We start from the raw sequence: 288,358 nt of genomic DNA on the forward strand, positions 1-288,358 counted from the left end.
TAACGATTGTTGTCGGGCGTCATCCTTTCATTTGTTAATTTTTCTATGGCCTCTCTCTCCACTGCATACCTCGTGCAGGAGAAAAATACACATGTGCTCTGCGTTTTCTGCGGCATTTCCACAGAAAGAACAGTGTGTTTCGTCATCATGGCCAAATCTGTGTAGGTATTCCCTGAAACAGTAATGGCCCGATAAGAACTGTGTTAAGTAGAAATCTGTCTCCCCGTGTTGTCTGTCAATCCAGGCCGGTACATTCTTAATAAGTCTATATGTTCATCTTCCTTTGTCTACAGCATCCCATTGCTTTCGCCACCCATTGAGACTGGTCTTCCTCTCCTTTTTGCGCTCGTTGGCCATTAGGCGCCTACCTATTCATGGTTTTTTTTTTACAGTAGACTCTACTCAGAGGCTATTATATTCGGTGGCATAAGACCAGTTATGATAGCAACCGCTTCGTACGACACCGTTCTAAACGTACAGGCAAATCTAAGGGCGCATAACCTGGACACAGATTTGGCCATATTGATACAGGTCTTTTGACGAATGGCTGTCCCCCATATCGGTGCTGCGTACATAAGCATTGATTGGCTAACTTTAGCCAGCAGAGCTCTCCTACTTTGACTTGGGCCACCAATGTTTGCCATGATTCTCGACAGGACCGCGGTCACTTTAGCCGCTTTACTACAGGCCTTTTCAATGTGCGCCTTGAAATTGAGCCTCGTATCGATCATAACTCCCAGGTACCTCAGTGAATTTTGCGTTACAACGTTATATCCATCTATATTCAGAGTGACCGTTTCTAGCTTTTTCCTGCACGTGATGAGCACTGCCTCTGTTTTTTCACCGGCAAACTGCAGCTTGGTACTCGTAAGCCAGTCTTTAATTTTCGCCACGGTCTCATTGCATCTGTATCTGCAAGAGTTCCTTAGCTACCATCGTTACGGCAATGTCGCCCGCATAGCCAATTATCTGTGCTTCTTTTGGCAGCGGTAATCATAGCACCCCGTCGTACAGCACATTCCAAAGTAGTGGACCTAGTACGGAGCCTTGTGGTGCTCCTCCTGTCACCGCGTATGTTTTTGGACCTGCATCGGTATCGTACAGTAGCAGTCTGTCAGACAAATAGCTGCTAATTGTCCTCAGAAGATACCCCGGGGTGTTTCTTGCCTCTAATGCTCTCAGTATCATTCTTTAAAACTCGAGGACTTACTTCTTTTGATCGCATTCTTGAGTTCTTTACGTTTTCTTTTGAAACTTTCTCACAATCTTGTATGATGTGGCGTACCTTGGCTTCTTTGGCTGAGGCGTCTCGCTTTATGGCATTCGCTTCTCAATGTGCTGATCTCCTCGTTCCACCAGGATGCCGGCCTTTGGGTTATGTTGTGCCTTTTCCTACACATATCAGCATCACAAGCTTTACTTATGTGCTTCACCAGTTTTTCAGCCTGTCGGTCAACGTTGATCGCACCATCTAGGTTCCCATCCAATATAAGTTTGAAAATTTCTTCATCGAATGTTTCCACCTTCCATCTTTTTTCTGCCATTTTTTTACGAGGGATCGAATTTGTGTTTGTTTGCGGATTTCCAGCAAGATGGCCAGGTGTAAAAGGCGCACACCTTCCAATTTGCAGATCGAACTAGCGTGCTGCTGGCGAATGTGATATCTATTATCGATCCACGTCCATTCTTTTCAGAAGTACTTCTCCCGCCGGTATTGAGCAGCACGGCGTCTAACACAGAAAACGCTTTGAGTAGAGCTTTACCCCGTCTCTTTGTGTATCTACTACCCCATTCAATAGCCCATGCGTTGAAATCGCCTGCTATCACGATTGGCGTGGTAGTGAGGGCGTCTCGGACTAGTTCAACGAGTATTCTTTCGTAGTCTCCTTGCAACACACTCGGGAACCTATTTTCGCTCGTGTGTAGTAAGATCTTCCAAGGAGCGGCTTATCTTAGAAGGCGTTGCCCCCACAGGCCCATATGATAGCTTTGTTTTCCTTGTCGGAGATCCACGTGCCAGCGTTTATGTTTTTATATTGCTCACACCCTATTGCCACCTCTACCTTTTCCTCGAAGATTGTTTGCTTCAGCAGCTCTTGATCAGCTTCACAATGATTTAAGTTGATTTGGACAACTTTCATTTTATCTTTTTGCACGCCGCTTGATATAGAGGACACTTCTAACTTCCTATGCGGTGACGTGTCTCCTTTTTCCCACTGCTTTTGCATGCTGCACAGGACGGGCTTTTATCACACTCCTTTGCGAAATGCCCCTTTTCACCACACTTAGCACAACATTTGCTTCGGTCATCCTCACTCGTACATGCCCTCGCCAGATGGCCGTATTCCAGGCACCTGACACACTTTCTGAGATTCGGCTTTTCCCTTATTCTGCAGACCACCCATCTAATCTTGATCCTATGGGCGCCAAGCAGCCGTTTTGAGTCCGCTGCGGGAAGGCTGATGACTGCAGTCTGCGTACCCGCGTACGCCTTTCTCATAGATTCGACCGCACTTTCGTCGAAGGAATTTAGCTCTTTGATTTGTGAACGTATTGCCACTGCTATGTCTTCTTTGGTGGTTATTTCGTCCAAGTCTCGGATCTCCACTGATACTTCGTGGGTTAGCGCTCTTGTTTTCGCCTGGTCGCCCAGAACCTTGCATATCTCCTTTTCATATGCTCCCGTGTTCATCTGGGCCTTCTTCATTTCTAGAAGTATTTCGCCTTTTACCGTCTTCCGGATCCGCGAAACGTTTTCTCCAAACTCTTTCAGAGCAACTTCCTTCTTGACGGCTCTGAGCATATCGCTGTACGACATGTTTCCAGTGCGCGCAATGATAATTGCATCCGGCCTCGCACGTGGAGCAGAAACCGTCTTCTTGTTCTTGTTTTGTGTTTTTGATTTCACCTGCGTCCATTCATTTCCCTGTTCCTCTGCCTTCCGTTCTTTTGTAGGAATGTTTCCTTCATTCCTCTTCCACGCAGTGGTCCTCTTTTGCACTTCCTCTTGGCTAGCTTTCTTTTTTGACGGGATCTTTCGCGTCTGCTGCTCATCGTCGCGGGGCTTTTTTGGAGTTGAATCTACTCCTGTGTGTCTCAGAGGAGCATTCCGCCTGGTTGCTTTAACTTTGTTATACTCCGTTTGGGCGCGTCCGTGGAGCTTTGTGACCGAAGTTAGCAGATCCCGGATCTGATTGTTGATCGATCGTTGAGGCGCTTTCATTGCTTCCGTTAGCTTCTTGATCATATCTCCCAATTCAGCCATAATGTCCCCTCCTGGTTGTGTTGGTTCCTCTCGAAGCGAGCTGTCTTACAGCGCCGGTGGCGACGATCTCACTTACTCACGCAAAAACTATTCGGCGTTCTCCTGGATTGTTCCGGTTCTGTTATCTTACTGCCAGGGCTTTGAGTGCCGCTGCTCGTGAAGTAGTCTTGTACACTGCTGCTTTTGTTTTTGTTATCTTTGTTTAAAAAATTCTCCATTCGTTTGTTTTTACAGCGCATCGTGTGTAGGGGGGCGGGCCGAAATAGACAGAAACGGGTGTACCCTCGGAAGCCATGCTCCTACCCCAGTTCCCTGAGGCCTGTCCTTCGCTTTACCAGTCCCGGCAAACACGGACGGACTGGTGCTCGCCCGGGGCAACGCAGGCTACTACCCCAGCGCCCAATGCACACTCCCTGACCAGGGACCGAAGCGGCTAACACCTCGGCAGAGCAAGCTCACATCACCTTTTTCATCCTACCAGCGGAAAACATCGCTGCCAAGATGACCAAGGACTCCCAGTGTGCCACGCTGTGTACCGGTCAAGTTGTAATATCAGCCGCACCTAACATGGCGAACACACGCTGACCAGGAAGGCGCCCATTATGATGAGGGGACACATATATCTATGTGGCGGTGTCCATTCGCCACAGTCACAGGAGCTTCAGTGGATCTGCAAGCTTTTATGCCGCATCCTTCACTCCTGCCGCTCATCGTCGGGGATTGCTTATTCGTTTTGACTTATTTCGCAACTAACCTGCTACTACAGGCCGTTCGGCTATCCCCGAACTGCCAAAATACCCAATTCCACTGTATATAAGGCAGAGCAATTGCGAGCACTGGTATCACACCGAGGTGTAATACCTTTTCTGCGCAACGCCTGCGAAAACTAACTACTTCGGTTGTTTCCCCCCTGGAGCAGAGCCATTGCGAGCACTGGTATCACACCGAGGTGTAATACCTTTTCTACGCAATGCCTGCGAATCCTAACAAAATACCCAATTCCACTGTATATAAGGCAGAGCCATTGCGAGCACTGGTATCACACCGAGGTGTAATACCTTTTCTGCGCAACGCCTGCGAAAACTAACTACTTCGGTTGTTTCCCCCCTGGAGCAGAGTCATTGCGAGCACTGGTATCACACCGAGGTGTAATACCTTTTCTGCGCAACGCCTGCGAAAACTAACTACTTCGGTTGTTTCCCCCCTGGAGCAGAGCCATTGCGAGCACTGGTATCACACCGAGGTGTAATACCTTTTCAACGCAATGCCTGCGAAAACTAACAAAATACCCAATTCCACTGTATATAAGGCAGAGCCATTGCGAGCCATTGCGAGCACTGGTATCACACCGAGGTGTAATACCTTTTCAACGCAATGCCTGCGAATCCTAACAAAATACCCAATTCCACTGTATATAAGGCAGAGCCATTGCGAGCACTGGTATCACATCGAGGTGTAATACCTTTTCTGCGCAACGCCTGCGAAAACTAACTACTTCGGTTGTTTCCCCCCTGGAGCAGAGCCGTTGCGAGCACTGGTATCACACCGAGGTGTAATACCTTTTCTGCGCAACGCCTGCGAAAACTAACTACTTCGGTTGTTTCCCCCCTGGAGCAGAGCCATTGCGAGCACTGGTATCACACCGAGGTGTAATACCTTTTCTGCGCAACGCCTGCGAAAACTAACTACTTCGGTTGTTTCCCCCCTGGAGCAGAGCCGTTGCGAGCACTGGTATCACACCGAGGTGTAATACCTTTTCTGCGCAACGCCTGCGAAAACTAACTACTTCGGTTGTTTCCCCCCTGGAGCAGAGCCATTGCGAGCACTGGTATCACACCGAGGTGTAATACCTTTTCTGCGCAACGCCTGCGAAAACTAACTACTTCGGTTGTTTCCCCCCTGGAGCAGAGCCATTGCGAGCACTGGTATCACACCGAGGTGTAATACCTTTTCTGCGCAACGCCTGCGAAAACTAACTACTTCGGTTGTTTCCCCCCTGGAGCAGAGCCATTGCGAGCACTGGTATCACACCGAGGTGTAATACCTTTTCTGCGCAACGCCTGCGAAAACTAACTACTTCGGTTGTTTCCCCCCTGGAGCAGAGCCATTGCGAGCACTGGTATCACACCGAGGTGTAATACCTTTTCTGCGCAACGCCTGCGAAAACTAACTACTTCGGTTGTTTCCCCCCTGGAGCAGAGCCATTGCGAGCACTGGTATCACACCGAGGTGTAATACCTTTTCTGCGCAACTAACTACTTCGGTTGTTTCCCCCCTGGAGCAGAGCCATTGCGAGCACTGGTATCACACCGAGGTGTAATACCTTTTCTGCGCAACTAACTACTTCGGTTGTTTCCCCCCTGGAGCAGAGCCATTGCGAGCACTGGTATCACACCGAGGTGTAATACCTTTTCTGCGCAACGCCTGCGAAAACTAACTACTTCGGTTGTTTCCCCCCTGGAGCAGAGCCATTGCGAGCACTGGTATCACACCGAGGTGTAATACCTTTTCTGCGCAACGCCTGCGAAAACTAACTACTTCGGTTGTTTCCCCCCTGGAGCAGAGCCATTGCGAGCACTGGTATCACACCGAGGTGTAATACCTTTTCTGCGCAACGCCTGCGAAAACTAACTACTTCGGTTGTTTCCCCCCTGGAGCAGAGCCATTGCGAGCACTGGTATCACACCGAGGTGTAATACCTTTTCTGCGCAACGCCTGCGAAAACTAACTACTTCGGTTGTTTCCCCCCTGGAGCAGAGCCATTGCGAGCACTGGTATCACACCGAGGTGTAATACCTTTTCTGCGCAACGCCTGCGAAAACTAACTACTTCGGTTGTTTCCCCCCTGGAGCAGAGCCATTGCGAGCACTGGTATCACACCGAGGTGTAATACCTTTTCTGCGCAACGCCTGCGAAAACTAACTACTTCGGTTGTTTCCCCCCTGGAGCAGAGCCATTGCGAGCACTGGTATCACACCGAGGTGTAATACCTTTTCTGCGCAATGCCTGCGAATCCTAACAAAATACCCAATTCCACTGTATATAAGGCAGAGCCATTGCGAGCACTGGTATCACACCGAGGTGTAATACCTTTTCTGCGCAACGCCTGCGAAAACTAACTACTTCGGTTGTTTCCCCCCTGGAGCAGAGCCATTGCGAGCACTGGTATCACACCGAGGTGTAATACCTTTTCTGCGCAACGCCTGCGAAAACTAACTACTTCGGTTGTTTCCCCCCTGGAGCAGAGCCATTGCGAGCACTGGTATCACACCGAGGTGTAATACCTTTTCTGCGCAACGCCTGCGAAAACTAACTACTTCGGTTGTTTCCCCCCTGGAGCAGAGCCATTGCGAGCACTGGTATCACACCGAGGTGTAATACCTTTTCTGCGCAACGCCTGCGAAAACTAACTACTTCGGTTGTTTCCCCCCTGGAGCAGAGCCATTGCGAGCACTGGTATCACACCGAGGTGTAATACCTTTTCTGCGCAACGCCTGCGAAAACTAACTACTTCGGTTGTTTCCCCCCTGGAGCAGAGCCATTGCGAGCACTGGTATCACACCGAGGTGTAATACCTTTTCTGCGCAACGCCTGCGAAAACTAACTACTTCGGTTGTTTCCCCCCTGGAGCAGAGCCATTGCGAGCACTGGTATCACACCGAGGTGTAATACCTTTTCTGCGCAACGCCTGCGAAAACTAACTACTTCGGTTGTTTCCCCCCTGGAGCAGAGCCATTGCGAGCACTGGTATCACACCGAGGTGTAATACCTTTTCAACGCAATGCCTGCGAATCCTAACAAAATACCCAATTCCACTGTATATAAGGCAGAGCCATTGCGAGCACTGGTATCACACCGAGGTGTAATACCTTTTCTGCGCAACGCCTGCGAAAACTAAGTACTTCGGTTGTTTCCCCCCTGGAGCAGAGCCATTGCGAGCACTGGTATCACACCGAGGTGTAATACCTTTTCTGCGCAACGCCTGCGAAAACTAAGTACTTCGGTTGTTTCCCCCCTGGAGCAGAGCCATTGCGAGCACTGGTATCACACCGAGGTGTAATACCTTTTCTGCGCAACGCCTGCGAAAACTAACTACTTCGGTTGTTTCCCCCCTGGAGCAGAGCCATTGCGAGCACTGGTATCACACCGAGGTGTAATACCTTTTCTGCGCAACGCCTGCGAAAACTAAGTACTTCGGTTGTTTCCCCCCTGGAGCAGAGCCATTGCGAGCACTGGTATCACACCGAGGTGTAATACCTTTTCAACGCAATGCCTGCGAAAACTAACTACTTCGGTTGTTTCCCCCCTGGAGCAGAGCCATTGCGAGCACTGGTATCACACCGAGGTGTAATACCTTTTCTGCGCAACGCCTGCGAAAACTAAGTACTTCGGTTGTTTCCCCCCTGAAGCAGAGCCATTGCGAGCACTGGTATCACACCGAGGTGTAATACCTTTTCTGCGCAACGCCTGCGAAAACTAAGTACTTCGGTTGTTTCCCCCCTGGAGCAGAGCCATTGCGAGCACTGGTATCACACCGAGGTGTAATACCTTTTCAACGCAATGCCTGCGAATCCTAACAAAATACCCAATTCCACTGTATATAAGGCAGAGCCATTGCGAGCACTGGTATCACACCGAGGTGTAATACCTTTTCTGCGCAACGCCTGCGAAAACTAAGTACTTCGGTTGTTTCCCTCCTAGAGCAGAGCCATTGCAGGCAACGCAATGCCTGCGAATCCTAACAAAATACCCAATTCTACTGTATATAAGGCAGAGCCATTGCGAGCACTGGTATCACACCGAGGTGTAATACCTTTTCTGCGCAACGCCTGCGAAAACTAAGTACTTCGGTTGTTTCCCCCCTGGAGCAGAGCCATTGCGAGCACTGGTATCACACCGAGGTGTAATACCTTTTCTGCGCAACGCCTGCGAAAACTAACTACTTCGGTTGTTTCCCCCCCTGGAGCAGAGCCATTGCGAGCACTGGTATCACACCGAGGTGTAATACCTTTTCTGCGCAACGCCTGCGAAAACTAAGTACTTCGGTTGTTTCCCCCCTGGAGCAGAGCCATTGCGAGCACTGGTATCACACCGAGGTGTAATACCTTTTCAACGCAATGCCTGCGAATCCTAACAAAATACCCAATTCCACTGTATATAAGGCAGAGCCATTGCGAGCACTGGTATCACACCGAGGTGTAATACCTTTTCTGCGCAACGCCTGCGAAAACTAAGTACTTCGGTTGTTTCCCCCCTGAAGCAGAGCCATTGCGAGCACTGGTATCACACCGAGGTGTAATACCTTTTCTGCGCAACGCCTGCGAAAACTAAGTACTTCGGTTGTTTCCCCCCTGGAGCAGAGCCATTGCGAGCACTGGTATCACACCGAGGTGTAATACCTTTTCAACGCAATGCCTGCGAATCCTAACAAAATACCCAATTCCACTGTATATAAGGCAGAGCCATTGCGAGCACTGGTATCACACCGAGGTGTAATACCTTTTCTGCGCAACGCCTGCGAAAACTAAGTACTTCGGTTGTTTCCCCCCTGAAGCAGAGCCATTGCGAGCACTGGTATCACACCGAGGTGTAATACCTTTTCTGCGCAACGCCTGCGAAAACTAACTACTTCGGTTGTTTCCCCCCTGGAGCAGAGCCATTGCGAGCACTGGTATCACACCGAGGTGTAATACCTTTTCTGCGCAACGCCTGCGAAAACTAACTACTTTGGTTGTTTCCCCCCTGGAGCAGAGCCATTGCGAGCACTGGTATCACACCGAGGTGTAATACCTTTTCTGCGCAAAGCCTGCGAAAACTAACTACTTCGGTTGTTTCCCCCCTGGAGCAGAGCCATTGCGAGCACTGGTATCACACCGAGGTGTAATACCTTTTCTGCGCAACGCCTGCGAAAACTAAGTACATCGGTTGTTTCCCCCCCTGGAGCAGAGCCATTGCGAGCACTGGTATCACACCGAGGTGTAATACCTTTTCTGCGCAACGCCTGCGAAAACTAACTACTTCGGTTGTTTCCCCCCTGGAGCAGAGCCATTGCGAGCACTGGTATCACACCGAGGTGTAATACCTTTTCAACGCAATGCCTGCGAATCCTAACAAAATACCCAATTCCACTGTATATAAGGCAGAGCCATTGCGAGCACTGGTATCACACCGAGGTGTAATACCTTTTCTGCGCAACGCCTGCGAAAACTAAGTACTTCGGTTGTTTCCCCCCTGAAGCAGAGCCATTGCGAGCACTGGTATCACACCGAGGTGTAATACCTTTTCTGCGCAACGCCTGCGAAAACTAAGTACTTCGGTTGTTTCCCCCCCTGGAGCAGAGCCATTGCGAGCACTGGTATCACACCGAGGTGTAATACCTTTTCAACGCAATGCCTGCGAATCCTAACAAAATACCCAATTCCACTGTATATAAGGCAGAGCCATTGCGAGCACTGGTATCACACCGAGGTGTAATACCTTTTCTGCGCAACGCCTGCGAAAACTAAGTACTTCGGTTGTTTCCCCCCTGAAGCAGAGCCATTGCGAGCACTGGTATCACACCGAGGTGTAATACCTTTTCTGCGCAACGCCTGCGAAAACTAACTACTTCGGTTGTTTCCCCCCTGGAGCAGAGCCATTGCGAGCACTGGTATCACACCGAGGTGTAATACCTTTTCAACGCAATGCCTGCGAAAACTAACTACTTCGGTTGTTTCCCCCCAGGAGCAGAGCCATTGCGAGCACTGGTATCACACCGAGGTGTAATATCTTTTCAACGCAATGCCTGCGAATCCTAACAAAATACCCAATTCTACTGTATATAAGGCAGAGCCATTGCGAGCACTGGTATCACACCGAGGTGTAGTACCTTTTCTGCGCAACGCCTGCGAAAACTAACTACTTCGGTTGTTTCCCTCCTAGAGCAGAGCCATTGCAGGCAACGCAATGCCTGCGAATCCTAACAAAATACCCAATTCTACTGTATATAAGGCAGAGCCATTGCGAGCACTGGTATCACACCGAGGTGTAATACCTTTTCTGCGCAATGTCTACAAAAGCTAACAATTTCACTTACCACTGCCTATTGCTGCTTGCTGCTTGCTGCTGTGTGACCGTCCTGGCTGGCAAGCTGGAAGAAATGATCGCATTCAGTGTGAAGTGCTTGCTTATATAGAAGCATAGCGAAGCTTTGGTCAGCGTAGTGAGGTAAATTGTGTGCGTAGCTTTGGTCAATGCAGTGAGGTGAAGTTTAGTTCTAGTAAAGTTTAATTCTAGTATGGTGGAAAGCACTGTGTTGAGGTATGTTAAGAATAAATGATGTGCAGTGTTGGAGTAAATTATTGTACGGTGGTAAAAGCCACGTTATAGAACTAATCGCAAAATCGTTTTTTGTCATTACTGAAACTTTGAATAATTGTAAAATAAAGTTTAATCCAATTCGAAGCTCCCTACTTAAATCGAAAAAAAAAAAACAGAAACTTCAAATTTAATGTGGAATGTTTATTATCATTCGAAAGAACAAATATAATATATGTACATACATATGTATATAATTATATTCAGTTATTTTCATATTCATTTTCTTCTATTCTCATTTCAAGCGGGTGAAGATATATATACCCATACCCTATACCCATATACATACATGTTAGTAAATAGACATACGGTTAAGTACCATAATTTACCATTAGCTTTAAGACCTGTCAAACACAGTGAACAACTTCCTACCCGCCAAAGGTGGTTCGCACGATTTAAAAGTAGTGCTTTTGGAGATGACGAACTGGAAGAACGTTAAAGATTGTTGCCATACACAAGAAAAGCTCGCAGAATTTTTAAACGTCGCTCAATCAGCCATTCCAAAACTTTTAAAAGTAGCCGGATGAATTCGAAAGCAAGGGAATTGAGTGAGTATTGTATAGACCATTGAAACTAACATAAAGTTGAGTGAGTTAGTTGTCATCTCAAAACGATGAGTGGATCACAATGAAAAACAAAATTTCAAAGTCGGTCACTGATAAAACTCTATAGGTAAGTACGACAATTTATGAGAGTGAGTGAAACATGAGTATATTATTAAACAATGGACTTCAGTAGACAGTTCCAAAGGCTCGAGACACTCGGCTTACAAGATGATAGCTGAGTTTTGGGATTCCCATTAAATTATTTTTATATCATTAGATTTCATCGAACAGTTTGAATATGTGGGTGATCGAACATAATCAGACAACCATTCAAACAACAATTTCATTTCATCTGCTTCTTTCAATTTACAGTTTATAAATCGAGCGCCAATGAAGGTATCGGAATAGAACCTTGAACAAATTGTATCTCTTTTAAAAATTCTCCAAAACGTACCATCACTTTTCAAGTCCCTGTTAACAAAAACTAACCGTTTACCTAAAATATCGGACAGACTTTGAGATATATTAATAAAATTCCTAGAATATAATTTTCTGACATCATTGTGTTCTTGTGCCAAAACTGCATAAAATCGAGTCAAAACAGCTCTGATATACATACCTTAGTATTGTCAAACTTCTGCTTGCCGGTTACCGATAATGTCGGACAATCTGCGAGATCTTAGACCTTAGTCTTGCCTCCGTTCCCCAACTATAATATAATGTCTTCGGCTCTACTGATAGATTTTTCCTCTCGGAATCCTCTCAAATTTATAATACCACTCTCAATGAAAAGGTTTAAAACAAGAACTTGTTTCCAAGTAATGAAATGTGCGACAGGTGTATGCTATGCTGGTTCGCTCTGAACAATTTTTTCGGAGATAATAGCGATTTAACTCCTTCAATTGACTCAAAACGGGTTCCCCGAACCCGTCGTTTTTGAGTCAGGCGATTGCGGTGGTTTTGGCATGATATTGATTGAAAATTTGGCGAAAAACTCACGAAGAATCAATGCAATATGTGACGATGCGTTGTCGTGGTGCCGTGACGTTACGACGCTGTTTTCGAAAAAAAGTTGTGTGGTTTTGGAACCAATCATGCTTTCAATTGTTTTAGGCCGAAATGTTATTTCCAAATGGATTTCACTAATTCTTCAGATATTCCAATGAAGCTAATACGAGTAAGATCTCTGATTGTTAATCGTCGATTCTCAAGCCCAATTCCTTTATTTCTTTCTTTTGTTGATCATCAGTTGATGTTGATGGCTGCACTGAACGTGGTTCGTCGTCAACGCGTTGTCGATCTTTGAATAATTTTTGTCAATAAAAAAAAAACAATAATCACCAAAGGCTTTTTCCAACATTCTGAGCGTTTCGACACCAGAAATTTGATTCCGCATACACAATTTAATGAAACATTATTATTTCTATTATTGAATAACTTCATTCATCGTAAAATTCGCCAAATGCATTTTATATACTTTAGTAAGACAAGCGTATACTAAACACTAATGATTGTTTTGATGTGACATTAGACAAAGACTCACTGGCAATCATACCAACCGGGGAAAAAATAGTTTGATGAATGTGGCTTCGCGCGAAATTTAAATTGAAAATTTCGATTTTATGCATTTTTGCCCACTGTAGTATGTACATAATATTATTTTAAGTGTTTTGCCGTCCATTATTACTGCAAGTTGCAAGAGAGTTAAACGTTGCTTTTTCTCTTTCAGACTAATTTCATTTTTTGCTTCGTAAAAGTTGCTATTTGTAGTTTTATTTCCTATTCATCTCGCTGCGAAATAATAACATTCCTATTTGTTCCTAACATTTTACCTTGGGTATATGAACATGTTTTCAAATAAAAACAAATTATTTCAAATGGCAGATAAAGCTTTTTCTTTCTCTTTCTCTGTCTTCTCTAGCTATCTCTCAACTTTACTCAGCTGATCGTGGAATAAACTTACTCACATACACATATGTATGTATGTACATATATTTTTATATATAATATATTTATAAATAAACATGTACAAACAGCGATGTCTCACAAAACCTACTAACAAACTAATTAAGAGCGTAAACTCTAGCTAGCATAGAGCCAAACAAATTCACCTACTTAATAAATGTGTACATACATATGTGTCTGTCGCTGCGGGTAAATAATAAAAATTGAGCGCCACGCAATTGAACGTCACAAAAAGTTTAAACAATCTAAGATTGCATTGGCACCACCCAAGTGAGGGAGCCCTCTAAACATTGTCATTCGTTCGCGAGCAAGCAGCAGATTTGGTTAGATCCACTCGGACGAAATTGCAAATTTTCGTAAACTATCAAACACCAAGAAATTTGCTTAAATTAGAGAAGTACTCAACAACACTTAAGCTTCAAAATTTGTACTGCAACAAATATAAAATAATAAAATCAACAACAACAAATAGAAGATAATAAAATCTGCAATACAAGATGTCTGATTTCAATTTGAACAGCCTGGAAGAGTGCCTGGAGAAACACATACCGCCAAATGAGCTGAAAGAGGTGAAGCGTATTTTGTATGGCGTCCCCGAACAGTAAGTCGATGAAAACAAAACAATAAAAATATCAATTTTTAATTGCGTATAGAGACTATTTTGTTTTGAAATCGAACTGGAGCAGCTGAGTGCATGCAAACATTAATTATATAACCGCGAATAAGTGAATTAGGAAAAATTTATCTGCGTCTCTAAATAAATAATACAACCTTTGTCTTATCAGTGAGAAGGGTATCATAAAAGTTATATTCTCTTGGTATGCTATGTACACAGGCTTATCTAAAGACAACAACTCTATTTTAATGCATAAATTAGACGTCTGATTTGTTAATGATATGAACATTTTAAGTAATATGTATAAGTACATTTATACAATATAAAATATTTCATACATATGTTGTATTTTATTAGTATATATATGTACATACATATGTATTTATAGTTCAATTATTACACGCGACAAACCCCCAGCGGTGTTATGCATACCATGCATATACTACTAAATATATTACTATATATGTACATATGTATATCTATATAAGTATAAATATAGCTATAATGCCCTTCACAATAGCATTTTCATAGCATAAAAAGTATAAAAAATTACAATTTTTTCGGAGATTATATTATTACCTTAAGCAGTAATCCATGCCAAATTTCGTGAAGATATATCGTGAAATGAGAAAGTTTCCCATGCAAGCCCTTGATTCCGATCGTTCGGTTTGTATGATAGGTATATGCTATAGTGGACCGATCTGAACAATTTCTTCGGAGAATACATTGTTGCCTCAGAAAATAATCTATACCAACTTTTGTAAAGATACATCGTCAAATGTGAAAGTTTTCCTAACACGAACTTGACTCCAATCCAATAGAAAATGACGTTTGCAAAATTTCAAAACGATAACTTAAAAACTGAGGGACTAGTTCGTATATATACAAACAGACAGACAAATGGACGGACGGATGGACAGACAGACAGACGGACATGGCTAAATCGACTCAGCTCAACATACTGACCATTTATATATATACTTTATAGGGTTTCCGACGCATCCTTCTAGGTGTTACAAACTTCGTGACAAACTTATTATACGCTGTTCAGGGTATAAAAAACTAAGTTATACTTATCTAGTGTTAAATAAATTTTACCGGTTCTAGGTGGCACTAGAGTTTCTTCTTTCATTTTACTTCTGCAGCTTTATACATATCATCCCAAAGAGAAGATAGTTTTAATAATACTTTGATGCTGAGGATATATCAGAGATTTCCTAAGATTAATCTAGCTATGATAATCTCTCAATAAGCGTTATATTCTTCTAAATGTATTAATGTGTATTGATACAGAAGAAATAGTATATGTATAAACCTTCTTCTGCATCCTTCCCACTGCGGTTCAAGCGCATCAAGCGTTTCCTTTTGTTTTGAGAGAATTGTTAAGCACAAAGTTGGTATGATTAAAGCACAGTAATATCATTCAAGCTTACCAGACCTTTGTCATTTAGAATTCAGCTTTGTTTCGTTTACATAGATCCGATCGTTATGGCAACGGACTTTCTAAGCGGCGCTAATGAAACTCTGGAAGCATTTTTTACTATACTACAATCTGAATCATTTGTGTAAAAGCTCTCCGATCACAATTTATGCATTTCTCTGGTTCAATTGGTAAACATTTTTTTTAGCAGTTGGTTAAATTATGCGGTACTTGAACGTCTCAACGAAATATAGAACACTATGGCTCTAGTCTCTAGAAAATCGTCTCGCATAAAAGTTCTCGATTAAATTTCATTACGAGTATATATAATTTGAATCTTTCAAGAATGTTTAAACATAAAAAGCATTTAACCCTCTAACCGGCCAATTTTTGTTTGAGCTGAAAAAATTACCATACACTAATTTTTATACAAGGAACAAGAATCTGAAGTCAGATTTAAAAAAAATTCAATAGGTCACCTTCCAGGTTGGAAAAAGTGAGGTCTGCCTTAAGGCATACTTGCCTGTTGGCATGTAAAAAAATACGGATTAATTTATTGCAAATTATTTAAAAGAAAAATGTTTATTTCAATAATTTAAAGTAAAAACAAATTAAAGTTTAGTTATATTATTTCATAAACAATATTAAATAAAATAAAAGATAAATTAAACATATATATTGCATAGCAGTAAAAATTCAAATTTAGTTATAATATAATATATACATAATACAAAAGTATTTATGATTTTGTGTGAAACAACTGAAAACATTTTTTTGACGATGATAAACATAAATTTAACTGCCATTTTGTGCAATACATTTGGGTTAAAGATTTGCAGCCTGGCATCTTACACATATGTTTACCGTCTCGTCCTAAAACATCTGGTATATGACCAATCCCATCGTATCGAATATCTGCTGGTGGTGCATAGGTGCGACGATAGCCAGTTCTCATTTGTGGACTTGCGCTTGATGGTCTACCCACTTTATTTTTATATCTTTCGTTTGATAGGTGACACAACACATCAGCAATTTCCACTCGAAAATCTGGCAACTTAATACGATGCCTGTGCGTAGGATCCACATCATGAATCCGGTGGTAGATGATATATGCGTTGACAACCGCTATATCCAGCATATGATAAAATAAACGTAACGTCCATTTTTTGGTTTTAAGACGGATATGATAGCGTCCTATTAGGCCATCCATTAAATCGACGCCACCCATATGCCGATTGTACTCTTTGACTATGGTTGGGCAATCGATATCCACATACTCTTTTTTCTTTCTATCAAAGCGCGTCACTTTTGGGGGTTGATAGGTATCAGTAGAAGTGCAGAAAGGCTTAACGCCAGCATACGTGGAAACAAGTCGTACACATTTTGTGTCTTTCCACAGTACAGACGTTATGTCAACTCCAAAAGCAGTACCCACAAATTCCTCGGCGTAGCCCCGTTCTTTATTTTTTACATCGATGTCCTTTGAGAGCTTACAATTTGGAAGTCTATTGGCACGAACCGTACCAAGTGCATAAATTCCTCTGCTTCGTAAATAAACAAGCAATGGCAATGACGTATAGAAATTATCAAAGTATACTATGTGATTTTTAAAGTTGGGCACGGTTTGTGTTAAGCGGACGACAACGTTCCCGGTTGCTCCCAAGTCAGGTGCATCTGCTACAACATCATTATCACCAGCACCTCTGTAGACTTCAAAATTATACGAAAACCCATATGAGTCACATAACACAAAAAGCTTAACACCATATTTGTGAGGTTTATCTGGCATATATTGACGTAAGTTTGTTATCATCTTTGTGGGACACATTTGCTCGTCAATACATAGCCTTGGTGATTTGGGTACAGAATTAAAGCGTTCATTTAATGTATCTATGAGTGGACGAACTTTGTAGAGCTGATCGTACCCTTCCTCACCCTTTTTCTTCATACACGAACTGTCATTGAAGTGCAGGTATTTCTTGATTTCATAAAATCGTTTTGATGGCATCGCAACTCTAACACATTCAAGTGAGTGTTTCGACCAATAACTTTCAATATTTGGATAGCGAAACACAGACATATATAATATTATACCAATGTAAATTTTCAAATCTTGTCTGGTCAAATTGAAATCAGAGTTTATATTTTGCTGATGAGCGTACAGATTTGTTTGGCTGACAATATCGTCCAGCAATTTATTTGTAAAAAAATATGTAAAGCATTTAAAAGGAGTATCCAATTCATTAAAAGCTTGTGGTAATTTCTGTTCACCATTGAATACAATTTCTTTCCGATGTAGCTGCAAGTTTTTTTTTTCCAAACTATATTTTTGAACTGTGAAGATTGTGGTGTACAATGCTTCACAGAACCAAAAAATCCACCAGAGTTAGATGGAATAGAAACTTCACCTTCTTCAATTTGTGGTAACGGTGATCGAGCTCTTTTCCTCCTTGGTGGCTGTTTTGTTGTTTTATTCATTGCGTTACTGCTGGTACTTGGTTGCTCGGAAGAAGGTGGAGTAGACTCATTGGGTTCATCTACACTTATATTAATTGCCGATGACAAAAGATCTATTGCACTTGCATTATATAAATGCTCAATATAATGATCGATTTCTTCAAAATCTTCATTTGCTAATTGCATGTTAACTTCTTGAGCGCTATCATCGCTGTCAAAGTCTTCTTCATTCACGCTTCTATCATCTTCTGAATCATCATCATCAACAACAGAATTCATTAATTGTTGGATAGCTTCTTCGCTCATAAGCGACAAATTGTAACGCTTCCGATTATTTGACATGCTTACGACTACGAAACACAATACAAATTATTAAAAAAAAAATTATAATGTATAAAATATGTTATAATAGTTACATGTTTTGCTTTCAACTACAGAACATAATTTTATAAATTACTATTTACTTTTAAACATGTTAAAATAATTACGAATAGAATTTACTTACTTACAACGAAATAATTTTTTTGAGCGGGCGCCGGCAAGTGTACCTTTAGGAGTAGTGAACTTTTAAAGGGTGATTTTTTAAGAGCTTGATAACTTTTTTTAAAAAAAAAAACGCATAAAATTTGCAAAATCTCATCGGTTCTTTATTTGAAACGTTAGATTGGTTCATGACATTTACTTTTTGAAGATAATTTCATTTAAATGTTGACCGCGGCTGCGTCTTAGGTGGTCCATTCGGAAAGTCCAATTTTGGGCAACTTTTTCGAGCATTTCGGCCGGAATAGCCCGAATTTCTTCGGAAATGTTGTCTTCCAAAGCTGGAATAGTTGCTGGCTTATTTCTGTAGACTTTAGACTTGACGTAGCCCCACAAAAAATAGTCTAAAGGCGTTAAATCGCATGATCTTGGTGGCCAACTTACGGGTCCATTTCTTGAGATGAATTGTTGTCCGAAGTTTTCCCTCAAAATGGCCATAGAATCGCGAGCTGTGTGGCATGTAGCGCCATCTTGTTGAAACCACATGTCAACCAAGTTCAGTTCTTCCATTTTTGGCAACAAAAAGTTTGTTAGCATCGAACGATAGCGATCGCCATTCACCGTAACGTTGCGTCCAACAGCATCTTTGAAAAAATACGGTCCAATGATTCCACCAGCGTACAAACCACACCAAACAGTGCATTTTTCGGGATGCATGGGCAGTTCTTGAACGGCTTCTGGTTGCTCTTCACCCCAAATGCGGCAATTTTGCTTATTTACGTAGCCATTCAACCAGAAATGAGCCTCATCGCTGAACAAAATTTGTCGATAAAAAAGCATTTCGAACCGAACACTGATTTTGGTAATAAAATTCAATGATTTGCAAGCGTTGCTCGTTAGTAAGTCTATTCATGATGAAATGTCAAAGCATACTGAGCATCTTTCTCTTTGACACCATGTCTGAAATCCCACGTGATCTGTCAAATACTAATGCATGAAAATCCTAACCTCAAAAAAATCACCCGTTAGCTTGCTAGAAGCTTGTCTGCACAAATTTTTTCACAAAAAACTTTATACTAGTAAACCAAAATATTGTATCTATACCGTGATATTTTTTTAAGAACAATTGTAGCACAATTATTATTTTTTTACATTTTCTGAAAATGCGCTTTGCATTAAAATAATTTTTTGCTGATCTTCACACCAACTTTTGACATTGACTGATCACTGGCGCCTGAACTCATAACCAAAGAGCATGCAAATGCTTGTTTTATGCAGCTGTGACATTTTACAACGGAAATTTACAAAGATAACGGTAAAAACTTTTCTGGCTGTTGCGCTATTGCAATTGTGCTTAACTATACCTTTTGGTAGCATTGCCGGATAGAGGGTTAATGACCATCCAAGCACGTTTTACATTAAAATAGGTGAACCGAAGTCAAAAAAACACGTCCGAAATCAAGGTTATGTTGAAAGTTTTCTTCCATTATCGTGGTGTGGTGCACTCCGAGATTCTTCCGGCCGACCAAAATGTCACCGGGAATACTACTTGAGTGTTATGCGGAAGTTTAAAAATCTTTATTTTAAGTATATTTAGCCCCCATATACTTAAGAAGTATTGGTCCGATTCAACCCGTTTTTGACATACAGACATTGTAAGAGAAGGTTTATCCCTTAATTTTATATATATCACGCATTGACCGACATTTGCGATCAATAGTCAACTCTAGGTACCAGAGTCTAAATATTCGGTAACTAGGGGCTTGAACAGTTGACATTAGTCGTGCAAAGTTTTATCCCGTTATATTAACTGCTTCTTGATTTGTGCACTGGAAACTGAACGAATCAAGTGGAATTGGAAATTGTGCTATGTGGGAAGTAGGCGTGGTTGTAGACAACACAAAAATGTAAGAAGAATAACACGTACTAAATTTTGTAGGAATCGTTTGGTCGGATCCCGAGATATGGGATTTCACAAAAAAGTGGGCGGTGCTACATCCATCGCCCAATTTTCACACCAGCTCTCATAAAGCTCTCTCATACCATCTCGGTGGTAAAATTTAATGTCTCTGGCGTATTTAGTTATGGATTTATCGTGCTTTTAGTAGTTTTTAACAGTAACGTTATTTCGTAGAGTGAGCGGTGCTTTTTCACACTGCCGGTAGAAATTCACATAAGATTTGTTGTTGCTTAAGTGGCTTGGGAGATATATACATTAAACTTGTTAAAGGGCGAGATCACGCCCACTTTTTTCCACTGCATAAATTAGAGCTTTGTATCTTAATTTAGTGCTTAGTTATGGCACTTTATGTGTTCGTTTGGTGCGCGTGGCAGTGGTCCGATTACGTTCAGCTACGACGTCGAGGTATCTCTATTTTTACTCAAGTTACAACTTGCATGGACGGACGAACGAACAGAGAGGCAGTCATTCGGATTTCTACTTAAAAGAGACCAAAATTATTGGCCGACAACTCTTAGTTTTGGAACCACTTTTATGCACCGTCGCCCACTGCTTTGATCCTTCATGAGTTTTTCGCAAAATTTTCAACCCGTATAGTGCCGCACCCACCGTATTTGTCTGATTTAGTGTGTGACTTTTGGCTATTCAGCAAACTCAAAACGACCGCTTCCGGGAAACTGTCTAGAGTCACTTGAAGATATTAAACGTAAATCTAAGTTAATTGTGATTAAATACTCTTAGACTTATTTTTATATTCCGAATTCCATAGCTTTCCGCTTGCCCTGTGAACCCAAAAACAATGATCATTTTAACTTTTTACTTTTATTTCTTTGTTCTGTGACAGTGATATTTTGGAACTGCCAGCGTCTGCGACCACCTTAGCTGCTGACAATGACTTTGAGATCCAGGGCTATCGCATTTCAGCACAGAAAGAGCACATACGAAAGCCCCGCATCGTGCGTGTTGGCGCTATACAGAACTCTATTGTACTGCCCACCACCGATCCTGTGGACAAACAACGCGAAGCCATCTGGAATAAAATACGGATTATTATCAAGGCTGCTGCGGCGGCAGAAGTTAATATTGTATGCATGCAGGAGGCGTGGAGTAAGTTTGAAAGAAAAACGTTTACATATCTATATGAACATTAGACTGAACCATTATTTTTCTCCATACCCAGCAATGCCGTTTGCCTTTTGCACACGTGAAAAGTTTCCCTGGTGCGAGTTTGCCGAAGAGGCTGAGAGCGGTCCGACAACAAAAATGCTGCAAGAGCTCGCCAAAGCCTATAATATGGTCATTCTGTCGTCAGTGCTCGAGCGTGATACGGCGCATGGCGACACCATCTGGAATACAACGGTCGTGATATCCAATCGTGGACGTTACCTCGGCAAACATCGTAAAAATCACATTCCACGTGTTGGTGACTTCAACGAATCCACTTACTATATGGAAGGTAACACCGGTCATCCAGTATTCGAGACAGACTTTGGCAAGATTGCAATAAATATCTGCTATGGTCGCCATCATCCACAAAATTGGATGATGTTCGGTTTGAACGGTGCCGAAATTGTATTTAATCCTTCGGCCACCGTGGGTGCACTGAGCGAACCACTCTGGGGTATTGAAGCGCGCAATGCAGCTATCGCCAATAGTTATTTCACAGTCGCAATAAATCGTGTGGGTAGCGAGGAGTTTCCCAATGAATATACATCCGGCGATGGCAAGAAAGCGCATAAAGTTTTCGGCCCCTTTTACGGTTCATCTTATGTAGCGGCACCGAATGGTGCACGAACACCGGGCTTATCACGGCATCGGGATGGCCTACTTGTGACCGAGCTAGATTTGAATTTGTGCAGACAGGTGAAAGACTTCTGGAACTTCCCAATGACACAGCGTCTACCGTTGTATGCTGAATCTTTTAAACGAGCCTCCGAACTTGATTTCAAGCCCCAAGTGATAAGGGAGTAACAGAAGAAGGCTGCATGTGATTAACTAATATGTGTTCCTTATTAAATAAATATAATTTTTTAATGAAACCGATACTGTGTTTTTTTCTCGGGAGAATGGCATAGACACCGACAGTCGTTTCTTCTTTTCACTACTTGGCGCTAATTGGATATTCTAAGTGAGGCCTGGTTCTTCTCCACCTGATCACTTCAAAGATGTGGAGGTGTTCCTCTTTCTCTGTTTCCCCCGGAGGGTATTGCGTTCAATACTTTCACACTTTTGTGGAGTGTTTCCATCCATAAGACTAGGTGAGAAGTACTTGGCAGTGCTAAAACGACACAGGAACTGTCTAATAACGGACCTGTATATGGACTTTACGTATCTCTGCATACGAGTATTAACCGAACAAAAACTATCAAATTTGGAATATCGGATCTATATAATCGGACCTCAATAATTATTGGTATTGATAGCTGTTCATGTTCCTCAAGGCTTTCACTTTTGACAGACACATTTCATTTCTGATTCATTTCATTTCAGAGCAATATAAAGAACCTACTTTGCAGACAATAAAACCATGTACCTGTACCATTTTAATTTTGCAGTATACTCTTAAATTGTTTTATTGTAAATATTACATGGATTTAGCTATATATCTACCGCATAGTAACCTTCTAGACGTTTGGCCTCTCGTATACCGGTTTCTACTGCACCATGCACTGTACCGAAATAGCAATCGTGTGTAGCTTCGCCAGCGAACTGTACTACCGGCTTAACGGCTAAAGCGCCTTTAAGAGGATTGACCACACGATAGGTTGGGGCCGGCCCCAGCATAGTTATTGGTTGTGCCAACTCTGCCGGCGATGTGGACAACTCTTCCGTTTTGAGTGAACGAAAAGAAAATGAGCCATTGAAGTTTATGTTGGTATCCCAAGTACTTCTAGCCAAATCTACAACATTATTTATTTTCCATTGGGGTAGAAAACGTCTCAGCAAGTATAAACAACCGTCAATCACATCAAAATCTGACATTGTTTCAACGAGTGGTATATTCGAGCCGACCAACCAACCGACCAGTGTGCATGGCTGCTTGGGTACTCTGTAGAAGCCGTAAATATCTTCCAACCATGCACGTTGGCTGCCACGTATCTCCGCAGCGTCTTCTTCACGCCAAAGCATTGCCAAGCCGGTCCATTGAGTACTCCAAAATGGTGCAGGAAATTCGAGATATATTTTCATAATGCTACCGTAACCAAGTCCTTCGATGGCATTTAGCTTCGATATTGGCAATTCAGGAGTGAACATTTGATTTACTCTGCTTTTGAGTACACCCAATGAAACCGTCACTATAACATGATCGACGAGGAAGATGGCACTTGTGTTCTCACATGTCACCTCGACTTTGAAGTCATGCCGTTTCCATATGATCTCTTTCACGCGTATACCGAATAGAATTTTGTCTTCGAGTATGCCCAAATCATTTCCAAGCTCATCTGCACCCATTAGTATGCGTAGAAAGTGCAGAAAACCTTCTTCAAAATGCAATAAGTAATCGCCGTCGCAGGTTTTATAACTTTGAAAACCCCGACCAGACATTTCATCAAGCCCCGCGGATGTTTCCGATCGTTCAATTTTTGCGAAATTCTCGAAAAACTCTTTTGCGATTACTTCATCGATGTTCTTATATTCATCACGGTGTAATATTTTGAAGAAATTCCTGAAAAGGTATTCACCGAGTGTACCTTCAAATGTTGGTAATTCCTCGTCACGTTTGGAAAATATTTGTGCCAATATTGTTTTCAATTGTTGCACCACATCACTCGGCACGACCTCGCCATCAGACCGTATGCAATCGAAGTTCGTGTAGATATAACTTGAGGAACGCAGCATATTTTTACCATCAACCATTTGGAAGACAATATTACCCTTTTCACCATGGCACCAATGTGCACCCATTTCTACAATATTGTGACTAAATTGTTTTGTATAAATCCGTCCACCGATCCGATTCTCCGCCTCAATTATGGTCACACACTTGAAACCCTTTTTCAACAATGACACCGCACAGGCGATACCGGCCGCACCGGCGCCGACAATAAGAAACTTGGGTTCCCCTGCTGTATTCTGTGATCCTTGCTTAAAACTAGTTGTATGCACGAAGGACTCACTACTGACGGACGTTAAACTCTCATTTAAACTGGAACCACTCTTCTGTGCCGGTAATAAACACATTTCAAATGCAAAGCCAAATTAAAATAAAACACAAAATAGAATTTTTCATTTACAAATTTATAAATTTGTCTAAGAACATATTGAAAACATTTCCAGGAATCAAAACAAATCTTAAAATGTAGAATGTCATGTAAATTTCAAGTATATTCGAGCATGCAAAAAGTGGAATACTCTAAATTCAAAAAATCTATTAGAAAAGCTTAAGGCCTTTCCTACCGAAACCGATCGAATATCTAAGATTATCAACAATTTTCTTTTTAATTAATATCGAGAAAACAAATACACAGAATTCAAAGCTTTTAAAAATAACCCTGGTCTGTCCCGCACCAGTGTGCTTTGTCCTTTCGCAAAGAATCCCAATCACCCTACCACTATTTTGCTGACTTTTAAATTCATTTCTTATAAATTATCTTTAGCGTGCGTGATTGGCGTAATTCTTTGGTTTAACATACCCTCCGTAACCACACGAGGATTTGACTCACCATAATAGGGACAATTTTGTTTGCTGGCGAAGCCATTAAGCCAGAATTGGGCCTTATCTGAGATGACTTTTCGATGAACGTGAATTTGTGAATTTTTTGAGAACGTGAATTTACGTAATAATCTGGAACAATTTCCAATCGTTCTACCAAAGTGAAACGTGACTCGATAAAATGGAAAGCCTTATTTTATACACTGAGAAGATGAGACACAAATCCGTAAACAAACATGGTCGCCACAAGCTGTCCAGTCACGTCATAGTTATTGGCAAACGCTGTACTTGAACTAGTCTCTCAGGTTTTGATAAATTGATCTGAAATTGTACGCTCAGCCTTATCCTCTCAAGAAGCTAATCTTCTTGGAACCGCGATAACCTCTACCGAACCACTGTAACCAACAGCTGCCATACAACGATTGATTAAATTCATGCCCTTGTACTTGTATAATTTTTCAAGATATACTCACCAAATTTAGCAAATAAAAGATGATTCACTTCGAGGTTCCCTCATATTTAAAGAAAAACCACAGAATTTTTAAATTTAATGGGAAATGTTTAATACCATTCGAAAGAACATTCTTTGAAATTTATTTTTTGAAGATTATCTCTTTCAAATGTTGGTCGTGGCGACATATCAGTTGGTCCATCCGTTGAACTCAATTTTAGATTACTCGTTCGAGCATTTCGACTAGTAACTGGCCAATGACATGCGTGTTCCAAGACCTTAATCAAAGTGATATTGTCCGCATAAACTTAGACTTTACATATCCTCACAGAATAAAGTCTAAAGGTGTGGTAGCACACGATGCATGTGGAAAATACAAAAAGAAACTACAAACGCTGAGATTACACCATGTTTTCTCCATAAATTGAACAACAGCATTGAGTTTTTTCGTTCCGTTTCCAAATTTCAAGACCGAAACATAACACTGTTTTAGCTCAATTCTTCGGCAAAACAATTGTTTAGCTTTGTGAGACAAGGTGGGTTCTGTCTCACTAATGTTTTGTCATTGACGCAGCCACTTTGTGTGATTCTGCAGAACGAATCAATCGACCTTTCGAAAGAATCAAACGTCATAACAACAGTGGTTGCCACACTGAACACACAAAGATTACATGCTGATCATCACTTTAGTTAATTTTTTTCAAATGCTTCACAGATGTCTGAAAGTGAAAAAACCCAGAAAATGTTGTCGTCAGAGTAATCGAAACAATTACTCATCTCAAAGCAGACTTTGCATATATTCCACCCATTAACATGATCATGCAAGATTTAAAAACGCGGTATCAGCACTTGCGATAAGGATATATGTAAATCCGACGACTCATACTCTTCTTCACATACTTTACACTTTGGCAGCAACAAATGCAAGCGCTGAACGATCCTTATTTTTTGCTCCAAATCAAACTTGGCTCAGAACAACGATGCTCCAAAAAAAATTAAATGGTTTAGCACTCCTCAACATAAGCTATGACATTGCTTTGCACGAAGTGGTGTGTCTGGTGTCGGTAGCACAAGACCGTGCTGGGAGACCTGCGATTTCGACAAATACTGACAATGTGACTCATGTGCGCAAAAGCATCGTCCACCATGTCCATTCGTTCCGCCTGGATAAACCGTCAACGCCAGGTTTTATGTGTAAGTCCTCAAGAGACTCAAACGAAGAGTCAATCGAGTCCGACAAGACATCGCAGCCGATTGGAAATTGCAGCACGACAACGCCCGGCTCACACCGCCTTTCTTGTGAACAGCTTCCTAACAAAGGCCGGCATCCCAATGCTTCCACAGCCGCCCTACAGCTCAGATGTGGCCCCCTGAACTTGTTTTTGTTTCCTTGCCTGAAAAGACCGATGAAATGCAAGTATTTTGAGACGACAGAGGGGAACCAAGCAGCATGCATCTTGGCTCTCAAGGCTATTCCGGAGAATGCCTTTCGTGACGCCTTCAATACTTGAAAATCGCACTCTCAGCGCTGATTCGACACAGAAGAAACCTATTTTGAAAGTTTTTAAAGAATTATTACGATTGGTTCCATACATTTTTTTAAATCGACTCAGTCCTATTACTTTCCGGACAAACCCTGTAGTTACCCTCCTAAAAATTTTCTCTGGATCCGCTGCTGGTTGCGAGCTGAGTCGATTTAGACATGTAAGTCTAACTTTCCGTCAGTCTGACAGTATGCGAACTGGTCCGCAAGTTTTTGAGATATCGCTCTGAAATTTTGCACACACCTTTTTCTGCCGAAGGAGCTGCTTGACGGAAACGCCGATGTTAGACCACTGTGATATAAATTTTTTCCTATTATCGGCACATGACGAAAAGAAGAAACGACGGGCGCGATGTTATTAACTCGGCTATAACTGCGTAAGCAATGTCTACGTCAGTAAAGAAGAAGAATAATACATATTGAACGATTGGAGTCAAGTGTTTGTATGAAAAGCTTTTTGATTTAACGAAATATCTTCAAGAAATTGCGTGAACATGAAATATTGTCTGAGGCAATAGAGAAATCTTCGGAGCAATTGTTAAGATGAGACCACTACAGCAAATATCTGCCTTACAAACTGGCCAATCAAAGTTCTTCTACGAAATATTTGGTGGTGCTGAGATATTGTAGCTTCAGTACAGCCGAATTTAAGGTTTTTTCTTGTTGAGTTTTGTGGCTCCATTGGAAATTTGAAAACAATGTTGGCATTAAATTTTCAGCAAATGTTTGTGTTTTATTAGTTTCATAAAATGTAGGCTAAAACTGTAGAACTTGTTGTTGGAATTTAATTCCGCGCGATAATTCTCCAGTATAATATACACAGGAGCTAATTTCACTTATTCTAAGTTTGCTCATTAAGGTTTGTACAATATAATATTGTTATGCATTAAAAAGTTACAGTATTTTGCAAACGTTACAATTCTCAGTAGTTAAAATTAATATGGATTGTTTAACAATCAAGCTCAATATTGTTTCATTAAAATTTATTAAGTGATTCTTTATTAATATATAAGAATATCAACCATTGTTTGAGTTTGGATTTTGTACGTACGTAAATAAATATATATAAGTATTATTATACTTTTGTGAATATAGCAAAATTGTTGACTGTTAGATTTTTTATTTTATTTTTTAAAAGATTTTTTTATTTTATATTATTTTTTATTATTATTATTTTTTTAAATATTTATATTTTTTTGTTTATAAACTTGTAAATTGCATAGCAACCATTATTATGAATTTTAATAACCGAATACGAAATGAAAAATAATAAAATCGATGAAAAGGCAATGAATACGCGACGCCCAGAAATCACAACAAGAACGCCTGAGGGTATGCTAAGCGTAAGCACAATGCTTCACAAAGCAATCTTAAACAATTCTATGAGTGATTTTATAGTTTACCGAGCGTTGCATCACCGCTACCACTACTATTTTTTACAAAGAAATAAAGAGATTTTAACTTCGGAAATTGAGCGCGGACTAGCGCCGATTTTACAGTTAAAAATAGTTATAGTTAAATAATTAGTGACTGATTTATTTTAGTTTTCTTAGTTGACTGGAAGTTAAGCAGGTAGTGTCTTTAATAGAATACAATTCTCTGTATATTTACTTGAGGATAGTAATGGAAATTTGTCGATTTATGTCTTTCAATATGCATATTCGGGACTCTGAATGCCTGCAACAGTGGCTAACGTGAGACAAAATTATTCAACACGTGTCACTGCTAGCATCCAAAGTCCTAAAACTGTTATAACTGTGCTCTCGGTTCCTTTCTGCCATGTCGTGGCATGCCGTAGAAGTCCGCCAAGCGCTTCGCCTCGCGCCAACCTGCCTCCACAGCGCCATGCACGGTGGAGTAGTAGTGATCACTGGTCGCTTCGCCGGCGAACTGCACGATCGGTTTATCACAACGTGTTTGTGGATAGAGTGGATTTGCATTCGACTCACCGCCGTTACTTAGTGGCGGACTCGTGACGACTGTAAGCGGTTGCGCCAATTCGCGTGCGCTGGTGCCGATCTCTTCGGTGTTCATGGAACGAAATGAGTAAGAGCCACGGAAGTTAGCATTCGTATACCAGGCTGACGTTCTAAAGCTACATGGGTTGGGTATATCCCATTGCAAGAACTTGCGGAAGAGATACATGCAACCGTCAAGCACTTCATCTTCGGGTAATGTCTCCATGTGACGTCCGTTGGCGCCAATAATCCAACCGCTTAAAATTTTTGGCTGATAGCTAACACAGTAAAAACCGAACACATCCTCTAGCCAAGCGCGTGAAGTGCCACGTATTTCGTTGATGTCTTCCTCGCGCCACAACATCGTAAAACCAGTCCAGTCGTCAGGCCAAAACTTTTCGGGAAATTCCACAAAGATCTTATTGACGGTGCCGAAAGCCAGTCCATCGATGGCACGTTGCTTCTCCACCGGCAATTTCGGTTCGAAAAGTGTTATTTGTTGTTCCTTGAGTACACCCAACGAAGCAGTGAGTATCACGTGATCAGCAATGATTTCCTCACCATCGTCACACTTCACATCCACACCGTAATCATTGCGACGCCAGTGAATTTGTGTCACACGTTTGCCTAACAACACACGCTTCTCCAGTACACCCAATTCATTGTCCAGCTCACGCGCTTTTGTTATCAAACGCAAGAATTCAATGAATCCCTTATCTTTCCAGTTGAGTAGTATATCACCCTCACATTCCCAATATTCCAAATAGCCACGTCCGGACACCTCATCTAACGAGTCCGAGGCCTCCACTGAGTTCTCGAATTTTTGATAATTTTCAAAGAACTCTTTAGCTATCGCCATATCGATATCGGAATTTTCGGGCCTACGCAAAGCCTCGTAGAATTTATTTGTTAAATAGCTACCCAGTGAACCGTTGCAGTTACGCAGCTCCATTTGACGCGTCACTAAACTGTCGTTGACGATATCCTTCAGCCGTTGACTCACACTTTCAGGCACAACCTCTCGATTTGAGCGTATACACTGGTAATTTTCATAGACGTCGCCCGTCGATTCGAGCAAATTATGTTTGTTGGCCAGCTCAAAGATAATATTGTCTTTTTCACCGTGACACCACTGTGCGCCCAAGTCTATGACATTCTCGCCGAACGGTATAGTATGCACACGCCCACCAATCCGAGGCTCGGCCTCCAGTAGTAGTACATTTTGAAAGCCATAGTCGAGCAGTCGTACAGCACAGGAAATGCCAGAGACGCCTGCGCCTATGACAACAATCCTCGGACCCGTACTACTCGTCATTACCTAACTGTGAGGGAGTGCTCTTCGAATGTTCGCAATCAGGTGGTGTTAAAATATCTGAAATGAAATAAGGTATGGAAAATAAGTAATTTAAAGAACTCATCGGATAATTAAATAAATTTAATAATTATTTTATATTTTTTGTTGTTTTTTTTTTTAATCCCGAAATGAAATATCGCTTTGATAAAAGTTGGTCGATAAGTTAACACTTTCTTGAATTTCCAGCAGAAATGTGCCTGGTGGGTAGGTGGGTGGGTAGTAGGGAATGGGGCTGTCTGACGACGCACCTAACCCTTTAGGAGGCCCATTGTGATACCACCAGGACCAATATTTCCTAACTCTATTAGTTCCTCCCTGAACCACCACATGCTTCTGCTGAAGTTCATCAGCACATGTAGTACTAATTTTGCAATCACTGAAACGTCATCCAGAAACCGAGCGATAGTTGCAATTCTTTTTCTGTACAGAGACTTGCATTTGCATAGAAGATGATTTACCGTCTTCTCATCTTTTACTTCCTGACAGCTTCTACAATACTCATTGCACGGTGCACTTAGTATGCTGTCATGTCTACCAATCAGACAGTGACTTGTTAGCACCCCTACCTGAGTTCTTATGTTATTCTTTTTGAATTTTAACAGTCGGCATGTTCGGCCGTTTGCTTATTGCGCAAGTTAGGGATTGTCACCACCGAGACTCGGCTATAAATCTATAAGTGGTCAGAGGCATGTAAACACTTTATTTTTCGGAGTCTAATTCTAGAGTGTTGTCTGTTCTGGCTAGTTCATCTGCTTTACAGTTACCAAAGGGTATCACTATGCTCTAGAACCCATTGCAGGTTTATCGAAAAATATGTTATTAGATCCACTAAGAGATCGAGGCATTCTTTCACTAACTTTGACGAAACCCTAGGAGACTTCTGTGATTTCAACGCGACTTGGCTATTTATATATAAATATATTCCTTATTGTGAGAACGCTAATTGTCAGAACAACAATCCTTTGATTGCTGTGCTCTCCGTTTGGAAGACACTGCTGTGGTCTAGTAAAGGGAAGGCGATTTCTGTATCTACTTTTGCTGAAAAGACACCAACTTCCACTCGATTATCTAGTTTGGTGCCATCCATATAGCTGCTAATCCTTGCGTCGCTGTCTACTTCGCGCCATTCAATGTTCTCAGTAACTAACAAAAGCTATGCACTCGTTAGAGCCGACGACATATGATAAACGATAATCCACATAAAGATAATAGTAAGTGTATTCTCGAACAATCTAATCATGTTTACAACAATTAAAAACAAAAAAGTAATAAGAAAAAATGTTAGCTTAGATGCAACCAGTACTCCTCAAATTTCATGAAGATATCTGTTCAAATAAAAAAGTTTCCTATACCTGATTTGCATTATAATGTAATGTATACATAGTGGAGTCTAAGATTTGTGAAAAATGTTTAAAAGAAACTAGTTCAGAGAATATTGTTGGTGTTCAACCTGGAATTACTTTCTCAAAACTATCCAGAGAAAAAGACTAAAGATCAAACACTTTACACTCGCCTTGCAAAAAAATCTCATGGCTGTCTTCAGACAAGTGTCATTTTATCAATCGTTGCTGATTTCAGGGCATGACGATCTATTACTGGATTTTAGCAGGACGCCTCACGAGTCAGAGTCCTAATACGGCTTTTACAGTTATCACCTATTCGTCGATTTCAAAGTTACGTAAACTGACATTGAGCTGTACCAAAAACTCCGTCACCATCGGGAAAGATCTCTCCGTGTCGTTCGATACCAAACAAGGTTTCAGACAAGGGGCGCCCTATCGCGACTTCTTCAATATACTGCTGGAGAAAATAAATCGAGCTACAAAGCTGAATGGTATAATCTTCTACAAGAGTGTACAACTGCTGGCGTTCTCCAAAGACATATCGCTGTTGGCCATAACAACCGCGCCGTTAGTTCTGCTTTCTCCAGGTTGAACAAAGAAGCAAGGAAAATGGATATGGTATCAAACAGACAGTCGTCGCACTCGCAACTTAGCTCCCACGTAACTTCGAAGTCGTAGATAATTTCGTCTATCTTGGAACCAGTGTAAACACCACCCACAATGTTAGCCTGGAAATCCAACGCAGAATAACTCTTGCCAACAGATGCTACTTCGGACTGAGTAGATAATTGAGAAGTAAAGTCCTCTCTCGACGAACAAAGACCAAATTCTACATGTCACTCATCATCCCCCTATTGCTATATGATACAGAGGCATGAACGATGACAACATCTGATGAGTCGGAGTTACGAATTTTCGAGATAAAGGTTCTGATATAGCTTTGCGAATTAGGAAATAACGACTTCGCTGGCTAGGTCCTGTCATCCGAATGGATGAAAACACTTCAGCTCTGATAGTAATCGACGCAGTAAACGCCGGGAGAAGCAGAGGAAGAGGAAGATCTCCACTCCGTTCGAAAGACCAGGTGGAGTGGGACCTCGCTTCGCTTGGAATCTCTAATTGGCGCCAAACAGCGAAAAGGAAAAACGAGTGGCCTACTTTTGTAAGTTCAGCTATAACCGCATAAGGGGTGTCTACGTCGATAAAAAAGAAGGAGGAAGCAAGATATGTATATTTCTATCTGATAATAAGAATAAATGGAAAACCGCTCGTCGGAGGTTCTTCCCGTTACAATTAAGATTTCATACTAGGAGAGTCTCTCTTAGATGTGTATCCAGCAATTTTCCAGAGTACGAAGCGCAAAAAAAACCGCTTTTTTACCCACCCTAATGTGCATATGTATGTTCAATATAGTGTTTACACACTAAACACGTGACAAAGACTCGTACAACGTGGCCGAGGTCTAACTTTCTTTCTATACTTTTTGTTAAAATAATCATTTATAAGCTAATTATTTGTATTAATTCAAGAAAAATCGTAATTTCGCACTTAACAATAACAACAAATGAGTTTAATACAATTTAGCAAGCCTTAAATAAGCATCTTAACACCTTCTGAGGTAACTTAATACAACTTTTATTGCTTTAAGTACCCAAAGCCGGCTTACATTAAGTGGCGCTATTGCGCAAGGAAATCGCACATTTGCATTCATTCACTCGTGAACGTACATACATATGTACATTCACCATTTATACATACGTATTATACATATATACATACATAAAAAGATACTTATGTCACCGACACTACACGCCCACTCATTACGCCGTCGTCTGCAAACAAATAGAAATTGTGCATTTTTCCACTTATTGCAGACTTTTTTGTTGCGTTTCGTTTCACTGAATGCTTAATTTTTCGCATTATGCACACAAGTAACAAAAACACCAAACAACAACAACAACACACAAAGCTTTGCTGCATTATTATGGAAAAAAGCACAACTAAAGAGTTTTTCTGCGAATTTTCCAACAAAGCAGCTAACGATGCACTCACATACATACATATGAATAACTGTAAGTATACATGTACATATATAGTTAATGTTGATGTGTGAAAATTGTGGAAATGCATGCCGAGCCCACTTTTGCAACTCATAAAGTGCAAATTCAAATGGTATAATGCAAGGTAATGGGCAGACAGAGGTGCCAGTAACCACACGCAACATGCAACGTATCAAGTGGCGTAAATATTTACAAACCCCTGCAGGAATATCAAAGACTGTGGGCAAATAAAAAATGTCTGTTTTTATTTTAGAACAGTCATGAATGAAAAAAGAGATGTCAGCACAGTCGAGGATAAAATATCACGATTTTTTTATGGTAGCATAGTGAAAAAAGAACATTTCACAATTTAATACACTGTGGGGTCTAATCGATCGAACTATTACTCAGAGTAATATTATCTAATAAATTACGAGAGATTTTTCGTTATTCTTTTAAACTTTTTTGTGAACGACTGAATCTGTTTTCTTAAAAAAAAAAAAACGTTGGTACTTGCTATACATTTTTGTTTAAGTATATCAAGATCGCATTTTTTAATTTGTTTCGAATACAAAAAATTCTTAAATTTTCATGCACCTGACAAAGAAAAAGGGTACCTCGAATATATATTGGTACAGCTTTGCTTCAGTTTAACTTGAAACTTTTACGGTAAAAATTCCTCTTAGCTGTATCCTCCGCGCGTGTGTCGACTTCGCAATGGGTGTCGCTTCAAGTTGGCTCTGGTCTAGCAGAGTCATTATATTGCAGTCAGGCGACACCTAGCGAAGGCTGACGTATTTTCCCAATCATCCCCTAATGATGGACAGCTTTGTATGTATCCTCGGGGATAGGTAATGGGTAATACCACGGCCATTGCTAATGAGATACCTTGCAGTAGGTTAAAAACGTTAGGAGTAGAGACCCCCGAATCACAAAACTCAATATGGGAGTCAACAACGGAATGAAGCGGACTGGGATATCAGTCCAAGTGTCGGTGAGAGACGAAGCTGCTACCACCGGCAGGCACAACGATCCTATTAGCTGTATCCACATCTCACATCTCCACTGCAACCAGAGCAGGAAATCCGCCTACCGGAAGCCAAGAGAAAGGGTTCAAAGGCTCACTGCGCTGTGCATAACGGGAGCTTTAAGAACAACTCCAATGTTGGGTCATAAACTTGTACTAAACCTACCACCTAAAGACCTCTTCCCTGAAAAATATAAATTACATGATTCCACTTGTCAACTGTGAAAGAAAGTTCAAAGAAGTTAGCTGAGCGAAATGCTCTAAACAGTTATACGGAGGGCTCGAAAAATGGAGGACAGAGTTGATGCGGGAATCTAATGTTCAAAGTTGGACAAAAAGCAGCCTTTTAAGTTGCCGCCCCACTGAAGTATATTTCAAGCTGAGGTCTTTGCTATTGCGGATATGGTCTCTATTGCACCTGTGGGCAATTCCATAGTCAACATCTGCGTAAACAGCGAAGCAGCAATCAATGTAGTCACGTTGTATCGCACATCGGCCAGAATTGTCTTGGGAAGCAGGACAAGAACTGCAGAACTTCACTACTTCTGGGTGTCAGGTCACAAAGACAACGAGGGCAATGAGATAATGGACGATATTCCACGAACGGTGTATGTCTAACACCCGAAAACGTGTTGAGTATTAGTATGTGCATGTGCAAAACGGTAGAAGTACAGAGAGTAAAAGAGACCGTAGAAAATGATCAGAATACTAACTGATCACTGTCTGGTGACGGCAAACGCCCGCAGAATGCGGCTGACAGATCGAGAAGACTGCAAGAAATGTTTATAGCAGCGCACTACGGAAACAATGGATCATCTCTTGTTCACTTGTCCTGCATTGGCAAGACTACGCTGTAAGCATCTGGGGTCCCCACGATAGGATACACAGGAAGAACTATTGATATTGAGGTTAGAGACTCTGTTGAAATTCGCGCCAAGCGCAGACATCCTAAAGGTTGACTACTCTTCATGGACCTGGTAACTGGTATCACAAAAGACCAAAACTGATCTATGCGTGTTTCATTGGCCTACCAGGCTAACCTCACCTCACTTGGAACTTTGAGAGTATAAAATTTTATGGTACAAATTTTCAGTGTTCTTTTAGTTCTACTAAAATTACAAATTAGCTGCCCGTAAAAAAGACAACATATTATTTGCATGAGTTATGGCGAAATATATAAGTTTCTGTATGGAGAAAATTTTTAACTCAATTTTCAGAAGAATATACCCTTTTCTGTAGGATAAAAATCAATATACTTGTCATAGCTTACTAATCCACGAAATTTATTAGTAAATTCTATGTGTCGGTAACTGATCCTTGGGTGGTCTCAGAACAGTTAACAATCAAAAATGTCTGAACACCTCATATAATTATTACATATACCATCAACTTAAGTATAAAGTTCTCGTTTTCTCTGCAGGGTACATTCATGAATGGAAACGGAAGGTATGTTTATGCTTATTTCAATAAGAGCTACAATAACGCCTGAGTATACATATAAAAAATGGGTTCTTTTGTTCAGAATTGAACGTTTGTGATTTAATTGTGTATAGCAATGTGAGCAGAGAATTTGTAGACACTTGTAGGTATGTAAAAATAGAAGTGTTGTTTATAAACAAACTTGACATTAAATAAACTGTCTGATGAAAAATATCAGATAAAGATACGTACATAAGTATCTAGAAAACATAAATATTTAAAGAAGTGACACTTAAAATGGCACCGGGCAGAATCTTTGATATTCTCGAAGTTTATAGCAAAATAAATGTACAAGTTTTATATATTGGATTTTGGATGAAATACCCATATTTAGTAGAAAAATAAAAAAAAAATATTATGAAAATCGGTTTCGTAGTTTCTGTGTTTCCAATGGACCCGGCTTTGTTTAGTTTACTTATGTACTTCTAAAGAGTTTGGTAAGTAAATGAGGTACCTAATCTCATAGAGATCCTATACCATTAATTTGCAATATCAGTCTAGCTTTATATCAGTATTCTGCGTGAGACGATTGTCTCATGTCTCTAATTGTCACAATAGTAATTAGTAAAAGTATACTACTTTACTGTGCTTGCTAGAATACCAAAAAGAGACTCCTGACTAACAGAGTCACTAAATGAAGATTGTGGCAATTAGAGACATGAGACAATCGTCTCAAGCAGACTACCGATATTAGGATAGGTTAGGTTAGGTAATTCCATTTGTACAGCTAAAATCGCTGCACGTTTTTTGTCCAAAACTCCTTAGTAAGTATTGACCGAAAGAAACGTCGCATATCTACAAAACATCTTCAGCTTGTTACAGATTTGTTAAGGCGGCTATAATAATTCTCATAAGTCATGAATACCGAGAGATGATTCAACATTAGTCTGGGATTTTGCAACCGCTCATGTGCTGGTTGCAGTTTCCAGCGATTTCGCGCGATTCGCTGTGACTAAAAGCAGACAAACCAGCTCTTCGTTCATTTTCCAAACTTGAAAATAATATTCATTATCTTTGTATTTTCATGCATACACACATAAGTATGTATGGATGAAATAGAAGTACATACATATGTTCATATGTAGTATCTATGGTATGTATGGTATATCGTTTGTCATTTTTGCAAGCTTTCCGTTTTCAGTTAAGATAACAAAAAATTGTTCAGAGTTAAGAACCCTTAATCTATATGCAAATAAACATTTTTAATTGGGTTTAAATGTCTATCAATTATTTCTATAGAAAAACAATTATAACGAAGTATGGAGGAGTTTCTATGAGCGGCATATTTTCTGAAGGAAACTTACATATAGTAAGTTCTGATACGAAATAAAAAAGTGCTTATCAAAATGTTGATATCACAAGTTAAGTTTGCGTAAGAAAATATTAGCGGCATAGAAACTCATAATGAAATTATTTCTTATTACAACTAACTGCCATGAGACTTCAGTCTTAATTGACCTAAAATCAAGTACTCCAACGATGTTTCGCCAATATACATACATATAATACTAACGCTACGATTTCTGCTTCAGCTTAAAGTGATTCATAATGTTACGAATCGTATATAGTTCTATCTTCTTCTTTACCGACATAAACAGCGCTTACGCGGGTAACACAACGCACCATTCGTTTCTTCTTTTCGCAAGGTGACGCAAATTGGAGATTCCAAGCGAAGCCAGGTCCTCCTCCACCTGATTTCTCCAACAGAGTGGAATTCTTCAAAAACTTTAAAAGCTGGAGTATTCTCTTCCATCCAGACAACACAACCTAGCCATTTTTTTTTTTTAGTTTGGTATAATTTTGAGTGACATCTATGCAAATGTCACATCGAAATAATAATTAGTGTTTAGTAGACGCGTGAAGTACATATGTATGTACAGACAATTCGGATATTTTGACGATGAGTGAAATTATTCAACAAAGAAGCTCCTTGAACTTTTGTGTGCAGAATCACATTTCTGATGCCAAAACGTTCAGAATATTAGAACAAGCCGCTAGCAAGTGTTTTTCATTGGTACAAATTATTCAAAGTGAGTCGAGAATGCTTTAGCGACGAACCACGTCCAGGACGGCCATCAACATCAACTGATGATAAACACGTCAATAAAATAAAGGAATTAGTGCTTGGTAATCGTCGATTAACAGTCACTGATCTCAATGGTATCGTTGGAATATCGAAAAGATAAGGGAAAACCATTTTGAAAGATCCTAAGAAAAGTGAAAGCACGATCTATGGATCTATTGGATCTATGCGCACGACCTGGAAACAGACGATCAATTGACCGTATGTCGTAGACAAAGGTGACCTGAAGCCAAGAAAACCACGTCAAAGCAGGTCAAAAATCAAGGTTACGTTGATAGTTTTCTGTGCTCAGTTTCAGTTAGAAGGAAATGGCCATAGCAAATATACCATATACAGATATAAGTCGATTTACGAGTTGAAATTACGTGCTCGTATACCATACATATTTTATATACGAACAAGTCCTCGTTGCTTTGGAACCACCGATAACGAACCACTATAACATACAAGTATAGTGTCTATACATATAAACTGACTGAAACAAGTTCTTTAATGGACAATTCATTCATATCTTTGATATGAATCAAAAGCAAGTTCTTGTATTGGAACTTTTATATTTCTGAGGGGTAGAATATCTGCGGTGCAACAGAAGTTAACGTTTTTTCTTGGTCTTGTAATGATATTGTTTTAACTACTCAAGCAATAAGCCCGCCGGCAAAGCGAATTTTTCTACAGGTTCTCGTGCTTTTCCCGCGGCATATGTATATACAAACATAAATGTTTATTCCTTTTACATTTGAAATATATATACATATATACACGTATACAAAGTATGTGCATAAATATTAGGAACATTTTATTATCTCTGCCGCTGCTTCTATTTATTTTTAGTTCGCAGAGCGAGCATAGGCTAGCGAATAAAAATGTTGGTATCATAGCATATGCATATTCACATATACATATGTATGTATGTATGCATACAAGAATGACAGGCACAGACACAATATGGAGCAAAAATATAGCAACAATATTGATTATGGTCACTTAATTAATCAGCGAATGGAAATAAATTTTAGAACTCTTAGGTAATAAAAAGTTCGAGAGAGAGTGAGTCAATTTTCTTTGTTGTTTACCATCATAATTGGGAAGCGAACAAGCTTATTGAATCTAAGTGAGGGAAATAAATGATGTCACTTAAATTTTTACTCTTCGATTTCGATGCGGTGAAAATTGTTTTTTTTTTTTTAATATAATGCTATTTATAAACAAAATTTTCAAAATTTTAGCCAGTAGATACACCTGTCTTTCAAAATCGTTACACATTGAAGAAAAAATAAAGCGTATCTCCTACTCCCGTGGGAGATTGCTTAAGAACAATGATTTAAAAATCTTATCAATTTGACTACTCTTTAATTTTTAACATAAAATTTTGCTTATGAACACTACTAAATTTTTCCACATTACTGTTTATGTATACGAAGCTCGTGTATGTGTATATGAATGTGTATCACTGCGCTTGAGAGGTGCTTCATGTTCCGACTAGCTTATGATATTGAAATCGTTTTGAACTTGTGGTTATCCCGTGTATTTTTGTTGTAGAAAAATTGATTTTCGTAGCAAGATTTAGCGCTGAACAACCAAACAAGCCACAAGCCAACACACACACCAGTCACTAACCAAGCAACAATGCATTAAACCACCAATGACCTTCAGAGAAGTGTTTGCATCTCAGACTATTGCCGCCCAGCAACTGCTGCAACTTTCATTGCTATCGAGGGATAGTCACCATAAATTTACAATTTATTTAATTTTTTTTATTAATACACTTTTTATTCTGCCTTGTTCCTCTTCCGTATGTTATGTTTTGCACATTTTCGCCGCGCGTTCACGTGCTAACTCGGCTAGGGTGGTTGCTGGGCTGCAGACAACCACACAGACACGCACCTTACACGCTGCTTTTTAGCCAACGAAAATACACATTTTATAAAATAAACTCACTTTCTTTTGAATTCGCTTTACTTGGCACCTTTCTAAGCAATTATTTTTTGTATTAATAATTAATTTGTGCTTATAAATTATTATTTTGTGCAATTATGTATATTTTCAATCGAACGAACACTAAAGCGCCGCCAACGAAGCACACGTTTCTGCTGCCGACATTACTCTGACGCTCTCAGTAGTTTGGTTTGCCGTTCCCACTGTTATCGACGTTCTACAGCAGCAGCCGCCGCAGTCAAAGCAGAGAATTTTACAAATTCCTTCTATTAACATTCGCTGGCTAAAGTTAGCAGCAGAGAATTTAACAGTGGAAATAAGTGAATTCAAGAATGTTAAATCCGTTTAAATATTGTATGCTGTTGATTTTGCAGAAATATTTGTTGTTTTATATTGCATGTAATGTATACATTTGTATGTACATTTATATGAAAATAATATCTTGTAAAAATATAAATTATAGCTTATATTAAAAAAAATAATATTTATTGGATCTAACAGTAGGAAACAAAGCGCAAATAGCACATATACAGGCATGTTAACTGCCTCCATGTCCACTGTAATTCTAAAGACAGTTAGTTTCAGTAGAGAAAATAAGAATGTTAGCTAACATAGAGCCTTAACCTAACTCCACAAATGAACAATTAACAACTTTAATCCCAAGAACACCCAGTAAGCATAATGAGGCCTTCGAAAATTTTCTTTAGCACAAAATTCTATTCGTAAAAAAAACACAAAAAACATTTTTACGAAAGCTGAACGAGACGTTCTTTGCAAAAATATAATAAAACCTGCGAACTTGAGAGAAGAAAGATTCCAGGAAGAAAAAATAAGCACTAGCATAAAAATACTGTGTTAACTTAAGAACAAGTTTACAGGACCGATTTAAAAACGCAGTCGAGATTAAAAGTTTGCAACAATCATCTAGTAACTATATGTATGTCAAATCGGCTTAACGAGATGGGAATGCGAAGTAGAATAGCAGTCACTCTTGACCAGATTAGAGAATAGCTGTTAAGTTGGGCTGAAAAAAGCTTAATTTGAAACCGGAATTGCAATTCAAGTGCATATTTGTAATGTTTTTTGACGAGTCGATGATTAACCTTATTGGATGTGATGTTATCAAACAGTTCATCGCAGACGTGGTGATGATAACAGAAAATTCATTCTTCCACTGTGAATCATTCACCCTTATATAATGGTTTGAGATGCATTTCCATTTACAAATCTTAAATATACTGCAATTTTTTTATTATAAACATTGCGTACATACGTATACAGTATTTTACCATAAATACAAATTTAAGTTCCATAGCTTAAAACTCATACCAATGACGTACCTATTTTTCCTTTAAACTCGTAATTCTTATTCTGTATTGGCGAAAATCTGTGTTGGGTAGTAACTAGTTAACATTTATGCAAGACTTCGGTTATACATAGAATCATAAACAGTGCGAGTGACATTGAAAAGCAGCCGTTTTATAGTTAACATTACGGAAAATAATGTTAATGTGTATAACAGAACCGGCTTTTTGACAGTTATTTGCGAAATATTTGCATTACAGGAGCATTGTTTTTGTCTTTTTGGTGCAGAAGATATAACATTCATATATGTATTATATGCTTTAAAAGAACCTGTGAAAGCAATATGTGAGCCATGTTCGGATGAAACCGTGTGTTAAATTTTATCATTTTAAAGGTTTATAGTAAATCCTTTGTATTATCTTATAATCGTATTCTGCATAATACACAAAATGGATGATCCATGTGTTCTTGATGTACCGTAGTTCAGGATCTGAAGAGATAATCCAGCCATGATCACGAAAAGAGTCAAATGAACAAAACCAAGTCCCATAAATAAGAGAATGTTCCCTGTTCGCATGAATCAATAGTACTTTACCGAAAAAATAATTTATTTTATCGTTACACAAAAGATTCTAAAATATGTATGTATGTACTTTATTTCTTTTGCTTTTTTGTGATTTCATATAATAACTTTTACTATGATTTTAATCAAGTTAGGACCTAGCGTTAGCTGTAAACGCTGGTCTTTCGTTATTTCCAAAACTCTCAGATATGGAAAAATTTCATAAAAGTGTGTCTACCGCGAGGTTTTAATCTCAGTCTAGCAAAAGTTTGACTGTTGCCTTTCTCCATTTAGCTTTGGCAACTTTCATTCTTTAAGATATATAGACTCACGCATTTGAATCCATCGTGTGGTGTCCAGTTACTAGACTTACCATTGCGGCGAGATGAATCCTGCTAAAAGCAAGTAGTTCAAAGGGCCTTTTGCGTTTCTTCCTGCGCCAAAAATTCTGTTTGCTAATGAGCCACTATTATATGATGACACTACCCACATTACTCGAAAACGGCTAAACTAATTAGTCTAAAATTGCAAATATATTTTTTAGTAACTAATCGAAAATTTTTTCTCACCGATAAATATTTTTTTATAACTTTAGTGCCTAGAAACGAGTTAAATTTTGAATAAAGGTCGGTAAAAGTGATTTTTGGGAATTAAGAATAATGTAACAATTTATTTAAAGTTTCAAGAGTATATTTATATACATTTTACAAATACAAAGTAAAAGGTTTGCTGACGGTGTTAAGAAAAGTTTCTCCACTACTTCGGTGAATTCGGCCTTCTGCGTCTATGGAACCTAAAATAAAAAGGTTTTTTTGCTATGAGGATTTTTGTTAAAAAAAAACAGCGTTAGATATGTTATTGTTATAGTACTTTATTTAATTTCCTCAAATTTTTTATCTTTCATTAATTCTATTATTTGCGGACCCTCCTTAATTTTTTCCTCACTGACTCTTAGAAATTTTTGTTTCAGATATTTGAATCCTCTTCCATTTCTGTCCATTGCCTTAACAAAATTCTTCATTAAAGCCAATTTAATATGCAAAGATCCTTTTAAGGATCAACTAGAGTCCCGGAGTGAGTGCCTGACGTACTGGCCATTGCTTCTGTACATAATAACAGCCTCTCACACGGCTGTCCCATTCGCAAAAGAAGCAACAACGCATATCCTAGTTGCATTCCAAGAAGAAAAGCTATTACTTTTAGGTCTTCACATATTGCCCAACCATACTCATGATAACGGATGTGCTTTAAAAGAACTCTCATATTCTCATATGATTACTTCATATGAACCGCATGAGCTACGGACACGGATGGATGTTTGTTACTGTTATGAACCAATACCACCTTTAAAATAAGTTTAGAGGAATCAATGAATAGACGGCAATTACGTGGATAATGTTTCTGTACTAATGCGTTAAGCAAAAGGTTAACATCTGATCACTTTCTTGAAAAAAGCAATTTGTGAAGTCTTTCTGCATTTTTTTGTAAGAAGTAATATTTACATCACTTTGGAGAAGGTTCTAACCTTTTAGTCTGGTTGCTAAAAGTTCAGACTGCGATTTTGAAAGGCTTAGATCTCGAACTAAGTTATTAAGTTCACCCTGTGTCTTAAAGCTGATGGTAAATTACAGTTCTTAACCGTATGTTTAGACTTCGGTCTTTAGGTTCTCTCCACACCATTGATTGATTTGAACCTTTTTACCAAGCTTTTGTCTTGGTCCCCAACTTTAACACCAAATACAGTTCGTAAGCTTTCAGCACAAGCGGAGCAAAATTACGTTTTTGCGATTTAAAAATTAGTTCTCCACACACATAACAAAAACTGTTGGCACTATTTACTAGAGATGAGCGATATTGCGATTTTTAAATCACTGTGATTTCAGTGATTGCTATTTTTAAATCACTGTGATTTTATATTGCTATTGCGATCGCAACTAAGTCGACGTTCGAACGTCGTTGTTGTTGTTGTAGCGGCAGATTCTGCCAATTTGACACTGTTTGGCCGAATAAAAGTCCGGGTCTGTTCCACTTACTACTTACGTAGGTTTTCCGCCTTTCTTTTCACTACATTTTCGCAAATATTGGAGCGGTTCGGCTACCTGACACTTAGAGCGTATTGCATAGTTCATTTGTATGTTGGTATGATGGTTTCACACATTTCTTAGAAGGAATTACCATTAGTGTGGTTGATAATTTGTTTGTTTAGTATACCCGCTTTTAATATTTTCAAGACCAAATAATTAACGCGAGTTTCCTAATCTTTGGGAAAATATTAAAAACGCGTAATTTTTTTATTCCATCATTTTTTCTGAAATTAATTAGTTACAATTCTTGTTTTCATCACAAAAAGCTTTCAAATTTGGTTTTAACAATAAGTAAAATTAAAAATTTTATTAAAACAAATTAAAATATTCCATTTTGATTATATTTCATCTACCACTTCAAACATCACACTTCACTTCTTTTCCTTGATACATTTCCTGCCATTATTAAAAATTATAAGAACGTTACACTCAAAACTTCAAACCGCTATGACGAAAAATAGCATATACGATATATACAATACCCTGAAGAAAGTTGTTACTTTTCTGCTATTTGCTATTGTGATCGTAATTCACAGGTTCGAACTGCTATCGTAAATCACTGGTTCGAACTGCGATCACAATTCACTGGTTCGAACTGTGATCACAGTTTCGAACTGCGATCGCAATCGCAGTTCATAGAAGCAAACTGCTATTTATAAAAAGTGATCGCAGTTGCGATTTGCGATTTTTCAATCACAGTGAAAAAATCACCGGTAGTGAAATATCGCTCATCACTACTATTTACCACCTAAAGTCTAGGCATTGTACCCAAAAATCTTAAACGCAGTAATTTCAAAAACGTAAAAGAATGTGAACTCAAAAACGTTTTGCCATCCAAACATAGAACACCTAACCGATTTGGACACCGTTAGTCTACTGATAAATTTTGTAAAATAAAATGATCGTAAAGTACGCTGTTTACTTCAAACAAGCAGGCAGAACTGCTTTAAATCGGATAAGTCAATGATCGTATGAAAATATGAGATGATGCAATACATAGGCTGCTATATACAGTACTTGTCCAATAAATTACGAACGAAGTGAAAAATAGTTCTAACTTTAATCATTAATAAAAACATCAGGGACCGGAAATAAGAGTTATTTTACAATTTTTAATAAAAAAATCATACGTAAAGGAACATCGTAGAAAAGTTTTGTTTACACCATCATGATTTTTAGGTGAACTATATGCGAAATATTGTATGATTTTTAAATTTAGATTTTTATATATTTAGATCAAAAATAAAAGTTATTTTTGATTTCTATTTTTTTAGATCAAAAATAAAAGTTATTTTCGATTTTTATTTTTTTAGATCAAAAATAAAAGTTATTTTTGATTTTTATTTTTCTAGATCAAAAAATAAGAATTATTTTTGATTTTTATATTTTTAAATCAATAATAAAAATAAATTCAAAATTTGTGGCATAATATGTTTCTTAATTTCTGTTAAGCTTTAAAGTAAAACTAAGGTGTACGGTTATAATAACAGCAAAAAATAAATAAATAAAAATTTTGAATTGATTTTTATTATTGATTTAAAAATATAAAAATCAAAAATAATTCTTTCAGGGACCGTAACTCTTATGACTTTTATCGAAAAAATCAAAAAATAAGAGTTATTTTTGATTTTTATATATTTAGGTCAATTCTGAGTGGTACGCCACCATTTGTTTGCCTGAAGTCTTCGGAGAAATTCGAAAAACGAACAAGAGAAGACGAATCATTGTGCACCATGACAATGCGAGCTCTCACACATCGGCTCAAACCAGCGCCGTTTTGACCGGCCAAAACGTCGAATTGATGGATCATCCGCCGTACAGCCCTGCATTGGCACCCAATGACTTCTTTTTATTCCCACACATCAAGAAAATAATGCGTGGTCAACGATTTTCGTCGCCAGAAGATGCTGTTGAAGCATTCAAAAACCATGTTTTGGAGGTATCTCAATCGGAGTGGAAAAAGTGCTTCAAAAACACATAAACAATGTCACTATTATGGGCAGACAGTTTCTTTTTCAAAGGTCTAAGTTAGGTTTAGCCTAATTTAGATTTCTTAAAATCTGTCACCACTAACTGCTTATAAATTTCACTTACATGTGTGCCTTTAATTCGTTGATTTCGGTGATTGAAACAGCGAGCTCGCTGGAAAAACTCTGGTTAGTTTTCTATTTCTGTTTTCTGAAAAATTGTTTATAAAGTATGACAGTCTGCTCAGGAAATGAATGTCAGCGAGCTCCGTCTAATCAGTCGTTTTATTTATAACCTTTTTTTATGTGTTTCACTAAGCAATCAATTTATTAGAACGCTGCATTTTTTTAGAAAAAGAAGAACGATCTTTATTTATAGCATACAATTCAATTATAACTGGTTCTGTATACAATTACGTGCATTCCATTTACATTCTGCATATACATCTAGACATAGTATGTGCGTGTGTACTATGTGTTCGGCAAGTGTTTTTAATACAAAGCGTTATTTTATTATTTCTTTTTATATTTTTACAACTAATTAATGAACTCAATTATTGACAATAATTTGAATTTTAATATTTTCTTGGAGGTCGGTCCATGATTTATTGTTTCGTTTCATTTTCAATTTACACGTACATACATTGATATAATGAATTCTGCTTCATGTTGTGTTAGTTTTTCTGTCTGTAGAACATTTTTATGAGTAACTGTGCGTTTTAGAATTAATGGGCAACATGCATGCTTTGAGTGTGGAATTTATGTATGAATTATGGCTAACCAAAGCACATTGAATATGTAGCTCGCAGCCAGGATAAAAACAAAGTGGAAAGCAATCTTGACTAAGCTTTCCATTGGTAAAATTTTAAGCCTACAGTGTCAAAATTTTATAACAAAACACTATTTTGACATTATAGAAAATGAAATAGCAAAAAATATACAATTAAAAAAAGGTCAAAATTAAAGCTCTAGTGCTACGGCCTATTCAATGTGCCTGGATATTAGTTCAAATTGTAAACAAACAAAAAATAACTTTTATGTTTTAAATAATCTAACGCAGTAATTAAATTTTTAAATTTAATTTTTTACTTGAAATAAGTCACATATACATATATATATACTATTATATGTACGTTCATTTGCTTTTATATATAATTTAATAGGAATCGATGGATTATGACCCCTTCCTACTTTAACCAAATCAATCAATGATTATTGAATGTATAGAACTTTCTAGAAGGATGAAGTCATGTGCAGAAGTTCGCGCAAGTGAGGAAAGTTCTCTGATCGCCATTCATTTGGGAGAGTCCAGAAACGATTATTTTACTTATAGCTCAAAAAGCACACGACTTCCGGTCTAGGCCAAGTATCCTCTGAGTAGCCAAAGAAACATCCATTTGAAAGCCAGCTAATGTGAGAACGTGCATCATTCCTCCCCAGGGTTGTGCGCTAAGTTTGGGTCCTCCATGTAAAAAAAACACCCCCCATGAAATGGATAAAATAGCTTCGGATAAAAGCCACTAATCAGATCGCTCATGTTTCCCGTATTTTAGACAGACTTATACCCCGAGGCTCTTAATGCAGCAAAGACACGCATCCGCCGCTGTTCAGCAAAAAACGCGACTGCCTACCCCGTAACACTCCAGCTCTGAGAATATTCGACGCAGTACCCGCCTGGGGAAGCAGATGAAGAGGAAGACCTCCACTCCGTTGGAAAGACCAGGTGGAGAAGGACCTAGCTACACTTGAAATCTCCAATTGACGCCAAACAGCGAAAAGGGAGAAACGACTGGCGCGCTGTTATAAACTTGGTAATAAACGCGTAAGCGGTATCTACGCCAATAAAGAAGAAGGGATTTGTTTCGTGCGAATTTGGTTATTTTAGATTAAGTGGTTTAGGAAATATGTATGTTAAGCCAATTAAAGAGCGGTGCCACTTACTCCTGCGATCTCCTGTGCCAAATTACAGTTCTATATCTTAATTTAGCGCTTAGTTATTGCACTTTATAAGTTTCAAACTCCGCTTTACATTTCTGAAAAGGAACATGTGTTCGAAGTTTCATCAAGATATTTTAATTTTTACTTAAGTTACTTGCATGGACGAACGTACGGACGAATTTTAACTCGCCTCATTATCCTGATCATTCATATACATACGAAATGACAATTAAGTAATGAGACTGATTCCATAAAAACCGTATATTTGGGAATTATTCTACAACTCTGCCATCCCCTTCAAAGTAGTCCCCTTGGGCAGATATATAGCGATTTCAGCGCGTTTTCCATGCTTCGTAACGTTTCTGGAACGCTTCGACTACATCCCAGCCGCGAGTACCCTCGTCACGTCCGTCTGGATGTCGGTAATCGACTCAAAATTGGTTCCTTTGACCACCGATTTTGTTTTAGAAAACAAAAAGAAAATCACAGGGTGACATGTCGGGCGAATAAGGCGGCTGTTGCAACACGGCGATCCCTTTAGAAGCCAAATACTGGGACACGCTGAGGGCGGTGTGGCACGGCGCGTTATCGTGACGAAGGGTCCAGTTACGAGCGATGTCTGGGCGCACTCTGTTGACTCGTTTTCGCAATCTTTCGAGTACTTGGCAATAGTAGACGTGAATCACAGTTTTCCCCGGTGGAACGAATTCTTTGTGGACGATTCCACGGTTATCAAAAAAGGCAATAATCATCGTTTTCACCTTCGACTTGCTCATGCGAGCTTTTTTCGGGCGGAGGGCGCGCGGAGACAACCATTGTGAACTTTGGCGTTTGGTTTCTGGGAGTAAGAGCACTATCACCATACACTCTTACAATTTAAGCGTACGTTTCCGAAGCTGTTTCGCCCAATCTGGCGCAAAATTTTATCGCGACGCTTTGCTTTTGATTTCGTTTTTCCATTTTCGTGACGAGCACTCAGTCTCATTACTTAACTGTCAAACCTCGTATATATAATATAACCCTTTAACCATCTCTCTTAGTTTTAGGTGCTACGTACAACCGTTAGATGAACAAAACTATAATACTCTGTAGCAAAAGGTTGCAAGGGTACAAAAAGAGTCACTGAAAATTGGAGATCTAAAGTATAAATAACTTATTCAAACCATATTTTGAAAAACATCTATGTGAAAGGATTATGATGCTCACAGCAAAAAATGTTTACTTACATAAAAGTGTTTTAAACAAGGTTATAAATTACATTTATACATTTTTTCAACTGAAATTTTTTAAAGATTCGGTGTACAATGTGAACCAAAATATATATTTATAGCCCACATAACTAGCAATTACAATAATTTCATATAAAAATCAACGGATTTATAAAATGCATTGAAGACTCATAACTTTGCCATATATTCCTTATTCCACACTTTGCTTGCTTATTAATCTTTTTCAAAGTTTCACTTACTCGTGCATCATGGTATACATTTGGAAATTTATTTTATTCACTCACATTCTTATACTACAGTTATTGTTTTTCACTCTCTTTGCTGCTCTGCCATCACCAATTGTTTCATAATTTCTGTTCCAAATAAAGACGCTCTTCTAGCGCTTCACTTTAAAGGCTTCTTGTCCTTTCAAATACATTTAAATTAAGCTTTTATTATTATTGTTGTATTTATATAAGTATTTTTGTCATTTTTACACTACTTTAAATACTGTTTTGATTTCCCATTGCTGCTACATTTACATACTCGTACAATATTATTTGCTTGCAATGTCTTCGCATTTCTAAGTTATCGTTTACATGTTTGCAACTTCAAATTGTTGAACAATCTCATTAGAACTCTTTATAACTGCATACTTGTAATGCCTCTACGCTGCGCTACTACACTTGTATGTATGTATGTATGTCGCTTATCCAACGCTTATGCCTTTCCTTATGATTTATTTTAAACACACTTTATCTTTTGCTTACAAATCTCTCAGCTTTATTCTTCCCGTCCATAAAGAGCAAGTGACAAATTAAAACCTACCGTGTACTAATTCTTTTTCTTTATCTAAAATCAGCCTTCAATTCTTAATTAGGGGATTAAATAGGCATACAATATTTTTTCTTTTATTTTAAGCACACACTTTATACGTATAATAATTACATAATTACTAGATATCCATAATGTAGCCGGTAGAAAACACCCTATACTAAAATTGTATTTATAGTTTAGCACATTCTAATCTAAATAATTGTATTTTTGAAGTGTTTGAAAATGGAAGATTTAGTGGAGAAAAGAAGTATTTAATATAGAATAAAGCAATATTTTTATACAAGAATTAAAAAAAAAAAATTAAATAATTAATTTTTTAAAATAATTTTTCATTCAATTAATTAATTTTTTCATTACTTTTTAATTTAATTTTAATAATTAATTATTTCTTTAATTTCTTTTTAATTTAATTTCAATAATTAATATATTTTTTTTTATTTCTAAATTTATTCTTTTTTTGTTTGTTAATTAATAATTTTTTATTATTTTTCAAACAATTTTTTTGTACTTAATTACTTAATTTGCAAAATAATTAACTGCCCATTATTAATTAAAAGTATTTCAATGTAATTAAAAAAATTAATAAATGTAAAGTTAAACAATTTATAACAAAAGAAAATATTTTTTTATTTAATTAGATAATTTTTAATTTTAATTTTTTCATTTATTAATTAATTTTTTATTTTCAAATATATATAATTTTTTTGTTTGTTAATGATTTTTTTGTTACTTATCTTTTCACATAACTACTTAATTTGCAAAATAATTAACTGCCCATTAATTAAAAGTTTTCTAATGTAATTGAAAAAAATAATAATAATAAATGTAAAATTAAACAATTTGCAATAAAGATAATATAATAATTTTATTTAATTAGATAATTTTTAATTTTAATTTTTTTTTTTATTTATTAATTATTATTTTTTTATTTCCAAATTTATTTTTTTTTGTTTGTTCGTTAATGATTTTCTATTATTTTACTAAGATTACATTTATTAAAAGCAAAATGTAGTTGAAGAGAATATAACAAAACTATAGTTAAATAATTTGTAAAAAAAAGAAAGGAATTATTTATTAAATTAATCTTTTTCATTATTTATTAATTAAAATATTATTTTATTTATCACTTAATTTTTTTATTTCCAAATTTATTATTATTTTTTTTTTGTTCATCAATGATTTTTTATTATTTTGCTAATTTCTTTTTTATTTAATTATTTACTTAATTTACAAAGTAACTAAATATCCATTTATTAAAATTTTTTTATTATAATGTAATTGAAAAAAAAAAGAACTAATAAATGTAAAGTTAAACAATTTGAAAATTATGTAATTTAACACAAAAAAAATATGTTCGTAATATAACAGAAAAATATTGACGAACAATCCAAAAAAAAATATTCGAAAATACTGCGGAATTTATAATTGTAAAATCCTTTCTAAATATATAGTATATATGTATATCTCAAAATGTTAATAGATATCGTCACCTGAAATGCAAAACTACGCATCATCAAAAAACTCGAAATTGAATTTTTTTTTTGCTTATGATTCACTAGAACATATTATATATACGTATCATAAAATTTTAACCTCTCGCTGTCAGATATAACCACTTTATAACCATTTCATAACCAAAACTCAAATTGTTTCTATATGAGTGGTTTCTATTATATCATTTTCCCTCACCTCTAAACTTATGAAAAGTGATGTTACGTTTTTTTGCATTTTAGTTGATGATATATATGTAGTTCCAGTTCCCATTCTCAAAGAGTAGTAGTAATAATTTAATACATAGAACGGCAACTTAGAAGTTTTGTAGCCAACATGACTTTGAGAGTGCTACCATTTTGTTTATTTCTACCTCCAATTAACTTGCCTTATCAGCTAAATAAATACTCAATAACAATAAGTTCATTAAATATAAATAGTTATATATACTATATACTTATATATAAAAAAAAGTATTGTAAGAAAAGATTACTAGTAAGCTTCCCAGAATTGCATAATATATTTAATTTACTTTTGTTTATACATATATAATATAACTATTTACTTACACAAATAACTGTTTGCATGCATAATTGTGAGTGTGAATGAGTATTATATTTATGTGTGTATTCGTGTGATGAGAAACAAGAAAAAATTCGTTGCTTGCATATACAATTTTCTTAATGAGGAGACTTCGCTTTTATAATGAACTTATAGAATTTTTAATCAACGCACAAAAAATATCAAATTTTTCAAACCAAAACTTCACAAAGCAGTCCACATGGGAAATAAAATCCCTTTTATAAACAATAATTGCACAAAATCAAATTTCATAAGGAAAAATGTTGCCTTTAAAATATATATTGAAATCATATTTTGAGGAAAAAATATTTTTTTATAAGGAAACTTAATTTTTGGGAACTTAAATATTAACGAAAATCCACATAACCGAATAAGAAGAAGAGAGTAGATATTCCGCCACCCATTTACGAGGAAATCACATTTGAGTTTCAATTTGGCTGAGTGCTTTTCAGTTTTCTCTGCCATTTAAACGAATCAAAAACTTAATATTTCGGCTCAGTCGAGACTTCAACCGGAAATCTTTGTGGATCACATTGATCTCTTTTTTTTTTTGACATATAAAACATATTTGTCATTATCAGCATTTCCCGCATCTCCCACTGAAGCATAGAATCTCAAGAAAATATTTTCGTCGGTTGTTATTTTTTTTAGAATCTTCACTTCGTTCCACGACTTCGACATTTAAGCATTTCTTTTTGTAAGGATCTTCTACACCTGGTCTTTAGGTCCCTTACGACTTCCTTGTTGGCTTCAATCCAAAGGTTTTCGCCTCTTCGGTGGCATCACAGTGTGTGTGTCATATACATCTCTATTTTCGCAATTTAGTTGGCGACGTGTTTCCAAATTTAATTTTTCATGTACTTGTACATAGGTCTCCATTACTGCTGACGTTAGATCACCACATCTTGAGTATACACCGTAGTTATCTTCGGATATTGCCAGTAAGGTGGTTGGTTAAAAGTCAGGTTTCAAATCCGTAAAATATTATAGTAAAGAGACAACGTTGGGTTTAAATAATCCGCTTAGGGTTCGGAAGGATCGAATTGTGCTGCCTAGGTAGGAAAAGTCTTCAAAGTGATTAATTTACTTGTCCCGTATTGTATGATTATTGCTTTTAGTTTTTTTTTTTACTGATTTTGACGCCGATAAATCGTAATTTCTTTCAAAACGTGGTCTAACTCAGCAGGCTGTAAAAAAAACTAAGGCTTATGCGATTCTTATTCATTCTCTCCTGCAATAAAACCGGTAAGAGCGACACATTATTTGGATGACGCCGATGACAACTTATCAACCCTTACCATTCTAACGGGGATTAGGTACTCATTACAACAATAACACATTTTTTGACTACTCGCTAAAATGGTTTCGGCAATACGTGGTTAAAGCTTCAATAACAAGAACAACATAGAGCTTTTTGCACATGTTTTTAGGGGGCCTTTAGTTTACAATAATTCCTTAAATCACAAATTCGAAGCACAGTTGGTATTGCTAAATTTTTTGCTATGCTATTCTTGTTAAGATAGCCTCAACAATTATAGAAACACTTGATAAGTAGTTTTGGTTTACGTTATGGCTAGGTTAGGTTAGATGTCTGATCTAGAGAGAATGCACGTGGACTGTTATTGTAGTCCTTTACAAAGCCATAGGAAAGAAGACTCCGGTGTTCGAAAATACTTGTCAAGTTTTTGTCACAGTTTTCAAAATAGATGACAGTCTACGGTCATTTGAAAATCTGGGTCCGTTCCGATTACGACGTGGGGACGGATTTTAGTTTATCATGTCAGCTTCGACCATGCTATTACTAAGCTTTAGTGGTGTAGTAACACAAAGCATTCGCCAGCTAATTTTTGGGAAAAACTGCTAAGTTGACAGCTATTATTATTAGAAATCGAGGTCAGCTCCGGTTACGTAGACCCGTTTATTGTGGGAAGTGTTGGAGTTTATAATGAAACTTGCTAATTTACCTTTGCAAAAAGTCGCTTAGCTTTTACTTTGCAGTTTAACGTAGTTTAAAGCATTTTTAGGCCGTCATTGCATGCTAAAAGTTGCAGTATTGGAATTTACCACGAATTTGGTGCTATGTAAACGCATAGCGAAATTCCCTTGCTTCTCTTAACGTAACTAAATTGGAAAGTACTACAGTTTATGCAAACTAAAGACAACAAAATTAAAACGAATTTAAGCAATAAATCTTAAAAAAGAAAAACGTTTCATTGAAAGCAAAAAGAGAAAGATCTCACTAAAACCGAAAATCAATCAAGTGCAATTTTTCTTAATATTTACATATCGTTTATACTGCCTTCCAGCTAAATGCAAAATAGCTCAACCGAACTACATCGTACATATTTATAAGTATTTCGCATGCAATTATTAATTCATTAATATATAAGTATTTGCATAAATCATGCTTCATCAATTCAATCATTACACATAATTAAATTCAATTTTTTCCAACGCGTTTTTCACTACATATTCATATTTTTACTTTAATCAAGAGTTAAACTTGCACTTCGCAACAACACATATGTCTCACTTGCTGCCGGCCAGCCGCGCCGCCAGCTGGCCCACAGCTGATTTTTGTTTATCTTTTTGCCAATCCACAATATACTAATACTAAATGCCAACATTTTATACGGAGGGGGGTGTATAGTACAACCACAACAACACAATTGAATTCAATCCAATACACATTCAATTCATATAAACGGACGTATGTTTTTTTGTTGTAATATAAATTTGTATAGATTTATTTTAATCGTTCACTTTCATAATAAAAGTAATAATAATAATTATAACCTAACATTACTTAAATGGTAATATGTATTTATATATATGTGTGTGTATATATAAATATAAATTTATTCATATACATATATGTAATGTATGTAAATATTACCTTTACTAAAATTAGAATTACAAAACATTCGCGTGAAAAATAGAACATTTGCTTTTGACAAAATAAACATATTTGTAAGTATGTGGTATTATGCTAACTGCTAACTGCTTTTGATTATAGATTACAGCTATTGCTGGTTGATTCTTTTAGCTTTCGTAAACACTTGCTAAAAAATAATAATTTCGTAGAATAATTGTTGTTTACCTGGCATATTGAAGACAATAACAAACATATGCTTATTGAAACAAAGACAATTAAATTGCTGTTTGGAGATTTGCAGTTTTTACAAAAATCAAAAATTGAAAAAAAAATAACATATTGAAATGCGCAAAGAAGGCACGAGTATGCGCTAAGCTCATGCATTCATTTTGATTTTTCTTTTCTTTCACTTTCGTCTTTTTACTTCTGCCGCTTGCTAATACCTTTACGTACGCATGCGTGTGTGCATAAGTATAATTAATTGCGTAACATATATATGTATGTAAGTATATATTAAAGTAGTGATGATAAGCAATACAAAACGTCATTGTAAAACAAATTAATTAATTTTACTTAAATTTAAATATATTATTGTGTTTACTTGCATATGCGTTTTGTATGTTTGTATGATGATTTATGCTTGTTTTCTCTATACAAAAACAAAAAAAAAAATAACTTGGACTTGTTACAATGTCTATGTCGTTATGATGTGTATGTACGTTTATTTGCGTTTTACTTTTGCCTACAAATTTATATAATAAGTCCCTTTTAAATATATGTATATAATATATATATATAGGCGTATGTATGTATAGTTTATAAATAATAATACATTCATTATTTTCATTATTATTTGTGGCTTTTGTAAAAAAATATCTTTTTAAATTTAATAAAGAAAACGTGACAAATTTTAATAAGGTGATACGAAAAAATCAAAAAAACATAAAATTTTGGCTAAATACATTTATATAAAAACTAGTTTAGACTACATTACATTACTACCGCGTATGCAATGTGCTTTCGAAAATTCTCGCGCAATTTTCAAAATCATGCAAATTTCATTTTCACAAACATAATTTTCACGAGACTCACCTCACCCTTTTGCTTGCATTAATTTAAATTGTAAGTTTAATTTTTTCTTTAATTAAGCCGTTTCATTTTGTTTTTCAACTAATCATTATTAGTAAATGAATGTCTTGTGTGTGTATGTGTGAGAAAAAAAAAACAGTTATTAGTCTTAATTGTCCGATTTGGGAAGATGCTTTGAATTGCTTTGCTTTGTTTTGCTACCATGCCGATGTGTGTTGTTCTTGCTCGTCATGTGGCGCAACTTTGGTATTGGCTTGATTGTTTTTGGTGTTGTTGTTGTTGCTGCTGCTGCTGTTGGCATTTGCAACGACTTAGCACCATCGGCCTCAGTTCTATTCACTATCGACGTTGTTGTTGTTTTTGTTGTCATTTTGGCAGTTTCATTTAGTGCGACTGCTGCTGCTGTTGTTGTTGTTGCTGCAGCTGTTGCACCAATCGGCAACATACTACTACTGCTGCGACTCATCTTACTCAAATTGTTGTGTATATTATTGTGGATGTTGTTGTTCCTGTGGCGTTGGCAATTGCTATGTTGTATATGTGGTTTCTTTATATTATCGCTAATGTGAGACGTGCTGCTGGAAGTGTAAAGCATTTATCAGTAGGCCTGCGCCTCCTTATAATCACTCTGATCGGATGTGTAGAAGTCTTCCAATTTCCATTGCAGTGTCTCGAAGGTCGGTCGCCGCATCGGGTCTTTGTGCCAGCACTCGAGCATAATTTCGTATAGACGTGGCTCACAGTTCGGCGGCGACGGCATACGGTAACCGTGTTCGACTTGCGTTAACACTTCGGCATTGGTCATACCTGCGCAAGGGGTGGTGATAAAATTTAGTAATAATTCGAAAAAAAAGTAAATAAATTTTTATTACAAAATATGAATTAATTTTTAGACTTACCAGGGTATGGTATGCGTCCGTATGTCACTAACTCGGTGAGCAAAATGCCGAAACTCCATACATCAGACTTAATGGAGAATTTGCTGTAGTTGGCCGCCTCGGGTGCTGTCCACTTAATGGGGAAGCGTGCACCGACGCGTGCCTCGTACTCATCCTCTTTGATAAGTCTGAAAGCATAAATTAATTTCAAAAATTAGTAGAAGAATATGTATTTTCATAAACCAAAAAATATAAAAATTATTTTAAAAAGTGATAAAAACTGTAGGAATCGAACAAAAGAGATAAATGACAAAATATAAAAGTAAAGTTCAGAATAAAGAAACTCAAAAGGCATTTTAGAACGCGGTGCTCTTAAATACTGAAGCATTTAGTGGCGTCTTTTTCCTGCAAGTTCCGTGAAAAGTTACCTTAGTAGTGTATAATTTTTTTCATACGATCAGAACGAAGCGATTTTAACGCACATAAAGTGTTTTTTTTTTATAATAAATTAAAAAAACCCAAAACCTGGGTTAGTTGAATTTTTCGCATAAATTTTGAGGTTATGTAAAAAAAGTTTATATACAATAATTATAGATTTTTTCATTAACTACAACATTGCCATATATATTTTTTCTATAGCACTCGTAGTTTTCATGGAAACCGAGATAAACCGTTTGTAACCCCAAAAAGTTCGACCACTTTCTCTTTACTTTCATGTTTGTTATTGTTTACACCTTTTCCAATTAGTTCTAACATGATTTTATATAGATTTTTTTTACTATTTTTTTATTTTTTTACCATTTTCAAAGGTGTAGAAGTGCTTATTAAAAAATATACAAACTTTTGACGTCGTAAACAAACAGCTGCCCTACACACTAATTGACATAAGGGATTAAACTTCAGTCGAGCATAAAAAAAGTTTGTACCAATCCAATCAAAAATGGACCAGCCCGAGTAAAACTCGATCTTTAGTGTGTATTTTATAACAAAATTACTCGAAAACGCGCCTCGCTTTATTATTAAATACGTCACAGAATTTTTTTCGAAGTGTGCTAGAAGCTTAAATGCATAGCATACATTTTAGAATTAAATTTTTTTGGAAATAGTTTACTAAAATTTTTTAGGTTAGGTTTTTTATTTCAATATTTAACCATTTTTCAATTAAGTGTGCTAGAAACTTAAATGCAGTTGGATATATTTTATTCTACTTTTATTAGAAAAATTGGAAAAAAAAATTTTGAGGCAATTGGAGAGTTGAAATATATGTTTTCACTATGCTAAAGACGTATGTATATACGGAATGCAACTGATTTATGTTTCTTTAATATACTGCTATTTTTCGAACCAGAAATGAGCACCATTGTAAAAGTCGATCAAACACGTTTTCATCACAATTCTAAATATCTATATAGCTTGCAAATCCACGGCACACTAGACTTCTGTCATTTAATCTATTCATACGTGAATCACACATGCTGTGCGGTAAACTGCGTCGTCTAATAGCTAAACGCCACAGCAGACCCCCCATAACAAGCGTGCATATTTACCTCGCCAAACCGAAATCGGCAATCTTGACAACATTATTGTCGCCCACCAGCACATTACGCGCTGCCAAGTCTCTGTGAATGTAATTCTGTTGCTCCAAATAAGCCATGCCGGCGGCAATTTGCGCTGCCATATCAATGAGTATCGCCATCTTTAGACTGCGTCCCTTGCCTGCAAGTACTATAAATTATTTTCGACTGCACATTACAAGCTTCATGTAACGCAATGACAAACTACAAACTAATGCATACAAATACATGGCCGTATAAATATTTATATGTACAAATGTATGTATGTATGTATATGAGAATGCATAGCTGTATAGCAAGAATATATTGTTAATTGTATAAAATGAACGGCAACGCACCTTGCAGGTACTCTAACAGTGAGCCGTGCTTCATCAACTCGGTGATGATGTAAATTGGCTCCTCCACGGTGCAAACAGCATAGAGCTGTATGAGTTTTGTGTGACGCAGCTTCTTCATTATTTGAGCTTCGGCCAAAAAGTCTTTTGGATCCATTGTGCCTAAGTGGTAAAATAATAACAGTGATTTTGATATAAGCCTCTAGCATGCACATGACATTTGTAGACTTACCTGATTTCAGCGTTTTAATCGCCACCGGTGTGGTATTGTTCCACAAGCCTTCCCATACCTCGCCGAACTGGCCGGAGCCCAATTTGCGTACGAATTTAAGCGAAGTTCTGTCTATTTCCCATTGATCGCGTGTTCGATGCGATAGACCCTCGGTAACGGGTTTCTCAATCTGCATGCGGAAATGAAATAAAAAACACGATTAAATGACATTCGTATGTTAGATGTTATGTTGGACTGTGAGTAGGCGTGTTATGTACATTGGCTGGTATGTAACAGTACATTTAGCTGCTGTTGGCAGACAATTACATATATTTTTGTGTATGTATGTACATGTTACTTATGCATTATGTTATAAATGGGTGGAGGGAGCGACTAAAGCATTAAAAACTCTGTATATAAATGATCACTATGACGATTTGAGTTGATTTGGTTATAGCCGTCTATCTCTCTGTATATTTGCAAGCTAGTTCCTTAATTTTTAAAGATATCGAACTGATACTTTGCACACATTATTTTCTTCCAAAGGCGCTACTCAATTGTCGGAACCGCCGATATCGGACTATTATAACATATAGCTGCCATATAAACTGAATAATCAAAATCAAGTCGTTGTATAGAAAAGTTTGAAATTTGACGAGATATCTTCACGAAATTTTACTTGGATTATCGTTCAAGAGAACGGTAAAATCTGCGAAGAAATTGTTCAGATCGGATCACTATAGCATATAGTTGCCATACAAAGCGACCGATCAAAATCAATCAATCTTTTGTATTATGAAGGGTATGCTTCGACGCAATCGTAGTTAACGGTTTTTCTAGTATAGAGTAAGTAAGTAACGGATACATAATTTTTTTAGTATATTATTGATCCACTTCCTTCGCTAAATTTCCAACATTTAACTTTCTTAGTTTTATTTTAATTTTAAATAATCTAACAGCATGAATGCTTTAATCTGCTCCCTTGTTATTTATTTATTTATTTTTTTGTTTTGTAGAGTACTTGTATGTGGATAAAACGATATGCTGTGAATGACTGACCAATAAAATCGCCAATAAGAAACTGCCGCTTCAAATAAATATTTAATGTGGTGAAGATGAATTCTGCTCCATAAAAATGCTCAACGCAGTACAATTCTTTGGAACCAAATATGCGTCGATTATGTGAGTAGGTGATGCGACAACGAGAAGACACATTTTAAAGAGGACAACAACACAAATAAACACAACAACACCAATATATATTATGTATATGGTAAAAAAGGTGAAAAAGGCAAACACTTGAATTCATTATAAGCCATGAGGGCGTGAAAATATATGCAATTTTTCTTTTCTTTTTGACACTAATTGAATGTCACAACACAGGCAGCTAGGTGACAGCGGAGTTGTGGGTGACTGCTGCTGACTGGTGATTGGTGGGTGGTGTTTGGCATGTGTGTATGTGTATGTGGTTGGTGTTTTAGTTAGAACAAACTCCTACCTCGAAAATACCCGCAAATTGGTTTGCCTATTTTTTTTTTTTTTTTTTTTGTGGCAATTTCAAATGTGAATTGTTTTAAGTTGTTAGTTAAATATTTTTCCAAGTAGTATTTAGTATGCAAAAAAAATTATACAATTATTTTGGAGCGTATTGCAAAAGTAGAAAGACAAAAAAGATAAATAAAATTGTAATAAAGAAAATCATATAATCCAAAAAAATTAAGGCAAGGGTATGAGACGATGTTAGTTACTCGTAAGACAATGCGAAGTAGAAACATAAACAAACACGATGTACGTTCGGTAAGTAAATGTGAATGTCTGATGCGAACAAAACAATATTTAAGTTCTAAACTAAATGTGTGATGATGAATTCTGTGAATGTGGTTGGTGAGTTTGGTAAAATTCAATGAAGTACTGACCTGTACGCATGGCTTGCAGAGGTTGACACACAAACCATCGGAATCCTTGGAATAATGCTCAACAAGTTCCTGGAGGGTTCTGTAGGAGGAACAAGGAAAATTAATATTTTTCCAAAAAAAAAAATCGAAAGAGTTTTTGCGTTGACTCACCTGAAGGTTGTGCGACGCGCAATGAAAAAGCCACCCTCATCTAGTTGTCGTATACGGTAATGCTTCACTGTGTCGCCATCACGTACTGCGCATAGAAAAGTGGAAATTATTATTTTTTGTTATTATTCCAGCAGAATCAATAAGAAAAAAATTAGTTTTGTATTTTTATTTATAATTTTTTTTTGTATTTTTATTTTTATTTCTGTTTTTTTTTTGTACTTATTATTTATTTTTTAATTTAATTCTTTTTTAATTTTTAATTCTAATTTTTTTAAATTAAATTTATTTATGTTTCATTTAATTTTTTCGTATTTCTATTTATTTTATTTTTTAATTTTTAATTAATTTTTTTTTTTTAATTTTTAATTTTCATTTTTTTAATTAAGTTGCTTTGTTATTAAACCGTTTTGTATTTTTATTTAATTTTTTAATTTATTTTTTTTTTATAAATTTTAATTTTTTTGAATAAAATTTCCTTGTTATTAAACCTTTTTTCGATTTTTATTTAATTTAATTCTTTTATTTTTATTTTTATTTTGTTTTAGTATTTACATAATTTTTATTTTTAAATTTTTTAATATTTTTTATACATTTATTCAGATTTTTTTTTACTTTTAGTACTTTTATTTATGTTATTTAAATTTGTTTGTGTATTTTTATTTATGTTTTTTATTTCTTAACTAATTTTTTTATTTTTTTTATATATTTTTTATTTATTTTTTCTTTATTTTTACTTTCTATTTTATTTTATTTATTTTTATTTTTTTGTCCCGTTTTCTGTAGCATTACTCACCCGACAGCGAATAGTCATTGTGACGACTCTCCGAGTCGCGTATCAAATATGCTCCATGTTCGTTTTCTGGCAGTAATAGTTTCTTCTCAGCCTCAATTCGTTTTATCTTGCGGAAGTACCAACTGTAAAGATAGCAAAACGATATAAAATGTAATAAGCCATTAAATACCATTGCTCATAAGAAGAGGAGTTTGCCGCTTAATCGCAGACAAGGAAATATAGTATACCATATGGTACATCATATGAGCTGTAAGTGATCAAAAGCCGTACGCAATCGTTGCAAAATCAGAAAATACCAAAAATTAGAAAAACTATAATAAAACAAAAAGGCCGTTAGATAAGCTACCGAACGCCGCATTGTGATGCAATAGGTCATGAGTGAAGAGAGCGCCGGCGGCAGGTAGCGCGCGAGCTGGCGTGGATGATGGTCAAGTCTGGGGCAATAAAACGTGTTAATAGCTTTGTTGTGACGGCGTTAATGAAGCATGGCAGTAAAAGGCCGGCAATAATGACGTAATTTCGCGTGAGAAAAGCATGTGAAAACTCAATTTTCGCAGCAGCAATAGCGTTTCGAATTATAAGTGTGGTCTCGATATGAAAAATATTGCCTCCATATAATTCAGATAACTGCAACGCATTATAAAACATAAACAAAGTGTATTTCCTTTTTAAAGTGTTGCTGTAGGCATTGTGGCTTTGGAAGTCAATGTTGGAATTGTCATAAAAGGTTTTATGAAAGCTTTGACTTTAATTATAATTTTGCCTTTATTTTAGATCTTGTGAATGTTTTAAAGTGATCCTTTGGTCACTCTTGCATTGAAAATAAGAATAATGGAACTGTATTTGAAACTGCCATAAAAAGTTTCATGAAAGCTTTGACGTACATATAAGCTTTAAATATAAACCTAAAAGACTATAGATATGTGCCCTCTATTTGTGCTTTACAGTTAATGAGTAAGTTAAATGTTCCTATATTTGTGTAAGTTTCAGAACTTCCCAAGGCTTCATCAATTTTGTATGATGGTCAAAATGAGAGATTTTCTAACTTTGAAGTCGCAAATTACTGAACTTTTTTTTAAACCTAAATTAATAAATTTCTCAATTGAAAACTGTATGTGAAGCGTGCATTAAGTACGATGAGTATTTAAAGCTTTCACTGAGCTTTTGTAAATTAAGTTTGATGAGCATTTGAAGCTTTCACTGAGCTTTTGTAAATTAAGTTTGATGAGTATTTAAAGCTTTCACTGAGCTTTTGTAATTTAAGTTTGATGAGTATTTGAAGCTTTCACTGAGCTTTTGTAAATTAAGTTTGATGAGCATTTGGAGCTTTCACTGAGCTTTTTTAATAGTGAAAGTCAAAGCCATTAGTAGCATAAATCACCTAACGTATGAGATTTTTCAACTCAAAATGATAATTATACATATTTTTTAATAAATTTACGGACAGCAAGTTAACACTTAACTTAGGACGAATGTAACCTCAAAAAATCTAAAATTTCATACATAAAAAAAATGCCTTGAAACATTCTCTAGACATACCTTTTATCTCGTTTGAGTTTATTGCACGCTTTACTTTTAAATATTAATAATTATATTCCAAGCATATTGTAGAATATGTGTTTTTGGGAAAATTCTAGAAAAGCTTCACAGGTGCGTGTTTAAGACAATTAAAACTGTTTAATTAATAAAAATTGCTTTAAATACGATTAAGCATGCCATTTTAAATGTTTACACTGTAGTAATAGCAGGGAAATGTGTAAACAATCTGTGTGAAATGCATTTTTCTGTTAAATTATTTATTATGAGAAATAATACAAAGTAGTTAATTTGCTGTTATTTCATCTGATTTTTTCTATACCTATTCATTTCCCTGGCAGCTTGGTTTGAGTTTAATAATTGTTTGTCTTTTATTCACTTTAAACGAAAAAAGTCACAACACGGCGTGTTCAACGAATTTATAGACTTGCCTATCCGTGATTATTATCTCATTAATCATGTGATCAGTAGACATGATGTCATGTCCGTGCAGTTGACGCTAAACTATATTTAGGAGGGCCTGAATGATTATTATTAGCGGAGTTTCAAGAACTGTGTTCTATTCTTTTTGCATATACCTTGTGGGTCAGATAAATAGCAACGATTTTGTACTGATCATTTGGCATTAAATGCTTAGTTGCTAACTGAGCTGTAAATAATTTTTATATGAAACTGTAGTTCATAATATTGTATAAAACCACATAACTCAAAGCCTTAATATTTTCATGCATTGTCATAGAACGATGTGGACAGAAGCATGGTTATGAAAATGAAATCCCAATGGAACGAGCTAGCTACCTACAGTATTCCTATTGGCACTCGATAGAAGAAACTGTAGGAACATGATCAGCTGGGTCCGACAGATCGAGAACACTGCAGTAAATGTCTAGGCAAGGCACTAGAACATCTTGTGTGCATTTGTCCCGCATTGGCATTGGTAGTATAAATCATCTAACGTTGGCATTGGCGTTTTAAGTATCTGGGAGAGATGTCGATAGTGAGGCCACAGAATTTGTTGGAATTCACGTCAAGGGCAGGTATTCTAAAGGATTCCTCATGGACCTAGTAACTGAACTCCATCTGGTGTCGCAAAGCACCAAAACTGGTCTATGCGTGGCTCTTTGGCCTACCAGACTACCGAACCAAAATACTAAATTTTCATACCCCGAACTTTGTAACACCCAAAAGGAAACATAGGAGATCCTATAAACAGATGTATATATGACCAGTATTTCGATTTAGCCATATCCGTTAATTGGCCTGTAGACCATATATACGAACTAGTGCCTGTTTTTAAGATATCAATCTGGACACAACCTTTTCTCCTCAAGAAGCTACTCATTTGTCGGTAACGCCGATATCGGACCTGTCATAGAAACAACGATCAAAAGCTAATTCTTGAGGAGAAAAAATCAGTTTTATTTTACAAAATATCTTCACGAGTTTTGGCATGTGTTATAGAAATTATTAACATCAAATCAACAACTAATTAATTTGTTAAAAACAATAACTGAAATATTAATACCAAAAATCGAATATCTGTGCATTGCAAAAAAAAGAATACACACTTGCAATGATTTGCACAATTTTCTTGACCCATAAAATGAGCTTAACTGCAAAGGTTCAAAGCAACCTTTGAATTAAGTCAAATAACAAAGCAACAACAGTATTTAATACATTACAGACGAACAAAATGCTTTGTCATAACGTTAACATTGACCTTAATATGAAAATCTTCAAAAAGTACGGCAATATTTTTGTTATAAATGTTTTACTTTTTTCAATTGATTTCTGCTACTTTTGATCGATTTTGCTTGTGTTGCTTTGCCAGCGGCCACAAAAACAAACTGTTGCGAACAATTGCTCGCTCGCTGATAAATGGAAAAGCACACAAGCGCTCTTCGCCTGAATTATGCACAATAAGATGTCGAATCAATATTTATTTATGTAAGTAGTGCAGTGTGTGAGCAAATAAATGTGCGTGAAACGCCAAATTACAACGCTAACACACACACATGCATCATGTATGCGCACCTGAGTGCCGAAGCAAGTGATGCGAGCGCCTATGAAAGGGCTTTCGGAAAAAATTGAAGTAAATTATGAATGTCATGATTGGCGTGCTGCCAGCCAGAAAACAACAACAGCAACAATAACAAATAGTCGAGCAAAAATGAAGTAATAAATATTAGAGGCGCTCTAAGGGAACAACAGCATTTGTGCGAAGTACAGTAACACCGGTAGCTAGACATGGCAGTTAAGGCGGCAACAGTTAATTTCTTATTCTTATTGTTAATAAATTTTATTAGACATTAATTGGCAGCGCAAATGGCCGAGTGTCAATAAATGTACAAAAACAAAAAAAAACAGCAAACAAATATAAAAAATATTAAAAAAAAAAGTAAAATAAACTGACTAAGCGCCTAGAACAAACATATAACAGATTTTTATATATGCACATAGGTACATATGTACATACATACATATGTATATATATATTTTTTTTTTATATTATATAGTAAATTATATATGTACATATATGTATATGGTCATGAATTAACGAATTCTATTGCATGCACAGCTTCGTGCGCGTCTGTCATCTCTGCGCCGCCGCTAATAACAAGTTAAACAGTTATCAATTGTTAGGCATCGGCGTTAAGTTGATGTGCGAAACGGTGCCAGTCGGTGTTGACTTTTTAGCCACAGTCACACAGCGACGACAGCCAGTTTTATTAGCCCTGTAAGCGGCATTTTTAGGTATTCTACGCGCACACGAGCGGCTAAATTGATTTAAGCCATTAGACAGCATTTACATTTGCTTGACAATTTGCTGCTCTTTACATATGTATATGTATAAGAAGAAGAAGAAGATATATATATATATATATAGATATATAGATATATATAGAAGTATATATGTATATGTCATAACAAGAACATGCTATAATCTAACGGATGCAGTAAGCATTTTCTGATATTTAAATTTTTTATGGTAGAAATCCATCACAGGTAAGGCATTTGCATATGAAAAGTAAAAGTTTCACTTTTTTCAGCCAATCTAATTAATCGGAAAGTTGTTTTTTTTTTCAAAGAAAGTTGTGTGAGATTTATTTATTTAATTTTTCTTTATTTATTTTTTTCATTTGGTACAGCACTAAAAAGGGCATACGTGCGCACATACACACACTTATACCTACAAATGTTCATATGGACAAATAAGTCGCTAAGAAGACTTTCACTTAAATGCATTCGTAAATATCATACATACATACATATGTACATATGTATCTACATAGTTATGTACATATAAGAAATTTGAAATATTTGGAATTTCGTTTGCAGCGCTTGCAGCAGCTGCTTGAGTATTAAGCAAATAATTATCAAACTCATATGCGCAAAATAATATAATAATGAATATTATGAAATAAATATTTAAATATTTGTTGTTGTCTGTGTGCAGTCAAGGTTTAAAAAACTGCTTTTATATTAATTAAAATATTTTATAATATTTCGTAAAGTCATACACCTGAGTAATGCGGCGTTAGTTTGCGTTTTCGAGTATTATGTTTTAATTTTTATTTTCGTCGTGTGGCAGCACGCTTTATGTGTAATATTTAATGCCTTCTAACACGTGCTCAATTTATAGAATGACAACTATTTTTAACATAGAAATTATTTTTACATTAAAATGCAATTTATTTTAACCTCTAAATCGAACAAAGGAGACATTTTTCTGGAAATTAATTGTTTTTAATTTAAAAAAAAAAAAATAAAACACAGGAGTTTATTATTTTTAAACATTAAAAACTAACTAAAAAAATCCACCAAAAATTTTTTTTCAATAAAAAACAAAAACAAAAAATTTTTAACAATACATTCTAATTTTTTTAAACTAAGAAAAAAAAATTAAATAATAATAATAATAAAAATTAAAAAAATAATATTTTTTTTTAAGAAAAACAAAAAGAAAAAATTTTAAACAATACATTTTAATTTTTTTAAACTAAAAACAAATTAACAAAAATTTTATTTTTTCAAACAATTAAATAAATTTTAAAAACAAGTATTTAAATTTTTTTTATTTTTTCGGCAAACCAATAAAAAAATTTAGACAAAAAAATTTAATTTTTTAAACTAAAATTTTGTAACAAACAGAGGCGAAATTTTCTGAAAATTGAAAATGAATTTTTTTTACTAAAAAATTTTAATACACTCTTTCAACATAAAAAATTAGCAACAATTTAATTTTTTTCGCAAAAAAAAAATATTTTTTAAAAAATTTAAACCTTTAGAAATTAACAAAAGTATTTTTTCAACAAAAAAAAAAAAATTTTTAAACAAAAATTATGTATCGAACAGAGGTCGAAATTTTTTGAAAATTTAAAATCAACTTTTTTTTTACTAAAAAATTTGAATACATACAAGAATAAAACTCTTTCAGCATAAAAAACTAACTAAAAAATTAACAAAAAACTTATTTTTTCAACAAAAAAAATTATATTTTTTAAACAAAAATTATGTAGAGACATGTAAAAAAAAAAACTTTCTAAACAAAAAAATTTAATTTTTTAATAAACTTTTAAAATAAACTTTTTTTTTACTAAAAAATTTGAATACAAGAATTAAAACTCTTTCAACATAAAAAACTAAAAAATTAACAAAAAATTTATTTTTTTTAACAAAAAAAATATTCTTAAGAAAATTTAAGACTTTAGAAATTAACAAAAGTATTTTTTCAACAAAAATAAATTAAATTTTTTAAACAAAAAAAAAAAAACTTTCTAAACAAAAAAATTTAATTTTTTAAAAAACTTTTATAATAATTATATAATTATATAATTTATAAAAATTGAATACAAAAAAAAATATTTTTAAAGAAATTTAAAACTTTAAATATTAACAAAAATTTTTTTTTTCAACAAAAAAGAAAAAATTTAACAAAAATTATGTGAAGACTTCTTACATGTCTTCACATAATTTTTCTAAACAAAAAAATTCAATTTTTTGAACAAAACGCTTCAAATATTTAAACACAACAAATTAAATGTATTCGTGAATATTATATGTATGTATAATATGTACCTACATTTTTAACAAAAAATATTATTTCTTTTTTAATAAAATTTAATTTTTAAATTTAAAATATGCTTTATGAGACTCTTTTGAAAATTCGTACATAAATATCATCTGTGTTTGTATTTTGATATTTTTTTGATGGCAACTTTGTTCTGATTTATAATTTTTTATGTACTACACCTAATACAAATGTATATAAAACGTAATATTTTTTTCAAAAAATTGCTTTAAGTATAAAGTTTTATATAATATCTATTTATTTCAAATGGCAATGTGGCAACTCCTTTATTACAATTCGAAATTTCGACAATCCAGCAATTTAAATTTGGAAATTTGAGTGACAAAACGTTCTCTTATGGCCCTTGATATGGCAGTGTAAAATAGAATAGAAATGAATTGAGGCTTCCACTGTGATCTAAGGTCCATTTTGGCCTCATCTATATTACACGTAGTTATAAACGTCCAGCACTCTTGAATAATTCCAGGAACCTGATGTATTGAGCCAATCTGTGTAGTATAGACATATTGCAGAAAATGTTGCCTACATTTCGGCGGATTGTTAAAATAGCTATGCGGCATTAAAAATAATTCTATAGAGCGTATAAAATATAGTTTAAAAATTATCCAGAGACGCACCAACAAAGAAAGAAGAGAACAATGATATAAAATGTTACAAACAATTATTTTTCTTCTTGGAATAAATCATGAACCACAGTGATATATGAAACACAGTACATTCAAAGTTTAAGGAATAATGGAAAGGTTTGAAGTATGCCTGCTGGCTCTTCACAAGCTTCAAATGTAACCGTGCTACAGTGCAACAAGTGGTCTTTGTTCCGCAGAATTTAATTGGAACGCAAGTTTGTAACTTTTTTATTACACACTCTACTCAAACTGATTATTCAAATATACCCCAAGCCTTTTAGTTGCCACTTTTAATAGCTTTAGTCATAGCAGAGGAGCAAAAACCAAATAAAAAAAAGTTTTGCAGTCTTTTAATTTTACACCACTTTTAATCGAGATCTATTTATAAACATGGCAAATTCTCGAGAAATTCACGTTTACAAATGGTTACAGTCAGTCTCGCAGCTGACAGGCGCTTCCCAGAGGAACTAAATGCGCTTGCAACAACATCGCTGAAATGCCGGCTAAGTTTGCAACATTCATAAGCATCAAATGAGCTTTGTACTTTCGAATGTCTGATATATGTACATACATGTATATATATGCATGTATGTGTGTGTGCATTCATGGTGCAGCATTCATTAATTAGTTCTTGACCACAAGCGTGTTTAGGCGCGTGGAGTGTGGGGGTAAGTACAAAAAACAAAAAGGAACAAGCAATAAGGTTAACTTTGGCTCCACCGAAGCTATAATACCCTACACAGGCCATTTTTTATGATATAAAAGTGTATAATCAAATGTTAATATCAATTTTGATCGTTCAGTTTGTGTGGTAGCTACCTGATATAGTAGTCCGATTTGAATAATTTCTGCGGAGATTGTACAGTTGCCTACGACAATAAGCCATGTCAAGTTTCAAAAAGATATCTTAGCAAATAAAAAAAGTTGTTCATATAAGGACTAGATTTTGACGATTCAATTTGTATGACAGCTATAAGCTATTATGGTCCAATATCGGCGGTTCCGACAAATGTGTAGTGGCTTGGAAAGAAAATGATATGAGCAAAGTTTCAGGTCGATATCTCAAAAACTAAGGCAGCAGGTTGCGAATATACAGAGAGACTGACGGTCAATGCCAAATAGACTCAAATCGTCATACTGATCATTTAAAGATATATTTTACAGAGCCTCCGACGTTTCCATTTTTTTGCCACACTTAAGTTACCCTGTTCAGGGTATAAAAAACTAAATGTTGCAAAATGACCAAATGTTGTGAGTTGTTGTAGCACTTTGCTGCATGATGTGTTCCATTAAGGCGTTGCAACTTTTAATGCCTTGTGGGTCTTGCAATTCACACGCACGCAAATACAACGCCATATCTTTATATATGTATGTATATGTGTGTGTGTTTATGGCTGCATTGCAATGAGTGGCAAGTACGTCAGCGCACAACCAACATCCTGTCATTTTAATTTGCACTTTTCTTTTGCGCTCACAAACAGCAAACACACACCTGCCTACAAATAAACACGTATTTATATGCTTAGTAAGTCTGCATGTATGTATGTGTGCGCTCATAAAAGCTTACACCTCCTTTCTGGTCGACATGTGGCATGTCTAAATACAATAACGCCAGCAATGTGTACATATTGTGAGTTGCAACCTGCACGTTCCGCATGCATGTCAGCTGACGTAGAGGCAACAGCAACTATAACAACAACAGGCAGTCTTCTTGACGCTGCAACACTCGAACTTTATGCATTCACATATAATTTTTTTTTTTCGTGTGTTTGTGTGTGTGTGCGGCTGTGCATTCTTGGCTGTCGTCCATGCACATCTTCATTGCCGCAATGCATGCTGCAACGTACATATGGTACGTATTGTTGCAACAAAGCTCTCACGCCTAACTGCTTAGCAATGCTTGTGTCTCTACAGCCGGCGTTAGTGCGGCAAATCTTAGCGAAGGTAAAAAAAACTAAAAAAAAGTGCATGAAAAATCTTAATAAACTTCCCAGCTAAGCGAAATTCCACGGAGGAGTGTCTCCGCTGTCAGCTGCGCATACTTGCAACATTTGTTTGCTTTGACTTGTGCGAGCGCATTTCAGTTTTCCCAAGAATTTCCTGTTTCACTTTTTCACAATTCCACTTCAAGCCGCGCATTTAAGTGTCTGTGTGTGTGTGTGTGGTTTCTTTGCTTTGTGACTTGGTTGAAGACGCCAAAAGTATGCGATAGCTGGCGCCAGCGTCATTCTGACCGGACTTTAAACATGCCAACCCTTCCGGCGATTTCCTCTAGTTACACACAATAAAAAACACCGTTCAATTGCCTTCTTCTGCTAACTCTCCCACCCACTAAACCCACTAAAAATGTGTGACTGCACGAGCTAGTAGTACTGCCTCTGCAAGTTTACGCCTCTCCTCTAGAAACAAGTGCCATACAAGCCATATCTTTCTTTCATATAGTTACATATATGTAATATACTATATGTACATATACAGCATTTCCTCTTGTATCGCGCGCATTCCCCACGAGACCTGGCACCACATCACTGTGCTGCTGATGTGCCCTATTTGGCGTGTGAAACTTTAATAGAAACTCATCATTCTGTGTCTTCACCAACACATATGTATACACTCTAGCTTAGTGTCTAACTATATATAATATATATATGTATATATTTATTTATATGTATATACCTGCACACTCATACATGCATATGATATTTGACACTTATTTCGCTTCCTTTGGCAAGCTTCGGACCCTAAGTTGTATCGGTTATGTAAGCGCGAGTATTTTCACATCATTCACTCTTGTTATACACGTACAAGAAGAACTAGAACGATGGAAAATCTAACTACTTGGCTCTGTATCTTATTCATAGATTTATTTTAGTGAATATAATGTGTGTGCGCCATTTTACTTCACCATCTCATTAATGCAGTTCCAGGAAATGAGTAGAAACTTTTTTTAGTAAAAAAAAATATATAAAATTAAAGCATTCTTTAAGCAAATAGACTTGGCAGCATGTACCACATTTTTACTGAAGATATACCGCGTTTTACAAAAATAAAATATAATCGTTCTCCAATTGCTACTTTTCGTGCGCTTTTGCCATTTTATGCTCGTAATAATCGTCCACCTGTGCTCGCTAATCGTCGATTTGTTGGAAATTTCGAGCGTACATTTTCTTTACATAGTGTTCAAGTGTCAATAAGTCCAAGAACCGTTCGAAATAATGAAAATATTATTGCCGTTCAGGCACGTTTTGGTGACGACCACAATTTGCAAATCCAGGACGTTCTCAAGCATTAGAACTGTCTCAAACCGCAACCAGACCGATTTCGAGAAAGAATTTGGATTTGCGTTCATATAAAATTGTTCTCATTCAAGAACTAGAGCCATTGGACCACCGTAAACGTCGTGAATTTGCTGATTTTTGCCTTGAAACAACTTGAAACCCACAACGATGTTTTTAAGAAAATCATCTGCTTCGATGAGGCTCACTTTCAACTGAGTAGTGTGGTAAATAAACAAAACTACAGATTCTAGATTCTAGAGTTTTGTTTATTTACCACACAACTCAGTTGAAAGAAGAAGAAAATCCACAAATTGTTCACGAACAGCCTTACATTCACTTAAATTGACAATTTGGTAACCTTTTTGGTCTGGTGGAATCATCGGTACGTGATTCCTTCGGTCTCCAAGAATAGACCAATAGACTACAAGCAAGTTGTAGATAATTTCGTCTATCTTGGAACCAAGATTTATGGTTTTTTGCGCGAAGAAGAAGAGACTACTTCTTGTGGGGTTATTTGAAGTCATTGGTCTTCAGCAATAAATCAAACTTTCCTCTAGCTTTAGAAGAACACTAATTATTTATAACAGCCTCTTTTTGTCTAAGGAAAAAGTGCAACTTCACCAGGACTTGAGAACTACATACATACATATGTATATCTTTATATAAGTACTCCTGCCTACTAAATATCACGTTTCTCTTTTCAGCGAACACTATCTCCGAAAATAGCTCAGCACTCCAGGTAGCCAACTAACGCCACTCAAAGAGTTATTTTTATCGATTTCAATCAGGATGTGGCACACAACAAACTACAAATCAAATCATATCAATCACACTTCGCCGCTAATATCCGTTTGCAAACAAGCAGCATACACAGTGATGCACTCACATACATATATACACGGGCATAAATTCATACATATATGTATGTGTGCATTTATGCCTGTGCAAATAGCCGATTGGTCGCTGCCTTCACACTTACATGTGAACACATGTCGCTGCATTTGGTCTTACAAGCGGCAATTTGGTTGCTCAGACATTGTAGTTGGCTATCGTGGTCGTCGCCAGTTGATTGATTTGCGGTTAGATGCTAAATTATGGTAGCATCATACTTTGAGCATGCATGTTACTTAAAAACACAACAACAAAAACAGCATATTTTTCCAATAAAAGCGGTGTGTTGCAGTAATTATTCACAATTATCGCCACTACACGAGCAGCGGAGGTGCATTGACCAGTTTTATGTGCGGCAAGCTATTTTTAGAGCTTTTAAAAATAGCTAGCTGATAGCCAGCAAATTGCAGAGCAACTAGAAAATTGCATGTTTTTTAATTTCAAATAAAAGTAGAAATTGTTGAAGAAATTGGAAAAAATGAGTAAATCGACAGGGGATGATATGACTATACTTGTATGTATGTATGTATGAATGTACATATCTACATATTCATGTATATAAATGTGTACGTTCATTACATATGCACATATGTATGTAAGTTCGTTTGGTGCCAAACAGAATAGAAAAATTAGCTTGAAATTAATTTTATATTCAACCGACTCGGTAAGGAAAAGCAGTGAAGTGAAAAGTTGGATTTTTTTATTAGAAAATGATTAAAGAAGAGTCTTCGTTTCAATTTCACTTTAAAGATAGAATAAGAGAACTACTGCCACATGTTGTGTAGTTTGTTTTGTAATTCTATCAACTTAATCAATAATTAGAAGATATAAAATTAGATTATGTTTTATCTTATGATTTATTACGTAGGCTGCTATATATATTTTTTTGTTAATTATGCTGCCACCTTTTACATATTTTTTTTGAAAGTTACGTTGCCACATTTTGTTGTAATCTGACATTTTATTATTGTGAGGATTTGGATTAAATAAAAGTCCAGAAATTATTCAATAGGATTTAGATAAAAACTCAATTTAATTCAAATAAATAAATTAAAAAATTAAATTTAAAAAATGGAATTAACTCGAATAACATTTTCGTGCGATAATTTTTACATAGTCATATATTCTGCATTATGATTTCTTACAATTATTGCATTTTATGAAAAAAAATCTTTTCATATATTAATCTACAGGACGATTCGAATTAAAATTAACAAAAAATATATTTTTTTTAGTATAGTTTATAAATTAAGATTGCCACATGTCGTGTATTTTGAATTTTTTAGTCGTGAATATTAAGCTTAAAGAAATATCAAATCATTCTACAAAAATATTCAAAATTATTTTAAAACAATCTGCTTCTTTGTTTTTTTTATTATTTAGGTTGCCACATATCATGTAACATACCTTCAGATTTTAACATTCTAATTAGATTGTTAATAAATGCAGAAAGATTCGATATTGCATGAACACCTGTAGATAAAATATTTTTTCGTTGATCCCCAGAAAAGTAAAATAATATTGCCGCATATCGGAGATATTTTATTTATTTTTTTTTTAAAGAAATTTAGCTGAAAGAAATACGATCGCGGTGCTTCAAAAGGACATTTATAAGATCGTCATAGGTGACGAATCAATTTAGGTTGATGCGTATGATTACTATTTTGAAACAATTTAAATCGACCGTTTTGTCTTCCAAGACGAGCAAATCCAAAATAATTTAGAGAAAAATTCGAAGCAAATGGTCGCCTGTTTTCTTCGGCAAAAGGTCCACATGTGGCGACTGTTGATTTTGCAACGTATTGACAGTCAATTCTGAGTGGTACCACCACCATTGTTTGCCTGAAGATTCGGAGAAATTCGAAAAACGAATATATAGAAGACGAATCATTTTTGAAGTAACTTTGCCAATGCGGGTATTTAGATTTAATTATTTCAAAGCGGCGCCTTTTTTAAGCAAATCAAGACGTTTCAAAATAATTGTTAGAAAAAAAATTGTAAGGAATAATTCATAAGGTAAGGTTGGACCCATATGACATCTTTTTGATTTTATTATCAAGAAAATTAATGCGTGTATATACGATTTTACTCGCCAGAAGAGCTGTTGAAAAAATTAAACTTTTTTGGAGGTTGTCTCACATGCATGTGGAAAAGTGCTTCGACAATTGATAATTTATTAAATGCAAAATCTCAAAAAGATTTAAATTAATGGAAAAAATATTTTTGAAAAACAATAACAAAATATAAATTTTTTGATAAAATCTTTTTTTCTTTCAATCCAGTTAGATACAAGTTATATAGCAGTATTTTACAATTTTTTTCTATTTTTGAAAATTAAAAATTATTGAAAGTTAAGTTAACAAATCAAGCTTTTAAAAATAAATACAATTATTTAATTTCACCAGAAATTTTATGAAATTAGGTTGCCACTCAGGTATTTCATATTTTGTGTATGTAAAAATTTATTATTTAAAATGATAGTAAATTAATCTACAAAATAAGAATAATACTTTTTTTACAAAATATATTTTTTTTTATCAATTTAGTTTGTCATATGGTATGTAGAGACCTTAATTTTTGTCTCAAAAATTCTACAAATCTCAACAATCAAAGCAGGCTTTCATACTAAAACTTTCACCATACATAAATTCGGGTCATAAATTGAGTACTTTATACTTAAATAAATATTTCTAGGGTAAAAGAATTAAAATAAAATATTTTGTTATTATATTTCCAATCTGCGACAAACATCCTTTCAATAAGCGAAATAAGTAGCAATAAAACCACAAGCTACTGCAGAGAACCACTAAGCTCAGCAATAAAATTCCAAACTCACCAAAATAAAACGCAGCAGCAAATGCCGTGTTAAAACAAAAAAAAATAATAATAAAAAAAAGAATCATAAAGCCGCACATCCGCAGAATTCGCGCACACTAGTCTAGCAGATATATGTATCTACACACAGCAACAATTGCAGCTCCAAACAACGAGCATGTGTTTACCCAAAGCAATGAGCACGCTGCTGTAGCTGTGGCGTCAGTCTGCCTGTCAGCCTTTGTTAGGCGCTACGACCAAACGCTCAAATTGGCAGGAAGGTATATTGTTGCAGCCACGGCTTAGCGACTAACAGGCCGACACAACTGCATGTTGTTGGCTGGCCTCCTCAGCCGCAGCCGGCGAGCAAGCGCAGCTAAACTAACCAACATTTGCGGCCAACATTTAAACTATTTATAGTTGCCTGCCAAATGTGGTTTTCTAAAAATATAACTCGCAACTTGTCGATTTGCCAGTTTCTAGACATTTTTTTGCGGCTAATGTTGCTGTTGTTTTATTTTAGTTTGTAATTTTATCGCTGTGCCTATGACTTTACGCAGTCGATCGTTGCGCATGCGCATAGAGCTTCTAAACCAACCAACGAAGTGACCATAATGCAACTAATACGCGAGCGCACAAACGCACACTATTATTTGTATATATAGTATACATACATATGTATGAATATGTGTGGCGCATGTACAAAGCCACTTTGTGCGCAGAGTTATGGGCTCGTGTTGCTCGGCATACTATGCATAGCAGTAGCAGTGCTGCTGACACACGAGAATGCAATTTAATTGTAATTGGTAGATACAAACTGCGCTTTTGCCCAATGGACCACGCATAAATTTCTGTCCGTGCCACATGCACACACACATACACTCTCTTATACTTTATGCGCATAAATGTTGATAGAAAACAGTCACACGTTCGTACATTCCTTGCGCATTTGCTGCCTCCGTGCGGCCTGAGGGAGCTGCAGTTTAAAAATAGTCTTTGGAGATGGCTGGCAGAGTATAAATTGCTTGGCTGCGCCGCTTGCAACTAAAGCTTGCTAATTATGGTGCAAAAAAAGGCAATTACACACATCCTTTTGCGAATTATACACGATAAATGCTTGTATATGCCTGCATAGATGCTTATGACTTATTAGGAATAAGAGCACCAAAGTATGCGAGGCAAGCACAAAGCACAAATTATGCTGACATATCTAGGCTTCAAACTGACATTTGTGTATGGGTATTAAGTTGCGCAGCGCGCCAGATCCAATTTGAAGTGGAATGGTAAATCGAATTGAGTGTTAAAAAATTGTAGTATAATTATTTTACAATTTATTTAATATATAATTTCTATTACTGAATTAAAAAATAATTTTTTATAAATATTTTTCTATGTGATTCATTTCGAGGTTCGCAAATTTTTTAAAGAAAAAGCATATAAACTTCAAATTTAATGGGGAATGTTACTTATCTTTCGAAAGAACATTTTTTGGCATTTATTTTTTGAAGATTTCAAATGTTGGCCGCGGCTACGTCTCAGAAGGCCCACCCGTTGAGTCCAATTTTCGTCGACTCGTTCGAGTATTTCGACTGGCAACGGCGAATGACACACGTGATGTTTGAACACCAAGGCCTGATTCGAAGCGGGAATTGTCCGCATATACTTAAAAGTCTGACGGTGTGATATCGTACGATCTTGGTGGCCAATCGACCGGTACAAAAGGTAAAATTATCTACTCACTGAAGTGTTCTCTCAATAAATCCTTCCTAAATTGCTGCATTGTGTGGGGAGTGACACCGTCTTGTAGGAACGTGCAGAGATTACGAGCTTCGATTTCAGGCATCAAATAGGCGGTTATCATAGCGCGATAACGGCCGTCATTAACATTTACGTTCTCCCCGGCATCATATTTGAAGAAATATGGACCGATGTTTCCACCGGCCCACAAACCACACCAAGCCGTTGTTTCTACTCGATAGAATGGCAGCTCTTGAATCTCTTTAGGTTGCTATTGGTCCCAAATGCGGATATTTTGCTTGTTTACATACCCATTGAGCCAGAAATGGATCTCATCGCTGAACAAAATTTGGTACGAAAATCTATACACGCAATGTAGCTTCAAACTAATGGCCGAAATTGTGGGCATAACAGAGGGTGCAAAGTGGGCTTCTGCTCTAAACAGCAAGTCCATAAACATTCTAGTGGATAGCCAAGCTGCAAATAAGTCTCATTGCGTTAGGTTATGCAAGAGGGCAATCACTGGAATTTTAGCAGGAAATACAATTAATATAATCTGGGTATCTGGTCATATAAGAATACATAGAGGAAATGAAAAGGCAGACGAGCTGGCCTGCTCGGCGGCTCTTGGAGACACAATCACCCTAAGCTGTCCCAGGTCAATCAGCTCTCTCATGGGATATTTTAAGTAGTGGACCCTATGGGAACACCTCAGGTCTTGGAACACAAGTAGCACAGGGCATACAACAAAGTTACTTTGAAATAGTGTTGATGGTGGACATACCAAAAAACTGCTACTTTTAGGCAAACGGGAGCTTATTTATATTGTAGTGGTCATATCAGCGGACTTAAGGCCCCTTTAAAAAAATTAAAAAAATGCAGGGCATGCGCAAAGGACTATGAGATGCTGGAACATTACCTATAAGAATGTCCAGCCTTCAGCCGGATGAGAAGAGACATATTACACGGCTCTCAATACTCTAATTTAAAAGACAATGGGCAACTGTGGTGGAAAAGTATCAGGTATTTTACCAAATCTACAGAGTTGCTGGATAAGGCTTAAATTGGTTACCTTCCGGCGTCTAGACGATACGTGGGAGAGCCCACTTTGTTGCTTAACATAAAAGTACAATTTTTTTCGAATAAAAAAACAAATTAATTTAATAATATTGAAAATTGCACCTTTTTTAATTTTAATTTTTTTCTAATTTTCCAGATTTTTCTATATTGCTCACATTTTTTTTATTCAATATTCGAAAAATAATAATAGTGACGACAACACTCAAATCAATTGCATGCGCAAACTAATTTTGCATATTTTTTCCATCATGAAGTAATACTTCAGCTTCAGTGTTTGCATTCCCTTTCGCAAATTGGCAATGCATGTCAACAGTTTAGCGACTACCAAATGGCTACTTCACTTCGCATTCATTGACAAGTGCCAATTGATGTGTGTATGTGTGTGCATGTGCAGTTGCAAACTTGTTATAATTTAAATTGATTGTATATATTTTTTCCACTTTTGCAGATACTGAAATTGTAGCGAGCCGAGCACACGACACGCACACTGAGTTTAACGACACTACCTTGAAACTGAAAATTTGTGGTGAATTACTAAATTTGGATACGCGCATACACACAAACACCTGCCAGCACACAGCAAACATGCACAAATATTACAAAAACAAAAAGAAAACAAAATCAGATAACAGGAACAGCGCTCAAACCAGTGCATACAAAAATAACAATAAAATAATGCAAACAAATATCAACAACAAATAAGTGGCAATCAAAATAAGATTTGAATTACAGTGCGCACAAAAAACTCAATACTCAAAACCAAAAACAAAGCAACGAGCGAAAAAAAATAAAGCCAAAAAAATTTGAGCGCCGAACATACAAACACATATATAAATATGTATGTGTTTGTGCAATTGAAGCGCGCACTTAAAATGCAAAACAGCACAAGCATATGCAGCGCGCTGATAAACAAAAAAGAAACAACAAAAACCAAAGTTAAAAAAGAAATAAAGAAACAGCATAAGCAAAGCAGGCAGCCAGGCCAATTCATGTTCGGTGGGTTGCGTATACGCCGTGTGCGACGATGTGACATGCAGCATGTTCGCAGGCGACAACCAGCAAGCGGCGGTTGACAGCGCAAATGTGCTCTAAAAGCTATTAAATTCAACAAAAATTAAAAAGCAAATGAATTAATATCCGTAAAATCAAGTGTCAACGCGAAGTGTGAAATGCGCGGCAAATTCGCCGTGCCTTGCACCACTCTTTGCACATTTGCGACATTTGAGCAATCAGATGTTTGCCGTTGACTTAATTTACGGCATAATTTCTTTGCTTTTGCTGCAAAGGCAGTCGTCATTTCTTTGCGCTACCGTTTGCGCGATTGCCCACTTGCGGAACACGCCTCCAGGCGTGCAATGTTGGGGTCGGTGTAGCGCTTTCGGCCGCTTTGCCGGATGATTTATCTTTTGCACACTTTGCTTAAATTTATTTATTTGCCTTTTTCCTGTGTTTTATGTGTTTGCCAAAGCAATCAGTTGCGTGTATTCGCGTTTTTGGAAGAAAAGTGCATTGCTCTTGTTTCGCGTGAATGCGCGGGAGGGCGCGTGCTCACACTTAAGTGCCGTAAAACGATTGGATCTGATGATGAAATTGGCATAAAATTTTTTTATGCGCAAACCAAGCGGCATTGCGTGTGGGTTGAAAGGGTTGAAACATGTCAAAAAATAAGTCATAAAAAATGCGGAAAAAATTATGTAATACTAATTGATGGAATGATGTTATTTAAATAAGAGGAAGTGAATTGAAATGAAGATATAATAACGACATAAAAAAAACAATAAAGCTGCTAATAAAAATACTAAATATTTTATTTAAATAAAAGCGTAGATGTGAATGCGCGTATGACAAATTAAAAAAGTAGAAAGTCAAGTAAAATGTTATATACGAAAGATTAACAATTAAAAAATGGAAAAAAATAAATTAAGGTTAAAAGGTATAAAAAAAAATGTGAAAAAAATTTTAAAACATATTCAATTAAACAATTAAATTGAAAATTTAACAAAAAAAAAATAAATAAAGGTTAAAAAAGTATAAATTAAAAAAATTTGTAAAAAAATTTTAAAAATATATTTAAAAAACTGTAATTTTAAAATTTCAAAGAATTAAAAATTTAACAAAAATAAACAAATTAAAAAGAAAACCAAATAAAAAAGGAACAAAAAATTAAATAAAATAAAAAATTATAATTAACTTGTTTTTTATTCAGAAAAATAAAACTGTAAAACACCAAAAGATTAAAAAGTAATCACAGAAAGAAAAAATATGTAAATAACTTAAATTAGAACAAATATAAAGTATGAAATAATAAAAAAAATTATACCAAATAAAAAAGTAAAAAAAAAAACTTTATACGAAGCAGGCAAAATTAAAAAAAAATATGTAAATTAATAAAAATTTGAAAATTTAAACATATTAGAAAAAAAATATTACTAAATTAAAAAAAAAAATATTACTAAATTTAAAAAAAAAAAATATTACTAAATTAAAAAAAAAATATTACTAAATTAAAAAAAAGGATTACTAAATTTTTTTTTATTAGAAAAATTATAAAAGAATTAAAAAATGAACATAATATATGTAATTTAATTTTTAATTATAGTAAAAAAATAAAACTGTGAAACACTCTCTTAACTAACTTACTTAGCTGATTAAGATGTTTTCGATTCCTTACTCGCTCTGAACTCAACTCTCTTGTCAAATATTCACATAAGTCTACAACAAAAACATTTACACTACTACTTGTATTACATAATTACAATTAAGTACGTGGATATATCTCGTAAAGTAGTATAACCTCTTACTATGCCGACTAAAAGCGATATTCTAGTCAGAGGCCGAATTTGGAGCAGTTGATAAACAAAAAAAATACATATGTGACCTGTTCTACGGAAAGGGGGCTTAGGTGTCAAAAAAATCAATTTTCACTTTTTAGTTGATTCGTATGGAAGATGAGAGTTGTTTATTTTTTCTTTATTATTATTATTTTTTATTATTTTCGCACGTTACCTCCCTTTTCGTAGACCAGGTCACATATTTTTACCAACCATTTTTTTTAACATTTGTTTGTTCATATTTTAAGAGTAAACAAAATAAATTTTCATAAAGTAATGTGATCCAAAAAATATTGGAGTCAGTAAAATATTTTTTTTATCAAATATCTAAATGGAGTATAGGCAATCTGTATGCTCTCAAGCAGTTAGTTATTCGTTTCGCCATTCTCAAAAAGCTTAGATATCTAAGACAACAAATAATCTCAAAAATACTTATATGAAAATAGCGGCATTTCAAGCATTATCGAATAGAAATAAATAGCGTTCAAAATTGTGGCTAAATGACGTGAAGTATGGACTCATGGTTATATGATATATCATTTATCTACTTTACCACATTAAATACACAAAATCAACGGTTACCAACGCTGAAAACTCTTAGAAACACAAATGATGTTAAAAAGTCGATTATATCATTAAAACAACAATATAAAAAAAATAAAAAAACGAAAAACAATTGTGTTTAATCGTCTGAAATACTCAATGAATGGGCGTTTAAACGGTAATGGCCAGTGCCAGTGCATTTGTTTGCCAGCCAACAACGACATGTTTGTCATATTAATTTGTTACAACATCAGCAACTAACTAAACACTACAAAAATAACAAAAAAAAGTAAACTAAAATATATACATATCAACGAAGATTTTGCAAGAAGCGCATAAAAACCTAAAAAAAAGCATGAAAATAGAAAGCAAAAAATGAGGGCCAAACAAAAACAAGAAACAAAACGAAATAAGAATAACACAAAATGAATAATTAAATAAAGAAAAAACTGTGAATAAACAACAACAAACAAAACAAAGAGCTGAAATCAAAGCAAAAATGCTAAATTTGGCTGAAATCTAATTATAAACCATGCGTCACTAAATTAAGCTTAAAATAACACATCACTGACACATCACAACATTATATTTGTGATGACACTTTTCACGAGGTATACAGTTATTTTAAAAACTCAACTTCAAATAAGTAAATTGTAAGTAAAATCACCAAAAAAAAAGGAGCGTAACAATCCAATCAAAAATGAGCACTATAGCCTTTTCAAGAGTTCGGGTTTTCGGTTTCTGGGGGCTTAAGTGCAATATTTTTGTTTCCGGGAGCATTTTTGATTCAACGTGTGATAGAATATTTATATTTAGACCTATCAAATAACTCAATGCTGCTGCATGTTCGTTTCGCTACTCTCTAACGCTTGGCGGAAGAATGGCAACTTAATGTAGTTGCATCAATAAGGTTTGCGTCTTGGCTGCAAAATGCGAAGTGTTAGTCTGTAAGAACACCACATTTGATTATGTGATTAATAAGTTAAGTGACTCGATTAACTAATGTATTAGCATTTGGCCTTGCACTATCAGCCGTTTCAAGAAATAAAAAAAGAATAGAAAAAGGAATAGTGAAGATTACAATATTTTAAAGACTTTTTGAGCTTTTTTATGAAAATAGATATCTCACATAAAATTTTAAATAAATTTGAGCTCAACTCAGTGCACTCAATCGCTGCCATAACTCAGCTAAGTTGACTTGCATGCAAATATATGCTAATTTTTGTTGTAGTAAATCTAAAATGATTTTCCTGTTGACAATAAAACTTCGAAAAATATCTATGCAAACAACTACCGCCTTGACAAAAAAGCAAAAAATGCAATATTGCTTTAATTAACAACTAAAATGAAAGCAAAACAAATAAAAATATAAAAAGAAATTACAAATGCAATAAACAGCTGAGCTGGAAACACCACATACGGCTGGCTATATATCTCACCGGCCAATCGAAATCCGAATGCAAATCGTAAGAAATAAAATTGCAAGAGTACCAACACGGCTAATAACGGTAAAAACAAACCGCCGCAGAGAAAGTTTTATTGTTATTATAGTTTTTGGCCATTTGGCTGCTTGACTATATTGGCGCGCGCCTCGTTAACGCTTAAAAATCGCTTTCCTACCGACCAGCGACGCTCGCATTTGTTTATCCATACTATAAGCTATTATATTGATTTTAAATTTGCTTTAATTAAATCCAGCGTTTTAGTCTAGTTTGCTTTGTGCGCTGTGAACGCGCTTCAGCCTAAATAGTTCGCGGACAATACAAACGATTGGAATTTATTGCAAATCTATTCAAAATAGCGCAAAATTGGTGTGCGGCTTTTGTGTTGTTGTTGTTGTTGGCAATGTTATCAATGTCAGTTTGATGTGCAGTTATTTTTTCGTGTTCTAACCATCTAACCGTTGTGACCCAGAAACAAGTTTTTTTCAATACACTTCTTGTTAGCTTCTTGCTTTAACCGCAGTCGGCGCATTGGGTCAGATTCAGCTCGAATTTAGTAGGCGCCATGATGCCCCTGAATGTTTTAGCTTTTATGGTTAGTTGTACATATGTATATTTGTGTGTGTGTTAACCGATACTCGGCTTTATTGCATTAGCCGAATTAGCGTTTAGCGGTGAATTAGAGTGAGAGCCAAAAAAAAAAGATGATGATTTGCCAAAAATTGTGGGTATTCACAAAGCATATTGGGTTTGGGGATTTTGAAAGCGTTCCTTGGCATAACAATAAATATAGATATGAATAATGAATGAAATTAGAGTGAATTTTGTTATTATTTAATTTATGAAGCTTCTAATTTTTTTTTAGAAAATGCCAGAAAATACCCAACCAAATGACGCCAAACCGTTTTTTTTATTTCATCTATCTCTTATTTCGTAGAAGCCGCTTTGAAAAAGCAGCTTGCACTGTTTTTTAGGGATTTTTGCATTTAATGGCCCAACAGAAGCCTACGAGTGGTATCAAGCTCTCTTCAACTGATGAAAATTGAAAAAAAGGGAGGGATATGGTGCTTGAAAATCGTCAGGCAAGTGTTAGAGAGTTATCAAGAGAGCTCAACATGTCTTGTGAGTCCGTTCGAATGATTTCGTGGATATTTTGGATATGAAACGCATGCTTGCACAACCCGTCCCGATAAAGCTGAAATTCTTTCAGAAAAAAAGTACCGAAAACTGGTTTCTTTGGACATCCTTAATTGTGCGAGTTCTGATCCCAGATTCATAGAGAGAGAGTTATGAGTCTGAAATGCAAAGAAGTCTAGAATCAGCGGAATGGAATCCGTTTTCGATCGAAGAGATAGAACAAAATTCGTTGAAGGAGCTGCAGGTCATCCCAAAAAATTCAAAAGAAAAGTGTTTGGAGCACTGGAAAAATCGTTTGAAGGCAACAAAATAAATATTTATGAATAATTAAATATTTTGCGTTTTATTTAAAATTTCTGGGCACTTTTTCACAATGTATAAGAAACTTTCACAGTATATGTTTTAAAATGAATCAGACATCAGATCAGACAGATCAAAATAATTTCAGCAATAAAATTATTTCCCGATTCGTGTTTTCTTGTTTTTACAAAAATTGCTTAGAAAAAAGTAATACAACGACTAACCAGAAACTAATTCAAAGCGATGGCACTTAGATTCAAGTAAACAAAACAAGCAATGCAAAAAATGTTGACGATTGTTGACATGTTTTCAATTTTGCATAACTCTTCCTGCTATAAATCTTGCCAGAGTTTCTAAACAACAGAAGCTGTCGACAAAAACCATACATAACGAAAAGTATACGTTACCATTACAACAATAAAGTGGCTGATGAATGGGAAAAATGGTAACTCGTACAACAGCACTCAAGCAAGTAGCGCTGTAGCTATTGCTCGGCGATGATCAATTCACACGACTAAGTGCGATTTTAGCCATTTCACTTATCTAAAGTGATGATGTTCGGCTTTTGTTGTTGTTTTGGCATTCTGCTACCGCCGTGTTCGTTGTCACTTTGCATATTTTGCGCATTAACCTCAGGTATATCTAGATATTAGTATGTTCGTATGCTAATTAGCATATGCTTACATACATACATACTAATACATATTAGCAACTGGATAGTTATATATCTAACTACAAGTACATAAATACACGCTTATGTAAATAAGGTTTGCTCTTTCAATGCAAACATTTGCCAATTTAATTTTGGAATTGTTCAACAGCATGAAATGTAAATATTTGCTTTATTCGTTGATTTTATTTACTTTTTGTTCTACAACAAATATTTGCACGGTATTTATCCGCATAAAATTAGCAAAACATTATTAAGATTTATTATGAGGATAACAATTAACGTTTGTAGGTACTGTGTTGAATGCTAAATGTTGAATGAATAAATAATGGTTTTCAACGGCGAAGAGCTTTTAATGAAGTTATAAAGAATTCCTTATTTGCTTTTTGTTTAAAAATATTTATTATAAATATTTGCAACTCGTGTTCTAATTTAAGAAGTTTGCTTTTTGATAAAGATAATTGCGCTTTAGCATGTTTACTAGGGTGGTTCTTAAGAAATAAATTTTTTTTTTAGTTTAGTGGGCTCAAAAGCACTCTACACTAGGATCGGTCCGTTTGTGTGGCAGCCAAACGCCGTATTAGTCCGATATAAACAATATGTTCGGATATTGTAGCGATGCTTTGGGTAACACTCTATGCCAAATTTTGTGAAGATATCTTCAGAATTAAAAAATATTTTCATACAAGCACTGGATTTGGAATGGTCAGTTTGTACGGCAGCTAATTGCTATAGTGGTCCGATCTGAACAATATGTTCGGAGATTCTAGCGATGCTGTGGATAATAACCTATGCCAAATCTCGTAAAGATATCTTGTCAAATAAAAGAATTTTTCATACTTGCACTTGAATTTGTATATTTAAGAGTTACCCTAATGCACAAATATGCCTTATATATATAAAATATACCTCTCTAACATAAACAACATACATGTCTGTTAAGGTTTGATATATGATTTTAAAATTTTCTTCCCAACTTTGAGTACCACCCTAATACGCACTTTGTCATTTGTTGTTTTGCAATTTATCCCAATTTTTGCAATAACCTATATATTTATTGGACTGCAGCCATGCAATGTTTGTGTTTATTTCGGTTTCGTGCGCTAAATTGCCGACTGCCACCATATGTCCTAACAACAACTGTGCCAGCCAAACGATCCGTCAGCCAGCAAAACAGTACATTACAGCTATTGACATAATTCCGTGCAGGCTGCCAGGTATTCGACTGCAAAGCTTGGAATTTGGAATGCAACGGTGTTTTTGTATAACACATATATCGGTATGTAGAGAAATATTTTTCCATTTTAAATATTTTTGTATTCGAAAGTCTGGAACAATGCACGGTTATGTTGTTGGTTGTTTTTAAAAAATACTCGTATATATCTTCATGTAAAAATCGCTAGACATATGCAATATGCGCCCATATAGATATGTATGGATGTGTGGCTTTTCCTAATAAATAGGTGAGTCGTCCGCTTTTGGCTTGACTTCACCACCATCACTGCCTGACGCTTGTCTGTGCAACTCTGCGCGCGGTTTTTATGTCTACCGAACGTCAATCAAATCAAGTGACAGCTACTGCTGCAGCATTTGTCAGTGTTAGGCGCACTTGGTTGGCGGCGTGGAGGTGTGTTTCGGTGTAAGCGTACATACATATGTGGGTACTGCAACCTTAATGGGCCTGCAAATTCGTCACAGCATTATGCGTCATTTTGCATATACACTCGCGTACAACAAATGGGTACAGCAGTGCTGACGTGCCGCTTTGTGACACTTTGTAAACACTCACGCGCCACGCACTCGCACATTAAATCAAATCTTAACTTCGGTTGACAGTAATGCCAACTTACGGTATTGATGGCGTAAAATGTAGCTCACAAACTGTGTGTACTTACATATATGCAGGTTTGCTGTAGGCATAATAAAAATGCAATATTTGAAGTTGGAGCATCATTTTAAAGACATTATTTTAATTACGCCGATTTTTTTTGGGGTAAACAAAGTGCGCCTGAAGGATGACTAAGCGATGGTGATAAAAACGAAAAGTGCATATATTCTACTAACTGAATTATTTTTGCATTTTATCTTGCGTTATTGTAGAGAAGAATGTAGTTAATTCATGTTAAATGTTAATATAAAATTGTTTTTAATCTTAAAGTCATCAGACATCAACTTGAAGCTTTAATTTTTAGCTCCATTAGGGGAAATGTGCTTAGTACACAAGCATATTCCAAATGGTTTGAGCTTTCATCGTGAATTTTCGAGCATAGCGAGAGCTTTCAGCTGGAGATTTCATTAAAAATGAAATGTACATATATTTTTTAAGTCAAAACGTTTTAGTATTTTATCAAAAAATACTGTAATACGAATATGTGGAAGACATTAAAATATTATAAAATTGTTTTTTTTTTATTTGAATAAAAACAAAATTTTGAAGCTTTCACCTAGAGCTTTCAACAATTTAAGAACATAATAAGACCTATCATCACTAACGCCAAAATAACCATATTATTATCGTTTACGAGTATGATGAGAACTTTCACCCAGAGCTTTCACCAATTTATGAACATAATGAGAGCTTTTATCGCTAGCGTAAAAATAACCATATTAAAATGATTTTAATTTATCGAGAGCTTTCGATAATTTGCGAAGATAAAACGATTTTTCATCTAAATCTTGCACTACTTTATGAATATGAGAGCTTTCATCGCCAGCAAGAAAAGTTAATAATCCTTCCTCTCAAACATATTAAAAATATTATAATAAAAATTACGCTAACTTCACGGTACCACACTTCAAAAGCAGTTTTCATAAATTTTCGCATCATTGAAGTTTTCATGCATTTTGCAGTAAGCTTTCACACAGTGTTTTATCTAACAAGTTTTTAGAAGAATCGAACTTTCTTCAAAATCTAGTTAAAAATATACCCGCTCGACTTGTTTTACTTCAACTTCAGTTATTTTTCTTCTTTTGAGACTTGCGTGAGCTTTAACTCAGACTCCTAAGTATGCTTCAGAAAATCTTATAACTGTCATCCTATGACTTAGCTTAAGTAAAGTTATACTTAAGCTAAAAAGCTATTAAATTATCAGTAATGATTGGAGAATATTAGGTAATTAAATTTATAAATATTTTCTCGCAATTTTATTGTGTATTTGTGAAAATACTGTCCGGGTGCGAGATTAGGTAACTTTAGTCAGCTGTAATACCTCAATATGTTTACGAAAAGTACGTAAGAATAGCACGAGCCAGCATTATTTAGTAATAATTTTAATTTATTATTAAGTAATTTGAAAATACTAAAATTTATTACAAGTTTCACGCGTATGACCGCATAGAAATCGGGTTTTACCGCGACAGTGTAACCTTAATAAGCCCTCCTAATTGGGCAGGCGCAAATTATTTACAATGCAAGCATGAGCACAATAAACTTTTCCTAGGAAAAATGCAAAATGCAAGGCAAGAAATTACTCATCTCCCCTTAGAAACATTTAGCTAAATAATTAACTTCACGTCTGCCTACGCACAGTTCGGTCACTTAAATAGAATTGACAAGCATTCGTCTAAACTTCTGCAACGGGGAAACACACTTAATTATAAAAAAAAAATTAAAATTTTACTTGCTCCAGTTGCAATGGAAAAAATTGTCTAGTTTTTCAAATACGGATTTATTTTAATATGCATAATTCATACTTATCGTTTGGCAAACGTTTGTCGTACGGCTTTAAATTACGGGATTTTCAAATAGACTTACCTGGAAAGAACAAAAAGAAAAATGTTAGCAATAATTGATCACATTTGTCAGTAAAAAATATAGTGTTTTAATAATAAGAAAATGATTGGCGTATTTAATTGAATATTAAGTGGTCACGTGACATGCACATATGTGTGGAAGGAAATTTACGATTTTCTGAATTACATTAAGATATACATATGTATAAATATGCACGAAATAAATTGTTAAATATGTACAAAACGAATAATTTATAGCAGAGCCTATAGAATACTTAGTAATATAAACATCTTTCTATAGTTTGCAAGTCTCTTCGGAAATATATCTTCATTGAAAATGATGGATACAAATAGTTTTATCAGGCTTTCTGAAAATTATAATAATTTTTGTTGAATTTTCGATTTTTTTTTATTTTCAAATAATGGATACGAATATTTATCAGTTAACAATGACAGTTTCCCAATCAATTTTTGACAGTTCTGTTGTGCTGCGCTGTCTACCAATTGCATCAATGTGAAGTAATTAACAGCTGGGTTTAAGAAACCGAAACGGACTCGTATTCTTATGCGGTCAAAGACTCTCAACTTGACAACAATCTTCAATATTTTTATAGAATAAATTACAACTACTAAATTTTCACATCTGAAAAAAAAGTTTCTACTTCAAATTGTGCATGTTATAATAGCTACTCGCCAAAATTTCAGAAATTTATCTTGCGCAATTATCTGTTGACAGTCGTTTTTGTGAGTCTATTTCGGTGATTTCCCCAAAATGGAAAAAATTGAATATCGAATTGTAATTAAATTTTTATTTTTGAAAGGCAATACGCCTTCACAAATCAAAGATGAGTTGTGACTCTGCACTATCGTTTACCACCGTAAAATTTTGGGCAGCTGAATTTAAACGTGGTCGCAGGAGCTTAGAAGATGATGAACGTCCTGGGCGTCCAAAAACCACTAACCACTAACGATAACATCGCTAAAGTTCATCAATTGGTACTAGACGACCGCCGGATTAAAGTTAGGGAAATAGCTGAGATTATGAAGATGTCAAAAGAAACTGTTTGTCACATATTAAACCAAGATTTGGGCATGAGAAAGCTGTCCGCGCGTTGGGTGCCGCGTTTGCTTACGCTAGACCACAAACGTGCGCGCATGAACTTTTCCAGCGCTCTGTTGGCTCAGTTTAGAGGCAATAAGACCGAGTTTTGGCGCCGATTGATAACTGTAGACGAAACTTGGATTCATCATTATACGCCCGAAACAAAAAACCAATCTAAACAGTGGATTGAAAAGGGGGAACCAGCTCCAAAACAACCTAAAGCTGTGTATTCGGCTGGGAAAGTGATGGCGAGTGTTTTTTGGGACAGCCATGGAATTATTTTTATCGACTATCTTGAAAAAGGAAAAACTATAACAGGAGCATACTACGCATCATTATTGGACAAGCTAAAGGAAGAAATTTCGAAAAATCGGCCACATTTGCAAAAAAGAAAGTCTTGTTCCACCAAGACAACGCACCATCTCACACTTCAACAGTCGCCATGGCGAAAATCCACGAATTGCGGTTTGAACTGCTTGACCATCCACCTTATTCACCGGATCTAGCACCAAGCGACTTTTTTTTTGTTTCCTCAACTTAAAACTGCGCTCGGCGGCCAGAGATTTTCGTCAAATGAGGAGGCAATCTCTTTCGTGAACTCGTATTTTGCAGACAAAGACGCCAAGTACTATTTGGAAGGGTTGCAGAGATGGGAGCATCGCTGGGAGAAGTGTGTGGAGTTACAAGGAGACTATGTAGAAAAATAAAAAAAAAAATTTTGAAAAAGTCGCGTGCATCATGGTTAGGTCGGTTATTTATCGGACAGCCCTCGTACATACATATGGTAGGGAAGTAAGCAATCTGGGAAACATTTCGCAGCTTTACGAATTTCAAATCTAAAATTTTTAAATCATATATGTATATTAAAAAATATGAGGCTTATTTTTCTTATTTTAGAAAAGCAAATATCTTATAAACCTGTCTTGTGGAATATATGCCTGAAAGTATTTATTTTCTATATTTACAATGATTACTCGTTCTATATTAATTTTCTATATTTATACCGATTTCTTGTTCTTTATTTATTTACAAAATAAATATTTTGTTTCGAGTTCTCACCGATTATAATGCTTTATTGTCGTTAATTAACGAGTACATTCATTTGCCAGCCTTACCGAACATTTGCCAACATTACCGAGCATTAAGTGAGCACATAAACAATTAATTTTATGACATCTATCTGTTGTATCGGTATTCCGAATTATATCTTAAACTAACACTTGTTAAATAATAATAATAACAATATGTCATAATAAACTATTGAGCCGGTTCATTAATTTTCACTGACAATTCTTGGCAGTGTGGTAATAAATAATAAAAAGTTATGGGTGGCTACTAGGTTCGGAATGTGTGATGTATTATTCAGACAAATTTTTCCAGAATGAATTAATTTTTTTTATGTGTCTATGCACACTTAAAAATAATTACAGAAAAAATTAATAGAATTCCAACTTGAAAGTGGCATGCGACATAGAAATGTAGAATTTTTGATTTTTCCGCAATCAAGCCGGGACTGATAAAAATATGCAAGTAAGGTTATACAGTCTTTGCTTATAAGTTATTTTAATGGTTATAATAACCGTCAATATTTACACTTGTGATTTAAATTAATTAGAAAAAGCACTTAGCCAAATTTACTTAAACAAATTACACAAGAATTCCGCAGTGATGATAATAAATTCAACGATTCCAGCTTTATTTTTGGATTAACAACACTTCCTAAAAAATACAGGGTGTGAATAACTAAAATTTTCAGCTTTCAGTGGCATAACAGATACTAAGCTTATTGAGTGATTTTTAGCCAACTTCATTTCAACTGTTTTGTTGTCAATAACGCACCCTGTAAGCATTTTTTAGTGTTGCTCAGCGTTATTAGCGGCAACGAAACTCATTTGATGGATGTTTGTTTAAATTATATTTTTATATATGAGTGCATATCTTTAAACAATATACTTTTATATATTTACCATGCCAATTAACTGCCTTAATTTAATCAACAAAGATGAGTCGACAACTTTAGTTAATAATAAATCAAGTCTTATTCGTCGCTTCCTTTCTGTGTTGGACGAAACACGCGAGTCGAGCAAAAAGTATGCGAATAATTTATAGCTGTGATTCGATATAAACACAAATAATATTGTACGACGCCATGCATTAGACAATGTGGTATGTATTGAGGGAGGTATGTGGGCATGAATCGTGTGTGGTAAGTCAATATCTTCTTTGTAGTATGCGAACAGCTGGATTTAACGAAATTTATACGCAAAAGTTCGTGTAAATAAGAGTTTGAGAATTTCTGCGTAATTCGTGCCTATTTACTAAGTTCTATACGCAGAATTCTACTAACCAGCCGATTGCAACAAATTCGTGTAAGGTGCACGGAGCGAACCGGAGAATATACACCTACAAAGCTAGCGAATAATAACAACTTCAATGGAACTTGTGCATGCAATTCTCAGAGTGTGATTCTATATAACGCAGTTATAATGGATACGTAATGACGAAGATGTGCATTCGGCAGAATGTATGCATTGCGACACGTAAGCAGATTCTTTTTTTGTACGAGTTCTTTTAGAACAACAAAGGGGCGTGAAGTACTCGTTGCGAAGTACGGTACGTGGAAAAGGGTGTGATACTGTTTTGATTACAGTTATAAATGTAACGTAATAAGTATTTAATATATATGTATAAGAATAACGAGAATAAGATGTAATACTTGTGATACAATTTTTTTTCTTCATTTACAAAAATAAAAGTAACAATAGGTTAGAAATATTTTTATGCAATTTTTTAATTTTTTTTTTTTATTTAAAATTTTTTTATTATTATTTTTTAATTATTTTTATTTTATTTTAAACAAATTTTTTTATTTCTTTTTTAATTGTTTTGTTTTTAATTTTTTCCTCCTACAAGTGTATTATTTTGTTATATATTCATATTATAAATTTGGACAACAACAAAAAATACTCAAAAAATAATACAAAATAATTACTAAAAATCTAAACTGGTTTTCACTCAGCTATTACATATGTATGTACATGTATATATATATAGACAAAGCTAACCGCTTTTCCTTATTTTTATTGCACTGCAAAATTATTATAAATTTATCGAGCAATGTTATATTACATTTGTTTTTGTTATACTCTTTAATCTTCACGTGCTGCCAACGCTGAGGCAACAACTTGTCAAAGCACAACAACAAACATTAAATGGCTAACAAAACAACTGGCACATTCACTAATCAACAATTGAAAAGTCATAAATGACAGCTGAGACAAATGGCAAGTGGCAAGTGGCATTTTTGGCACAAATGTTTTTTCTGCTTTCAATGCACGTTGTGGAAGCAGCGCGAGAAATGACAAATGAGTTATGCGCATATTGTGCAAAACAGGGTTTGTATATATGTACATACATATGTGATATGTGCATATATGCATACTATAGTCAGCAGTAAATAAGAATTAAATTTTGAGAAATAATAAATAATCCAGTAAATAATGAAATTCAGAAAATATAACATAATTCTAAAGAATTCTAAAATTACTGATTATTTCTAAATAATTGTTTTTTTCTCATAAAAGTTTTTCAATTTTTAAATTAAAAAACTAATTTGATTTTTATGAATTTTTTTTATTTTTATTTTTTTTTTTTTAATTTAAAATTGATTTAATGACATTTTTTATAATATTTTTCTTATTATTTTACTGACTTATATTTTTTTTTAACAAATTAAATTAAAAAAAAATAAATAAAAATCAATATTTATTTTTTTTTATTTTTAATTTTATGTTATAGTGTCTAGATTCGTTTTGTTTTTTGAAAACCATAGAAATATTTTTTCTCTCCTACAATTCCTGCAAGGTGTGTGCATGAACAAAAAATGCAAGAAAACGTGGAAATTTCCCTATAATAGCGTAATTGCTCCTGGCGCCAAGTAAAAAATAAAATAGCAAGTATAATAAATAAATAAAATGGTAAATACTCGCTCTGTGAGAAATTTTCTTGAATATAAACTGTTTATAACAAAAAAAATTGCAAAAAGTAAAAAAAAAGTAAAAAAATGCGACGCAGTGGCAACCGCAGCGAAAACATGCATGTTTTATCAGTTAACAACGAATTTAGAAATTTAATTATACGCACGTAATGTATGTGCGAGCGCGCGCGTCGCTATCAACCGTCCGCCTGCCGCCATTGGGGGCGGAACTGAAGCGACGACACGCGCGCGCTGGCGAATAAATATGTATGATTGACAGGGCAAGCGAAAATAAAAACAACACAGTATGAAATAAAAACAGTAGCCAGTCACATCAGTCATATACATACATATTTATGCGGTGCAAAGCACAGCGCGGTACACACACGCGCACACATCTGCATGAGAGCGCATGAAACGCACGAGCGGCGCGCGGAAGCGGTCGATGTATGCAGCAGCCGCAGCAACGCGGCCACAACAGCACTACGCGGATATGGCGCTGACACACTGACGATAGACGACGAAACCGTTGCGTTTGCGGCGTGTCACAACAGATGCTTTTCAAGCGGCTGACACGACTGCCGCCACACAACCGCCACTGGTGATGACTCTTACCGCACTCTAGTCAACCACTGCTGTTCACTAATTGCCACTGTGTGCATCTGTTGTTGTTGTTTTGTGGCAATTTTCTGTATGCGCCTGTGTGGCAAGTGGCTTGTTTACAAGTGGCCAACGGCGGCAGGATATTTGCATTTCATCTGAATTTTGGCGCCATTTAAATGCACCGGGGCGTATGTGGAACACAGTTAACACGACAAAAGTCGCACCGTTATGGCAACGTTTGTGGCATTTGCTTTGTTTTCAGTAATAACATGCCGCACTCAACACGCAGGCAATTATTTTAGCTATTTTTAGCGAAATTTAATTTCGATAAAAAATGTGTGTGTGCCGCGGCAGCTGGAAATGCCAAACAAAATCATAAAATTTCGACTCGGGCAAAGTGTAAATGTTTGTATGAGAAAGCGGTTAATGTGTGGCAAATGCAGTTATTTTATTTACTTGCCCCCAGCTGGTGAATTTAAGCATATTTTTATGGTTTTATGCTGCGCAAGTAAAAGGTTTTTATTGCAATAGGTAACGGTACCTATAGCGAAAACAATAATAATATATGTAAATGGGTTTGCTTATATTTCTGCACACCCAAGAGATTACGCATTATTGTTATATTAACATATTTACATATGTGTGTTTTTGTGGTTTTAGTAACCTAATCAACTAGTAACAGTGCCCCAGAAAAATACGCACAATTGCCATAATATTAATATATATATGCGTATGTAAATGTGCCAATTTAGAAGTTATTAAAAGCTACAGCACAACAGGCATCCAACAAGTGAAGGAGCCTTTTTGCAATAAAAGTAAACGTTTTATGGCAATTTAAAAGATGCTATAAGCATATTATTCAGTAATAATTTTTAATATCCCATTTTTATGTGAAAATACGCAATAATTTTTTTATCTTATTATTCAAGGCGAAGTTCTTATAATTTCCAGCAGTTTCAAAAATTGATTAAAACACTTTTAAGCTTAAGACTTGAAGCTTTTCAGTCGATCGGTGATAAGCTAATGAATGCATTTTAATTCCCCTCATAAAATAAAATAAATAATTTAAAAAAAAATTCAAAAAATTAAATAAATATTAAGCTAAATAAAATTCAAATAAAGTAGTAAAATAAAATAACACTAAAGAATAATAAAAAATATAAAAATAATAAGAAATATAAAAAATAAAAACAACAGTAAATTAAATAAAAATTACAACTAAAATAAAATAATAAATAAATATAAAAAATATGTAAGAAATAACAAAAACATGAAAAAATACAAAGAATAAAAAATAAATAAAAAAATACAAAGAAAAAATGATAATAACTTATAATAAGCAAAAAATAAATATTTAAACATAAGCATTTAAAAATATTAAGGAATTAAAAAAACACAAAAACAAAGATTAAAGAAACGCTTTTTATTAAAATAAAAAAACAAAAGTACTAAAAAATGCAAAAAAATAATAAAAATAATTAGCAACATTTTAACAAATAAAAGAAAACATTGATTTTGAATTTTAATATTTTTTAAGTAATAAATATATGAACAAATAATAATTTGAAAGGGTAAAAAAAAATATAGATAAACATTTAAAAATATTAAAAAAATTGAAAAATAAAAGTTTATTAAATAAAATATAGAAATAAAATCAAATAAAAATAAAATAATATGTGAAAAATTAAAAATAATATAAAATTAAAAAAAATTTAAAAGCAGTAAAAAATAAATAAATATTAAATAGAAACATATTATATATGAAGTTTTAAAAAATAACAAAGGTACTAAAAAAAATATAAAAAAGTAATAAAAGATAATAATAATATAAATAATAAGCAACAATTTAAATAATATAAGCAATAAATAAAAGATTACATTGATTTTGAGTTTTAGTATTTTTTAAAGAAATAAAAAAATTAGAAATAAACAAAAATAATTAAAAATATCAAAAATCTAAAAAATAAAATTAATTAAATTAAATATACAATTAAAATAAAATAAAATAAAAGAACATGTGAACAATTAAAAACAACAGAAAAAAACATAAAAATATAATTAAAACAAAAATAAAAAACCTTAAAAGATAAAATACATAAATATAACTACTGAAATCAAACCATGAATAAATATAATAAAAAAATAATGTGACGGTTAAAACGAAAAAAAAAATTTAAATATAAAAAATAATTAACATTAATTAAAAAAAAAATAAATAGTACACAGAACTTTAGTGTTTTTGAATTTTTTTAATAAAAATATGAAAAAAAATAATAATTTAAAAATATAAATTAACATTTAAAAATATCAAACAATTAAAAAAAAAATATAAAAAATGGTTGATATTTTAGAAAATAACAAAAAATATTTTTACTTTATACATTTCTTTAATAATTTTTTTCATTTTTATTTTTTGTATTGGCTAAGTATCATTAAGCAGTTTGTAAATTTAAAGCTGTAAATCAAACAAAATCGAGAATCAAACGTTTAATAATATCAAAGGAAAAAAGGGTGGTTCATGAAAATTACGATATGGGATATAGCAAGGCGAACTAAAATAAACACATATGTATCATATACTTTTGGTTTGGCGAACTATGAATGGCAGTCTTTTGAAGCAAAAATTCTGAATGCGATGTAAAAATGCTTTAAGGGCCGCCCTAATCAGTTTATGAAAATGTGATAATTTGATATACTTCCATCCGTTTTTTACTGCTTGTTGCTGCTAATATACAATATATATTTTACTAAACAACAACAAAAGGACGTCTATATTTAGTTAAAATTTATGATGCATTCTAATTTTTGTTAATTACGATTTAATTCAATCAAGCTCGCTAATAAAAATGAACAAAAAATTGCGACAAAAAATTCGTATATTGAAAACGACAGTAAAAAACAATGAAATTCAAAAATAAAAATACTAAAATTCCTAAAATGAAATTTAAAAAAATTAAAAAAAAAAATGGAGAAAGAAATTAAATATTAATGAAAGGGGATTTTATATTTTTCGATAATTCGTGTATAAAAAGCGGCGCAGAATGTTAATAGTAAATAAATGCATTTAAATTTTACATTTTTTGCCAAATTGGTTTCATTGAATGATTTGAGGTTATCAATAGGCCCGATTTAAGGAAAATTTTATATAATATAGGTACAGGGTATTAGCTAAACTTACTTTTCCTAAGCCTAATCAACGCTTAAGCTTAAAGCACAACAAATTGATGGGCAATAAAAATTATATGAGGCTCCTCAAAGCAAATAAACCTTCGTTTCAATCACTTTCTCAATGTTACACAGTGTTAATTGCCGTATTTTATATAATTAGTTTAAGCGTGAGTACATGGTATTTGCATATTGTATACACGTACATGTACATATGTATAAATGTAGTGTTTGAAATTTTATTTTTGCAATAACGACAAAATTTTTATTTCATTACTTCATTACTTCATTAATGTTTGTTGCTGCTTTTGGTTTGAGCGTCGAAAGTTCAAAGTGTCAATAATATATGTGCATATGTATATGTATGTTCAAAGATATATACATATGTATGTATATACAATATGTAGATATTTACTTAATTTTAACTGATTGTATAAAACAGGTTGTTTTTGATTTTCATGTTTCTTCAGCTCAGCATTTATTATTTTTCTTTTGACAAGATTTTACTTTTCGCTTATATAAGTATAAGTATATATATGTACATATACATATACATATGTATGTAACTTGAAAGTACACCGTTGTCAGTTGTATAATCAGACAGCTGTGTTTAATTTGCTAATTTTCGTTTATGGTTGATTGGTTAATCAGCAGTTATGGAATGTCTAGGTATTGGTAATAACCGTGTAGATCAGATATTCTTGGCACGAGGGATTAACGTCACAGCATTTATACAAAAAAAAGCATGAAATATTGACTTTAGGAATATAAATTTTGGTTATTAGAAATTTGTATGCAATCTTGAGGTTTTGCGTAGAAAGCTTTCATTGCAGACAAGTACACATCTTTACTAAAAAAAAAGCTTCAAAGGCTTACCAACTTAATGCTCCCGATTTTTTCATAGATTTCTTAATTCAATTTGAGTATTCTATTGTTCGACGAAATTTTATATATAATAATAATAATATTAATTTTCAGACAATTAATAGAACAAATAGTACTATAACAGTTTACAGTTATCTTTAATAAAAGAAATTTTAATATTTTTTGTTAACTAAACTCTTTTAGATGCATTTCCAGTGCGGTATAATCTAATATGGTACTTAATTTTCTTTGAAAGCTTAAAAGCTCTGGAACTTTCATACTGCAAAATTCATTTTAACTTTCTTTTGACTAATTTTCGTCGAGTTATAGAAAGGCAAATCTTTAAAAGCTTCAAGTCTTTGAAAGTGTAAAAGCTCGATTGCAGGAGCTTTCATGCTATAAGTTTCATTTGACTTTTTATTTTGCATATTTAGCGAACTGTGGAATGGAAACGATGTGCCATATAATTTTAATAGCTGTTTTCAAAAGAGCTTTCTAACCATACCACTTATCTAAACTTGTACTAGTATTATTTTCGGTGACTAAAAAGAAGTGGTATACAAGTACAACTGCCTTTAAAAGCTTAAAGTCTTTGGAAATGTGAAAGCTGCTGCTGAAAGAGCTTCCTTAGCGTAAGTTTCATCTAAGCTTTCACTTCCATTTGTGGTGAGCTATAAATAAATTGATATTTAATTGCAATTTTGAAGCTAAGAGCTTAGCTTTTGAAATTTGAAAAGCTGTCTCTACTAGAGCTTTCATACCATAAGTTTCATCTAAACCTTTTTTAGCAGTTTAAGTGTAAAATCGTGATAATTAACTGCATTTCAAAGTTTGAAAGCTTTTCATTGCATATATAAATAGAAAGAGATTTTTTTTTAAAAAATTAATTTAGATATAAAGAAATTACAGAGAATTTACAATAGTTATCAGCCAGGTGATTAGTGTAATTATTATAAATGAAAACAAGAAAAAAGGATCACAATAAATTTGTCAATTTATTTGCAGCTTCAAACTTGTAGAGCGGCGAATCGAACGCGCAAGTGGACTAAATCAAATAACGAGCCGATAAATCCAATAAATACATAAGAGCATGCAACTACAACATTTTTATGGGTATTCACATCCTATTCTTTATTTAATTCTATTGAATGACTTCATATGCAATTTTATTGACGCAAGAGCAATGGGTTTACCACAGCGAGCAGAGAAGTGACGAAATGGAATAGAACTGTTATATGAATAACACATGGATTATATTACGTCAAATGGTCTTTAAATGTCATCAAGGTTGACTTTAAAAAACTAAATGTAATTTATGTGCATTTAAACGCCGCCTTTATATGCCCTGTGGAAAATTTGGCCGGCAATTACGCCCAGAGCCTCGGCCGTCGCCATCGTTTAAACGCTTGTTGACAAAATGAAAAACAGTAGCTATCAAAAAGACAATACAGACGCTAATTGTTTGATGTTCCACATGAAGGCACCGCTAGAAACGGGCCGATAAATTTAATCAACTAGCTTCACAAATAAAGACAGCAATTAAGGTTGGATAATGCAGGGGCGAGTCGCATCACCAATGCATACCTGGATGCAGTAAAAATTTGTACAGTTTTCATGTCACATGTAAATAATTTCATGTTAACAATATCGCACATATATTATATATGTATACACAGTGCATGTATGTGCCTTGTAGTTGTAAATAAGCACATTTATTTTCCAGCCCACAATTTATCAGCAATCGCTCGTGTTAAGCAAATTTTCACCTGCGTCAAGCTGCAGCCTCACGTGTTGGCTCTTGTGCGACATGTAAAATGTGTGTTTGTAATTTTTGTGTTTTTTGAAAATGTATTAAATTTAATTCAGCGATTTAGCATTACCAACTGATTTTGTTGTACAACCTTGATTTATTGGCTGAGCTTGTGCTAACTTTAACGTCGCCAGCGTAGCCATGTGATGGATGTCAGCAGGAAATGTAATCGCGAATTTATGTAGTTATGCATATACATATGTATGTATATATTCATTTATATGTATGTATGCATTTGAGTCAGCAGAAGGCGCACTAAAATGCAATTGCAATAAGTAATCGTATCTTCGTCACGTTGATCGTTGACATTTCAATCGCCAAGCCAAGGCTTGTTATAAAACCATTTACGTGTAGACCGCAATCACACACAAATAAAGGGTGATTTTTTAAGAGCTTGATAACTTTTTTTTAAAAAAAAACGCATAAAATTTGCAAAATCTCATCGGTTCTTTATTTGAAACGTTAGATTGGTTCATGACATTTACTTTTTGAAGATAATTTCATTTAAATGTTGACCGCGGCTGCGTCTTAGGTGGTCCATTCGGAAAGTCCAATTTTGGGCAACTTTTTCGAGCATTTCGGCCGGAATAGCCCGAATTTCTTCGGAAATGTTGTCTTCCAAAGCTGGAATAGTTGCTGGCTTATTTCTGTAGACTTTAGACTTGACGTAGCCCCACAAAAAATAGTCTAAAGGCGTTAAATCGCATGATCTTGGTGGCCAACTTACGGGTCCATTTCTTGAGATGAATTGTTGTCCGAAGTTTTCCCTCAAAATGGCCATAGAATCGCGAGCTGTGTGGCATGTAGCGCCATCTTGTTGAAACCACATGTCAACCAAGTTCAGTTCTTCCATTTTTGGCAACAAAAAGTTTGTTAGCATCGAACGATAGCGATCGCCATTCACCGTAACGTTGCGTCCAACAGCATCTTTGAAAAAATACGGTCCAATGATTCCACCAGCGTACAAACCACACCAAACAGTGCATTTTTCGGGATGCATGGGCAGTTCTTGAACGGCTTCTGGTTGCTCTTCACCCCAAATGCGGCAATTTTGCTTATTTACGTAGCCATTCAACCAGAAATGAGCCTCATCGCTGAACAAAATTTGTCGATAAACACATTTCGAACCGAACACTGATTTTGGTAATAAAATTCAATGATTTGCAAGCGTTGCTCGTTAGTAAGTCTATTCATGATGAAATGTCAAAGCATACTGAGCATCTTTCTCTTTGACACCATGTCTGAAATCCCACGTGATCTGTCAAATACTAATGCATGAAAATCCTAACCTCAAAAAAATCACCCGTTACATGCGTACATATGTACACAAATGTTTACTTGGTAATGTTCTTGAAATTGGTAATCAATACGAATGGGAAATAAGCACACTTGCGGGAACGCCGGCGTGTGTTTAGGTTTTCGCGAAATTAGCTTACACTAAACATACAGACATATTTTACACACCATTTTAGATTCAAGCAAAATTTATTTAGTTTTCATTTTCATTAATTTGATTTCAATTAAGAAATCTGTTATTAAATAATAGACACTTCTTAATTTAGTCAATTAGTAATATTTTATGAGAAAAATATACAATTGAGTCACTTTAAGGGACTTTCTGAAATGAAAATAATATTTTATCTAAATAAAACGTGTATAATTTTTTTTTTTTTAATTTAGTCAATTAGCAAATTGACTCACTTTTTGAAATTTTTTGAAATCCCATTATTTTTTTTATCTAAATAAAAATGGTATACATATATAATTTTTTTTAAATTTAGTCAATTAGCAAATTGACTCACTTTAAGAAATTTTTTGAAATCCCATTATCTTTTTATCTAAATAAAACTCGTCTACAAATATATATATATTTTTTTTAATTTAGTCAATTAGCAAATTAACTGCATTAATAAAAATTTATTTACTTCAAGAGACTTTTTGGAATACCAATAACTTTTTATCCAAATAAAACTCGAATAAGTTTTATATTTCAAGAATCTCAATTAACAAACACTTTACTCAATTCAGGCAATTAGCACCTACCCTACGCTACTAACATATGAGATAAAATACTAATTGACTCACTAAAGTGAGTTTCTGACACTCCTTTAACACATCTATATTCATTAAAATCGGATAGTTTTCGTTTGTACGACTTGAATGATTTCATTTAAATATACTAGATTACTCAGACAACTCGTTAATTTTTGTCTAATTCAATCACAGTTAAATTAAATGTTAATTGATGTCATTAAGAAAATTTCCAAGTTGTTTCTATAAATAAGATTCGGAACAAATAACCACTCAAGCAGCTCTTAAATTAAATGCTAATGGGTTCAATTAGGAAGCTTTCTGCAGCCTTCTTAAATCGTTTCCCTTAATGGCATTCGCAGCATATAATCACAAGAATTAGATTTTCAGCTCTTTTTCATGAATAAATTTTTTTTTTTTTTAATAAAGCACATCTTCGTTTGTTAATTCTTCATTTTTGTTGGCTTATTAGATTAGTTCGCTAAAATGGCGCAACTAAATAAGCATAAAGGGCTTAAAGACCCAGTGTTAGTTAACGAAAACTTATAGAATTGACTGTTAAAAACACCACATAACGGATGCTCTTTGATGACAATTGGTGGAAAATTGTATTTGGAATTATTTTCTGCCTAATTGAGTCAATTAAGAAGTTAATTGTGTTGTAAATTTTGTTACCCATAGTCATATTTGTTGCAAAAATTAACTTTAAATATACAGTTTCATGCGAAAATTCAGATTAAAGTCAGATAATGGGTTTTTCTTATCACAATATTTATACAAAGTTGTAATTAGTGATATTTGTTAAATGTTTTCAAAGTATGAAACTAAGCTCATTTAGTTTGAGTAGTAAACTTTTGCAAGTATTTAAAGAGAAGTTTTGTTAAACCACAATACAAGTGGCTAATTTCAGATAATTTTTTTTGGTATTTATTTGAAAAAATTTCAATATTAGTTAGTGTTTTTTGTAAGCATGTAGTATACATAGATTCAACAAAGCAATTTTTAATACGCTAATCAGGGTGTATTAAGTTTGCCATGAAGTTTGTAACGCCTGCCCGTTTGTATATACGCGTAACAAGGCACTCAGGTCATGAGATATGAATCCAAATTTTTGAAGACGTTCTTTTCTTCATAAGCAGCTGCTCATTTGTCGGAACAGCCGCTATCGGACCACCATAGCATACAGCTGTCATACAAACTAAGCATTCAGCATCAAGTAAGTAAAGACAATTAATTTTATTTTTTATCCGGCGTCAGCGTCAGAAAAAACATGAATACAATATTCCTAAAAATATGCACAAGCAATTAGCAGACAATTATTTGCTTACTTGAAAATCATGAATGAAATCTGCAGCTATGAGTGATTTCGTGGATTCCAAGAAGTGAGGGAAAAAGGCGGAAAATAAACAGCGCCCCGCTGACCACAAAAATTCGTAATAATTGGAAAAAAGTACACACAATGCTAATGTCTTCAGGAGAATTGAAGTAAATAATAGCACAATTCGCTGGCAAAGCGCGTCACTTCACATATGAACATTGTGTTAAAATTAGCGCAGGGTTAATAAATAAAATGTACATAATGTAATTTTATTATACACATAGATATATTTATATATGTATGTATAGAAGAGCGCACAAATCATTGCGAAAAATCTCAGAGGCTAGTCATTCAAGACGATGAATGGAATGCCAAGCGAAATACGCGTACTTTGCATACGATTTCCAATAACTACCTATAAATATACATATGTATAGATATTCGAATATAATATATACATAAATGTTTGGTATGTTCATCTTCATTCATATGAAAATCGCACAGACAGACAAATGACAATCAATTCGCAATGTTACAAGCATTGACATGGCAATAATGCGGCTTGAACGGTGGCTGCCAGCGAAAAACCCTTAATTATGAATTGAAAAGCATATACATACATATGTACGATCTCATATACATACTCGTATGTATATATGCGTATATGCCAAGTGATTACTATGCAAGCAATGTAAAACAAATATACGTAACTTCATTCTGTGCGATTGCTGCAAAAAAACATAAAATCACAGTACAACAACAATATGCAAAGTTGCAAACCTACATACAAGCATGTAGTGCATGTTGTTGTAGGCGTTTAATGGCTCATCAAAAACAGGTCAGGTTTATTAGTTTGTACTTAGGAGCGTACAGCATAAATTTTGGCCTATTAGCGTGCGAGCATTTAACAAAAAAATGCTATAAAAACGAGGGCATATTAAATATTTGTAGTATGTACACAGAAATATTTTTATGATATTGGTTATTTTGAAAACAATATCAAAGCAACAACACAGGCAGTGCACAAAACAACAAACACAATGAGCGAACAAAGCATATGTGGAAGGTTGCCGTTAATGCGGGGAAATAACGCCACATCAAGTTGAGGGTTGGATTATAAATGACTAAAATAAAGTTGGTTTTTTTATTTGCATTTAAATGGTATTTTATGAAAGTGTACCAATAATTCAGAATGTTGGTGAAACATTATTAAAATTTTACCCAGAAGAAGCAGAATTTTCCTTTTTTACTAAAACAAAGTTTAAGGTATCCATTTAATATTCTCGATTAAACGATTTAGAGCACAACGGTTTACCAAGCGTTTCAAGCGCTTTCCCATTCAGCGCTTATTCAGCTATTATTTTCTTTATTCAGCTAAAGATTAATATTATTCAGCTTTAGTTTTCTTTATTCCACTAAAAGTTAAGCATATTCAGCTTTCATTTTCTTTATTCAGCAAAGGATTAAGCATATTCAGCTAGCACTTTCTTTATTCAGCTAAAGAATTTTCCTTTTTTACTAAAACAAAGTTTAAGGTATCCATTTAATATTCTCGATTAAACGATTTAGAGCACAACGGTTTACCAAGCGTTTCAAGCGCTTTCCCATTCAGCGCTTATTCAGCTATTATTTTCTTTATTCAGCTAAAGATTAATATTATTCAGCTTTAGTTTTCTTTATTCCACTAAAAGTTAAGCATATTCAGCTTTCATTTTCTTTATTCAGCAAAGGATTAAGCATATTCAGCTAGCACTTTCTTTATTCAGCTAAAGATTAAGCACATTCATCTATTATTTTGTTTACTCAGGTAAAGATTAATATTATTCAGCTTTATTTTTCTTTATTCCACTAAAAGTTAAGCATATTCAGCTTTCATTTTCTTTATTCAGCAAAGGATTAAGCATATTTAGCTAGCATTTTCTTTATTCAGCTAAAGATTAATCATATTCAGCTTTTATTTTCTTTATTTAAATAAAGATTAAGCATATTCAGCTCCTATTTTCATTATTAAGCTATCATTTTATTTATTCAGCTAAAGGTTAATCATATTCAGCTTTTGCTTTCTTTATTCAGCTAAAGATTTATCATATTCAGCTTTTGCTTTCTTTATTCAGCTAAAGATTTATCATATTCAGCTATTATTTTCTGTGTAATAAATGTGAATAAAGCGCTGAATGAGAAAATATCTAAACATGAATGTATCTTCTAATATCCAAGTTAAAATAAAAATTTCTTAATTGGGATTTTTTATTAACTATAATTTAATATAGTCCAATAATTGAAAATAATAAATTACTTTCATAAAGTATAAACAATACAGCTAATTTCCATGAGAAAAGGAGACGCGCACAAATACCGACAATATAATTAAAAGTGCAAAACATTTGTTTTGAAATAGTTTGACATTCAGCTCTTTTTCTGCGCAAGTCAGCGCCTATTCAGCACAAGTCAATGACAGCTGAATGAAATACTGAGCTTGTACCAAAACTCAATTTGAATAAATCTTTTAGCAGAAGAGTATAAAGTTGCATATTTTTGCAGTATCAATTTTAAAAGAAATGAATGGCACCCATTTAAGGTAGATATGAACAAGTTTTTCAAATATGTTGTATAATAAAACCAAATATAAATTAAATAAAACTATGCACACAACACTTACGGTTTTTCGTTTAAGAATTCGCCACGCGTAAACTCCGACAAGCGACGCGACTTGGCTTTCTTGGTGAGCGCCAGCGCGGAGCTACTGCCTTTCGCTGACGACGCTGCAACTAAGTGACCACTGGTAGCGGCATTTGTTGTTGCGCTTGCTGACGCATTCAGACGGAAGTTTTTGAAATCCTCCAGCGAGGCGCACGCACAATCGGCATTGCCGACACACAACGAAGACGGCGACCATGGCAAGAGAGCGCCGTTTTCTTTATCTGTTGTCGCTGTTACGTTTGTGTTCAGTGTGAATGTCAAGAAGTTCGGGCACGTATGTGTATGCTGCGGCGTTTGGTGCTTGTGGTGTTCACGACTGAAGTTATGACGTTGCCACTGCGCTGTCGTTTCATTGACCGCAGCTGTGGCGCAAGCGCACAAGTCTTCATTGCTGCTCGCCAAGGAAATGGGCGAACCCTCGCGCGAATCGCCGTTCAGCATGCAATTGCATTTAATGGGCATTTGATTGGACCAACGGCGCAGCGGTGAGCGTTCTTGACGCACCCGACTCGGTTCGAAGCTTTCCAACGACAGTTTTTTCACCAACAATCTTTGGGCCGTTTGCGCGCCGGCACGCTGCAGGCAGTTATGTTGTTTCAGATTGCGACGTGGCGACGGTGGCGAAGGTGTGGCGGGTGGAGAAATCAGTGCGGCCGCAGCTGTGGTGGAGATGGCATCCAGCGAGCTTGATTTCATAATAGGACCACTCGAATTTTTCTGCTTGCCGGCCGTTGAGTTGGCGCGGTTTTGTGCCACAATGCGCGCGTATAATTCCTCGCTATCCAGCGGCAATAGTTGCGGCATGCCAAGACGGCGCTTGTGCTGCGCATGGTGCTTTGATTTGGACGCGTCTTCGGCGGTGCAGTCCGCAGGTTCGGGCTGCTCATCGATACGTTCGCTGCTCGACGATTTCTCCGGCTTGGCATGTTGCTTACTATAGGACAATATATTAGACAGTCTTCTCATTTTGTTTGGCTTCGTTGTTTTGACAGACTTCTGCGCATCACAATGGGCGGCATCGTCGCCCTGTTGCAGCTTATCGGCAGCTGTACCTGCCGTGTCCACATTGGGTGTGTGTACTTCCAAGCCCTGCTGTGCGGTTGTCGGCATGACAGCGGTTTCATCGATTTTGCTGACAATAAAACGATTCTTCGATTCTGGGTGCGTCGCGCCTGAGGTTGTGGTCGTCGGCGCACTGCTTGCATCCGATTTCTCCATTTGCAAGATGTCGTAAATCGTACCATATTTGCGATTGTTGCCCAAACGCGCCGACGAGGAAGTGGAATTTGTGGCCGCGGTGACCGAATTTGACGCGCTAACGCTACGGTCATCCGTACATGTTGCCTGCAATGCGTTGCTCTGCGTCTGTTGTTGCTTTTGTATAATATCGTAAATCATTGTTGGCTTTAATGGCTTGTGTTTCTCCTTTACCTCTCTGTCTTTGTCTTTTTCCGTCTTCGTTGCGCTATCGCGGCGCTCATGTCGCGCGGCAACATCCTTTTCCAAAATAGCCGAAAGACTTTTGCGTTGAAAGAAGTCGCCCGCACTGGTGACGGACGAGGCGGTTGAGGAGGCTTGCGATGTTTTGCGATGCAGAATCTCATAAATGGTGCCATATGTCATATATTTGTCATACTTATGGTATGTTAGATTGTAAATGTCATTCTTGCGTTGTATGATGTCATAAATGGTGCCATAAACAAGCTTATCGTAGATTTTGAAGTTGCGCTTATAATTATTACCACCGCAGACACCTTTGCTGATAGACGTTGCCGCCGAGGGTACAATGGCACCGACGTTGCTTGGCGGTTGTACCTCACTTGCAGTTGCGGTGGCAGCATCGCCGCTCTCCGCGGGTGTGGCCGCGTTGGAGCCTGCCGCAGCTGCCGCCTTTTGCTGCTCTTTCAGTGAGTTGCGACGCATCAGCAAAAACGATGCGTAACTTTTACGATGCCGCGAATTTTGGCGTTTAAATGGTGTTGCGCCTTCGGCCACTTCACCACCACTTTCCAAAGCGTCCATGGTTTCGCATTCGCGCACCAAACGTTTGAACTCCTCATATGATTTGCGGCGTATGTGCGCTTTTTCTTTCTCTTTGGCCGCAAGCACCTTTTGATCGAGTATTTGCGATAGAAAATCCGAATTCTTACGCAAAATTTCTGTGGTTGACCGTTGTGGTATTGGCGTTGCCGCCAGCGTAGTCGTCGTCGTCGTCGCCGCCGTGGTTGGTGGTGTTTTCAGTGAGGCGGACACGTCAGCAGTATCCATTTCAGCGGTGCGCACCGCAAACTTGTTTACACAATCCGGTTTCGAGTCGCTATGCACTGAAAATGTGTCTAAGTGGTCGGACGCAGCACCGATTTCATGATTGGCAAATGTAGACGCGGCGTTTGGCAGGGCAGTAACAGCCGCGCTACCGTAGCTCTCTTCGCCTGTGGTCGTCGACTGTTCTGATATAGATTCTAATGCATTCGACATTGTCGCCCCAGTCGGCGTCGTCTGAGAAACCGCGGACATTGGTGTTGTTGTTGCTGCATGCGCCAACGCCGTTTGCATTGTCATTGACGTAGCGTATTGAGTTTCCTTTTCCAAACTATTGCCAGTACGTGACAGTAGCGTCTTACGCCGCGCACTTGCTTCCGCTACCGCCCCATGCGCGCCATCCAAGTGCGCCGCTGCAGCGAACATTGCTTTGAATTCTTCGTAGGACTTGCGTCGATTGCGCGACTGCGTCAAGCATTCCTTGTAGTTGAGGCGCGCTATCTTCTCGGGTGCATCACACGGTTCCGCCGTATTGTAGCCAACGCGCACAGCATTGCCATTACTTGGCGCTGTGGAATTTTCCAGACCGTTGAATATTTGCGCCAGCGTAGGCCGGGTATTTGAAGCGTTTGCGGCAGAAGCAGCATAGAGTAGCGCACCAGCGGCGCTCTGCAACGAGCTCTCCAACTTATTCTGCATTTCAATAAAGCCAGAATCCATCGAACTAATGGTGCAGGTTGAATCGAAACTTGTTTTGCGACTGGAATTATTGCTCGACGGTTGCGCGCCGCCAACTGCAACAGCGTTCGCAGCGACTACGTTATCGTCGCTGACATTTTGTATTGCTTGCGCGGCCCCGAATTCGACTGATTCGCTAATTTGCATGCAAAGCGCATCTGCTGGCAATGGAAGGTTGCAGTTGTTTTTGCCGGCGCTGACGTTATTGTCAGCGTATTCGTGCCCGTCCGCTGTGACGGCCAACGGTTGATTGGGAGCGCACAACAAATCGAAGGTTTTCGTATCACAAGCGAAGTTTGGCGCTATAGCGCCAGCCTTGCGGCTCACCGTCAATTTATCGCTAACATTATTGCCATCATCATCATCATCGAAACTAATTAGGTCCTTAACTACTTCGGAAGCGGCTACTGTCGCGTCCATTGGTGTATCACAGTTGTTTGGCTCGGCGCAGGCCATGCGCTCTGTTGTTGGCAAACACGGCGCTCCGCGTTTTTCAGACTCCACGTCACTGCGCAGTGCTTTCTCACCACCGCTATTACTCTCCATCGAGACTTGCATTTCTCCAAAGCGATCGGGCGCTCGCAATACACGACTACTTGACGACTGTGTCGTCGCGTCGTTCACAATTTGCTTTTTATTTACCGACGCGTACGCGGGCAGTAATGATAATGTCGGCAGCGGAATGCAGCCGATTTTATTGCTACGACTATTGCTTACACTACTGCTGCTCCCACTACCAGCACAGCTACCGCCACCGCCATTTGTGATTGCAATGTTACGATTATGAAAGATTTTTACGCTTTGCATTGGTAATTTGTGACGATTTTGCCGATTACGTGCCGCCAATGCCGAAGCAAAGTTGAGGCAATGCTTGCGATGATAGCGGCGCGTGTACTTATTGGCAATACTGTAGACAGGATCGTCTAGCGGCGTTAGCGCTTCATTGGCTCGTGCCGCTGTTGCTGTGCAGTTCCAATCGACAAAGGCGCTGCCGCGACCGGAAGTCCTGAGCAAGCGCTGTAAACGTTCTGCGGCTAAAGCGCGTCGGCTTTGATTGCTTTTGGGCGGGTAGATGGCCGTGGCATATTGGCAATTGCTATTGCGCATGCGCGCCGCAGCATTTGCCTGACAACGGGAAGCATATACATCATTCATGCATTTCGCGCAGCAGAGAAATTCGTAGAGAATTTCATCGTCGGCTGTAGAGTTGGGCGGTGTGAATGTGGAGTATTTCGGTTCGTACTCCTCCTCATCGTACTCAAACTGCTGTGACGGCACTTCGCGCGCCGCTTCCGCCAATTCGTTTTCACGCTCCTCGTCTTCCTCCTCCTCATCGATCACATCACGCTGCTCTAGATTGGCAGGCAAGTCTACGTTTGCGCGCGGCTTATTTGTTGTCACAGGCATTAGTATATATGTGTTTTTAACTTGTTTCTCCTCGGCGCCACAGCCATGCGTCACCACATTTGGTGCGACATTCTGCGCTGTGTTCTCTTTATTGCCATCCGTATCGACAACAGCGCCTTCACCAACACTGCCTCCACTGCTGTTTACAATCGAACTTTCGATGCTAATGCCACTGTCGAGCAGCACAAATGAGCCGTCCGCGGGCAATATGAGTCTACCCTCGGCGGCGGCATTCACCAGTTCGCGCAGCGCCAGCACCTGTTTCTCGGTCACGTTTCCCTGCAATTGTATGCCGTGTAGCGCGAAAGCTGTGGGTTGTTTATTCACTGAATTTGGATCGGTGCACCACACGACCGGCATGCTTGCCATTTTGGTGGCGCTCGCGGCGGCCGCCACAACGGATGCTGTTGCCGTGGCTGTGGCTGCAGCTGCGGCTGTGGCAGTTGCAGTGGTGTATGCGGATGCGCAACTGTGTCGCCCGCTCGTAAGGCTTTCGGTGCGCATGTGTGTTTATGATATCGCTAATTGCGCTTAATTTAAGTGAAAAGTATTGTCATTGGCAAGTTTTGGAATCGCAGCAGTCTATATATTGATTTGTTTATTTGGATTGTTATTGCTTTTGTTTTACCGCTAACTACTATTAGTATTTCAACGTAGTGTTAGTTGTTTGCTAGTATGTTTCTCCAGGCGCAGTTGTCCTCGTTTTTTTTTATTTATCTTCTTTGTTCAGCATTATAAATAAGGCGTGTTGCTATAATTCGTTGAGTTGGGGAAAGAGTATGAGAGTTTAATTAATGGAAATGTTATTTTAAGGAAAAGCACAAATTCGTGCATTTCTCTTGGCTGTTTCGTGACACTCTTCGCGCTGTTTGTTGTTTGCAGTTCACTTTCTAGAACCAAAGTGTTACTAAATGGAACTCATGGAATGAAAATGTGTGAAAAGTGTTGAGTGAAATCAGTGAATTGAAGGCGCTGTTAACACGAAATAATATTTTTCGTACAAATTTTCCATGTAGCATAGAATTTTGGTGATCCCTCGTAATATTTATGAAAATTTATTTTGGTTACAGAATTGGATTTGAACAAGTAAAAGTCATTTGGTAAGTAGTTCAGACTAAACTTACCATAAAAAATAAAAGAGAAGCAAAATTTTTAGTAAATTATCAGACGAAAGCTGAAGGGATTTCAACCCGAAAATTTGTCGCTCGAAATTATAAAGCTTTTCACAAATAAGATTGAGAAATTTTATAAATTTTCTTTTTTTTTTCAAAATAAGAGTTTGACGTAATTTTTCATTACTTTTAACAGAACAGAACTGATGTTAAAGTTTGACTGTGCTATTTCAACAATACTGTTAATAACACGATTAATTGCCAGCAGGTCATTGCACCGTTAACAGCTTATTAACATGAAACTACAACCAAAACCTGTCTGAAAGTTACTAATCTATCCGTTTTATTTCCTAATTCGATACTACATATATTTGTAATATGATACAGTAGCTGGCTTGAGCGAAACATATCGGAAAGTGGCAAATCGAATAGACTGTAATAAGTCACATCGTTAGTACAATGAAAGCTTAAAAAAGAAGTAAACGAACTTTGATTACACCGAAGCAATACCTCAAATAAATAAAGAAATTTCAATACAAAAATTGATTTTGATCTTTCAGTTTGTATGGCAGCTATATGCTATAGTGGTCCGATCAGAAAGAATTTTTCGAAGATTGAACCCTTGGGTTGGTCAATAACACTTGCTAAATTTGGTGATGATATATCGTCAAATAAAAATTATTTCCTTACAAGGACCTGATTTTGATCTTTCACTTTGGCTGACAGCTATATGCTATGGGGGTCCGATCTTAACAATTTCTTCGGAGATTGAACCGTTGCCTTGGTCAATAATCCTTGCCGAATTTGGTGATGATATATCGTCAAATAAAAAAGTTTTCCTTACAAGGACCTGCTTTTGATAATTCAGTTTGTATGACAGCTATGTGCTATAGTGCTCCGATATCGACGATTCCGACAAATGAGCAACTTCTTGAAAGAGAGCTGTGCAGAATTTTAGATCAATTTCCAAATAAAAAACTGAAAGTCTAGGCAGACGTATGTACATTCCTAAATAGATTCAGAGAGGTGTATGGAGATTAACTAGATCAGTTGTAAAAATGGAAAATAAATATTAACCTGCAGCTGATATGACTATATATTTTAATAAATATTGAGTTCAAATTCCACTTGAAGACAGGTGAAAAATAACTTTTTCAAGTCATCGCCACTCGATATTTATAGTTACGCTTACAAATAGTACTCAATAAATGACTATAATTAAACTTACAAATTGCCTCAATACATCACTACAAAAATTATCTATAAATCAGCACAGAAAATGACAATTTAGCGTCAATAAAAATCATTGTCATTTGCAAAGTTCAAAAACTGCTCCAGTAAGGCTAAATAAGCGACAATGACAAGCCATTGTTCACACCCACTAACTAAAGCGAATGTAACACATTTGTAGCGCCACCTCAATTAATGCATGTAAAACGTAAAAGCGAACAATTGGTATTTATTTAACACACTATTTGATTGTGAAAATGGCAAAATGGCAAATACCGGCTGAGAAGGGGTAAATGACTGACTTCAATGTGAGAGAGCGGCCAAAGCTCGCAAAGCGCTGATGACAGATTGCAGTCATTATTTTCGGCAAACGGTCCCGTGTTTACATATATGTGTGTGTATGGTGGATGGCTGCTCAAGAGCGTGGATTGCGCAGTATTGGCCGCGTCGCGCACGCGCTGCTCTTTTTACCGCCATTCGGTAATAATATAGGCCGGTCGTTAGGGATAGTAGCGCTAACAGACACACATATGTATATCTTAATATATAAAAATCACGTGTCACATTGTTTGTTTGCGATGGACTCTTAAACTACTGAACCGATTTTAATGAAATTTTTAACACTGTGTGCAGTTTGGTCCAACTTGAAAGATAGGATAGTTTATAACTCTCCTTATAGTCGCATTATTTATTTATTGCAAATTATTTGTTTATTATTAGCAAAGAGCTATCCACCAGTTGGTGGCGCTAAGAGCGGTATTGAGTGCGGTATGTTACAGTAGATGGCGCTACAAACATTAAAAACATTAAATGAAAATGCGTTGTTTGAAGTTTATATTATTTGTGGTAAAGTTATACGAGTATATGACTTCCAAAAAAAAATAAAAATTGGGCGGGGCGAAGTTCGCCGGGTCAGCTAGTATTATATATATTTATATGTATATATATGTACATATAAAAGCATAGGTGTTCAAAAAACATGTCTACGTTTCATCAAGCACTTTCATTCATTTATTCGTTGCGCATGCGCGGCGTTCAATATAAAGCTTTGTGTGTATGTACTTGAGCAGGTAACGGCTGGCGTGGTCAATCGGGCGTTCATTCGCTTCGGGAATAGTTTTTTATAGTTTACATAATTTTTTTTTTTGTTTTTTGATTATTATGCTTGTTTTTACCTTTTCCTTTTCTAGTAATCCCCCTACAACAGTCAATGGCGAATAGTACAAAACACTGGATTAAAACAACTCAGCAGTGAATGAACAGCAATGTAGCAAAATATTTATGTACATATGTCTTTCTTTTTTCAGCTCTAACTTTTTTTATAGTATTCATACTCTTTTTGTGCGACTCCATTTGTTTGGAGCGACGTACAAGCTCTGTTTTACGAGCGCTGTCTACGTTTAGTACATTGTAGTTTTAAGAATAATATATTTTCGTTCTTATGCAATTGGCGGAAGACTCATCAATCATCGTGCTGGCGACAATCTCAGCCAATACTTAGAAGCAATTCCAAAGCTACGGTTTTTATGAGCTTTAATAACTGGTATGAAAGCAGTCGACGTGGTGTGTGGGCGACCCGTGTTCTATAGCCATGAAGCGACAGTGAGACATGGTAATAAAGATAAGAGTTCAGTTCCAGACATGCAGTTAGATAAGGGAGCTTTAAAGCGAATTGGAAAAATAAAAATCGAACATATGAATATGTGGTAGAGATAGGAAGTTAAACTAAGTAGGTAAAGTATTTGTTCTCAGCTGAAGAGAGTAAATCTTGAGTTTGTATGCAAACATTAGACAAAAAAAAAAAATAAGAGTAAAAATTGAGTGATCGATTAGCGGCTTTACTTTAAATCGAATGAATACGAAAACATGAAAATCTGAACTAGTGGAACAGTAATAAAGTTCCAACCATATATGTATCTACAGTAGAATACTTTTCACGTTCTGTAACACTCGGCTTGGTACTTGGGAGAGTTATGAAATGCAAATAAAAATATATAATACAAAGATAACAAAAACAACAATTGTTATCACAAAACTATATGGACAGAGGATTTCACTTGAAACTTGCGCACGGCAGCCGTCAAACACTCGTATTTACCAACACTGGACATAAAAAGAGGTTAAGTGGCGACATCCTTTCGTAAACTCCATAAACTTATTTGCGTCCAAAACTGAATTAGCGAGTATTTGCATAAAAATGTACCTTTGCGTATACAATCAAATAAACAAAAGCAATAAGGCTTACAAAATCATGTCGGCTGTAACGATCAATGATCAGTGTCAATAATGCAGACAGGTAAAAAAAAAAATGCTGGCCACTTGGTTGCTTGAACGCACGGTGTTTGAAGGGTTAGCTGACTATTTGATCGGTGGCCGACTAACGAGTGGACTTTGTTTGCCAACGAGTTGTTGACTTTGCGTTTTGCTTTTGATGTTTTTGAAAATGAAATAAAAATATTTCGCTTTTTTCGAGATTTGTTTATTTTTCAGTTTTTGTTACAGCTTTTTAGCGGGCAAAATGTTGCAATAATAAAAAGCCAGCAACTTTTTGCAACAAATGTGCGCCATGCACACATACACATATAGAAAACAAAGACTATGTAAACAATAAACTAGTGAAACACAGCGAAAAACATAAAAGCTAAACAAACAAAACAAACTTGCAGCAAAAAGTACAAAGTTAACAGCCCTGCAAACCATCAGCGGGTAAAAAACCAGATAATCAGTGGGTAACATGGTGGTAAACGAGGGGATAAACATATAGAGTGTGTCTTAGGCCGAGCGAATATTTTACCCACTCACGTACGTATACATGTGATCATACAACAAAAAATAACCCGAAAATGTGCGTTGGTGTTAGTGCATAGAGAAAAAATGTGTAGTTGTATTGAAATATTTGTCACGAGCGGGTAGCCGTGGTTGGCTGGGAGAGTTTCCATTTATACACAAATGCAATAGTGCCATTCGCGCAAATGTCAATGTCAACACATAAACATTTTGCATGCTAAAAATATATAATAAATAAATATCACTGTAAAAAAAAAACAAAATCATAGAAAATTATATTTTCTTTTTTTGCTCGACTATTTACATATAAGCGAAATGTAGCCCATTGCAGAAGCCATTTTAGCCTCAATGGCCAAGTGGTGTATTGAAAAGCGTTATAATGGGTTGTTTTTGTAATTTCTGCACAAAGTAACCTTTTTACAAATTAATGCAGTATGTATGCATATTACGAAAAGTGTTAGAAAAACATTGCTAGAAGTCAAGAAAATTCATATAAACGTTTTTATAAAAATTAGCACAGACCGAACTGTGAGGGCAAAAAAATATTGTATATACAAAAACAAAAAAATATGAAACATAAAACCAAGTTTTAAATAAATAAATAATATAATACACAGAAATGTAAAAAAAAAATAAAAATAAAAAAAAAACAAAAAAATATGTATATATTAAAAAAATGTTAAACAAATTAAAAACAAAATTTATTTCAAAATAAATATTAAAAAAATATAAATTAAATTATTATAATAAAAAAAAAAAATAAATTCAATTAAAAAAATTAAATAAAATTAAAAAAAATAAATTATATTTAAAAAAAATTAAATTAAATTAATTAAAAAAAAAATAAAAAATAAAAAAAAAAAATAAAAAAATTAAAAAACAAAAAATAATTAAAAATTAATTAATTTAAAAAAATAAAAATTAAAAAAAATTAATTTAAAAGAATTAAAAAAATTTAATTTAAAAAATTAATTTAAAAAATTAATTTAAAAAATTTTAAAAATAAATAAAAAAAAATTTAAAAATAAAAAAAATAAAACGATAAATTGAATTAAAATTAAAAAAATAAAATAAAAAATTAATATTATTTAATTTGAAAAATGAAAAAAATATAAATATAAATTATAAAAAATTAGAATAATGAAATAAAAAATAAGGAAAAATTATTCAAAATGTAATTTAAAAGTCTTCTTTAATTTCTAACAAAAACTTTCAACCGAATGTGATCATTTTAGGCACACTTTTTCCATTATCAATTCGTTTATGCGCATTACGCCCCATAGACTAATTAACCACAAGTTTATAAGTCTACTTAACATTTGTTCTACTGAAATGTGTACAGTTGCGAGAAAAATAATAGCAGTCCCTTGAAGGACATACTATCTACCACTGTAGTTTTACTATTTTTAAGTGTTTTAATTTTTTCTTTTTGTTAAAGCGTTTACTAACACTAGTATTCGCAGTTAGTCATGTTCGAATAACGGTAGGTTGGCATCATATTTTGATATTTTAATTTCACTGACGCTAAGTGGTTTGTATGGCGAGCACATTAATAGCAGCGTTTAATTGTTCTCTGAATATAATTGAAAATTTAATATATAGGATTTTTAAAAGTAAGTAATATTATCATTTACAATATAATAAGAAATTAATTATTGTGTTCACGCAAATTATTTCTTTAAAGTGGGTCGTGGAAAACATTGCAGCACGGAGAAACGCAATTTGATAAAAAATCTGATAAGTGCAGGTAAAACTTATAAAGAAGTACAGAAATTACTATGTTGTTCTGCAAAAATGATTTCCAATGCTCTTAAATACCAAAAATCATCTGAAACACGTGGGCGTAAAAGGATTTTATCAGCATCCCTGGTGAAACGCATAGTAAGGACTAGCAGAGCCAATCCATCAAAGGCAGCTACACAAATTAAAGATGAGTTAAATCTGCCATGTGGAGTCCATACAGTCAGACGATGTTTGAGAGATAATAATTTGTATGCTCGGAGCCCCCGCAAAGTTCCTCTTTTGAAAAAAAATCACATAGACAAAAGACTAAAGTTTGCACACGATCACTTGTTGTGGCCACTCCAAAAGTGGCGAAATATTCTTTGGACCGATGAAAGCAAAATGGTTCTCTATGGTGGGAAAGGATCAAGGGAATATGTAAGACGTCCACCTAATAAAGAATATGATCCAAGGTATACAAGGAAAACCCTTAAACATGGTGGATCATCTATTATGGTATGGGCATGTTTTTCCTATCATGGTGTTGGTCCGATACGGCTCATTGAAAAAATAATGGATCAATATCTGTATGTGAATATTTTGCAAACTAACATGCTTCCTTATGCCGAAGACAGTATGCCACTGAAATGGATCATGCAACAAGACAATGATCCAAAACATACTAGTAAAGTGGCAAAAGAATGGTTTCGAGAGAATAGGATTGAGGTTATGGAGTGGCCAGCTCAATCGCCAGACCTCAATCCAATTGAGAACTTATGGACTGATCTAAAGAAAGCCGTTTGGGATGAAAAACCAACAAATAACAAGGATTTGTGGGAAGTTGTTCAAAAGGCATGGTATAACATTCCATTGGAAAGATGTCGTCGCCTTGTGGACTCCATGAAGGACAGATGTGTTGCAGTCATAAAAAATAATGGCAATGCAACTAAATATTAATGTGATCAATAAAATTAAATATCAATTACCATTTATTTTTGCCGTAATTACCTCTAAGTTATAATAAACTGAAATACTGCTATTTTTTTGCTCCATTAATTTATGTACTTGGTTCAAAAAAAAAATTTTAATAAATAAAATATCAACTTAGCTTAAATTTATTGTGTGCAGAAACTTTTCTTTACGTTGTGGTAAAACCCCCTGTGAATACGAAGTACCAATTTTGTAATGTAAAATATGTACCAACAGTTTTCGAAACATGGGGTGGCCACTGCTATTAAAAATCTCGCAGCTGTATATACAGCTCAGTTTGTGATAACTTCAGCAGTTTCGGGCTAATGCAACTACCAAAATAAGACTCCTGACTTACAGAGTCACTAAATTACTATAGTCACAATTAGAGACATGAGACAATCGTCTCAAGCAGAATACCGATATTAGTATAATAAGCTTATTATTGCCAGCTATAAAATTTAGCAAAGAAGCAATTTTTATAGGCATTGCGTAAAACTGCAAGGAAAACTGGGGTCAAGGTATAAAAATTAAGAGAAAATCGTAAAATGAAGCGATAAAGCCTAGGTGATAAGGTAGAGTCTGTGTGTGCATGATGTCATGAAAAAAAAATATATATATTTGAAAATTCAGATATTTCAAAGACTCATACCACAACGACCACAGTTATGCAAAAATACTGCCAAAGATGTATAGACTACTATTAAAACCTCCTCAAGTAAACTTTGAAAAAGCTGCGCATATTAACACTTCTGCATTAAATATTTAAAAACACTTGAAGCAATGCAGCAAGTATTTTAAGCGCAACTGTAGAGGTAGAGGGAGGTTTGTACGCTTGCGCTGCAAATAAAAGAAGCGCGCAAAGCTCACGCTGCCCTAGGTGGGCCGGTCTTGTGAAGCTGCGATTGAGCTGCAAGCAAAAAAGGCATGCCATGGTCATGAAAATATTTAATGCATTGCCATCAAGTAAGCCTTGAGAAACGCATCAAAAGAAATAATGCAAAATAAATAGGCAATATATGTATGTATAAGTGTGAGTGGTTACTTGAATATATGCTATATATGTATACAATACATATGTAATTATGTATAAAATTTAATAGATATTAACAGTTCATAAAATTAAGATGCGCTTCGGCATTCAACGAAGATAAAGTTGAGCTATAAATCTAAAAAAAAAAAAGAAATGACACATAAAGGGTTAAATTTGCTTGCTTCGAAAGGAAACTACGCAAATTACAGGTACATGGAAACGCCCTGAAAATTTCCAAAAATTCCAGCCCCCGAATGCATACTTGTTTTATGGTTTTGCTCAAAAACCGCTATCGGCAGCATCAATGAGCATGAGAAAGATACTCAACACACTCCTCACTGGCCTTTCATTTTCGTAGTAGTCGCACTAATAAGTGAGTTTTCAAGGTTGAAATAAACAACTGTATTAAGGAAAAATAATAAAAACTCATTTAACAAAGGGTAAAAATCACAAAACCGCTTAATAAATGGAGAGGAAGAAGAAGAAATATTTAGCGAATACCAGCGATGAGTCACGCAGTTATCAGCGCTATGAGGAGGCACTGACGACGTCAACGGCGAAAAAAGTCGGTGCCAAATAAAGCAAAAAAGCAACAATAATAATAAATAAAATATAAAATTTTGCAAGCGAGACAAGATCGCTGGCATACACGATTAGCTACGGCCGAGAACACATGTACTTATGTATTTAACTGATGTGAACAGCGAGAAGCGAGCAGTAAAAACAAAGCCGAGCTGCTGTATATGTGTAGAAGTAACAGAGAAAACAAAGCAAGACAAGCGAAAAAGAAGTATAAAAGCAGAATAATAATATGCAACATAAAAAAAAAGAAAAAAGCACGAAAAATAAAAAAAGTTAAACTGAAGACTCAATCAATAAACATAAAAATAATTGCTCGTAGCACTTGAAAGTGATTTACAAAATAAATATGCACATAATTTTTTCTTTAAAATATAAAAAAAAACTGTCTGACATACCGTAGGGACGCAAATCTCACACAAAGAGATAAAATGAGGTGCAAATTGTCGCATTATTTGAACAAAGTGCTCGGTTTATGGAAGCTCTCGGCAGTGATTTTGAGATTAATCGAAAAAAAAATAAATAAAAATTAATCAGAAATTTGATTTCATTATTTTGATTAACAAAAATGCTGTATTTTCACTTTCAAAGTAAGCGATTGTTCACGCGTTTATAACAGTACAATCGAGTGTCCAAATTACACCGTTCTTTCTGATTATGTGGTTGAATTGGTATTGCCGGTTTTCGGACTTTGCATTTTGAAAATATTGTTGCATCTTCTCACTATAAAATTCGTGCGTTGTGCCTTCAAACATCGATTAATTGAATATTTTCGTGCATTAAATAATCGTTGTATTCGATTAATCTATAACAGATCCCAATTCTCCACTTCTTTGTTTCAGAATATAATAATTTTTACACGGTAACCGATAACTAGTATAGATTAGATGGTATAAATTATCTTTATCGTCTGTGCATATTTGCTTTCAGCATTAGCTCAGGGCAATAATATATAAATTTTATAGACAGAACACAATTTGCACTTCTTCTTACTGAATAAATAACGCTCACTCGTTATTTTGGGTTCTTTTCAGAAGAAAGAATCATTCATCAATACGCTCATTTAATTCTAAGAAGTGAAAACGACATTTATACCTGTCATAACTGACAAAAAGGCCAAATATTATTGGAGCCAGTTGGGTAGAGAACAAACACCAAGCCAAAAAACAAACTGAAAAAACCACCAGCTAACAAAACAGCTGCTAGAAAAGCAAACAAATGACCTCAGCCACAAAACAAAAATATTAGAAGCTTGAAAAGAATAAGAGCTAGCGGTTGAAGAAAATAACGAAAGCAATAACAAATAAAAAAACCATGAATAAACGCACAAAAGAATAGCAAAAAATCTGATTGACAAATTAGCAACGAAAAAAAAAAAAAATTTAATTAATAATTTGGCAATTTTTTGACAAACAGTTTAAAAAAAAATGCTTGCATTATGAAAAATATTTACTGTCATATGTTGCAAAAGCAATCAAGTATGTAACAAAGTTTAAAATTTAAAGAAAAAACCGTCACTGTTTTGTGTGTCTAGCGTTAGGAGCATTCGTCAGCGACAGAGAGCGTGCAGAGTGAGCACTTGGACACCTTCCCTTTTGCCAATCGTAGGCAAAGCGCTACGAAGTATGTACTACGACCCACTTTGAACCGGTTTTTCGCAGATACATTTTTTTCTTATTATTAATTATTGTTTGTTTTGTTTTTACTTTGCTCTTGGTTTCCTCACAGCATTTTTTCGGCTTACTGCCTTTGTAGCTTTTCTCAACACCCTGCCATTAAAGACCGCATAATAATAATCCCGTAGAAGCGTTGTGAAGTGTGGTGTGCCGCGGTAGACAATGGCGGTGTTCGGTTGATGGTTTGACAACAAAGTCGATGACTCTGACAACTTCGAGCTGCTATGTAATAAATTACAAGCTCTATGCTGCAATTATGTGGCAGCGTGAAAATTGAGTCATATTAAAAGTGATATTATTCGCCGCACGTGTCAAATGCGCTTTAAAGTGTAGAAAAAAAAGCTGTTGTGCGTTGAGCTTTATATTACAAAAAAAGAAGGTATAAGTATAAGTTTATAGAATTTTTTATTTTGGTCGATGCTTAATGATAATAAATTGAGATCACATCCTAGTAGAAGGTTAGCAGATGAGAAGTTGTGTTGTACTTATTCACACCAAAGATGGATTGTAATCATTATTGTGATAAGTTCTGCATAAGGAACGAATTATAAAACTAACTTAATTACAGCAACATTGATTTTGCAGCGATTTCAAAGTGTAATCATACTAATTGTAATCATTACTTTGGTAATCATTATTATTATAACCAAAGTTCAACATAAATGTTTATTATTAAAGCTAACTAAATTACAGAAGTAATGATTTTATACAAATCCCAAGTTGTAATCATTACTTACTGCAGTAATCATTATTGTGGTAATCATTATTTTAGTAATCGTTATTACTATAATGAAAATACAATATAAATAAGAAAATAAGGACCGATTGTCAACTAAACGCACCAGTAAAGAAAATTACCGACCGAAGTAATTGGAATCAAAAGATTTTAGATATGATATCTAACCTTTAGTAATTGACATGCGAGTAATCGCGTTCAATGTAGTTATTAATAAATTTTCAGTAATGGACTTAGGAAACAAAGTAATATTGGTAGTAATCATTACTAATTACGAAAATGTAATTAAATTTGTTGTGATTACTAAACAAGTCTAAGCAATTCGAGATTTTAGGGTATTTATAAGGTTAATAAATTAACCAAACAAGCTAGTTTTAAAAACTGTTTCACTAAGCAAATTGCTGTGTTTTCTTAGCTTCAGAGGATTCATGAACCCTAGTAACAACTGCGCTATAAAATTTATACCGTAATTAAAATGTTATAAAACTTAAAAATATTTAAGCAACTACTTTCTCTAGACTATAGTTGCTATAATTCAAATCCAGCCAGCCGATGCGTAGATTAAATCGATAAACGATATGGAACTAATCAATACATACGAGTATGTAGACACATAACAAAGCCAGTGGCTGAGGCGCGCTAAAATGCTAGAAAGCCATTAAAACTGAAAAAAAAAAGTTGAAAATAAAAAAAAGTGGACGGCTAGTAGGCAAACCAGCGGTAGGTCCCAGCTAAAAGCTAAACACAAAGCATTGCTGTGCAAATTTCTCGCAAAAGCGTATGTATGTGCAGCACTCCCCTTTAAGCACACACATGACAACAAAAGGAGCAAATGAAACTTACAAAAACAAATGTTTAAGAAAAAGTTTAAAAAGTATACAAAAACAACACTGAAAACTTATACACAGCCGAGCAACTAGCTGTGGTCAAGCGCACTGAAGCGTTACTGGCGGCGCGTAACCCCCGAAAAAGTAGTGAAACAACAACAACAACAAAACAACGAAAGAAAAAGTCCACCACTAACTAAGCGACGAACCAAGCAACCTAACTATCCAAGCATATAGCCACAAACAAATTTGCTTGTTGTTGTTGCTAGCTAGTAAAACAACAGTAACAAGTGTATACAGCGCACATAACATACATATATGTATGTATGTAGGTATGTGTATATGTATGTAAGTATATTTGCTGCCTTTGATTTGGGTCATTGCACAATGGTAACGAGACCAGACTACATTTAGCATTAGCATTAGCGATTTGTTGGAATATCGGCGTAGAGCAGCAAAAACAAAAACAACACGAGAAAACAATTGGCTCGGACATGGCCAGCGCACCACGAGCGCTGCAACCAACGATGATTGTGATGGTGATGGTTGTGACGGCGATGATGATGTTGGTGATGAGGGTACGTCCACGCCGTGACGCCGCTGCCGGCGATGTCAGCACCTTTGGAGTGGTCAGTTTTTGCGCGTCCACCAAATTAGGAACGCTGTGATGGGTAGTAAAAGCGTTTTTTATGATGCCACGAGCGGCAGATTTAATGCGCGTTTATACAAGCGAATTTCATGCGCAGCTTTTTCTTTTTTCTTTTGCGTTTGATGCTTTCAATGGACAATTGCTGCGCGCCAAAAGCCAATATTTTCGATTTTTTCTCCTTTTCGCTATTTTATTTTCGCAAGCGTTTCGAGTCAAGCAAACATTGCTCAGCGCTTAGTTGGGAGATAAAAATGCAAATATTTAGAGGAATCGAAAAGAAGCTGGCCGCACTGGGCTGGGCTGGCTGAAGAGCACGTGTGCTGGCCATACTTTATAGGAAATCTCTTTTTGTGTTGATTTCTGATTGAAATTTTTTTAGATTTTATGTCTCTCATTTATTTGGTTAATGAAATGCAAAATAATGCAATAGATAGTTGGTAAGTGGGCAATGTGGTCACAAATATGTAGGTTTGCTCGAACACATTCAGATATAGGTTTCAGGTAGGTATGCGCAAAGAAGCAGAAAAATCGAAATTTTTTAAAATCATTTATGAAAAAATGCGATTTTATACAAATTTATGCAGACTTTTGACATTCAAGTGGTTTCCTGCATAACTCAGCGGTGATTTTTGGAAATTTTTGGCGACGAAAAAATTGCTGCATTTTAAAAAGGCTCGGCACACATTTATTGGGCACTTCCTTATTTTCTTTGCAGGTAAAATGTAGAAAGGAAGGCACACATATTTACAAATATATGTACGTATATGTATGTATGAGTAGTGTATAAGCACATAAGCGCATTATTTAATTTTAAAGCCATAATCAGCGTAATCAAGTTGTATACACATACACATGCATTTTTAAGAAATAAATCAGCGTAATCAAAGCACGCCGCAGAAGGAAGCTGTTTCATGTATTTATGACTTTTGAGAGTTATTATCGCCAGCATTGCGTCTGCTGTGAGGCCTGTGAAATGCGTAAACAATAAAGCAACAGCTGCATTTTGGCAATAATGCGAATGCCAAGTAATTGCTGATATGTACATATGTAATAGTGCGCATGTATGTATTTGTGTGAAAGCAAGTGCCGCATGTGGAAGGCGTAACAATCGCCACTTGAATGATGAAGCTCAAACTCAACGCCATTACAAAATCTTAATTATGTGTTCGAGCAATGACGTATACAAAAATCAGTTATTCAGTTTTGAAAAATTATGGAAAATTAAAAAATGAAAAGCTGTAAACTTTCAGAATGCTTACGAGTCGTGCATATTAAAATCTGACGCAGGCAACGCGAGTGTTTCCATAACGCGAGTATTTAGGCCAATAACTGACTTTGAGTGACTCATTTGTATTTAAATTTTAATTTATTTTAATGTTTTACAAGATTTTATTTAATAATAGTTAAGTGAGATGCTGTATAATCGTAAACAAAAAATTATTATTTAAAATGCATGTCGTAATCATTACTGCGGTAGTCACTTAAATAATAGAATGAAAGCTCTTAGTTAACTGAAAAAGTTGGTGTAATAATAATAGTAACTCACGAAATAATCGTGCCACCATTTATTACTATCGATTACTTAATTTTAAAGTAATTTCCAGTGAATGACACAAAAATAGAATGACTACTTTTAGTAATTGGCTGGAAATCGTGCATGCCGTAATGCAGTATGAAATGTGCTACTTATCACTATGACATAAAAAGCAGTAGCGGTCATAAAGATAAAAGTAATTGTAATCATTACTACTGACGATAGGTAATTGGATTTGTTGTGTTTAAAAAATTATGTTAAATAGTTATAGGTTTGAGTGAATTTGATACATTATGAAAAAATATTAAGTAATCATTACTTTTAATAAGCAAGTAATTAACTTAATATTAATAATTACAGTGCTATAATTTTAGCTTAAGAATATTTTATGGATACCAAAGTAATTTACATGAAATCATACATTTGTAGCACAATTACTTAAAGTAATTAAATTAAAGTATGATTACTTCAAGTAATTTTGTATGCCGTAATGTAATTATGGTATATACGCCTTTTCACTATGACATACATAGCAGCACCCGTCATAAAGAAAATTGTAATCATTACTACTTAGTATAGGTAATTGCATTTATTTATGATTACAAAATGATGTTAAGACTTATTTTGTTTGGTTTATTCATTTATGTAATTAAGGGTATTTGACAGTTGGAAAATTAATTTAGGTATTTAGCTATCAGCACTTTAAAAACTTGTTGAAAAATCCATACTGACAGATTAGTAATGATTATACTATAAATTTGAAGAACTTCGCAGATTCTAAATTAACTAAGCTGATATTTCAGCTATAATCCCACTATGTCACAAATAATCATGTTGCTTTCAATATTATAAACTATACAACGGATCGAAAATTACGCATAAAACACAAACTCAACTCTTTAGGTATTTATACAATATTTCCATAGAAAACCCACTTTTCAAAGCTCACCTTAAAACTTTTCAGCAGCATATATGGAAATTGCTGGCGTACACCTTTCGAGTGCAGCTGAATACACAGCGCATACAAACACCCATACATACACAGATACAAATTGTACAATTTAATTGTTTTGCCGATTTATGACGGCAACAACGCTCACACTTTCGCGCTCTGACTCACACCCATTACCACGCCAATGGATTGAATTGTGATACAATTAACCAAAATAATAATAAATAGAAAAAAATATAAAAAAATTAAATAGCGTATGCAAATATACACACGCTGAGCAAAAAAGCGCGATTTGTACGCTTTCAAGGGGGTAGCGTTATTTCGAGTGTGTAAAAAAGTAGTTGCAAATTGCAATTATGACCCGAAACAAAAACGAAACGAAAGAATAAAAGCATCAATTATGTAAGCAATAAAAATTGAAAACAAAAAACGCCGGAAAATTAGTCAATTGCGTCAATTTGGAGAGTAGGCAGTGGGCAGCAACAACAAAAACGCCGCTTTGCAGCGCGAAGTGTGCAAAAATGTGCTAAAAATGCAAGGAACAAATATTTAGGGCAAGTCACGTACACATAGATAAAAGCTAATAATGCGAAAATGAAAACTTTTGTTTTCAACAAATTGCATTAATGCGTCTCCAACACTTATATAAGCACATAATTACTCGATAATGCAAAAAACCAAACCGCTAAAACGTAAAGGTACTCAGCAGGTGTGTCAACATGTGAGTCGGCCTCCACACTTGCGCCTAAGTGGATTAGCAGAATTAGATTACGTTGGCAACGTAGAAAAAAATACGAGAACTGAAGCAAAAAAGCGGCTGTGTGTAGCATTGAAACGGTATTAGGAATTTGTAGGGCTAGATAAATACATATAAATTACATACATACATTACATGTTTATGTAAGTTTGACGAACGCGCTTCTGTGAATGGACCTGTAATTAAAGGCCAAACACCCGCGTTAACAAAACAAACCTTCGTCGTTGCGAAGAAAAACAGTAAACACCAACAATGTGTAGACTTTTTCATTTAGCAGCGTATTTGAGGCTGTTGAACCGCCTTTTGATAATTAATAGTAAAAAAATAAATACTTAATTTGCTTTGCGGTGTTTCATTACATTTGTGATAATGAGTAAATATGATGTTGATTACTTTGAATTTATTAGAATTTGTGGAAATATGGCTGATACTACAATATTCGCGGCAGATGGCAGGTTAGCAGCATGAAAAGACAACCATTTATCATTTAACCACTAAATATTTAAACAAATAATTATAATTATAGTGACAAGCTTTTAAGTTTTCAAGTAAATATTTTAATGCTAATTTATTAATTTATTCAAATATAAATAAGGTTTTATAAATAAAGTATGTGATAGATTCACGTGCAGCTCAGTTTTAATCCCCTGGAAAAGCTGAAAAAACTAGTTTGTCAGAAAATATTAGCGGAATAAAGTTCAAATACTTCAAACTTATAAAAAAATAAGTTACAACTGCTGATACCGTTGTTTTCGACTATAAATTATGATATTTAAATGTAGGCATCCCTTTGAAATAATTCTCTATAAAATAAGCTACGCCAACATATATTATTACCTTCTTGCACCTACTTGACCTGACGATTTTTTGTGCGATTACTCTTTATTTCGTAAGCGAATGAGTTTACGCGACTAATTTCGTCACTATACGTTGTGGTACCTATAAATGCCTTACAAATCGGCTTGGTGGTCTTGTTCGCCGAAGGTAAGATTACCCAGATTTTTCAGCCTCAGTATTGTAAAGGCTGGACAATGGAGGCGAAAGTGTCTGGATATTTTTACTTCACGCTCCTCCATACAACTTTGACAACTAGCATTCGACAAAAAGAACCTCAGTAAGAAGTTCTACAATTGCGGCATAATGTACTTTGTTCAGAGCAATTAGTTCAGACCTCTTGCGTTCTGCTCTAGGTCAGAAGCATCTCGCAGTCGCACAGCAACTGGTCCCCCACCAGCACCAGCTAAGTGCACGCGTGGTCCATTGGTCCAGTTCTGGAACGCATGATGCTAAAGTAGATTTAACTCGGTCTAATGTAAGTAGTGCAATGTGATCTCTCTGGCTGACTTATCGGTGCAACTATCAATCATCTTCACTTTAACTTACTCAATTATGGTTCAATGCCTATTATAGTTTAATACTAGACTCAGAAAAAGTTTCGGACAGAACATTAATGGAGATAATCAATATATTTTACCATGCAAATATACAGTAATTTGCTAATTTCCTAAATTAAGCGGCTGTCAGAAGCGCCTATTAAGTTTATTATTATATAACTCTGTAAATTTGCAAACGATTTCATATCATGCATATATATCAATATAGTTCAACTCGTGATCATCTGTTTCATTGGATTCTTTAAACAGAACCTTATTAATTGAGTCAATCTGTGGTCATATGCTTCATTGGATACTCCGAACAGAATCTTAATTGAGTCAATTAGCATATTCTCACTATAAACACATACAATATTACATATCTATGATTCTTTTGGCAATACTTTTGGTTGACAATTTGCTTATTGACTCAATTAAGGAGTTGTTCTATTATATGTAAAAAGGGAAATTATAATGAAATTATAGTTGCTTTCACCTTAAATCAAATAAACAAGCAAACAACTTTAACTTCTGCTGCACGAAAGCTAAAAATCACTTCACAAATACAAAAGTTTCCATACAAGATCTTGATTTTGATCAACGAGTTTGTATGGCAGCTATATGTTATAGTCGTACGAACTGAAAAATTTGTTCGGAGCTTGTACCGCAGACTAAAATAGAAGTATGTATATACAGGCAGGCGGACTCAGCTCGTCACGCTTTATATAGGCTGCTCAGAGTATAAAAATTCCTCAATTACTTAAAAAAGCTCAGTTTTGAGTAACAGTAGAAATCAGTTATGATAACAAAGGAGCAAACATAATATTAAATCTTACTGAAATTACTTTGTGATTATTTAAAGGTTATCTAAATGACCTTCCCTTTCTATTGAATATAAATTTAACAAAACATAAACGTGTTATTTCCAAAAAAAAAAAAAAATGGTTCTCTAACTCAAATCTACTACTGGAAAATTAAAAAAGCATTCGGTAAGTTATGCCGCAAAACGCATAACCGCACTCCTAGTTATATAATTGGCGCTGTTTGCTCATCCACTTGCTGAAAGTTACAAAACTCGCGCGAATTGCATAATCCAGAACAGCGGCAAAAAATGTCTATGTACATATTTGCATACGAAGAGGTAATGTATTGCATTATTGGCTCGAATTCTAAAAATGCGTTTAGTCACGAAATTATAATAATTTGCATATTCTCCACAACTGAAAGCAGTAAGCGAACAGTACAAATAGTTGCGTATTGGAATTTAAACGGACCGAGGAGCTCCAAGAACACATATGTACATACACACCTACTAGCATAGCCAAGCCGAACATGGCCTTTGAATGGTTCTAGCAACAAAGCCCAAGGCGCGTTTGGTGACAAGTCCACACACATACATAAGTACATACGAACACATACGTGTACACAGTTGCATGTCAAGAATAATAAGAAGAAATTGTCAAAGCAAGGTGTCAAGCAAGAGGAACTAACAGAATGGGGGGGTGTAGGTATGTAAATAAAGAAAAATATATTTGATATAAAATACAACAACAAAGCGGCAAAAAAAATTATAAACTTGACTTTTTGGATTTGAAGAAATACAGTTAGTATTCAAATGAGCAAGTGGAGAAAATAAATGAAGGTAAGACAAAGTATTTACAAAAGAGATTATAAACATATGTATGTATGTATATGGACTACTGTATATGCGCATGAGTACCAACATTAAACCGCATTTTGAATAATTGAAATTCTAACGGTAACAGCTCATGTCTTTGGCATCGTAAAACAGCTGGCAAGCGGCAGAACTCACAGTCATATTACTAGTCACTGACTTTTTTTTCTATTTTTCGACAATGAACAGCGGTTTTTTTATGGAATGAGGCACAGTGGCTACCCCACCAAACAGGCTGGCAGTAACCGGCCTTCTAATAACAACGTCAATGGTGTGTGTGGTGAATGAATTTGTGTGACAGATGATTGTGTGCGTGTGTGTAATGTATAAACTTTATAATTGTGTGAATAAGAAATAAAAAAAAAATATAAAAAAGAAATAAATAAAAATATATACATACATATATGTATCATTATAAAGAAATGTATAAAATTTGCAAACAACAAACGACGAACGGCACGAAGCAGCAAAGAAAATAGAAAGTTCTGTTGACAGTTTTTATGTCAGCAGCAACACGCACGCAGTTGAGTTGCTGAGTTATTGTACAAAAACAAAAGTTAAGCAATAAAATTTAATGATAAGCAGAAAAGGACATAGCTGGACATATAAGCATTTTTAATATTATTTGCTGATTTTTTATGTTTTATTATTTATATTTATTGTATTTCATAATATTTTTTTTGTAATTTTAATGTAAATTTAATTATTTATATTTATTACATTCCATAAAATATTTTCTGTAATTTCTCGACGCTTTTATTTTTTATTATTACTTAAATTCTATTTTTTTTTTTTTAATTTTGTTTTTTGCAAATTAATGCTGCTTGTGCGGCGGCTGCATATAAAATTCAACAGACTTTTTCTTAATTTCTACTTTGTTTATTTCTGCTTTATTTATTATTTTCTTTCTTTTTTTCATTGCGCTTATTTCTTCTTTTGGCTTTTCAGCCTCAAGAAGCAAGCAACACTTGAGACATTGCTCAAGACACTGCTCTGGCTACAATGAATGCATAATAATTACCTGCTGATGTGTTGTTGTTGTGCTGCTTTTTCTTGTTATTGCTGCTGGCTTGCAGGCTGCTGTGGTGACATTGAAGTATTGTTCCACAGACGATTAATGTTGCTGCAGTCGTAGAATTTTAAAATAATTTTCACTTACAAAATTTGCAATGTTTTATTAAGCGCTTTTGTAGTTGTTAGTGTTGTGGTTATTTATTTATTTTTATTTTCTGCTCAGTATTTGATTAGTATGTATTTTAATACATTTATTTTCATTTTCGTTTGCGCGTGAATTCGCTGTATTTTCACTATTTCACTGTTTGTTTTTCGCTTTTGCAACATTTGTTTATAAACATGTATGGCGAATATGTTGCGGCTATTTGTTGCACTGCATGAAATGGCACAAGTTACTTGTGTTTTGTGGGGTTTTCTGCTTGCGAAAGGAAAAATTGCGAAAATTTTACTTTTCATTTGCATGTATGTATTTGGCGCTATTTACTAAATGCAATGCACATATGTACTGCTGGCAATACACATATATAAATGTATATTCACAGCAATACATATGCAGGTACATATATATGTATGTATATCTCTTTTATTTCGTGCCAGTTTTGCAATTATTTTGTTGACTTGCTTTGCTGCACTTCTTTGTACGTTCATTTACTCGCTTATTTATTGTTTATTGTTTGTGTAATTTATTATTATTCTTTTAAGTTTCATTTTCTATTATTTTTCTTGTATCTGCTTGGCTTGCTTGTCTTCGCTGCCTCACAATTTAACACATTCTTAAGGCACAGCAATGGTATGAATGTGGTGTGCCATGAATTACACAGCTTACAAATATGTGGTGTGCAGCAAATGCAGTTGTTGGGTTGGCTGTGTGTGTGTGTGAGTTGAAAACATGCCACTCACATATGTATATAATATTTTTGAACAAAGCGCAATATCTGTTATAATACAATGTTGACTGAGTGACTGACTGGCTGTCGAAATGGGTGACTAAGTGGCGGGTTTGATAGTTGAACTATGGTAGCAGCCCTGTGTGAAATTGAAAACCTACAGTTTTATATGGTTGATAGCTTTTAATTGCTTTTCTTGCTCCTCATCAGTACTAAAATTTAGTTTATTTATTTCCTATTATTATTATTTTTTTTTTTTGAAAATTTAATTTTTATTTGTTAATTAAAATTTAAATATTTTCAAAACATTTTTAGATTAGTGCTTAATTAAAAGAAATAATTCCTAAAATTTAATTTAAATATTTTTCGGAATTAAAAAAATTTGAACTTAAACAAAATTATCTTTCAATAATCTTCAAGCCGCCATATACATATGTTTAATAAAAAACTATTATAAATTGGAACATAATTATATTCCTCATACAAATTTGAGACTTGAGGAAATATTTTGTAGAAATTAGCTAAAAATTTCATACCAAATATTTCTGCTTCTTTCCGCTCAAACAAGTCCTACAGGGAACAATCAATGGCAGCATCGTTGCATACCAACACAGCAACAATTCATATGCGCGACTTTGTGAATGGATATTTCCATGCCCACAAACAGATAACATAAACATATATAAACACAGTATCTCGCGTGCACTTTGGCAACAATTCTCCAATTCTGCAATTCTTGCTGAGCCCGAGTTCAATTGTTAGCTAACACGAAACAAGCAAGCAAATGTTTGACTGTTTGCTGGTGTGAGGGCTGAACTGACAACACGATCTACAACGAACGAACGCGCGGTGTGCAGTGTTGGGCGGTAAAGTGGATTCTGCACAGCATGATACAACAACAATACGCGGCTGGAGTGCTGGCTCAGCGACACACTGGCAGTGGGTAAACGCTGATTTGCGAGCTTTGCGTGTGGAAGCCAGCTTTGCATGTTGCGAACGTAAAGCAAATAAAAACAGAGAAAATGTTAAAACAAATGCGCCTGACAGTCACGGTGGCCCTTGGTAACAGCGTGCAACAAGCGAGAAATATTTGCTTTGCAATTGTCTTTTTGTGCAGTTTTAAACATGTTTGGTTTGGGGCTGTGCAAAAAAGGAGCATGCAGACAAATTTTGTGGGTGCAAAGATCAAGCGTTCGTTGTTTGTAATGAAGATTAAATGTGATGAAGGCATTTATGAGTAATATATAAGAAAAACACATTAAAATAAAAGTAAAATGTGTACAAAATATATGAAAAATAAGCGGAAATTATATTAAACCGCATTTAATATCATAATTATTTATTGCAAATGCAACGAAAATGTGCAAAAACAATTTTAATATTAAATTTGAAAACAAATTTTGCATAAAGTAAATTATTTTGCGGCTGTTGCTTTGTTATTTTGACGAACACTGAGTCAAACACAAAACTGGTTGCTTCACGAAATGCAGTAAACACAAAAGACAAACAAAATTCACTCATTTATATTCAAGTTTATGCATGTACATATGTACTGTACATGTACTGTTTTCATATAACAATAAAGTTTAAGAGCCCGTTATGTTTATAACACATACGAAAGTGATGGAACGTTAGGCATTATGTAAAGCATTAGATTTAAAGTAATTATAAATAGCAAATGTGGAGATAATTATGGAAAATAGAGACAAAGAAACGAAAAAAAATTTAATTAAAAATAAATTAAGAAAAGAAAATATTAATAGAAGAAAAAAGTGAAAAATTAAAACGTAAAAAAAAAAAAAATAGAACAAAAAAAAACAAAAAAAAAATATATATAAAAAAAAAATAAAAATAAAAAAAAAAATTAAAATAAAAATAAAAAAAAACGAATAAACCAAAAAAAAATATGAATATAAAAATAAATATAATCAAAAAAAAAAAAATAAAATAAAACAAAAATAATAAAGAACTACAAAAATAATAAAAAGTTAAATAAAAACAAACTCAAAAGCAAGTCAATAACTTTAGCTTTAAAAAAAACATTTAATAAAGCTAAAATTATTTATGCAAAAATGCAGATTTCAGCATTGCTAGAACCAGAAAAATATCATCAATGACAATAAAAACTGCATAATTTCAGTTAAATTAAATGTTTTTACTAAAATTAGTATGGGATTTAATTAAAAACCTTTGTGGTGACTAAGCAAAATGTTTAATAATATTATTAAATATTGCTAACATGTATTTGATAGTCATTTCGGATCATATTTTCGATTTAAAGAATGAAAAGAAAAAGCAAAATTAAAATGAATTAAGAACAAAGGCAAACGAAATGAAAATAATATTTTTTTGAAATGGAATGGTTTTCTTATGTACATACGGTTTTAAACTGAGCGGCTTTCAAAAATCAAAGAACTTAATTAAAAGAAAACATAAAACAAAAAAAAATTAATACAAAATAAATAAAATAAAATAAAGAAGCAAAAATATTGTATATGTACATATATAAAATTAAAAAAAATGTATAAAATTAAAAAAAAAAAATAAATATTAAAAAAAAATAATAAATTTTAATATTTTTAATTATATGTACACATATAAAATTACAAAAAAAAATATAAAATTACAAAAAAAATATAAATTTAAACAAAAATCAATATTAAAAAAAAAATAATAATAAATTTTAATATATTTATTTATAAATAAATTTTATATTAATATATTTTCAATTTTATTTTTAATTTTTTCTTTTTTTTTAATCATATGTTTTTTATAGTTTTTTTAATTTAATATTTTTTTTTATATTATTAAATTTTTTATTTTGTATTAATATTTGTTTTAAGTTTTTATTCCATTTAATACATACAAAAAATTTAAATGAAATTAATCCTAAAATATTAAATAAAAAAAAATTAAATTGATTCAAAATCACTAAAGTCGAAACACCTCAAAACTGTGGCCTAAACACCTGTGCCACTGTAATGCAGCCCAGTAGTTAACGTGGGCCTAACAAACAGCTAATCAGCAACAAGTTCAGCCATCCGTAGCAAGCACACAGAGTGCAGTGGTATTGGTGATAATCAGTTAATTTTTTTATTTTAATTATACATATATTTTATTTCTATTTATTTATGCAGCTTTTTTAACACAAAACTCGACAGCGCGCAAAGACAGCACAAAAAAGGCATTCAAACACACACACACACACGCAAGCATAGAAGCAGCGCGTTAAAACGGAAATGGTCAATAGCCAAGCGAGTACAAGAAATAGAAACGATCGGCTGAAATACTGTTGCACTGCTGCACATTTCCGCTCGCTGACCAAACGTACTGACAAGCGATCAGAAGTTAATGGCAATTGTTGTTATTTTTTATGCACTTCAGCATTTGCTTTGTTATTGTACATTTTCAATATGCGTTCGGCAAACGATCACTCGTTGAAAAAATCAATATGTTTGGTGCACGGTTTTGATTTCTTTAATATATTATATTTTTGTTTAATATTTTCTTTCACTACTAACCACGTTAACTCTTTGTATTGTTGTTGTACAAAATTAAATGGAAAATATTTTTCGTAAACAAAAAATACTATTTTCAACAAATAATTCTACATTAAATCAATAAAATTTGTTGCTAAAAAATTCGCTTCTTGAAAAGCAAAAAATTTATATTAATTTCACACGATTTGTTTGCACGATTGCGGAGTGTTGCGTTTCTTGCTTTGTTCGCACAACCGTTTTCCTCACCGTTTAGCAGACAACTGATTCGTTTGGGCCCCAACATGAGAGCTTTAACCGTTTCCTCTCCCCATTTTTTTTTTAGTATTTGCTAATACTCACACCTGTGCATAATCGAGCAGTTCGAACCGTTACGTTATACTGTAGTTGTGTGCTCAATTTGTATTGCAGAGCACGGCTTTTGAGCCGCCCGCTAAGTTGTGAGTTAGTCAAACCGGGTTTCAGCCATGTGCCATACATATTTACATGCCTCTGTGTGTCGCTCGTCGACCACTTATCGATTTCGAAAAATGCACAGTAAAAAATTTACAGCTATTGAATTTAAATATGTAAGTCATGAAATAAATTGAAACCTTCGAAATGCGAAGATCACATCAACCTAATTACCAAGTAACAGGAATAGAGGTGTGTGTATAATATAGTACCCACTCACTTTTAAACCAATTTTTATCGACAGCATATTTCTGAAAGACTTTTTGCATCGATTTGAACTTAGACACATGCGCCTCTCTCATTTAAACATTTTAAAGTTATCTGTGTACGGTTTCTATGAAGGATGAGGCCATAAATAGGAGCTTACGCAACTGAGGAAAGTTCTCTAATTGCCATTTACTTGGGAGTGGTCAGAAATGATTATTTTACAAGTGGTTTAACCAGCTCACGACTTTCGGACTTAGGTCAAGTATCACCTAGGTAGCAAAAAACATACTTACCCAGGGATGTGCGCTGGGCTTGGGACCCGCCTCGTAAAAAAAAAAAACACCACCAATGAAAAGAACAGAGGAATGGACGTTGACAATATCTGATGTGTCGGGAGTCACGAGTCTTCGAGAGAAAGGTTCTGCGAAAGATTTATGGTCTTTTACGCATTGGCATCTGTGGATACCGCTTTCGATGGAGCGATGAGCTGTACGAGATACATATATGTACGACACTGACATAGTTACGCGAAGAGTCATCGGCTACGCTTGCTTGGTCATGTCGTCCGATTGGATGAAAAATCTCCAGCTTTGAGAGTAATCGACGCAGTACCCACTGGGGAAATCAGAGGAAGATCTCCACTCCGCTGGAGAGACCAGGTGGAGAAGGACCTTGGTATCTTCAATTGGCGCCATTTGTAAACGCGGCTATAACCGCTTATGCGATGACTACGTCAATAAAGAAGAAGGTCTGTTCTATTTTCACGATAGAAATACGGTCTTCTATTACGAGAGAAATCTCATTTCTTCTAAAATCTTTCAAAATATTCATTCCTTCCTAAAATGATCTGCTTTGCTTGCCTGTTCTATTTTCACGATAGAAATACGGTCTTCTATTACAAGAGAAATCTACATTTCTTCTAAAATCTTTCAAAATATTCATTCCTTCCTAAAATGATCTGCTTTGCTTGCCGACTTAACATGTTCTTTTTTTTACAAGCTCGGTTTCCATTTTCTCAAAGACGAAGAAACTAGTTAAAATGACAAAGATGGACTACCTCTATATTGCTGGGCAAATGGAGTTCGTGATGCGAAAACATAGCCCAATTCACTACGAACGAGGCTTTAACGACGGAGCAAAGGCGGTGAGTACGAAACTTCTACGTTCTTGACTGCCTAGATATAATACCAGCAAAGCCCCAGAACTAGGATCGGATCAGAAGGCCCATCACTTACTCTTGATTAACGATACCGAAATATTCAAAGATAAAAATAACTATGTTTTTCTAGAAACAAATATTATTCGATCGACGACCACGCCCAGCTTGCAGTGATGAAAATATAGCAGCCGTAGCTGAGAATGTACACGAGACCGCAGAGAGTCGATTTGGCGCAGCACCTCGGAATGACGACTTGGCGCATTTTACGTCAAGATCTTAAAATGAAAGCGAACAAAATACAGCTTGAGCAGGAACTGAAGCCGCTCAACCTTCTCAAGCGTCATCTCGGCGACATTTGGTTTCAACAAGGCGGTGCCACTTCCTACACATTCCACCAATCAATGGATTTATTGGGATAGCAATTCGGTTAACAGATATTTTCACGTTTCGGGCCTGCCGATTGGCCAAGATATATATATATGTACCCGAGAAAACAGTTCGAATATTAGGATTTAAGCCTAAATTTAGTAAGAATTCTTTGGATCCTAAGTTTCTGAACCCATTGCGGTTATTCATTTCTCCCCCGCTATTTATGGAACTTTTGATATAATACAATTTCAGAACATAAGCTAAGTACCAAACCGAAAATATTAAACAATTAAATGAAATATACAATAACCAATTCCAACTGTCATAAATTACAAAAAAGTAAGACATGGAACCAATAGCCAGCAATTACCTAAATTTGAGTACAAAATGAGTGCCACGTTGAGCTTGAGTGTCAGGTAAAAACAACACAGTTTTACGCTCACCGTCGCTCACGCATTCGCTCGTTAGCGAGAATACAAGTAATACAAGCCTTCACTCACAAAAATATACTAGACATGTATGTATGTCAGCGTAAGTAGTCGTGAGCCGCAGTGGGCTTGTAACATGTAGTTTCAACCGTTGGTTTGATGCCTGTCTACAAATAGTGGACCGCTTGAATTTACAAAATCAAACTAAAATAGCAGAAGGCGAAGATTGGTAGCTTGTGGACAGGTGACTTTTATTGCTTTTTCTTTTTCAAAAGAATGCAACAGCTGATTGAGTTTGTTTGGTTCGACGTCAAACAGCTGAGACATGCTTGCGGTGTGAGCTCAATGCGCGCTCTTAGCAGACTTAGCTTACCAGAGTTGCCAAGTTGTAACAGATATTTCCTTACTAAAGGGTATAGTGAACTGAATGCAGTGTTTGTTTAAGGTATCGGACACTTTCAGTTGAAAACAAAAATATATTCTAAATAACCTACTTTAGCATAATTTGAAAACAAATAAATGTTGAAATCATCATTAGTTCATACATAGGTAGATTGATCACTCAATACTTCCAGTGGGATGCATTAAGAAAGTTCTGTATAGTATACATAGACGACTTCTTGTCAAAATGCCAAAACTAGAAATTAATTGAGATTTTGTACCGCGACCTATGGTCAATTGTGATCTACAAAGGCCCAGCACTCTGATAAATTCTAGGTACTTGCTGGACGCAACGAAGGTGATGTGATTGTGTAGATGGTCCAAGGCAATCTAAAATCAGGTTTTCTGCAGTTCCCAATTCCATGTCGCAAAATGGACAGTTTGCACAAGAGGCCATGCCCATGTTGGACAGATGTTTCTTGATCCTGCAGTGCTCAGTATGGAGAGCGACAAAGACACGGATTTTATATCGGCGGCTGTTGATCACCTTGTCAGGTTGTAACCTCTTAATAGCAGCTTGGCATGGCGTATTCCAACTGCCTGCTGCCAGTACCCACTCTTTGCGGAGCAGGTCCATACCTGAACATATCTGCAAACAGAGTATATTGCTTTTACTTTGTCCAGGGTTAGTCACAGACCCGTTTCTAAGCAAAAATATAATTTTCGTGTGGGGTTTTAAGTAGAACTTTTTGTTTCTCTATCGATTTTTATCTTCTTGGCAGAATTAAATTTAACGTTCGACGCCTCAGTTGGCCTCTCAATCTATGAGGTGTCGATCTGAAAGTTTGCATTCGTCATTTTCTCTACAAGGGCAATTATCGGGACGGCGGATACCAGACCGGCATATAGCTGCATTCAAACCTAACGATCGGGATCAAGTGCTTGTATTTTCCACTTTCCACTCTTTCATTTGAAAAGAAATTTTTTGGATAAATTTGGCATGGATTTTTATCTAAGACAATGGTGTAGTCTGCGAAGAAATAATTCAGATTGGATCCCTACAGCATATATCTGTTTTTTTTCTTTAGACGATGTATCGAAAAATTTACATGGGTTATTGTTGTTGTAATGGGTAACTAGTCCCCGTTGGTATGATAGGGATTAGATAAGTTGTGATCGACGTCATCCAACGGTAGCTCCAGGAAACGTGCTGTTTTGACGTAGTTGTACCAAAGAAAGGTGTCAGATGTGTGGGGTTAGCAGGGCATGCAAAGAGGTGACTAGTGTCATGCGTGGACTAATTGCACGCTGGACATATGTTTGATATGTCAGGTTTAGCCTGCCATAGTATCTAGAACGAAACTGCGCTATGGTCACTCTCTTTTCTTGTGGGAACTCGAGCTCTTCGTCTGCAACGGGTGGTGGTTTGACTCCAAGTACGCCACTCACTGAGAGGGAGTCGATGAAGGTGTTATTGGCTCCACTGTGAATGGCGGCCAGTGCATGTCTGAAGTGAGTTGCGTCCAAAATCTGGTGGGCATATTGTCTTATGTCTTCGATGTAGTTGAGAAGGGGTTCTTAATGCTCTTAGGAGGCGGTTCCTCTCCAAGCAGGTGATTGCAGGGACAATTTCTGCGAAAACCCTTAAGCAGAAACTGGAGTTCAATATGCTCCCTAACTGGAAGCATACGGGCCTTATTATGCATGTGTTTGGTAAGACATGAATAGGCATCCTGTCGTGGTCCGGAATGCAGTGTTCTGACATGATTGCAGCTTTTTCAAGATTATTGTCAAAAGATATCGCTATAATCTCCGAACATATTTCTCAAATCGGAATACTTTTTCGTATAACTGTCACACACACTGGCCGATCAAAGTTCTCGTAAAGAGCCTTTTGTATTTGTGAAAGGTATTACAAGTAGCTTCGGTGCTTTTTTTTTATTTTTTAGTTATTATAACCGTAAATATTATTCTAAATAATGAAATATTGAAATATATAGTTTTTTCTTATAATTTGCGTCACTCTGTGCTTCTGATGTCGCCGAATTGTCTAGCAGTGTGATTTACACATTTAACTATTATTAATTATTAACTATTATTAAAGTATATCGAGTAAGTCAATAATTACTTTTCCAACCAGAAATCAATCTCACAGAAATCACAAAAACCGCGACCGAATAAAATCGCCAACAATGTGAAAAATGTGCTTACGTACCTATGTATATGTAGTATGTACATATGTGTATGTGTGAAGACAGGAAAACAGTACTTTGAACCTAATTAATGTGCATTACAGCAACGTCATCGAATTGATTTAATAAATGTCAAATGCGCGAATGACATTAAGTCGCGCGACTAAAGTTGAGCAATCAAGTTTTTTGCTTCTTATTGTTGCAGCAAGTTTTTGCCTGCGATTCTTGCAAGCACAGCAAACGTTCAGACTTACATATTTATGACGTATGGCGGTTTAAGTGGTCCCCTGTTAGTGTGCATGTGTGTGTGTGTGTGTGCGGTGTGTACATTGACATAACAGCGGTGAGTGATGATGCATCAAAGCAAACATCAACATTAGTGTCAACAGTAAAAACCTAACGTCTCAGTTAGAAAACAACAAGAACGACTACAACAATGTAAAATCAACAAAGTACGTAACGTTCAAAGTAAATCATATTACGGTTATCACAGCAAACAATATCACCAATGACAGCCACAACAAGTGACTAAAAGCAAACGCTGCTCCAGCTCTAGGTGTATTTGGATTTCGCTACATAAATATTTTTAAATGTACATACATTTGTTCGTATATATATGTATGTATGTATGTTTACCCATGTTTGTCTACAAGTATGTTTGATTAGAATGTTCGTTAATGAACTTAAGATTTCGTACAAATTTGCTCTGCCGGTCAAATTAACGCTCAGCTATTAAGTGTGAGTTGAAGAGGAGTTTAACTTCATGGCAGAGTATGCTGTGTGGGATTTTCCCTTTAGCAATATTTAAAGCCACCATTTAGTACACATACTTTTATAACATACATATATTTCAGTCGCCTTGCTTGAGTGCCAGCTTGAAGTGGAACCCATCCGTCAGACAATCACTTTTAAGAGTTTAATTCCATTTAAGCTGAAGATTAATTGAATGCAGCAATGCGTCTGCTTAAGTAACGGTAATCGACAGCGTTGCTGGAGTTCTTCTTCTTCTTAAGCTTTTAAAGCAGCGTTGTCCACGGCCTATGCGCACAATAGCGCACGGACAGTGCCAAACACCTGACACCAACATGTCGCGACAAGTGTCTGTGAAAGCACGATTGTGCTTCTGTATTCAACTTCGTAGGCAAACAAAGCAGAATTTTGCGATCAGTTGACGCTAGAATAACCAACACAAGCATAACGTGCACACAGTCACGTTGGACAACACTGTTTTAAAGGCATTAAATATGGATTGACAATATGAAATAATAAATTATGTACACAAAAACATACAGACATACATATGTATGTAAGAGAGACTACACAATTTCGGGTTAAAAAAAAAACTATTTAGCAGCCTCATTTGATTTTATATCAAAATTGTCGGATTATTTCTTTCATATAATTTTTTTATTTTATTTTCGTTTTTCTTTTTTAATCAGCTAAGCAAAAGCTTTATTAAAATTATTTTTTATTTTTGTAATCCAAATGTACTAGTTTACCATTTTTTTTCCGTAGAGATGTAAAAATGGTTTCGGGTGCTAACGAACATTGGATACTCTCTTTAAGCTAACTTGTTTCATCAAGTTATAAAAGTGAAAGGGAAAGTTAAGGAAGGATTTTCTATATTTATATTGATCCTAAGAAGGATCTCACTTGGACAGCACAGAACGCCGCTCCGTTGTGATAGCTATTAACTTCCAAATGCTGGATCATAAGACCTTTACAGATCGATAAAGCTTCGGCTACTTTTATGGTTTTTGGTTCGCCGAGGATAAGATTACAGAGAGATGTTTCAGCCTCAGTCTTGTAAAGGCTGGACAATGGAGGACAAAGTGCCTGGATGTTACCACCTCACCCTCCTCCATACAACTAGGATCCGACAAAATTTTAAACCTTACTGCATGAATGCCTTCTGAACAAAGCCCAGTAAGAAGTCTTACAATTGCTCAAGGCAAGTAGTTCAGTAGATCTCCTGCGTTTTACTCTAGGGCAGATGGGCCTCGCAGTCAAAGAAACCGGTAGTCCACAAGCGCCTGCTAGGAGCACGTGAGGTCCATTGATCCAGTTCTAGAACGCAAGACACCAACTTAGTCCCATTCCGATATGAGTGGGGAAAGGGTGCCCCCTCTGGCTGGCTTATGAACTTCACACATAATACTAAGCGAAATATATACGCCTAGCTTTCTCAGCATATAACGGAAACTAAATGGGTTTTACTGTGTGAAATCACTAAAAGAGATGGAAGTCATTATGTTTAGTATATAAAAACTAGGAATAGGTGTGAATCGGTTTCATCTAAATCATTTTTCTTAACCCCAGACGGTCATCCTTCGTCAAAATGACTACGAACTATTTTATTTTCATTGTAAATATGTTTTTAATTGTTCGTGTTGATCTCCGCTTTCGTACAGCGATATAAGTTTTCCTCTTTATTTTTGACTTGTATTTATTAATAATGAAATAAATAAATAAAAAAAAAAATAAAACGCGTTCATTATTTCGACTCACACCCTACAGAAAATGGGTTTGAAATAAGTCGTCGTCATATTGACGAAGGATGACGTTAATGTACAAAAAAAAAGGATGACCGTCCAGGGTTAAGATACAGTATTCAGTTAATTTCCCATAAAATAAATTACATATGTATGGATAAATATTATTCCAAACATATATACACATGTACTAGGCGATAAATGTAACTAAAACAAGACAAAACCCTAACTTCGATTGTATCGACGATTGTATCGAAGCTAAATATCCTTCACCGACCTTCCTATGCGACATCGCTTCGTTCTATAGGCTCTTGAAAAGTTCCAAGAAGATCCGACGTGTTCGAGTAAAATTTCTGGCTCCCCATTTTGGACGAAAATTACCTTAAGAGATTTGAGAGTGGCCATTTCATCCAGAAAAAACAACGGTTTGGTATGGTTTGTGGGCCGGTGGAATCATCGGTCCATATTTCTTCAAAAATAATAAGAACGTAACTGTCAATGGCTACCTTTATTGCACCATGACAACCGACTATTTGATGCCTGAAATTGAAGTTCGTGATCTCGGTGACATTTGGTTTCCAAAAGACGGCGCAACTTCTTACACATCGTATCAATCAATGTATTTATTAAGAGAACTCTTCGATGAGCAGATAATTTCATGTTTTGGGCCGGTCGATTGACCAAGATCGTGTGATATTACATACACCGTTATATGTAAAGTCTAAAGTCTATTCGGACAATCCCGCTTCGATTCTGGACTTGGAGCAAAACAACACGCATGTCATTCGCCAGTTACCAGTCGAAATGCTCCAACGAGTCATCGAAAATTGGACTCAACGGATGGACCATATAAGACCTAGCCGCGGCCAACATTTGAAATAGATAATCTTCAAACAAAATATGCCAAATGATGTTCTTTCGAATGGTAATGGAGATTTCCATTTAATTTGAAGTTCATGTGTCTTTTTTTCTTTAAAAAAGTAGGGAAACTCAAAATGGATCACCCTTTATTAAGTATAAGTAGTTGGCCAAAACAACTCAGAACTTTTAAATATTGAGACTGCAACTACTCCATAGCCAAATAAACAAAAACGCAGTCAATAAACCAACTGGGATACTTTCAATGTCGATTAATTACCCGATTGATTAAGTCGAATTGGGTCAGAATTCGGGTTTTAATGAGCCCGTTAAAACACAATGGTATTTACAGTTCAATCAAGATTTAAGCGAATTTTACTTTACCAAAACTAATTATGGCGCTGTTTGGGTGAAGCATTACCAACGCATTACCCCTCAACCTGGGCATAGGTTGTGCATCATTAAACGACGCCGGGCAGCTGCATTCGGTTGACCTAATTTAGGCTATCCCGCACTTTGTTTGCACACACTTACATACATAAGTACTTACCTGTTGGTGGTGAGCGCACAGAAAATATCGATCTAAAAATAATTCTAAAGCTCAAATTGCTGCCATGCAAATGGTATATGTGCATGTCACGTGACGTTGCAGCTTTTCGAAAGGTCAATGCATATTGGGTACTTACCTAAAAGAGAAGATGAAAAGAAATAAAAATGTTAATAATTTTTTTATACAAATATTCAAATACAAACAAAGACACAGATGGACACACACACACAAAATTACTGCAATACAAGTTTGAAATTCTTCGAAAAACTGAGTGCTGAAATCATGCGACGGACACGTGATACAAGCAACCAAACAGTGGATCAAGCAACGATTAATTGCGTCGAGACATGAGAAGCCAAACTGACCACAAAGTCAGCGCACAGCGTCGGGAATAAAATCGAAGCCGAAATTCAAATTAATGTGGCGACCTACACAAAAATGCACGGAATTTATTTATCTGCTCAGTTTCGACAGCAAAGTAACAGTAAAACCCCAAAAACAAACGAACTACGAAAATGAAGAAGTCAGCAAAAGAAATAAAGATGATATGTAGACATATGTATGTATATACATATGTGTGTACGGCAAGAAGCGACTGGCTTCAGACTTGATGCTAAATGTGCATGCACTCGAGCTTAAAGCCCTACCAACAGAGGAAAATTTTTGGTAACTATTATATACCAATATACGAAACTGTTGGTAAGGGCCAAAACGCGACAGTCTGGGTCAGCGAAAGGCATGTGCGGCACTGCGCATCCGCATACATAAGCCGAGCAGATGCTTGGACGCTGCTGCCGGGACTAAGAGGGAGAAAAGGGCAACGAATTTATGGAATATGTATAGCAGCCGACAAATATTGGACAGCACAATTAATTGTGTGTCAATAATTTATCAAACATGTGTTAAACAAAGAAACATCGCGACGAGTAGACAATAGGGCGTGGCGCATTGGCGGAAATGTATAACAGCAATTAAACTAACAGCAGTTAAAACACTAAAATCGTAACGGTAATGCATACTAAAATAGATTAAAAAATTTACTATTTTGCGCTTACAAATTTCTATTTAATTCGTGCGTATGCATTAACTAATGATCCGCGGTGCATGCCTAATCGTAAGATTCAGAATATAAAATATAGCGATAACCACTCGGATATTATTCGGCTAACAGTGACGCAAAGAAGTTTGTATACATAAGAATTATGCGACAGCACAGCGTTATGAAATCAGGTGAAAAGATAACGGGTGCTCCAAGTAGATGTTCTTTCCTCAATAGCCTTTTTTTGGACAGGTCACGCATGATTCGTGTCAAGCTGTCATGTTTTTTGTTCAGTATTGTTTGGCAATTCACGTTCTGTAAAGTATGTGTTTCACGGGCTTCACTCAACTTATGATCAACATAATCGGCCTACTGAGCGCTCGATCTATCCAAGAAACATCGCTCAGTTCAATGGCTTTTTGAAAAGTTCCAAGAAGGTCCGACGTTTTCGAGCCAAACTTTGTTCAGCGATGCGGTCCACTTCTGGCTCAATGGGTATGTAACAAGCAAAATAACCACATTTGAGACGAAGAGCAATCTGACGAAGAGAAACTTGATTCAAAAGCTGCAATTTCATCTAGAAAAAACAACGGTTTGGTGTGGTTTGTGGGCCAGTGCAATCTTCGGTCTATATTTCTTCAAAAATGATGCGGGTGGTAAAGTTTTAATTTTTACAAACAAAAGCTAGTTGTATTTATATACAAGATCTGTCGCAAAAGAAACAGGACTGTTAAATATACAACAAAAAATTAATATTTTTCTAAAGTTATATTTTTTCATTCAAAGTAGTTTCCTTGTGCTTCGATACAGCGTTTAGCCCGGTCAATTAGCATTTCAAATGAGTGTTTAAGGTCATTTTTCGGAATGCTCTTGAGAATATCGGTCGTCGCCTTTTGGATAGCTGAAATGTCCTGAAACCAGTGTCCTTTCATGGGCAAATGAAGTTTTCCAAATAGGTAAAAATCACAGGGTGCCAGATCAGGTGAGTAGGGTGAGTGATTAATGGTTAATATGGAGTTTTTTGTCAAAAAATCAGTGACAAGCGTCGACCGATGACACGGCGCATTATCGTGCAACAGGCGCCAGGACCCTGCCTCACGGTATTGTGGTCGAGCACGACGAATGCGTGACAAAAGACGCTTCTTAACAGGTGGGACGAACTCTCGGTGTACCATACCCTCGGAATCGTAAAAACAAATCAGCATTGTCTTTATTTTTGACTTATGAAGACGACTTTTTTTCGGTGATGGCTCTCGTCCTCACGACCTTCTTGGAATCGCTTAAACCACTCATCCACATTACTACGGGATAGGCACTAATCACCATAAACTTTTTTCATCATTTGAAATGTTTCAGTAAACGTTTTTCCAAGTTAAAAACAAAATTTAATATTTGACCTTTGTTCAAAATGAATTGTACGACCGATGACCAAAAGCTGCTGTCACTTTTTGATCGATAACATCGATTGTAGTTATCCAATCGTTTTAAAATTTTTACGAAATGTCAAAAAGAGATAATATTTTTTATTTTATATACCCATCAATAGGTTGCGCCACCAGAAACAGTTATATTTAAAAAGTTCTGTTTCTTTTGCGACAGACCTTGTAATATTACAAACAGGCACGTGACCCATTTGCGTTATAAGTGATGTTTTTCACCTTTCATCTCGCTGTTTATTTATAGTCACGTTTTCTCCTCGAATTATTATTTCAGTGCTAATTATTTACAACTGTTCACAATTAGTTAGATTTTTCAATTTGCTGTGCGGACAATAAAAATATTTGGTTGATTGTATTTGTTTAAAACAGTTGTTATTGTTTAGAAAATATGCCTGGCCCGGATTCATTTTCATGTGGTAAATAGAGTCAATTTAAGTGAAAATTAATTTTAAGTTAAATTTTCCATAACAAATTTTTTTCTTTGATCTTTTTGCACAGAAACTTCTCACTTTTACTGGCAGCGCATTTTGAATTCTCTTTGATATCTAACATCTACACATAATACCATGCCTTTAAGTCAATTTTGAGCAGGTAAGGAAGGGTCTACGGTTCGGATAAACATTTTATACTCTTGCAACTTGCTGCTACTTCGGACTGAGTAGGCAATTGAGCAGCAAATACCTCTCTCGACGAACAAAAACGAAACTCTATAAGTCGCTCATAATTCCCGTCCTGCTATATGGTGCAGAGGCTTGGACGATGTCAACTACGGATGAGTCGACGTTGTGAATTTTCGAGAGAAAAGCTCTGCGAAAGATTTATGGTCCTTTGCGCGTTGGCCACGGCGAATATCATATATATGATGGAACGATGAGCTGTACGAGATAGTATCGACGACATTGACATAGTTCAGCGAATTAAAAGACAGCGGCTACGCTGGCTAGGTCATGATATGTCCGGATGGACGAAAACACTTCAGCTCTGAAAGTACCTGCCGGGGGAAGCAGAGGAAGAGGACGACCTCCACCCCGTTGGTCACATACAAACACCAATCATATGGAGCAAAGCTAAGTTTTCGCCCAATTTTATGTATTTTAGGCACAAAGATATACTGTTATGAGTAAAACAGGCTCTATAATTTTCAAAAAGGATACTAGGTACATATATGGATGCTCAGGAAATATTGACCCGATTCAACCCATTTTAAACACACAGAGTTACTATTGTCAGGAAAGGATTCTCTCCGAATCTCAATTGTACTTCTCACACATTGACCGATATTTTCGGTCAAAAGTGAACAATAGATACTGAGGTCCACATATTCGGTACCCAGAGTCTTGAAGAAGAAGTCTTGAAGAGTTTTGTATGGACTTGAACAATTATTGGCCATAAGGGAATTGCTTCTTGATTTTTGTACTGGAAAGTGAAATAATCAAAAGGAATTTAAAATTGTGGTATATGGGAAGTAGGCGTATTTATTTAGGCGACCCATTTAGCAGTGTGGGAGGAATGTAATTTAGTTGTTCGATCTGACCGGTTTCGGTAAATGATCAATAGAATATTAACATGCACATATGTATTAAATTTCATTTTCATTCGGATATCTCAAAAACTGACGAAGAAATTTTTATAAACCCGAAAAATTAATTGTTGCCTAAAAATATCGCTGGCTCGAAACCGGTCGAATAGTCTCTTGGCCAAAATTGCTCACAATGCTCCGTGTTCCGGATCATTATAGAATATTGTATACAAACTAACGCTTAAAATTTAGTAACTGTATGGAAATGGTTGTTTTTTAAGATATCTTCACGAAAGTTGGCATCGCTTATTACCCTGATACAATCTCCGCAGAAACCATGTGATCAAATTTGAGCCAGACGAGCAAAAACAATATTTCTTTATTGTCACCTGTAACTCTTTTTGAGCCAATACTCAGACTTTGAGTGTTCCTTTCGGTTTCGGCTAATTTTTGGAGCGTCATTCCCTCGATAATTGGACGGTATTGCCGTCATATTCATAAACCCACGTCTCGTCACCAGTAATACTGTGCTCGATGAATATAGGATCCTCAGCTACGTTCTCAAGCAACCAAACTTCAGTTACGTTTGCGGCTCATAATCGACGCCGTGTTTGCAAAAGGTTCAGGTATTTTGCAAATCCCCCGTGCATTGACATGCTTCCTACCCAAACCATTAACAAACACGTGTTGAACTGATCCATAAAAGATGTTGAGATCCTCTGCTATCTCTCTAATGTCAATCCGACCACTATAGCATCTGTGAAGGGTATTGTAACTTCAGCGCAGCCGAAGTTAACGTTTTTTTTGTTGAAAATGGCATTAATTCGCTTCAAAATCAAATAAATATATAACATTCATGTAAACGCTAATATTCGTGTCCGCAGTGTTTTCAAACGCACTGTATGAGCACAAGCACAAACTTGTAATCGATTATTCGGTTGCCACCTGTTGACAGCCGATTTCTGATTAGCATTAATTTATGGCAGTGTGCCCATAATTGAAATGCTCTATTTTTACTTTTTACGAGTGGAGAAAAAATTTTCGAAAGTGCTTCCTGACTTCCACAACAGCAACAACACAACAAGCATATAATTTAGTCTATTTATATCAGAAATAATTTGAAATTTGCGTACCAAATTGTGCATTAATCAATTAGCAGCTTAATTTACAGCAACAAAGCGATTTCCCGAAACACACCGGAGGGACGTAAGGGGTTAAAATTTATGATATAATGTGCTACAGGGTGATTGAAAGGAAAATTTACGCAAAAACATTTCGTTTGACAATAACTTTTTAAGATTACTTAAAGTTAAAACTTCAAAATAACCATTGCTTTTGTTTATTATTTAATTTGTTGATAATATTTCATTACTACAACAAAGAAAAAACAATAAACTTATATTCGGTTGTCGATATTAAACACAATAATAGAGAAATCGTTTAGACGGGTCACTGACATTTTCGCTAGATTTCAATAACAAGTTTAATTGACATTTCTAGTCAGCTACTCGTACAACTGAGCCACCCAAAAGACAGCAACAACACAAACAAGATACAAAACTCGAACGTGTGCTAAAATTTTGCGAAAACTTAGAGGAAAGGAGGGCGAGGGTGGAGAAAAATGTTGACAAGTATATATACTATATGTTTATGTAATTTGTATCACGTTGACGAGAATTCAAGCTTTTCGGCGACAATTTTTCGGCAGACATTCGTGTAAATAAATGGAGCAAATAAAGGTTTACAAAATTTTTGAAACAGCTGCTGCCGTATTTGGTTTACTTGTTGTTATGCTGTAGAAAATTTTATGAATGAGTATCTTAAGTGAATTGACAACTTGCGAAATCGCGGGTATGTCCAAAATGATAGACGATAAAGAGTATTTAAGAACTGCAAGGAACATGGTAAATCTAGATATTGAAATGTCGGAGCCCCTAAAGTGTACTTGACGAGCTGAGTCGATTTAACATATCGATCTCCTCTGTCTATCTGCTGATCCGTCTGTATATATGTACATATATAGTCCCTCAGTTTTCGAGATTTCTTCTCAATAAGATGCGTACTATAACATATGTATAGCTAGCTGTCATACGAACTAGCCCTTGTATGGGAAACTCTTTTCTTCAACAAGGTATCTTCACGAAATTTTGCATAGATTCTTGTCTATAGCAACGATTCAGTATCCGTAAATATTGTATCATACAGCTGTCATACAAACTAACCTTTCAAAATTACGATAAATATCTTTGTATACCCTTTTATGGAGTAAAGGGTAAAATTCTAGGTCTTCGTAGAACTCCTAATTTCTACGGACTGTTTTCGATAGAATACTCTGATAATAAATAGTTTTAAAAAAAACTATAAATCTAATGGATTTAAAAACTAAAATTTATTCTTATATTCAGTGAAACAAAACCAGATATTTTCAATAAACAACGTTAACTACAAACTACTAAACTCAAACTACAATTTATTGGAATAAATGAAACGCTTTTCCTAACTTTGTTAGAGTTACAAACATGCATATCGCAATACTGCCGCTGAAACCATAAAAAACATTGTGACAAAAAAGAATTAGCAATGCCGTTTGCAACTCTCTATAAATCACATGAAGTTGTCATATGTCATCATAAAAATCTAATACAGTTTTTTATGGCACACCCGAACCAATGACTACCAATTACGAAAACGGAAAACCGTGGCGTGCGTGGCGGCAGCACACGAGAGCAAACGATATGCAAAACAAGTTGACGGCGAGCCGCGATCATGAAAGTGGAAAATTTTGCCAAACAATGAACCCGAACGACCTTAGCGATAGAATACAAGTGCTGGGTGGATGATGATATAATTTTTAGGTTGAATTATGCAATTATTTATAATGCTAATTTGCGATGGAACAAATATTAGTGAGCATGTAAATAGTTAAACTGTAACAGCTGATCGTGTAGCAGTGTCGCATTGTGATATAACAATGTAACCGCGGATAATTTGGCAGAAAATACAAGGGTAGTCCAATAAGTATTAAGTATAGGTATACTATAAGTAGCTTGGCGTTGATGTCGCGAGAGTAGCGAGACAATTTTACAGTCGTGTGGAGCATTTTCGTAGACTATTGTAAAGATTTTATACCTAATTTTGCTTAGACCGCGTGGACAAGCCGAATTTTAGAAAAAATTAAAAAATTAAATTCGATTTTTAGTATAGAAATCGCATAGCAGAACAGCGAGCGCTCGAGCACGGATAAACAATGACTTTTCTTCTTAGATGACCACTGTCTGAAATTGGTTTGAAAAATTTTAACGCTGTCGCACGTCAGTTTCTGAAGAAGCAGGACGGTTAGCTGCCTCCAAAACGATTACTTCGAAGGATACTGCCTTTTTAATGTCGACGAGGAAGACGAAACCTCCGTTTTTTGGTATTTACAAACTGTGATCCACATCGATTTCGCCCTTAGTACTACTTTCTTCATACTGGGTAAGGAAGCGAAGAAAATGGGTTTGGTAGTAAACGAGGGCAAGATTAAATATCTCCTATCTTCAATCAACAGTAGTCGCATTCGCGACTTCGTATACCATTTCGTTTATCTTGAAACCATAAGTCCTAAACGTCAAACAGGGCTCCACTATGGCGAATTATTTGGCGACCTCGGCGCCGAATCGCATAAAAAATTGGCTCGATAGGAAAAAAATAGTTCTTCCATCTTGACTACACTATGAAACTTGAAAAAGCGACTCACGACAGAAATATGAGTAAGTTATCGCCCCGGCTCATGGCTGCCTAATTTGCAGGCCACTAGAAAAGGCAATTTTCAGATCGTGCTTTATCCCAAATTTTTGTTTCTCCTTTAAAGGCTCCTACTTATTCAACCACCCTCGTATGACAAAAAAACAGACTTGTGAACTCGTTAATTTCACATAGAGATTTATAAATATATACTATATACCCCATATGCACCTGTATGTATACCTATGTGTACTTGTTTACGTAGGTGATTCACCGCTTTCATTGTCAAGAGAGGCAGCAACACACCCAATATGTCGCATGTCGCAGCGGGTATTGAAAATTCGCGAATTATTTTCGTGTTTGTTTTTTTAACGCCATTGGGCGAATACTTAATATTTTCAGCTATGGCTAGAAAACTAACGTACTTACCTATGCATACACATATGTATATACAATATTTATGTGTGTTACTATAATTTTTTTATATCACTTTATTGCATGCTTTTGAAAATAATTTGCGTATCGCCGCCTGCAAGCGAATTATTCGCACGCTCTGTCGCGTTAATTGTCACATACAAACTCGCTCGTTTGTTTGTTTACCTGTTGGCCCGTGCGTATTGCGGGCTATCTTCCGGTGCGGAAGGAATATTGTTAGGCGCTCGTAGGAGAATTGTAATTTTCGCGAATATTTTTTTATCACCCGCACAACTACAACGGTAGCTCTGGCATAATATTCCGCGTACTGTCAATTGTCAATTAAATTTTATTTATAGAGTTTTTCATTTTTATTGTGTTGTTTTTCTTTCATATTGTTATTATTGTCGTTTGCGAAATTCAATGTCAATTAAAACGAGAACACCTTTTGCATACTAACTTTTTAATGTGAATTCGCAAACGCACTTTTGACACTTCGTTCGGAATAATGCGCAAAAAATTTGCAGTTTCTCTGATGGAAATTTATTGTTATATCTACAAATTGATCTAAAGAACCACAATAAGTACATACATACATATGTATGTATGTAGGTATATGAAAAGAATGGTGTATTTGCACCATATGTTATCCCGACAGTGACAGCTCTTTCTCAATGGAAATTTTGACAGAGAAATTAAGGCAACTATCTCGTGGAACTGTATGAATCACTTAAAGTGAGGTATTATAAACTCATTCTTAAAGTGAATATGGAGTGTTAAGTGAGAAAAAGCCAATGAACTTTGAGATTGTAATAGTTCGATGGTTGAAACACCGTTTGGGATTTTATGTAGACGGGAACTTTGTCGTGCTACTTTAATTTCAAGAAGATAGAACGAAATATCACTTAATAAATACGAATCAATTCACAAACTTCGGTAGTTTGTTAATATTTCATAACGTTACACTCAAATTTGAAAAGGCGTTTCAGAGAGTTTTGAAGTACGAGGCCATAAAAAATTTAAAGGCGATATTTTTTTAGAAAGCGCCAATTTGTCAAAAAAATTTTATTTTGCTTTCTCCTTCGATTGATTACTTGATTTAACATTACTTTCACGAAATCTGTTTGGTTTTTTAATTTCAGAGGCTCCAGTTCAGAGATTTATTGGTTACCGCAAAACGTCTTTTTTGAAAGCAGCTCCCGAAGATCAGCTGTAGCTTCTTTTAAAATAAAATTTTTTACAAATACTAAGTCTTAAAATACAGTTAAAAGTTACCATAATATGTGTAGGTACAAATTTTTGAATCAATAAATTTAAAAGGTTTTTTTTAGAAAAAATTCTGGAAAACTCAGTTTTTTCGGCCTTCTAACATACAGTTAACCGCTTAAATAAACCCTTCTTGCTCTAACAACGAGAGTGCTCAAAACAACAATTATATTTATATTATATCCAGATAGCCAGACGGCTTTGAGATCACTAAAATCAAGTCTTGATCTCCTAGTAGATCAAACATCTTATTTTACGATAAACGTGCAATGGGTTTCAGGACATAGCGAAATTCCTGGTAACTGTGAAGTAGATGAGCAGCCAGAGTCAATAAAAATTATACTCCGATAAAGAGGCAGTTTCTATGTCTGGATATTTGTAGATATTTAATCGACCAACATATTGGGTTGTCAAAAAAGTCTTGCGGTATTTTCGCTAGTTGGCGCTGAAAGCGCGTAGTTCTAGTTTTATTCGTCGCATCGGGTCATGTTATACCTTTTTGGAAAGCTCATTTCAAGCGCTAACACGTGTTTGATTGATTGTCGTTTCTTGTAAGTCGTTCGTGAGTTATAGCGTCGCAAACATGGAGCAAAATAAAGAGAAAATACGGCATATTTTACAGTACTACTACGATAAAGGCAAAAATGCATCTCAAGCCGCCAATAAAATTTGTGCAGTTTATGGACCCGATACAGTTTCCATTTCCACCGCACAACGATGGTTTCAACGTTTTTGTTCTGGTGTAGAGGTGGTCGAAGATGCGCCACGCTCCGGAAGGCCTGTCGTCGAAAATTGCGATAAAATCGCTGAATTGGTCGAAAGAGACCGGCATAGTAGTCATCAAACCGTTATAAACCATTTGAAGAAGCTTGGAGTCGCTAAGAAGCTCGATGTATGGGTGCCACACGAATTGATTCAATAAAAATACCACAAAACTTTTTTGACAACCCAATATTATAGAGATACTTACAACAATCAACAATCAGGCCAACGTGAGATTAATGGAATAGAATCTAGTAAGAGTGCAAACAAGTCACTGTCTTATTGAAAGACACCCAGCCGACTATAGAGTCTGCGAAGTGATAAAAGATCAACATCTTCGGAGCGAATGCAAGGCTTGGTATAGGAAAAGAATCGCAACTATCTATCGAGTGTTTATGGAAGATGTCTCGGAAGTTGCGCACATAAAACTTTTTCGATTGGTGAACTTCATCAGAAACACGTGGTAGTTCAGTGAGGCCATAATAAGGTTCGGTTATTTTAGTTCCAGTGGTTTCACAATGGGCTTCATAAAGACTTAGGTGCGCCGTCGGACAGCCACTCAACCTACCGCCAATCATTACCATTGACTCCAAACAGTGGGTGAAATTGAGATCTGGCAGGGAGTGTCAAAAAACGTTGATCAATATTTTGAACTTAGTATAAAACAACAAGATAACAACTCAAAAAAGTTGGCGTTTTTTCAAATATCTTTATTTCATTTCGCCCGTTTAAATTTCATTTGATTATTATTTGAATAATATATAAGTCAAGGGGCTGCTTTATTCACACGGACAGAATTGAATAACAACCAGCGACTTTCTCGTTTTGATAAAAAAAAATATTGCCCATAATTCCTAAAAAATATTGTGCAAAAATATGATCTCAACACCAGAGCAAGAGTTACTTCTGCAAATCATTATTAAATATCAGCTTTTATTAGAACATCGTTTTACATATTTTAAAAGGGCAGAAACACTTCGGAGAATGGAACCTAGATGTTAAGGCTTATATAATAGTATAGTATTTTTGCAATTCGAAAACCTTCTCCCTATGCATTATTAGACATATTATAGTCTACATACATATGTACATATATGATTTTACTACAATTCACACAATGAGTTCTGAATTATTGTTGTTTAGTAAGGGCATTTCCTGCAATTAGAATTAGTAGATGAAGCATAGACTCTGGGATTTTCTGGATGTTATAAGATAAAACGATAATTATAGTTCCAACATCTAGAAAATCAACACGTATACACTTACGAACACAAAAAATTATATAAACACAACATTGCGAAATACGAAAATTATCAGCAAATACATACAAGTATTTCAAAGAAAGCGACTATTTATTGACTTAAATACTCAAATATAAGGAAATCGAAAGTGTGGAATAAGATATCAGCAAAACAAATACACATAATTACGAGCAACTCCTCATACTACAAATAAATATGTATACGTTCCAAGGCTGTTCGAAAAAGTCAACAATCGCTGTTGTGATATCATCAAAAACTGGGGAAAATACTTCAATTTAATATTTAAGCAAGCAATTCACAGCTATTATGACGTACATATATCTTGCTATGATTTCAGGCGAAACTGTCAAAATGAGAAAATGCAGAAAAGGCGTTTAAAAATTATAAGGAACCAAGCTTAATGGCAATGGCCAAAAAATCTCAGAAATGGCGCAAATTTCGGCTTAAGCAGGAAAAACCGCAAATTTCAAGAAGTAAAGCGAAACGCAAAAAAAAAATATAGTTATGAATTATTTAAAATGTATTTATTGCACACTTCTGAGAAAAAATTCAGACAAAAGTGTTTAAAAACGTACTTTGGATCACTTTTAACTTAAGTAGCTTATCAAAAGAGATTTGGTTTAAGAAATCAAGTGCGAAAGCAAAAATCACCAAAGAGGTGGCGTCAGCATTAAACAACTCGCATGTGATTCAGTTATTCGATAAACGAAGTTGTTATGTATTACCGAGAATTTCAAAATGTTTATTAACCCTTTGACAGTACAGATGACCAAACTACTAGGCGTTTATTACTCTTAGATTTGGAAAAGAATAATTCATGTTTGCAAAATATTGGTTTAGATAGTTTTGGCGATGATAGAAAAATTGCATACTTTGAGGAAGAAAAGAGTAATAACTGAAAAATTTTCGAAATCAATATATCAATTTGTAGTACACGTATCTATCTACCTAAGACATTTTAATGTCATCACTTTCTTGTTTAGCTGGAAAATCACAGTTTGGTCTAACAAACTTTAATTACGTCCTTTGTTTCCTGAACATTTGCCATTTTTCGAGTTGTGTCTATTGTAGTCTGGTGGGAATCACCGATCGACCTGTAATATAGGACGACTGATTTTAATTCGTTTACTTCAAGCAATTTTCGAGGATGAAATATTTGTATAAATTTTAACGAAATCCCAGAAGTCCCCAGATAGATCGCTTATTACTTGTTTGTCCATTAAGTGCTGGAATAGGGTTAGATGATCCAAAGCATTTGTTTTTATTTCATTTATTAGTAAAAGTATTAAAACATCTGTTCCCTAAATTTTTAAATGAAAATTTCCGGTCGTTTTGATATTAACGGGGTTTTCAATGGAAACGCTACATACTTTTGACTTTTCTCTTCAGTATGATTTGCCATTTCTTCAAGGAAAGACATACGATCCAACAAGGAGTAGAAAGTATTAAAGTATACTCCGAAATTCAGAGTCAGTGGCCTCAACTCTAAGAATCCCTTGTCCAATTTATGGCCGTCATAATCGGCCTAGCAGATTAACAATTGAGCGTCTAGTGGAAAAATTAAAATTTACAGGCACAGTACAAGATGTTCTTGTGCCAGTGAGACAAAGAAGTGCCCGTAGTGTTGAGAATATTGCTGCCGCTAGCGCATCAATTGAGGAAGACCCAAATCAGTCTCTCACACATCGTTCTCAAGCGTAAGGCATCTCTGTGACGTCGATGTGGCGAATTTTGCGAAAAGCCCGTTATAGCAAACCTAGTTTGATTTTAGATGAATATTGAGGTTTCCAGAATATATGCAACATGCCGAGTCTGATTGTGACCGACAATATAGCGTCGCTAATATCATCGATATTTCACCAAGAAATTTTTCAAAAAAGATATAATATATACTAAAACACATTCAAATCATAAATTCTCAAAATTTAAATAAATTATAATATTTTTAGTGCAACAAAATCCTGTAAGAGCCGCATGTCAAATAAACATTCTTCAAAAAAAAATATATATATATAACCACTCAAGGGTTAAAAAATGGAACCTGTTCGCGTGGATTCCCCCACATAAGACATCAGACAACAAATTCGTTCCGATGGGTATTGTCACATAACATTCGTTTTCAGCTTTTGAAATGCAATTCGTAGAATCCAGGCATCAGTAAAACAAAAAAAGCAAGAAATAGTTGGTTTCCTGTTGTTCATAATTGAATTTTGTTTAATACAAACATGATGCTGCATAACTTTAACGGTTATATTAATGATGACGTCAATATCTACAGTTGCGTATTGTTAAGTCTGGCGACGTAAAGGCGGTGCATTCCCGGCCGCAAGGTGAGATCATCAATGAAAAACAGACTTCAAAATTGCAGTTGCTCTAGGAATGGCGTGCGGCGCCAACACGAAGTTCACTGACACACGAGCAGAAAAGCGATCAAAAACTATTTTGTAATTGTTATTCATGCCTGACTAATGATCTTCAAAGTATGTTTTGTACATATTTCGGCATATATTTACATACTAAGCAGACAAATCCGAAAAGCATTTGTTAAAGCATGTTTTAGTCTTCAAAATAAAAAACGCATTTCGTATAGTTTACTTTAAAATTTTCTTCGAAATCGTTTATAAAAAAGTTTAAGACTCTTGCATAAGTTAACAAAATATTTTCATATACAGCTGGCATGCAGATTATTGGAATCAGTTACACACGAATAATGCTCTCAATGATAACGCAGTTCACAACAAAGTGACAACAGCTGGTTATTCGGCTAATTGTTGCGAGACCCGACCAAATCAGAAAATTTGTCCAAATACTACCCTATTTAATTTTCTGCTCGCTTTAATTGAGTGTAGATTGGTGTTGTACTTAAAGGGATAAAATCAGGTCTGCAAATAAAACATTTTCAGACAAAAAAAGTGAGGCCAAAATGTGTGAATTTGAAGAGCTTGACAAGCTGCCCGACAGAGGTAATGCTCGAAAATTTTACGAAAAGAAGCGGTTACTAACAGAAGGTTTCAAGACCGGAGCATACTCTTGTAAAACCCTCAGAGGTGCTCAGTAATTGTTGCCCAGAGCATACTGAAATTATGAAGGGAAAACTTCTCCAGTCTGCTGACTGGCAGTGAAAGCATAACACCAGGAGGTGGTGAACCGGATTCCCCAATCGATGACGATGGAGCGGACGTTCCATTGCCCGACCATGAAAAAATTCGAATAGCAATTACCAGTCTGAAGAACAACAAAACGAAAGGGCGGAATGATTACCGGCCAAGATATTCAAATACTGCGGCAAAGAACTTATAGGAGAATGCATCACCTTCTTTATAGAAGAAAGCATGACCGACGATTGAATTTGAAGTTGCTCTGCTCAATCCACAAAACTGGTGACCCCTTAATATTCACCAACTACGGTGGGATAAACCTCAACACCGCTGTCTAAACTTACGTTGGACAATACCAAAAGCTCCGTCAAAATGAGGAAGGACCTCTACGAACTGTTCGATATCAAACGAGATTTTAGACAAGGCGACTCCCTATTTTGCGACTTCTTCAATCTAATAATTCGAGCTGCAAATCTGAATAGAGAATAATAGAGTAAAATCTCCTATAATAGTTTACAGCTGTTGGCGTTCGCCGATGATATTGAAGCGAAGAAAATGGGTCTGGATCGAGTGCAAGCCGAAATATCATATATTGTCACCAAACAAACAGTCGTCGCACTACCGACTTTGTTCCCACGTCACTGTTGGCAGTCATACCTTCGAAGTCGTAGATAATTTCGTCTATCTTGGAACCAGAATTAACACCAACAATAATGTTAGCCTCGAAATCCAACGAAGAATAACTCTTTCCAGCAGGTGCTACTTCGGACTGAGTAAGCAATTAAAAAGTAAAGTCTCTCTCTCAGCGAGCAAAGACCAAACTCTATAAGTCAGTGCTATATGGTGCAGAGACATGGACGATGGCAACATCTGATGAGTTTGTTTTGTGATTCTTATGCTGTAGTGACTACAGTTAGGGTGTACGTACATATACATTACAACTCTTTGCAGTCATATCCAATTATTGTTCGATCAGGACCGATATGAATGATAATGATATTTCGAAAGAAACCCTTCCAAAAAGCCATAACACATTCGGTGACGATATAAATCTTTTCAAACGAGGATCGGTATTTGTTGAATAATATCAGGATACATATACATACATATATTCATATTTCGAGCAAGGCTCTAAAACAAACTTCAAAAACTATGAAAACGACTTCTGCCGAGGGTATTCTACACCAACATGCAACATTACAAGCTTTTATGACAAAAAGTAACACAACATTGTCTTGCATGTTGTAAAACTTTCGTGGCGGACTATCTTTAACGTTCATCAGTAATGCGCATGAGTAATCAACTCATCGGTAAATTGCATATCACTCAGGCTGGCTAAAGGTAAGTAACAATAAAAAAGGTATGGAATTCTACTTTACATAAAATACGTATCGACTGTGTGGCTCCTTGAGTGACCCACAGTAATTTTATACTCGCTTATAAAAACACAGAAAAAAGTGAAAAAAACCAAAGAAGTTAGCAGATTTATCAGCTGTCGCTGCCAGATGCCTCCTCTCCGTGTACTTGGCTGAAGATTGCACTTGTAGAGTGACAAGAGCAGACGTCGCCAGCAAGATTTTCGCCGCTTGGCTTGACATACTATATTTAGTAGCCGTAAAAAGTGAGTGAGGCTGCAGCTCGCACGTGTGTGTGAGAAGATGTTGGCGACAGCTGAGAAAGAGTGGTCATAAAGTGCACGCGTCAGATGTCCCTGTAACACCGTAATAAAGAACACCACCACTGCAGTTGCAACCTTGCCGTCGCGCTCATTCTCGCCCTCCTCCTCCACACTTGTCCTGACGTCTACTGCCTACCACAAATTCATATTCGTTAACCCACTTTCGATGCACGTAAATAACTTCAAGTACCGCATAAATATATACTTTAGGGAAGCGGTTTTGCCAAGGCACTCCGAGGTCTGGCGACTTGCATCTGATGCTGAGTCCACTTCAGGTTTTTGTTTTTTTTTTGAGGTTGACGTTCGCAAACACTCGACGCGATGAAGAGTAATGAGGCATATGCAAAGAAGGCTGTGTAAGGGTGTGCAGGTTTCAGGATAAATTAAGTAGGTGAAATGCGAAAGTAGCCAGCAAAGTCAAAGTAAAAATCACAACAACAAATATCCATGAAATTGTGTGTTGTAAATTGATATTATCGGTGGCGAAAAAGTGATGTCACAAGTTACAAGATTGCAAAGTTTTTCAAAATTTATACTCATTGAAGGTGTAAAGCTGCTGAAGAGCCTGGGCTTTCCGTGCACTTTCTACGCAAATATTGAAAGAAAAGTGCAGCACTGACAGTGAAACTGAGAAACGGTAAATTTTACAGTTGCAGAAAATATATAAGCTGCTATAAAAACAATAACAATTTATGCAATTGCCCTTTAAATTAAATGCAAATTGAGTTTATTGTTTCCTTGATTATTAATGAACTTTGAAACTCTCCATTGAATAAAATGTGAAGACGAGGGCCGATCGATAAGTCCTTAAATTTTCGGTTCTGATTTTCTTATATAAAAACTTTCAATTGACGACAATAATGAGTGCTTTTTAGACGTGTGGTCTTCAACTGAGCAATACATCTTTCGGAGTTAGGCTTTGTAACGGCTGTTACTCACTTTATACTCAGTTTAGTTTGCCATTTCAAAATAAACATACTTACTCCGGAACAAAGTTTGCAATTCGTGCTAATTTATTATCAAAATAAATAATCGCACAGTAGAGTCGCAAATTCCCTGCAAAACTAGTACGACTGTTTAAATTGGCGTTGAGCAATACCAAAAGCTCCGTCATGATCGGGAAAGGCCTCTTCGAGCCGTACGGTACCAATATACTCCTGGTGAAAATAATTCGAGTCGGAAATTGAGAAGTGAAGTCCTCTCTCGACGAACAAAGACCAAACTCTACAAGTCACTTTTCCGTCAGTCCTGCTATATGCTGAAGAGGCACGACAATGACAACATCCGATGAGTCGGCGGTACGAATTTTCGAGAGAAAGGTTCTGCGGAACATTTATGATCGAATAACGCAGTCGCTGGGCTGTATGAGATCTACGACGACATTCACGTACTTCAACGAATTAAGAGACAGAGGCTAAGCTGGCTAGGCCATGGCGTCCGAAGGGATGAAAACACTCAAAATCTGAGAATATTCGACGCAGTATCCGCCGGAGGGTAGCAGAGAAAGAGGAACCCTCCACTCCGTTGGAAAGAGCAGGTGGAGAAGAACCTGGCTACACTTGGAATTTCCAATTGGCGCCAAACAGCAAAAAGGAAGTACGACTGGCGCTACAAGCCTTAGAACTAACGAAACAATCAATTTTTTGAATGAAGCTTTTGGTGGGCGCGTCTTAAGCTTGTGACGTAACCTCCAAGATCGAGCGATGTAACACCGCTGAACTATCTTTTGTGGCGGTTAATACTTAGAGCGTAATTGACTTAAAGCTCACTAAAAGCTTTTGAATTTCAGGGTTGCAATTAGGTCTACAACTGGCAGCGTTACACGATAAAAAATGATTCCAAACGCAAAAAGACCTCACAAAATTTTTGGGAGACACTGAAGCAGCCATTTCAAGACTTTTGAAACAGCCGGCTACAGACAAGAACAAGGAATTTGAATGGCATATGAATTGAAGCCAAGGTACGTTGTAAGATGATTTTTCAGAAATGCTGCTTGAACGTCGCTTCAGCATTGGATTGTGTTTCATTCTTCAATGCAAAGCTGGCGCAATTCAATAAGTGGGTTCTAGTATACAATATTAGTTCTTATTTTAGCGGCAAAAGACTTTCCAAATAACGGGTGATCCAAGTAGATGTACTTTTTTCAATACCCTTTCCTTGACAGATCACGCGTGAGTCGCCTCAAGTTATGTGATGTTATTTTTGTTCAGCATAGTTTGACAATTTCTTCAAGGAAAGACTGTTCAGGCGTAAGGCTTACAAATCGTTCAAGTTTATTACGAAAATTCACGTTTTGTAAAGATTGTCTTTAGCGAGCTTCGCTCAAGTTATCGTCAACATAATCGGCCTACTAAGCGTAGTGTTCGCAACACCAACACCCATCTTGAGACCCAGCATTCATTATTGGATTATATTCCACCGAATAGACCAAGTACAGCACGCAGTGAAGAAAATATAGGGGTCAAAGCTGAGACCGAAGACTATGGAGAGTCGATTCGGCACAGTAACTCGGACTGCCCTCCGGAACCCATTGGAACTGAAGTCGCTCGGCCTTAGAAAACGACATCTCATCGCTCTATGGGCTCTTGAAAAGTTCCGACGCTTTCGACCCCAATTTTGTTCACCGACGAGACCCATTTCTGGCTAATGTAAACAAGTAAAATTGACGACATTTGGGACGAAGAGCAGATTAAAGAGCTGCCATTTCATCCAGAAAAAAACAACGGTTCGGTATGGTTTGTGGGCCGGTAGTTTCATCACTGCAGATTTCTTCAAAAATAATGCCGGTGGGAATGTAAGCGTCAATAGCGACCGTTATCGCACATGATAATCGACTATTTGATGGCTGAAATTGAAGCTCGTGATCTCGGCGATATTTAATTTCAACAAGACGGCATCACTTCACTTAATTAAGGTGAAATGGCCACCAAGATAAACAGCAATCAGTTAAAGTTGTCGTATTTTGATTAAAACTTATAGTGGGCGGGCATGTCATGAACCTGATATCACAAAGTTAGACTTTTTCCTGTGAGGATATGTAAAGTCTAAAGTATATGCGGACAATTCCTTCTTCGATTCAGGTCTTGGAGGAGAACATTACGCGTCATTCCGCCAGTCACCAATCGAAATGCTCGAACGAGACATCGAAAATTGGATCTAAAGGATGGACCATCTAAGACGTAGCCGCAGCCAACATTTGAAAGAGACACTCTTTAAAAAATAATTGCGAAATAATGTTCTTTCGAATACTAATAAATATTCCCCATAATTATCGAATGCTGTCAAATTGATAGAACTGAGCCGGACATAAAACATAGTCTCTTCCTATTACATAGACCCAACTGTCTTAGAAACGGAAAAATATTTGTAATTACTTAGGCTTATCACAATTGTAGGTACATACGATATATATAGTTTTGTATAATACAGACTTAGCGAAGGTGGTTCGTCTTTATAGACTCTCCAACCTTACTAAGAAGTGTTTCTATGAATTTTACAGTGATACGTTAAAACTTTTATGGCAGACCGTTAAAAACTAAAAGATAAGGGTTGCTTTATTGATAACTTAAATCTATTTCAACGAAGTCAGAGCTTCTATAGTTTATGCAAGTGCAAAAAAGCTCATCAAAGGGAAATGTATTATTTCAAGTCAGGAAATTTGATTTAAATGTTAATGAGCATAAACAGTTTTAAGGATAGAAAAAACCTAATTATTGAACTATTGAATGAGTAATTAAATATACATAAACACGTATTCAACAATATAAAAAAAAATGTATGCCTTTGAAGTTTTTCACACAAGCTTCACTTCATCAGCAGACGAAAACGTAACCCCGTAGCACATATATTTATTATAAGCAGTATATTTATGTGACTTTTTACAATAACAACAATAAAATAACAGAAATATGAAATCAGTAAAATGATAAAAATTACACCGTACGGTACTTAAAAAGCTCGTAGAGCTGCAAAAAGTGACTGATCCCGCAGCTTGGTGCCTTTTAATGCACACTTAAAGGCAACAGTAATTTCATTTTATTTTATTTACAATTCTACGTAAGGTCCAATAATGAAATGAAATTATTAAACAAAAAAGAAATATGCAAGTGTCACTGAAATTCAGGGGCGGTCAGTAGCTAAATGACGAAGTGTGCGTGAGCGTGTTGTGATGCCTTCAAATTGTGTAATTAGGTTGATTAAACTTTTCAAGTGCCTAAATATGCATAGTTATACGCGTGTGCGTATATGTGTGAGTGAGTGATTGATTTTTTGTAGTTTGCGAAAATCGCACAGCAATAGCAAATAATTTTGCATATCATACAAAAAAATGTTATAAAAAGCCAGAAGGCGAGATATGGAGCAAATAGCTGATGAAATAGTGGAAGTCAAACCAAACATTTTTTCTAGGCATTTACCGTGTTCTATTTATTAATATGCAGTTACTCCATAATTGTCCCACTATTTTAAACATACATTACATTTTTTACATACTTATTTAAATTAATTTAAAAATTTATTAAAAATATTTAATAAAAAAAAAATTTTAAATTAATCCAAAAAAAATTAATAATTTAAAATAGCAAAAATTCGCACTTCTGCCTTTATTTTTAGAACTTCAACAAATTTTATATTTTTGTATGTGTTTGTTGTTACGCTTGTGCAAACATTCATGCATGGGAGTTTATTGTGCTTGAGCTGCTTGCGGCTATAAAAATGATTGCATACATTTAGGCATGAAAATACAACGAGTCAGTGACATAGCGAAAGCTCACTGTGTCGTGCTGTCGTATGAAAACAATTTGAAAGCTTTTTGCAGAAAAAATTTTTTGTCAGAGTATGTTTAATTATTATATTATTTCTCCTACATTTTTTTACAGATTTTTTTTATAATTTTATATCTGCTTCTGTGGCTTAAGCCAGAGCCACAAAATATATAGCTACGTGCATATATATTGTATTAAAAATACATAACAAACGATATGAAAAACTTCTTTATAGTAATATATGTTGAAAAACGCCAAATTTGCTTGCAAACTTTTTCACCTTAATTTAAATATCCTTTGTATAAAAATAGACTATTTATAAACTACTTACGGTTCTGCTTCTATAGATTTTAATTTGGCAACATAATTCGAAGGTATATAGCCCTCTTGACGGGATTTCTTGCTGCGTGCGAGCCACCAGTCGCCCTGAAAGAATATAAGAATATACGAAATAAGTTGAGTTGGTAAAAAAAGGTTTACGAAAATAAAATAGAAAACACAAAGAAAATAATATACAGTTATAATGTCACTCTTCTTAATTTTTGTTATTTTTTTATTTTTTAATATTTAATTTTTTATTTATTTTTTTTTTATTTTTTATTATTTTTTTATTATTTTTTTATTATTTTTTATTATTTTTTTATTATTATTTTATTATTTTTTTATTATTTTTTATTATTTTTTTATTATTTTTTATTATTTTTTTATTTTTTATTATTTTATTTTTTTATTTTTTTATTTTTTATTATTTTTTTATTTTTCATTATTTTTTTATTTTTTATTAATATATTATTATTACTATTCTTTTTTTATTAAAAAAAATTAATAACTAAATATTTTTTTATAACAAACTACATTATACATTACATTTACAAAATATGGCACCTCTAAAAAGGTGTGTCATTTCAATTCACAGGAGTTTCATCATTATTTTTTTGTTTTTGTTATTTGAGCAGCTCTTATAAATGGTGAGTTTAGGTGAGGTCTTTGACGTAACCTATTCGAGCGACCTCACCCATTCACTGCTAGAAGCCCAACCCTCTCTCCTGCTACATCTACAGCGACTGTATTCATAAACTGGAAGAAGAGTACGGACTAGATTTAAACATTTTTGTCTATAACAAAATTCCGACAGAAAACAACCCAAAAAGTTTTGATTTTTTGCCTCCAACCGTGATTGTTACCAAAGTACAGATATGGTCAAGTCACTAGTAAGCGGAAACTGAGGAAGAGATAATTAGATGTTGTTGGTAAATTATAAGGCAGCGGCCGGTCGGGCATAAATTATGGCAGGAAGAATCATGACTAGAGAAGATCTAGATCAGTCAGGATACTGCACTTTGGGCGGCCTTGGGATATCCCCTTTAGAACATCTGCGCAACGAGGATTGAGGAGCATAGTGAGCCGTTTCTACTGGGACGCTTTCAAAGGAATCATCGTTACAAATATTCACAACGGAACTATGAACATTTTCATTCCTTCATTACTTTCCTCATGTATCTGTATAACGCAATTAGCTGTATTTGTTTTTACTTCGAAAACATTACGATAAACATTGCTTGAAGATGACATTACTAAACTTCTAAGAAGAAAATATGCAAGCGTATCGGGTCAATGACATTCAGTTCACGACAAAAAGTATACTGAAGGTTCGTCATCTACGTCATAATAATTTCAGGCGACAATACCGTCGTTGGCCATTACGAAACCAACCTCTCAATTGTCGTTTGAGAGGTTAGATCAGTCTAGGATTAAACACACAAATTGAAAATTTTTGGCTTGTAGTACACTTAGGGCCCTCTCTTTAAATCGATGTAGCGTCGGATCGTGTTTCTCGAGACTGTAGTTTTAAAATCGGTTGTTGTTGTTGTAACGGTTACCTCACCCCCGTTAGGATGGTAAGGATTATATAAGTTGTCATCGAAGTCGTACTGATCCGACCCTGTAGGATCATTGTCCGTAGGGGTGTCAGATGAGTAGAATTAGCAGGGCATGCAAAGAGGTGGTTAGTAACGGGTGATTTTTTTGAGGTTAGGATTTTCATGCATTAGTATTTGACAGATCACGTGGGATTTCAGACATGGTGTCAAAGAGAAAGATGCTCAGTATGCTTTGACATTTCATCATGAATAGACTTACTAACGAGCAACGCTTGCAAATCATTGAATTTTATTACCAAAATCAGTGTTCGGTTCGAAATGTGTTTCGCGCGCGTGTTTTGTTCAGCGATGAGGCTCATTTCTGGTTGAATGGCTACGTAAATAAGCAAAATTGCCGCATTTGGGGTGAAGAGCAACCAGAAGCCGTTCAAGAACTGCCCATGCATCCCGAAAAATGCACTGTTTGGTGTGGTTTGTACGCTGGTGGAATCATTGGACCGTATTTTTTCAAAGATGCTGTTGGACGCAACGTTACGGTGAATGGCGATCGCTATCGTTCGATGCTAACAAACTTTTTGTTGCCAAAAATGGAAGAACTGAACTTGGTTGACATGTGGTTTCAACAAGATGGCGCTACATGCCACACAGCTCGCGATTCTATGGCCATTTTGAGGGAAAACTTCGGACAACAATTCATCTCAAGAAATGGACCCGTAAGTTGGCCACCAAGATCATGCGATTTAACGCCTTTAGACTATTTTTTGTGGGGCTACGTCAAGTCTAAAGTCTACAGAAATAAGCCAGCAACTATTCCAGCTTTGGAAGACAACATTTCCGAAGAAATTCGGGCTATTCCGGCCGAAATGCTCGAAAAAGTTGCCCAAAATTGGACTTTCCGAATGGACCACCTAAGACGCAGCCGCGGTCAACATTTAAATGAAATTATCTTCAAAAAGTAAATGTCATGAACCAATCTAACGTTTCAAATAAAGAACCGATGAGATTTTGCAAATTTTATGCGTTTTTTTTTTAAAAAAGTTATCAAGCTCTTAAAAAATCACCCTTTATTATGCGGGGAGTAGTTGCACGCGGACATATGTTTGATGTGTCAGGGTCGATTCTGGATAAGAAGGACTGTAGCAGGTTAAACAGTATCCAGAACGAAACTGCGCAAGGGTCCCTCGCGGCAACTCGAGCTCTTCCTCTGCAATGGGGGGTGGTTTAGCAGAAACTTCAAGAGGCATCTTGTTGTAGTTAAGTCGTAGCATATCTGTAGCTTCCTTCTCTGCGTTTCACTACATCCAGGCGACCATATTGGTGCGGCGTAGTTAAGGACCGTCCGGGAAAACGTGAATATGGTCGCTGTGATTTTAGTGAGGGAGAGTGTTAGGTTCCGTGCAGCGGGGTAGCAAGAAAGATTGGAGAGATAGTCGTTTACCTTTGAGCACATGCCATCGATTCCATTGCGATTTTGAAATCGTCAATGCGACTCTCGGATATTATCGCCTTTACTATTAACTTGAAATTTTAACTATTTTTGGTTATTTTTGCCACTTTTTATTAAAAATTTACTGTTTATATGTATTATAGGTCGAAAAATTTAAATGTTTCCTATAAGTTCGCCATTTTGAGAAAACACTTTGTCAAGCTAGTAACGTACTACAAGCTACACTTAGAAATCTTAAAAAGGTTATAATCACATTTTTTAAATCAAATTGCACAAGGTCCTCCAGTTACTGTCAATGACTTTGAAATATAGGAAAAATAGTGGCCATTTTGAACGAACATCTCAATATATTTTTTTATACAAACCAAAAACATTTGTAATAAGGCCCGAAAGAATGAAATTAGTATTTTTTAATTTCTCCCAGAATAAATCACCAAAACCGTACCATTTTTCGAGTAAGACTGTCCTAACCCCTTAGGTTGCAAATAACTCGCACAACTATACTTATGCGATAATAAATAAAATTATTACGAATAAGCTTTGAAAACGTTTCGCGCTTTATTTTTATATAATAAAAAAAGTGAGATCGTTTTCTCTTTCTTAGTCAACCAGTGTTGCTATGTTATCAAATAAATGAGTGAATAATGAAAATTAAAAGTAAATATTTATAATTTGTTATTTATATGAGTCATTAGACAAATCAAATTATATGTATGACGATAAGAATCTTTAAAAAACATGAATACTCGTATAAACTCAAATTCAAATATTTACTTATAATTGACTAAGTACACACTAATTGGGTTTTAAACACCAGATGCCAGTATAAAAAATTAATTCTTATAATAAAAAATAAAAGCAACTAAGTGGTTAAACAAGCCGGCAAAACAAGATATGCAAATAAAAAAATTATAACAAGAAAAAAAGCAACGCAAAGTAAAAGCAGCGCCAAGTGTGCACCTCATGCCTCGCAAATTTAGGTTAGCTGCAAAAGCAAATAAACAGAACCTTAATCAAATCACAGCCGAACAACAAGCGAACGCGACGCGTTGGCAGCGAAGTTTCACGTTCATTTGTAGTGCGCACGAACGTGCATGAATTGCCAACAACAGTAATATTAATCTTGTATATAAAAAATAGTAATTTATGAAAATATTTTAGACATTTAGTACAAAAATTCGACTTAAGCCACAGCTGGCAGATCAAAAATTGGATTTTTGTTACGGCTGGGCATTTTTTGTCAGGCAACAACGAAAATTATTTGTTGCTATTTATTTGTAACGGTAATTTATGGCATTTTTTCACAGGTGTAAGGAAATGTGTGCAATATTGAAGTTACACACGCGATTTGGTGCTTCAGTTGTTGGCGGGAACGCTGATGCATTTCGAGTTTGTTTATTTTAATTTATAATATTTAGAAATATGAAAAATAGTTAGAAATTTGTTACTATGGAGAATTATAGTATAAAAGGTTTATTAACCGATGGAAGTCATATTAACTTGACATGCAGGCTGAAAAGTTATGAAAAGCTTATTCACTTGTAGAATTGGAGTGAGTTAATGAGTTTTGTACTCTGACAACAAAACCAAATTCCAAAGCTAACTAAAAAAATTAAAAATGAAGTAAAAATAAAAAAAATACAAAACAAAATAAAAATAAAAAATAATAAAATAAAAAATAAATAAAAAAAAAACAAAAATAAAATATATTAAAAAATTTTAAAAATAATAAAAGTAAAAATAAATAAAAATCTGACCCCTGAAAATAAAAAAAATAGAAGTAATAAAATAAAAAATAAATAAAAAAAATAAAAAATAAAAAAAAAATAAATAAATAATAAAAAATAAAATAAATAATAAAAAATAAAATAAATAATAAATTAAAAAAAAACCAAAAATAAAATACATTTAAAAAATTTTAAAAATAATAAAAGTAAAAATAAATAAAAAAAATGAACCCTAAAGCTAGAATACCTTTCACTTATAAAAATAAAAAGTTTCCATACAATAACTTGATATTGATCCGTCAATTTGTACGTGGGTTAGTGATTTGGCAAACCAAGTATTGTAAATCTGGCAACTCACGACTTTATTGTTAAGTTTGACAGTTTTGATGTTCATGTTATCAGAACGTTTTAACATACCGCCGCTATTTGTGTTGTTTACAGTGACATAAAATATTCATCTCCGCCAAAAAATGGAATTGAAAGCGACAAACATTCAATATTATTGAGCAATTGATTGTAAAAAAACTGTTCACGCCGGATCCAAGCCTCGAATTTCTTCTTTTTTGGAGCTTCGGAAAAATTTGCGACTGATGTGTATTTCAGGTGTCCTGATAACGAATTTGAGTTCAAAAATTTTCCATCAAGTACCGCCATTTTTGTCACACCCTTTTCTACATCACAAAAAAAATCCAATGTTTTTTCGGTTTAGCAAGAAACAGCCTTTAACATAAGACGCAAAATAAACTCTAAACTAGTGTAATCATTGTTTCGAAAGGAATTCATAATTCAATGAAGAGAGAATTCATAATGCCATTAAGAGATCTTATGTTGCAAGCAGTATACTCTGACAGTGCAACAGTTAACTTTTTGAACTCCAACGAAGCAAGCCAACAAAACAAATTAATAATTTCTATTAATTAAACCGCCATTATTCACTTTAAGCTGCCAAAATCACATATCAAACGCAGCAAAAGTTACAACTGGAGCAATGACCAGCAGACGACAGACTTTGTGAGCCAAAATGGGTGTGCCTCCCCAAGAGCTCGGGGCTACAAAGTAACAAGCTTATCTGCGACTACGCATTTAGTGACTGCTTGGATAACGAACTTGGAAGTAACGTTATATTTATACGAAAAGAAAAAGGAGCGAAACCAAACGCAGCTGCACCAAAGCAAACTTGTCAGAGTTTTGCAGCATTTTGCTACGAACAAATTTACAAACTTTTGCGATTTTTCTCCGCTCACCAGATAGTCCAAACTGGCTGCATACTTCACTTTGCCCGACAAAGTGCAGTTTAAGCTCGACACTTACATGCGTATATATGTACACACATACATCTATATAAATACATACATATATGTATGTATATATTGTAATATAGTAAACTATAGTATAAATATACGAAGCGGAAGTAATGAAGCAAAAACATAATACAAGAAGGGAGATGTAAAGGAAACGAAAAGGAAACAAGTATATGTAGCAGGAGTAAGATAAAACCGAAGCCACTAACGACTTAAAGTATTATACATATGTATATATTTATTTTAAATTTAGGATAGTGTATTATTGAAAAATAGGTTTGTTTTGGAACCGATAGGCTATTTAGCTGGCGAGAATTATTTCCTCTTTATTAGTTTTTGATTTCTTCTTTCTTTTACTGAAATTACGTAACTTAATTTCAATAGATTTGTTTTTTTCATTTTATTTGTTACTTTTTTGAGCCTAATACGCGTTCCTGTGATCCTCATTCTCTTCTGGCTGACATTCACTCGCATTTACGAGTTCAGTATAAATAGAGTTGCATCATCTGACTGTAATAATACATTTGAAGCCCACGTTTTTGTCATGCCTCCATATGTGAACAGGTGCCATAGTCGGATAAAAATATTGCGACGATTGGTGTCCGATTATGAGGAATTTCACTGTATATATTCTATAGGGTATCAGACATGTTCGTCTGAGTCTTACAAACCTCGAGGCAAACTTAATATACTCTGATCAGGATAAAAAAATTAAAATAATGTATGTTCTGTCCTTACATGATTTAGAAATAGTCATAAACTATGCTAAATGACAAAACGTTGTAATCTTGAATAAGTTTCAACTAATAAGAAACATTTAGAGATATGGTTTACCCGGACTTTTTAAGAGAAACAGGTTCCTAGCTAACGAATGAGCGGCTGGTCAGTTGTCTCCGAGCACCTGGAGAGTCAGGACAAACATTTTCGCGCGATGTGTTTCTGTGAGTGGTAGAAGCCGAAAATGCAGCGTTCGTTAAAGCAAAGGTACGCGATTAAATTCTGTGTGAAACTCGATAAATCTGCGACAGAGACGTTTGATATGATCAAGCAGACTTACGCAGGTGTAGTTGACAAAGTCAAAGTAGAGACAAAGAGGCAATATTCTGAGTGACTCACGCCGGCGTCTCCTAGCCCAAAAAAGGGAAGAATGAGCAAATCCAAAGTCAAAACGATGCTCATTGTCTTTTTTGACATCAAAGACATCGTTCATTATGAATTGTTTCCTCCTGTATAAACCGTTAACGCCAAGTTTTACGTGGAAGTCCTCAAGAGACTCAAATGAAGGATCAATCGGGTGCGACAAGGCATCGCAGCCGATTGGAAGTTGCACCACGACAACGACCCGGCTCACACCGCCTTTCTTTTGAACAGCTACCTAACCAATGCCGGCAACCTAACGCTTTTGCAGCCGCCCTACAGCCCAGATGTGGCCCTCCGTATTTCCTTTGGTTTTCCTTGTCTGAAAAGCCCGATGAAAGGCAAGAATTTTGAGATGAAAGAGGGGATCCAAACAGTATGCACCTCGGCTCTCAAGGCTATTCCGGAGAATGCATTCTGTGACGACTTCAATGCTTGGAAATCGCGTTGGCAGCGCTGCATCGACGCAGAAGGAACCTATTTTCAAGGTTTTTAAAGAATTGTAACGATTGGTTCAATACATTTTTTTAAATCGACTCAGTCCTATTACTTTCCGCACAATTCCTGTATGATCGCAATACGTCTACCAGTTTGAATCCTTGCGAATGTTGGAAAAGGCTTACAGTGACTCCAAAATGCAAGCCTACGAGTGGTTTGAAGCCTTTAAAGACGGTCGAGAGATCGTTGAAGACATGTCTCGTTCTGAACGACCTTTGACATCTTCAACTGATGGTAATAAGTGCCGGTGGCGTCCTTGAGCCGTACTTCTTCCTTGATAATCAAGAATCGCTACAGCTCAATGATAACTGAATAGTTTTGGCCTGAATTGGATGATATGGACTTGGACAATATGTGGTTCCAATAGGACGGCGCCACAAGCCACACAGCGAATGCCACAATCTATTTATTGAAAGCCAAGTTTGGTGAACGTGTTACCTTAAGAAATGGCCCAGTCAATTGGCCGCCTCGGACGTGCGATTTGACGCCGTTAGACTATTTCCTGTGGATCAACGATTGATAAACATCGTACGAATATCGAACCTTAAATTTATAAATCGGCCGATTTATGCTTGAAAATCGTCGAAAATTAGGTTCAGCATCTGGACTTCTGCAAGCGAGTTCGTGGTGGTCACGCAAGAGAAATCGAGTTCCATATATAATGGCATCGAATGTACTTTCGTAGGAATGATTTTTGTGGATACTTTGGGTATGAAACGCGGTCTTGCTCGACTCGTCCCGATAAAATTAAATATTTTTTTCTTCAAAAGAGTACGACTGTGACCAAATTTAAAGCCAACAAGTAAGGAAGGGCTAAGTTCGGGTGTCACCGAACATTTTATACTCTCGCATGATAAAGTGATAATCGAGATTTCATTATCCGTCATTTACATATTTTTCTACTTTGGTTCCTAATGTATATATTGTACTATACAGAGAAGGCATCAGATAGAATTCAAAATAGCGTTATATTGGAAGAAGGCGTGTTTGTAAACCGATTTCCTCCATATTTCGTACATGTCATCAGGGTGTTAAAAAAGTATTATATACCGAATTTCATTGAAATCGGTCGAGTAGTTCCTGAGATACGGTTTTTGGTCCATAAGTGGGCGACGCCACGCCCATTTTCAATTTTTAAAAGAAGCCTGAGTGCAGCTTCCTTTTGCCATTTCTTTAGTAAAATTTAGTGTTTCTAAGGTTTTTCGTTAGTCGGTTAACGCACTTTTAGTGACTTTCAACATAACCTTTGTATGGGAGGTGGGCGTGGTTATTATCCGATTTCTTCCATTTTTGAATTGTATATGGAAATGCCTGAAAGAAACAACCCTATAGAGTTTGGTTGACATAGCTATAGCAGTTTCCGAGATATATACAAAAAACTTAGTAGGGGGCGGGGCCACGCCCACTTTCCAAAAAAAATTACGTCCAAATATGCCCCTCCCTAATGCGATCCTTCGTGCCAAATTTCACTTTAATATCTTCATTTATGGCTTAGTTATGACACTTTATAGGTTTTCAGTTTCCGCCATTTTGTGGGCGTGGCAGTGGGCCGATTTTGCCCATCTTCGAACTTAACCTTCCTATGGAGCCAAGAAATACGTGTACCAAGTTTCATCACGATATCTCAATTTTTACTCAAGTTACAGCTTGCACGGACGGACGGACGGACAGACGGACGGACAGACGGACGGACGGACAGACAGACATCCGGATTTCAACTCTACTCGTCACCCTGATCACTTTGGTATATATAACCCTATATCTGACTCTTTTAGTTTTAGGACTTACAAACAACCGTTATGTGAACAAAACTATAATACTCTCTTTAGCAACTTTGTTGCGAGAGTATAAAAACGCATTGAAGACCATCGATTGACCAACGTATTCACCAGATTTTGCTCCTTGTGATTTTTTTTATTTCTCAAACCGAAATTGCCGCTCCGTTTGTGGAACCCGTTTTAAGTTTATCGAAGAGACGTTCGCAGAAAGCCTTCAGCACTCCCCCCAAAAAAAGTGTTCCGAGGACTGGATCGTTGGCATTAGTGTATTACATCAGGTGGGTATTAAATTCAAGGGACAAAATAAATATTGATGAATTTTGCGTTTTATTTACAATTTCCGGGTATTGTTTTGTCACAATGGATTCTATCAGAGATCCCCTCCAACGCGAGTACTTAATGTAAAACGGCAAATATTTCTTTTTCCTTTTTACTCTTATTTTTATTTTGCTAACTTTGCACAAGCATATCGAAAAAATTTTATTGAATATTGCTCGCTTTTTATTCCGTCTGCATAACGCTTGAAGCTACCCGCCAACGCCAACAAACTATTCACTACAACAACTACAACTTAATATGGTTGGATTTGTGTGTGTGTGTGTTTGTATCTATGCCTCTACATAGTCATGCGGCGACGGCAAGCGTCAAACGGCTGTCCGTCTGAATTAGCAAATGAAAACCGCATACTTGAAGTTAGAAAAAAAGCGAATGAAACAGTGTTACCTGCTGGCGCGTTATAAATTTGCAGTTACGCACATTTCAATTTCGCCATTTAGTGCCATTAAGTATTGTATTTGCATTAGAAGTGTGTAGCTACATTTATAGGCATATAAATTTCTAATATGTAGGCAAATATGTGCATGTGCGTGTGTGTGAAAGTGCGCGCTTTACATTCGGCGTTCAAAGTATGTAGGGTCGCAACTCACCAGCGCGGCCACCCACTATTTGCCGCACGTTGTGTCTGATTGTCAGCGTGTCTTTTATGCGCGCATGTAAACACCGCCACACACACACACACAAGAGCATGTCTCACATACAGATATATGGTATGAACATTGAGTTCGTGCGGATGTAAATACGTAATCGCCTTTATTCGCATACATATCGACGCTATTCGTCACTTTATTTCAGGGAATTTCAGTTTTTTGTTCGATTTTTATTTCATTTCATTCGATTGCTTTTACCGCATTCGCCTCTGAGTGTTTGCGCCATCCGTTAGTTTGTTTGAGTTGTATTTGGTGAGGTGGGGATTTTTATGCGTTGCTTTGCCTTTTGCCTTTGCCACAATAAATCACTGTGGTTTCATGCGATTTTACGATTGTTATTGATACTTGTTGTTTTTATTGCATTTATACGCTTCTGTGAGCGTCGCAGCTATTATTTCCTTATTGTTGCTTTTCGTCATTGGCCCAGCTACGCACCTAGACCCAAACACTTGTTGACAACAACAGCGGCGAAGAAAACGAAAATAAATAAAATGGAAAAATTGTTGCAGTTTTTCTTTACGTTTTCTTCACCCACAAACATAAATTGCTGCGACGGATTTTGTATTATATCTTTTCCACTAAGTCTATGCGTTTTACACGCTCTATGCGCATTGCGTCGACTATCAACGCCACCTCTGTTGAGGGTCGTTGCACAGCACAGTGTACGATTTTTGAAAGTTTGTGTTAAAAAACTAGTTTTCATACAAAGCTTTTTCATGAAAAATCTATAAAACAATATTTAAATGAAAATAATTTGATTTAATTCAAACAAATTCTGCAGAACTCAAAGGATTTAGAAATTGAAGAAGGAAGTAAAGGAAGATCTTCCGTTATCATTATCAATGTTGAAGAATTCATTGTAATATTGGTTGGAAATCCTTTGGTTAGTTTTGAAAAGACGTCCGAGGGTTTGGAAATCTCTAATGGATCGACTCAATACTTTTCAGTTACAGTTTTGGATTTGAAGCAAGTCACTGCCGAGCCCACAAAAAAAAAGTTAATTGGTCGCGAATTACGTAGAATGAGAGGCACAAAAAAGAAACACAGAAGAAAATATATACACACATATACATATGTATGTACATATATTTTCTTGGATAATAACCCATGCCAAATTTCTTGGAGGTATCTCGATAAACGAAAAGTTTTCCATACACATACATGATTCCTATAATTTAATTGGCTTGGCAACTATATGTTGTAGTGAGTGGTTCGATATCAGCGGTTCGGCAGAAAAGAATCTATGCAAAATTTCAGATCGATATCTCAAAAATTGAGGGATATAGTTCGGGTATATACAGACGGACAAACAGACAGACAATGCTCAATCGACACAGCTCGTCACGCTGACCATTTATATTCCATATATACTTTCTCTAGCGTTTCCTTCTAGTCTAGGTGTTAAGTTTACCCCTCTGTACTCGGAATTTTTGCAATAATTTTTTTGAATAAGAAAACGATCCAGTGGTAGGCTAGGAAAGATAAAAAAACAAGCAAAGAATATAGCCCTTCTTTTGGGTGTAACCGAACATAGATCAAGTTTTCTCACAATTTTACTTTTTTTAGAGACATAGATACACCGTTAAAAGAAAAACACACTCTCTCAATTTTAAAGATTACTCACATATTGGCCGACACATGCCGTATAAAGCCACCTGAAGGTTCAAAAGTCTTTATATTATGTATATGGGGGCTGAAGGAAGTATTGATCCAATTCAGCCCATTTCTTACACACGTACATGATATTATCAGGAAAGAATTTTCTCTGAATTTCAATTATACTTACATATATATGTCAAAGGTCAACTTTTAGTACTGGAGTCTGCATATTCGGTATCTACGGGGTTACACAGTTTTGGTTCGATGAGGACAATTTTTGGTCATAAGGTGGCATACATTAAAGGCATTATTCGTGGAAAGCTTTATCTCGTTATATTAATTGCTTCTTGCTTGGTATACCGGAAAGAATCGCAAGGAATTTAAAATTGTGTTATAAGCTTAGTAGGCGTGATTTTAGACCGATTTCGTCCATTTTCATACGGTGACATAGGAATGTGAAAAAATTATCATGTGGCAGATTTTTTTGAAATTGGTCGAGCAGGCCTCGAAATATGGGATTTCTATTTGTCCAATTTTACACTTATTAATCTGTCTAATATCATCTCGGTGTTAAAATTTAATGTCTCTGGAATTGTTGGTTACTGATTTATCGCGCTTTTAGTAGTTTTTAAAAGTACCGGTATATGCGGAGTGAGCGGGATTATGATCCGAAATTATTAATTTTCACACTGTCGGTAAAGAATCTTATAGGATTTATCATGCGCGTATGTGGTTATTTTGGTTAAGATTAATGCATACATTAAACTATTAGAGGGCGGGGTCGCACCCACTTTACTAAAATTGTTTCCACTAGGTGCCCCTTACTACTGCAATCCTCTGCGCCAAATTTCAGTGGCCTTGTAGTGGTCCGATTACGCCCGTCTACGAACTCCACCTTACTGTTATGCAAAGCAGCATGTGAACCAAATTTCATCACTATATCTCAGTTTCTACTCAAGTTACCGCTTGCTCGGACGGACAGACAGGCAGTCACCCGGATTTTAACTTTTCTCGTCATCCTGATCATTTATAAATATGTAACCCAACATCTCTCTCGATTATCATTAGGTGATACAAACAACCGTTAGGTGAACAAAACTATTATATTCTGGGGCAACATGTTGCAAGAGTATACAAATATGTTACTGATCTACAGTCTTAGCTTCTAGTTGACAATGCATACATACATATATAATACATAAAAATATTATTTGGTTTTCCAATAAACGGTGGGTTTTAGATGAAGCCTCTGGTATCAAAAGTTTTGTTTGTTAGGTGCTTCCGAGTTTCATAATTTTTGTCAACCAAAATTTGAATTTAGATCTTAAATTCGATTTCGATGATTATTATTATTCTGATAAGAAATTTATCTATCCGTCAGAAAAAAGTTGGTTAAATTATCTTTCATATTTTAATTCCCCATATATATTTATAGACTAGTCGATTTTATACAATAATTTCTAAAACAAAACAGTCGCGGTCCAATCCTCATTTATTTATCTAATCTAAACCGAACACTGTGCGTGGGCGACATCATTTTCCACTTTTCCTCTTCTTTCCCCTTATGTACATAGATTGTGTTCTCCTCTAGTATACTTGTTTTTTATTTCGTGCCGTTTTGTTTAGCCAAGAGGGTCACTGAACGTGTATAATTATATACTTCCATTACAGAATATACAATGTGAACTTTTTGTTATTGAAATATCTTTCAGATCCAAGTATGAGATAACAGTGCCACCAGTGATTATAGTCCAAACATACACACATACCCGCAGCCATGACACTAGAACTAGAAGAAACAGTTTATGGCACACACTTATGTTCCTAAACTCCGTTAAGATTTTCTGCTTAGATTACGCGCTCGGTTCCAAGCACTTTCAAATCAGTTCGGTGCTTTAGTAATTTGCTGCTTTTCACACTTTATTTTGCACGTTCTTCTCTTGATAACTTACGACTACAGTGTTGAGTTCGAAATTAAGTGCCAATGAATACAAAAGACAACTTGAGAGAAGGTGTGCGCAACGGCATTTTTATACAAAATAGTGGAGTTATTAAAATGATTTAAATTCATCGTTACGAAGAGAATAATTTAGAGTTTCGTCTTCAGCTCAAGTGTGAACCACCACATAAGTGCTTCTTTGAATGGGCACTTTTAAATATTTTTAATTCTTTTTATTTGAGATTTTTAATTGGTGCTTGAATCTTTGCTAGTTGATGACTTTCCCCTGTTTTTGGGTTGGATGTTCATGTAGGCCAATAAAATGAATTTATTATAATTACCGAAGAACAGGTGTCACGAAAGCTTTCTGGTTCTAAAATACTCGCTTTCACAGTTTCTTCTTTTGTTTAAAATTGGTTACATCAGTTAGAGACAGTCTGCCAACTTAGGTTTGTTAAAAAATTGCCTCATAATTCGTAATATACCGGATAGACGAGGTGTTTGACAAATTCCGTACAAGCCAAATGAATACGGAAGACGATAAACGCAGAGGTCGTCCAAAAGGAGGTTAAAGAAAAAAACATCAACACAACCCACAAAATGAAATTGGGTTGTTGTAACGGGTTGCCAATCCTACGGTAGGCCAAGCAAACGTGCTGTTTCTACGGGGTCAGACCATAGGAGAAGGGTGTCAGATGTATAGGGTTAGCGGGGCATGCAAAGAGGTGTTTAGTGTCATACGGGGACTCATTGCACGCTGGACATATGTTTATATGTTAGGACCGATTCTGGATAAGTAGGAGTTAACAGCAACAGGATACAAACAGTATCCAGAACAAAGCTACGCGAGGGTCACTCTCGATTCTCGCGACAACTCGAGCTCTTCGTTTGCAATTGGTGGTTGTTTTACTCCAAGTACGCCATTTACTGAGAGGAAGTCGGTGAAGTCGTTAATGGCGCCACTGTGAATGGCGATCAGTGCATGTCTAAGTCTGTTTTATGTCGTCGACGTAGTTGGGCAGTCGGTTCCGCTTCAAGCAGATGACTGCAGGGATGATTTCTGCGAAAGCACCGCAGCAGAAACTGCTTGGAGAGGAGTTTATTATGTTCCTTAATTGGAAGCATACGGGCTCCTCTATGCAGGTGTTCGATGGGAGACATCAAGAGGCCTCCAGTCGTAGTAGCTGCCTCGTCTGTATTTCACTGCATCCAGGTGACCATATTGGTGCGGCGTAGTTAAGGACCGGCCGCACGGTTTCCTTGTCAATATACAAACACGTTTCTTTGTCTTTTCCCCATCTGCTGCCGGCTTGCGGTTGAGTAAGGAGTGAAGAAGCACAAACTCTTAAATTTCACAACTAAAATCTTAGGGTTATTGACAGTCGGGATTATCGTTATTGGTATAAGTGATATTTATTAGCTGACCGTGCTTAAAAATCAATGTATACGATGGTAAAATTGGTTAAATTGGAGATTCAATTCATCTTGTACTCCCGATTCGGTTTTAAGTAACTTTTTCTGATCTCAGATCTAAAAAATGCTCGTTGAAAAGAAATTTAGCGACGATAGAGAGGTAAGCAACTTTTGTAGGCTTTGAGATCTGAATTTCTTTACGACAAAATTGGATAATATACTATAGAGCTGTAACGAACAATAAAATTTGGCATTAATGCTCAAAGCAACGCTACAATCTCCGAACACATTGTACAGATCGGACCACTATGGTACCGTTTCATGACATGCGGTTATAATTTCAGTAGAAATTTACCATCTTGGTGCGATTTCAAAGCCAAAATACAATTATAATTTGGAACTTACGATTTTTTCAAAAGAATATAAATTAATCTTCTAGGTGACGTTCAAATTTAAAATTATGATAAAAGCATACAAACGAAAGACTTTCTAAGTCTAGCTTTAGATGATGCCGGATCCGCACCAGCAGCGCTTATATCAATCAAGAAAAACATGTTATAGTGTTAAGGTCGTGTGCAAAGAGCATGATTAGCAGATAGATACCAGACGAGTTTGCCATTATAAAATAAAAGAATGGTCAGCGTCACAGACTAGAAGTGCGCCAGCCAGTTATTTCCGTTACCCACACGCATATTTAATTATAGAATATGCTACAAATACAGCAAATTGACGACAAAAAACCAGCAAGACATTCACTATGCATATTCTATAACAGCCGAGCGACCACTTGTTTGAAATGCAAATAATGCCATAATAAAGAGCTATTAAAATATGGGCGCTACAACAGAATGGACAATTATCATAAGTGTTTATATGTATGTCCATACTTGTGTTTTATATATGCATTTAAATAGCGCACTTTGCAATGAAATGACAATCGAGTGAGAATGTGTGTCCGTTGCAATTGAGAAACTGTCAAAGTCACACGAAACGTCAGGCGAATTAATGATTAGCCTGGAATTGAAGAACATTAACCTTCCAATGCGATATTCATTTTCGTCGTTATCGGACACGCCCAGCACAATAGTAAATGTGAATGAAAGAAGAAAGAAATTGAAAGAGAATAAACAAGCAAACAATAGTAAGGAAGCTACGAAAATGGTAAAAAAAAATAAACAGTAAACAATGTGGGTTTACAAATGCTGCCACATGCGGCAGAAGTAACGATAAATATATTTAAATGTACGTACATATATATGTCTATTTTTAACAGGGTGAGCGGGCCCGTTTTTCCAAATTATTTAAAATATTTTTTTGTTAATACAATATTTCAAACATGTGTTGCTGTTGCCCAAATAATTTGCGGAAAGTAGCTGCTAGCTGCTACGCTGGCTAGGTCATGTTGTCCGGATGGACGAACACACTCCAGCTCTGAAGGTATTCGACGCAGTACCCGCTGGGGGAAGCAGAGGAAGACCTCCACTCCGTTGGAAGGACCAAGTGGAGAAGGACCTGGCTTCGCTTGGAATATCCAATTGGCGCCACGTAGCGAAGAGAAGAAACAACTGGCGCGCTGTTGTTAACTCGGCTATAATCGCGTAAGCGGTGTCTACGCCAGTAAAGAAGAAGCTGCTAGCTGCCAAGCCAGTTTTTTGCCGAATATGTAGTAGTAGATCGGCTGTCAGTGTGATATCATATCGTTCCTCACTTTCTCCTGTGGGGATATATAAAGTCTAAAGTCTTATTGAACAATCCCGCTTCGATTCAGGCTATGGACTAAAATATTACTCGTGGCATTCGGCAGTTGCCAGTCGAAATGCAGGAAGGATTGTCGACCATCGACGGATGAACCACATGGCCAGGTAGCCGCACAGCCAACATTTGAAAGGGATCGATTCTGGCTCCATTATGAAAGACGTTCAGGTCGTGTCTGACTCTAGTTGCATCCATCGTCGACGTTATCAAAAACTGATTTCTTGATGCTCCTATTAGGCGATTTTGTTATAAGCAAAAGACAGCAAGCTTGATTGATTGATTGATACTTGAATTTATTTGAAAGTCGATTATAGACAGATTCCCACTTGAGCGGCTTAGAATGCCGATCCTTTGTGGTACCAATAAACTCCCTTATGACCTTACAGATCGATAAAGCGCTTTGAGCATATCACAAATTTGTTGAGACGTCTAATATCAGTTTCGGCTATGTCTTCTGGTTCGCCGGAGGTAAGATTTCCGATATGTTTCAGCCTCAGTCGTGCAAAGGCTAGACAATGGAGGACAAAGTGTCTGGATACTTCCACCTCATCCTTCTCCATACAACTTTGCAATTATCATTCGACACGATTTTAAGCATTACCGCATGAATGCCTATTGGACAGTGGCCAGTAAGAACTAATCCTTACTATGTATGCAAATGTTCTGGCATTTCTGAAGCTTCTTCGTACGCGTTTCACTAGGTCCAGGCGACCGTATCGTGTTTTAAAGTCTGAGCAATTCTTAAGATGGCTAAACCCGCTGCATGTATTACACCTCACCGAGGTGGAGTTTGGATGTAGTCTTTTGACGGAAACGCAAACGGGTTGGACTCAACGCCAACAAGGCTTAGGGATATAGAGCGACTCTTCTGCTAGGTATTGCTGCAATCATCGCGAACTTAAAACCAGCTTAGATCGTCGAAAGAATAGCCTTTGGCATAAAAACCGAGTTAATTCCGATAACGTAGAACCGGTTGTTGAAGTATTCGTACATTTTCCGCCTTAGGTTCTATTTAATTACAGCTAAACCCCAGCTTTGGATTTATAAACCGTGGAATCCCTAGTACAGTAGTTTCGTGTAAGCTTTGAACATTCATAAATTATAAACAATCCGTCAGAGGAAATTTAGAAATTCTGTCGGAGACTCTATAAAATACGCGCATAAATGATCAACGTGATGATTTCAGTCGATTTAGACACGTCCGTATGTCAGTCCGCCAGTATATTCACGAACTGGTTCTTCAACTTTTTACATATTGATCTGAAAATGTTGAATTTTCTTGTCTTGATTCTTATTCTTGACATGCCAAGTTGCTAAAAGGAGGGGATACAACCTGAGCAGGTTTAAAGTTGTAATCAACCTCCACAGGGATAAACTCAGGCTACTGGCCGCAATTTATACTGGCCACTGCAAGATGAATAGGCATTTATATAACATAGACCTATCCTCTTGCGCTAACTGCCGGTTCTGCGATAGGGAGCCTGAAACACCGGAACATCTGCTAATCTACTGCACAGCAGTCTGTAGACGCAGGATTAAGGCCCTTGGATCCATGTTTCCGAAAGGGATCGCATCGCCTCACTAGCACCCGGTAGAATATTGGACTTCATCAATGTGCTGGGGCTAAGTGATTCCTCTAATGGAGGATTTTGTGGCTGTGAAGAGTATTATAGCTTCGATGCAACCGAACTTAAGGACCTTTTTTTGATTCTAATGTGCTTTAGTCCCTTCGAACTCTTTTTAGAATAAAGTTTTTATGCAGAAACATGCAATTTTGTTTAACGACTACCCTAGTGGCATAATAAAGAATTTCAATATACATATCTACAGATATATGTACATACATACTATATAAAAATTGGCTAGTTATGAGCAATTGTGGCGCTAAGTAATTTATACACTGCAGCCATACATACATACATACACATAAGCAAGTAGGTGTGCACTACCGAGTGACGTCTCCTTTGGCGGCTCGCCAATTGGGAAGGAGGCCAAAGTGCCACAACTGGGCGATGGCGGTGACGATGTTGATGTCGACCGAAAAGCGCCAGCAGCGACAGACAGCTCTTACAAATTTGAAGTGTATTATTGTAGTAATATGATGCAATCAGTAATTGTTGAGAGAATAAAATGAAAAGTAAATTTTTGCATACAACAAGCACACAAACACACACACACATATACAAATGTAAGTGGGAGCGCTCTGCTCATTACAGACTTTTAGTTTTTATTTCACACTGCTGCCTTGCCTTCTGAATTTACACCACTTGCTGTGTGAAGAAGTCAGAATGTGGTGGCAGGCGGGCAGACAAGCTGGCAGACAAAGAACAAAAACAAATGGAATAAATTGAAGAGCCAAAGTGTTGGCCATTACTGTGGGTATTGTGCTGCCACAGACATTATTGCCACACTTGAGCATCCTTCAACTTTCAACAAGCGCTAAGAGGCCAACAATGGCAAAGGTCAACTATGTACCATGTTCGTGTATGTGTGTGCAATACGTAATTGCAGCAGATCAAGCGCATGTTATTAGTAATTAATTAATAGCAATGAAGAGGGAACGAAGTAAGCAACAAAGACAAACTCACTTAAATGCAATTCCAAGTAAATATATGCTATATACATACATATATACTTATTGTACAATTAAATGTCGAGTATTTTACAAGCATGAGTACATAATGATGGCCGTTTCCGGTGACGGTTAATTAATGGGAAAACAAAGTCGTAACGTTGTACAATGGCAGATACTCGTGGCGTTCAGCAGCGGCAGCATCAGTGCATTTGGCGGCAATGTGATACTTCATGTTGCAATTGCTTTTATTGTTGTTGTTTTTTTGTAGATTTTTTATTGTTGTTCGTTGATGTCGCCATTATGTTCTTGTGACTTTTCAAATGCAGAATACGCATTTATTATTGTGATTCTTAATGCAGGCAATTAGTTACAGCTATGTTGGTAAAATTAGCAGTGCGCGTAAGTAAATTATTTTTAATTTATTAAAGAACGCTTACTTCAGCTGGACGGAAGCTATAATATCCTTCACAGGTGCATTTCTTATAACATGAAAGGGTAAAAAATATCATTTAGTTCGAGTCGTTTGTATGGCAGCTATATGCTAAAGTGGTCCGATCTGAACAATATGTTCGGAGATAGCAGCAATGCCTTGGATAATAAACTATGCCAAATTTCGTGAAAATATATCGTCAAATAAACAATTTTTTCATACACGGGCTTAATTTTGAACTATGAGTTTGTATGGTAACAATATAGTAAAGTGGTTCGATATGAAAAAATTTTCGGAGATTATTGCATTGCTTTGGACATAAATCCATGCCAAATTTCATGAGGATATCTTGTTAATTAAAAAAAATTTCAATACAAGGACTGGATTTTGATCGTTCAGTTTATACGGCAGCTATATGCTATAGTGATTTGATCTGAAAAATTTTATCAGAGGTTATAGTACTGCTTTGGACAATAACTCAAGCAAAATTTCATGAAGATATCTCGTCAAGTGAAAAAGTTGCCCATACAAGTACCTGACTCCGATCGTTCAGTTTGTATGGTATTGCTGGTTGCCACAGATGAACAGCTTCTTTAGGAGAAAAGGAGGTGTGCCAAATTTCAGATCGATATCTCAAAAATTAAGGAAGAAATATGCGTAAATACAAACAGACAGATGGATTTGGATGAATCGACTTATCTCGTCATGCTGATCATTTATAACGGGTGATTTTTTTGAGGGTAGGATTTTCATGCATTAGTATTTGACAGATCACGTGGGATTTCAGACATGGTGTCAAAGAGAAAGATGCTCAGTATGCTTTGACATTTCATCATGAATAGACTTACTAACGAGCAACGCTTGCAAATCATTGAATTTTATTACCAAAATCAGTGTTCGGTTCGAAATGTGTTTATCGACAAATTTTGTTCAGCGATGAGGCTCATTTCTGGTTGAATGGCTACGTAAATAAGCAAAATTGCCGCATTTGGGGTGAAGAGCAACCAGAAGCCGTTCAAGAACTGCCCATGCATCCCGAAAAATGCACTGTTTGGTGTGGTTTGTACGCTGGTGGAATCATTGGACCGTATTTTTTCAAAGATGCTGTTGGACGCAACGTTACGGTGAATGGCGATCGCTATCGTTCGATGCTAACAAACTTTTTGTTGCCAAAAATGGAAGAACTGAACTTGGTTGACATGTGGTTTCAACAAGATGGCGCTACATGCCACACAGCTCGCGATTCTATGGCCATTTTGAGGGAAAACTTCGGACAACAATTCATCTCAAGAAATGGACCCGTAAGTTGGCCACCAAGATCATGCGATTTAACGCCTTTAGACTATTTTTTGTGGGGCTACGTCAAGTCTAAAGTCTACAGAAATAAGCCAGCAACTATTCCAGCTTTGGAAGACAACATTTCCGAAGAAATTCGGGCTATTCCGGCCGAAATGCTCGAAAAAGTTGCCCAAAATTGGACTTTCCGAATGGACCACCTAAGACGCAGCCGCGGTCAACATTTAAATGAAATTATCTTCAAAAAGTAAATGTCATGAACCAATCTAACGTTTCAAATAAAGAACCGATGAGATTTTGAAAATTTTATGCGTTTTTTTTTTAAAAAAAGTTATCAAGCTCTTAAAAAATCACCCTTTACATACATATGTATATTATATGCATATAGTATACACCATTTTCTTCCAAATAATAAATAATTGACGCCTTACTGCATATATTTTCACCACAGCTGTTCCAACTTTCATACGTTCCGTTTGTAGGCAAGCAAGCAGGCGCCTGCACTGACAATTGTTTTCTACACATTTACTTTTTCAATTCTCCAACTTCTTCAATGCATTGTGTGTGCTGTCTGCTGGCTTTCATAATTCTCTAACTCAGCTTAGAAGACTCTCGTAGCCTATGTAGTATAATGTAGGAAGTCATTTGCTTGGCTGAGAAAAGAATTCTTGGCGCTTGACAAGCTTTAACCAGCGCTGAGGCGTGTTGGCTGGAGAAGTTATGCGGTAATTTAGATGAAATTCATACACAATTGTGATATGTACATATGTGTCTATGTACTTATATGGTAAAGGCACGTACATTTACAGATATATACAATACAATATATAATTTACTTCATGTCACTGCGATTTTTTGTTGGTGTGTTTTATTACATACAGTCATACAGACATACATACGTACATAAGATTTTCATAAAAGTTTCGTTAGGAAAAAAGCCGCACACTTTGTTTTTGCTGCAGTGAAATGCTTTCAGTTTGCAAAGGCACAAATATTCAGGTTAAGAAGCTGCAATATCCACACACACACACACACGCGCGCACAAGTGTATGTTGAGTGTGAATCAAAGTGTTGTTTGATTGCAAGCAAATGCTTTCAAACTTTCCATTTTCAATGTACAACAACAAAAACACGGCGTATGTTGGTAACCTCTTTAGGCTGAAAGGTACAACACTAAAGTAAAAAGTTTTCATGTTTTCAGTGGTTGCTTCGTTGGTTGTGTGCAATTTTCAATTAAAATTCGAAACAAACAAAGAGTAAGCATGTATAAGAAAAATATGGCAACTAAAGGGTGATTTTTTAAGAGCTTGATAACTTTTTTAAAAAAAAAAACGCATAAAATTTGCAAAATCTCATCGGTTCTTTATTTGAAACGTTAGATTGGTTCATGACATTTACTTTTTGAAGATAATTTCATTTAAATGTTGACCGCGGCTGCGTCTTAGGTGGTCCATTCGGAAAGTCCAATTTTGGGCAACTTTTTCGAGCATTTCGGCCGGAATAGCCCGAATTTCTTCGGAAATGTTGTCTTCCAAAGCTGGAATAGTTGCTGGCTTATTTCTGTAGACTTTAGACTTGACGTAGCCCCACAAAAAATAGTCTAAAGGCGTTAAATCGCATGATCTTGGTGGCCAACTTACGGGTCCATTTCTTGAGATGAATTGTTGTCCGAAGTTTTCCCTCAAAATGGCCATAGAATCGCGAGCTGTGTGGCATGTAGCGCCATCTTGTTGAAACCACATGTCAACCAAGTTCAGTTCTTCCATTTTTGGCAACAAAAAGTTTGTTAGCATCGAACGATAGCGATCGCCATTCACCGTAACGTTGCGTCCAACAGCATCTTTGAAAAAATACGGTCCAATGATTCCACCAGCGTACAAACCACACCAAACAGTGCATTTTTCGGGATGCATGGGCAGTTCTTGAACGGCTTCTGGTTGCTCTTCACCCCAAATGCGGCAATTTTGCTTATTTACGTAGCCATTCAACCAGAAATGAGCCTCATCGCTGAACAAAATAAAGCGCGAAACACATTTCGAACCGAACACTGATTTTGGTAATAAAATTCAATGATTTGCAAGCGTTGCTCGTTAGTAAGTCTATTCATGATGAAATGTCAAAGCATACTGAGCATCTTTCTCTTTGACACCATGTCTGAAATCCCACGTGATCTGTCAAATACTAATGCATGAAAATCCTAACCTCAAAAAAATCACCCGTTACTTATATATGTATATGTACAAATAAGTATATAATAATATACATACATTAGGGTGATTCCAAAAAAAATTTTTTTTTCAATTGGTACTCGCAAAAATAGGTTCTTAGACACCTCTAAGAAAGCCTCTCCAAATATGAGTTTTTAATTGTAACGGGAAGGTCCTCCGCCTAACGGATTTCTATTTTTTCTTATTATCAGATAGAAAAATGTATATCTCGCTTCCAACTACTTGAAAAAATATCTTGTTAATTAGGTTTTGTAGGAAATTGAATGCTCTAAAATATGGTCTCTTATGATTTTTTCGTAAACCCAACCGTTTAAAAGGCATTAACGGTTGAAATTTGACTATTTTTGGAAAAATTCTTTATTTCTTATTAATTTTATAACTCAATGAAAAAAAATTATTATGAATGATGAAACACATAGTTTTGTAGGAAATTTACTGCTCTATAAAAATGGTCTACTATGATTTTTCGATTAAGTTAAGCGTTTACGAGATATTCATCGTCAAACATCAATGCATATTAGGGTGGATCAAAAAAAGATTTTTTTTTTCGTTGGGTACTCTAAGAAATCCTCTCCAAAAACCTATTCATAATAATTTTTTTTCATTGAGTTATAAAATTTATAAGAAATTAAAAATGTTCCCAAAAATAATCAAACTTTAACTGTTAATATCTTTTAAACGGTTGGGTTTACGAAAAAATCATAAGAGACCATATTTTAGAGCATTCAATTTCCTACAAAACCTAATTAACAAGATATTTTTTCAAGTAGTTGGAAGCGAGATATACATTTTTCTATCTGATAATAAGAAAAAATAGAAAACCGTTAGGCGGAAGACCTTCCCGTTACAATTAAAAACTCATATTTGGAGAGGCTTTCTTAGAGGTGTCTAAGAACCTATTTTTGCGAGTACCAATTGAAAAAAAAATAAAATTTTTTTTTGAATCACCCTAATATACACACATATGTAAGTAAACATGTGTGTATCATTATTTGCTGCTTTTGTTCCAAAACTTTACGATATACAGGGTTGGCCAACATGTTTGAACAACTTTGAGGTTTAGTGAACGTTTGATTAATAGGGTGAACATGTTTTGGAAACTTCATTATACAGTGCACAGGGTATATGAAATGTCGGAGACCCATGGCCCATCTATTTAGCCATGTCATAGGCAAAGTCGCTGCTCAGCTTTTGAGGTACCGATGTGAAATTTTATACACGTCCTTTTCTCTCCAAGAAGCTTGTTGTTATAACAGTTATCTAGTCACCGTTAGGATTGTAAAGTTCAGATAAGTTATATTATAAGAGAGGGGTGTTAGATAAGGTTGGAGTCATGCCGACACTCCTTGTATGTATTCTGGACATATATTTGGTATGCCGAGGTCGATTTTGGATAAGTATCAATTTAACCTGCTACAGAAGGCAGAACGATCTGCACAAGGGTCACTCTCGTTTCTCGCGGCAACTTGAGCCCGCCGTCTGCAGTGGGTGGTGGTTTGACTCCGAGTTCTACGTTCACTGAGAGGGAGTCGGTGAAGGTGTTCATGGCTCCACTGTGAATGGCAGTCAGGGCATGTCTAAAGTTAGTTGCGTCCGAAGACTGGTCGGTCTATTGTCTTATGTCTTCGACGTAGTTAAGGAAGAGTTTCCTATATATTCCTAGGAGGGAGATCTACTCAAACAGTCAACTGCGGAAGGGTTTTTAACGAAAACAACCAAGCAGAAACTGCCTGGATAGGAGTTCATTATGTTCCTTAACTGGTACCCTACGGGCCTCTCTGTGTACATGTCCGATAGGAGCCATCCCGTTATAGGCCGGAGTGCAGAGCTACTTATTTGTCAGAACCGCCGATATCGACAACTATAGCATATACATAGCTGATATACGAACTTACCGATCAAAATTCAGATACGATCCTTTTATACCCTTTTATGCAATAAAAAAAAATGCAGCTGTGAAGGTTATTAACACAATTTAATGACGAAGGCCTTAGCCAGATAAAAAACCGGTTACTTAGACCCAACTGTTCCGGGAATTGTATGCATGGCTATTGGTTTCTGCAAGAAAGTCACTCAAGCAGCCTTTTCAAAACGTTTAAAAGCAAGCGGACACATAAAAAAGCAAAAAAAATTGTATGCCAGACGAATTAAAGCCCAGAGACGTTTAAAGAAGATTTCAAATATTCCGCTTAGTCACAAAAGAAAGAACGGGTTTTTGTAATGAATTGTGACTAGCTAAATCAACGAAAAAGCCGAATATCAATTCGCCAACCATCCCCATAACAGTCGGGTGTAAGTAACCGAATTTTTAACCGACGAAAGACTTTCAACTCGGCCAAAATCGCCGAAATTACTTCCAGAATTTTTTCTGCTGCTGTATTATAAGATTCTGAAACCAGGCGAAATCGCTTATGGAGAACGTTACCGACAACGGCTGATTAAATTGAAGCAAACGATTGCCAAAAACGCCTGGAATTTGGGACAAGACACGAGTCACTAATTTAAGATCATAACAACGCTCGGCGTTCATATTCCAAGATCACTTAAAAATTATATTTGTTTTGTTCTCCGGCCTTATAGCCCAGCTTCTTCTCAATAACATTCGTTCCGTTCGATGCAGAATGTCCTAACATCCATTGCGTTTATTGATTCTTAGCTGCCAAGCCGTTACATTTCTTTTTGGGTGAAATCCACAAATTGCGAGAAAGATAAGGCAATGTTATAGTTATAGATTCGAAATTAAAACAAAAAATAGTTATAGACATTAACTTTCTTCTTCTTCTTAATTGGCGTAGACACCGCTTACGCGATTATAGCCGAGTCGTTTCTTTTTTCGCTACGTGGCGCCAATTGGGTATCCCAAGCGAAGCCAGGTCCTTCTCCACTTGGTCCTTCCAACGGAGTGGAGGTCTTCCTCTTCCTCTGTTTCCTCCAGCGGGTACTGCGTCGAATACTTTCAGAGCTGGAGTGTTTTCGTCCATTCGGACAACATGACCCAGCCAGCGTAGCCGCTGTCTTTTTATTCGCTGAACTACGAGTAGATCAATATCGTCGTATATCTCGTACAGCTCATCGTTCCATCAAATGCGATATTCGCCGTGGCCAACGCGCAAAGGACCATAAATCTTTCGCAGAACTTTTCTCTCGAAAACTCGCAACGTCGACTCATCGGTTGTTGTCATCTCGGTCCAAGCCTCTGCACCATATAGCAGGACGGGAATTATGAGCGACTTATAGAGTTTGGCTTTTGTTCGTCGAGAGAGGACTTTACTTTGCAATTGCCTACTCAGTCCGAAGTAGCACCTGTTGGCAAGAGTAATCCTGCATTGGATTTCCAGGCTGACATTGTTGGAGGTGTTAATGTTGGTTCCAAGATAGACGAAATTATCTACAACTTCAAAGTTATGACTGTCAACAGTGACGTGGGTGCCTAGTCGCATGTGCGACTACTGTTTGTTTGATGACAGGAGATATTTCGTCTTGCCCTCGTTCACTGCCAGACCCATTTGCTTTGGTTCTTTGTCCAGTCTGGAGAAAGCAGAAGTGACTTACTATTAACTATTAACTTTACTATACAAAATATTTCATTTATTGGGACAAATTTAAAGCGATTATAAAATATCTATATTTATATTTGGAATATTTCCACAAAGTGAAACAAAAATTCCCGCCCTTTCGTGAAGTGGAAATCACTATATTAGTTATAACTATGAGACCTAGGGCAAAATTTTAACCAATTTCATTTTAAAAACACTACGTTTAGTGTAACATTCAAGTCTAATTTTGCTAAAGACACTTGCTATTGTTAGTTTCAATTCTAACTTATCACAAATTATAACGATTCTTCGTCATTTTTAGAGATAGTAGCATGTTTGGACATGCGATGAAGATAGATGTCGTTATAGACTGTTACTAAGATCAGACATTTAATATGTTTTTTATATTTATGAACTGTTAGAGCAAAAGGTGAACGAAAGTAGCAGCAATCTCAAATAGGAAAATGAAATCAAAGGTTCCACACTTTAATAAAATAAATACATTCATATAAGTGTTATCGTTATAAGCCATCAGAATGATTAAAAACTGTGTCAAAGAGCATATTTCGATGCAAAAATACGAACATAGTGAAATATTCACTGTAATTATTGCTTAAAAATGGAATATTTATTTTATGCGAATAATGAAGTTGTCTTTAAAATGCAAACAGCTTTCGGAAGGTAATTATTCATTTATGTACGCACATAAATATTCGTAAATAGTAAAAGAAAAATGCAATCAGTGGAAAAGCCAAGCGATTTGTACACCACGACATAAATGGCGTTGACAGCAAAACAAAAAAAAGAACAAAAGAAACATGGCAAATAGCTGAGAAACTATTGGTGACTAAATCAATGTTATTAAATGGAATATGATGGAAACAAGTATGTGTAAATGGCCGCAGACGATGGTCGACGATGCGAGTGGATGCGTTTAAACGACATAAGCCTAAGTACATACATACATAGCGGGGTGAAGAGCAAAACAGCCATGAGAAACACATGTGAAGCAAGGAAACAAACGTGTATCTTCCAATTAAACATGAATCAATATATATTTTGTATCAAAAGTAAAGGCAATCAAACAAGAGAGTGCGTGATGAGTTCACATATGTTCATACATACATATGTATATTTTTACAGACAAGCCCTAAAAAGTTCATAAACCAAATGAAATAATTATAAAGTTCGTTTTTATCAGAGCCCGAGGTTTCCTTCGTCATGTGGCAACCTTTACTCTGTTCAGGTTATAATTATGAATAAATAAATGAGCCCGATCGCAACTAACTTGCTGGTTTCGTAATTAAGAAAATATGAAGTTAATTTTTTTAAAAATCGAAAACACTTGAAAATTTCTAAATTCAAAAATTAAATTTATTGAATTTTCATATTTATAAATTATAGTAAATATTTAACATCGCAAACTTTTGTTTGCTCATAAGCTCACTCTGCAATTCAATTTATTTTGCTGCACTGTGTGTTTAGCCTAAGTTAAATAAATGACTCTGTAAATGGTTTGGCATTGATGATGAATTACAAGACTTTTGTCGCGAACTCCATTAAATTTTTGCACGTGTAAATATAAAGAAAATAACAATACTTTAAACGGAGTAAAAAAGTTTTGGAATTTTTGCTTGCTACAACGTTTAAACGCAGATGGATAAGAGTAGTGATAAAAGTGATAGTTGTGTGTCGGGTATAATTAAATGAAGCTGAGTAAAATTATATCAAAGAGAGGTTTATGTAAATAAAATTAAAAGATATAATAATTATATATAAAAGTTAGAATAAAAGTAAAAATTTGTTTTAATTTCAAAAATTTGGTAATTTTTTATACATTAAAAAAAATTAAATATTAATATAGAAAATAAAACAATTGCAATAAGAATTTAAATAAATTAGCATCTTTAAAAATAAATACATACATATGTATATAAATCACAAACTATAACGAAAAAATTGTTTATTGTCACGTAAAAGGTCACAACAAAAACATAGCAACAGCTGCGAAGTAATATATTGTAGGTAATTGCATTCAGTAATTTAAATTGTACATCAATATGCATACAAATACAAATGCATACATACATATATAAACTTCATACAGCAAACACTCAGCTGCATATGCATGTTTTCGACACTGCAACGAGTACGCCGACGTTCGCAGTAAAGGCAAACAGCGGCTGCCTAACTGGTTAGTTAACTAAAGTTAATAAATATGTAGATACATATACACACATGTATGTACATACGTACAATACAAAAACTAAAATTGTAAAATGTACGAGCGTTTGGAGCTTCACAGCTGTAAAACCATGGAAAAAATATGCAATATGTTAAAGCTGTTAAAAAGCCGGCAAACAGGCAAGCAAACCATAGACAAGCAGCAACTCAAAGATCACTACTCTAAGTGTGCATCGTTCAATGAATTGAAAAATTGATTATGCGATAATTACATTGTACATGCGAATCAACGTAGACACAGAGCACTCTACAATAATAGCACTCAAAGCCACACTATGTATATGTGTGAGTGTAATTAAAAGTAATACACACCATACTGGATCCACACACCCACCGTGTCCATGGATAATTTCTTTCTCACTAACTGAATTTAAATTTTGTTGATTTATAAGCATATTCAAGTATCAGCTGATACGCGGCAAGTAGTCAGACGTGAACAGCGCCAGCCAGTAAAATTCAGCAGCCTGAATTACTTAAAGCTCAACTATCTTATGGCCGACGTCAAAAGCGAGTTGCGAGAAAATACCATATTTTTATTTGCTCTGCGGTTCAAAGTACTTTGCTTTCGAATATAAAAGCAAAAGCGTTTTCAATTAATTAGATGCAAATAAATTTTGCATAGCGTGGCTTGTCTATTCACTGATTATTTTAGTAAATAATTTTTTGTTATTATTTTTCTCATTTTTGTAACATTTGAAATACAAGTCGCTGAAGTTCACTCTTAATTTTTAAAACTAAACTAAGTGGTTTTAAATTGCAGCGTTTAAATGTACTATTCATAGAAAATATCACTTATTGAAGAGTTTTGTGCTAATAAATATTAAAATATGTATATCGGATTCATTCAAAATAAAAATATGGTTGTATACATTTTTGTTTATTTAACTAAAATTGCTATTTTTACTATGTACATATATAATAATGCGATGATCAATAGAGAAAATATTGCTTACAACACTGCAAATGTGATTTCTGATAAGACTTTTTTGTTTGGCACTGTTATCTAATATTAAAATTCAAAGTATGCGAAAGAGATAAGATATCAGAAATTCGAAAGTTAAGTTTGATCAATACCACCACATTTTTGTAGAAACGTTTATATTATTAAAAAAAAAAATTTAAATGAAAACACTTCAACGAATATGTTTATATGGCATATATGTATCTAGGTAAATATATGAGTACTCATGAGAAACTGCAGATGTTTGGGAGTAATTCCTGTACGTATGCATTCGCCAAACCATTGAGTCATAAATTTATGATGACGCATAAATTAAAACTAAACACAAGAATAACATATACATTATTTGATTGTATATTTTTATGAATAGAACAAGAAATATTATAAAATTTATTCAATTTCTAAATTTATAAAAGTTTACATATTTATCCAGACTAACCTGTGTGTCGTTCAGAATCTCCAAGTGTTCACCCTTACGGAAACTCAAATCCTCATCTGTGCGTGCGTCGTAATCATACAAAGCTACAAATATTTTAGCATTTGCATTCGATATTTCGTTTTCTGGTATTTGCGGTACTTGGCGTATTTGCTCCTGCTGTTGTACAACGCGAATTTGATCCGCCGGCTGACTGCCAACACAATCCACATTGGGCACATTAGGCGCGCACTCAATGCTTTTGGGAATATCCGGTTTCTCGGAACTCAAGCAGTTGCCCATTTTGGTACAACGGTAACAACGATTACGCCACTTAAAAAACAAAAACCAAAATTATATGGCCGCACCAAAGGAATGCTGCACTGGTGTACTCAATGGTGAGGGAATTTATCAGCACTCTGTCGTTTGCGGTATTAATTGATTGATGTTGAGTATGGTTTGTTTACCAAACAATGCACTGCACTACTCGTTTAAAGTTGTTGAGTTGACTACGTTGTTGTTACTGTTGTCTTATTGCTCCGTTGTCTGTTGATTTGGGGTGTTGGCTTTGTATAGATAATTGCTCAAGTTGCTTTATAATTTTTAATTTCTCCAAGTATATTTTTGTGAGTTACATACACTAAACTAAATAAAACATTTAAATTCTTGCAATATTTTTGTTTTGCTTCAGACACGGTTGCAGATATTTCTCACAGATGTATATATTTTATATCAATTTTATGTATATATATTTATATATGTACATATGTTTGAAGTTGTGCACTGATTTTCTTTTAAATAGCGAATTGGCATAAGGGACGCGACACTACGCGAGGAGAGAAACACTTCAATCAAAAGAAAAAAAAATCAAATATTTAAAGATAGATATTCGAATCTGTTTCTTGATTCACTTGCAATTATTTCTATTACATTTTTTAATTATAATTTTATTCCTTTTTATATTGCTATCACTATCTGGTTTGAGAAAAATAGCAGCCGCGCGAGCGTACGTGTTGACTTCTTCAATCACAAATTTTTCCTTATTTTACCACCAAAAGAGAATGTCAAAGCCCAAAGAGTCAACGTTGGAAAGAAGAAGTAACATCTCATTTACAATAGAGGACATGAATGAAATTTGACAATTGATTGTGGTCTATCACACCAATTACAAACAACTTTAATTCACAATAGTTGACAATGCTGTTGTGCATTATCAAAGAAAATTAAGTAAAAAGGAAACTGAAAACCTGATAGTAAAAAACAAGGTAAAAGCAATAGACAAAGTTTGCGAAACAACAAGTAAAATGGAATGAAAAGAGAAAAGCAATTAAACAATTATTATCTGAAATCCGGCAGATTTTTATTAAATAATATTTATATGTATGTACACATGTCGCCTCTTCACCATTATTATTATTGTTTTTTGTGATTGTGCATTGTCCAAGATACACTAAACTTATTAAACTTCTTTGTCATATTCATATTCTTGCAAACCCAGCTAATTCATGTGCGAATAACGAAGACAACGCAGAAAAATAGGCACTTCAACTCACAATCAGTGCCTGAGGAATTTTACTGTATTTTTGATAGTTTGATTTTTATTTACTTTTATCTTTTAAGTTTGCGTTCGTACGCTGTACCCACACCTCATCTTAGCACACACAAATATCCTCTTTTCGCTTCGGCCACTACTTTTCACACTATTTTTTTTATTTTACCTTAATATTGGCAGCCCGAAACTATTAACGACACAATTTAATTCACTATTGAAATTCTTTTTTACAGAAAAAATACGGAAATTTATCCATTTCAGTAAAATGTTCACGACTACGAGCAACAAACGAGAACGACACGAACAATACAGTGACAGAGTGATGCCAGATATTATGAAAATAGAGGAAAAGAGAATACGAAACCAATGAATAATTCGCAATAGTCTAAAAATTATAAAATTATCCAAACTTAATAATTATATCAATTTTTTTATAAATTTTAACTTCAAAGTCAAATTTAAATTGTCTAATAAGAAAAATATTTGAAACCATAGATTCATTAATTCTGAGGTTCTGTGTGGAGGAAATTCTCAAAGCACTGAATGCGGGGAAGACCGTTTCTTAAAAACAGGATCGAAACAAGTGCTTTAAATAATTATGATATTATGTCACAAGCATATACAAAAAAAAAATCCTGAAAACATTAAAAAATGCCTTTAATTTTCAAATACTTAGCTTCTCCATTTTTAACAATTTCCAATTTTAATATCAACAATTGTTAAATATTAATCTTACAAACAATTACTTTGCTATTTATCCTTAAATTAAACTTATTTCATTAGTCAATACGTCATTCTCGTTTTAAAAAGGATTCAACTCAAATATAAGCCCAAATAGAAAAAAAAAATAACGAAATAGTCTACCATTTGCCTGCTGTGTAAGTACGGAAATAAATAATTTACATTCACTTCATGATAGTTTAAAAACTTGAAGGAATATTCAGAGGTATTGTCGTATGGGATAAAAAATCCATCGTGCTAATTTTATCCCTGTTGCATGTTCGGGCGATCGGTAGTAGTAGAAAAATTGCTTTCATCGCCTCCGGCAGTGTTAGTTTCAATTTCCTGAGGTTCTTGCACAGGTTGGCGCTCTTGCTGACGCACTAGATCGTAATAGAGACCACGTTTAGCCATTAACTCTTCATGCTTGCCGGACTGTGTCATATCAAAGAGAAAGATTTTGGTAAAAAAATAAATAAATAAATATAAATAAATAAATAAATCTTTATTTCTGACACATACCTCCACTATACGACCATGTTCCATCACAACAATCAAGTCAGCATTCCTTATGGTCGATAGCCGATGTGCTATTACCAAGGTCGTTCGATTAAGTACCGCTGTATCTAAAGCTTTCTGTACTTCGGCTTCACTTGTAGCGTCCAGTGCACTGGTGGCTTCATCTAATATAAGAATTTTTGGATTTTTAAGCAACGCACGCGCTATGGCAATTCGTTGTCGCTGGCCACCACTTAATTGTGTGCCGCGCTCGCCAACATTCGTATCGTATCCATCAGGCAGCGCGCTAACAAAGTCATGTGATTGCGATAGTTTTGCAGCAGCGTAAATCTCTTCATTTTTAGCGGCTGGCCGACCGTATCTTATATTCTCCAGTATAGTTGTGGCAAATAGTATTGGTTGTTGTTCGATGAAACCGAGCACATTGCCGCGCAGCCAATATGGCCCAATGTCAGACAGTTTGTAACCATCCAGTTTAATATTACCAGATGTTGGCTCATAGAAGCGTTCCACCAGCGCGGCAACCGTTGATTTGCCGGATCCTGAAGCGCCGACAAGCGCCACTGTTTGACCGGGACGCAATATTAAGTTGAAGTCTTTCAAAACGACCTATCGTGAAGTAATATTTGATAAACTATATATGTATATGCAGCATAATTTGTTATTATTATTTACATGATCTGGTCTGGAAGGATATGCAAATGAAACGTTTTCAAATCGAATTTCACCGTTAAGGTGCTTTGGTGGAATCTCATAGCCTCTCAACAGTTCCACTTTAGGCTGAAGTTGTAGATACTAGAAAAATCCAGCAAACTGTAATTATAACCGTTAATCTTTCAAGGCAACTAAAATGAATTACCTCAAACACCCGCGAACCAGCAGTCATGCCACGTATCATAGTACCCAACAATATCGACCCTTGAGCCAACGAACGTTGCACACCTTGAGATGCAACCAGGAAAGCCATTAAAGCGCCTGGTGAAAGGCTTTCGGTGGACATCAGATGGCCACCCATGAAAAGCGTAGTCAAAACCAAACCATTAAGGAAGAAGTTCGTCAGACCTTGGAATATGGCAATGCCATAACCGAGGTCTTGCGCCAATCTTGCTGCTTCATTAGTTTCGCGTTTGAATAGCTCCATCTCACTATACTCACAAGCGCTTGAACGCACAGTACGTATATTGGACAAAGCTTCCTCACACACAGCTGTAGCACGTTCCGACTAAAAAAAAACATGTTTAATTAAAAAAAAAACATCTGCTCATTTCGTTAACGAATTTTACCTGAGCTTGTGCATCCTTGCTCAAATTGCGTAATTTCCGCCCCAGATATGACATGAAGGCCACAACTACAGGTACAGCTGCCAACGCGATTGCAGCCATATGAGGTGATATCAGAAAAAGTGACACTCCACCACCCACCAATTGAGCCATACTGCGCAGACCTTGCGAGAAGAATTGCTTAAAGCATGCTTTGAAATCTTGGACATCAGCGGTTAGACGATTCACTAGTTCTCCGGTGCGATTTGCATCGAAAAAGCTAATATCTTGCAAAATGATCTGTTTGAAGAGATCTTGTCGCAGCTTGGCAGCTATGCGTTCACCAACCCGGCTAAGCAGATATATATACACGAATGTAAAGCCCGATTGCAAGAAATACAGGCTGAGCAAGTTACTCGCTGGGCGCCTGACATCGCTGAAGAATGAATTGTGGAGCGGGTCCTTCACGTAAGTATTGGCGTAGCGCGCTAGGGTGTTGACCAAATCCCCAAGAAGATTGGGAATCCGTATATTGATGAATGCCACAATCAGAGCAGCCTTTGGAAACAAAAGAATTATGTATGTTTATCACAATTGCACTATTTATGTTTCATATTCTTTAACAAAAATTTAAGTAAGCAAATTGGTAACCATATATGGAAAACACTTATTTATAATCAGTCCATAGATAATCAACAGGCGATAACGCCTTAAATCTATGGTATTTTTTTAAATCACCGTCTTATCAAATCCGTTGATAAAAAACTTCGACGACACTGAGTTATGATATCACTAAAAACTATATAATATTTATAGCAATATTTAAAACATATCCTTACAGCAATAGCACCGAGCAGCTCCCACAAGTGTGGCTCCAAATAGGACCAAAACCGGCGCCAATCGAATTTGTTATCTTCCTGTTGCAATGTTTTCTGTATTACACCTGCTAATCTATTGCTTTCACATTGCGCTTGCCGCGCAAATGCTAGATATGTGCGTGTGCCCAACCCCAGTGTGACACCACAGCCGCTGAGTAATATGAGGCGTGTGTTTAATATACGCTTCCCTCCCGTCTCCGCCGCTCTACTCGCCTGCTGCTCCACTACGCGTAGGAGTTTGTTTGCATTTTTTAAATGACCGCTAAAATCGCGTATGCCATTGAGCTGTGTTTGAGGCACTTGTTGGAATTTCGGCAATTGCTGTGTTAAATGGCGACTGCAAAGTAATGACAATACAAAAAACAAAACGGATAAATTTCTTTTAAAATATCATTTCGCGAGTTGTAATGAAAAATGACATAATCACACTTGTGAAGCGCCGCTTTGCACTTTGAATTTGCTGTCATACTTGCAATTAGTTGCTAACAATCGAATCATATTCGCTACGCCTTTTAACTGCAAATTATACGTTTGTATGAAAAAGCCTCTGTTTGCAATAAGAAATGAACCGCAAATAACTTAATTTTTTGTCTTTAAATTAATTATAAAACCGTCTGCAACCACCAACCAGGAAACCTGGTTAAATTTTTCGCCCACCCAACGTGCAACAAAATCCACCCCACAGAAAAAAACTGAAGAAATGTAAAAAAACTAAAGCAAAATAAACCTATAGCAAAAACAACAACCAATTCTGATCAGCTGCTCAAAATAGCCTTGCCACATTTATTGTATATTTTAATATGCAAGGTTGCAATGAACACGAACTTCTGGCATATTTGCCACAGATGGCGCTGGTTAAAATGAAAAGCAAGAATCAGTTAATATGCAAAGTCAGTAAAGTTAAATCAACATTCAAAGAAATTAGTAGCATGTTTTGTCCGACTGGCGAAGTCATGGCTAGCGGTTCTATTGTCATAAGAAACAAAACTTCTGTTCACAACAACTAGCGGTTGTAAACAGAAGTTTATTGGTTTATTAGAATCGCAGCTTTTCTACGAAAGATTAACTTAAAGAAAGCATATGTTTTATTCGAATGATCATTTGACTAAGAATCATTTGATATAATAAGTGTGTTTATCTATAACATACTTCCTTACATACATAGGTAGCTCACTTAAAATTGATGCAAGGAAAGTATGACACTGAGATCGAGCGCCGAAATCCATGGACACTCGATTAATAGACACAGAGCCAAAAAAAATTGAAATGCGGACTACCTGGCTGAAGAAGTGGTGCGTTCAACTCGAATACGTTCATTCAGATAACGAATCTCCCTAGATATAAAAGAAGACTATACTCAGTCTTTGCACCGCCCGGAAGATCGGAGATCTTACCAAATACATATTCGATAAGCATTAATTACCATAAATCGCTTTATGGTTTTTCAAAATGTTCTCCATTAAGATCTATACACTTTGCATCCGTTGGAACCAGTTGTCGAAGCACTTTGACCACTCTGTTTGAGGTATCACCAAAATATGCGTTCTGAACGCATGGACCGCCCCTTCTGATGTCGCAGAACGTTGCGTTCTTAGTTTATTTTATTCGTACGCGAACAAAAAGAAGTCATTCGGTGCTAAGCCAAGACGGTGGACGGTGGATGATTCATCAAATCGTTGGTTTGGGTGCTCAAAAATGCAGTTGTTTCAATCGATGTGGGAGAACCCGTATTGTCGTGATGAAGAGTGATCTGTTGTCGGCAGCTGGTTTTTCAGATTTCTTGAAGGACAACTGTCTACCAGTCAGAAATTTTGTTTGGAAGTGCTTTGTGTGCAAACAACTTTTGATGGATTCGGCTCTTCTGGGAACTCATACAGTCGACTGCTGTTTATCACCTGTCCCGATGTCATAGACATATTTCGAAACACCGCTATCGTATTTTGTTAACATTTCACTCGACCAATCGACATGAGCCTTTTTTGGAGCGATTGCCAAATTGTGGGGAATCCAACGTAATCAATTTTGTTGTACGCTGGTCCCACTAATGTCTATGGTTGTCGCAATCTCACGATTCGCACGCATAACGATCTTGAAATATCAGTTTGTGCACAGCATGAATAGTTTCCGGAACAATAACTGATTCTAGACGATCTTCAAGGAATTTGTCTTAGAGTGGCTTACGACCTCGATTGAATTCACTATACTATCGATAAAAACTGGTCCTTGAAGCAGCTTTGTAGAGACTTGATATCTAATTCTGATACTTCTTCCAGTCGCTTAAACTGTGAAGATCCGAGATGACTTAGCCGAGTTCTATATAAGGGCGGACATAATAAAATGAGGAACTCCAGCGTCGCTCTCATGCCTGCTTCTCTGCACTTTGTACATGTGTCATCGGTAATAATGTTAAGCGAATTGATTCTCTCTTGGCAATTTCATCCGCTATTTCGTTTCTCGAGCGCCCTTGTGGCCTGGGAGTTCCAGACTAGAACACAGTATATGTATATGCAGCCGCTTTCGACAGTCACTATATATAATGTTTTCCTTCTCTTAAAGAAATTCTCTCGAAGATGCTATTTGATCTCTTTGCTTAACCCTCTATAACGTATGGTAGACCACAGGCAACAAACCGTTTCACCTTTCTAAATTCTACTCGTAGTAATTTTTTTCGTCTTGTCAAGCAATGTAGAATGTAGTCTACACTCCATTCCTCTAATCAAGCATAAGCAAAACAAACTAAGTGCCGTTACTTTTTTCCAATGAAGCTTTTTCTTCAGTGAAAGTCGGGCACTGGCCTCAATGTGCGGAAAAAAAATCCGATGCAAAATCCCGAAATGTGCCGCGTTCACTCACACGGTGTGTGAAAAGTGCGGGTTAGCTTTATGCTATACCAAAAACAATAATTGTTTCAAGAACTTTCATTTGTCCTAAAGGATTTCCATTTTACTCATAATTTTGCCCACTTTCTTTATCACTGTTACTCATTGTTTCCTGTAAGCTGTACACTCCCTTTTTTTGTGTTATATGTGTTATAAATAAAAAGTAAAAAAAAAAATAATAATTTCTGTATATTTTTCCCATAAAACTAACCGATTCCACTAAAAATAGTTAATTTGGAGGTTTTGAGTTATAGAGGGTTAATCGCTGCTTGGCTATCGACGTATATAGTGATATTCTTTACGTCAGTTCTTTCCTTGTTAGCTAACTCAGTTGCTTTCCTATCCGCAAAGACTTCTGCCTGAAATATACTGCAGTATTCTGGCAGGAGGATGGAGTCATATGTAGAAGTTCACGCAAGTGAGGAAAGTTCTCTGATCGCCATTCACTTGGGAGTGGCCAGAAACGATTCTTTTACATATGACTCAAGCAGCTCACGACTTCCGGTCTTTGACCAAGTATCCTCTGGGTAGCCTAAGAACATCCGTTTGAAGGCGAGCTAACGTGAGAAGGCGAAATATCCCCTACATAGGGTTGTGCGCTGGGTTTGGGACCCGCCACGTAAAAAAACAACCCCAGCGAATAGCAACAACCAGCCTCGGATGAGAGACCCCCCTTTTGATGACGACCATGGAAAACGAAATAAGGACTACGAATTGAGGGCATGCACCTGGAATGTCCGGTCCCTTAATTGGGAAGGTGCCGCTGCCCAGCTGGTTGATGTCCTCGTGAAAATAAAGGCTGACATCACCGCCGTCCAAGAAATGCGATGGACGGGACAAGGACAAAGACGAGTAGGTCCTTGTGGCATTTACTACAGTGGCCATATAAAGGAGCGCAAGTTTGGTGTTGGATTCGTGGTGGGAGAGAGACTCCGTCGCCGAGTGCTATCATTCACTCCGGTGAATGAACGTCTAGCCACAATCCGCATCAAAGCGAGGTTCTTCAACATATCGCTGATTTGCGCCCACGCCCCGACGGAAGAGAAGGACGATGTGACCAAAGATGACTTTTATGAGCGCTTGGAGCTCGCTTATGAGAGCTGCCCCCGCCACGATGTCAAAATCGTGCTTGGCGACTTCAACGCCAGGGTGGGCAAAGAAGGTATCTTTGGCACTACGGTCGGTAAATTCAGCCTCCACGAGGAAACATCCCCAAATGGGTTGAGGCTGATCGACTTCGCCGGGGCCCGAAATATGGTTATCTGTAGTACTAGATTCCAGCATAAGAAGATTCATCAAGCTACCTGGCTGTCTCCGGATCGAAAAAACTACCAACCAGATCGATCATGTTGTGATAGACGGAAGACACGTCTCCAGTGTTTTAGATGTGCGTGCGCTCCGAGGTCCTAACATCGACTCGGACCACTATCTTGTTGCAGCTAAGATTCGCACCCGCCTCTGTGCAGCAAAAAACGCACGCCAACAAACACAAGGAAGGTTCGACGTCGAGAAGCTGCAATCACAACAGACAGCCGAGCGATTTTCTACTCGGCTTGCACTCCTGCTCTCTGAGAGCACTCGTCAACAACTCGGTATAAGGGAACTGTGGGACGGCATTTCAAACTCCTTACGTACAGCTGCAACCGAAACCATTGGTTTTCGGAAGGTGCAAAAGAACAGCTGGTACGACGAAGAGTGCCGTGTCGCAGCGGAGAGAAAACAGGCTGCCTACCTCGCAACGTTACGATCGACCACAACACGTGCGGGATGGGATAGATACCGAGAGTTGAAGAGGGAAGCGAGACGCATTTGTAGACAGAAAAAGAAAGAGGCCGAAATGCGTGAGTACGAAGAGCTTGATAAGCTGGCCGACAGGGGTAATGCTCGAAAATTCTACCAAAAGATGCGGCGGCTCACAGAAGGTTTCAAGACCGGAGCATACTCATGTAGAACACCCCAAGGTGATCTAGTCACCGATGCCCAGAGCATACTTAAATTATGGAGGGAACACTTCTCCAGCCTGCTGAATGGCAGTGAACACACAACGCCAGGAGAAGACGAACCCGATCCCCCAATCGATGGCGATGGAAAAGACGTTCCATTGCCCGACCAAGAAGAAGTTCGAATAGCAATTACCCGCCTGAAGAACAACAAAGCGGCGGGGGCGGATGGATTGCCAGCCGAGCTATTCAAACACGGCGGCGAAGAACTGATAAGGAGCATGCATCAGCTTCTTTGTAAAATATGGTCGGACGAAAGCATGCCCAACGATTGGAATTTAAGTGTGCTATGCCCAATCCATAAAAAAGGAAACCCCACAATCTGCGCCAACTACCGTGGGATTAGCCTCCTTAATATCGCGTATAAGGTTCTATCGAGCGTATTGTGTGAAAGATTAAAGCCCACCGTCAACAAACTGATTGGACCTTATCAGTGTGGCTTCAGACCTGGTAAATCAACAACCGACCAGATATTCACCATGCGCCAAATCTTGGAAAAGACCCGTGAAAGGAGAATCGACACACATCACCTCTTCGTCGATTTTAAAGCTGCTTTCGACAGTACGAAAAGGAGCTGCCTTTATGCCGCAATGTCTGAATTTGGTATCCCCGCAAAACTAATACGGCTGTGTAAACTGACATTGAGCGGGACCAAAAGCTCCGTCAGGATCGGGAAGGACCTCTCCGAGCCGTTCGATACCAAACGAGGTTTCAGACAAGGCGACTCCCTATCGTGCGATTTCTTCAATCTGCTGCTGGAGAAAATAGTTCGAGCTGCAGAACTTAATCGAGCAGGTACAATCTTTTATAAGAGTGTACAGCTGCTGGCGTATGCCGATGATATTGATATCATCGGTCTCAACACCCGCGCCGTTAGTTCTGCTTTCTCCAGACTGAACAAGGAAGCAACGCAAATGGGTCTGGCAGTGAACGAGGGCAAGACGAAATATCTCCTGTCATCAAACAAACAGTCGTCGCACTCGCGACTTGGCACTCACGTCACTGTTGACAGTCATAACTTTGAAGTTGTAGATAATTTCGTCTATCTTGGAACCAGCGTAAACACCACCAACAATGTCAGCTTTGAAATCCAACGCAGGATAACTCTTGCCAACAGGTGCTACTTCGGACTGAGTAGGCAATTGAGAAGCAAAGTCCTCTCTCGACAGACAAAAACCAAACTCTATAAGTCTCTCATAATTCCCGTCCTGCTATATGGTGCAGAGGCCTGGACGATGTCAACAACAGATGAGTCGACGTTGCGAGTTTTCGAGAGAAAAGTTCTGCGGAAGATTTATGGTCCTTTGCGCGTTGGCCACGGCGAATATCGCATTCGATGGAACGATGAGCTGTACGAGATATACGGCGACATTGACATAGTTCAGCGAATTAAAAGACAGCGGCTACGCTGGCTAGGTCATGTTGTCCGAATGGACGAAAACACTCCAGCTCTGAAAGTATTCGACGCTGTACCCGCCGGGGGAAGCAGAGGAAGAGGAAGACCTCCACTCCGTTGGAAGGACCAAGTGGAGAAGGACCTGGCTTCGCTTGGAATATCCAATTGGCGCCACGTAGCGAAGAGAAGAAACGACTGGCGCGCTGTTGTTGACTCGGCTATAATCGCGTAAGCGGTGTCTACGCCAGTAAAGAAGAAGATTCTGGCAGCTTAAAGGGTTGCTTCCCGAACAACTTCAACGGCTGCACTTGAAAGGTTACTCAATCTGCTACCAAATCAGCTGCAAGATTGGCCACACTAGGTTAATTTTCTACAAGAGCTTTGGGATAAAACTCGATAGGCAGGTGGTCGGTGGATAAAATAGACCCGATACCCTCACGTTTTATCTGGCAGAGAAGAATTCAAGGAGGGAAACGCAAACTACCAGCCGAACCCTTAACACGAACGGTCATCAATTCAACTGTATGAAAAAACAATCGCCCAGAAACGGCCAGCTTTGGCCAATAGAAGGGAAATGGTGTGCCATCGACAACGCTAAGCCGTCCGTGATTCGACAGATGATCCGGAAGCTTGGTTTGGAAGCTCCTAAGCAATCACATTTTAGACTGCTTCTGACTCTGACCACTGGCTTTTCTGGTAAAAGGTTTTCTTTAAAGCAAGCTCGTGAAAATTGACTGTCCGAGTGGTATGGCAATAGAGACACCGGTTTCTTTATGAGTGGCTTTATGAAACATTGCAAAAAATTATCCAACGAAACGCTCCATAAATTGAGCTAAGTCCGATCATTCTAACTACAGCTTAGTCTGTATGTTAAATAAAAGCTTCAATTATTGCAAAAGCAATGAATTTCATTTTTTTCATGACCTTTAAGCCTATAAACACTTACTATAGGGAAATAACTTATCTGTGGCTTTGTCCCCTCAGTGTGATTATCTGCTTTTTTCAATCATTCTAACACCGGAAACGATAAAAATACCGTTATCTGTAAGTAAACATATGCACATGTGTGTGTGTGCTCTCTTTTATGGACAAAATATTCGCGCTGAGCGATAAATCTATTAAGTGCGAAATGCATTTCCCTCACAATAATAAAATGCCGAAAATGTCACAAACACTTAACGAAATTCGCAAAGTAAAATTGGAAAGGCACACTTTCAACACACACACACACACACACATGTGCATTCTCAGTAAATGTGGGCGTGTATGGGGGTCGCGCATAACTGACATACTTTATGCCTTTATTTAAAGCACAATAAATGCACAAAGACATAATGGCACGATCGTGTGTGTGCGTGTGTGAGTGCCTACACATATGCATATGTGTGTGGATTTACATGCACAAATGTGTGCAAAGAGAGCTTGTGTCTGTGTTTGTGCATGCGTTGAGTGGCGAAATTTATGGTCGAAGCCCATTTTTACAACACTGCCGCATACAATAAACAAAATAATTTTAACCCAATTAAGCAGTGTGCACATAAACAGGCGCTTTACGAGCGCAAAAGCAAACAAACACACACCAATGCGCGCACACCAACACACAAGTAATGGCATTAAAAAGTCATATATACATTTGGATGTAAACAAAGGAATAAAGGCAGTTCCGGAATATTGTTTTTAGGGGCGCAATTTAAGTTTGGTAAGGCGGTGAAGACTTAGTATGGTATTATAGAACCCCAGGGGTGATCTAGTGACTAATGCCCAGAGCATACTGAAATTGCAAAGGGAACACTTCTCCAGTCTACTGAATAGCAAACGGATAAGCCTCTTTAATATCGCATATAAGGTCTTATAGAGAGTAATGTGTGAAAGATTAAAGCCCACCGTCAACAAACTGATTGGACCGTCTTAGTGTTAAATCTTGGAAAAGACCCGTGAAAAGAGGGTCGAAACACATCACCACCTTGTCGATTTTAAAGCAACACGAAAAGGAGTTGCCTTTATGTCGAGATGTCTGAATTTTGTATCCTTGAAAAACTAATACGGCTGTGTAAACTGACGTTGAGCATCACCAAAAGCTGCATCAGGATCGGGTAGGACCTTTACAACCCGTTCGAAACCAAACGAGGTAATCCGAGCTGCATCGCTGAATAGAGAAGATACAATCTTCTACAAGAGGGCAAGACGAAATTTTTCCTGTCATCAAACAAACAGTTGTTGCACTCGCTACTTGGCTCTGACGTCACTATTGACAGTTATAACTTCGAAGTCGTAAATAATTTCGTCTATCTTGGAACCAACATTAACACCAACGATAATGTCAATATTGAAGTCCAACGCAGAATAATCCTTTCCAAAAGGTGCTACGTCAGACTGAGAAGGAAATTGAGAAGTAAAGTCCTCTCTCGACGAACAAAAGCCAAACTCTATAAGTCGCTCATAATTCCTGACCTGCAATATGATGCAAGGGCTTGGATGATGACAACAACCGATGAGTCGACGTTACGAGTTTTTGAAAGAAAGGTTCTGCAGAAGATTTATGGTTCTTTGCGCGCTTTCCACGGCAAATACCGTATTCGATGGAACAATGACCTGTATGAGATAAAAGACGACATGTACAATTACCCACAGGTAATGCCAGATGAAGGTTCAGTTTCATATGAGATGAAGTTTAAGTCGTGTTAAGTCGCTTTTTGCGGAGTTTAACAGATACTTGATATCTAATCCTGATACTTCATCCCGTCTCTTGAACTGCGAAGGTTGTAAATATAGAAGTATAGTTAAAACCGAACAGAAACATAGGAGGTGTTCCATTGCGTCTCTCATGCCATGTTTTCTGCACTTTCTGTACATGTGTCATCATAATGCCCATACGGCTCGCTCTCGCATCCCACATATTAATCTGTCATTAGGCCATTAACCGTACTATAGTCCTGCCGAGATCATGTGTGTAAAAAGAATATTTGTTTTTCTTCGGAGCTTTGCACTTATGCAATTCTGGCGATCTTATATACCTCTAAGGAATTCCTGAATCGCCTGTCAGCCCATTCGTAAATTTCATTGTGTACAGCTTTAAGCTACTTGCAAATTTCCTGAACTGGTTCACTTGGCGCTTTTGACAATTTCATTTTGTTTCCCCGAATAGCTTGGAAGTATATAAACGGTCGCTTTCTGCAGTATTCCGGCAGTTGGAAGAATCGCCTGATATCTAGCTCCACGCAATGGATCCCTGCACGCAATCCATCAATAATTTTTGAGCCGTCCGTATAAAAGTTAAAAGTTCTCAGGGTCGCTTATCCCTGTGCCTCCCACCCTCTGTTAGTGTGACTTGAAACTTATTCTCCTAGATTTGGCATGAGGGTATGTGGTCTATTTTAACCACCGAACCCCTGCTTATCGAGTTATCCCGCAGGCCTTGTGGAAAATTTACCCAGCGCTTCCAATATTGCAGCCTATTTCGCTGACAAGTTTTCCACTGCAATATCAATTGGTGGCAAGTTAGGTAACATTTCAAGTTCAGCGGTTGTTTGGTTGGAGTGTCGATAGGCAGAGAGCGCCAAGCCGCATTGTTCGCTCCAACGATTTCCTGCACAAGATCTAGCTGCAGCGATTCACCACACCAAAGCACCATAAAGAAAATTGAAGTGAGTACCGCCGTGTAAAACCAATGCATGTCGACAGGTGATTAACCCCATGTTGATCCCAACATTTTCATATATGTATGTGTCGGGCGCACCACTGGTTTTTTACACATTCTCTTCCATATTGAGTTTCCACCTTCCGTTTGTTGTCCAATATTAGTTCCAATATTAGTTCCAGGTACTTGGTATGATTCTATGTTGATAACTACATCCCGTTGAGCCTCGGAGGTTTCCATGACGGTATCTTGTATTTTCTTGTAATTGTACCATATCCGTCTTATCAGCATTTACTGCTAGATTAGCCGATATCGTACTTTGCTGTATGACCCTAAGATCTTAATTTATCACGCTATTTGTCCGTGACTAGTATAACTATGTCCTCTGTTTATATCAGCTTGGGTGTCTTTTCCTTAAAATTTTCCCATAATTTCATTTGCTACAAGCGACCAGGGGAGAGATATATCCACTTAGGAGATCCTGTTCGCCTTAATCTTATCAAACTGACTTCATTGTTGTACTTAGAGATTATAATCGGATACAAATAATGACATCTTTCTTGGTAACCTCGAGAGCTTCTGTGGAGATTCAGTAGATGCAAAATCCATAGACGCAACGAAGAGTTGCTGTATGACTTATCGAACTTGTACAAGCATAGTGATTATAGCGACTTTCCAACGACTTTTCGATACCATTTTTGTTGTACGATTTGTTCTTTGCTTCAAAATAGACCTCAGTTACCGCGATCACCTCTTACATAAACGAACATTTCTTCCCAGCGAGCATTATTTTGAGATCTGACAACACGAAATAGTCACTGCGGGCCAGATCTGGAGAGCACGTCCTTCCTTTTCCAAGATATTCAATAAAAATTATTCCATACGCATGCCAGAATACAGACGGCATAATCTTGTCAGCCGAAGGTTGCTTTTTTTCAAGATTTGGGGTAGGCTCATCGTGGTCAGTCTACTCGGACAACTTTCGATTTCATTGTCACATATCGACGCAAAAACTCGGGTTTATTACGCTTGAGCATCTCCAGCACTGCTCTGAATCATCAAATCATCATTGTTTTTGGTCAAAAGTGAGCTCGCGTGGCGTCCATTTTGCACAGGACGAAGGATTTCATCGGTTAAAAAACAACATTTTTTTCAACAAAATTATTCTTATATAAGAAACTAAAGGACCCGCCCAAGTTTTACTGTGGCTGTTACATAGGTAGTACTACTAATACCATCTATATGATTTCTATTAGTTAGATTATAAATATTATTTAAGGAATAATCGCATTTTTGTTGAAGCAACTTGTGTTAGTTTACAAAAAAATGAATCATAATGAATTTCGTGCGTTAAGAAAGAATTGGTTTTTGGGGTAAAAATACTATTGAATTTGGGCTATGCATCAGTGAAATCAATCGAGTCCAATCGATTGTCAGCCTGGTGGACTGCATATTAAGAAACGGTTCTCAAGCGTGAAAAGACAAAAAAATCGGCTGGCAAGGTTATGGCATCAGTCTTTTGGGATGCCCGTGGTATATTATTTATCGAATGATAAATGAGCCAGTTTTAATTCATTGCATTGTGTATTTGATTGCAGTTCTATTTTACCATTCCTAATATTTAGCAATTTTATTATTTTTCAGGAAGGATCAGTTTGAAATTGTACGCATATATGCATTCATCGTTCCCGTTTAAAAATTGCATTGCTCTGTGCAATGCTTCGAAAAGATTTCTGTATATCTCTAATTTTAATAGACCTTTTTATCAACACTTCAGTTATGTCACTATTTTTATGCCAGTCCTTTTGCAATTTTAAATTGTCTGTCAAGATACCCCCTCCAATAGTTAGCAGGTATGAAAAAAATGTTATAGCTACCCATAGTATTGAATCACCCAATTTATTACTTAAGAACGAACAACTCTGTCCACAATATAAAAACTTGATCCAAAGATGTCGCCTTTTATTTTGGCATCGTTTTGTTTAATGCACGTTTACTCCAATTTAAGATTTGAATATTGGACACTACGATGGTAGCGCCATCCATCGGTCAAACATTTAAAGTTAGCAATTAATTACAAATGAAAAATTAATTTAAAAAAACATTGTCCAGTGGACCAAATTGTAAATCTAAACCATTCTCAAATCTCCTTGAACATACACACAAAATTTCATCAAAATCGGTCCATCCGTTTAGAAGCAGTTCAAATGCAAACACACGGCCAGAAGATTTATATATATAAAGATTTAATATTTTAGGAGAATTTCGTAAAACATACATTATTAAAAAAAAATTCTTAAATTTTTGGAAAAAATATTTTAAACTCGGCCATTGCGATGCCGTTTCCGGTGACCCCTTGGAAAAAGATGCACCGGGCAGGGTAACTCCTTACTGGATCACTCAAGATGAAAAATACGAGTTTTATATATAACCTTAACCTAGAACTTGTACGAAGGAAAAAAACCTGAAAATTGGAATTTTTGCAAACATTTCACAAAAGAATTAAAATTTCTCGACATTTTTTTTTTATAGTTGTAATCGAAAAAAATTCTTCTACCAAATCTTTATGAATTATATCTCAATAGCCTGCGTGAAATTTCATGAGGATCTTTTGAGTAGCTCTCGAGATGTCTTGCCAATCGACTTCAAAAACACAGTTTGGAGAGAAACGCGTTTAAAGACGGCGCACTTAGCCTTAGCTAGCCTCGTGCGCACAAGTTCTCAAAGCTGTATCGCCAAACCTATTGCTAGGATCAACTTGAAAATTTTGGATAATATTCTTGATATATTGTAGAATTTCATGGGACAATAAAAAAATCGATTTACTGAAACCCCCTTAGTGCAATGCGCGGAGTGTGGTTGAGTACTTCGGCTTAAACTGTTTAAATGCATATTTATAGCGATTTTGTGACTTAAGCCCCCTAAGTGATCCCCCTCAAAATTTACATATGCTTTGTAATTGATAGACGGTTGTGTGTATTAATATTAATAGCAACGTTTCAGTTTATTGGCATGCGCCAAACACCGCAAATGAGCGCTTCAACACTCACTATAGCATACTTTTGGGCGCTGCAATTTAGCTGTAGTTTTTGCGATGAGTTTGTAATTGGTAATCGAGCGCGTATGCGGCTGTATGAGTAAGCGCACTAACGTAATGTATTTATAAACGATATTGTTGTTGTTTTGTTGGCACATATTTCTGGTTAAATAAAATTATTTAGGCTATCAGCGCTCAAAATGCAATTCAGTCTACAACATGCCATACATGCCACGCGATGTTCTACGCGGCTGACCACATGGTATGGGAAAATGTACGCCTGTGCCTATACATACGCACACTTACGCATTCAGCGCGATTACAACACGACTACAATGTGGCATGCTACTCAACGTCCAACAAGCTGCGCACTATATTGCCGTCGAGCGTAGCGGCATGCCAGCGGCCGACCGTTTATGAAAACCACACAATTTCATTGCCTTCACAATCACTTTTGTATTTATGCAGCACAAGAAGCTCTTGGCGAGCATTTATGCAACCCATTCCCCCGCTTCTTTTCTCGCCCTTTTTAGCGTGTGTCAAGCACACTTTCAGGCGCTGCCTGCGCCGTCACTCACACACACCCACACACGTGCAGCCTCATATATTTATGGTTTTTGCTTTGGTATGCATGCAAAATAGGTGGGGGCGGCATGTATATGAGTACAACCATGTGTGTGTGAGCGTGTGGGTGTGTGTGCGGGTTCCCGACACTTTAACATCGTCGTTCACACTCAACTAGCATAAATCAAAGTCAAAGTGACCGCCATGATTCACAGACGATCAAAATGCCTCGTCCAGCAGCAGCAAAAACAACAACAGCAACAACAATAAAACGGCGACAATGCATATCGCTTAGCAGCACCGACTACAATAGCAACAATATGCATTGTCAGGCTGATGTACATATGGACGGATGCTCACGACAGCTTCGTGCATATTTGGCAATGAAATGTTGAAAGTATGTGCATAAAACACAGCAGAAAGTCCAAGCCGCCGTAAAACATAGGCATCATTGAGAAAAGCTGCAAAAGTCGCATTTATTGCAAACAGTCTTTTCGCTGCGTTTGTGGTTAGCACGAATAAGTCAGCGATAAGGTCACGCCTTGCAGTAAATATCGGTTCATAAATCAGTGCTTACTGGTTATAGAAGCTATTGTGATGGTTGTCTTTAGAAATACATAACTTAGGTCAATACGGCTGGGGCTCTGGTATTTGCGTTAAGTCCAGGTCCCTGATAATCGTTTTTAGATATACTGAAGAAGTATTTATTTTGGAAGAGGCTGTTGATCTCAAAGGCTGAATTGCTAACTGATATTACTTGTTTCTGAAAAGCCCAAGTTTTTTAAAATTACTTGCTGGAATTTCATTTACGATTTAATTTATATAACATTCTTAAGTGAAAATTAAATTCAAATGATTATTAGTTATCTCTAATCGTCAAAAGGCGCGTGTATGACAGCTGTCGAATACTAGTTTGTGAATTATATCATTTTGGTGGAATCTATGGTCATTATATGTGGGGTGCCCGGTCTCTTAATTAGAAAGTTACCGCTGCAAAGCTGGTTGATGTCCTCGTTGAAATAAACTCTGGCATCACCGCCATCCAAGAAGTGCGATGGATGGAACAAGCATTGAGACGAGTACCGGTGGATAAACGTCTAGCCAGAATCCGCATCAAAGCGAAGTTCCTCAACGTTTCGCTGATTTGCGCCCAAATGGGTTGAGGCTGATCGACTTCGCCGGAGCCCGAAATATGTATGGTTATCTGTAGTACTACATTCCATCGTAAGAAAATTCACCAAGCTACCTAGCTGTCTCCGAATCGAAAAGCCACCAACCAGATCGATAATGTTGTGATAGATGGAAAACACGTCTCTAGTGTTTTAGACGTGAGTACGCTTCGAGGCCTTAACATTGCCTCGGACCACTATCTTGTTGCAGCCAAGATACACACCTGCCTCTGTGCAGTAAAATACGCACATCACCAAACACAAGGAAGGTTGGAAGTCGAAAAGCTGCTATTACAACAGACAGCCGAATTATTTTTTCGTCAGCAACTGGGTACAAGGAAACTGTGGAAAGCTCCTTGCCTACTGCTGCAAACGAAACCATTGGGTCCGAGAAGGCAAAAGAGCTATAGTGCTAAGTATGAAAAGTGACGTGTCGCAGTGGAGAGAAAACAGACGAGACGAATTCGCAAACAAAAAAATGCGTGAGTACGAAGAGCTTGACAAGTTAGATTGTTGATAGAGTTAGAACAAGCTCACCGCCAACAATTATCAGTGTAGCTTCAGGCCTGGAAAATCAACAACTGGCCAGATAGTCACGACCCGTGTAAATAGGATCGACCCATATCTCCTCTTTGTTGATTTTAAAGCTGATTTTGACAACACGAAAAGGAGCTGCCTTTATGACGTTATGTCTAAATAGTATTGCCGCAAAACTAATACGACTGTGTAAACTGAAGTTCATCAATACCAAAAGCTGCGTCAGGATCGAAAAAGACCTCTCCAAGCCATTCGTTACCAAACGAAGTTTCTAGTACAACTCATCATTCCATTGACTGCGGTATTCGTCGTTGGCAATGTGCAAATGACCATAAATCTTCCGCAGAACCTTTCTCTCAAAAACTCGTAACGCCGACTCAAGAGATGTTGACATCGTTCATGCCTCTGCATTATACAGAAGGACGGGGATGCTGAGTGAGTTGTAAAATTTGATCTTTGTTCATGGAGAGAGGACTTTACTTCTCAATTGCCTTATACGTTTGCCATGATCGTCATCAAAAGGGGGGTCTCTCATCCGTGGCTGTAGATTAGTTTTCATTGGTAGTATTTTTTACGTGGCGGGTCAAAAACACAGCGCAAAACCCTGTGCAGGGGATGCTCCGCCTCCTCATTTTCCCTCGCCTCACGGAAGTCGTGAGCTTGAGCCATATGTAAAATAATCGTTTCTGGCCACTTCCAAATGAATGGTGCTCAGAGATCTTTCCTCATTTGCGTGAACTTCTACACATGGCTCCATCCACCACGTATCGAACTCGATTTGTTCTAGATGACACAAACTACCGAACAATTAATAAACAAATTCGATGTATCCGGCAACCTAGTCGATTTACCCTGGCAATCTTAGGTTTCATTAAATTAAACTTGTGAAAACAAAATAAAAATGTTATCTTAAGATAACAAGGAACTTCTTTCCTTTATTTTAAAATTGCATATCTCTTATGTTGTCAAATATGGTATAATACGAGTAAAATAATTGCTAAGTACTTTCCATGAACAATGTGAAATATACTCCAACATCTAACTCAAATTTCACTGAAAGCTCTCAACAACATATGTATGTATGTGCTTAAATATTAAATCAAGGTTGCTCCACAAGAAATAATTTGCTCAAAAGGTTCGCGTTGCATGCACTCCTCAACTCCTCTCCTTGTTACATTCTTTTTTTTGCACTTATATATGTGAGTATGGGAGCAAAATGTGAAAGGAACGTAACGAAGAGCGCCAAGCAATAATGAAGTTTAAGCTAAAATCGCTAACCGTAAATTTTGTACAATTACAGCGCGAAAATTCGCAAGGCAAGCAGTTGAGGAAAGTGCAAACCTACGAAATATTAATGAAAGAATTATGAACGATACATGCTTACTACTTACTTGTATGTGCACTTTGGGTATATGTAAGTCTTTAATTTTCTACTGGCAAGGACTTGCTGAACAAGTTATTTTAATGTTTTAATATTGTAAAGTAATTTGAACAGTTTTTTGAGAAGGGTAAAAACTTTAATATATTCTTTGTAATGGAGTTAGGTATAAATATTGTATATATATGTGTTACATAAAATTATATATTATATTTTGTCGTATTAGATTACTTTTGTATTAGATTCCATAAATATAGACAATCTGGAAGTGTTTCCCGTAATTAAATGGAGTAAGTTTTCTTTAAAGCGACCGCAAAGCGATTGAATTTTTGGAAAACATACAGGGTGTGTCTTTGTTTACTTCCATATGAAAATATATACATTCAACCTACAAAACGACGCTATGCATGATAACAAGGAGTTTACTAACGCCGAAACTCGCGCTATTTTAAAGTTTTCCTTCACTAAAGGCAAATCCGCTAGAGAAACGTTACGTGAGATTAATGGTGTTTTGGGGGATGGTTCGCTATCACTTCGAACTGCGGAAGAATGGTTTCGACGATTCAGAGCGGGTGAAAACGATACCATGGATAAGCCAGCTGGCAGAAGATCTATGACGATGAATACCGATCAAATCATGGAAAACATCGAGTTAGACCGGCATGTGGCATCTCGTGAGTTAGTCACCAAACCATTTTAAACCATCTGCAGTAGGCTGGATACACAAAAACGCTTGATGTTTGGGTGCCGCATGAATCGATGCAGAAAAAACTTCTGGACCGAATCAACGGCTGCGATATAGTGCTGAAACGGAACGAACTCGACCCACTTTGGAAGCGGATAGTGACTGGCGATGAAAAATGGATCACATACGGCAATATCAAGCGAAAACGGTCGTGGCCGAAGGACGGTGAATCGTCCCAAACAGTGACCAAGACGGAATTGACGGCCAGGAAGGTTTTGCTGTGTGTTTAGTGGGATTGGAAGGAAATCATCCACTATGAGCTACTCCCATAAGGCCAGATGCTTAATTCTGCCATATACTGCGAACAACTGGACCGCTTGAAGCAGGCGATCGACCAGAAGCCGCCAGAATTGGCCAACAGGAAGGGTGTAGTGTCCCACCAGGACGCCAGACCACACACTTCGTTGATGACTCGAAAGGAGCTCGGTTGAGAGGTTTTATTGCATCCACCATATATCCCGGACATAGCGCCAAGCGATTGCCACCTTTTCCTGTTCATGGCGAACGTCCTTGTTGGTGTAAAGTTGAACTCAAAAGAGGCTTGCGAAAAGTGGCTGTCCGAGTTCTGCGCAAATAAGGAGGGGAGCTTCTACAAGGGAGTATTATGAAGTTGCCGTCAAGATGGAAAAAGATTACCGAACGAAACGGCGCATATTTGAACTAAATTCGATCACTGTAATACTTTGAATAAAGCATTGAATAAAGAGAAAAATAGCGGAAGGGGGATACGTATATTTGACAACCTTATATATAAAATCATATCTTATTTATTTTAAAAATACTGCAAGAAACCAAGTTTTAAAAATTTTGGATGTCATCCATGCATTTGCTGAATAATAGTAGTTCAGCGGAATTTTAAAGCTCAGGAAGCAACCTGGCTTGGCAGCTTTCCCGATGACAAGTGGCTTTAGTGTGTATGACCCTTCTGCATTGGCGCATAACATAAACATAACTCTTTCCTTACGTATTTTTCTGCCTAGTGCTGACTTTGCACATAGCGACGTAGCTTTTATCGGGAAGAAAACGGAAAAAGAGGCCTGACTCATCTGCATTGTAAAATTGTTCGCTTAAGATTTCCACTTGATGTATTTTTATCCGCTAAGTACATACTAATAAATGCTGTAATTTATGAGTTGGTGCTTGATAAAACTTCAATACAGACCAACGTAGTGGAGGCCTTTCTTCAAAGCTGGAGTGTTCTCTTCCATCCGGACAACATGACCTAGTCAGCGCAACCGCAGTCTCTTGATTCGCTGAACTATGTTCACGTCAATTCGTATATCACGTACAGCTCATTGTTCCGTCGAATGCGATATTCGCCGCTGCTAATGCCCATAAAGGACCATAAATCTTCCGCAGAATCTATTTCTCGAACACTCCGAAGGTTGACTCATCAGATGATGTCATTGTCTATGCCTTCGCAGTATATTTCAGGACGGGAATGAGGAGGAACTTGTAGAGTTTTGTCTTTATTTGTTGAAAGAGTACTCAATTTTCCAACTGTCTACTCGGTCCAAAGTAGCACCTGTTGGCAAGAGTGATGCTGCTTTGGATTTCAAGGTTAATATTGTTGTTGGTGTTGATGCTGATTCCAAGATAGATGAAATTATCTACGACTTCAAAGTTATTACTATCAACGATGACATGTGAGCCAAGTCGCTCAATATCAGGTCGAATTATTTTCTTCAGCAATAGATTGAAGAAGTCACACGATCGCGAGTCTCTTTATCTGAAACTTCGCTAGATATCGAACGGCTCCATCCTGTTCCTTCTCCATATAATGAGCCTCAGCGAATATATTTTTCCAGTTGACTCTAAATAGATCAATTTGAAAGTTGTCATAAAACAATTAAATTGACCTTTTTTCCTTTTTAGACTGTGATTTGGTACCAAGATTGGATGAATAATCTGTTTAGACATTCACTTAGCCAATTTTTAGAAAATATTACAAATATATTTGTAAACATGTTTAATACTTTTAAAATCCTTCCTTCATTTAGATTTCATTTAAATTTATACTGAAAGCCAATCTTCAAAAATCTCATAATTTTAGCACTTGTTTCCACGCACCCAGACCCAAACAGCTGATAGGCCTTGGTATTTTTGTTTTAACCAAATCAACGCTTGAGTGTGCAGAGCACATGGCAAGGACGAATGTTGGTCATCAGGGCCAACTAGTGCCCGAAGTGTGAGTATATGTGTGGTACGTATATATAAGCAAGGTTGCCACTACGTGTGGCCTCGGCGCGCACGCATTCATTAGTTAGTTTTATTTCTTCAAAACAAACAATTCTCGTAAATTTTGTATTCATTTGCTTTCATCGCTTTAGCTTCCGCTCTCTACTTTCTCCTTGCCGCACATTTTTCCTAACCGCGCACACATTTCAAGCTGCTGGGCTGCAGCAGCGGCGCGGCATTTCAATTAAAGTTAGCGGAATGCTATTCAATTCAATATTTTGCTTTTGTTTTTGTGTGTTTCCTCTTCACCCTTTTTCAATGTTTTGCTGCTGCAGTCTACAACGCTGCTTGTTGTTGCTATTTATCTTGCCCGCTTGCGCGCACTCCCACTCGCCGCTGCCTGCCGCAGCAGCTTTTTTGCATTTTGGCCGCGCATTTGTTGTGGTTGCCTGCCTCCAAAACCTCTATTGCTTTTGTTGTTGGGCACTGGGCACTTTTTAAAGCGTTTATTTTTTCAGCGCTCGCATATCTTTTTAAATGCTCTTCATATTTATTTCTTTTTCCCACGCGCCACGCACCAAAGCCCAAACCACAACAACACCTCAACCGCTAAAGCACCCACAGGCCGGTGAGGGGAGCGCAGTTGCTTTTTGTAGGCGCTCAAAGGTAACTGCTGCGCGCGGCAAAGGCTGGCGGCCGTGTAGTTGCGGTTGGAGTTGCATGCAGGTCTAGTGTGGCGGCCGCGGCGCCAATACGGTACTCCATCGATCTGTCGAGTTGCTGCCTACAGGTGTTGTCATTTTGAAGTGGAGTGGAGTGGCAACAAAAAACACACTTGCCTGGCAACAATTGCAACAATGCGAACACTTTTTAAGTGCGTGGCATAGAAAAACAGAAAAAGGTGTGTGCATACACACACATGCGCTTTGCCACAAGCAGCCTTTCTTGCATGCCGCTGCAACGCGCTTTCGTTTATCTGCCGCTGCCGCTGCCGCTGCCGGCAACACCAACATCCTTTAGCGTTTGCGGTTTAGGCATGGCGATTTTTTAATTAAAAAGCATTTGACCATGCTGCATGCCACACTGAGTCCAGCACCACTTGCCGCACTTTAGTTGAGTGGGTGTGGGGCTATGTGTAGAGGGCGGTGGTGTGTGCGTTTGTGCGGAAATTCGCAAGGCAACGAAAATTCTTTCCATCAAATATGTTTTCGCTTCGCTTTTTTTTTGTTTTTGCTTTGATTGTGCGGCTGTTGCGTGCCGCAGTTGGTCGATGCAGCCGTGTATAAATACGAGCGGCGGCTGACAGCCCTCGCGCTGCAGTTGTCGCCGCTGCCAGCAATAACGGCGACCACTTTAGTCGTTGCCATTCTTTTCATGCTCTCGGCATTGTTTTCATTTTCCGTTTTGATTTCTCTTTATCTTTATGTATTTTGCTGCTGCTGCTGCTGTTGTAGTTGTTGTTGGCTTTTGGTAGCACGCGAAGATGTGCGTGTTGTGGCAAGCATTCAATCTGTGCCTTAGTGGCGCAATGTCGGTGTGTTTGTGTGTAAGTGTGTGGCATGCAGCATGCCACCTTTTCGAGCGGCAGCGCACGCATTTCACTATTCAATCTGTGAAATTCCTTTATTTTCGCAGCGCCTTGCTTTATTTTCCTTTTATTATTTGATGCGCATTGAACCAACTGGCATTCAAAATGGAATTTTAATGCATTTTCCGTTTGATACGCAAAAAAAAAAAAACAAAAAATGGAAAAAACGTTACCTTCAGTAATACCCTTCACAAATATAAAAGATTTATAGAAGTTCACATGCCACACTGATTGAAGATATCTCCTCAAATGAGAAAGTTTTGTATGGTAGCTATATGCTATAGTGATCCGATCTGAACGATTTCTTCGGATATTGCGTCAATGTCATAGAAAATAAGTGATGCTAAATTTCGTGAAGTATCTCCTCAAACGAAAAAGTTTTCCATACAAGCACTTGATTCCGATCGTTTAGTTTATTCAGCAGTTATATGATATAGTTGTCCGATATAAACAGTTCCTACAAATCTACCGCTGCTTGAGAAGAAAAGAACGTGAACAAAATTTCAGATCGATATCTATAAAACTGAGGGACTTCTTCGCGTGAATACAAAATCAATATACATATATACTTTACAGTATCTCGCACGTTTTTTTTCTGGGTATAACAAACTTCATCGCAAATTTAACATACCCTGTTTAGGGTATAAAAATACATAAATATATACGCAAAAGGAACGCTGCGAAGATGCACTATCTCATATAGTCAGATTTGATTGCGCAACTGCGCAGATTATTCAGCCATTATGCAACGGCAGTGGAAGAGGAACGAGCGCTCAAACCAAATAGCTGAATAGCCAACCGAGTTTATGAATTCCATTTGGTTAGTTTTTGGCAATTTCGATACATATGCAGATTTCCAAAATCCAATTTATGGTGTTTTAATATACTGAGTCCGAGTGTATGTTTTGTCGCTTCGCATTCACTGAGCGCACGCACACAGTATGTAGATGATTTGAATGCGGAGATATATTTGGGTTATATTATACAATATATTATTTTATTTCAGTTTCGTCTTAAGGTCCTTTCATGTTAGTATCAATAGTCGCTTCGAGCAGTTCTACGCGGTTTGTGTAGGAGTAGCCAAGGCAGAGTGTAGGTATGAGTCAGTCAAGAAGAACGATGTGATGTTAAGTGAAATAAAACACTTAAATTTGGTCAAAATGGGTTTTAATTTCTTAGAGAGATAATTATATGGCATTTGTGACTTGAACAAAATGTCTGTCATTTGATTGTCTGAAACCTTTGTTTTAACTTACCCCTAGAGAAAGTTATCTTCTTCATTCTTTCTACACGCGCGTTTGCTACCTCATCTTACACAAGGGTTGCTCATGTTTTCAGGGTTCGCGGCAAGAGTAGGATTTGGGTATAGCCCTAGGACTGTAACTGCTTACCCAGAAGCATGACTACATTCCATTTCAACTCACGAAACACACAACCTTTTCGTAGATTTTAGAGACGTCTTCGACAGCACGAAAAGTAACTGTCTCTAAGCCTTTATGTTCGAACTTGGTATCTTCGCAAAACTAAAACAGATGTATGAGCTGGCGTTGAGCAACACCAAAAGCTCCGTCAGGTTCGGTAAGGAACTCTCCGAGCCGTTCGATACCAAGCGAGGTTACAGAAAAAAGACTGCCAATAGTGCGACTTCTTCAATATATTGGTGTTTGAAAATAATACGAGCTGCAGAGCTAAATGGATAAAGTATAATCTTCTATAAAAATTTACAGCTGCTGGCGATAGTTCTGCTTTCTCCAGACTGGATAAAGAACCGAAGCGTTGGGGTCTAGTTGTGAGCGACAATAAGACGAAATATCCCCTTTTATCAAAGAAATAGTCATCGCATTTATGAGTTGGCTCACACGTCACTATCGACAGTCATAATTTTGAAGTCGTAGATAATTTCGGCTATCTTGGAACCAGCTCTAATGCCAACAACAATATCAGCCATGAAATCCAACGCACAATCACTCTTGCCAACAGGTGCTACTTCGGACTGAGTAGGCAATTGAGAAGAAAAGTCCTCTCTCGACGAACAAAGACCAAACTCTACAAGTCCTTTATTATTCCCGTCCTGCTATATGGTGCAGAGGCATGGACGCTGACATCATCTGATGATTCGGCCTTAGAATGAGAGAAAGGTTATGCCTATCTAGCATTAGGACGTTTCATACCAAAGTATTAACCAAAATGTGTTGAGTCGATACATTTAAATTCTCTTCAATATAAACACGACAGTTTTTCAGCACTGTTTTGTTAACTTTTTTGAAGTTATCTTAGTTAATAGAGGTTGATGGATGATTAGTATGATGACTTCACGATCGTCTCTGTATGCTTTATGCCACTCAAATATTTGTGGTCGTGTTAAAGTAGACCTCCAAGAAATTTCAAATAAGCTCATTGTACGTCTTGTTTTTTGCATTGTAAAACTTGCCAAATAGACCAGTACAAGGTAAACCAACAACTGCCAAACACATACTAATTCAAAGCTGGAGATCAAAATCCACACGATCATAAGAAAAATTTATACTAAACTAAAAGGAAAAACTTATCGATTCGGTTGCCGATGCAGTTTAAATGAACCTGTCCGTGTAAACGTGATCAGTTATCATTATTGTATAACATATTCTGTCATAATTACAAGTCACTATTTCCTCGTATATAGATACGAGTACTTTTCAAATCCCACTGCAATGCAACTTGCTTTCAAAAAATATTTTCTTAACTAAAAGTATCCATAAAATGGTCACTGGGCAATTTGCTGAGCAACAGGACACTGAGTGCTACTTTAACCTCGCGGTGTGTCTCCAGACATTAATATCAGCCTACTCAGCGACTCTTGTTCAAGCATTATTTATAATTTAAAATCATTAAATTACGAAAGCAGCAATAATTATAAATTGCTGTCGCTGGGAGTGTACGATATCGCGGTGTTATCGACATTTTTTTGGTTAATTTATTTAAATTTACAGCAAATATACTGGATGTTGCGCGGTAGCCACTGCGTATGAGCAACTTTTCAATAATAGCATTAAATATCCATTAATGCAGATGAATATGCGACGCTCAATCAACAGGCAACGCATTAATGTGTTGTAAATTAAGCTCACACGCATGTCATGCAACAACAATAACAACAACTGCGTGCGAATACTGGCAACGCCGCGAATAACGGTGTTGAGAGCATATCTGCAACGCGTTTATTGCAAGCAGCCGCATGTGCATTCAACCGAACAGTTCATTGCATTACTTAAACACGTGCACACACATACATACATACGCGCGCTTCCGAAAAGGTTAATGTGTAATGTGTGGGCTTCCATATATGTTTGTATGTGCGTGCACTTATGTACCAGCACACATACACATGCATATTGTAATAATATAAAGATATGCCATTGTAATAATGGCAAAAATGCTGATGCTGCTGATGACAGTTGCAGCAGAAATTTAATTTATGCCGCATTGTCAGCCACATGTGGCACAAATGCACACTGGCATGTGTGTGTATGTGAGTGCATGCATGTAGGTAGGTGTACAAGCATTCCATGGTGTTCATGCTGTGCCATTGCGGTCGTTTTAAATTACAATTCGCTTTGGGGACGGCGCTGATGCTTCAGAGGTGAATATGCAAACATTATCATTCAATAAAGCATAGCGGTATGTGTGTTTACTCTCACATACAGACGTGTATATATGTGCTGGCACAATTGTGTTTGCTCTAATATGTGTGCGTGCGCAATCAACTACTGCCGAATGTGTTTGCTTTAATGAGGAAAGTAATCACTTTATGTAATTGTATTTAAAATTAGTAGCTGGAAATTTTTTGTTAGAGAAGAGGCTTTTTTCAAATTTATTTGTTATCAAAATAGGGTATATTCAATGTAATCGGGAGACTGAGACTATTTCCACCATTTCGTTCACTAATGAAAAAAATTACGGAATAGAAAAGCCGTCGATGTTGACGCCAAAAGTTTTTTGTTCTTCTAATAGGGGCCACCCTAGTTGCCAAAGTTAAACAAATTATAAATAAAATCAGTTTCATCTCGTCTTTGTTCTTTTAATGTGGACCGCACAACCGCATTTGAAAAAAAAGAAAGTGCTGTTTCGCCAAGGTGATGTATAAGGGGGCTAAGGGTATAGGTCCTATTCAACCTATTTTTGACTTACAGACATACCATTATAAGAGAATGATTATCCCTTAATTTCAGTTATATATCACAGATTGTCCGACTTCTTCGATCATAAATCAACTATAGGTACCGGGGTCTAAATTTTCGGTACCCAGGGCTTGAACAGTTTTTATTAGATTTAAATAATTTTTGATCATAAGATGACACACACTAAAGACATTATTAGGGCAAAATTTTATCCCGTTACAGTAATTGCTTCTTGATTTGTGTACTGGAAAATGAACGAATAAAGTGGAATTTAAAATTGCGCTATATGGAAAGCAGGCGAAAAAAAATGGAAAAAATACAACATACCAAATTTTGTCGAAATCGGTTGGTCGGCTCTCGAAATGTGCGATTTCACCAAAAAGTGGGCGATGCCACGCTCATCGTCCAATTTTTACACCGGCTTTCATAAAGCTCTCTCATACTATCTGGTAAAATTTAATGTCTTTGGCGTATTTAGTTATTGATTTATCGTGCTTTTAGTAGGAGTAGTAGTTAACAGTACCGTTATATGGGGAGTGAAAGGGGGTTTCATTCGATTTCGTCCATTTTCACAGTATTGGTAGGAGTTTTTATAGTATTCGTGCTGAGCGAATTCGGTTATTGTAGCTTAAGTAGTTTAGGAGATGTATACATTAAACTTATTAGAGGGCGGGGCAACGCCCACTTTTTCAAAATTTTTTTCCCTGCTTGCAAGAGTGTAAAAACCAAACGCGACATCTAACATAAAAGAATAGCGTGATAATTACAATGTTAATAAAAAGGTACAAGGTGCGTTCCAAAGTAAAGAGGACTTTTTGAATCTAGCGCCCCCTGGTGACGCTATATATATACTACTAAACTATATATATATAGACTGAAGTGTTAGAATCCGCTATCTTTATCGATTGTCCAGTGAGAATTTCCTGACATTTTATCGATTGGAAGTGAAGTTTTTGCATTTTAAATGTCAGTATGCTTGCGTTATCGGTGCGAAAGTGAGCTTCGAACAAAGAGCCAACATTAAATTTTGTTTTAAAATTGGTAAAACTTTTACCGAAACATTTCAATTGATGAATAATGTTTATGACGATGATTGTCTATCCCGTAGCAGAGCGCACGAGTGGTTTCAAAGTTTTCAAAGTGGTCGTGAGGATATGACGATCAACATGTGGGCCAATCAAAATCCGCGATCACCAGAAATTACATCGAAACTGTGCGTGAATTCATTAAAAATCAGCCGAAATCATCATTGAAATTCATGGAAATGGCATTGAACATCTCCAAAACATTGACTTATCGCCTTTTGACCGAACATTTGGTCTTACGAAAGGTGTGTGCACGATTTGTTCCGCACAAATTGACTGACGACCAAAAATTGATCAGATTCCAACATTCGAAGGACGATTATTTAACCAAAAATCACATTTTAACCATTAACCACTCCCCGTATTCACCTTATATGACACCGTGCGACTTCTTCCTTTTCGGAAAAATGCATTTTGTCCACGAAAGAAAAGCGTTATGCAGACGTAGAGGCCATTCAAAAGGCTTGCACCGGCATACTGGCGGCCATAGCGGCCAACGAGCTAAAACAGTCGTTCGACATTCGACCGTGCAAAAAGCTGTATTGAAGCAGGAGGAGACCATTTTGAATAAAATAAATTGATTTTGCCGAAAAACCATTTGTGTTTTTTTTTTAAGCTTTGTTTAATTGTGGCAAGTGAATAATGTGTGGTATTGGCAAATATGGGCAAAATCAAACCAATACTATCCGCAACGCTCATTTTTTCCTAAAGAAATTTCTTGTACTTTGAATTATGCAAATTGCAAGGATATAAAATGTTTGGTTGAACCCGAAATTAGCCCTTCCTTGCTTCTTTGTTATAGTTTGCAAGCAGAGACTATTCACATATAATAAGTAATAAGATTAATGTTATCAAACCATATGGATATATAGACCAGATCAATGTCAAGACTTATTCCAGAAGATCTCGACATAAAAGTCCACGGTTTAGTTTGCAGTTAAGCAGCAGTTGTGGATTGCATTGAATCTTCCAGTAAGATTCTGCTTCACAACATAAAACACAAACCACCCTACCGTAGTTCAAAAGTAACATTCCGGGATTTATAACTGCAGATGGTTGGCTGTTCAGATTTGATTCCATTGAACTACAGTTTTTGATCAGAGTTTCAAAATGACCTGTCGAATTTCCCCTCAAATTTGTCCAAAAATCTTTGGATCGAGCAGAACCGTTAATACCAATTGAAATTGTGGGCCATGCTATTGAACAGCGACCGAATCGTTTGAAAGAAAAAGGCGATTATTACGAATTGAATTTTGAGCATCGCTCATTTAATATATTCTTTATTAAATAAAACTAACTTTATTAAAAACTTTATTACATTTTAATGTTTAAAAATTATATTCTAAGCGCACAGGTCTAAAAATTCTGTAAAGTAGTCACCGCTAAATTTTTAACCTAGAACTATAATATTATTCTTCTTTTTCTAACCTAAGCCGTTTTACATCATACTTCTTCGATTTTTCCTGAATAATTTCTTCTAAATCTTCTTCTTCATCACTTTCTTCGTTATCGAAATTTAACCGCCTACGTTTCACTCTCCTTTCGTGTGCCAGTGGCGAGCCCACGTAGGGTATCAACATTAGCGGTAATGGTTTTTCGTCCAGCTTTAATCTTTCTTTCGTCTCTAATTCTTTAATACATGTTGCTTTCTTTAAACTTTTCGGTGATTCCTGGTCGCACTTCTCCTCATCTGTATCCAAAAATGTATCTGTCTTTGTTTCCTCCTCATCATAATCGCGATCGTCCTTTTTAGTATCCTCAATTGATTTTCGTTCTGTCTGGCTCTAGAAAAGACCACATTTGTAAAGAAAATCGAGAGCGTTCCGTAGAGCGGCGGCGCTCATCAGCATGTGTGGTGCACTAAGGTCCACTCCAACAGTGGCACTTAACACCATCTTGCACATAGAGCCCGTGGACATCGTCGGAAAGTGTATGTATGTACCAAAGAATCTGAGTTCTTAAAAGAACACATATCTGAATACTCGGATATCCTCACATATTTTGACTTCATACCGGATCACTTCAATCATGGTTGCTAACTCTGGCTGCTTCTTCTCTGCACATTCTGACTAATGCAGTGTCAGTTGCAGCCATTAGGTAGCTACGGGCAGCTACGGAAGAAGTCGGTGCACCCATATCCGTATATAGTAATTCTTCGTGGAGGCTTGGTCAGCGATGGACCACCAACGGTAAATGCGTTATCGTAAAAGGCTTTTGGCCCAAGATCGATTGCAAGAGATCTAGTGATCTCTTTGCCCTAAGTAAGGCTAGCCTCTCTCTAGTTGTGGTACTTTTAACAGGCGTTGCTCTATTAGCGTCCATTTTGTAAGGTTGGGAATCATACCAGAAGTCATCTACTGAAGCCGTATGGAAGAAAATAATGTGGAAACAACTAAACACTTCCTTGTTGACTGTCCCGTGTTTTCGAGGTCAAGACTTAAACACTTGAGAGCGCTTACCTCGGACATCCCACAGAACAGGCGGGATTTGTGTTTTTTTATTGTAGGAGGAGGCATCGAAAGCCGGAGTGCGGAACTTTAATCCGCTAAACCTAACATACTCTGGCTACTAAGCATTTTTCTAATTCATCTCGGATCAACCATCTAACCTAACCTAACCTAATAAGTCTGGTGGTAAATCAGAAGAGGGCTCTATAGTAATACGAATATCAAACTTTTGCGTTTCTATTGAATTATTTATTGTGAAATTTGAGGCAATAGATCTAGAAGTTCCTTACAGAATTCCATCTCATAATATAATACTTAAACCACAGGATTGTGAAATATATTTATGCTTTACGCTCTCTACTTACCACAGTACAAAATCATATTTACTATATATGTATGTAACTATGTGTGGGTAAATGTCCGGCAAATGCACTAGTTGCAAGTTAAATCGGCCATCTGGCCACCCAGTTCGCGGAGATTCGTTGGTAAAGGGTTTGTTACTTCAAACTGATACTGTGTGCAATGCGGATTAGGGAAAATGTGTTTACATGCACATATGTAGAGCAAATTTCACTAGGCGAGGCATGGATCGGAGTCGGGAGTGCAAGTGTGTAATATTGCGGAATATTCAGTTCGCTTACTTCAATACCACTATTTCATATAACTGTGAACATTTCGAAGTGCACAACATGCATTCTATACGCATGTGTGTCTGTGTGCGAATTACATGCATCCGAAGCTATATTTACATTTCGGTTTACAATTTAAAACCGTTGTGGTTTTGGCAACCAAACTCCTGCGCACGCATGTCTCCCTTCATGTACCACTGTATGCATACTACGAGGGCGATTTGATAATTACTTATCCTCAACACTATAGTGTGAGGGTCAAAATTTCACCCGAATCAGAAGAAAAAACAGTTGCTTCAACGAGCTCCAATATGATCGTACATCGGTTTTTGAAGACTCACGCACTGGTTCCCAAAAACGACTCACATGGAGAATAAGTTGACAAAATACCTCGATCTCGTATTGGAAGACCGTCGATTGAAGGTATATGAGACATCTGAAACGGTGTACCTGCGAAAGGCGTGTACTGTCCAACGGAAATTCCATGGTGATCCCTGTTAACTCACAGGGTATAGTATACATTGAATACCTGAAATCCTCAAAAAATCATATTATTCAAATAGTTTAAAGATTGGAGCATCACTAAGTAAATTATACCGTGATAAAAGGTGGCTTTGTTAAGAAAAAATCACCATTTTTCAATAGTTTTAGTTACCTTTTGTAGACAAAGTACTAGCGAACCGAACTCGTGTATATGCTTACATATGTTTGCTGGCATACTCACACAAACGCTCGATTCTAACGCTCAGTCTATTGTGTTTGGCGTTATTAAAACCTATCTTGTCTGTTTGCTTACGCAAACATATTTATGTTTTAGTGCTCTCGTAACTTTTTCAATTTCAATACTCTTTCGATGGATATTTGGAAAGTTCATCCCTCTAACCACGTATGTCCAATGTAATAGGTTCGTTGCTGTTTTTTTTTTTGCTCGATGCATAAATTTTGTTTCAGTTTCCGTTGCAACGCTGCAAAATTATATTGAGGGGTAAAGGGTTGCTAAACAACACAATGAGAATATTATTTCGTTCAAGGCACATGACTACATATGTGGATTTACCAGAAGGTAGTCGACACTTGCTAAACCTAAGATACCAGCATGCTTATCCCCGTAACGTTCCACGATTTAAACCACCAAGCGGCGGTCCGCCTTCAGCTTTATAGTTTGTTCTGACTTGTTTTTGTCTCTGTTAACCCTTTCGTGAGTCTAGCAGAGGCTCCTTTGCTAGTGCTGGTGTAGGAAGGCTCCACCCACGTCGCTTGCCGTCAGATTTGCACCATCTTTTCACATCATATTGTTCGTAGAAAGGCCTGATTTTAAACTTCCTACTAGTGGGATATCGGTCCTTTTACTGCATTTCACCAGCGACATTTTCGTCGACCCAGGAGCAGCACTCTCATCCGGAACAGATCTGGGAATTGGTCTCGGCATGCTTTCACTTCCCTTCGTCAACTTTCCGGTAGAGGTCCTCAGAGCTGCAATTCGTCCCTAGGTTGCCTCAGTAACGAGGCCAAGCCGAGGGTTGACGCAGGTTCTTATGAGGCTATACGTTCAGAGCCGAACAACGCAAAGAAGAAGTCGTCTCAAATTACGCCTACCATGCCAACTTAACTATGACTGTATGACCTGATCCTCGACTGCATTCATCTTGTTTTCCGATCGTAAGTGGACTGAAGTATCGGAGTTAGAATTATCTGTCATGATTTTCACCTTCGTGAATCCATAATTGAACTCCACGCCATTTTTTGCTGGCGTTTCAATGTATTCCTTTGTATTTATTCAGGAATTCTTCAGTCATCATAGCACTGGGAAAAAACCTCCGTCGTGATGGCCATCAGAGCCTTCTTCGATTCAGCTTTCATATCCTCAATTGAGTCAAAAGGGTGTCCTCGGAGTTGTCTTTAGAGTTTGCTGAAAAGCCAGAAGTTACACGGGGCCAAATCAGGCGAACGGAACGATCTTTGTTGAATTTTTGGCGAAATGGTCACAAATAACCAATGCAGTATAAGATGGTGCATTATCGTGCAGAAACCAAGAGTTTTCGGTCCATAATTTTGGCCTTTTGAGACGAATAGCTTCACGTAAACGGCGCACCACGCTCAAATAATATTCCTTGTTGACAGTTTGGCTCGGCGGAAGGAATTCATAATGCACCACACCACGACAATCGAAGAAAACTGTCAACATGACCATGATTTTTGAACGAATTTCATATGGTTTTTTTCGGTTTCGGCTCGCCTTTAGCACCATATTTGCTTGATTGATCGGTTATTTCGGGATCGTAAGCGTAGATCCAAGTCTCATCTCCAGTTATGATGCGTTTCATTACGTTTTGATAGTCGGAAAGCATTGTTTCACAGCTGTTAATACGACGGTCTTTTTCGAAAAAATTTAGTATTTTTGGAACCATTCGAGATTTGACTTTTCTCAAGCCCAATTCGTCTTTAAAAATCGCCTGCACCGATCCAAATGATATACCCAAACTATCAACAATATCTTTTGTAGTTAATCGATGATTTCCAAGCACCATTTCTTTAACTTGTTTGACGTGATGTTCATCAGTCGATGTTTTTGGCCAATTTGACACCACATTTTTCTCAGCACTCTCACGACCGGTGTTGAACTCGTTATATCACTTGTAAACATTTTTAGAAGACAGAGGTTGATCCCCAAAATCTTTTTGCGACATCCTCCACGTTTCTGCAGACAAAAATTCATGCCGCAAACAAAATTTAATCGCACTTCTTTGTTCAATCCGATAAAATATCCTAAAAAGTGATGTTGCTTCCAAAGCACTCCTAAAATGATTCAGAAGAGATTTTATGTTGCCCCAATTGGCCTAACAACGGCTTTCTTTTATTGCCAAAATTTTGCACAAAACTTTTGTTCCTTGACATAAACTCTCTGATAGATAACACAACACCGAGCTTTGTTTATTTACTGCCAAAGGGGTGTTGTTTTGTTTCCCCGAGAACATCAACCTTAGCAATATTTCATAAGTTTCCAACGATTTAATTAGTTCATTCCTATTAAAGCGTGTTCTATATATCCAGCACAAAACAACAATGAAGCAAAACAGAGATTGGCCTTCGGTCAGAGGCAAAATGAAAACGAAGTAAAAATATTTCTTTGAGCCCAACACCAGAGGTGTGAAAGCAAAACTATGAATGGCAAGCAGCCCTAAGAGCAAAAGCAAATTCGATAAGGCCTGCTAAGTTATTGTTGTTTTATTTGCAGTTATTTACATTTAGTTTTCTTGTTCTATTCGGAGAACACCTTAAAAGTTTACCAGAGCAACTCGGCCGTAGGAAAGCCGTAAACAACGAGTTCAAGCGTAACTTGAATGAAAACAAAAGCCGAGGCAGAGAATGAGGCTGAATTTTAACTGCAGCGAAACTACGAGAATAAAGCCAACTCCCCAAATGCAAACAACAACAGCAACTCGGACAAGTTATTATGCTCGGTGCACCTCTGACGAATTTTCATTACAAATAAGCGCTCATAAATAGTGCACGCAACAAAACAACAACAAATACAATAATCGATTACAGCCGGAGGTGAACCAAGCCACATGCAGCAAAACTGGAATGCAACAGCCGGCAAGGTACACCAACACACCCAACCAAGTCGAGCTAAAACAATGACGCTGGTAATAATTCTCCGAACTGCAACAATAACAATAGCAAGAGGGTGGCGTTAAAAGCATTGGAGGCGCAACAAAACAAAGCTCGGACAGGTGTTGCACGAAATAAATGCAACAAAAACATTTAGCTTAAAGGACAGCAACACAAGTAATGAGGGTCATCACGCAATACCGCTATGGCGGTAACGCAGCGAAGGGAATATATGAAAGGGGGAGAGTGTGAGTAATTAAAAAAAAACACATGCCCAAATTCAGTTGCTTTTAAGAATCAGTTAGCAGCAGCTACTAGCTGAGCCCGCTCTATAGGCTTAGTATAGTATCCATAAATAGAATTAAGGAATAAATGCAAAACTTATACAAAAGTATTAAGTAAGACTGAACTTATTTTTTCAATAAGAGATATACATATAATCACAGAGTTCCTTCTCCCTATGCTATCAGGTCTAACTAAGGAATTTTTGGTTCCATTATCAATTGGATCAAGCTGCTGATAAGACTCATAAGAGTATGAATATACTGAGTTGAGCAAAAATCTTTTAATGGTCGCCAATTTGTCTGGATGGAGCCGAAATTACAACATTTCAACTTGTTCAATTTTCGGTACACTAGAATTAAAATCCGAGGGTGTTGTTTCCTTTTCATTGGGTCCCAAACCCAGTTCAAAACCCTGGGGAGGGGAGGTTTCGTCTGCTCACTTTAGCTTGCCTTTAAACGGATGTTCTTTGACTACCCAGAGGATATTTGGTCTAAAACCGAAGCTTCAGCCATATGTAAAAAATACGTTTCTGACCACTCCGAAGTGAACGGCAGTCAGAGAACTTTCCTCACTTGCATGAACTTCTACACATGGCTTTTAGAGATATAGGTTCTGCGGAACATTTATGGTTCCTTTGGTAACAGCGAACATCGCATTCGATGGAACGATGTGCTGTACGAGATATACGACGATATTGACATATTCCAAATATTCCAGTTCAGCGAATTAAGGGACAGCGGCAGCGCTGGATATGTCATCCGTATGGATGAAAACACTCCAGCTCTAAAAGTATTCGACGCAGTACTCGCCGGGGGAGCAGAGAAAGAGGAAGACCTCCACTCCGTTTGAGAGATCAGGTGGAGATCGACTTGGGTCCACTTTCGTATCTCGAAACTTGTATCTTTAAACTTTTCTTGTAACACCTAAATCTAATCTCGATGAATATTGAGTTATATATATCTATATATAGAATTCAGCTTGTATTCCAGGCAACTGTCTTTCTGACTGCCTATGCAAACGATATCTTGAGTAAAAATTTAAACGTTTGATAAAATTTTCTTGTGGACTCGCTCTCCAATAAGTTTAATGTAAATATTACACAAGACAATAAAGCCAATATCTAACTCTTATTGTATTTCGTATCGCACTTTAAATTACTCAAATTTTCTGTAAAATATATAAAAAAAAATCAAATCTAATTATGTTCCAGATGTTAACAATGGATAAAATAAAGTTGACTTCAAACCGTTTATTTAGGTCAATATGTGTGATTATGTAGTTTAGCGCAGAATATAGATAAATACAATCACTTCAGACTTTATACCATTAATATATACATATAATGTCTGTAAACTTCTCATACATACGAATGATGTTTCCAGATTAAGCTGAATTTTCTATAAATTGAGCTAATTTAATATTCGTTAAATTCGTTTTATGAGTCAACCGAATCACACATAATGGATGCCAACTCACACTGTACATTGAATGTTTTGAGTTTGAATCGTATCTCTGCAACTGGCAGACTCGTATCGAACGACCTGAATGTACCGTTAAATTCTAAAGAGTGATTCATTTTGAGGTTCAATACTTTTTTAAAGAAAAAATCACAGAAACCTGAATTTAATGGGGAATGTTTATTATCGATCCATCCGTTGACTTCAATTTTTGATGACTCGTTCGAGCATTTTGACTGGTAACTTAGGAATAACAAACGTGATATTTTGCTCCAAGGCCTGTATCAAAATGGGATTGCCCGTATAAACTTTAGATATTACATATCCATACAGAAAAAGTTTAACGATGCGATCTTCATGGCCAATAGCCCGACCCAAAATGTGAAAATATTTGCTCGCCGAACTGTTCTCTCAAAAAATTTATTCATTAATGCGATGTGTGGGAAGTGGCGCCGTCTCGTTGAAACCAAATGTCAGAGGTCACTAGTTTGAATTTCAGTCATCAATAGTCGGTTATCATGGCGCCATAACGGTCGCCATTGTGGGTTACCTTCCAAACCAAGTTTGATATTTTTGGATAAGATGGTATCTACTATGTATGGAGGAGGTCGAGCGAGGGATCCAGTGGAAAATGCCTACAAACAATCGTACGCCAGCCAGTAAAAATAATGGTCTGGGCTGCTTTTTTTTAAATGAACTAAAAAGAATTATTTAACCCTGAAAGGTCATCTTTGTTTTGCTTTTGTTTGTAAAACACGATGATTGTTAGTCGAATCGACATCGTTAGTGATTTTTATTTTAAATTTTACTACCCGTTATCAATTTCATTCATAAGTAATTGTGACCTTGATTTTTTGCAGATTCGTAATTTTATTTCTGAAAAAGGTGTAAAGCGATGGTGTAACTTATGAATAGCCTCGAAATCCTGTGGGCGGTTATGAAGAAACAGGTAGCTGCACAGAAGCGGAAGAACAAAAACAAATTGGATTATATCCTTTTGAAAACGTGGGTTAGAGTCATTTAGTAGGCCAGATTACTACAAAAGCTTATACCGTCAATTTCAGTGAGGTTTAAGGCTGTGATTAAGGCAAAAGGAGGCGCAACAAAATACTGATTGACATATTTTCCCAATGAACAGCGTATATTTATGAAGTCCTTGTGGTATTACTATTTTAATGAATTTTGTAATCACAATTGTAGACTACATACTTCGAAGCTATTGTGTCTTTCTGTAGCAACATGTTGCTAGAGTTTTAGAATCGGAAAACAAACTTTTGGTGTCGTAAACACACAGCTGGGAGGAGATAAAACTCCATACGAACTTAGGAAAAGGAAACATTTTTCATCGCTTCGCTTTGCGTGCGCACATGGACCAGTCCGTTTCAAATTTGATCTTGAATGTATAAAGTTATGATGGCCTAATAAATGATAATTTGTCACGAAGCTATACTCATGTGTGAAGACTTCTGACTTTTATGAAATTAAAAGGGTATCAGTGATTGTTCAAATCCTCGTGTTGAATAGACTTGAGTTAAATAAGCAAACACAAGTTCTAAATTAATAAAACTCAATTCCCATTTGGTAGAATTCTGTGTATTTTATTTGATTTTGGTTTTTTCTCGAAATTTGGCATAAGAAGTAGTTGCTGCTAGCTTCACTAACATAGATCAAAAAGAACAGCATTGCAACGTACTTAGAAACAAATATTTCTGAATATTTTAAATTCATTCACAGAATGCTCTAAAACGGAATTTCACTTTGCTTACATATTTTTCCGTAGAGAAATGTCGAATTTATAACAAAATTACTTATTTTTAAGTATTCCAAAAATTTTCGTTTACGCAATCATTCCAAATGACTCAGCAGAAAACAGATTTGTAGAATTTCATTGGAAAAGACATCTGTCTTCTTCTCGTGCTGCAGTTGAAAGCACACGTAACCACACATTGTTCACTAGAAAATGCCATTATTTCATTGGAAACATATTTTATTAAGTCCTACGAACTTTCATAAATGTGTGAGCAAACCGTGCGCACACACACACACAGTTAATTTCTGATGTATTCGCATATTGAACTCATCGTTGCTGCAAAATGTTCACAAGGAAAAAAACAGGGAAAACTTTTAAATTTTCGTACGCAATTCTAGCACATTCCAAAAAATGCAGTTGTGTGCGATATGTATGTCTCAGTTTATTGTTGTTGTACAGACTGAAAATTCGAAAATTCCATAAAATGTGCATTTCTTCAATGCAAAATACCAACTACACCTTACAGCCTTATTTGTATGTTCACGCGTGTGTGTGTGTGTGCTTCCAAATAACAAAAGATTTGGCAGACAATAGCCTTGGAAGGCCTGTTTTTGGAATTTAAAGAATGATTTTGTTGGTAAAGGCATACAAAAATCAAATAAGAGAGTAAACGAAGTACGAACTATTATGATATTGTGCTTTTCATCGGTATTTTGAAGTGCAAAATAACACCAATGTATGTATGTTTTTAACTAAATACCGTACCCAGCAATACCTGGTAAGATACCTGAGATACTTAGAGCTCTGTCAGTGACCCTATAAACTGGACAGACCATAAATAACATTTATTGCGTCGATGGAAAAAATTACACGTGAAATCTTAAAGTTTATCAGCGAAAATCTTGCCGGCTAACGGTTGTGTTATCGGACGCTTTGGACGACTTTCAACCGGCTACTATTCAATAAAATGCTTATTCAGGTTTCATCTATTGTCATAAGTCACTCATTCACAACTTAACCAGAAGAATGGGTTTGATCCGTGCCAAATTATCTTTTGAAATGTTTTGAATCATATTTGAACCACCGGGATTATTAATAACATTACTATGCCATTATCCGTCTATTCACAAAGAAGTTTACAGAGTCTTTACATCCGAGGCATTATAAAGTCCTCAGACAGCCTTAGCCGATGTGCCTAGAACCCGCACATCAATAGGCGTTTCCAATGAAAGTTTTCGCAAGCAAATATTTGGTTTAGGAATAATATATGTGATTACAAACAACAAAGAACAGAAAACAACAACAGCAATATGTTGATCTTATGCCAGTTTCCCCATCGATCTACTCATATAGCTATATGCAATGACATTGAGCAGTTATACCAGCTCTTTTAGCATTAGGAAGAAGCTCCTGGTTGAATTTAATACTAAACCAAATTTCTGTTCAGACTAAACATTATTTCCCTCGTACGATGGCTGTGATATTAATATGTCGAACAGCAGTTCTGAGCAATCTTTCACAAAATGTCATAAATAACACCAAAAAACCTGTTAGCTCCGATTTCACCTTATTGGATAAAGAAGCAAGTCATAAAACCGTTTTTGAAAAAGATCATAAATTAATCAGTGATAATTCCGAAATTTTGGATAATTCATCTAATAAGAAATTGCTATATATTTTAATGTACACAAATTGACTCGGACAGGTCCATATAAACCGCGCGCGCAAATATGTCTAGTGAGGAAAGTTGTTTGAGCGCCATTCAATTGGGAGCGGCCAGAATCAGTGAAAAGGCGAAACAGCCTACACAGAATAGTGAAGATCTTCAACATATAGCTGATTTACGCTGACGAGCTGATGGAAAAGAAGGACCCTGTGACCAAAGACGTGTTCCAAGATCGTTTTGAGCACACCTATGATAGTTACTCCCGCCACGATGTCACATTCGTGCTTGGCGATTTTAACACCAGGGCGAAATATGGTTATCTGCAATACCAGATTCACAAACAGGGAGATCCCACTATCTGCGCCAACTACCGTGGAATAAGGCTCCTCAACATCGCGTATAAGGTTCTATCGAGCGTATTGTGTGAAAGATTAAAGCCCACCGTCAACAAACTGATTGGACCTTATCAGTGTGGCTTTAGACCTGGAAAATCAACAATCGATTAGATATTCACCATGCGCCAAATTTTGGAAAAGACCCGTGAAAGGAGAATCGACACACACCACCTCTTCGTCGGTTTCAAAGCTGATTTCGACAGCACGAAAAGGAGCTGCCTTTATGCCGCTTTGTCTGAATTCGGTATCCCCGCAAAACTAATACGCCTGTGTAAACTGGCGTTGAACAACACTAAAAGCTCCGTCAGAATCGGGAAGGACCTCTCCGAGCCGTTTGATACCAAACGAGGTTTCAGATAAGGACACTACCTATTGTGCGACTTGCTGCTCTGCTGGAGAAAATAATTCGAGTTGCATAACTTAATCGATAAGAGTGTACAGCTGCTGGCATATATGATGATGATATTGATATCATCGGCCTCAACACCCGCGCCGTTAGTTCTGCTTTCTCCAGACTGGACAAGGAAGCAATTCAAATGGGTCTGGCAGTGGTCCTATTATCAAACAAACAGTCGTCGTACTCGCGACTTGGCCCTATCGTCACTATTGACAGTCATAACTTTGAAGTTGTAGATAATTTCGTCTATCTTGGAACCAGCGTAAACACCACCAACAATGTCAGCCTAGAAATCCAACGCAGGATAACTCTTGCCAACAGGTGCTACTTCGGACTAAGTAGGCAATTGAGAAGCAAAGTCCTCTCTCGACAAACAAAAACCAAACTCTATAAGTCGCTCATAATTCCAGCCAAGATACGCACCGATCTTTGTGCGGCAAAGTCACGTCAACAAACACAGGAACAGGAACTTAAGTGTGCTCTGTCCAATCAATAAAAAGGGAGACCCCACAATCTTTACCACTCTTGTAAAAGATTGAACCTTCTCTATATCGTTTCGTTTGATTAAGTGAAGACCGGAGATGAAAAATAAAGCTTTTTCCTCCTCAAATAAGGAATTCTTTCAGGTACTACTACTTGTATACTTTAAGTTCAAGAAAGGGCATCCTGACGGCGTTTGGAGCGAGAAATATCATCATGGACTCCGTAATGGTTTCAAAAGCAGACCAACAAATTTGAAGCGATTTGGTACGCTTCCAAAATGGCTTGGTTCCAACTTAGATTGTGGATAGTTTTACTCGCTGCAAAATGTGCTTGCAGCTGAAATTCAGAAAAACATACATACATGTAGATATATGTATGTAAATAATAGGTATATTCCAAAACGTCCAGCTGCCTTGGCTTTGGTTGCTGGTGGCTTTTGGCAGCCGCCCACCACATCCCAGCACCGAGTCCTCTTTTGTGTAAATGTGCAATGGTATTTTTACATGTGTGTGTGTGTGTGTTTGCCAACATATTTGCATGAATTTGTGGTCATTTTTATCATCTGTTACCTTCACAATTGCTATCCGTTGAGTTTAACTCTAGATTGCAATTTTTGCCTTTGTTGCTTTTGCTCTCCCCCTTTGCACGACCGGCTTGTTATTAATTTCGTTTTTCAATTTGCTCGCTCGTGTTGCCTCTTTTTTTGCATTTTGTTGAAAGCTATTGTTTTTGCTGCCATTTTCGTGTTGCTATTGTTTTTACATCGGTGTGTGTGTGTGGAGAGCGGTGCGGTGGCAAGGTGACTGCCGCTTGTTGTCTTTGCACATTAAGTGAATGCCCAAGCGTTGGCCACACAAAACAGAAATCCGAGTACAAAAGCAACAACAGTGTGTACAACATGTAGTCGGAAATAAAAATAAATGGACGTGGGAACGAATGAGCCAACGACAGCATGTACGAATTTCCGCTCATGTGTTGCATGCCACACAAATTTTCAATTACTCTCCGCCCAAGTCATCGCCTGCTGGCCATGCGGTGGCAACGGCAATTGCTGGCCATGCGCCCGCTTTGTTGGCGCATATCGCATTGAAGCTGCTTGAGGTGGCACAAAAACCTTTGTTCTAAAGTTTTGACTAACCCCTACGACTTTGTTACGCTCCCGTATAAAATTTGGGGCCAAATTGCAAATGCAGCCGTCCATCATTTCGCTGCAGTTGCTCGTACGATGTATAGTATGTGCTTAGCTTTCACTGCCTGGCAAGCGCTTTTAATATTCCATGCAATTTAGGTGCACACGTCGCTGCCAATGCGACGCTGCGTCTGTCCTGCCTGTCCGCCTGCCGGTCCGCCCACCCACTCACTTATCTGCTCGAAATCACTTCTATTCTTTTTGGGCTATTGAAGCTTTCTTTTCACTGCCTTTTTTGGGGGGGGGGGGGGGCACACATATGTTCGTAAGTATATTGCATTATTTGTCGACTGCACTGCTTAACGGTAACTCGGCTATCTTATAAGTATGTTGTTGGCGATTTTGTTGTTGGTTGGCAGGTTTACTGCTTGCATTTGCAGTGTGTTCGCTTTGATTGTTTGTTGCGGTTTGTTTAAATTGAAATTTGTGCCTGTTTACATTATTTGGCAGATTTCGAGGGATTGTCTAAAGATGCTTGCGGCGCTGGCCCCCATAACGGTGTGTGTGTCATATACATACATGCAATAAGACTGCGGCTGATCGCCTTAAAATGATTTGCAAAACATGTTGCCGCAGCAGCTTACCTACTTGCTGCGTTTTTATGCTAAGCTCAGTTGCTGGTGTGGCAGCTTTCCTTATTTAACTTTCTTTTGTTTCCGTTTCGCATTTCAATTGCGCTTTTTTGTTAGTTTCTTTCAAGCTCTGCTTCGTTACCAAATCAGGTTACGTATACGTCACGTTGACCTCAATGCGGTGACATCCTTTCAGTGGCACATCTCTATGCCGGGGGAGTCCAACACACACCAATACACTATAAAATGGCAAGCTTTGAAATGCAAATAAGAAGATAGTATTGAATTCATATATTGTGTAGAAGAAATTGTTGCAAATGAAGCGACGCAGTTGCATTACGAAAGTCTTGTGAAAATGTGACATTCTGCAGATTTGCATTTTATGCGCATTGCACTTTTCAATCAATGTTTTTTGCATATCCTACAACTACATACAAATAATGTTGCTTGCTTGTGGTTTTTTTTTTGGTTTTGGTAAGAGCTAGCTTAAATGTTTGGTTTTAAAATTTTCAAGCAATTTTCGGAAAATAAAAGGTTTATTACAGGGTTTCTTTGGATATGTGGTTTTCAAGAAGAAATAAAACTCATATAATTTAATATTATGGCTTTAAACTAAGCTTTGTTATTAGCCTTGTCGAAATGTGGCTTAAATGCTTTCAGCAAACGCTACGGTAGGCCAATTTTCGACTTCGTTTTGCTGCAATTATGGCCGTAAGTAAACAATAACGCGCGGAATACTATCTTGCAAGGTGTCAATCTTATCAGACTTATCCACATAGATAAGTGACTTTAAATAATTCCAAAAAAATAATCCCACGATGTCTAATTTGACGTGTTTGAAGGCCATGCCATAAACTACGTTGCATGATAAAAATATTCCCCTCTCCCAGGACCGTCACGTCCCAGTAACCTGAACGGATCGGGAGTTTTATTCGGCCAAGGAAGGACTGTTAACTCGGCAGAACTCTGCCGCTACAACACAAATATTCCAGCGCCCACAAAGAAAAGCTCATTCAACAAAAAGTGAGCTTCATCTCTGAACAAAATTTTTGTGAAAATTCGATCGGTGGTTATCTCATTTTGGCGCATTTACCGAACGTACCGCAAAATATACCAGAAGATGGGCATAAACCCATTTGTTGAGCGCTATGACAAATGGCTTTATTCGCGGTTTCTTCGCTGATGCCGTCTCTTATCCACTAAAGGAGTTATATTTAGTTAGAAGGCCGAAAAAGACAATTATCTAGATTTTTCTGATGATTCTGTGCGTGTACTGTAACACTTAGTATTATATTAGTAAAAATATTTCTTTCCGAAGGGAACCACTTCTGATCTCCGGAGCTCCTCTCAAATTTGACTTTTTCCGGTGACCACTATACCTCTGTGTTGAATCCTCTGTAATTAAAAAAAAACAAACAGATTTCCTTAAAGTATTATTAAATATATTAACCAATCGAAGGAGTAGACGAATTAAATATTTTTGGCAAAATGGCGGTTTCTATAAAAAAAATAATTTTTGACCAAAATTTTGGACTAAAATTGTTTATAAAAAAAAAACTATTTATCCATCAGCAATTGCATCGAGTGAACGAAACAAAAACGTAATCAAAATAAAACCTTAAATTTAATGCAAAAATAATAATTTTTTTTAATATATTGTTATAAAAAAACTTCGAAAATTTTAATTAAATTTCCCAGGGAAATTGACATTTCAAACAAAATGTACTTTGCTAAGTTGGTAGGACTGTCCTAAATTACTATGCCAATATGAACATGATCTGTCAACCAGTTTATTAACAGCAACTGCTTAAGTCGGCACACTTCAGTAGTAAGTTGCGATTTTTACAATGGACAAAAACATAGAACATAGAATTTGTCTAAAATTTTGAACTTTAAACCAAATTTGGTGTACGGAATAGTTGTGAATGTTAAAAAATCCAGTTTTATCAAATACATAAGCCTACGAGTGGTACCAAGGCTTCAAAGACGGTCGAGAGATCGTTGAAGATATGGCTCCTTCAGAGCGACACTCAACCACTTCAGTTAATGAAAATATTAAAAAAGTGAAGGATATGGGCTTGAAAATCGTCAGATAAGTGGTAAATAGATGACAAGAGAGCTCAACATCTCTCGAGAGTCCGTTAAAATGATTTTGTATTTTTGTATAAAACGCGTTCTTGTTCGACTCGTTCTGATAAAGCTGAATATTTTTCAAAAATCGTATCGTAAACAGGTCTTTTTGGACATGCTTGATTGGAGGAATTCCACTCCCATATTCATGGGGAGCATTAAAACCGATAATACATGAGTTTATGAGATTTACATGCAAACAGATCAACAATCATCGGAATGGAACCCGTTTTCAGTCGATCAAAGAGAAAAAACAAAATACGCTGAAGGAGCTGAAGGTCATCCCAAAAAAATGTCACATTGTCACCATGTATAAGCACTATTTTAAATTTCCAACGGCTAGGTATGGTTTAAAGAGCATTCCGAATGCAAAACCAACTTCAGCAGGCACACCCAGTTTCTATCGATATTGACGACTGCTTGGACCAAAGTTTCTTTGAGGCTCTCCAAATTCCAAATCCAATTAACAAGTAATGTTAGTTTGACTACATTTCTTGTTTAGTACACCAGCAAAATTTGGAGAGCCTCAAAGATTCAAATCTTGACTTCCAGATGACCAAACATATGCAACTATAAAATCAAGAAAAGTCCTCTCTCGACGATCAAAAACCAAACTCTATAAGAAGCTCATAATTCCCGTCCTGCTATATGGTGCAGAGGCTTGGACGATGACAACAACCGATGAGTCGACGTTGCGAGTTTTCGAGAGAAAAGTTCTGCGAAAGATTTATGGTCCTTTGCGCGTTGGCCACGGCGAATATCGCATTCGATGAAACGATGAGCTGTATGAGATATACGACGACATTGACATAGTCCAGCGAATTAAAAGACAGCGACTACGCTGGCTAGGTCATGCTGTCCGTATGGATGAAAACACTCCAGCTCTAAAAGTATTCGACGCAGTACCCGCCGCGGGAAGCAGAGGAAGAGGAAGACCTCCACTCCGGTGGAAGACCAAGAGAAGAAGGATATGGCCTCGCTTGGGATATCCAATTGGCGCCACGTAGCGAAGAGAAGAAACGACTGGCGCGCTATTGTTGACTCGGCTATAATCGCGTAGGCGGTGTCTACGCCAGTAAAGAAGAAGAAGAATCCTTTTTACCTATGATAGTCGCTTGCGTTTGTTGAGCCCAATTTGCTTCAAGCTGATGTTTTAGAAAAACCGACCGACGAAAGGCTTTCACATGAAAATCATCGTAATTAAGTCATGACATTGATCGGGTTGACACGGCCGTTTCCCTCGACATCAATTTTGGTTTCCAAAGGTAATTTCTGCGAATGCGTTCGGAAACATTATATGTTTTGGTGATTTCTGTAATCAACTGTAGACGTTCGAAAAACGATTAGTGGTGCGGTATACATATGAAGCACCATTGAACAAGTAGAAACTAAGATTTTCAAAAACAGAGTCTTCAAAGTATGCTATCTCAAATCTAAAAATTACCTGGCTGGCTTTTTACCGAAAATATTGGGAAACCTGCAAAGTATCTTAAGGTAGTTCAGAGCTTTTCAGTTTCTGAGAACAATAAGTATTTATGCAAAGAATGTGAATGTATTTATTATAAGGGTTTTAATGTTTCATATAGTCTTTATAGTGTATAGAAAATTGATCAATAAGGTAAGGGCGGATCGTATTTTCTTCCACGAACTATAGCTTATTACCAACAATTTACGAAATTCGTTGCTGAATTGCCCTAGAGCCTAGTACTCCAACTTATACGTATTCCTTAAGATTTGCGACCCTTTGGTGGTATTAAGCGAACATGTTGTTTTGTAAATAATATGACTTATTGCTAAACCGCCCGGACCCTAAACCTTAAAGATTTTGGCGTTTCTGATGAATTGCAGTCGATTCGCAAGTTCGTTAATAAAACACTTCAATTCTTGTTCAACATTTTCTTATATAAAGTTTTGCCAGCATCTGAAAATATTGCCTACCTTTGCTCCTTTGAATTACGAAAGTGTAAAATATTATGTTGCACCCGAACTTATCGCTTCTTCAATTGTTTTTAATACAAATTTATGCGCTGCTACTTCCTCAGTGTTATGTCATTATATCCACTAGAAACAAGAGTAGACACATCAGCATAAATGCATACATTTGATATCAAAGTTTATTTGTTAAGCACACCACTGCCAAAGGTTGCCACATTACAAGAAAGAGGCAATTAATACCCTATATACTTAAAATAGGGTGATCCTTAAATGTAGAAAACATGTTATTGCATCTAATCCAGAGCCGCTCAAAATAATGCGCAATTTTTCATGCCTATACTCGGAGTACAGGCAAGCAAATGCAGTCGAAACATGTACGCTATGACGTGTGTGTGATTGTATGCGTTGGTAAATAAATTGCGCATTATTTTGAGCGGCTCTGATCTAATCAGTAAAAAATTTAACTTATTTTTAGTTAAGGTTAGTTTAGATGGCTGATCTAATCGTTGGCTGCTATATGTAGTCCTTTGTGAACCCATAGGAAAGAATAGTTCCTGTGTTCGAACTTATAAATTAACAAAACGCTTAGTAGGCAACACATATTTGCATAGACATTTAATTTCTATTTCCTGTTTAAATTCTTCCTACTGTGGGATCTCTGAAGGTGAAGGTGCTCTCAAATTTAAATTTTGAATTCTCAAACGCGGGACAGTCAAGAAGAAAGTGTTGAGTTGTTTCCACCTCATCTTCTTCCATACAGGTTCTGCAGATGGCGTCCTTACAAAATGAACGCCAACAGGGCAATGGTCCATTTAAAGCTCCACAACTAAGGAGAGGCTAGCCTTACTGAGGGCAAAGAGACCACTTTTGACTACCCAACACTGACCCCTTTGAGTCACCTTAAACTCAGGAACTTTTCTTTGTCCATAAGTGCTATATCGTCTGCGTAGACAATCTCCCTGCAGCCACGATACTGAAGTTTTTTAAGCAGGTCGTTAACGACCGGATCCATATAAGAGGAGAAAGAACTCCACCTTGTGGGGTTCCTCTACTTATATTTCGTCAAGCGCGTGCGTTGTCTCATTCCTTTTCGATCACTCTGTCGCAGAAAAAACTGACTTAGGTGTTTGAGGTTAGATTTAATTTCAAAACCGTCCAAAGCAGTTACGACTGTTTCCGGCAGGACGTTATTGAAAGCTTCCTCAATATCTAGGAAGGCCCCAACAGTGAATTCTTTAACCCTAATGGCTTCCTCAAGATATGTTAGTCAGCAGAACAGTAGCCACTGACCTGTCTTTACAATAAGCATGTTGCGCTCAAGATAAATGAACCCTCGGAATGCGTCTCCTCGTGTAGCAGTCCATCTATTTCTCCACAGTTTTTGGTAAGAAGAATGGGAGACTGATGGGACTGAAGTCTTTGACTGTAACGCGCGAGCCTCTACCAGCCTTGGATGTGAACGTAACTCGAAATTGTCTATAGGCCCCCGGCATGTAACTCAGTCTTATGGAGTTCGCACAAATAGTTGCAAGCCAATTGCATGACTTTTTAACAGCCTGTTGCAGCTGCACTGGCATGATGGCATTCGATCGCGGAGACTTGAAAGGTTTAAATGAATTGATCGGGCAGATCAAGTGCCGTTCATCCAAAAGGTTGCTAAAGGCCGCTAAAACACGTGTAGCCCTCCGAGAGATATCCCCTAGAGGACGTATTGGAGCATCCGAAGTGTATCTTCACCGTTTACGGCCCACTTCTCATATACGTCCTTAAGATAACCGGGGAAACGGAGTTCTTTGCGAGAATTTTAAATTTATTGTTATTGTTTTAAACAATGAAAATATGTTGACACATATCTTATATCTGAATACAAACTTTTTAGTTTACTTTCACAGCGCGTATGACGTGTGAGGATCATCCTAATGCACACTCCCTCGCACACCGTGTCATGCAATTGAACACGCGTCATTGTCTCTCAGCCAAAGTTGAGTGCATTCTCGCCACTTGAAGAGTGTTTGCCATTTTGTGCAGAGCTTCACAGTCTTTTACAGCTGCTATTGACATTAAATGACATTTACCAGCTGATTTTATTGCTCTCTTACAGCAGCTACGCAGCCTTTCTTACACACACTAGCAGCTACAATATCTCTCTCCACTCTTCGGTGTTTGCTAATTATGCAGTCCAAGGCGACGGCGGCGGCAGTAGCAGCAACTAAGGAAGCTCTTCAAAAGCCTGCCGCACGCCATTTAGCCTTCGCTGCTTTTGTACTTTCAACAACTATTCTTACTTCGTTTGCAATTTTTTCCCCATTTGTTTTTCTTGTTGTTGTTTTTGTGCATTTTACTTTTGCTGGTGCTTCGCTTCTTATTGAATTTTTGCTACATTAGTTAATGAAAGTGACTCTTCGCTAAAGTAATTAACTTAATTGCAATGGATTAATTTATGCACGTTGCTCTAACGGTGTTGGTGTTGTAAGTACCGTTACTTTTATTGCTATTATTGTAGTCAGAATTTCCTCAGTCGTTGCGTTGCTTTGCGTATTGTTGGCGGCAGCGTTCGCATAAAAGCGTCGCACAAAATTGGATTTTAATTAAGTAAGTTGAAGGCAGCGAGCGAAAAAATGGAATATACTAAAGAGCAAACCCAAAAAGAAACCGAAAAGAGTGAATTGTTCTTGCGAGAAATATTCTGTTAAACATCGCGTTGCCTGATTACGTGCTTGTACGAATGACTGAGTGAATTACTGGATACGAGAGTAAACTAAATGAATGAGGCAGCAGGCGAATGTATTTAAGCACATTTGGTGGAAATTATGGCAACGACAAGAACGAACGACAAGTGAACTCAGGGAAATTAACAAAATTCTTAAGAATACGTTTTTTTTTGTTAGTGGGTGAAAGATCTGCAAAGTGACTCTTTTAGCTTCCATGCCAGATTTTGCAGTGAGGTTCTCGAAATCCTTTACGAATTTCCATCCCATTTTTCCCAAAGTAAATATAATGAGCTGCATAATCTGGTGCGGCTGCGATGGTGTAGCCAGGAACCAGATTCTTGCCCTTGGTCTGGATGAAATGTCCTTTCTGTTGGACGCTACCAGCTTGGTTGTACCACACACTTCCCCAACTTTGGCTATACCGGCTTTTTAGAGTTAGACTGATCTTTCGTCGTCGCACAGAATCTTTTTGACTTGGCCTTGGCATCTGTGCATTTCCAGCGTCACATTTGTCAGCGCATCTTGCACCCCCTTTCAACAGGCTCTGAGAATTTTTGTTTGGGATCTCTCTCATACAGCACACCAATAATAATGTGGTTCCGGCGAACATCAGCAAACGATTTGTCTTCTATCCTTTTATCTGACAACTTACCTTCTTCAGCTGAATTTTGTTGTTTAGTTCAAACCTCAATAAATCATTAGACTACATTCTACGTAAAAACGTAATATATGTTCTCTGTGGATATAATAATCATTAATTAAATCATAGACTCGGGAATCTTCTTCTTAATTGGCGTATACACCGCTTACACGGTTAGAACCGAGTTTACAACTGCGCGCCACTCACTATTCCTTTTCGCTGTTTGGCGCCAATTGGATGTTCCAAGCGAAGCCAGGTCTCTCTCCAACTGGTCTTTACAACGGAGTGGAGGCCATCCTCTTCCTCTACTTCCTCCGGTGAGTACTGCATTGAATACTCTCTGAGCTGAAGTGATTTCATCCACGACATGACCAAGCCAGTGTAGCCACTGTCTCCTAATTCGCTGAACTATGTCAATGTCGCCGTATATCTCGTACAGCTCATCTTTCCATCGACTGCGGTATTCGCCGTTGCAAATACACAAAGAACCATAAATTTTTCTCTTGAAAAGCCGTAACGCCGACTCATCAGATGTTGTCATCGTCCATGCCTCTGCAGAATTTGGTCCATGTGCGCCAAGAAAGGACTTTACTTCTCAGTTGTCTACTCAATCCGAAGTAGCAGCTCCTGGCAAGAGTTACTCTGCGTTGGATTTCGAGACTGAGGTTGTTGTTGGTGTTAATACTGGTTCCAAGGTAGACGACCTCGAAGTTATGACTGTCAACAGTGACGTGACAGAAGTCGCAGGTAGTCAAATTGTCTGAAACCTTGTTTCGTATCGAACAGCTCGGAGAGGTCCTTCCCGATCATGACGGAGATTTTGTTATTGCGCAACTTCAGTTCACACAGACGTATTAGTTCTCAGAGATACCAAATTCAGACATAGCGGTATAAAGTCAGCTCCTTTTCGTGCTGTCGTGGTGGCGTATGTGGATCGTCTTCTGACGAGTATTTTCCAAAATTTAGCGAATGGTGAATATCTATTCAGTTGTTGATTTTCCACGCCTAAAGCCACAGTGATAAGGTCAAATCGATTTGTTGGTGGGCTTTAATCTCTCACACAGGAGGAGACTTATCACACGGTAAGAGACTTATCCCACGTCCGACCATATTCCTCTTCTTTCTTTTTAGTTCTTCGCCACTATATTTGAATAGCTTGGCTGGCAACCCATCGGTTCTCGCCGCTTTGTTTTCCTCAGGTCGAGGTCAAAATTAATGGGGGGATCCCTCATCCTAGGGGGTCCCTCATCCAAGGCTATCCAAGGCTTTCATTGGTGGTGTTTTTACGTGGCGAGCTCCAAACCCAGTGCACAACCCTGTGGAGGGATGGTTCGCCTTCCCCCTTTAGCTCGCCTTCAAACGGATGTTTTAAGGCTACCCAGAGGATACTTGGTCTAAGACTGGAAGTCGTGAACTGCTTATGTCATCAGCGATTGCTAAGGTCAAAGCTCGAGAAAAGTGGCTGACGAGATTCCCCAAGTGAATCAGAAGCAAACTCATGCCTGAGGTAATATCTTTACGATCCTTGACTCACCTATACACATATAAAAGCACCTACTGTTTGTATTTCCGCTCAAACACAGAGAATAATTCAATTCCTGAAAGTTTACAAAATTGCTTCCAAGAAGTTTTCGCTTTTATTTCGCGTTCATTCAGTATTTAAATTAATTTAATTGCAACAAGTTCTGCGTGGCACAAAAAATACTAAAATTAGACGGAAAGAATTCCGAGCTCCAATTCGACATTATTAACAAAAGTGCATGCGAAAAAGTGCAATCCATTGCAAGACGCTCATTGCCATTTTAAGCGTGCATTATTCAAACCCGCTCTAACCTTCCCGGTCACTGTTGCCTTTCATACTCGTCATTCTTTTCTCTTGGCGCATTCTTAACTTTTATAAACACACATACATTCATACGTATGTAGTTCAGTGTAGTTTGCAATTTCATGCCATTTGCCGTTCGCAATTTGTATGCCGTTTTAATTTCCTCGCTTTTTCCGCTTAGCGGCCAGATTCCAATCCAATTTGCCACAATTCATCTCTGCGCACTTGCCGCTGCCCGCCGTCGTTCTCGCACTGATTTTGCCTACAAATTTATTTATTTTACAAGCGGCATTAATTTGTATGGCTGGCTGGCCAAGCAGCAGTCAGCAGGCAGTGGGGCGGCGGGGAGCAGACAGCGCGCAGGGGACCACAGCAGCGCTGTGATTATTACTCTTGGCTGGGTAATTAATTTTAAGTATATTTCTTGCCAGCTTCTGAATCTGTTCACCAACTGTGCGGCTTGTTAGTCGGCCAATGAGCGCAAGCGTTTTGTTCGTGGCATTTCAAGGGTCCGCCAATTTCATTTAATTATTTCTTCTGCTGTTTTGTTAAAGTGAACAACGAAGTGGTGAGCATCCATAATTGTGCCAAACGGTGTATGAGTAAGATGGCGCTGCGACTAAGAGAATCGCTGAGTCAATAAATCAATCAATTATTCTGAGTGGGAATGTGTAATGAGAATATTAGAACAGGACAAAGTCTACGATAGATTTGGTTTCGATTTTTGTTTATTTAATTTAAACTCTTATTAAAAAATGTCTTATAGATTGATAGATAAATATCTTGATAGCTCATCGGCTTTACAGTTTCCTGCGATTTCCCTATGACCAAGCTATTAAAGAAGTCTGATAATAAAGTAACTTGATGGTATGTATATCTAGCAAGACACTCCTGACTAACTTTGATCGCACAGCTTGCAAATCGCTCAATGCTAATACGAGTATTGCCGCTGTACTGTCAGAGTGAATGCTTATATCCCTGAAAGAGGCTGCACTTCGTAATCGTACGTCTACTGCTACTTCAATAGCAGCCACTTCTGCCTGAGAAGCACTACAATAGTCCGGTAATCTAAAACTGAGCTCTTTAGAGAGGACTCCTATGAACCTTCAATCCTAGCTTTGACTTATCCGAGAAGGAAATCCTTCATATACCCAGCTGTTGAGCGGCCTTCAAAGCAATACACCTGTCAGCAATATGCGACGGACCTATGCAAAATGCCATTAGGCCATTTGGGTTGATGTAGTGCAGCGCAGATGCCGCTGGGAGCCGCTCTTTGAACACTATCACTTTGAAACCAGTTAGAAACAATACGAAAAGCCTGAATATTTAGGGATGTTTTGGAATCCAAGACAGAATTGCTTAGCTGTTAGAATTGCAAACCAATTCCGATTTTCAATGGTGTCACAGAATCTGATTGAATTTTCGTCTTTTCGAACATACGCAAAACCAATATTCGAATCAGCTGTTTACTAATGTGACAAAATTTGCAAATGAATACATTTGGCAGCATTCCTATTAAAGTTTTTAATGAATTCCCAATTAAAGAAAGATTTTAAGAGATAACATTTATCGAATGAATAAAGACGCAGGAGTTAAATTATGTTTATTACGTTATACAAATCTAATATCTTTAAATGTCCGGATTCTTTTTCTAAAAACTCAATAATTAAGACATTTCGTGTTTTTTACTTATGATTTCTCTTATAGAAATGAAGATAAATTAATAAAATAAATAAAAAAATTATGTGATTTCTTAACTTACATTTAAAATCTGTGAGCGACTATCTTCTTGCTTTGTTTCTGATAGCAAAACCGATAAAATTGTTATCCGTGACACCCAAACCCGATACAAATTCTGTTTCGAATATCAAACCAATAATATCTGAATTCATGACACCTACTGCTTCTTTTGATCGGTTTCAATTCTGATTCCGACAACTATCAGATTCCACAACACCCCTGATTATTTGGTTTCCTAGCCAAGTTGGAGGATGGAGTCATATGTAGAAGTTCAAGTGAGGAAAACTATCTGATCGCAATTTAATTGGGAGTGGCCAGCAACAATTCTGTTACATATGACACAAGCAGCTCACGACTTCCAGTCTTTGACCAAGTATCCTCTGGGTAGCCAGAAAACATCCGTTTGAAAGCGAGCTAAAGTGAGAAGACAAAATACCCCCTTCACAGGATTGTGTGCTGGGTTTGGGACCTGCCACGTAAAAAACACTACCAATGAAAATTAAACGACAGCCTCGCATGAGAGACCCCGCTTTGAAGGAGAAGGACCTGGCTTTGCTTGGTATATCCAGTTGGTGCCACGTAGCGCAAAGAAGAAACGACTGGCGTGCTGTTGATAACTCGGCTATAATCGCGTAAGCGGTGTCTACGTTGGATTTACCGAATATTTTCTAGCTCAGATAAAAAAGCATTGAACAATTCCGTAATATAAGGTTGATTATCTTTACCAAAACTTTACAGAATAATCATCCATAACGGATGACTTTGGGAGAACGCTAAATACATTAATATCCTTAAAAACTCAATGCTACAAGCATCAGGCCGCATAAGGTGTTTCAAAAATTCAACAGTATTTTGGTATACCCTATACCCTAGGGCGCTTCAAAATTTTTTTTATTTTTTATTTTTTTTTAACCCTTTCCCCCTCAAGTGTTAGTGAGTGACAAAAAAAAGTCGCGTGCAGTAAATCCAGGTGTATTAAAAAGGAATGTGGACAAAAGTAATCTCGAGGGCACACAAAAATTTCTGTTGTTCATGTTAGGTAACTAGCTAATGTGGACCAACGTGTCTTTCGTCTTTCCCATTTAGTAAATATAATGATTTAAATTAATTGAAATTTCAAGCAAAATGTTTTTGTCAACATATTTATACACAATAATATATATTTTGCATGACCAGAACGCCTTCGTTGACACCCATAAGTATGTGCTCATAACGGTTGCAAAAGTGTTGTTACAGCAATTGCGTGTTAAAATGTCACTTCAGTAATGCATTTCAGGTGTTAGGATGGATGTAGCAAGTTTTCATTTATTTCGCTTCATTGTTATTATATATTTAATATATGTATTTAATATACATATAGTATGTACGAGTATTTTTGTGTGTTACTTTTATGAACAATTTGTACAGTTGATTTTATTACAATGGGGTGATTTTAATAAAATTTATATGAATTTAAATTGAGTATATGTATTTAATATTAATGGGCAAGGGTTTGAAAAATGCAACAGGCGTTCTCTGCATATGTTTAAATCTAGCATTATCTCAGAAGAGAGTTGCGTTTTTAATTTCTATAGCACAGTCACCGACTATCATTCTTCGTGTGTGCACGTAGTTATTTCTCTCTGTGACTTTCCTTTTTTGCTTGAGTTTAGCGTAGCTTCTGTGTTCGCCATTCTTATTTCAGTGAATTCAATTTATTTTTCGTTTCGTATTAAATAATATTTTGATTCAGTGAGTGACACAGTGATACACAATGGCCCCTGGCCCCCCCTTTTTAAGGGATAACAGATTTGCCCCGCTTGCTGTTAGCCCCCAACCAAAAAGGAAAAAACCAACTAAAAACCAATTAAACGTTTTTCCCGAGTTGCCAAAAATACAAAAAGAAAACCCAAAATATTTGGTGATATCTTCACTTGAACCCAACAAACCCCTAACGAAATTCTCGTGTTTTGCAGTGCAAAAATCTCTACAAGTGATTTGCAAAGACATCGTGTCTATATCCGAATTACGTGACGGCAGCCTCCTGCTTCTAGTGAAAAACACCACGATCGCAAAAAAATTTCTTGATACCAAAAGATTAGCAGGCCTCTGTGATGTGGAAGTGAAATATCACACCAACCTAAACTCTACGAGAGGGACAATCTTTGCTCCATGCCTCAATGACATAGCCGAAGAAGAAATTATTGATAACTTAAGTGATCAAGGTGTGATCGCAGTTTTCAAATTTACCAAATTAATAAATAATAAACCCCAACCAACTGGTGTATGCCTGTTAACATTTGACCGCTACCACCTACCTAGCTCTGTTCAAGTCTCGTGGCATTCAGCACGTGTTAGGTTGTACATACCCAATCCAATGAGATGCAAAAAATGTCAAAAGCTTGGACATACAACCAAACGCTGCAATAATGCCTTCATTTGCGACACGTGTGGCCTCCCCCCGCACGACCCCGAAGCTTGCACACGTAAATACTGCGTTAATTGCGCAAATGATCACCCCTCCTCGTCAAATTCATGCCCTAAATACACCCAATCAAAAGAAATATTACGCATCAAAACCGAAAGAAAATGCACGATGCGCGATGCAATAAAATTTTATAACGAAAGTAATATAACACCTTTACCGACAACCTCTTCTAATTCATTTTCTACCATCCTCAAAGAAACATATGTACAGGAAAATAGTAAAGAAATAAATTTCAAGCAACCTGTCAAAACTCCAAAAATTACATATCCACAACAAAAAGCTGAATTACAATCATCAGTTCCTTCTACCTCCTCTTTCACTTCTAACTCAAACCCCACACACACGACCATAGAAAAAACCGGTTTTAATGAACACTCACCTACCAACAACAATTCAAGCCTAAGATCACAAACAAGCCTCTCTCCGCACTCAAACTTCACACAAACGATCTCAGATAATAATTCACTAAAAACTTACTCAGTAACCAACAGGCACGAAAGCTCTTCTACTCAACCAAACACAACTTTAAACTCACCGACAGAAATTAATTTAACCCATTCTAACTTCTTTCCCTCCGAATTTCTCAATAACTCAATTCTACAATTAAACTCTTCATCAGCACCCAATACTGATATGACTAACTCAATAGAAAAAAATAAATAAATAAACAGCTTTAGCTCTTTCAGTTCTCACCAAAATTTTCTCCATTTTACAGTGGAATATCAAAGGCTATTACAATAATTACGATCACCTTCAAATTCTAATTAAAGAATATAACCCATCTTTGATATCTCTTGCAGAAACTCATGTAGCATTCAATAAATCCGCCCAGGCTCCTAAACAATATCACAGCTACTTTCACAACCTGCCTTCCAATACTAATAAAAAGCAAGGTATTGGTGTACTTATTAAGAAGTCAATCCCTCATAAACTTATTGCTGTCAATTCAGATATTTCCTCTATAGTAATCGAAGTAAATTTAAGCTATAAATTCACCATTATCTCAATGTACATTCCACCTCAGCAGCATTTCACTGCTAGAGATATTAATAACATTTTGAACAGTTGCAGTACGCCAATTATTCTTTTGGGAGATTTAAATGCTTGGAGCCCTATGTGGGGCTCACCCACCGTCAACAGAAGGGGCAAATATGTTGAAGACGTAATTTTATACAACAATCTAGTCGTTTTGAATGACGGTCAACCAACTCACTTATCCACGCATCAAACTCTTACCCATATCGATGTCATTGCCAGCTCTGCCTCATTGGCACCCAAACTTTCCAGCAAAACTCTTCAAGATCTCTATTGTAGCGACCACTTCCCTATTCTGACAACTTTTCCTCCACAACAACCTAACATTAAAACCTCCCCAAAACCGAAGTTCATTTTGGAAAGAGCTGACTGGCGAAAATACCAATATTTGGCGTCGCAGCTAAACCTACAACATCCAACCAGCATCAACATAAACAAAGAAGCCTCTTCTATCCAAAAATGTATACGCTCAGCTGCCCATTATGCCATCCCCCAAACCACTAGGCGCCCTGTTAGGAAAGTTGTCCCGTGGTGGAACCCAGATCTCCAAAATTTTAGAAATATTAAACAAAATGCTTGGGAAATGTTCAAGAGAAATCGGTCTACAGCTAATCTCATCAGTTACAAAAAAGCCAATGCCGCCTTTAGGAGAAAATTGAAAGAAGCTAAGCGCTCAAACTTTGAAAACTTAACTAATAATATAAACCCATCTAGTAATCCAAAACAAATTTGGTCCAGTATCAAAATGCTTGTAGGACCCTACACCCCATCCCAAATTAAACTTTTGGTGGAAAATGGCAACTCTATTTCTCACCCATTCGAAATTGCAAATCGTTTTGCCTCAAATTGGTCCCAATACTCCAGCGACACAAACTTTCACCAACGTTTCGTATCCGAAAAACTGAGATATTTTAACTCAACATACCATTGTAATCCATCTCCCACAGCAAAAACACTAGAATTCCCAATAACATACGATGAGCTTAATTCAACACTCACCTCAATGAAAGGTAAAACCCCTGGCTTTGACCGGATTTCTTACGACATGTTAAAAAATCTTCCAGTCGGACTTAAATCTAGGCTCTTGGACCTTTATAATAACATTTTCTATAAAGGTGTGTATCCACAAACTTGGAAAACGGTTACAGTCGTTCCTATTCTCAAGCCTAACAAGCTAAATATATCCATTTCAAGCTACAGACCCATATCCTTAATTCCCTGTATGGGAAAGGTGATCGAAAAAATTATTTCCAAACGCATTATGTGGCTCGCTCTAAAAAATAATCTAATCAGCCAACACCAAGTCGCCTTCAAAAATGGTCATAGTACCATGGATGCCCTTCTTTACTTCGATCATAACGCATCGATGGCACTATCTACGAAAAACCATATCTCAGTCTTAAGCCTAGACTTCGAAAAAGCTTTTGATCGAGTAGGAGCGCACGTAGTTTTAGAACAGCTAACAAAATGGAAGGTCGGAAAAAAAATTTTTAATTTCATTAAAGATTTTTTAACGAACCGAAGACTAAGAGCCAAAACTAACAACATATATTCTAAGATTTTTAATTTTACTAACGGCATCCCACAAGGATCGCCCCTTTCTGTAACGCTGTTTATTATAGCTTTCAATGCTATCAGTAACATTTTGAATAAGTATAATCATATTGATCATATAGTGTATGCTGATGATGTTCTTATATTTACTAAGATAAAAGATTTAAATATTGTAAAAAAACACTTTTCCGATATCCTCTCCGATATCTCAGACTGGTCTGAACTATCAGGAGCCCAATTATCATTCGAAAAGTGTAAGATATTCCACATGTGCAAAAAACTCAGTAGTAACAGTATAAGTTTTAGTTTCAATAATACAAAAGCCGAAAGTCTCAGTAGCTAGTGCTTCTTTCCAATAAAAATGTAAAATAATAATTGTATTACTATTTTACATCTAATAAATAAAAATAAAAAATAATTTCTATGGATTATTCATTACACCTTGAATATACTAGCTTTTGAGTCCTTCTTTTCTACGTAGTTGACTGAGTATTCAGATAATTTCTGCAGAGTTTTCCTCTGAAAGTCTAGTTATTGCCTACTTGGGTACCGTAACCGCTATTCACTTGAAAGATAATTAATGAGATAATTCGTCTGCCTATTTTGGCTAAAGATCGAATTTTATTTTTAATAGCTACGGAGGTACTATACTCGTATACTGCTTCTGTTTCTGTTTCACCCATTGATCCATCGCTAAGTACATAGTTTTTGCAGTTTAAACTGACGCTAACTGAACCATTTTTTTAAACGTTGTGCTTACCACCCCTTGGATCTCCTCTCGCATTACTAATCCAGGACAATGGCTTGTTAAAATCGACACTACTAGGGGAGGCTAATTTACTAAGGACAAAGAGATCACTACATCTCTTGCTATCGATTTTTGGCCAAAATGATTATGCGACAGCCGCGAAAACCAGCTATCCTGTAGTAGAATACAAAGGGATACGGGAGCACCGATCCGCTCCCATTCCACTGATGGCGATGCTATAATATCTTCCCGTGGTGGCTCATCAGCTTTACAATGTTTTGCGAATCCGTTGTGGCCTGGCACCCATACCAGTCTTACCACAAAGACAATCGATGCTATAGACAGCGAGGTTAGGCACTACTTGACCAACCCTGAACACACTGTTAATGAGTTTAAGGCTAGTATCGCCGCCTTGCTATCTGAGTGGATGCCCACTTTTCAGAAGGAGGCTGCGCTCTGAAGCAGTAAATCTACTGCTACCTTAATGGCTGAAAGCTCGGCTTAGAAAAAACTGCAATTGTCAGGAAGTCTGAAACTGTTGTTGATATAGAGCTCTTGGCAGTAAACCCTTCCACCAACTTCTTCCCCAAGCGTTATGGGGCTCACTGCCCCTCTCCTTCAATAGTATCTTTCAGCCACAACTCTCTAGCCGGTATATGGGCAGAAAAGCAGCCACCAGAATTCGATTTGGCGAAATTTTGAAGTCAAAGTGTGTGAGGATTTCCAACTTTTGATAAAAACTTTCGCAGCTATACACCTTCCGACGATGTCTGCGGGTACTATTTGCAAGATGGTGTTAAGTGCCATGGTTGAAGTGGATCTTAGTGCACAACACATTCTGATAAGCGTCGTCTAGCGGGATTTCAACGGGACGGGGGCGGTTGTGACATAAGCCCGTCAGCCATTTCGGATGCATGTCACTACATCATACTAATGTGTCAGAGCACCACAACCACCAGCCCAGCGTACTACAAAGATCCAATAGAGCTAATCCTACGCATTATCCAGTCCCAAAGCTCGTCGTTGTCCAGCAGTTGAAAGGCCGAGATAACGAGGATGACCTCCAGAGCGTTGGCTGAGACAGTTTATACGTTTCACATACATGCCATATCCTGCAGCAGCGACTTTATTGCTATGGAGCACTCCATGGCTCTAGGTGGCTACTGCATCAATCAAGAAGCAGAAAAAGAAATTCCTCTTTTAGAAATTCAGCTATTTAATATTTTTTTAATATTTAGTCTCCTTAAATTCAAGTTATATGAAGTCTAGCTCTTTTTCTGGCTTTGATGTTTTCGTACAGCGAATTCAGTCTCAACTATCCTCAGCCTGCAAACCAGCTGTTATTTACTTGTGAATTGCCATTACAGCGGCGCTGGTGTCTGCGCTCATTTATACACATGTCGATCACTGCCAACTGCCACACGCTGCTCATTTGCAAAATCATAGAACAAATCATTTAGTCGCAGGCGCGCACATCAAGCAGCCAGCAAGCAGCAACTAGCAACTAAATGTCAAGCACTCATGCTGGGAACTACTAAACACATACTTGTACAAGACTTCAGCAATTGCACGCACTTACCACACGTACATGCGGCTGCCCGTGTGCCTGTGGGTGTGTCTTCAAATTCAAATGGACAAACGACATTGCTGCATGCCACAGGCAGCGCTGCCGGGCAGAGCAATCAACGCAGCTTTGTCGCGCAAATGAAGCCAGCAAATACTCCGCCTAGAACATATGCGTATATGTGTGTGTAAGTGTAGGTGTATAAGTGTTGGTAGTTCAGTTACTTATACAAATACAAATGGAAGCGCCGTCGGCGAGGCTTAACTACTGACCAGCACAGGCGAGCAACTGAATGCGTGACGAATGAGTTGAACTTTTGTGGAGCCCATTTGCCATGTTACGTTATGTTATGTTAACGTTAAGGGAGTGAGGGCAACATATGTGTGTGCAGGCGCCTGCTGCGTTTGTTATTGTTTGTGCTGTCTAAAATGCCAATAGCACGGCAGCTGTCATTGATGCTGTCGTCCCACTGCTGTGCGCCAATCCAATGAGCGTCTATTGGTGCTCCAGCAGCTGCAGGAAGACAGCCGATTTGTATATGTAAATCACAAACACACACATGTATTTGTATATTATGTTTGTATGTGTGTGCGTTGCCTGCCACTGGGCGTCCGTTTGCGCTAACAAGTTGTTGCTTTGTTACAAATAATGCTGATGACGTTGCGTTGGCAAAGGCGCAGCGGTGCGGTCGACGGCGGAGGTGGAGGCGGTGGCTCTGTTGAAGGCCTAGGCGCTGGTGGAGCTAGCTGCACAGATGGTGGCAGTATATTTCGCAACAAAGACATTTAAGGCTGTTGGTGATACATTTATCACCAGCGCGTTGGAAATGTGAATGCTAGCAGCGCCATTAACAAGCATTACACTCGGCTTCGAGCACTTTGCAGCGGCAGCAACAGCAACAACAACAATGACAACAATAACAATTGCAACAATAACCGCAATGTGACAGCATCGATTGTAAGCGGGCGAGCAGCACAATTGCAACATCAATTGCGACGGCCATTATTGTTATTATTGTGCTATGCTTGAACAATTGCACACTCACACACACACACACATACACATATGCATGCATACTTACAAGTGCTCAGCATTGACACTTATGTGACACTCGAGCTCCGGTTGTAAACTGCTGCTTGGCCTATCGGTGGCCCTAAATGCTCCTAGATTTATTTGCTTAACAATGTTAACTGTTTGTGTGTGTGTGTGTGTATGTGGCAGGGTGCCCCGCAGCGTGTTAGTCATGTAAATAGTGGGTATTTGTAGCGCAGCTGTATGTGGTTCAAAAGTTAATGTCATGCCACATCGAACAATTTGACACCAAAGCAAAGCATGAATAAGACACTGCATGGAGCTTTATGTTTTTCCCTTCTCTGGTGAAAGGACAAGTATATATTTTAATTAATTTAACGCAAAGCTTGGACTACTATTCTATTCCTATCGCAGGCACGACAAAGATTTGTCTAGCTTATACATATGTAATTTTATTCTATTATGTTGGGAAAGCTTTGGTAAGAGGGTCCTTGGGAATTCTGAGCGTCATACGTAGTAGAGGTACTGATTTCAATAGCCTTTTTTGGCAGATCATGCGTGAGTCGTGTCAAGCTCTCATGTTATTTTTGTTCAGTATTGTTTGACATAGTATTTGTTTGACTTACGCCCAAACAACAACAACTTTATTACGAAAACTCAAGTTCTGTAAAGAATGTGTTTCGCGAACTTTGCTCATCTTTTAGTCAATATAATCGGCCTACTGACCGTACTATTCGCAACACCATCGCTTTTCGTGAGGCCAGGCGTTCATGATTGAATAATATTCGACCAAATAGACAAAGTCCAATACGCAGTGAAGAAAATATAGCAGCCGTAGCTGAATGTGCACACGAAGACCGTGAAGAGTCAATTCGCAGGTACTCGTACTGACAACTTGGCTCATTTTACGTGGAGATCTTAAATCGAAAGCGTACAAAATACACCGCTCAACCTTTGCAAGCAACATCGGTTCGCTATATGAGCTCTTTAAAAGTTCTAGTAGGACTCAAGGCTGTCTTGCTACATTTTTTTCAGCGATGAGCCCTATTTACGCTTCAATAGGTATGTAAAAAAGTAAAATTTGCCGCATTAGAGATAAAACCTGAAGAGATTCAAGAGCTGCCATTTCAACAAGAAAAAGGTTTGGTGTGGCTTGTGGGCCTGTGGAATCATCGGCCCATATTTTTTCAAAAATGATGCCAGTAAGAACTTAACCTTTATCACCCATGATAACCGAATATTTATGCCTAAAATTTAAGCTCGTGAGTTTTGCGACATTTGGTTTCAATAAGACGGCGCCACTTCCCACACATCGCATCAAACAATGGATTAACTAAAATAACACTTCGGTGAGCGGATAATTTCCAGTTTTGGGGCGGTCGATTGGCCACAAAGATCATATCGTTAAACTTTTTCCTATGGAGATATGCTAAGTTTAAGATCTATGCGGATAAGCTCACTTTGAGAAATAATCTTCAAAAAATAAATGCCAAAGAATATTTTTTCGAATGACAATAAACATTCCCCATTAAATGTACGGTGTGAGTCTTTTCTTTAACCTCAAAATATGTCCTTCGTCAGTATGACGCGAAAAACAATCCAGCATCAGCGTTTTATTTTAAGCATCTCTGCTAATTACTATTATATTATGCAATATATTTAATACTCCTTTGAAATACATTCATATACTCCGAGTGATTGCCATGTAATTGCTTTAGCAACCGCGCCAACTTCTTTTATCACATTCAGTTCTTAAGAAAACAGTTAGTTCAAAAGGGGAAAACTTTAACTTTGGTTGCTAGAATACCCTCTACAAATACAAAATTTTCTCTACACACTATACACTACAAGACTTGATTTCGATCGTTCAGTTTATGTGGCAGCTATACACTATAGTGGTTTGATATCGGCATCGGTTCCCATAAATAAGCAAATTTTTGGCGAGAAAAAGACGTAAGACGTTTCAGATTAATATCTTAAGGACTGACTCGAGACGAAATATAATGACACAAAATTGAAAATTCAGAGCAATTGATTTAAGTTTTAAGATAGAGAGATTAAAAAAAATACCGAAATAGAATTGACCAAGAGAAACCTTGAAATTTGTCGGAAGTTTAACGAAGTATTGGGTCTATAAATATTGTATATTCGTCAAATCAACGGTAAATGCGGATATTAATATCACTAAACTAATGCTCTATTTTAATAGAATCATAAGGGTGTGCTGCATAATGAGCTTCTAACAAAAGTAGAAACCATTATAAAGCAGAATCACTCTTGCCAACAGATACTACTTTGGACTGAGAAATCAATTGAAAAGTAAAGTTCTCTCTCGACGAACAAAGATCAAACTTTACAAGTCTCCCATCATTTCCGTTCTCCTATATGGTGTGGAGACATGGACAAATGACATCTTCTGATCAAGATAAAAGTTTTGCGGAAGAATTATGGTCCTTTTCGCATTGGCAACCACGAGTTCCGCACTCGTTGGAACGATGAGCTGCACGAGATATACGACGACATTGACACAGTTCAGCGTATCAAGAGGCTTGAGTAAAAATTCAGAAGTCTTAACGAAATTTGTACACATGTTCAAGCTCCTAGGTACCGAATATGTCGACCCCAGTATTTATAGTACTATATAGTGTGATACAATGTGTAAAATATATAATTAAAAATTAATAAGAATACTACCTGATGACAGTGATTCTGTCCATAAAGTCGACGTATATATCGGCCAATATGCGAATTATCTCAATGAAAATGAGAGAGCGTGTTTTACTCATAGCATTTTTGTGCTTAGAATGAATAAAATCGGGTGAAAACTCGACAACAAGCCTTATTAACTTGAAGGTACTGGCAAATTAAAACATTTGAGCACGTGCCATGCCCACTGAGTTAACATTTCTTTAAACAACTTAGTTTTTAATGGCATTTAGAACATCCAAAAATACTTGAACAAAACTATTATTCTCATATTGTTTAAAATTAATGCATTTCAATTGATCTGACACTTGCTTACTTCTCCACAAACCCACATAACAACAAATCAAATATATGTAGAGATATGTAAAATTATATATTGTATCGTGCAGAGCCTGTTCATCTGTTTGTTTTGAATTTAACCCGCCTGCTAATGACGTTCTAATAGCTTTTCAGCAAAATAGGTCAGCACTGGCGCATTTAATTATAGGATTTGGAATGGATGCTAATTTATTGAGGTAATGTATGTAGTTATAACATGCTGATATATAACATTTATCGATGTGTCCGTATATTTTAATGTTTACTAAACTCAATATATTAGTGAAATGAGTGACCTAATTACTTAATATCTTATGCCAGCAAACGAAACTAACTTTGTGAAATAGTATTCTGGGATTTCGATATAAATTAGAATCGACTGTCAGCCTAGTGGACTGCATATGTATTAAGAAACGGTTCTCAAGCGTGAAAAGACAAAAAAATCGGCTGGCAAGGTTATGGCATCAGTCTTTTGGGATGCCCGTGGTATATTATTCATCGAATGATAAATGAGCCAGTTTTAATTCATTGCATTGTGTGTTTGATTGCAGTTCTATTCTACCATTCCTAATATTTAGCAATTTTAATATTTTTCAGGAAGGATCAGTTTGAAATTGTACGCATATATGTATTCAACGTTCCCGTTTAAATATTGTATTGCTCTGTGTAATGCTTCGAAAAGATTTCTGTATATCTCAAATTTTAATAGACCTTTTTATCAACACTTCAGTTATGCCACTATTTTTTATGCCAGACCTTTTGCAATTTTAAATTGCCTGTCAAGATACCCCCTCCAATAGTTAGCAGGTATGAAAAAAATATTATAGCTGCCCATAGATGTATTGAATGACCAAATTTATTACTTAAGAACTAACAACTCTGTCTACAATATGAAAACTTGATCTACAGATGTCGCCTTTTACTTTGGCATCGTTTTGTTTAATGCACGTTTACGCCAATTTAAGGTTTGAATATTGAATACTGCGATGGTAGCGCCATTCATCGGTCAAACATTTAAAATTAGCAATTAATTACAAATGAAAAATTAATTTAAAAAAACATTTTCCAGTGGACCAAATTGTAAATCTGAAGCATTCTCGAATCTCCTTGAACATACACACAAAATTTCATCAAAATCGGTCCATCCGTTTAGGAGCAGTTCAAATGCAAACACACGGTCAGAAGATTTATATATCTAAAGATATACGGAATAAGGGTGTCTATGCCACTGACTGTTCCATAAAAATTCTCAAAATTTGTATCAAATGAAACATTTGTTGGTATTCTGTGGCCATCTTGATAAGATATGAAACTTCAGAGTACAGAGCTTTTTACCTCACGTGTGGTGTACAAAATAATTTAACCAGAAACACCTGATTTCTGATTGATTGCTGAAATTACATTAAGAGAAAAAAGCACCCGGAAATTGTAATTTAAATGTCTGGTAAATGATATTTTCAAAAATGGTTTTTGCTAAGTTGGTAGGACTGTATTATTATGCCAAATATGGGGGCGATCTGTCAACCAGTTTATTTAGAGCAGCTCTTCGGTATACCTCAGTAGTTTGTTGCGATTCATCCATTGTATAGGATAAAATATCGAACAAAGAATTTGTCTCAAATTTTGTATTTCCACCTTCATGTCGTGTGCAGAATCATTGCGAATGTTGAGAAAGGCATACGGTGATTCAGTTTTATCAAAAACACAAGCCTTCGAGTGGTACAAAGCCTTCAAAGACGGTCGTAAGATTGTTGAAGATATTTTTTGGATGACTAATGAAATATTAAAAAATTAAAATATTAAAAAAAAATGAGGATATGGTGATTGAAAATCTTCAGGCAAGTGGCAAAAGATCTCGACATCTCTCGCCAGTCCATTCGAATGATTTTGGGTATGAAACACGTACTTGCTCGACTCGTCCGAATAAAGCTGACTTTAGTTTTCAAAATTCCGGTCCCACATTCATTGGCCGACACCAAAGTAACTACACCAAGGCAGCCAAAAATCATCTCAAATGTGTTTTTCGATATTTGTGGTTTGGTGCATCACTTGTGATTGTACCGAATTAAAAGCCAAAATGAATACTATCGATGAACCATCGTTTTCATCAAACTGAAATAACCGTTTCGTGAAGTCCGTTTTCAGCAGATCGGAGATATAAAACAAAATTCGCTGAAGGAACTGAAGGCCATCCTAGAAAGTTCTTATGAAAGGTGCTTCGAGGACTGGAAAAATAAGCGTGTTACATCTGGTGGCAATAACTTTAAAGGAAAAAAGTAAACATTGATGAATAATATAATTTTTTGTCACAATGTACTATATATAATTATATGTATATTGAACATTTGTTGCTTAATTATATACTTGTAGATCTAATTAAATTTGCTTGGTCCATTTAAATTGTGCACGGAAACCACATCGATTGTTTTCTTTCCGTAGATTAATACAATCATTTTTTTATGTTAAGTCACGATATGTCAATTGCTGTATATTTCGCAGCTGTTTTTCAGTCCTTGAAAATGTTGTAGAAGTGTTTTGGAGAGTCTCGTAATCACGGACATAGATATTTGAATGATACAAACAGGCACGTAGCCAGGGGGGGGGGGGGGGGGCAAGAGGGCTGAAGCCCCCCCCCAAAATAAGCAAATTTTTTAAATAAATCGCAAATAAAAAAGATTTATCACTGACTGAATCTTTTGAAACTCTTATACACAACTCAGCTCAAACCTATAACAGTCGTACGCAACTACACTAGACGGTGACTGAAAACTTATCAAAAGTCATACTTAAGCGTTGTACAGATCTCCATCTTCATATGGCGCAGTTGGTCGGACAGGGATATGACGGAGCAGCAAACATTTCAGGGCATTTAAGTGGAGTGCAAACCAGGATAAGACAACTGTATCCAAAAGCACGATATGTTCATTGCGCTAGTCACCGATTAAACCTTGCGCTTTCTAATACTATGTCATTACCTTCAATACGGAACTGCCTTGGTATTGTCAATGAAATAGAAAATTTATTTAGAAACCATTCAAATGCAAACACAACTTTCCAGGACGTTATACAGAAGCACGCACCGGAAAGCAAAAAAGACGACTTGTTCGGCTTTGTGAAACAAGGTTTATAGAAAGGCATGAAAGCATTATAAGCTTTGTGGAGCTTTTCAAATTGATTGTACTAAGTTTGTAAATAATTTCGAGTAAGACATGGTCCATTTCGTCTAAAGCATCAGCCTTCTTAGCAGCGGTAGAGAAAAGCGATTTTTTTGCTTAGTCTATTCGTCTGTGAGCAATTGTTCAGCTTAACGCTGCCACTGTCTGTGCAACTCCAAGAAAAATCTATGGATTTTGTATCAGCAATGAACCGAGCCAAAGAATTAATAAGAACTCTGCACCAGATAAGAGAAACAGCGGATGGTTTTCCAACGATATTTTCCAAACAGCATCACAAATGTCTAAAGATCTTTTTGACACTTCGCGTCAAACTACTCGTGCTAATCCACCTTGCACAACCCCTGAAAGCCACTTCAGAGTTACAATATTTATTCCATGCGTTGATGCTCTGATTCAAAACATGACAGAACGTTTATTAGTGAATGAGGATATACTCTCGTCATTTCAAATTCTACTCCCAGGTTTTGCTGCAATTGATAATGCCGAAGAATTAAAAAATTTAACTATTTACTTCGAGGAGCAAATATCAATGACAGCATTAAAATCAGAGTATCGATTGTGGTGTGCCAGCTTATCAACAATAGATCCAACCATAGAAGTGTTGAAATTACTGCAACATTGCGATGCAACGTATTTTAAAAATATTCACTACCTGCTTACAATTTTACCAACTCTTCCAGTGACGACCGCTTCCGTTGAAAGAACTTTTTCAACCTTAAAAAGAATAAAAACTTTACCACCCAGTGTGATGGGCAATGAGCGGCTGAGTGCACTTGCTGTTATTGCAGTGCACTGGGATATTAAAATAGATCCAGATGAAGTAATTAATGATATGGCAAACAAGAAGAAAAGAAAAATATTACTTATTTAAGTTACAACTACCAAATCATTTAAGTAATATGTACGAGGGCTGTCCGATAAATAACCGACCTCAACGTGAAGCTAGCGGCACATCTGAAAAAAAGTTTCTACTTCAAATTGTGCATATTATAATAGCTACTCGCCAAAATTTCGGAAATTTATCTTGCGCAATTATCTGTTGACAGTCGTTTTTATGAGTCTATTTCGGTGATTTCCCCAAAATGGAAAAAATTTAATATCGAGCTGTAATTAAATTTTTATTTTTGAAAGACTATACGCCTTCACAAATTAAAGATGAGTTGGACTCTGTGTATGGTGACTCTGCACCATCGTTTACTACCGTAAAATTTTGGGCAGCTGAATTTAAACGTGGTCGCAGGAGCTTGGAAGATGATGAACGTCCTGGGCGTCCAAGAACTGTAACCACTAACGATAACATCGCTAAAGTTCATCAATTGGTACTAGACGACCGCTGGATTAAAGTTAGGGAACTAGCTGAGATTATGAAGATGTCAAAAGAAACTGTTTGTCACATATTAAACCAAGATTTGGGCATGAGAAAGCTGTCCGCGCGTTGGGTGCTGCGTTTGCTTACGCTAGACCACAAACGTGCGCGCATGAACATTTCCAGCGCTCTGTTGGCTCAGTTTAGAGGCAAAAAGACCGAGTTTTGGCGCCGATTGATAACTGTAGACGAAACTTGGATTCATCATTATACGCCCGAAACAAAAATCGGATCTAAATAGTGGATTGAAAAGGGGGAACCAGCCCCAAAAGCTGTGTATTCGGCTGGGAAAGTTATGGCGAGTGTTTTTTGGGACAGCCATGGAATTATTTTTATCGACTATCTTGAAAAAGGAAAAACTATAACAGGAGCATACTACGCATCATTATTGGACAAGCTAAAGGAAGAAATTTCGAAAAATCGGCCACATTTGCAAAAAAAGAAAGTCTTGTTCCACCAAGACAACGCACCATCTCACACCTCAACAGTCGCCATGGCGAAAATCCACGAATTGCGGTTCGAACTGCTTGACCATCCACCTTATTCACCGGATCTAGCACCAAGCGACTTTTTTTTGTTTCCTCAACTTAAAACTGCCCTCGGCGGCCAGAGATTTTCGTCAAATGAGGAGGCAATCTCTTTCGTGAACTCGTATTTTGCAGACAAAGACGCCAAGTACTATTTGGAAGGGTTGCAGAGATGGGAGCATCGCTGGGAGAAGTGTGTGGAGTTACAAGGAGACTATGTAGAAAAATAAAAAAAAAAGGTCGCGTGCATCATGGTTAGGTCGGTTATTTATCGGACAGCCCTCGTATATGAATTTATATTGTTTTTTTTAATTAACAGAAAATTTAAAGTTTATATACATATGTTTTTACTTCAGCCCCCCCCCCCCGAAATGAAAAGCTGGCTACGGGCCTGGATACAAAGCAATCAAGACATCAGAGAGATAGCATGGAATCTCAAAACTTCTTATGGATCGACTCAACACATTTTGGTTAGTGTTCTTATTATGAAGATTGTCAAATCTACATTCTTCAAATGCATTATTGCTGTTGACCAGTTGTGGTTTTCTGAATATGACAGTATGACCTCGATGTGTATGTTGGATAGCTGTAACCGAAAAAAAATATAAAATTCGCTTAAGGCTCTCCCAACTGAGGCTTATAAAAAATTGGGTAAGATATTGGTATAAATTTATTGGATCAAAAGGATCTTAGTTTGAAGGCGATAATAAATATTTGTATTAAAATACGTGTCAATGCGGGTCACATTTGATCAGATGTGTCTGTTATTCACTATTAAAAATATGATTGATAATTGATAAATAGCTTCAATTCTGAAACTAAATTTCATTGTAAAGGGTGACCCATTTCGAGATTCCTTACATTCTTAAAGAAAAAAGGCTCAAACTTCAAAATTAATTGGAATTGTTTATTATCACTCCAAAGAGCATTCCTTGGCACTTATTTTTGAAGAATATCTCTTTCAAATATTAGCCGCGGTTACGTCTCAGATTATTCATTCATTGAATCTAATTTTCGATGATTGGATTGTCCGCCTAGACTTTAGACTTTACATATCCCCACAGGAAAAAATCTTAGGGTGTGATATCACACGATTTTGGTGGCCAATCGACAGGTCCAAAAGATGAAATTATACTTGTATGCTCACCAACGTGTTCTATCAATAAATCAATTGATTAATACGATATGTGGGAAGTGGCGCCCTTTGCTGAAACCATATGTCGCCGAGATCACGAGCTGCAATTTCAACCAACAAATAGTCGGATTTCATGGCACGACAATGGTCGCCATTGAGGCTTACGTTCTGAAATATGGACCGATGATTTCACTGGTCCACAAACAACACCAAATGCGGTTTTTGTGTACATTTTGTTTCTCACTGCATGTGGACATGTTCTATTCGGTCGCATAGTATCCAAAAACACTGGTAAATAAAAATCCACTTGTTTTTGTGACATGAACAGAACAAAATGTTTGTTATGTAAAAATTGCCACAAATACAGAAAATAGCTACAGATTTCTTCATTCACCTATAGTTTTTTTGCTATGAAGAATTTTGTTAATAAAAAACTGCGATGAATGTACTATATGAACATATATTGTTATATCTTTGTTTCTTTGTGGAGCAACCCTTAACAATGTCCAGCAGTAATCGGCAACCAAACTGGCACTCCACTTGCCTTGGTACCGTTTTCCCATAGCAGAGATGTCTTGGTGGAACCGTTCCCCATGTTCGTCATTTAGTCATTTACGGCCCCTAAATTTTCGGGGAAAAAGTCTAGACGGGAATCCAAAAAGTGAATTTTAAGGGACATCTTGCAATCCATTTTTTATGCATAGGCAGTAAGTATGTACTTCAGTCACAAGGTCTTTGCAATTGTTAGCCTTCACATTTCCAAGAAAATTTTTAACAACGCTTTTAAAGGCAATCCAGGCTCATATTTCAGTTTCATTGAGCATTTCCTCAAATGTTTTATCTTTCATTAGTACTCTTATTTGCGTACCCAACAAATATGCCCTCCTTAATGTTTGCTTTTGTTTCAGTTACAAGAACCCTCTTCTATTTCTGTCCTTACCTTAACAAAATTCTTCATTAAACACCATTATTTAATATACAAAGGTGGTAGTAATACCTTTTTGGGAGTAACTAGAGGTTCACTGGTAACGTTGTTTTGCGGAGTAAGTGTCTGAAGTACTGTCCACTGCTTCTGTGCATTATGATAGTATCTCGCACGGCTGTCCCATTCACAAAGGAACCAACAATATTTCATATTTCTTAGTTGCATTCCAAGAAGAAGGTTGCATTTCAAACATACTCATGATAACGGATGTGCTCTAAAAGAACTCTCATATTCTCATATGATTCCTTCATACGAACCGCATGAGCTAAGGGCACAGATGGATATTTGTTACTTTTATGAACCAATACCGCCCTTAAACTAAGTTTAAAGGAATCAATGAATAGATTCATGTAATCACTTAAACATTTAAATTCCCCATCGAATATGAAAAAAAAAACGATCGACGTTAGCACCTAGTCTTTAACAATCACCACGAATGGTGTCATGCCAACGTATAATTTAGTTTTATCTCATTTATTTTACTTTTGTGCAATAATTTTAATTGGACACAGTTGAATGCAAAATTTCCGTTAAAATGTGAAAACTTTTTCACTCACATTATTCGCATATTTTCGGTAATTCGCAAGTATATGAAAACTATGCTAAACGCCGTTGTTAGAGTTGCCAAAATGGCAACAAAAACGACAACAAACGAATACAAATGTCGAACTGTCAGCAACACAACACAATAAAGTGACAGTCGTGCAAAAGTCAAGCAGCAAACTGTGAGCCACAGCGACCGCAAATGTCAACGACTGCTCGCCAATGATACTGGCAGTGGTGACGCCTACACACACTGATGTACTCATTAGGGTGGGTCACACATTTGTATGGTGGTAAATATGGACGATTTATTTTTAGAATGCATTGTTGTAAAGTATTTGCGATACTTGTATGTAAATATGCATTTCAAAAGAAAATCTTCCTTAAGTTGATTACTTAGATCAAGGGCAGAGGACTAAGTATGTTTTGTATCGTCAGCTTAGTGTCAAAACAAGGTTGACAGATTTATAGTGTTGTTGTATATAATTGACGTAGGAGCCATGACCGAGTGCGCGACTGTTTGTTTGATGACAGAAGATATTTCGTCTTGCCTTCGTCGCTCTCGTCTTTAGAAAGTAGAATTAACAGCGCGGTTGTTATCAATCTCATCAAACACTCTTATATGATTATTCCTATTCAGCTTTGCAGCTCGAATTAATTTCTCCAGCAGTATACTCGTATTGAAGGAGTCGCACGATAGGGAGTCGCCTTGTCTGAAACTCCGTTTGGTATCGAACAGCTAGGATTAGTCTTTTCCAATCCTGACAGAGTTTCTGGTATTGCTCAACGTCAGTTTTTTTCCTGTTGTCAAAAGCAGTTTTGAAATCGACGAGGAAGTGCTATCGGAGCTTCTTCTTTGTCAGGCAATGGAACGTCCGCTCCGTCGTCACCTATTGGATAATCGAGTTATGCTTTCACTGCCATTCAGCAGGCTGGAAAAGTGTTGCTTTCATAATTTTAGTATTCTCTGGGTATCCGTCACTAGATCACCTCTGAAGGTTCTACAACAGTATGCTAGGGTCTTGAACCTTCTGTGGTTCGTAGAATTTTCAAACATTACCTCTATAGGTCAGCTTGTCAAACTTTTCGTACTCACGCATTTCGGCCTCTCGCTTTTTCTGTCTGCAAATGTGTCTCGCTTCCGTCTTCTACTCTCGATATCTGTCCTATCCCGCAAAAGTTTTGATCGTTTATAAAGTTGTGAGGTGGGCAATATCCCCATTGCAACCCGCACTTCTCATCGTATCAGCTTTTCTTTTGCCTTTTCTGAAAACCAATGGTTTCGTTTATTGATGTAGTACGTAAGAAGCTTGAAATGCCGTCGCACAGCGTTCGGCTATCTTTTCTGATTGCGGCTTTTGGATATCGGACCTTACTTGTGTTTGCTGACGTGTGTTTTTTGCTGCGGAGAGGCGAGTGTTCCGAGTCGTGGGTAGGACTTCGGAGCGTACGCACGTACAAAGTGTTTCTTTCTTTCGAAAATAAAAGCTTCAAAAAATATTGGCCCGTCCTAAAGTCCATAAATACTTATATAAATATGTATTTTCAAAAATATTAAAACGTGAAGCAACAATCACCGCTAAATAAACATGAAATTCACAACAAATAGCAGACACGAAAAAAACTAGTTGTAGCGAGAGAGAGTAGGTTGGTTAGTAAAAGCTCCTCAAAACCCAGACAAGCAAATATGAAACATTCTGGGAATTCGCTGGCATGTTGATGAATATACATATATACATATATACATGCATACGTATTAGTATATGTAAATATATAGTACAATCCGCTTTGCTGTTTGCCTGTGGCAACGTTATGCGGGCGCGAGTGTGGAGTGTAATTGTGGAATTTAATATTTATGCACTTCCGGCGGCAACAGAAAACTTTTCGCTTCCGCTTACGAGTCCACGGCGCTTTGCCGTATTTTTGACACCCCTCAAGGCCTCTAGCAAGCTGTCGTCTCGCTTACACGGCGTGGCCGCCGAAACTCGCTGCAGACACTCGTCGCTGCTAAATTTGTCAACAGTGCAGCGCTTGTCAACGGTGTACTACAAATATGTATATACTTACATACTATATATGTATTTGTATATGTATATGTATATGTATATGTTTAAGTATATGATATGTATTATATACGATTTGTGTGTGTGTTTTTCGCTGCAGGTTGTTTCACTTGTGCTCCGCCTCTCATGCTTCATCGTTGGCATGCCACATGCCGCTGGTTTGCCAGGAGATCCTTGCTTTTTAGCGCTTTTCTTTTTTCCCCTACTTCTCTACATGCATTTTCTATGAATTTTCCTTTTGTTTGTGTTTGCGTGTTTAGTTATTTATTTGCTTCTCACTTTGGTTATTTGCTGTCGAGCTTACTTCATAATTGCTGTTGGTTACTCTTGGAAATGAATTTATTACTGTACCGCGACGGAGCAACGAAATTCCTCATTTACGTGGGTCTGTTTGTGTGTTGCGGTATCAACAAATGAGACAAACTTCATTTGGCGCAACTTGCAACCGCCGACACAACAATCGGCAATAACAAACAGTCCAACACTGAGCGCCACAACTGCTTCGCGGTTGCTGAAAAAAAGTGTACAAAATGTGAGAAATATCTCCTCTAATTCGCCTTATTTTGCTGCTTCGTTTCGGCTGTTCGGCCACAAAACCAGTAAATTGTTGATATTTCGCGAACCTTCCATTCAAATTTACTTACTTTTTGGTTGGCCTCTTTGTAAATTTTGTAAGGTGTTTGGCGTTCGGGGCACTTCGCGAACTTGCAAAGCAAACGGCAGCGAAAAGTTTAAATTAACATTATCTGTGCCTTATTTATATTCCTTGCAATTCCTTCCGGTACACAGTTGGTACTCATTTGTAACTGATATTTTTCTCAGATTAATTGTAAACTCAAATTTATGTTTGACGTTAAGCCTTTTTTTATTGCTAGAAGTTGGAAATAAACTTTATGCGTAAATTATGTTCGACGCGTGAACGTTGGCAAATATTCAAAGATCCATCGTCTCCAAAATGTATCTTTTAAATGTCGGGCGGGTAGGCGTTTGCACCTTCTTGACAAATACTTCGCAGTGAGTGGATCAGCCATGTCTAACATAGTTGATGTTGTTATCATCTTCTTTTAGGAAACTCTGCAACGCGTGCACGCGAAGTGCGAAAGTAATAAGACTGATTTTTTTTACGCCACGACTGTATTTCGGAGCGTGCACGCGCCGACTAAATTCGGTAGAGTGCGAACGAACGAGCGGCTCACGATCCGGGCACCTGGAGAGTCAGGACAAATATTTTCGCGCGTAATTCTGTGAGTGGTGCAAGCCGAAAATGCACCGTTCGTTCTTCTTCTTTTTCTTTACTGGCGTAGACACCGCTTACGCGATTATAGCCGAGTCAACAGCAGCGCGCCAGTCGTTTCTTCTCTTCGCTACGTGGCGCCAACGGAGTGGATGTCTTCCTCTTCCTCTGCTTCCCGCGGCGGGTACTGCGTCGAATACTTTCAGAGCTGGAGTGTTTTCATCCATCCGGACAACATGACCTAGCCAGCGTAGCCGCTGTCTTTTAATTCGCTGAACTACATCACTGCCGTCGTATGTCTCATACAGCTCATCGTTTTATCGAATGCGATATTCGCCGTGTCCAACGCGCAAAGGACCATAAATGTTTCGCAGAACTTTTCTCTCGAAAACTCGCAACGTCGACTCATCGGTTGCTGTCATCGTCCAAGAAGCTGATGCAAAGAAGCTGATGCATGTACCTTATCAGCTCTTCGCCGCCGTGTTTGAATAACTCGGCCGGCTATCCATCGGCCCCTGCCGCTTTGTTGTTTTTCAGGCGGGAAATTGCTATTCGAACTTCTTCATGGTCGGGCAATGGAACGTCTGCTCCATCGTCATCGATTGGGGTATCGGGTTCGCCTTCTCCTGGTGTTGTGCGTTCACTGCCATTCAGTAGGTTGGAGAAGTGTTCCCTCCATAATTTAAGTATGTTCTGGGCATCGGTGGCTAGATCACCTTGGGGGGTTCTACAAGAATATGCTCCGGTCTTGAAACTTTCTGTAAGCCGCCGCATCTTTTCGTAGAATTTTCGAGCATTACCCCTGTCGGCCAGCTTATCAAGCTCTTCGTACTCACGCATTTCGGCCTCTTTCTTTTTCTGTCTACAAATGCGTCTCGCTTCCGACTTCAACTCTCGGTATCTATCCCATCCCGCACCGTTTGTGGTCGATCGTAACGTTGCGAGGAAGGCAGCCTGTTTTCTCTCCGTTGCGACACTGTACTCCTCGTCGTACCAGCTGTTCTTTTGCACTTTCCGAAAGCCAATGGTTTCGGTTGCAGCTGTACGTAAGGAGTTTGAAATGCCGTCCCACAGTTCCCTTATGCGTGCGTTTTTTGCTGCACAGAGGCGGGTGCGAATTTTGGCTGCAACAATATAGTGGTCCGAGTCGATGTTAAGACCTCGGAGCGCACGCACATCTAAAACACTGGAGACGTGTCTTCCGTTTATCACAACATGATCGATCTGGTTGGTGGTTTTTCGATCCGGAGACAGCCAGGTAGCTTAATGAGTCTTCTTATGCTGGAATCTAGTACTACAGATAACCATATTTCGGGCCGCAGCGAAGTCGATCGGCCTCAACCCATTTGGGGATGTTTCCTCGTGTAGGCTGAATTTACCGACCGTAGTGCCAAAGATACCTTCTTTGCCCACCCTGGCGTTAAAGTCGCCAAGCGCGATTTTGACATCTTGGCGGGGGCATCTCTCGTAAGTGCGCTCCAAGCACTCATAAAAGGCATCTTTGGTCACATCGTCCTTCTCTTCCGTCGGGGCGTGGGCGCAAATCAGCGATATGTTGAAGAACCTCGCTTTGATGCGGATTGTGGCTAGCCGTTCATTCTCCGGAGTGAATGATAGTACTCGGCGACGGAGTCTCTCTCCCACCACGAATCCAACACCAAACTTGCGCTCCTTTATATGGCCACTGTAGTAAATGTCACAAGGACCTACTTGTCTCTGACCTTGTTCCGTCCATCGCATTTCTTGGACGGCGGTGATGTCAGCCTTTATTTTCACGAGGACATCAACCAGCTGGGCAGCGGCACCTTCCCAATTAGGGGACCGGACATTCCAGGTGCATGCCCTCAAATCATAGTTCTTAATTCGTTTGCCATGGTCGTCATCAAAAGGGGGGCCACTCATCCGAGGCTTGTTGTTCCTTTTCATTGGTAAGATTTTTTACGTGGCGGGTCCCAACCCTGCGTAGGGGATGTTTCGCCTTTTGACTTTAGCTCGCCTTCAAACGGATGTTTTTAGGCTACCCAGAGGATACTTGGTCAAAGACCGGTACTCCCAAGGGAATGGCGATCAGAGAACTTTCCTCACTTGCGTGAACTTCTACACATAACTCCATCCTCGCATCGTTCGTTAAAGCGATTAAATTCTATGTGAAACTCGGTAAATCTACGACAGAAACGTTTGATATAATCAAGCAGTCTTTTTCAGATATTGCTTTAGCAAGAAGTGGTGTGCTTCAGTGGCACCAGGCCTTTTTAGTGGGTCGGGAAGAGGTCGCTGATAAAGACCGGGAGAATGAGCAAATCCGAAGTGAAAACGATGCTCATTGTCATTTGACATCAAAGGCATCGTCCACCAAGAATTTTTTCCTCCTGGACAAACAGGAAGTTCTCAAGAGACTCAAACGAAGGGTCAATCGGGTCCGAAAAGACATCGCAGCCGATTGGAAGTTGCACCATGACTACACCGTCTTTCTTGTGAACAGCTGCCTAACCAAGGCCGGCATTTCAACGATTCCGCAGCCGCCTTTCAGCCCAGATGTGGCTCTCCCGAACATTTTTTTGTTTCTTTGCTTGAAAAGGCCGATGAAAGGCAAGCATTTTGACGCGACAAAGGGGATCCAAGCAGCATGCAGTTCGGCTCTCAGGGCTATTCCGGAGAATGCTTTCCGTGACGCCTTCATTGCTTAGAAATCACGCTGGCGGCGCTGCATAGACGCAGAAGAAGCCTATTTTGAAAGTTTTTAAAAAATTGTAACGATTGGTTCAATAAATTTTTTTCAATCGACTCAGTCTTATTACTTTCCGAACAAACCCTGTACACGTTTTATGCGCCTCACCATACGCTCCCATATTCCACCTTCTGCAGAATTTTTCGCACTGTTGAATATATATCCCTTTGCAGCAAGACTGTTGTGAGAACGATGACAACACTTCGGGAAATCGTTTTGCTTTATTGTTGGCTCCGACGAAATTCTTATTTTTGTCGCTCAGAATTCGTACAGGCAAACCACGACGCAAAGTTTAGAATTACAGGAATGCAGAAAACTGTCGAAAGAATAGCAGCAACTTTGATAGAATGGCTCACATAGGTCAGGGTCGGGCAGTTTGAATAATACCCACCACATAATCAATAACTGTATATGAAAATGGAATCATAAATAGCATTAGCCTAGTTCAGTAAGATCATGGTTCGGTGCTAGAATAACAGGTCACGTGGTATCATACGGAAGGCAGCATTGCAGAGTCCATAACGTCCTGCACATATCTTTTGACTACAGCAAGCGTTCCCAAAACGGTTGCCTGAAATTCAAAGTGGGAATGCACCTCGTTTTGGCTCATATTCTACATTATGACATTTTGTTAAGGTTCTTTGCTTGTGCTCACGGTGCTTTGGCCCGGTCAAAGCGACTATGCAGCTTCAAATGTCATCACCAGTCATTGTCTCTTCTTTTCTCATGAAAATTTGGTGAAACATCTGTTACTTGCCGGCAGCAATGACAACTGCGTCCACACGAAAATTAAAGAGTACTTTCGGCAATGGTTGAAATTATTGAGGGACTTCGTTTCCTCCTATGCTTGATCCTGAGTAGTCTACCATGACACAGTGAACATAGAATTTCTGCAATATTTTTGGCTGCTTGAAGGAAACTGTAATTGTGGGCTTTGGCTGTATTATTGATGAAGCCTTGGCCACTGGAGTTTCTGGTTCACAGGCGTAGCAAAGAAATTGGGCGGGGGCGGCGTCAACATTCTCCCCGCCTTGCAGTATTACTGCAAATGGAGTTTACAATCAATTACTTAAAACTAACTTAACTAACTGGCTCCTGCACTTCCTCTTTCACGTCTTCTTTGCTTTGGGGTGGCCGACGAAACGAATCGAGTCTGGTTCGGTCCGGGAAATGCCGCTGAGATGAATCGAATCTCAGTCGGTCATTGCCATGCCGCCATTTTGCATAGAAGTCACCACCTTCCGAGGTCGGCGAGACGACTCGAGTCTAACTCGATCCTGGGTAGGTGGTGCATGTGAGAGGTGTCGGCAGCCAGTGCACTTTATTGTGCCGATGTTATACGACACCGGATATTATGTATCCCAGTGTCGTATTTTGGGCGATGAGTTGGCCCATTGACGCTGGTTGTAACCCGGGCAATATGAGCCGGGAGTACACGTCCGCTCCCAAGATTACTTCTACTGGCGCTGCCCTGTGGAACTCGTTATCTGTCAGTCTTAAGTTGCGGAATTGTTGAAATAAATTGTCTTCCAGAGACCTTACTGGCGTTGGTGGTAACGGACGACGTTGTATTTGGGCACTCACGGAGACTTCTGTTTCTCCACCCTGGTTGTCCCGAAACAATAATTCGCACACTCGGCTGTCTCTACGTGCATGCGTATGCAGTCGAAATCGTGCAACCGTGTAGGCGAGGATAACCGTGACTGAACTGACAGGACTGATAATGGTCCGCACTGTTACGAATCTCGTTGCGGTTCGAACACAGATTAAGGCGGTTGGTGAAAGCGCAAGTCTTTGTTGCCAAGGTTGTGTTGCGTGCCTGTCTTTGAGACGACGAGTGTCTCGTCCACGCCTTCGCTTCGGGGCTTCGAATTGCTCCGCATTCACCGTATTCTCCAGATCTGGATTCTGTTCTCAAACCTCAAGAGAATGAAGAGTGATAGCCGAAACTGAGGCCTAATTTACAATAGGACAAATCGTTCTACTCAAATGGTATCGAAAAGTTGCAAGGTCGTTATAATCATTGTATCACCCTGTAAGGAATACAAAAAAATACGAATTTGCTAAAAGGTGTGTTTAAGTTTGGTAGATCGGGGACTTTTCAATTGACCTGTTTTTTACCATAATTAATCCAGGATAAGTTAGTTTACGAAATATACTACTGTCTAGGCTTGTATGATTGTAGGTGACATCTGTGCCAAATGTCACATTAAAATAATCACTAGTGTTTAGTATACGCTTGTCTTTCTGTAGTACATAAAGTTCATTCGGCGATTTTTGCGATGAGTGAAATTGTTCAACAAAGAAGTCCCATTAAATTTTGTGGGCGGAATTCAATTTGTAGTGCCGAAACATTCAGAATGTTGAAAAAAGTCGTCGGTGATAATTGTTTGGATAACGAACCGCGTCCAGGATGGCCATCAACATCAACTGATGATCAACACGTCAATAAAATGAAAGAATCGATGCTTCAGAATTGACTATTAACAGCCAGAGATCTTACTGATTTCGTTAAATATCGGAGGGATCAGTGAAAACCATTTTGAAAAATCATTCGGGCCTAAGAAATGTGAGAACATTATTGGTTTCGAAATCGCTAAATTTTTTCAAAAAACAGCGCCCCATCAACGTCTGTGAAACAATGCTTTCCGACTAACACGATGTCATGAAACGTATTATTATTGGCCATGAGTCTTGGAGTTATGCTTATGACCCAGATCTTCTTTACTGGCGTAGACACCGCTTACGCGTTTATAGCCGAGTCAACAACAGCGCGCTAGTCGTTTCTTCTCTTCGCTACGTGGCGCCAATTGGATATTCCAAGCGAGGCCAGGTCATTCTCCACTTGGTCCTTCCACCGGAGTGGAGGTCTTCCTCTTCCTCTGCTTCCCGCGGCGGGTACTGCGTCGAATACTTTCAGAGCTGGAGTGTTTTCATCCATCCGGACAACATGCCCTAGCCAGCGTAGCCGCTGTCTTTTAATTCGCTGAACTATGTCAATGACGTCGTATATCTCGTACAGCTCATCGTTCTATCGAATGCGATATTCTCCGTGGCCAACGCGCAAAGGACCATAAATCTTTCGCAGAATCAAGCCTCTGCACCATATAGCAGGACGGGAATTATGAGCGACTTATAGAGTTTGGTTTTTGTTCGTCGAGAGAGGACTTTACTTTTCAATTGCCTACTCAGTCTGAAGTAGCACCTGTTGGCAAGAGTAATCCTGTGTTGGATTTCCAGGCTGACATTGTTGGTGGTGTTTACGCTGGTTCCAAGATAGATGAAATTATCTACAACTTCAAAGTTATGACTGTCAACAGTGACGTGAGAGCCAAGTCGCGAGTGCGACGACTGTTTGTTTGATGACAGGAGATATTTCGTCTTGCCCTCGTTCACTGCCAGACCAATTTGCGTTGCTTCCTTGTTCAGTCTGGAGAAAGCAGAACTAACGGCGCTGGTGTTGAGACCGATGATATCAATATCATCGGCATACGCCAGCAGCTGTACACTCTTATGAAAGATTGTACCTGCTCGATTCAATTCTGCAGCTCTAATAATTTTCTCCAGCAGCAGATTGAAAAAGTCGCACGATAGGGAGTCGCCTTGTCTGAAACCTCGTTTGGTATCGAACGGCTCGGAGAGGTCCTTCCCGATCCTGACGGAGCTTTTCGTGTTGCTGAACGTCAGTTTACACAGCCGTATTAGTTTTGCGGGGATACCAAATTCAGACATCGCGGCATAAAGGCAGCTCCTTTTCGTGCTGTCGAGAGCACGATGAAATCGACGAATAGGTGGTGAGTGTCGATTCTCCTTTCACGGGTCTTTTCCAAGATTTGGCGCATGGTCAATATCTGGTCGGTTGTTGATTTACCAGGTCTGAAGCCAAACTGATAAGGTCCAATCAGTTTGTTGAAGGTGGGCTTTAATCTTTCACACAATACGCTCGATAGAACCTTGAATGACCCAGATACAGATGATAATCGACCAAATACCTTGACAAAGGTGATCCGAAGCCGAAAAAACCACGTCCGGGCAGTTCATAAATCAATGTTATGCAGATAGTTTTCATCGATTTCTTTCCGACTAGCCAAACTGTCAACAAGGAATACTATTTCAGCTGCTATAGCTCAGGAATACTATGCTGCCGCAAGAGCACGCAATAAACGAGTGATGCTAAACCGCATTAACTTTATTAACTAACGCATTAAGCGCTCAGCGAATTGTAGGAAATGATAAAATTTGCAATGATGACATTATGTAAAAGAAGGTGGAAAAGTAGGAAAAAACTGCGGCGAAATAAATGCGACTTTAATCGCTTAAGGGACGTGCTCCCAACCGCAACCGTTGGCTGTAATGGCAACCACTAACTGAAGCATGCAAAGGATTCAAATGCAAAGCAATGACAGCAGACTGATTAAACAGTACGTATACGCCGTGTAGCCCCCCTGTGATGTGAGAGCAAACAAAAATTTATGCAAGAATTCATCCAAACAATTGACGCTGCTTACCGTTAGCGAGCAGTTATGTATTCAGCAAAGGATTATTGGCGCGCTTGTCTATTTACATGCATGTGTATGAGTGCTAATGTCAATGTGTGATACACGCTGTATTGCATAAGATTCTAGCTTAAGTTATTGGAAAACAATGTCGGGTTTTCAGTGGAAACAAAAGCTTGGCTAGGTGAATAGAGAAGTCTTTGCATATTGAACTGTATGTTTATATGTATTTATGTGGCGAGTTGGTTCTTTGTAGTAATTATTTGAGAGCAGAAGTATGATCTAAGTATTTATTTTTAGTAGTAATTATGTATGCCGACGTGTACATATGTATGTGTACTATTTCCATGATTTTTTAAAAGAAAATTTAATTTACTAAAGTGAAGGAAATATAAGATTATTTATATAAAAATATTTATTTCCATTCGTGCTTCCCTTTGGTTTGCACAAAAATGCTTTTTTATTAAAATAAAAGTCTTGCCTTCATGATATTGGTTTATGGCTCAAACGCTCAGATTTCATGGCATATTATGTTTGTAAAATTCACAAAATTTTTGTACTTGATTGCACAAAAAATGTCTCAATATATGAACACATAAATGTATAAAATATGTAATGACTATGGCAACTTTTGCAATAATTAATTTATTACTTTTTTATAAAACCAAAGTCAACGCGGGTGTAATTTTTTCATTTAATCACATCTGGTTTAAGGCACTAACTTAAATTATTCTTTTTTTCATAGAAGGTTGCAGCCCAACTTATCAGTATTATATTTCAAACTACAAAAACATAACCATAAATACAGTAACCGCAAAAAATACAGCACTAAAATTGTTTTGCACTACACAAAAGCTTAACAATGACAGAACATTTTTTATTTTTCGAGTTTCTATATTCTAGAGTAATGCAGTTGCTGTAATGGTCGTACAACATTTTAGTATCGTGTCAGTAGCTTAGAGGCCATCAAAAGAGTCGTTTGTTTCTAACCTGATCTAATTTCACTGAAGTCTTTTACCAGCTAGCCACTTTTTGAGTCTGAAAATAGAATGTAGTCGCAAGGTAGCAAATCGTTAAACAAAAATTGTAAAGGCAATGTCACCTTAAGACCAGAACTTTAAGAAAAAGCGTGATTAGAAGAAATGTCATGAAAATTAGCAACCATCACTGCTCGTGAGCTTATGCTGGATACTTCAACACTCCATAAGATAGGTTTCTATCCACTTCCTCAATACAAACTGAATTTTCCCTCTTCTAAGACGGGCGGTTACCATAAGGAAGACTGCTAAATAGTTTGATAATACGTGCAACCATCAGCTGTTAAATGCGCATACTCGGAGATGCAGTGCAGTGCGCACCGAAGACGCATGTATGAGAGCTAATGCTGAGAAGTAAAGCGTCAAATAAGAGCCGAAGATTGGAACTGTGCCTATCTCCTTTCTGAAAAATTTTTCTGAAAGATCATAGTTTGAGGGTTAACCAAATTCAACTCGTGCACAAATTGCACCCGGAAAACCATCAAACGCGTCGTATGTTCATAGAATGGGTCTGTAACGATTCCGTTCAAAAGATAATTTTGTTCGGAGTGATGAGGAACTTCATTGTAGAAGCGCCGTTGCATCGTCAAAAAGAGATTATTTGGTGTGCTCTAGGGGCATAGGAAACCACTGGTCCATATTTCTTCAAAATTGAAACCGGCCATAATTTTACAGTCAATGGCAAGCGATTTATAGCTATGATTAACGACTGCTTAATGGAAAGTGCTGATGTGGACGACCTTTGGTTCCGATAAGATGGCGATACATGAAAAAGTTTCATATTCTTGGTTTGCGCTGTTTGGCGCCAATATGAGATTCCAAGTGTAATCAGGTCCTTTCCCACTTGACCTGGAGCAGTTTCCTCCATTCGAACGACATAATCTAACCACCGTAGCTGCTGTCTATTAGTTCGCTGAACTGTGTCAACGTCATCATATATCTCATACAGCTCATCTTCCATCGAATGCGATATTCGCCGTGGCCAACGCGCAAAGGACCATAAATCTTCCACAGAATCTTTCTCTCGAAAACTCGTAACGTCGCCCAAGCAGGACGCGAATAATGAGTGGCTTATAGAGTTTTGCTTTTGTTCGTCGAGAGAGGGCTTTCGAACCTTTCTTGTGTTTGCTGACGTGCATTTTTTGCTGCACAGAGGGGGCGCGTATCGATATTAGAACCTCGGAGCGTAGGCACGTCTGAAATACTGGAGGCGTGAATGCCAGGTCTCGGCGACGGAGTCTCTCTTACACCACGTGGCTTCAGTGCTTCGAAATCAAGAAGCACATACCCTGATAACTATGATGAGATTACGCGTGTGGATCGAACCTTTTCAGATTAGATTCTTCAGACTTTAGTTTATGTTTGTATAAAGTGCCCATCTCTCTCTGCGATACTCCTTCTTTACGAATGAAGGGTTTTTTGGCCTAGATGACTACAGCTCAACAAGCAATCACTCAATGTCAATCGCGTTGGTGGTCCGTAGAAGATTGTGGTTCTGAATATAAAGGCCGAAAATAATTTTATGATTTTTCTAAATTTTTTCAAGTATCAGTGTAGTAAATTTCGTATACCAATTTTGGCTCACACTGTATACATATATATACATATATACGCGTACACCACGCGGAAACCAAAAAAAAAACAACAAAAAAATAAGTACAAAATCCTTGCGCTGCCATGATAAACAGCGCTGTCACCTGTTAAATGTCAACAAACACCGTTATATTGCACTACATGACATGGTTTTCACATTTGCACACACATTAGTGTTGTTATTGTGTTGTTGCAGTTGCTGTTGCACGATGACGTAAATGTCAAATATGTATTTAAGAGCATATGCAGGCTTACCTGCGCCACAACCGCGCCAAATGCACACGAGCCCGGTTTGGCCTCGTTGCGTAATGTCGATTTTGTGATTTTTAGCCGCAACGTTAAGTCTTTTGTTAAATATAAAAATCGCTCAATTTATTTTGCGTGAAAAAGGCGCCACCAGCGTGGCGTTTGCACAACAATGCTGCAGTGGCGATGTGTAAACAGCGTAAAGCGAAATATTTCTGAAATATATACATATTGGCATATGTACATACTAGCATGCGGCTACATGTGTACATAATGCATATAAATATGTACTGTTTGCCATCTATTGTTGCTGCTGCACACTGTATATTTGCTGATTTTTTCGGTTTTATTATGCCAGCTGCGCATGCGTTACAAGCGCCCATTGACAGGAGCACACGAATGTATGATTCTATTTGCTTTATGCTTTAACATTCAAAACATATCGGCTTTACAAAATAACAAAAAAAAACAAAGGAAAGTGATACATCTTTTTATGCGAAACATTGTTTACAGTTAAGCTAATTTTCTTTATGTCTGTTAGTAATTATAAAACAAGCAATGAAGGCTAAGTTCGGGTGGAACCGAACATTTTATGTTCCTGCAACTTACATGCATAACCAAACCATACTTAAGTCAAGGCAACCTAAGTGCCAATGATGGTTTGGTGGTAAGCGCTTGGAAAGTCAAGATGCTAACACAGGTTCGAATCTCGACAGAATAAATTTTTAATTTTTTGTTTTAACATCATATACTATACAAATAATATAAAATAAAAAAAAAAAACGATTCGCAGAAGAGCCCCAATGTTTACAAATTTATTGTAACGAACCCTGAACACGGCGAGTATACCTCAGGCAAGTATCAAAGCCAAGGAAATACTGTAAGGTGTAAAACGTCAACCAGGGAATCGGAACTAACCAATTTTATATGCACATATATACATATGTATGCTATATATGGCTCATGCACTGACCAACATACAAAGTGAAGACTTTAAAAAAAAGAACGGAGCAAATGGTTTTTTTGGCAAAATCAATTTATTTCATTC

At 37.0% G+C, this 288,358-nt stretch overlaps 6 protein-coding genes across 14 annotated transcripts; 1 reads left to right on the forward strand and 5 right to left on the reverse strand.

Annotated features, from left to right (window-relative positions):
* The first annotated feature begins 13,417 nt into the window (after positions 1–13,417).
* Positions 13,418–22,107, forward strand: LOC105222357 (beta-ureidopropionase). Its single transcript, XM_049451723.1, has 3 exons — positions 13,418–13,732; positions 20,909–21,171; positions 21,245–22,107. Exons 1-3 carry the CDS (start codon positions 13,629–13,631, stop codon positions 22,033–22,035), a joined length of 1,158 nt encoding a protein of 385 aa, XP_049307680.1. The 5' UTR covers positions 13,418–13,628; the 3' UTR covers positions 22,036–22,107.
* Positions 22,108–22,302: 195 nt separating this feature from the next.
* LOC105222360 (spermine oxidase) lies at positions 22,303–24,508 on the reverse strand. Its single transcript, XM_011199648.4, has one exon. The coding sequence runs from the start codon at positions 24,244–24,246 to the stop codon at positions 22,663–22,665; it is 1,584 nt and encodes a 527-aa protein (XP_011197950.3). The 5' UTR covers positions 24,247–24,508; the 3' UTR covers positions 22,303–22,662.
* A 2,911-nt stretch (positions 24,509–27,419) lies between these two features.
* LOC105222356 (spermine oxidase) lies at positions 27,420–40,117 on the reverse strand. The gene is made up of 2 exons (XM_011199645.4): positions 39,934–40,117; positions 27,420–30,042 (listed from the first exon to the last, which is right to left on the reverse strand). Exon 2 carries the CDS (start codon positions 29,983–29,985, stop codon positions 28,462–28,464), a length of 1,524 nt encoding a protein of 507 aa, XP_011197947.2. The 5' UTR covers positions 29,986–30,042; positions 39,934–40,117; the 3' UTR covers positions 27,420–28,461.
* An 11,457-nt stretch (positions 40,118–51,574) lies between these two features.
* Positions 51,575–137,067, reverse strand: LOC105222355 (pneumococcal serine-rich repeat protein). Of its 7 annotated transcripts, none has more exons than XM_049451704.1 (12): positions 136,444–137,067; positions 132,043–132,408; positions 106,963–112,161; positions 61,726–61,847; positions 60,933–61,017; positions 60,783–60,861; positions 60,365–60,391; positions 58,888–59,056; positions 58,659–58,817; positions 58,294–58,471; positions 56,768–56,934; positions 51,575–56,675 (listed from the first exon to the last, which is right to left on the reverse strand). In XM_049451704.1, exons 3-12 carry the CDS (start codon positions 111,912–111,914, stop codon positions 56,467–56,469), a joined length of 6,147 nt encoding a protein of 2,048 aa, XP_049307661.1. In that variant the 5' UTR covers positions 111,915–112,161; positions 132,043–132,408; positions 136,444–137,067; the 3' UTR covers positions 51,575–56,466. The 7 variants fall into 7 exon arrangements, with proteins under 7 accessions (XP_049307661.1, XP_049307657.1, XP_049307659.1 ...); XM_049451700.1 differs by having other exon boundaries at positions 132,043–132,450; XM_049451702.1 differs by having other exon boundaries at positions 132,043–132,453.
* An 8,013-nt stretch (positions 137,068–145,080) lies between these two features.
* On the reverse strand, positions 145,081–199,303 carry LOC125777295 (tyrosine-protein kinase Src42A-like). 2 transcript variants are annotated; one of them, XM_049451735.1, is made up of 3 exons: positions 197,641–199,303; positions 166,803–166,897; positions 145,081–145,644 (listed from the first exon to the last, which is right to left on the reverse strand). In XM_049451735.1, the coding sequence occupies exons 1-3, from the start codon at positions 197,917–197,919 to the stop codon at positions 145,641–145,643; spliced, it is 378 nt and encodes a 125-aa protein (XP_049307692.1). In that variant the 5' UTR covers positions 197,920–199,303; the 3' UTR covers positions 145,081–145,640. The 2 variants fall into 2 exon arrangements, 1 of the variants encoding a protein (XP_049307692.1); XR_007422236.1 differs by lacking the exon at positions 145,081–145,644 and adding an exon at positions 164,298–164,956 and having other exon boundaries at positions 165,108–166,897.
* Positions 199,304–199,804: 501 nt separating this feature from the next.
* Positions 199,805–203,279, reverse strand: LOC105222354 (mitochondrial potassium channel ATP-binding subunit). Of its 2 annotated transcripts, none has more exons than XM_011199643.4 (7): positions 203,014–203,279; positions 202,506–202,881; positions 201,691–202,224; positions 201,267–201,629; positions 201,083–201,202; positions 200,411–201,016; positions 199,805–200,323 (listed from the first exon to the last, which is right to left on the reverse strand). In XM_011199643.4, the coding sequence occupies exons 1-7, from the start codon at positions 203,040–203,042 to the stop codon at positions 200,153–200,155; spliced, it is 2,199 nt and encodes a 732-aa protein (XP_011197945.2). In that variant the 5' UTR covers positions 203,043–203,279; the 3' UTR covers positions 199,805–200,152. The 2 variants fall into 2 exon arrangements, with proteins under 2 accessions (XP_011197945.2, XP_011197944.2); XM_011199642.4 differs by having other exon boundaries at positions 202,972–203,262.
* Between the last annotated feature and the right edge of the window lie 85,079 nt (positions 203,280–288,358).

The sequence above is a fragment of the Bactrocera dorsalis genome, chromosome 3, assembly GCF_023373825.1.
Source record: "Bactrocera dorsalis isolate Fly_Bdor chromosome 3, ASM2337382v1, whole genome shotgun sequence".
Classification (NCBI taxonomy): domain Eukaryota; kingdom Metazoa; phylum Arthropoda; class Insecta; order Diptera; family Tephritidae; genus Bactrocera; species Bactrocera dorsalis.

Excerpts from the sequence above, each read along its gene's own strand:
- LOC105222357 (XM_049451723.1), top strand. The coding sequence starts at position 13,629 with ATGTCTGATTTCAATTTGAACAGCCTGGAAGAGTGCCTGGAGAAACAC. Across the intron at positions 13,733-20,908 it reads TTGTATGGCGTCCCCGAACA|TGATATTTTGGAACTGCCAG; the intron begins GTAAGTCGATGA and ends GTTCTGTGACAG. Across the intron at positions 21,172-21,244 it reads ATGCATGCAGGAGGCGTGGA|CAATGCCGTTTGCCTTTTGC; the intron begins GTAAGTTTGAAA and ends CTCCATACCCAG.
- LOC105222360 (XM_011199648.4), bottom strand. The coding sequence starts at position 24,246 with ATGTGTTTATTACCGGCACAGAAGAGTGGTTCCAGTTTAAATGAGAGT.
- LOC105222356 (XM_011199645.4), bottom strand. The coding sequence starts at position 29,985 with ATGACGAGTAGTACGGGTCCGAGGATTGTTGTCATAGGCGCAGGCGTC.
- LOC105222355 (XM_049451704.1), bottom strand. The coding sequence starts at position 111,914 with ATGCGCACCGAAAGCCTTACGAGCGGGCGACACAGTTGCGCATCCGCA. Across the intron at positions 60,862-60,932 it reads GCGCGTCGCACAACCTTCAG|AACCCTCCAGGAACTTGTTG; the intron begins GTGAGTCAACGC and ends TTCCTCCTACAG. Across the intron at positions 56,935-58,293 it reads GCCGATTTCGGTTTGGCGAG|ACTTATCAAAGAGGATGAGT; the intron begins GTAAATATGCAC and ends TTATGCTTTCAG.
- LOC125777295 (XM_049451735.1), bottom strand. The coding sequence starts at position 197,919 with ATGGGCAACTGCTTGAGTTCCGAGAAACCGGATATTCCCAAAAGCATT. Across the intron at positions 166,898-197,640 it reads AGATTCTGAACGACACACAG|GGCGACTGGTGGCTCGCACG; the intron begins GTTAGTCTGGAT and ends ATATTCTTTCAG.
- LOC105222354 (XM_011199642.4), bottom strand. The coding sequence starts at position 203,042 with ATGATTCGATTGTTAGCAACTAATTGCAAGTATGACAGCAAATTCAAA. Across the intron at positions 201,630-201,690 it reads GCAAGGATGCACAAGCTCAG|TCGGAACGTGCTACAGCTGT; the intron begins GTAAAATTCGTT and ends GTTTTTTTTTAG. Across the intron at positions 201,203-201,266 it reads CTGGTTCGCGGGTGTTTGAG|TATCTACAACTTCAGCCTAA; the intron begins GTAATTCATTTT and ends GGATTTTTCTAG.